The 225216-nt window shown below is 41.7% G+C and overlaps 3 protein-coding genes across 12 annotated transcripts; 1 reads left to right on the top strand and 2 right to left on the bottom strand.

Moving 5' to 3' along the window:
• Positions 1-1419: 1419 nt before the first annotated feature.
• On the bottom strand, positions 1420-17501 carry FAM177B (family with sequence similarity 177 member B). Of its 3 annotated transcripts, none has more exons than XM_033935698.1 (5): positions 17395-17501; positions 11823-11963; positions 5621-5687; positions 4417-4514; positions 1420-2142 (listed from the first exon to the last, which is right to left on the bottom strand). In XM_033935698.1, the coding sequence occupies exons 1-5, from the start codon at positions 17419-17421 to the stop codon at positions 1942-1944; spliced, it is 534 nt and encodes a 177-aa protein (XP_033791589.1). In that variant the 5' UTR covers positions 17422-17501; the 3' UTR covers positions 1420-1941. The 3 variants fall into 3 exon arrangements, with proteins under 3 accessions (XP_033791589.1, XP_033791590.1, XP_033791591.1); XM_033935699.1 differs by lacking the exon at positions 17395-17501 and adding an exon at positions 14352-14403 and having other exon boundaries at positions 11823-11966; XM_033935700.1 differs by lacking the exon at positions 17395-17501 and adding an exon at positions 14352-14392.
• Positions 17502-35448: 17947 nt separating this feature from the next.
• On the bottom strand, positions 35449-111520 carry BROX (BRO1 domain and CAAX motif containing). 6 transcript variants are annotated; one of them, XM_033936995.1, is made up of 14 exons: positions 111432-111520; positions 111239-111301; positions 103292-103432; positions 97103-97209; positions 92046-92142; positions 85627-85722; positions 85463-85535; positions 79858-79963; positions 63095-63184; positions 60645-60730; positions 58212-58293; positions 53836-53986; positions 49628-49787; positions 35449-36490 (listed from the first exon to the last, which is right to left on the bottom strand). In XM_033936995.1, the coding sequence occupies exons 3-14, from the start codon at positions 103390-103392 to the stop codon at positions 36398-36400; spliced, it is 1242 nt and encodes a 413-aa protein (XP_033792886.1). In that variant the 5' UTR covers positions 103393-103432; positions 111239-111301; positions 111432-111520; the 3' UTR covers positions 35449-36397. The 6 variants fall into 6 exon arrangements, with proteins under 6 accessions (XP_033792886.1, XP_033792888.1, XP_033792887.1 ...); XM_033936997.1 differs by lacking the exon at positions 111432-111520 and adding an exon at positions 104599-104665 and having other exon boundaries at positions 111239-111293; XM_033936996.1 differs by lacking the exon at positions 111239-111301 and having other exon boundaries at positions 111357-111502.
• Positions 111521-111645: 125 nt separating this feature from the next.
• AIDA (axin interactor, dorsalization associated) lies at positions 111646-224097 on the top strand. Of its 3 annotated transcripts, none has more exons than XM_033937000.1 (10): positions 111650-112083; positions 139124-139193; positions 142020-142073; positions 146414-146468; positions 160804-160867; positions 171600-171706; positions 187769-187891; positions 192874-192996; positions 209025-209142; positions 223528-224097. In XM_033937000.1, the coding sequence occupies exons 1-10, from the start codon at positions 111977-111979 to the stop codon at positions 223622-223624; spliced, it is 918 nt and encodes a 305-aa protein (XP_033792891.1). In that variant the 5' UTR covers positions 111650-111976; the 3' UTR covers positions 223625-224097. The 3 variants fall into 3 exon arrangements, with proteins under 3 accessions (XP_033792893.1, XP_033792891.1, XP_033792892.1); XM_033937001.1 differs by lacking the exon at positions 111650-112083 and adding an exon at positions 112840-113069; XM_033937002.1 differs by lacking the exon at positions 209025-209142 and having other exon boundaries at positions 111646-112083.
• Positions 224098-225216: the final 1119 nt, after the last annotated feature.

The following is a 225216-nucleotide window of genomic DNA, read 5'->3' as shown; positions in this document are numbered from 1 at the left end:
TCTAAAAACCAGGCCTTCACCTGATTACAAAACACAATGACATCTGTTAAAAACCTAAGCTCTTAAGGTATCATCTGCAATTGTATTTTCCTCCCTTTGGCAAAACTAATCTCTTATGATTGTGAATAGATCGCAAATGTTGCATTGGTTCGTAGATCGTAAGCATGTCTTGCACAAACAGTGATGCTTTTTTCATTAAAACCCTAATTATACTCATACCAGCACTTTGAATTGGCATCTCACTCATACAGGCTGTCAAAGTTAGGGTTACCAGATGTCCTCCTTATGAGGACATGTCCGGGGTCTGGACAGCTTTTCAAAACCCTTCTCAAATCACGTTGGGCAGAGAGGAAGTCCGCTCATGTGCGGACTTCCTCCCTGCCCTGATAAAAGCAGGCAGCGGAGGGTGGGGCTAGGGCAGGACTGGGGGTGGGATTATGGTGTTACAGGGTAGGGATGAGTGGAACTAGGTGGGTCTGGGGGCGTTTTTGGATTTTCCGATTGGAGAGAATGCAGCAATGGTATAACATCAAACCATTTGCTCAATAGATTGCTGATGGTGTCATGGCAGTGTTGTAACAAGGGCTGCATGAGTGGTGTGGTTGCAAAGAGCACACATATGGAGAGGTGCGAAAATTGCTGCAGGCTAACTTTTCCTTTTATTGATGACAGTATAGTAGAGGGGGTGGAGGGGTGAGGGGCAATGCTCTCTCTAAGGATTGGCCTTGTGTGTGAAAAATTTTTCTTATGTGAGCGACAAGTAATATACCCCCCTTTCACAAAACTGCAATAGCAGTTTTTAGCGTAGGCCGGCGCACTGAATGCTCTGCGCTGCTCCCGACGCTCATAGGAACTCTATGCGGAGCATTCAGCATGCCAGCCTGCGCTAAAAACCGCTATTGCAGTTTTATAAAAGGGGGGAGTAATAGAGAGGTGGATACCTTGACACAACATTATAATTTCAGGCAGGCAAATGGAACGAATATTTAAATTCATTCCAACTGCCTGCACGTATCAAACGTTTAGAAAGTCAATTAAGACTTCTCTCGTTAGTACATTTTTCTGACTTCATGTTTATATTGATGTATCCCTAAACACTTTAAGCTATATTTTGGCTGATGTAATTCTGAAAGTTTTTTGTATTATCGCTGTCTATATACAGTTTCTTTTTCCGTAAACCGTATTGAACTAGTAATGGTATTGCGGTATAGAAAAATAAAATTGTTATTATTATTATTGCCTGGCATTGTGTGAGGCAAGGCTTAGGGCTCCTTTTATCAAGCCGCGCTAGCGATATAACGCGCATAATAGCGCGCGTTAATCCGCCAGCCGTGCTAACCGCTACCGCCTCCTCTTGAGCAGGTGGTAGTTTTTAGGCCAGCGCGGGGGTTAGCACGTGATGAAAAGTCATGCCCGTTAACCCCGCTAGCACGGCTTGATAAAAGGAACCCTTAGTAACATATATTTCTTTATACAAGAACCCACTCAGCTTTCTTGTGAAAAGATTGAAGGTTTTAATTAAACTTTCTGGATACCTGTAGTAAAATACCTCAAGCTGTTTAACTGTAAAGGTATGAATAGGAGTCACTCAGTGGACTGGGTCTAAGTCTGCATTTGTTATAGTGCTAATAAAAAAAATAAGTCTTAAAAAATTGTGTGAGCAGCAAGTTGTACAAAACAATCATTTTCTAGATTTGCAAGTATTTTTGTGAGTGACCATGTAAAATCTGTGAACGACGCTCCTAGAATGTATGAGTGATTGCTCACGTGCTCAGCTTAGAGAGAGCATAGGTGAGGGGGCACCAGTGGACCAGTCACATTGGGCACAGCTATAGTTCAAAATGGTCCTGTGTCTGAAACCTGCTGTCTACAATCAAAAGACCTTTCCCCGATTCCCCAAACACCCTTTTCCTTATGAATTTGCAGCACAGCCCTGTTATTTTATTTTATATCCCTTGTTGAAAAGTTCAGGTTTCCTGGGTCATGATCTGTGGTTTTCTCATCGGGAGGGATGGTGTTTATAGGTGAAGAAATTGACCCATATGCCACACTTTGCACTGAAAAATGTTGTTTCTCTCCCTGAGCAGCAGCTTCCTGTGATACAGCCACTATATCTCCATCCTCATCCTCGTCCTCGCTCCTCTGGAAAGAATTGGATAAAAGATTCAGTTTAGGCGTAGAGATGCTGTGAGAGGACTTTCAGAGAGGGAGAGAACTTCACTGGTTTGAAATTGCTTTAAACTTGGGAAAAGGTAGGGTTAGAGTTAAATAGGTAACCTCAGTGTCTTATTTTAAGTTACTCTGCTTATTTAGCGCAGGCAGTTTAGGGAAAAGATTTTCAGCATTTAAAGTCTCTGTTACAATTCCATAGGCTAGCATTTAAAGGAACTATTTCAGAACTTACCACAGTATCAGTATAGAACACAGCTAATAGTCACAGGAAACCCCAGTTTAATGTTTATTTCTTCTTACCTACCCCAGCTCCCACCCACCGCTGGCCTGATTTCTGGCCCTTAAAACTGTTATGGGGAAAGAGAAAGAAGGCACCAAGCCTCGAGGCAAAGCAGAACAAACAAAAAGAGGCAACAGAGATGTCAAGTCCAACCTGTGGTCACAAAACCTTTATGCGCAGTTTGTATCAAAGTTTCATTATGAGTCTTTAAAAATCGCTTGTGTTTTGAAACTTTGCCTGTTTTAGCGATTTTTAAAGACTCATGATCAAACTTTGATACAAACTGAAAAATAAAGGTTTTGTGACCACAGGTTGGACTTGACATCTCCGGTGCATCTTTTTGTTTGTTCTCCTTAAAACTGTTAAAAAGCTAGAAAATTAATTAGGGCGTCTCTATCAACCAGTGATTTAAGGAGAGGGGTGACATGAGTGTAGCGAGGTTGGTAGAAGATGAGTCAGGCAGCAGAGTTTTGCACAGATTGCAAGGGGGAGAGACGACACTGCGGGAGACCAGTTAGAAGTAGATTGCAGTAACCTAAGAATGAGGTTATGAGAGTGTGGAGAAACGACAGGTCTTAGCAGCTTGTTGGATGTGTGTAGAAAAGGAGAGGTCAGAATCGAAGACGACTCCAAGGTTGCGAGCAGAGGAGACGGGAGCAATGACAGTATTACATACTGAGATGGAGAAAGGAGGAGGAGGAGGAGCAGAGGGTTTAGGAGGAAAGAGGAGCAACTCAGTCTGTGATGAGTGTGTGATGGAAAGAAGGGGCATGAAGAAACTATATATGGGTAGAAGTAAATAAGACGGGGGGGGGGTTGCTTAGGGGGGTGACAGAATGAGAGTAAGGGCAGAAATAAATGAGCATGGAAAATGGAAGTATAGCAAGTTGCATTTGATAGGTTGTGAGCTCTAGCACCCTAACCAATGGGTACATAGACAGGAGGGACCAGAAATGTACTAATAAACTATATAATGCATTACCATAGTCAGCTTTGTGTGCCTACTCTGTATATAAAGCACCCTTTTCTTGTAAGAAAGAAAAATAAATTGGCTTCAGCTTCACCATGTGTCTCTCCTAAGGGTTCCAGTGAGAATCTGTTATTTCTCATATAGGGTCATGGGCTGAAAGTTGGCATATATAAAGCCCAGCACCTCTACGCGTTTGAGGTGATAAAATAAGCTACAGAGTTGAAGGGTAAAGGATCATGGATTCAGTGGCATAGCGAGGGTGAGTGGTGTCCCTCCCCACCATGTGCACATCCCCTTCCCCATACCTTTTTCATTTTTCCTGCGGGAGCAACATCACGAACTTGCTGCCCACGTCGTGTCGGCTATCCCTCTGACATCACTTCCTAGGTGTGGGGCCCGGAAATTACGTCAGAGAGAGGCAACACCAATGCGGGCACCAAGTTCGTAATGCTGGTCGTGCAGGGAAAATTAAAGAGGTATGAGGGGGAGGGGTCGGAGAGGAGGACGGGTTCTGTCACCCTTACTAAGACTACCCACTCTCCCCTTACTACACCACTGCATGGATTTGATATACAGTGCTCCCCCACAAATTCACGGTCGGCGGTTCGCGGTCCCGGTCATTCGCGGTATTTTCTGAGCTCGAATGACTGGACAGGGGAGGTAGGAGAGGGCAGCCGGAGCACCAGTGAGTGAAGGAAATCACTCGCTGTATGCTCCGACCGCTTCTTCCTGTACTAAAGTCAGGCCTTACCAATCAGGAGCTGCGTGTCAAAGCAATCTAAGTTCTGAACACATGCTTCTGAAAAACTCTCTTCTTTAAATTTTACAACATTCCGAGCATAGGAACCTACTCTGTGGGTGTCAGTGCCCCAACTGTATTGAAAAAGCTTCTTCATTTGTGTTCAGGGAGGGGTAATTTGTATGTGTTGGATAGCCTCAATCATACTGAAATGTTGGCACCTGCAGTACGACCCTTAGCACCAAATACACTTGCCTCATTTTCTGTCCTGTAGTGTTCATCTATTGCATATTGATATTTGGACAAATTGAGTCCACACAGAGCTGCAAATTTGCCACCAAGAAAGTCACAAGCTAAGGAAAAACACAAGAGAAAACAGCTGGAAATACTGCAATGGAAGAAATAAAACAAGTTAGAGGAACTTTAATGATTTAAATATCATCTGTCTAATGCTCAAATGGAAGTAGGAGCTAAAGGAAGTGGCAGTACTTTGTTTTGCATTGCACCAAGATATCCTGTAAACTATTCTGCATCCCCCTCAGATCTTAGAAAGGCACCAAAATTAGCACAACAGGGATCCAAACACCTCACAGTATCTGGCAGCCTTGCTATTTAAAGAACATAGGGCTAGATGCACTAAAGTCAGCGATCGTCGCTAAATCTCTTTTCACAGCTTTAGCAATGATCGTCGTTACCGACCTGATGCACAAAACTGCCCACCGTGTGTTTTTCCTCTTGATTGCCCATTTTCCGATTTGGCCATGCAAATTAGCTAAAACCCCACGCAAAATAGCCATGTAATTGATGCACTAACATCGCTTGGTCATTCCAAATGGGGTTTTAGTGATTGTAAAAACTGATTTGTCTAGAACTGTTGGTAACTGTATAGGGTTGCCAAATTTCCTCTTTAAAAATAGAGGACATTTGGCCCCAGCCCATCCCGCTCCAGCCCTGCCCTGTTATGCCTCCAGCTCCGCCCCCACATGAACCTCCGGTCTCCTTCTCCAAGCTCAGGGTTGTTTCTGAAGGCCCTCTGCGCATTGACATCTGTGCATGTGCAGAGGGCCTTCAGACATGGCCTCCCAAACTTGGGGACTTCTTAAACCCGGACAAACTGCCGGGTTTTGGAAATCCCTCCAGGCACCCAAACAGACCTGTAAAATGAGGACATGTCTATAGAATAGCACTTAGCCCTCATTTTTTTCAGTGAACAAATCTGGGCGCTGTTTACAGAATATGGTCCTCTAGTCTACAGCAATGTTTTGAAATGCCTTCACTGTGCTCCTAGGCTCTGAGCTGATCATTTTTAAGGACTCTTCTCTCTTCTCTGTTAAACATATCATGCACCCACATGTCATGAGAAGTCAACTGAACTACATAACATTTCTCTATATCTTACTTAATAATACACCATCCCTACCAACATGGTCAAGTCTGATAGCATTGTATCTGTACTTACTATAGAATGATGAAGTTGCAATTCTCATTAGCCAAAATTGGAGATAGGGTCCCCAGGAAAGGGTTGACTTAAGGACGAGAAAAGAAGTCACAATATTACACTGTACATCTTTTGGCCTTTGTACAGTACTAGATACCGATAATACACTGTAAATAATCATAGTACAAAATGATCAGGCACAAAGTACCACTTAAAAGGAAAGCTTCCCTCTGTTGACTGTGTAGTAATGCCCTGTAGAGGGACAGCAGAACACCTCGCTGGTTGAGGAAAGAACAAACCAATCTACAGCCCTGGCACTCCTCCCAAGCTCGCTAGTTGCTGATGCTACATACAGCAAAAAGTTAGCTGGGCTGTGGCCCATTGCACATCCAATTCTGCTTCCTGCATTGTGTGATTCCCCTCCTATAATGTTCACGCGTGGGATGAACACAGAGGATCTCTGATCAGAAAATAATGGGTGTACATTGAAGGAACTAAGGCCAGTACTGGGCAGGCTGTGTCCCGTATATGGACATTCAGCTGAGGACGTGCTGGGGAGGGTTTCGATGGCTGGGATGGTTAAGATGGGCTGGAGTGCGCTTTGATGGAGACTCCAGTAGATGGAACCTAAGCACACTACTGGGCAGGGCTCTGGGTTTCTGGCCCAGAAATATCTAAGAAAAAGGACCATTTAAACTAAATTAATTTATGGAGCATGTATGGTTAGGCAGACTGGATGGACCATTCGGGTCTTTATCTGCCATCATTTACTATGTTACTAAGCTGTAAACTTTACTGACATAAAACTTCTTTTTAAACAATACATTTTCTTGGAGATGAGGCTTTTTCCATTTGCACACTTGTAAGCCCTTCTAATTTGGATTCTGACCAAAGAACAGGGTGCCCAGAGAGCCTCCTCTCTGGCTGGCTGTGTGACTTCCATGGCTCCAGCATATTGGAAATGTCTGGGACTCTATTGGCTAATGAAGGAAGCAGGCAGACAGGTCCTGGAGAAGAGAGAGGAGGGGTGTATAGGGAAGATATAGAAGAGAGCCAGGCAGTGTGTGGCTCCCCATGCTCGCCTCCCCTTCCTACAGCCATCCCAGCAACATACTTGAAGGCTCTGGCAGCATCTCCCTGTTACCCGATCTAAATGACTTGTATTGCTCCCTAGCAGGATATCATCCTCTCTCTGCTTGCCTTCATTTGGTCTGAGTACTGTGTGGGTACCAGCTCCTTTTCTTTCCAGTGTCATAGTATATTTTGGCACCAAGGTACAGTGACTGGAAATCAGAACCTGCCAGACCAACTATAATTCTCACACTCTTGACTAGGAATCTTCCCACCCTAGCAGCAAAAAAAAAAAAAAAAAAAAGGAATTTGTGTGTTTAATTCTCAGATTATCATCACCTGCCCAAAACGTCGCTCACCTGTGGAAACTTCACACTCCTGCACAGTTCATGACCTTAGTATTTTAAAGAAGAGGGCACCATATTAGTAAGAGCCATAAATTGCTCACATGCGTTGGATCTGATAAAGATGTATTTGATATGGTCTCACAAATGCTACATAAACCAGATTCTATTCTGTCTGAAGTAATCTATGGCATTTTTTTTGACGTGGCTGCATTCAGATGCTTATGATAACGTGATAAGAGAATTTCAGGTGAATGGTAAAATGTGATAAATAAGGGCATTTTTTAGTTCAGTTCTAGGATATTACATCAGGTGGATGTGGATTTACTGTCAAATGTCAGTCCTTTCCCTCTACTTTTTTTGTCCTTTTGCTAATGAACTAGGCAGCTGTCAGCTCTTTGAGAGGATCCGAGTGGCATAAGATAATCCCCAGTATCACCATGGCTTATGTCTTCTGAAAATGCAAGCTCGACATGTCATAAGCATATCTTTTGTTTCATGAGTAAATCAAGGAAATATTTTGTTGTTTACCTGCAATTACATCACTTTCTTTTCCAGAGATTAAAAAAAAAAAAAGATTTGACATCAATATGTGAACATTTCTTGAGAAAGAACTGAATATTTCATGGGGTGTCCTAATTTTTTCACATGACTGTATAAAGATTGTGACAGGGTTTACAAAGTGGCTGTACGTTCTGCAAAGAACACCTTCTTGTCAAAATTGATTAGATGCCATGAAAACTATCCGAAAACAGTTTATAGTGTAATTTTAACACTCTATAGTGCAACTGCAAACATCTCTAGCTTGGTCACCTCATACAATGTAGATGCCTTTGCAATTTATAGTAAAACCAAACTACAAACATCTTTATATGGGCCAAAATATAAAAACAAATCTCAACTGAATCCAATATTATAAAAAATAATTCCTTCAGACCAATCTCTTATCCAACATACAGGATCGCAAGGTGACTGGTTTGTTCCCTTTCATTGGCACAACATATTCTCCAGTGTGCTTTTGTGTTTATAAAGTGCAAATAATTGAAACCTCCAAATATCAGTGTGAACTCCACTCAATGCTATGTGTAAACAAAATAAATACATATAAACTTATGAGCTTGAAGCCATCGTCCAGAGGGCTATGACACCAATTTTGGAAATGGGTTCCAGAGGTGATCTGGGAAATTATAGACCGGTGAGTCTGAGGTTGGTGCCGGGCAAAATGGTAGAGACTATTATAAAGGACAAAATGGCGAAACATATGCATAAGCATGGATTAATGAGAGAAAACCAACATGGATTTAGTCAAGGCAAATTTTGCCTCGCCAATCTACTGCATTTCTTTGAAGGGGTGAATGAACACGTGGATAAAGGTGAGCTGGTTGATATTGTGTATTTGGATTTTCAAAAGGCATTTGACAAAGTAACTCATTAATGACTTCTGAGGAAATTAGAAAGTCATGGGATAGGAGGGAATGTCCTATTATGGATTAAGAACTGGTTGAAAGACGGAAAATAGAGAGTAGGTTTAAATGGTCAATATTCTCAATTGAGAAGGGTAAATATTGGAGCTCCCCAGGGGTCTGTCCTGGTACCACTGCTTTTTAACATATTTATCAATGATCTAGAGATGGGAATAACTAGTGAGATTATTAAATTTACTGATGACACAAATTTGTTCAAAGTTGTTACATTGCAAGAAGACCTTGTGAGCATCAAAATGGCATCAAAATGGCAGATGACGTTTAATGTGAGCAAGTGCAAAGTAATGCATGTGGGGAAAAAGGAACCTGAACTAAAGCTATGTAATGCAGGATTCCACTTAGGAGTCACTGCCCAGGAAAAGGATCTAGGTGTCATTGTTGAGAATACATTGAAACCCTCAGCTCAGTGTGTGACGGCGGCTAAGAAAGCAAATAGAATGTTAGGAATTATCAGGAAAGGAATGGAAAACAAAGATGAAAATGTTATCATGCCTTTGTTTCATTTTATGATATGGCCACACCTCAAATACTGTGTGCAATTCTAGTCACCATATCTCAAAAAAGATATAGCGGAATTAGAAAAGGTACAGGGAAGGGCGACAAAAATGATAAAAGGAATGGGACAACTTCCCTATGAGGGAAAACTAAAGTGGCTAGGGCTCTTCAGCTGGGAGAAGAGACAGCTCAGGGAAGATATGATAGAGGTCTATAAAATACTGAGTGGAGTGGAAAAGATAGATGTGAATTGCTTGTTTACTATTTCCAAAAATGCTAGGATGAAGCTACAAACGAGAAAATATTTCTTTACTCAATGTGTAATTAAACCCTGGAATATGTTGCCAGAAAATGTGGTGAAATCGGTTAGCTTAGAAGGGTTTAAAAAGGTTTCGATAATAATAATAATAACTTTATTCTTCTATATCGCCATAATCGTGCGACTTCTAGGCGGTTCACAACTTAAGAGAGCTGGACAATCAGCGAGTTACAATATGCAGATAGTCAGTGAAATTACAGTATACAGAATCTTAAAATGCAGCAAATTACAATATACAGTTTGTTTAGAATTTCAGGGGGGACATATTAGGAAAAAAGAAATGGAAATTAGTGTTTGGTGTAGTTAATGTTTAGGTGATACATCTGTCGAATAAGGCAGTTTTTTATGACTTTTCTAAAGGCGAGGTAGGTCAGTCTAGCTCCATTAATGTAGTTGTCCAGCCAGTGTTGTTGTTTGTTTGCTTGGTACATAAAAGTTCTATCCAGAAAGGTTTTGTATTTACAGCCGGTAATGCTTGGATATGCAAATAGATTGCAATTTCTGGTTTGCCTCATGGGACTGTATAATACGAAGTGTGGTAACAAGTATGTAGGAGCTAGTCCTCAAACTAGCTTGAAGTATATGCAAGAGAACTTGAATATTATTCGTGCCTCGACTGGCAGCCAGTGCAGTAGTCTGTAGTAGGGGCTGACGTGGTCACTAGAGGCATCCATAGTCCATTATTGAGATGGCTTGGGGAAAACCACTGCTTGTTCCTAGGATAACCAGCATAAAATCAGTTTTACTACTTGGGATCCAGCTAGATATTGGGGACCTGGGTTGGCTACTGTTGGAAACAGGACACTGGGTTTAATGGACCTTCGATGTGTCCCAGTATGGCAATTCTTATGTTCTAATTTAGGGGTCCTTTCAGTAAGGCGTGCTAAATGCTAATGCGTCCATTATATTCTATGGACACGTTATTTAGCGCGCCTTAGTAAAAGAGGGGGTTAAAGCGAAACTACAAATCCTCCCTGTATGTGATCCAGTTGCTGACATCACAGGTTTTGTAAAATAACTGCTTCAAAGGTGACTTGAACACTGCTAACGCCATCTGTAGAGTCTAATTGCTTTCTTTCCATAGTGCTGCAATTTATGGTGGCAAAGCTGAGGAATTCTGTTCCCGTCATCTCCCTCTCATGTCGCCTCTTCGCAGCTTCCCTCAGACACAAGCACTTGGTAATCATTTGTCTTCAAAATGGACGGTTTTGTTCCTGAAGCCTCCACCTCTTACCTGGATCCCCTGCCTACTGCGTTTCTGAAGGATCATAGATTAGATCTCACCACATCTAACAATGACCACTATCAGTTTTAGCCCCGGATTAGGTTCCACACTGTTGGAAGTCTACTGTTTTTAAGTAACATCATAAAACAAGGAAAACACCAGCAATGTCATAAATGTAACCTTGGCATCGCAAATTTTTCTCATTTGCATCCAGTGTCAAGATAGAAAGGATTAGAAGGCTGGGGAAGGCGTAAGACAGGAAATGGGAAAACCAAGGGATGAGAAAAGGAGACGGAAAGTTGGATTGGTAGTTGAAAAATAAAAAAAGAAGGAGAAAGAAAGCAGAAGACAAGAAAGGAAAACTGGGAACATGATGGAAAAATAAATGTCCAGACAAATAAGGTAGTAAAAATATTTTGAATTTATAAACTAGATTATGTTTGTTTGAGAAATGTATACTGTGGATATGCGTGCACTATGTTTAGTATATAAGGAAATGAACACATACCTAGCCCTCTCATCCCAAACCTTCAAGTTTTATTAAAAAATTTGATTGCATGCAAACCTTGTTATCTTCCCCATCCCAGTAGTGTCTCTTTTTCTTAATCTCACCATCCTCTACAACAGGGGTGGACTGACAGTGATCCGGGTACCAGGGCAATAAAAGTCATGGAACCCCGCCCCTACTTCCCCCCAACTACTTCTATCATAATATTTCAAAAGCTCACTCGCATTGGCAATCAGAGCTCTTCCCTTCCTTCTGATACAACTTAATATGCATAAAACAATCCACTCTCACTCCTCCTCAGTTGTAAAATTTCACATTAAAATTTGAATCAGTTGCTGAGAAAACAGCAGAAAACTCTAGGGCATTGGTTCCCAACCCAGTCCTGGGGGCCCCCCAGCCAGTTGAGTTTTCAAGATATCCCTAACGAATATGCATGAGAGAGATTGGCATATAATGGAAATGACAGGTATGCAAATCGCTCTTATGCAAATTCATTAGGAATATCCTGAAAACCCGACTGGCTTGGGGATCACCCCAGGACAGGGTTGGGAACCACTGTGTCTATCAGTACAGGTAGATAATGACAAGATTCTAGCTAAACCTGCCAGCATGCTTGCTGAATCAATATCTATAAAGGCTCTCTGGAGTATAGAGTAAAGAGAAACTTAAGGTTCAATACTGCAATTAGGAATTTACATATGTGACAGGAAATTCCAGTTCATTTGTCATTGTGACAATACATTAATTGGCCAGAGACTTGAGGATATTTGTGCTTACCGTGTCTACGTTGTGTATTTCCTTCTGCTTGTCTTCTTCCTCTTCTTCGGTGCTGTATTCTTCCATGGTGTCCCCGCTCACAAAGTGAATGAGCCTCTTTGGGTGCCGCTGCTTTCCCAGGTCTATCTCTTCCAGCTTGTTCTGCTGAAACAAGTACTTTTTATATCAACATAGTACAGTTTTAGGCTGAGAAGTGATCATGACTTTTTTGATGACCTTTCTATTGTGATATTCTAACATTAGCATTTTTCCAGTATTGTTTGAAGATGCCTTCCTCATGAGTCCTAAGCAACTGTAGGCTTTCCCCATCATCTGCTTTAAAAAAAAATAAATTAAAAAAGCTCTCTCTCCTTTTTAAAGTTAGCATCAGCAGTCTAGCTCCACACTATTATGATGAAGTCCAACCTTTCCCAAAATGTTGCCCAGCTCCTAATTTTCTGCACCACTGTCTCATTCATTGAGGCTCCAGAGCTCTATCTCCCTGCGTAGGAATCAGGGATCATTTCTGAAAATGCTATCCTGGAGGTTTTGAATTTCAATTTGCAACTTAAAATCTTTAAAAATTTGGAATTCCAGGACTTCTTTCCTGCACCTTCCTATGTCATTGATATCCACATGTAGCATGACAGCCAGATCTGCCCCAGCACCTTCTAAAATTCTATCTAGGTAATGTATGAGGTCTGCCATGGTCACTTCAGACAAGCAAGTTACCAAGCAATCTTCATGTCCACCAGTGGTGTAGTAAGGGGGGTGTCTTGATTGGAGTGCCAGCACCTCTCCGCCCCCCCCCCCCACTACATGCTCATGCTCATGCCCTCCCTTTCCCAACCTCCACCTCTTTAAAATCTTCACCAGTGCGAGCAACTACTCGTGCCAGCCTCTCTCTCTGAAATCACTTCCAGGTTGTGAGGCCAGGAAGTGTGACAGAGGGAAAGCCAGCATGAGCTGAAGGTGGCAAAGCTGCTCATGCTGGCGAAGATTTAAAGAGGTTAAGGGTGAAAAGGAAGAGCGCGAGTGTGACCTGGGGCGTGGAAGGAGCAGGGGGGGGGGGAGCCTGGGGTTGGTGCGGAAGGAGCGGGGGGCAGAGAGGAAGGCACCTCCTACCCTTTCTATGCACTGTTCAGCTATCTATATTCCTAATGATTGAATTGCCATCTACATTAGCAGTCCTTCCCCTTCCCTTCTGAGATGGGCACATGCTCTTGGAGACAGCCTTAGTGCGAGAGGATACTTCATCACCTTGAGGGCAGGTCCTATCTATAGGATCCCTTCCTGCCTCACCAGGTGACCCTTCCCCTCCAAGATAGTTCAAGGGTCATCAGACTTGATGTGGGTCTGCTCTCCTAAGAACCAAAATAGGACATCCTAGAGGAGAAGAGGGCCAAAGGATATGTGATACAGATCTTCAAATAATTGAAAAGTATTAATGCACAAGAAAAATAATTTTCTAAAGGAGAGAAAGCTTTAGAACTAGGGGACATAATATGAAGCTGCATGAAGGTAGACTTCATACTTAGGGCACCTACCCAGAGCAGGTGATGAAAACAAAAACAATGAAAGAATTCAAAACAGAGTGGGATATACACCAATGATTCCCAAGTGGCACAAGGGGATGGAAACCAAAGATTGAGCTCTTCAGTTCAAAACAGCAGTGACTTGTTTCTCAATAAGCATGGAAGGGTAACCTGTGAACAACAGTTACAAACCTAAACAAAGGCATGCTGGGTTCCTGAGTGGAGAGGCAATTGCAACCCTAATCATCTTGCTGGACTGACTGGATGAGACATTTAGGCCTTTATGTGCCATCATCTACTAAGTTACTACCAGTATGATCTAAAGACAAGTTTCTTCTTGGCCTTTGAGCTGAAAATGGGGGCTTTTGAAATATTGAATTTTTCTAGTGCTGAACGCTCACAGGTCCCAAAGTACAGAATCTGTAGTGCCCTCTCATCTGCTGGAAGGGGATTGTGTGTGTGAATAATGCAATGTCAACGCATGAAGCCCCCTTCTCAAACTTACCCAGAGTACCCTGCATGCTATATGACACCCCCCTCCTGCATCCCAATATAAACGACTGGGTTAGGTCAAAAAGCCTAGTTCCAAAAAACGGAATCACAAATAAACAGATAGAGGAACCAGTTCAAAAAATACTTTCCACTTTCAACGGTGCTCAGAATCCAAGATGGAATGTAAGAACTCAGAGTGGGGGATTAACCCCTACCAGAACTCTTGTGGTATCTATCATTGCACCATGACTGCTGTGAAAAGTTGTTTTGAAACATTGAATAGAATAAGTGATACTTTGTAACTTGCACACTTTCAAATTGCTTATAATGTATGAATGGTTCAAAGGTTAAGTAACTTAGCTGAAGATTGCTGCTAGCGTTAGTTTGGCTGGGTCCTGACGCGTTTCGCCTTACTGGCTTCCTCAGAGAACCCGCATACAATCTTGCATATTGTTATTTATCCTAAGAAAGACAGAAAAGTATGGTACATGTAAAAATGGGTGTAAAAAACTCAAATTCATACCAAACTCTCGGCGCAGGAGGCAGTGGATTAAAGAAGTGGAGTGGTGGGCGTTTCTCCACTAGTTGATTGACATCTCTTCTCAAGCATAAATATTGGGTGCTCAGCTGATCGCTCATGTGACAGGAAAAGAAAATTTGACTGATTTCAAACCAGGTACACTGCCTCCTGCGCCGAGAGTTTGGTATGAATTTGAGTTTTTTACACCCATTTTTACATGTACCATACTTTTCTGTCTTTCTTAGGATAAATAACAATATGCAAGATTGTATGCGGGTTCTCTGAGGAAGCCAGTAAGGCGAAACGCGTCAGGACCCAGCCAAACTAACGCTAGCAGCAATCTTCAGCTAAGTTACTTAACCTTTGAACCATTCATACATTATAAGCAATTTGAAAGTGTGCAAGTTACAAAGTATCACTTATTCTATTCAATGTTTCAAAACAACTTTTCACAGCAGTCATGGTGCAATGATAGATACCACAAGAGTTCTGGTAGGGGTTAATCCCCCACTCTGAGTTCTTACATTCCATCTTGGATTCTGAGCACCGTTGAAAGTGGAAAGTATTTTTTGAACTGGTTCCTCTATCTGTTTATTTGTGACCCCCCTCCTGCAGCCATGCATCTAATGGGAAATCCAGCAGATGACACCTAGATTTGAAACAGAGTGGACTCCTTGGAGGGAGTGGAAAACATGAGAAGAGATTTCCAAAAAGGAGAAGAAGGGTCAAATGTTTGGCAGTTGAAATTTAATGCAAAAAAGTGCAATATGATACACTTGGGTGTAGAAATTCAAATGACCAGTATGTTCTGGGGGGGGAGAGGAGAGAGAGACTGACACATGGATCAGGAAAGAGACATTGGGACGATAGTGTCTGAGGAATTCAAGGTGGCAAAACAATGTGACAAATCTGTGGCTGTTGCCAAAAGAATGCTAGGCTGTATAGAGAGAGGCATAACCAGTGGAAGAAAAGAGGTGTTGATAACCCTGTACAAGTCATTGGTGAGGCACTGAGGCCTCACTTGGAGTATTGTGTCCAGTTTTGGAGGCTATATCTCTTCAAGAATATAAAAAAAAACTAATGGCTAGATTCACAAAACTAAGTTAAAAACCGGATTTCATAAAGGTGAGTTATTCTCTAAAAAACATGTATGCAAATGAGGTTGGCAGAGAGTAGTGAAGGTTCGCTAAATTTCCATGTGCCCATCCCTGGTGATAGCGATAGGTACATGCGCAGAATAAACGTAGAACCCCGTCCCCCCTCACTGAATCAAAGATTGGCAGGAAGGATACCCATTCCCTCCTGCCAACAAAGTTAAGCAACCCCCCCAAGGCTGTGAGAGAGATGCCTACTCCCTCCCACCACTAAGTAACACTCCCTGCCACTCCCCCTAGCAGTAGGAGAGATGCCCACTCCCTCCTGCTACCAAGCAACGCCCCTATGACACCCCCGGCAGCAGGAGAGATGCCCATTCCCTCCCATTGTCAAGCAATGCCCCCCCTGGCAGTGGGAGAGATGCCCACTCCTTCCTGTTGCTAAGCAATGCCCTCTGACACCCCCTGGCAGCGAGAAAGATGCACACTCCCTCCCATTGTCAAGCAATGCCTCCTCTCTGGCAGCAGGAGAGATGCCCACTCCCTCCCGCCACCACCAAGCAACCCCCCCCATCCGAGAGATGCCACTTCCTCCTGCCACCAAGCAATGCCCACTCCCTCCTGCTGCCAAACAATGCCCCCCACAACACCCCCCCAGCAGTGGGAGATATGCCCACCCCCGACACCCCCTGGCAGTGGGATAGATGCCAATCCCTTCCACCACTAAGCAACACCCCAGGCAACAGGAGAAATGCCCACTTCCTCCCACCGCCAAGCAATGCTCCCAATACCCCCCTGGCAGTGGGAAAGATGCCCACTCCCTCCTGCCACCATAACCCCCATGCCTCTTCTGCCCCCTGCTCCCTTCCCTTTCCTCATTTATGATGGCTGGCTGGAAGAGTGCCTACTCCCTCCAGCCAGCAGGCCCACCTCTTCAAAATGGTGGCCTTCCTCTCCCCGGTGCATCCTGGGATGCACTAGGGAGGGGCCTAAGGCTCTGATTGGTTAAGGCCCCTCCTATGAGCAAACCCACGGCCTCAGGGTGCTAAGGCAGCAGCTCTAACCACTAGACCACACCTCCACTTCATGTAGAGAATGACACCAGGACAAAGTTTGTCCCTGTACCTGCAGGTTCTATCCCCATCCCAACAACCACTAGGCCACCAGAGAAACACTTTAGGGAAGAGGGACAGAGAGGCACGTTGGTGGTAGGAAAATTGTCACATTGAAGGGGCTGATGGCAGGGTAACTACTGGTTTTAGGTGGAGAAGGGATACTACTTGGATGGAGAGTGGGTAGACTCAAATATAAACAGAGAACACCCATTTATGGGCCCAAAAATCTTAGTTTATAGTCAAATATATACGGTAAGTACAATTTTGCTGTTTCTAAGTTTGGCATAGTTTAGAAATGAAGCACTAGCTATTTGTTACAAGAATTAATTTAGTAGAAAAATTTGTTTTTACAAAAAGTTATAAAAGTGGGGCCGATGAAGATTGGAAGGTGAGCGGCAGTGGCTAATAGTTGCATGTTTGAAATATGCCGCCTCTGATGGCCATTTTCAAAAGTGCTGTTACATTGTAAGAAAATGGTGAATTGTTAGCTCTATGACTGGCTTATTAAATATATATTATTTCACATAAAAACTAGTGTCAGGATATAACTAAGACTGTTCTACTCACAGCACAAGAGAGTTACTGCTGCTTTAATAACTATCTTCCACTTCCACTACAGCAGGAATGTCAAAGTCCCTCCTCGAGGGCCGCAATCCAGCCGGGTTTTCAGGATTTCCCCAATGAATATGCATGAGATCTATTTGCATGCACTGCTTTCATTGTATGCTAATGATTTCATGCATATTCATTGAGGAAATCCTGAAAACCCGACTGGATTGCAGCCCTGGAGGAGGAACTTTGACACCCCTGCAATACATCAAAGCCAGTTAGACTCACCTGTACAACTTCCCCAGTGTCTTCCATTCTCTACAGCAACAATGCCGACTTCACTTCGCTGCCCAAGAAGCTGATCCCTGATTAAGTACTAAGCAGGAAGGTAAGAGATGGGGTTCTGAGGTTTACTAAAAACCAACTAACTAAATAAAAATACAGCAGCCAGGGTAATCTCCGCGTTAGACAGCAGATCAAAACATTTCCCACTACAATAATGCAGGCAGGCTCTACTTGCCTGGGTTCGCTCCACTGACGGATGTGCACAGTTCTCACTTTTAATCAGTACCGGCTGGCATTTGTTTGACTTCAGGGTTGTTCCTTTTAATATACGTTCACATTATCAGATGCAATTTGTGAAAAAAATAAACAGGGAAGTAAATGGTACAGAACTCATACTCGCAGTGTTCACTGTACAAAGATTGTTTCATCTGAACAGAAGCAGGAAGGTCGCTTGGGCTGACAGATCATTTACATCTTGTGTTAATGGAAAAATTAACTTTAAAGTATGAATTTAAGTACCAAATGTTTCTTCCTTTTTGGTAGTGGTCACTAATATTTATATCATTTTGTACATTTTTCAGGATTGTGTTCTCCACAGATTCAGAAAATTGGGTGGTTTCTTGTTTTAACCAGATTTCTGATCACGTGACACCTTTGTATTTAAAATTTCATTGGTTACTGTACCGATGGAATTTAGGATCATATTTAAAATTCTAATGTTGGCACATAGAGCATTATTTCAGCTACAGCCTTCATATCTTTCTAATTTGGTGCTATTTTACGCCCCAAAGCGTCTATTACGATCTCTGAATGAAAATAGGGTAGTCGTTCCTCACATTTTGAAGGCACATCTTGCGTCTAGAGATTGTGCGTTCTGTTATTTAGTTCCGCGGTTATGGAATAATCTGTCCATAGACTTGAGAAAAGAAGAATCCTATATAAATTTTAAAAGACATTTAAAAGCACATTTTTTTCAATTGGCTTTCCCAAATTAGAATAGAGTTAGGGACTATGAACTGTGTTTATGTAATGATTGATTTTGCAATGGAGAATTTTTTTTGCTGTATGCTTGTTTTGAGAATGTTTCTATATTTAAAGTGCTTTTCCTGATTTATTTTTAAAATTTTTGCAATGCACTGTTAATATTTGAAAATTAATAACGATTAAAAAAAATTTTTTTTTAGCTGTATGTATAAATTATGGTTCATTGAGATTTGAATGTTTTATTGTTTTGCCGTTAGAATGATTCTTATTGAGATGTAGTTTGTTATAATATTTATGAAGAAACAAAAATTTTTTTTAAATTAAACTTCTGTTCTTAGGGCCTCTTCTATTAAACTGCGCTAGCAGTTTTCTAGTGCGGGGAACCGCGCTGAATGGCCCGCGCTGCTCCCGATGCTCATAGAATTTCTATGAGTGGCGGGAGCAGCGTGGGCCATTCAGGGCGGCTCTCTGCACTAGAAAACTGCGACCGCAGTTTAATAGAAGGGGGGGGGGGCTAATCTTTCATTTTCTATTTTTAATAGAGTTCTTTTCTTAATGAATGCGATTTATGATTTATGCATTGCAAACCGCTTGGATCCTTTTAGGCTGTTATGTGGTATATACAGTTTTTAATAAACATAAATATTATATCACCAGCAGGCTTTCATTGCCTCACAGGCTTAGAATGACAAAATTCAAAGAACTGAAATATGTTGCGATTGAGTGAAGCCTCATCAATCCTACTGTGGGAAGCAGAGCCTAACAGCTCCAGGGGTCAGCATAGAATCAAGAAGAGGCCTTTGGAAATGTCAGATCATTTCTTTTCAGTAACCGTTTCAGCTCGGTAAAGTCTTGTCCTAAAGAACTGAACTGCCAAAGCACTCGCATAGGTTCCCCATCTTAGGCCATGTATTGGATAATGGTACCGATAGAATTTCCAATTTTTTGGAAAAGAAAAACCCACCCCTTGTTACTGTCCATACTCAGCCCCCACACCCCTCCTTACCATAGCCCTTTCCTGCCTCAGACAAATAACCATAGTGAAGGCAGTAGTGCAGACTCAAGAATGACACTGTGACAGAATTCATCACCGGTCCCCTCGCTGCAGGAAACCATTCCCCTGTCATTCTTTAAGGAGAGAGGGAAGAATCAGAGTACGAATGGGCCCAACCACTGACCCTCAAGCCTTGCATTGAAGAATTCTGGTGTAGATGGACTGTGGTTGAGCTAGACACTAAAGAATTACACGGGCTGGTTTCCCGCAGTTATCCATGGGGTCGGGAATGGTAATGAATGCTGTCACCATGCCATTCTGTACTGCAGACTAGAGAATGACACGGGGACAAATTGTGTGCTTTTCTTGGTCTCCTCTTAGCTCTTTTGTGGCTTTCCTGTTCTTCTTTGCTCCTGTCTTCAGCTCTTCCCTCCCGTTGATCTCTTTTCAGTTTTCTTCCATTTATTTCGCTGCTTCTCGATCCCAATTTCATTTCTCCTCTTTACTACAGCTGTTCTCTCCAGCTTAGTTACGCCAGACTAGGATGTGACCGCCCCAGTTTGTCACTGCAGCAGAATCACAAATACAGATTATTAGTTTTACCACCTTTTATATGAAATTAAAGGCATAGATTTTTGACAGGCTTTTCCTGAATGGCAACTGTGATGGTTTGGACATCAAGCCTTATGCCTATCTTTATTACCACTGCACCTACTGCCGAAGTGGTATTTCTACTTGTATTGTAGAACAATGTTTCTCAACTGGGTCCTTGCATAAACAATTCGCATACACTGCCTCCATTATATGTAGACTTATTTCATGCATATTCATTGTGGATATCCTGTAAACCTGATTAGCAAGAGGGTACTCCAGGACCGAGTTGAGAAACACTATTGCAAATAGACTGCAATGTGTTGTTGTTAGTATATTATCAGCCCAAACATTCAAGGGTATGTACATTTTTGAGCAGGGCAATCTGGGCGAGTTCAGTTATTATCATTACCAAAAGACACACAACCCTTAACCCTTTCAGGACCATAAGGATCGTAGGCCAATTTTTGTGGTTTTGACGACATTTTTATGGTAAAAAGGGCTTGCAGATGCCAAAAAATTGATTTTTTTTGTGAAATATCATTATTTTTTTTTAAAAAAATCAAACTTCTGGCTTATGGACAGTGTGGCAAGTGAATCTTCTCGTCAATCTGGCAACGACGCTAATGAATGAATGTCGGAACCAGTTTGTTTACATAAAGGCAGTATCATATGGAATCCGTACATATCAAATTTAGAACTGTAGACTATCCCAATCAAAATTTATAGGATTTTAAAGTTATGGGACAAATATGTCCCTTGGTCCTGAAAGGGTTAAAAACAGCAGAGCTGGCCCCGCTAACCCCATCCCTCTCTCCTTCATTTACCCAAAGCAGTAGTGGCAATCGGTGAGCAGAGGAAGCGCTGTAAACAGCCCCTGCAGAGCCTTCCTGCTGCGGTGTCACTTCTAAGAGCATAAGAATTGCCGCCGCTGGGTCAGACCAATGATCCATTGTGCCCAGCAGTCCGCTTGCGCGGCAGCCCTTAGGTCTAAGAACCGTGCCCTATGTGGCAGAGGAAAGGCCCTGCTGCATATTGTTGGAAGCATCCTGTTTGCAGCGCTGCCGCTACTGCTTCAGGTGAGGGAGGGAGGAAGGGGGAGGGGTTGGCAGGACCAGCTTTGCTGCTTCAGGATTAGAGGGAGGGAGATTTGTGGCTGTAAGGGGGCAGACTTGGGGGCGGGGAGGTGGACCAAAAGGAGGGGGGTAGGAAGGGACATGGATTCTGGTCCTGCAGGGTGATGAGGAGGGGAGATGGATGGATACTGGACCCATAAGTTGGGAGGGGGATTGTGGAGAAAGTGACCCAGAAAGAAGGGAAGAACAGATGCTGGACCTACAAATGGGGATGGGGAGACAAAACTTTTTACAGTAACTCTTAAGCAACCAGAAACTACAGTTATCCAGCTTCCACCAATCCCCATGGGTGCTAGATAACAGAATTTACTGTAATTAATTTTCAACATAGAAAAATTGGCCCTGCACTTAGTATGTATTGTTATTTTGTTCTGATAAAACAAACCTCAAAATATGAAGAGATCTAGCAGGTTGGACTGCTTTTCAAGAGTTGTTATACAACAAAAAAAACTGTACAAATACCAAATAGGTGAACTTGTGTTTGTTCTCTCTCCCGCTTAGGGCTCTTTTCTCATTTTGAGTTGGGGGTTGCTGTCATATAGGACAATTCCTCTCATCTCCAGCTTCGCAAATGCATGCAGGATTTGAGTGTCTCCTAAAAAAGAAACCAAGCTGCCCCTGAATCACATGCATTTCAACAAAAGGAGCACCTGCAGGGTGCTGACTCCATCTCTGCAATGCTTTCCCCTCCCCCCCCCCTGCGATAGTCCGTTTTGGCTTGGGTGCTAACCAGACGTTTTCAAATGGTTAGTGCTGCTAAATATGGCCAACTCGTCCCATACAAGCAATTTAAATGGCCAGGAGCTGATTCTGGCCACTTACATCACTTTGAATATTGACCTTTTCTTAAATTCTCTAAATGGCGCCATCGTTGGTGGCCCCCTTAAAAGCGGCCACCAATCATATGCCAATCACATGACGGCGCCATTTAGAAAATTGCGCTTCTGGCAAAGGCAGGTGCTGGAAATCTAGGCCAGGCTTTTCCAGGCCTACATTACCGGTGCCTACCTTTGCCGTGAATCACGCCTCTGGAGGCACCTACCGACACCTTAACACCACTTCCAGCATTAGCCATGTCTACAGTGGCCGTAGGCGCCAGTAGGTGCCTCCGGAGGCCGTTTGTTTAGGCGCCTTGAAATATTAAGTACCATTTGACATGGCGTTTCTCTTTCAACTTAGGCACCAGTAAGGTGTCATTTATAGAATTTCCCCCATTGTGCTGAACTGCAATGACTGGAGAGGGATGTTATCAATTTAATCAACATTAACCCCCCCCCTCAAAAAAAAAAAAAGTTACGCTTCAAGTCTGAGTTAAATCAGGGTTTATTTATTTTTGCAAAGCAGTTTATTTAACGACAAAGTATAACCAACAAAACATCAGATACAACATTTTCAGAATGCAAGATACAGGGCACAGACCAGCAAATCACCAGAACAGGTGGAGACAGTCAGAGTCCAGGTTGGGTTCTTATACCCAGACTCGGCCAAACCCCCCCTCCATCCCTGCCCCACCCTTAATCCACTGGCAGTGCAGGTACTACTGGCTGCCACAGCTGGTTGAATACTTGGCTTTTAATCAGAGGGTGGTAAAGTATCCAAATAAGATGTCCAAATGGACAAGAGCTTACTACGAGGATGAGAAAACTGAGTTGACAAGGATTCCCATACCATCAAAAGATGGAATTTGTTGCACCAATACCAAATGGTGGGTGGGATGGGAACTCTTGAAGCCAATGATTCAATATACATTTCTTTTCTACTATACAGCCCTTGCAGATAAGTAAATAATCACCAGCAGAGTCCACCCAGAAAACCCTTAGCTAAAAAGAGAAAAATCACGGTTTATTTTATGCAAAAGGTCATGAGTCCCACTATTCCCCCTTCCCCTACCCAAGAATTCTTTGTTTCTGGTATTGGACAATATTACAGAAAGAAATAATTTGAAGATACAGTAAAACCTTGGTTTGTGAGCATAATTCGTTCTGAAACTATGCTTGCAATCCAAAACACTCATATCAAAGTGAATTTCCCCATAAGAAATAATGGAAACTTAGACAATTTGTTCCACAACCCAAAAACTTTAATACAAAATACTATATGTGCTTGTATCGCAAGACATCGCTCATTTAGAATAGTCACAACACTCCTGCAGTGCCAGAGAGAAGAACCATCGGCTCAGTTGTGATGTGTGTATATTGTATGTACTTGTATTGCAAGACCTTGCTTGTATATCAAGTTAAAATTTAACAAAATGTTTTGTAAACCAAGTTACTTGCAATCCAAGGTTGTACTGTATATACAAGCAGTTTTATACCATATTGAGGTGCATGAAATCACGGATATGCTTTCCTTAAACTGTGGGCAGGATATCATAACAGGTAAGGCAACTTGATCTTGGAAAAATGTTAACTTGATTACATACACTTACATTTATTATGCTGAATTTTGAAAGCATTTACTGTAAATGAAGAAAAAAGCCCTTAGATAAATTCTTAGGTATGTATGTAGTAGCAATACACTGAATTTTGTACACAGTGCTTTTATCTCTAAACATGCTTAAAAGATCAAAGCTAGCTTTAAACCATCTGTGTATTATGTAACATTTCAAAACACATACAGTATTGCTATAAACCTCATTTTAAAGGAAGCCACTTCCCTGTCCTAAGTTTTCCCCATTTAGAAAACAAAACAAATAAATAAATAAATTCACTCCAATTTGCCAATCCACATAACAGAAGGGGTTCATGACCATGGCCTAGGATAGAGGGCTAAGACCTTTGGATTCTGATTTCAAATATGCCTTTATAAGAGCCTTACAAGTAAACAAAAAGCACATAACAGTTTTAGAAGTTACAATAGTTATAATACAGTAGATATTCCTGTTATCAATTGCTTGGCTAATTATCAGGGTATTAACTGCCCTCCCTGCTAGTTATTATTGCATAAGAAATTCTGAAGCAGTAAGTTACTTTATTAAAAAAAAAAAAAGATTCTCCAGTTCCAAATGAGATGCTGTTCTACATCTTAAGTAACACTTTCTTCATTTTCTTGTTCAAACCCATGTTTTATATATGTATTCAGTTATTACAAATCAAAATGCAGTGGATCCGGAATTACTGGATAATACTACCTACATGTTTCATGATAGTAAAGCTCTCTGGATGGTTCTAAGTCTCTGAAAAGAATATTTTAAAACACATGGGCCCTAATTCCAGCCATTACTACCAGATAATAAACACATGCCCTTCCCACCGCACTACCTCCAAGCCCCAGCTAACTTCAGGGAACAGATATCTCAGACCCAAAAATCAACGTGGGACCTTTTGCACATAGGAACTCTGTGGGTGCTTGAGTTCTCCCAATATTGAGCTAACTACTTGACTGGGCCTTGCGCTAGAGTAATTTTCATTAGGTTTAGCACTCCCAATCATTGTAAAAGGTTGGCTCCTATGTCTCTGCATGGGTGGGTGCAGCACAGAACAGGTCCCAAGTCTCTGTGAGTAGGACTTCTATTCTTATCTAAATTTACAATTTATACCCAACTATTTTATTTTGCAGCTAATTAGAGATTAATAAAAAGATACAATGGTGTGGTTGCCTTCAAAAGCTAATAAAAATGTATTTAGTCAAATGAAGAAAAAGGTATAATTTTAATTTTCTCTTTTTGTTCTATTTTATTTCCATTTATTTATTTGAAGGTACAAAAATTGATGTTGTAATGATTTTGAGCCACAGACAATAGTGCTAGGTAACTTTTCCAGTGGCATCAAAGATGCACGTTTGTGTCACTTAGGACTCATCTATGTTGAAAAGGTTCAAAAACTTGGAGAATACAAGACAAGCCAGGGGAGGGTTGAGGAAATAGGGGAATTAAAGTTTTTCTAGTATTTATCCCACACTTATTTATTGCATCAAGGAATGTTTTATTAGTGTTTATCAGTTAGGCCTAAATCAAAAGACCTTATTTATAAAGCTACCTCCCTACAGTTATCCACATCTCCTGGGAAAAGTCATATGAAAAAGCATGATAAATTACAAAAGAGTTAAATAATAACCTACCCTAATGTGTAAAAAGTATATTACAGTGGTCCATTTAGCTTCCTTACAACATAAGAGAAGAACAATTACTTAACAAATTCAAAGGCCTACTAAAAAGTTGGCTGTTTAAGGACGCCTTTAACTGACCCAATTAAAATCACATGATCTCATTTTGTAATATATCTGGACAAGGAACACTGTTAAGTAGAAATTAAGTGGGTAACACTCCCTAACCTTTTGTCTCTTTACCCATCCTTTTTCATTTATTTTGGAATTTATACTTCAATTTAAAAAAAAACAAAAAAAACCCCTCAACTGCATCTTTATGTTATAATTATTTATAGTGTCCTGTTTGAGTTTTTATTTTTTTTAAATTCTTTGTAAATCGCATTGGATTTGGATATTGCGATCATATCAAATATTTTAAATAAACTTGAAACAGTAGCAAATCCAGGTCGCACTTACTTGGCAGAATCTCAGAGTAGCAAGATTTCATTCTATGAACCCCAGAGATAAGTGGTAGCTGACCTGAGCACAGAGTTCCCGCTCTCTCTCCTTGTGCCTCTCCTCAGCATTCTTAAGGAAGTGAATTTGTGGTGGCTCAGGCCTGAGTTTAGCACCTGCTACAATCACTGGGCTGAAAACCAGTCCCAGCTTATCCTGTTACACGGAGAGAGGAAATCAGTAGTTGTCCCCCATTCTGCAAATCATTTCCGGAAGGGCCATGCCTATCTCCAGTTCAGGAAGTGAAAGACTGGTTCTTCCAAATCTTTAATGCCAGCAGTGATGGCTATCCACTCCAAATTTGGACTAGCTTGTCACATGTCTTCTAACTAAGAATAGTTGGAAATACTTTATTCAAAGGTACTTCCAATCTGCTCCATCTGTTTATCCCAATGGCGTTGTCCTAACCAGCTTGTGTCTATATAGCTAAATTGCACTTGCCTCTCCCCCAGCTGCCTATTAAGATGTTTCATTTGTGTTGTGTTGACATTGTGAGAATCATGTCCATGTTATTTGAATGTTATCATGTGTTGCCTTCCAGGTGTTTTAGTTGTATTTTGATGACAATTTTAAGTTATATAAATATTTTGAATGCTGCCTATTATGGTATATAATTTGTAATCTGCCAACATCTGTGTTCTACTGTGCTGTTTTAATACATATGCTTCCGCTACTGTATCATGTCATTGCTATTAATAAGATTTAATTTGCCTACTTTCATGCTTACTTCATTCACTGTTATGCTATTAACACAATGCAAGCTGTTTCCATTGGGTAAATATCTTCAGAAAGATAATAAATTCCAAAAACTAAATACAACTGTGGCAGGATAGAAAGGCACCAACAGCCTGCAATGTGGTGCAGGCAGGGAACTGTCATACTCCAACCATAACTTCCTCGTTATAAACATTGCTGTTTTCCATGCACATTTCTGAAACACTGCCCAGTACATAAGGTTTGCAGAGAATATCTTTTAAGAGATCAAAGGAAGCAGATCAACCAGACCAGTAATTCTTACATTTCTGTTTAGATTTCACTCAGTCCCAACCCACTCCAGATTCCAGACTGCATTAAAGGCCATTAAAGCACTGTTCTGTAAAAAAGCATGTGCCTTTAACAGAATAGCACTTAAGTGCAGATCTTATGCCTCACCATGGGTGCCAGACTTACTCCTACTGAAACCTGGTTAAATATAGCACTGACCGAGTGTGCTATATTTTCAGAATGCTCCAACAACCCATGCTCCACCCATGGCCATGCCCCTTTTGAAGATGCATACCGAGTTAAGCATGCAACTAGATGGTTAAGCTGCTTCTCAAAAAACACTTGCTGGACCCCTCCTGCCCATCCAAATATCGCCATGTCTCCCTTATGTTCCTATCCAAGATACTTGAGTGTGCTGTTCTCCGCCGCTGCATGGACTTCTTTTAATTAGACAGATTCTCGATCCTCTACAATCTGGTTTTCGCCCCCAACAGTCCACAGAGACTGCCCTCACTAAGGTCTGCAGTGACTTGTTCATGGCCAGATCTAAGGGCCTTTACTCTATTCCTCATCCTTTTTGACCTGTCTGCTGCCTTTGATACTGTTAATCACAGCTTACTCCTTGACAAGCTGTCCTCGTTTGGATTCTGTGAATCTGTCCTCTCATGCTTTGCTTCCTACCTCTCCCAACGCACCTTTAGTGTATATGTTAGTGGGTCCTCTTCTGTTGCTACCTTGCTAGTGGTTAGTGTACCCCAGGGTTCTGTCTTAGGACCTCTTCTCTCTACACCTCTTCCCTCAGTGCCCTGATCTCCTCCCATGGCTTCCAGTTATCACCTATATGCTGATGACTCCCAGATCTACCTCTCTACATCTGAAATTTCACCTAAAGTCCAACAAAAAGTCTCTGCTTGTTTGGCTGACATTGCTGCTTGGATGTCCTGCCGTCATCTGAAACTAAATATGTTTAAGACTGAGCTGCTCCTCTTTCCTCCAAATCCCTCTGTCCCTCCTCCTTTCTCCATATCGGTAAATAATACTGTTATTGTTCCAGTCTCCTCTGCTCTCCACCTTGGAGTAGTCATCGATTCCAACCTCTCATTTTCTACACACATGCAACAAGTTTCTAAGACCTATCGCCTCTCTCTTCAATATCACCAAAATTTGCCCTTTCCTCTCTGAGCACACTACCCAGACCCTTGTCCAAGCTCTTGTAACCTCACACTTAGATTACTGCAATCTACTTCTAACTGGTATGTATCCCACAGTGTCACCTCTCCCCCTTGCAATCTGTTCAAAACTCCGCTGCACGACTCAACTTCTACCAACCTCGCTACGCTCATGTCATCCTCTCCTTAAGTCACTTCACTGGCTCCCTTTCTGTCATCGCATACAGTTCAAGTTTTTATTGCTGACCTACAAATGTGCTCATTCTGCTGCCCCTCAATATCTCTCCTTGCTTCTCTCTCCTTATACACCTCCCAAAGAATTCTGATCCTCAGATAAGTCGCTCTTAGCTTTACCCATGTCCTGCACTGCCAATTCTTTTCATCTAGCTGCCCCCTATGCCTGGAATAAATTACCTGAATTTGTCCGTCAAGCCCCTTCCCTTCCCTTGTTTAAAAGCAAACTGAAAACCCACCTTTTGATAAAGCCTTCAATTCTTAACCCTACACTTCTGCCCTCCAACCCAGCCAGCTGATTAACTGTTCCCTTTAACTGTATCCATGACATCTTGTTGTCTGTCTTGGCTGTTTAGATTGTAAGCTCTTTCGAGCATGGACTGTTTTTTCTTCTTTGTGACTCTGTGCAGCACTGCATGCATCTGGTATTGCTATAGAATTAATTAATAGTATGTTCACAAATCCTAATTGTGCCAGTTAACGTCAATAATGGTTGGTGTAACAACTTAACCAACTGCACTCCTCTATCTGCTAATCTGTTTCAAGTCATAGCCTAAGAAACCAAAATATTGAAGTTTTATATACAGATTACATATGTTAAGGAAGTTAAAATACCCATGAAACAAAAATAGTGTGACAAAAATAAGCTTTTCAGACACTTTGTAATATTATTCAGATTATTTAATATGCAGCAATCAGGATTAAGAACAACTTAATATGTATGGGCTGGAGCATATAAACTAGACTTTACTAAGAGCATGCACTGAAAAACATTTATTAATAAAATCTAAAAGTTAAAGAGAGACTAGGCTCTTTTCTTGTGTATTAAATGCATGTTATGTTATGTGCATTTTTATAAATCATGCACACCTTCTGTGCGTTATACCAGTTATTTTTACACAGACTTATAATTCATTCATACTATGGGCCATTTTCTACAAACGGAATCATTAGTTGCCCTACTGCTGCCTAACTTAATTGTTTTAAATGGCTTTAATCAATGCACTGACCGTGTTGATTAAAAACTAATTAAAAAATTGGTGTCAGGAGGCATCTATAGTGTATGTGCTGGACTTGCATCTACAGGATACCTAACAATTCCTTATGCCTAAGTGGGTGTGGTTAAGGGCAAAGTGGGACTTAGGCACCTTTAGACACGATTCACTATAAAACTTAGATGTCTGCAATGAAGGCCAGTAAAACCCTGACCTATATTGCAGATGCCTACGGTTTTTGGTAGGCGTGATTAGCCATGATTCTTTTAATGGCATCTAAGCATGACTGACCCAAAGCAGGTGCCGATTTAGGCGCTATTTACAGAATCTGGCCCTATATGTGTGCGTATTATACTCCTGGGCATGTTCTGTGTATAAAGTACTATATAAATATTTTCTTTAGTAGTCTTACACAAAAGATTATTAATAATTCTAAATTACTACATCCTTTTCATATAATATTTAATTGTAATATTCAATTCAGTTGTGCTCCATTTGAAGCAAGGCAAACTAACAGCTTTAGTTCTGCATCAGGTATTAATTTAACCTGTGTAAAAGCAAGCACATTTCAAAGAGCATGGGAAAATATACAGAACATGGAATACAATTTCCAGTATCAAATATAGAACAGCTGCATATCCCATGCAGTTAGAAAATACAACAGAATTCAAGTTTTAGCAATGATATTTACCGCTCTTGTACACTCGTGCAATTGTATCAGCAACAAACTGCACAGAATTATTTTGATAATTGGATGGAGCCCTTTCCCTAAATATGTACAACTGCATGGGGGGAAGGGATGACAGGGAACTATAATACAGAGTGGAAAATAATAAAATTATATATGCAGCAGTATACATGCGTGTTTCAGTTTGTGGGGAGGTAGAGAATAAGCTCCACAGGAAACGGGGAGCACACATGAAGAAAGGGGTTTTCAGATTCCGTAAGCCTCTAGCTGCCCATCAAAAGGAGGGAGTGGCCCCAGAGAGGGGTTGGAGGACTCCAGCAGCTATGGAAAGGAAGCTGAAAGAAAGGGACGGTGGGGGGGGGGGAGGGGTTAGAGCAGACATGGGCAACTCCAGTCCTCAAAGGCCGGAATCCAATAGGGTTTTCAGGATTTCCCCAATGAATATGCATTGATAGCAGTGCATGCAAATAGATCTCATGCATATACATTTGGGAAATCCTGACAACCCGATTGGATTCTGGCCCTCGAGGACCAGAGTTGCCCATGTCTGAGTTAGAGGAAGAGGCCCAGCCTATGGAGACAGAGGGCCCCGATTCCATGGATATAGCCAAAGCTGGTAAACAAGGGTGAAAAGGCAATGAAGAGAGTATGGAAATACAGATAAGCCCTTGAATGCTATTCGATTACTTTTTGGTGTGAAGCTCAGAACAGTGTGCTCTATTTTCCTGAGGTAGCTGCAGGTGGGCCAGTGTGCAAGTAACACCGCAAAGGTGCAGGCTACCCCAGCTCTTTAGGCTAGGGACTAAAAGCTCAGGGCTGTATTTTTCTGTTGGTTTTCACTGGGAAAGCATCAGAGGGGAAAATTATGGATATTATAGGTTGCTGAAGGAACTGTCAACTTAAGAGGAAAAGAAGGAAAGAGAGGGTGGATCCCAAACACTGTTAGGGTAACATACATAACATAGTAAATGATGGCAGATAAAGACCTAAATGGTTCATCCAGTCTGCCCATTATTTATTCTCATTAAACATACATGATTAAATTAACTTGTCCCTTCTAGAAAGCCCCACGGCCTCTTGGGCTGCTGTGAAGGAGGGAACACAAAAAGAATGACCATATGACCAAAGTTGGGGCTGGAATACAGCAGGGATAGTCTTGTCTCTTGAAGCCAAGACTGTTTTCTAGGGGACGACATATTGATGAACTTTGGGGGGTTTAAGAAAGTGACCATTTCTCCTGAAGCTAAATGATTTGTTTGGAGGTTACACTGGCTCCCAATTTCTCACAGAATAACTTACAAAATGTTGCTCTCAACATTCAAAACACGCAACACCAACCAACCAGAATTCTTGAACAGCGTCTTAATTCCTTACACTCCTTCTGGAGCACTCAGATCACACTCCCAAAACCTCCTAAATATGCCATCAATCTGCACCCTTAGCACAACAGGACCAACAATCTTTTTCTTCAAAGCCCCTTCACTTTGGAATGTAATGCCCTCCCAAACTCTGGGAAGAAACCGTATTAGAACGTTTCAAGGGCAAATTAAAAATGTTTTAATTCAAAAGAAGCTTTTAATCTTTAACATATTTTCCTTTTCTCAGCTTCAGCTTTTTACCCAGCTTCTGCTTACAGATAGGATCCACTCCCCTTCATATAACCCCTAAATGGCTCTTTTTCCTATTTGATATGTATTTCTTTCCCCTTGTCCCTATCGCTCCAGTACATCTGTTCATAATAGTGTCTGTCACCCTAATTCATTGTTTTAAACTTGTAGACCGCTTAGAAGCCTGGTAAGCGGTATATCTAATTTTAATAAAACTTGAAACCTTGATTTAGAGAAATGCTGCTGATCCATGCCAGAGGCGAGCTGATAGCGACAACTTGAATACAGAAAAGGAATTGCTCAGCTTATTCTTAGGAGGTGAAGGAGAAATGCAATTGCAGAAGCAAAGAACTAGAAGGGAAAATGAACAATAACAGAAGACAGACAGAAATTGCAACCTACTGAAGTTAAGAGAAATGATTGTATCGGATAAAGGGGATAATTCTTTAATGAAGACACCAGTATTCTGGCTTTGTGCTGTTTTAGAACTTGTTTGGAAGTGGGTAGATACATAGGTGTAGGTTTGCCAGCTTTTTGAAAGAGAAAAATCCGATACCTGCCCTGCAAACCTTACTACCTTCTACTCTTCCCCCGCCCTGTCCCCTCCATACTGTGTCAAAAACAGCCATTTGTATTTTCTCTAATTCTACCCTACTTTAGCCATTTATTTAGAATTGTTGCTCAGAAGCAACATGCGTTTTCTATGGCTTTTATGGAGACCTGCATCTCCAAATGCCTGTTACTTGGCACAGTTACTCTTGTTCAATATCAAGTTATATAAAGCAGCTGTTTCACCATCTACCAATTAAAGGGTTAGGCAAAACAGAAGTAGGACTATCCAATCTGTATTTAATTTTCAAAATGATCACAAATTAGCCTATTCCTGCTTTGTAGTAATATCAACTTTCCCACAGGGCCTAACTGGACACATGAAGATCTGGAAGGAAATTCTCCAATTCTGAGGCCTAATGGGCAGAGGAGAAACAATGAAATGCTGAGTTTCCATAGGGTCACAACAGAATGTCTGTGTGTGCAAGCCTATCTCCCTTTGTCATTGCTTATACTGTAAATGGGTTAGCTAAACTGAATTTAAGGACAAACTGAATAAACTGTTAAATTCCAAAAGTAATGTTTTTATGCATCATTCCATAGCCTATGGTGCTCATTTTCAAAGCAGATGCTTCAAAATGTAAAAAAGAGGTCCATCTGCTAAAACGTCCAAATCCCAATTTTGTCCCAGTGTCATTCTCTAGGTCAGCCTAGTGTTAGTGATGACTACTGACCATTTTAGTAGCCATCTTACAACCAATTTCTTATAGTAACAACCTGGCGAGTTACATGTAAATTATAGAGCACTATAATTGATGTGCATTAAGAGGTGCCTAAAATCAGTAAAAGGTGCCTAAATTTGGCACCGTTAATTACCTAAACGAGCTTTAACAAGCCCATAATTTTAACATGCCCATAATTGGACAAAAAAATTAATTGGCCAATAGGCACCTATCGAATGGCACCTAGAGGTGCTTAACACCTAAATGGGTGTGTTTGGGGGGGCGAAGACAGAGATAGGCACCTTTGGGCTCAATTCTCAAACAAATTTAGTCGCCTACATTACCGGTGCCTCAGTTTTGTGAAAGGTGCCGTTAGACACAATTCTGTAAACGTGTCTAAGTGTGACCGACATATGGTTGGCGCTCAAGTACATACTCATGTATGCTAGTATTCTATAAAAGAAAAGTAGGCACCTAGTTTCCTTTATATAAAAGGCACCTCTTTATTCAATTGCCCTCCACAAGTGAACGTAATTTTTCATAGATCATTCATTTCCCAACATGCCAAAAATGTACAATAAAGCTGTTTCTCAATGTCTAGCTTTGCAATGTCAGCCCCAAAATAGCTACAAGTTAAACTGATTTGTTATCTATCTAGCCAGTGTAGAAATCTAATAAAAGGAGAAAACGTATAAACGTAAAGACACAACAAGCAATAGAGAAGTAAAATTATGTCAGAATATATAATTACAATATAAAACTCAAAATCTACAATAAAGACACAATAGGAAGGGAGGATCTAAAAAAATATAATAAAACGAAAAACACTTGGTGCTGCCAAACAAGAAGCAGTAAATAAACGGTGAAGAAAAAGAATTACTGTTGGAAAGGCCAGGCTGAAGTAACAGGATCTCAAGGCCTATCTGAATTTTATAAAGAAGGTATGGATTACATTCTAATAACCAAGAAAACCAATTTGCTACCTTACATCATATGAAGGATCATTTTAGAAGGCATTTCCAGAGGTCAAGTGTTTTATGCATAGAAATAGCTTTTTAAGGTTAACTTTATAACAAGGCCCAAGCAGGAGAGGCACAGATCTGCGTATATTGTGCCTAATTTAGAAAGGCAACATGTGCACCTTTATGAAGTTAGTTCAGGAAACTGTGGGCATGTACTTTATTGTGCCAGTAAGAATAGATACATAAGCACATATTTTATAAAAAATGCCAAATCCATCCCTGCCCTCCTCCTTCATTGCCCTGGGGTATCTATATGTACACTATAGATGCCATGTCTCTTACATGCATATACTCCTAAACAAACACAAAATACTGTCCCACGTGCTCACTTAAAGTTACCTGTTCTCTGTATGTAAATTTAAATGTAACTTTATACTATATTAGCAGAGGTGCTCCTGGTAACAGCGTTGGAGAGGGTCTGATGTATATGTGCATACTTTATAACAGTGTGTCTCAAACTGTATGCCAAAGCACGGTCGTGTGCTGCGAAGAGATTCTAGAATTTTACTTTATTTGTAAAAATTCCCTTCATAAATATACATTAGAATAGATGACATGTACTTTGCGGACGCAAGAGTGTCAATGTTATGAGCCTCTGTGTGCATAAGGATACAACTGCCCAGACAAGCATCATTCTTTGACGTGATTGGTCCTTGAAAACTAACGACAAGTAATTTTAGCTTTATTTTTATGCAATAGTTATCCTAACTTGAACAATAAAGCAATCAAGGCTTTGTTACCATTTGGATCTTCTTAACTTGGAATTTCAACTCTGACAAATTAAATTGAAAAGAAAAAAAAAAAAAGAACGACTGCAGATCATGGATGATGAAATGCGTGTTTGCTTGTCGATTATCAAGACATGTTTTGAGTTGATTGGCACTCAGAAACGAGCACATCCATCAGATTGATTAGCAATTCTATTCTATCTACTTTAGTTTCACCATTGTTACAATTACCAATATATAGCTTAAAGAACTTTAAATAAATAATTCTCAAATTTAATATTTTGTTGCTTTTGCAATTTTATAATTTCAATTATAATGTGCCATGAAAATCATTTGCTTCATTTAGTATGCCAGAGCTAAAAAAGTTTGAGAGACACTGCTTTATAAAATGTGTGTGTTAAAGAGGCTAGGAAAAGTATACTTAACATTAAAAGCATGTACATGATTTTTTTAAAAATGGAAATAGCAAACCTAAAACTTTTCTATTGTCAGTTTTATCATAATTTCAGTACTACCAAATGACCAACTGTGATGGAAATTATGCAAAGCAGTTTGTTAGGTATGCACATACAGTTAAGGCGCACATGCAAAAAGCTTTGCGTATCATACTTCATCACAATTTTTTTGTGAAATCACAAGATTTTACAATAAAGAGCACAGAAAAACCATGTGCACCACCTTGCACACTTGACTATAATTTCCATCAGCAAAATAGTGTTCAGAAATCCAAACAGTGCGAAAAACCTTCATACATTAGTCTCAAAATTAGGAATGTAAATAGAAGTAGATCTGTTAATGCTTTTAAAAGTGTATATTTGCAAATGGTTTTCCCTGTAATACAAGCAGCAATACCACACTAGAATGGGCTTAGGGTTAGATGAACATTAAGTTGTGTTAACACCAATGTACATTTAATACATCTGGCTCTCTTCACAGACAATTAAGCATTATTCTTCAGATTTTGAATTTCAAGAATTTCAACATTTCTGAGCTTTGTCCAAAAATACTGGAATATCAGAGGGCACCTACTATCCTTGGATTGCCCTAGGTGCTGTTTAGCCCAGCTATAAGCCTAAGTAAAGGTACAGAGCAAATACAAAGTACAGTATCCATGAGGGTTGAACTCAAAGTCATTGTTGCAGCAAGTTTGAAAAAATCATTCCAGAAGATTTAGCTTAAGTAGCAGCATGGGACAGCGTAAATTCTATCTATCTATCTGGGTTGACCTGGCAATCGACCAAAAACTTTCCATAGTTCTCAGATATGCTTACAAGGCTTTCCCTATATTTCTGTTCTGAAAACAGAGTTCACATATAAAAATTTACAGTCTTACAGCTGAAGATCTTCTTACTTAAATTCAAAAGCTAGATAATTATATGAGACCAATCCTTTCGCATTGGAAAACACAAGGATACAGTTTTCAAGACACAAAATAAAAATAAAATCCCCAAAATTTAAAGGAAGAAAGCCATGAAAGTGTCAGTAAATGTAATATGTTTGGGTAATTAAAGTTCCACAGGTTCTGGTATTAAGACATTGATCCAGAGTATGCACAAATAAGATACTGCATCTTCTGAAGTTTAAACTGAGTAAAGGAGATTTAATCACTAAAGAGTGATAAAGGGGTCTTAAGTGAGTTTGGCATCCCATTTTGCTTTTCCTGCAAGTATAGAAGTTACCCTCAAACCTTATACATACATATATTATTATATAGATAGGACATATCTTCCTTTTCATTTTGGTCATTTCCATTATGAAATAGTGCATGCTAAAATAGAATGAAGGAGACCATAATAAAGTGCCCTTTCCTGCTAAAAAGCATTTTCTCTCATTCAGCACTTCATGGAGCAAGTTCATTTTTGTAGGTCTCATCTAAAAAGGGCAAATCTTGTCATACTCCAAATGAAATGCCATGTCACAGAGTACAGATTCATATCAAATGTTATTCAGTGATTTTTTTAATTTTTTTTTAGTTTGACTTTGCAAGAGAAGAGCACTGAAGTAAAGCTTCTGGCAAAGGACAGTTCAAGCACTTGGTGGAAATGAAAGTATTACTCTTGTTTAGGAGATCTGACATCCACTATCTTTTTGGGGTTTAATATCTGCTTCTTTCATGGGCTTCACAGGCTTCGCTTCCTCTTTTTGTGACTTTGCCTGGCAACAAGATAAAAAGAGATTAGGTTCTTATTTTGCCAATATATTTTCTAGTAGATAGGTGTGCCATTCTGGACAGTAGGATATTCTCCCCATGCTTGCAAGCTGTGCAGAAGGAATCCACTCCAGGTTTTCAACTTCTCCTTCTTCTCCAGAGGGCTCTGTCACCCCTTCAGTTTGTACCAAAGAAGGCGATAGCCCTATATACTGTATAAACACATAAGAAGGAGGGGTATGGGGAGACTCCCCGAATACATTTATGCTCTACTCTGAAAGAAGAACACACATGTTAAAATCATAATTGAACAATACAAACATCAAAAATAACCATACCAAACAGAAACATTTATAGAGCTCAAACATTACCCAATGTGTTATAGCAATATATTATTCTACATACTCTTAAGATCTGACTGACATCAAAATCTCAATTTTGACTCAAACTTTCTGACTGAGACAGTAGGTAGGTAGAGAAATAAACTGGCAGGTTGGGGTTCCAGAATGACACACCTATCGACTAGAAAGGTAAGGATCTAAATCTCTTTTTCTAGTGCAACAGGGGTGTCATTCTGGACAGTAGAGACGTACAAAAGCAGTTCCAGAAATCTAGGATGGGACCTCTGTGCCTACTCGTAACATGGATGACCCAAAGATGGTGTCCTTCTGATGAGCAAAGACAGTTGGAACTCATTAGTAACTTCTAGATAATATAGGAGGACTCTCCTCACATCCAGCTTTCTTAGAATCTGGTCCTTTTTCTTTGACCCTGTGGACTGGAATGGTGGTAATCTTACTTCTTGATTGACATGGAAAACTGATACAACCTTTGGCAAAAAGGATGAGACTGTGCGCAAGGAAACTCCCATCTCTGTGATCTTGAGGAAGGGCTCCCTGCACAATGGTGCCTGTAGCTCTGAGACTGCTCTCAATGACTTAAAGGCCACGAGGAAAACAGTCTTGATGGTAAGATCCATCAATGATACCTCTTGAATAGGCTCATATGGAGCCTTAATGAGTCTGTGCAAGACCACGTTAAGGTTCCACAATGGAAACAGTTATTTTACTGGTGGTCAGAGCCTCAACGTCCCTTTTAAGGAATCTGGCTTTGTTGGGATGAGAAGCTAGGGGAGCTTTGCATTCTTGGTCTCTGAAGCATAAGAGGTGTACCATTTGGACCCTAAGCAATGCCACGGTGAGACCTTTGTTGAGACCTGCTTGGAGGAAAGCCAGCACCAGTAAGATCAGAACACTAAACGGCTCCACCTTTCCTTTCATGCACCAGTGCTGAAATATCTCCCATGCTTTAGCATAAGAGGAGACTGTTGTAGGCTTTTTGGCTCTGAGGAGAGTAGCAATAACTACTTCCGAGTATCCTTTGTGCTCTAACACCATGTATTCAAGAGCCATGCCATAATACCAAAGCGAACCGGATCGTCTATGACCACTGGGCTCTGAGAGAGAAGATTGGGATGTACCTGTAGTCCGAGACCTTTATTCCTCTGTAAACATATCATGTCCACATACCCCAGACAGCATGGCCGATCTGGTGCCATCAACACCACTCTCTCTGGGTGGCTTGCCATTCTGTAGAGCATCTGCCCTATCATGGACCACGGAGGAAACACATACTTGTTCTTTGGCCATGGCTGGACCAGGGCATCCAGCCCTGCGCTTCTGGGTTCAGATCTTCAACTGAAGAAACGGTCCGCTTTTTTGTTACTTGCCATAGTCATCAGGTTGAAAGTTGGGTGGCTCCAGTGACAAACAATGGTTTGGAACACTTTTGTAGATAACATCCACTCTCCTAACGTCTACCTGCTGAGGTAATTGGCCTGGACATTGTCCACTCTTGCTATATGCGCTGCTGAAATCCTTTGAAGATGGAGCTCTGCCCATCAAAACAGTGGGCTTCAAGATTCCTCCTTGGTGATTGACATACACCACTGCTATAGCACTGTCTGAAAAGACCCGGAGCGCCTGTCCCTCCAGACTTTTCTCCAGTTCTGTAACACCAATTGAATAGCCCAAAGTGCCAGCCGGTTGATGAACCACTTATTCTGGGAGTCCAATCACTGCCCCTGGACTGGACGCCCATTGCAATGACCTCCCCAGTCGAACAGGCTGGCATCCATTGTCAAAATAACCCATAAGGTTATTCAGAGGGGAATGACTCAATAACAACTGTGGACAGAATCTCCAAGACATGCTGTTGTCGGATTCCGGGGTCCATGGGAATGTCATTTGAAGAGTCTGTTTGTGGAGACCACAGAGATAGCAGTGCATTCTGAAGGGGATGCATGTGAGCCTTTGCCCAAGGAACCACATCTATAGTGACTGCCATAGAGCCTAGCACCTAGAGGTAGTGCCAAGCTTATGGGGGTTGGTCTGACCATCATTTCTAGAATCCAAGAGCAAATTTTCTGTCTGCATGCCTCTAGAAGATAAACACAGCCTTCTGCTGTGTCTAATAGAACTCCAGGTATTCCAGGGATTGGGACAGAACCAGTTGGCGCTTGTGAAAATTCACTATCCAGCTCAGGCTCTGCAAGACCTGGACCACTTAATTCACTGCTTGTTCTCCTTCCAAGAACAACAGGGCTCTGATCAGCCAGTCGTCCAGGTACAGATGCACTTGTAATCTTGCCCTGCGGAGATACACAACCACCACCCCATCATCTTGGTGAAAGTACGGGGTGCAGTAAAGCGGAGTGTCGAGAACTAAAAATGTTTCTCCAGGACATGGAATCTCAGGAACTTTCTGTGCCCCAGAAAAATGGGAATATGCAAGGTTAGCTTCTGTCAAGTCTAGGGTAGCCAGAAATTCCCCCGGCACTACTGCTATGATGACTGACTGCACTGTTTCCATGCAAAAGTGTGGAACTTTCAGAACCATATTGATATGTGTGAGATCCAGTATGGGTCTTCAATTTTCTGAGCCTTTCTTGAGCACTATAAATTATATGGAGTATCTGCCTGAGTCTGATTCTTTGGGCAGCATAGGATCTATGGCTTGAAGTTCTACCAGTCTCTGCACTGTTGCTAAGAATTCACTTGCCCTTTCTGGTCATCCTGCTGAGGAGCCAACAAATCAGTCTGTTAAGGGATGGGCAAACTCGAGCTTGTAATGGTCTAATGAGGCCTCCGAATATTCCTATCTTCAGGGGAAAGGCTGCGCACCTAGCATCATTGTGTTTTCTTGGACGCTGGAGTGGGATGAGATCTGGAAACTTGGTTTCATCTTGGTCATGTAGATCTCTGTTTTGATCCCTGATAGGATCTCCCAAGATGAGGCTCCTCCTGAGTATTAATGAAGATATATGGAACCACAAAAATTAGACCGTCCAGAACCTCTGGCTGACGATCTGTCACACTGGCCATAAGATCATCCAGACCCTTTCCAAACATCATCTGTCCTTTGAAGTGAAGTCTGCTGAGTGTAGCCTTAGAGGTAGAGTCTCCTGCCCATTGCTTGATCCAGAACATTCTGTGGGCTAATATTGAATAAGCAGAGATGTTGTTCATTACCCTGATTATGTTGTAGAGAGCATTGGCCTCATAATCCACCCTTGCTAGCATAAGTGAGGCAAAGGTTCACCCTCTGCCAGGGTAAACTCATGCATCCTGGTACGACATGCACATGCCACAAAAGAGGCTGAGTGAACATCTGCTGACATTCCTGTGCCATAGGATACAGCTTTAACATTGTTTTGGCTACCTTTAAAGAGCCATCAGGAGCACCCAGTGCTCCATGACTAACACTCCTATCAGGATACCAGGGAAATTCTGTAAGCTATGCTCTTACTCTGCTCAGGATAGAATATTGAGCGGATGGGGTTTGCTGGGGGTCTAATTGTAACTCTTGCAGAGAGTCAGTAAAATGTGTTCTTAACAGCGCTGCTGGCTTGAACAGCTGGTGTACTAAGGGTCAAGGGCCACCATTTCTTGCATACTCACCTCAATTTGTGATCCTATATTTCCCAGCAAGGAAGACTCACTCTGTGAGAGAAAGGGCATACAGTCTGACCTCTTGTCTTCAGAGTCCCTGTCAGAAAGGTCCGTGGGATCCTAGCCACCATCTTTAATTGGGAAGGATGTGCCCTGGGAGCCCACGCCACTCTGCAAGGCCCCTGGCTTGCTGCCAGACCTTCTATGAGGGTCTTGGCTATCTAAATTAGAAGTTCTCCTCATCAAATTCACAAATTCAGGAGAAGAGGCTTTACTAAGCAGTGCTGAGTCCCCTTTAGGTAACTCCATCTTTCGTCTCTTGGGCTTCATGGTTTCCATGCTCCTACGCTTAGGAAAGCTGCTGTTCTGCAGCACTGGAAGAGATTTTCTCCTGGAAGACAGGCCCTCCAAAGACTTAGCAGCCCTAGAGAACCAAGGGAAGCTAAGCCTGAATCTCCCATCCCCCCTTCACATGCTGTGCTGTGTGAGGTGCAAAGGCGCTCTTCTAGCATCAATCCAGTGCAAATTTGGCATGAATTAGGGGAAAAGAGCCTACGTACTCCATCCCTGCCAGTTTTGAGGCAAAACAAGGAGTTTTGAAAGGTCTGGAAAACTTTGGGCACCAAAGAACAGTTTAAAACGCCTGAACTAAAAAACAAAACCTCTGAAAACAGGATTTTAAAGGTAAGGCATTCACAGGAAGTGGCAGAAACCTTTAAAAAAACTGTTCTTTCAGACCCTTCCCCCCCCTCAATTTTGTCCATAGGCTGTAATAGCCTTACTCACTACGATATGTGCTCTGAAGGTGCTGTAGCCTGCCTCAGCTCTAAGTAGCTGGATCTGGGAAAAGAATCACTGCCTCAGTTGGTCAGTCCTCCAAATGTCGAGATCTTTGGGCTGCCAGTCAACTGAAGTAAGACTGATACTCAACCCCCACAAACAGCGCATGTGAAGGGGGAGATGAAATCACAGCTGGCACCCTGAAGAGCTCCACTGAGTCACCTGCGGGAGCCTAACAGCCTACACTCAAGCCCCTGTGATTTAGTAGGCAAGCTAAGCTACTAGGGATAGGGACCCCGAGCTCCACAAAGTTTTCTGCAGGCTGGTCAAATAGGTCCCCAAGGGATTTACCTGACAGCTGCAGACCCAAGTCTGCTTCTTCTCCACACAGGCAGAGCTTACTAAACCCCCCCCCCCCCCAACTGGTGCACTGAAATCCGCAAAAAAGAGTGTAAAAACACCAAAAATAATAAATAAATATTCAATGCAGATCAGAAAGACACCTTCTGGCTCACGTGCACAAGGAAAAACTGAAAGGGGCAGCAGAGTCCTCTGGAGAAGGAGGAGGAGTTGAAAACCTGGATTCCTTCTGCATGGATCACGAGCATGGAGAGAATACCCTACTGTCCAGAATGACACACCTATTGCAATAGAAAGAATAGTCACAGTGACTTGTGGGCAGAAGTACCATCATACAGTAGACTCTATTAACTGGAACACAAGCAACTACAACAACAAAAAAAAAAAAATCAGAAATGCTGTAATACTTTAAATAAAAATGAAAATAAAATCAATTTCTGGTGGAAATTGAAGTATAAACTTGGATGGCCACACCTGAGTATGCCCATGCTTTGCCTACTAAATGTCCTGTAGTTTTTCTGGCACAGTTTATGTATTATAGAGCAAAAAAAGGGGTAATAAGATGATCATTTAAAAAATATATATATCATATTTCCATTATAATAATAAATGGAATATATTCCTTTAAAAAATTTTGAATTTTTATCACTGATCTTTAACGCACTATGCTTTAATCTTCTAAAAATCTCATTAAACATTGAGTATACTATGGGAGATGAGCATATCATAAATTTTAAGAACTCAGATCATAGGACCTCTTATGATCTAGATACCATTTCAGGTCTGCATCCTGTGCTCTGTTTTAATCATATATGCTCACTCCTTTCTCCCTACCTTTAAAGTCAAATGTGTGTGCTATCTGAACATTAATATCTGTAAATCTTCCTGATGATGAGAACCCTTAAAGCTTTAAATGTTAATAAAAACATAGGTTTCTTACATAAGATGTTACCATAATAAGAGCAAAAAAGGCAACACTTATCTTAAAGTGGAATTAACCACAGTCAACGCTTAGACTGCCATGCAGACTCCCAATGCCCTCTCTGCAAATGTGGGCGTTCAATCTGAATAAGATCTTCTTTGGGGGATTTTCGGCTGTGTCGCTAGTGATTTTGTGGTTTGAAATTTGAGAGTTTGGAGAGGTAGCGTGTAAAGCAGATTATTTGTCGCCATTCATCTGATGGTTTGAATATAAAGAGAAAGGCAGCCGAAAATCCCCCGAAGATCTTTTATTACAGTCAATTGGGAAACATGTTTAAAAAAAATTGTTTGAGTGAGGACAGAGACCTGTAGGGACACTTAAGCATGCCAAAAGCGAGATCGGCATGCTAAAGAGAATCAGGCCCCCAAGGTGCAATGGGAGCAACAACAAAATCAAGACAGATGAGTCAAGGAGTACATGGTATAGCAGACAGGTCACAAAGAATGAGACTCAAAGCTCCCTGGAATAGGTCTCTAAAGACTTTGGTAATTAGATGGATCAAATTAGGTGGATCAAAAATGGCTTGAGATAAAAAAAAAGGGTAAATGGAAGTGACAGCACATTCTAGTACTTTGGATCCAAAAAGGACACTAGCTGGGCAGATAAGGTGCAGTGAAAGATTTTTGAGGAAGTAATTACCATGGGCCTCCTGAGCATGATATTAAAAATAAATAAATAAATAAATGAGCAAAAATTAATTTAACTAGGTCAATGCAGGTATGTTGTGAAAGAAGCCCTGATGAATAGAAGGAACATCTCCCAAATTCTGTGGGTCCACAGGAGAGGATGACTTCTAATCCTTCATTACTTCTAATAGTCTAAATCAGAAGTGGACAACCTTTGTACTCAACCCAGTCAGTATTTCCCCAATGAAAATGTACAAGATCTATTCGCACTCACTACTCCCATTAAGCACAGTTACTTACCGTAACAGGTGTTATCCAGGGACAGCAGGCAGATATTCTTGACTGATGGGTGACGGCACCGACGGAGCCCCGGTACGGACAATTTTAGAGTGATCTCACTCTAAGAACTTTAGAAAGTTCTAGCTCGGCCGCACCGCGCACGCGCGAGTGCCTTCCCGCCCGACAGAGGCGCGCGGTCCCTCAGTTAGTATAAGCCAGCTAAGAAGCCAACCCGGGGAGGTGGGTGGGACGCAAGAATATCTGCCTGCTGTCCCTGGATAACACCTGTTACGGTAAGTAACTGTGCTTTATCCCAGGACAAGCAGGCAGCATATTCTTGACTGATGGGTGACCTCTAAGCTAACAAAAAAAGAGGGATGGAGGGAAGGTTGGCCATTAGGAAAACAAATTTTGCAAAACAGATTGGCCGAAGTGACCATCCCTTCTGGAGAATGCATCCAGACAATAATGAGATGTAAAAGTGTGAACTGAGGACCAAGTAGCAGCTTTGCAGATTTCCTCAATAGGAGTGGAACGGAGGAAAGCTACAGATGCTGCCATTGCTCTGACTTTATGGGCTGTGACAGAACCTTCCAGTGTCAGTCCGGTCTGAGCATAACAGAATGAAATGCACGCTGCTAGCCAATTAGACAACGTGCGTTTAGAAACGGGGCGTCCCAAATTATTCGGATCAAAGGACAGAAAAAGTTGGGGAACTGATCTGTGGGGTTTCGTACGCTCCAGATAGTAAGCAAGAGCCCTTTTACAATCCAAAGTATGCAGAGCTTGTTCCCCAGAATGAGAATGAGGTTTTGGAAAGAAAACAGGTAGAACAATGGATTGGTTGAGATGAAATTCAGAAACAACCTTGGGGAGAAACTTTGGATGTGTACGCAGAACCACCTTGTCATGGTGAAAAACCGTAAAAGGTGGATCTGCAACCAGTGCATGAAGCTCACTGACTCTCCTGGCAGAGGTAAGAGCAATAAGGAAAAGTACCTTCCAAGTGAGAAACTTGAAAGGAGAGGTAGCTAAAGGTTCAAATGGAGGTTTCATTAAAGCGGAAAGAACCACATTGAGATCCCAGATAACCGGAGGGGCTTTAAGAGGTGGTTTCACATTGAAAAGCCCACGCATGAACCTGGACACCAGGGGATGAGCTGAAAGAAGTTTTCCATGGACTGGCTCATGAAAAGCTGCAATGGCACTGAGGTGGACTCTGATGGAAGAGGACTTAAGGCCAGAGTCAGACAAAGAAAGTAAATAATCCAACAACGTCTCCACTGCCAGGGAAGTGGGATCAAGATGATGAAGAAGACACCAGGAAGAAAATCTCGTCCACTTTTGATGGTAACATTGCAGAGTGGCTGGTTTCCTGGAGGCATCCAGAATGGAACGAACGGGCTGAGACAAAAGAGTATCAGTCGAAGTCAGGCCGAGAGATACCAAGCTGTCAGGTGTAGAGACTGGAGGTTGGGATGTAGAAGGGTTCCCTGCTGTTGCGTAAGCAGAGATGGAAACAGAGGAAGAAGAAAAGGTTCCCTGGAACTGAGTTGAAGTAGAAGGGAGAACCAATGTTGCCTGGGCCACCTCGGAGCAATCAGAATCATGGTGGCTCGTTCCCTCTTGAGCTTGAACAAGGTTCTCAACATGAGAGGCAGAGGAGGGAAGGCGTACAGGAATAGATTCGACCAGTCGTGGAGAAAAGCATCTGCTGCTAGACGGTGTGGAGAGTAAAGTCTGGAGCAGAATAGGGGCAGCTGATGATTGTGAGGAGCTGCAAAGAGGTCCATCTGAGGAGTGCCCCATTGAGTGAAGATAGACTGCAGAGTTACAGGATCGAGTGTCCACTCGTGAGGTTGGAGAATTCTGCTGAGTTTGTCCGCTAAAGAATTCTGTGCTCCCTGAATGTATATAGCTTTCAGGAAGAGATGGTGATCTATGGCCCAAGTCCAGATCTTCTGGGCTTCCTGGCATAAAAGGCGAGAGCCTGTCCCACCCTGTTTGTTGATGTAGTACATCGCAACCTGATTGTCTGTGCACAACAGAAGGACCTGAGGAAAGAGAAGATGTTGGAAGGCCTTGAGGGCGTAAAACATCGCTCTGAGTTCCAGGAAATTGATTTGATGCTTCTTTTCCTGGGCTGTCCAAAGACCTTGAGTCTGGAACTCGTTCAAGTGAGCTCCCCATGCATACAGAGAGGCGTCGGTGGTGATGACTAGTTGATGAGGAGGCTGATGGAACAGAAGACCTCTGGATAGATTTGAGGATACCAACCACCATTGAAGAGACTGATGAAGAGATGATGTCACAGATATGTGTCGTGAGCAAGGATCCGACGCTTGGGACCACTGAGTAGCAAGGGTCCATTGAGGAGTGCGCAGGTGAAGACGTGCGTGAGGTGTGACATGAACTGTGGATGCCATGTGCCCCAAGAGTACCATCATTTGTCTGGCTGAGATGGAAGGTAGGGAAAGCACCTGCTGACATAGAGACTGAAGGGTCTGAAGACGATTGGATGGTAGGAAAGCTCTCGTGAGGAGTGTGTCCAGGATCGCTCCAATGAATTGAAGTCTCTGAGTGGGGATTATATGAGATTTGGGTAGATTGATCTCGAACCCCAGAAGTTGTAGAAACTGGATGGTTTGGTTGGTGGCCAGGAGAACTGCTTGAGCGGATGTGGCTTTGATCAACCAGTCGTCCAGGTAAGGAAATACATGAAGGTGGTGAGAGCGTAGAAATGCCGCTACCACAATGAGACATTTGGTGAATACCCTTGGAGATGAGGCTAGACCGAAGGGCAGTACCTTGTATTGGTAATGACAATGATTGATCATGAATCGGAGATATGGTCTTGAGGTTACATTGATCGGTATGTGAGTGTAAGCCTCTTTGAGATCGAGGGAGCATAGCCAGTCGTTTTGATTTAGAAGGGGATAAAGGATGGCTAAAGAAAGCATCTTGAATTTTTCTTTTACCAGATGTTTGTTGAGATCGCGAAGATCTAGGATGGGTCTGAGATCTCCTGTTTTTTTGGGAACTAGAAAATAACGGGAGTAGAATCCCTGCCCCTTTTGATCTAGAGGAACTTCTTCTATAGCGTTCAGAAGGAGGAGGGATTGGGCCTCCTGAATAAGGAGGGCCAATTGAGGACTGTTCAAAGCAGACTCTTTTGGCAGGCTTTGAGGTGGAAGAGTCTGAAAGTTGAGAGAGTAGCCGTGGCGGATGATGTTGAGGACCCATTGGTCCGACGTGATTACTTCCCACCGGCTGAGGAACAGAGAAAGTCGACCTCCTATAGGCTGAGGCAGGAGAGCAGGAATAGGGATACTGGCTATACTGTGGAGAATGAAGTCAAAAGGGCTGTGACTTCTGCTGAGGAGGTTGTTTCACAGATTGCTGCTGCTGCTGCTGTCTGGGAGGCTGACGTTGTTGTTGCCTCTGACGCCTGGGTTGCTGAGCAGTGGTAGTTAATGGACGAGCTGTGAAGCGGCGTTGATAGGCCGACTGCTGTCTATATGGTTTTGGCGGAGGAGGCTTCTTTTTATTTTTAAGCAGGGTATCCCAGCGCGTCTCATGAGCAGAGAGCTTTTGTGTGGTTGAGTCCATGGAATCCCCAAAGAGCTCATCCCCTAGGCACGGGGCGTTGGCTAACCGATCTTGATGGTTAACATCAAGCTCGGATACCCGAAGCCAGGCCAAACGGCGCATAGCCACCGACATTGCTGTCGCTCTGGATGTAAGTTCAAAGGTGTCATATATGGATCTAACCATAAACTTACGTAATTGGAAAAGAGACGACAAGCAGGTGTGAAAAGAGTGATGCTTTCGTGAAGGAAGATATTTTTCGAAAGAAGCCATGGTGGTAAGGAGATGCTTTAAATAAAAAGAAAAATGAAAAGCATAATTACTAGCCCTATTTGCTAACATAGCATTTTGGTAGAGCCTCTTACCAAATTTATCCATGGCCCTTCCTTCTCTGCCAGGAGGGACAGATGCATATACACTGGTTCCTGAAATAATGATTCGTGTGGAAGTTGAGGTTTGTCGAACCCAGGAATGGGAATTACTTTATATAGAGAATCCAGTTTACGTGGGGCCCCTGGGACAGTTAAAGGAGTCTCTAAATTCTTATAGAAAGTTTCCCTCAAGATGTCATGAAGGGGAAGTTTCAAAAATTCCTTTGGAGGCTGATCAAAATCAAGGGCATCCAAAAAAGCTTTAGACTTTTTGGATTCAGCTTCCAAAGGAATGGACAAGGATTCACACATCTCTTTCAAAAAACAGGAGAAAGAGGAAGTGACCTGTTTGGAGGATGGGTCAGGGACAGCCGAATCCTCCTCCTCTGAGGAACATTCGCCTTCAGAAAGAAAGGGTTCCTCTGAGTCTCCCCACAGATCAGGGTCTCTGACATGGGAAGAATGGTCCCAAGACTCAGGTGTTTGTATGTGTCGGGTTTTGCGCACCGACTTACCCGACCTCATCGACACCGAGTCAGGAGATGTTATCGGTCGCACCGGTGCCGAAGTCTGTACCGATTGATGGTGAGCTCTCGGCTCCGGTGCAAGGACTGGCATCGATACCGATGAGGTTAGGTGAAGCGGTACCGAAACAGTGGAAGCGGGTAACACGGGTTCCACAATCGGTATCGATACGGGTTGTTCCACAACCGGTACCGATAGTTCGGTGCGGGCCGGCACCGGAAGGTTCGGTGTCATGATAGCAGGAAGGAGCCGTTCTAATTGCTCCTTAAGCTGCACCTGAAGGATGGCCGTAATGCGGTCATCGAGGGATGGCACCGGTACCGCTTTTTTCTTCTGCGGTACCTGCGGTGCCGCTCGACGCCCCGGAGATGAGGAGCCCGATGTCGAGGGACTCACCTCTATAGGGGCGGAGCGCTTCCGCTGGCGTCTTACAGGTGGCAGGATTGGACTCACTGCACTCGAGGCCGGAAGACGTTCCAGCGGGGAAGGCTTCTTAGCCGGCTTACCTGACTGTTGAGACGCCGGCGTGGAATCACGCGGCGTCGAAGACGAGGGTGCCGACTGAATCGGTGCCGAAGCCGGAGTCGAAGGAACGGGGTCGGACATCTCGGCACCGAACAATAATCGCTGCTGTATTTGGCGATTTTTTAATGTCCGTTTTTTTAGAGTAGCACAGCGGGTGCAAGTAGAGGCCTGATGCTCAGGACCCAAACACTGTAAACACCAGTTGTGTGGGTCCGTGAGAGATATAGGCCTAGCACACCGCTGGCACTTTTTAAAACCCGGTTGAGGGGGCATGAAAGGAAAAACGGCTTCCGCCAAATCGAAGGCCGAGGCTTCGATGGTGGCAGAAGGCCCCGCCGGGGAAAATCAAATTAAGAAAAGAAAAATTATTATTTTTTTTTTTTTTTAAAAAAGAAAAAAAGAAACGAAATAAGGCCAATTAGCCAAAAAGTTTACGCGAGCGGGAAGGCAATAGAAAAAAAGTTTCAACAGCCGTTGAAAAAAACGCGTCTTCTTAGCTCCGCGGAAACTAAGAAACTGAGGGACCGCGCGCCTCTGTCGGGCGGGAAGGCACTCGCGCGTGCGCGGTGCGGCCGAGCTAGAACTTTCTAAAGTTCTTAGAGTGAGATCACTCTAAAATTGTCCGTACCGGGGCTCCGTCGGTGCCGTCACCCATCAGTCAAGAATATGCTGCCTGCTTGTCCTGGGATAATATTCAGATCGGATGCATATTCATTTGGGAAAACTTGAGGGCTGAGGTCACCTACTTCTGGCCTAAATGGATAAAAATAAACTGAAGAGCCACAGGACTAGTGCAACATAGTGTTGTACATGGGTAGGCTTTAAATTTTTCCACAAAGCTCTAAGAAGAATCTTCATTAAGTGCTGAATGTGGTCCCAACTAAAAAGCCTGCCTTCAGTATATTCTAGAGATCTTAAATTTTCTTTATAACTTTTATATAGCAAGATAGGGCTCCCTTTACAAAGCTATGGCAGAAATTCCTGGCGCAACAAATGTGACAAAAGTCATTCAATTCTAGGGCCTTTGTCGCATTTGCTGTGCTGGGAATTGCTACTGCAGCTTTGTATAGGAACCCTTAGTTTTAAAGGCTTCACAGTGAAAAAGAAAATCATCAGGCATAAACTACTAAGTTAGGGTCTGAACCTTATTTCTTACATTATCATCCTTTGGCATCTTGGTGAGATCAAATGCAGCCAGAGTTTCTGGGGTCCACTGAGGATTCACAGCAGGAAATTCAAAAGGTATGGGTTCCACAAGCCCATAATTAGCTTTTAGGTCAAGTTGTGGAGCTTCTGCTGGGACTTTGTGAAAATAACTGGAAAAGAAATTTAACATTTTAATATCAAGGCAAAAACAAATAAGGGAATTTTAAAAAGAGTGTGTGATATTTTGAGATTTATCATGTTTGTGTGTATATATATATATATATATATATATACACATACACAAACATGATAAATCTTTGGATTTCTTTGGATTCTCTTGTAATAACAATATATAGCCAAACCATAATACATTAGAAACATATATTTTTCCTTTAAAGTATATATATATATATATATATATATATATATATATGTATTATGGTTTGGCTATATATTGTTATTACAAGAGAATCCAATACATCAATCCGCATCGCAAAAGATTTAATTATTAATATTATATATGGTAAAACACCTAAAATATCAATGACAAGGACAAAAAACAGCACAATAATCAACAAAACTAACAACAATGATCTAGTTTTAGTAGAGTAAGTAGATACAAAACATGAAAATACATGAAAAACTTGACTTCAGCTGATAAAAAAAAATCATCAGCTAGAATCCTAATGTTCAGTGTTCAACAATCCATGTTGAAAGAAGTAGACCATAGTCTTTGACAACTGTCCAAGAATGACTGTAAAAACCCATAAGAGTCCATGTAATCTCAATCCCAATTCATAAACAAGTGATCAGTAGAATGCAGGTGCAAGTGCTTCACAAGTAGACAAATTCAAGTGCAGGCAAATCATCCGATACAAATTCGACTCCCTCAACATGAGTCGTGTTTCGACAATCTCTTTCTCAAGAGGAAGAACAACATGGGAGAGGAGAGGAAACTGGATTTAACCATGAGCAGCTACAAATGCTGCCAAACAGCGGGGGTGTAGGAGTGTTCCATGATTGTCTTTTTAAAGGCCTAAGGCCTGGGTAGGCCAGACACCATTTTACTGAATTCATCTTTGCTGGGTCTTAAGGAACTTTAATGAATCAACTTTTTTGAACTAAGACTATGGATCTTGCTTTGCTATAGAGTTCAGTTTGAGAAAGTATGTAGAAGCAAATTATAGACATGGTAAGGACACAATGTCCTGCTTCTTTATCATCTTGGCTGGACATGCTGTATTAACCTTGGAAGAAGGTACATGAAGAAGCCTATTCATTCTCCTTGGGCCCCTTCCCTAATTGGCCAGATGGTCACCTGAGCATGCGAGGGATAAGGAATGGAACCAGAAAGTGGAGAGAGAATTGGGGGCTGAAGTTGAAGGAGAGAGAAGGAAAAAGAAGATATCCTGGTCAGCTAGCACATCTCTGGAAAGAGAAGGACTACTGACTATATTGGAGGTCCCGGTTTATATTCGGACCAGCACCCCCCCTCCTTGAATTATTGCAGGCCGCCATCAGACTTTGCACATTTTTAGCCATTTGTTATAGGGAGAGATCAGAGAGGAGAGATTCTGAGGAGCTGCAGTGTCAATAAGAGGAGTTTGACTGTATGCGGAAATGGATAAGGAGCCAATGAAGTGATTTGCGGACAGGGTTAATGTGAGCATTAACGACCTTGGCGGAATATAAGGTGAGCAGCAAAATTCTGAACAGATTGAAGTGGAGAGAGATGATTTAGCGGATGATCTGTGGGAAGCAAGTTGCAGTAGTCTAGGCAAGAAGTGATAAGAATGTGGATGAGGGTCTTAGCAGTGTGCTCCAAAAGGAAAGGCTGGATTTTAGCAACAGAGAAAAATTACATGTTTTGGTGGTCTGTTGGATATGTGAAGAAAGGGAGTCAAAGGTGACCCTGAGATTGAGAGCCAATGTGACAGGAAGGATGAGAGCGTTATCCAAAGAAACAGAGAATGGAGAAGAGGAGAGGTAAGTTTAGGAGGAAAGATAAAGAGCTCTGTCTTGGCCATGTCTAATTCTAGATGGCAATGAGACATCCAGGTAGCAACATTAGACAGACAGACTGAGACGTGGGCCTGGATTATTGTAGAAATTTCAAATATAGAGAGGTAGATTTGCGAGTTGTCAATATAGAGGTGATACTGGAAGCCATGGGAACAGATTAGAGACCAAGGGAAGAAGTGTAGATGGAGAAAAGAAGTTTCAGGACAGAGCCCTGAAACACCGACCAACAGCCAATGATGGCGGAGGAGGAGCCACCAGAGCATATGCTAAAAGTACGATGGGAAAGATAAGAAGAAAGCCAAGAAATAACAGAGCCCTGAACCCAAGTAGGAACAGTGTATTGATGAGCAGGTGGTGATCTACAGTGTCAAAAGCCACATTTAGGTCAAGGAGGATGAGGATGGAATAGAGGCCTTTGGATATGGTGAGAATAGGTCATTGGAGACTCTAGCAAGGGTCGTTTTCATGGAATGAAGAGGCCAAATAAAACTTTGGCCACTTGATTTGAAAACCAACTAGATATGCCCAAAAATATATTTATTCAATTTTCTATTCTCCCAAGGGAGCTCAGAACAGTTTTTAGCCAGGTACTTAAGTATTTTTTCCTGTCTATCCCAGTGGGCTCACAATCTATCAATGTACCTGGGGCAATGGGGGGGATTAAGTGACTTGCCCAGGATCACAAGGAACAGCGCAGGTTTGAATCCACAACTTCAGGATGCCGAGGCTGTAGCTTTAAACCACTGCACCATACTCTCCCCTTTGAGTGCTTTGTGTGGCGTTGAGGGTGGAGAAATAAAATTTTATATTAATCAGCTGCTGAACTTTGCCACTGAATGTGTACGTTATTTAAAGCAGCAACAAGTAACCAGCAGATTATCAGTAAACATACATCTTTTTTTACATTTATACATAGATTTCAGTGCTAGCACTTATAAGCAGTGCTGCTAAGAATATGTCATATCTAAAAGATAGGTAGCAGCTACTGAATATAGACTTGCTTATGTTCATCTAATTGTTAAAATTATTACAGTCCTCTCCTCCTACAAGTAGATATGCATATAAGATATTCCACTCAGAAGTAAAAGGAGCCCATCTCTTGGGCAGCAGAATGAATCTGGGCTAAAACAGAATTACACCCTTGTCAGGAGGAACATAGCTTGGATATGTTCTTAGGCTTCTGCGGTTGACGTCATGACTTTAGCAAGTTTCTGAAGAAAGCCACAGCATGATGGCTGAAGCGTTGATTCTTTCTACACAGATGCAGCAAGATCCGGAAACCTGATACAATCATAACTTGGATACATCCGAAAGATTTGTGGACAGAACACTAAACATAGAAATTATCGGAGAATACAGACATGGACACGATTTCATAAGCCTTTTCCCTTGGGAAGCATATTAAAAAACACTTGTTCTTGGTAATTCAGTCATAAAAGATGTCATGAGATAAACTTGAATTCTGTAATTTACCCATAGTGTTTGCATAAGTTCTCCTCATCAGATAACACAAAATTAACATACAATTGGAAAAAGTATGACAGGTTATATTATAACTTTTGGTGGAATTCTGTATGTCATATATACAAAATGGAACATACAATAGGATATTTTGTACAAAAGGATATTTTGGTAAATTTCAGAAGATATGGGGACCATTAACAGATTTTTGTAATGAATGATAAACTTTTCCCAAGATAAGATATTTGATTAGAGGGGAAATATGGGGGAGTTTTATTTTTATTATTTCATAATATATGATTATATCAATAGTTTCATTGTAATGGTACTTGTATGTAATATTGTGATGGGAGGGATGGGAGGGAAGGATTTTCTATTTAATAAGAATAGTTTAAATATTAGGTTTATTACATAATATTCAAAATATTATAGAAGATTAATTTGTAATGAAATGTTATACTTAAAGTGTTATATGAGAATTAATCAAGTGTGTATTTATAAGTTCATATGAGTTTATCTGCTACACTTGTTGTAATGTGCAAAAATGAATAAAGAATTAAAAACAGATGACACAAAATTAATTTTGTGAAATCAAAGGGTGTCTCAAAAGCTGCAGCAGAGACAGTGAGAGCCCCTTGATAAGAAATAGGTAGCACTTCATTGGTCACTAGACCAGCCTGCAAAGCATTTTTATCAAATTAATGGAATATAATCATTTCTGGTATCAATACTCACATAAATCCATTTTCTCTTTCACATTTTTCCAGTGTATTTTTAACAAGACTTCCTAGCTTTCTGAAAAAGAGATGCCCAGATGGCTTTGCTGTAGTTCCAGGTCCCTTCGTCTCACCATATTCCTTGCACAATGCTTCTGCTTTGCTATAAACTAACAGAAATCAAACGAAATTAATATAATGTAGAGAGCAGAACTGGTTATAAATAAATTCAGATTTCAAGTAAAACTATCAGCTGCAACATCTTAAAATATGAATTCACTGCTAAGAGGTAAAGTTAAAAACAGTGTTGGTTCTGATACCAATTATCTACCTGGGACCTGTTTCTACTGGTCAGTATAATCTTGTATTTTGTTTAATGTCTAATCAAAATAATCAAAGTTGATACTGTTCCACAAATAAAACAATGAAAGGACAACAGAAAGTAAAGTATTTCCAGAGTGCTCGGGGAGAAAGTGTAATGGTGAGCAGAGCAGGGAGCTACAAGACAGAAGTCCAAGGATGATTGTCCCCTTTTCTGGAAGTTAATATTACATTACATTGGTGTCTTCTATCCCGCCAATACCTTTCAGTTCTAAGCGGTTTACAACAAGAGTTGGCCTGGGCATTTCCAGGGAGAATACATGGTTAATAGATGTAGTATGCGTTGGGATCTGTGGAGGGTCAATCAGGTTTAGTTAGATCATTTGACAAATTTCTGCAGTACATGAAAAGTTTGGTTGGAATACTGACACTCAAAACAAGAGAAAACTGTGGAAACGATGTTCTTGATCTAAAAGTTTTAATAACAGATGTTCTTCACAAATAAAAGTGACGCAGTCAAAACACCAGAAGTATGCATATCGAATCCCATAGAAATTCTGCCACACCACTTATTTTCCAGAGCATGGTCCTCTTCACCCAGAAATCTTGACAGGATACAGCTGAACCTCCCCTCAACAAAAAAACTTCAAGTATAAACACATATTCAATACAATGTTCACATTCTCTGGTGCAAAAACATGGAGCAGTCTCCCAACAAGCAATCTACTTCACATTTCATAAGAAGCTAAAGACTTACCTCTTTGACTCCATATACTCTACCAACAACTAACTCCCAACAACTACCAGTTCTGAACCAGGCTACCTCAAGTTTATAAGAAGCTAAGAAACTAAAGACCTACCTCTAACAATTATTGCTCAACCCCACACTATGGACCTATCCCATCAGAATCTATACCAAGGATGTCCAACCTTTTGGCTTCCCTGGGCCGCATTGGCCGAAATAAATGTTTCTGGGGCTGCACAAATGCTGCAGCAAGACAGAGGAGGGAGCCGGCAAGATGGTAAACACCCGGGGGCAGCAGAGGAAAACACTGCATCGCCCTCGACTGGAGCCGCACAAAATACTTCACGAGGGCCGTATGCGGCCCTTGGGCTGCAGGTTGGACACCACTGATCTATACTATGCATGAAGCTAAAGACTGAGACTTCATATCCCATTGGCATTTATACTACGCATGAAGCTAAATATCTACTTCTGAGACGCCATACTCTCCTTTGACAATTAATTCTTGAACTATAGGACCTTTTCCTTGGTATCTATACCACGCAACTTACCAACCCAAGCCTATTACCTACCTCTGCACTGTCCAAAACTGATCTATTCCTTCCTCCAATAGAACTGTATTTTCTCCTAATCCATTGCAATGCACTAATTTGTATACCAATAATTTTCACACTGTAAGTTACCTTGAATCTGTTCTGGACGTAGTGCAACTCAGAAATTCCAGATCAGATTAGATTCTTCCTCCACATGATAAACACTTGTAAAATAGCATGCAAAGGAAACAACTGCTATTTTGGAGAGTTTCAAAACTTGCAAAAAGGGGCAAACCCAAGCTTTCTAGATATGCAGAAATCACTACATAAACCATTTGCTGCCACAGAAATCTTCCTTTTGAAACAGAATTAACGGAGCCATTAAAATATCAACTGGACTGCTTTCACACTTGATGGCTTCATATTTTGATCAAATTCATTTTTTTTCTTTTGCTCCTTATGATTTGATTTTTGACGGACATTTAAAGCAGAGCAATGATAAAGTAAAATCTATTTATTCTGGCTCGTCAGAAGAAATTTTGCAAAATATACATCTATTTTTTTTACTCAACATCTGCTCACCAAGGCTCTGGTTAAGGCAAACCAGAATAGAGATTTAACCTCATTACTGGTGTAATAATTTCTATACCAAAGTCCTTAGTAGCCTGGTAAAAGAGAAAACAAAAAGATCCTTTGCTCTGCTCTAACTTATGTTTTCACACTGAATGATGCTGGAACAAAAATTGTACATTTATAAATATGTAACATTTTTGCAGCTCTCATCAGTCTTCCTTGTACCTCCAGTCTTCAGCTGTCTATGCTCTGTTCATTACTTTAAAAGAACTTATAATTAGTTTGCTACACTCTTAACTAAATCAGTTCCTTATATCTTGTTTAATTCTATAATCAACTAACCTTGAGTTTAGATTCCCATCTATTTATCTCAACAGACTGTACCACCCACCCTACCCCCATCTAATAATTTCACTTAAGCCCCCCAGCTATAGGATAAGCTGTATTGTAGAAAAGCATTATGTCATATCTATGTTATTTTGAATACTCTGATGTGTACTTATTAGTTATGACCAGCACAGAGAGGGACAGAGCACATCAAACACAAAACAGAAAAAAAAAAAAAGCAACGCACAAAGGACTTCAATGAACAGGGAATTGTCTTTATTGACCCAACATAAGACGTGTTTCAGCGTACAAAGGCTGAATCAGGGGTTGGCCAATGAGCAAAATGCGATTACCAAACTTCGGGGATCAGAATCAGTCCTAAAGCCGGAGCATAGAGAGCAATCTCAAAGTTCTATGTTACTTCAGCTATTCGGCTTGATAAGAGGCCCTGAGGTAGGTAATGAAAGGCTGGCTTTTCCAACTTGCTGAAACAACACAGGACTTTGAGATTAGTTGTTTCATAGGTATTATATTAAGTATTATATTATATCTCTTATTTGAATTTCATGGTAGTACTATTAAGTTTCAATTTGCTGATTTTACCTCACTTGTATTTGTTTACATTTGGTCTTTTACTAATGTGCTTTTAACAAAATTGTAAGTTTTATGTTGAACTGTACTTGCTGTACACTGCCTTGGGTGAATCTTTTCATAAAGGCAGTTAATAAATCCGAATAAATAACCAACCACATTTGCCAACTGAAGTTCAATGTGGCTTAAAATAAAAATATAGCTAGACATCTAGGATTTCCATGATACAAAAGTGCAAAACATCAAATTATTTGAAGTACAAACAACCTTTATAAAAATGTCTTAATTACTGAAATAAAAATTACATTACATTACAGATTTCTATTCCGCCATTACGTTTCGGTTCAAAGCGGATTACAAAAAGAGTTATGGAAGAAGGATTACAACTTTAGATCAGAGAAGGTTTCCAAGAGAGGGAAAAGTAGGATCTGGGGTTAGGGAGGGGATGGTAAGAGGGGGGTTAAGCTTTATCATGGTATTAAGCTTTATTAAGGGATTTCTTGAAGAGTATAGTTTTTATTTCCTTTCTGAACATCTTGTAGTCTGGGGTTGTTGTCAATAGGTTGGAGACTTGGTTGTCTATCTTTGCTGCCTGAGTGGCCAGTAGTCCGTTGTATAGTTTTTTCCATTTTACTTCTTTGATTTGGGGGGTAAGTGAATGGGGTATGTGTTTTTCTACGCCTGGTAGAGGTGGTTTGGATGAGGCGGTCGTTTAGGTAGGTTGGGCTGTCTCCATTTATAGTTTTAAATAGTATACAGTAGAATTTAAATTGTATTCTTTCCTGGATTGGAAGCCAATGAGAATTGATGAATGCCTCAGTAATGTGATCATGTTTTTTCAATGAATAGACGAGTCTTAGACTCCCATGTTAAAGATAAAAGGAAGAGTTCCACATCAATGCTGCTTGATAGATTTTAAGGGGTACACATACTAGAACACCGTCCTAACTGTATCAATAGAAGAAAAGCCTAAACATTATTTTGCCTCCTCATTTGTAGATATATACCCTGCAGCAGTTGAAACTGAGCATGCATATAAGGCGGCAAATAACCATACATACAAAGCTTAATATAAACCACAACCAACTGGCAGACAATGCAGCTGCACCACAAGAGATGCAATTTGTAACGGCGTCAAACAGACTGCAAAAATCATAGTGACATCCTGCTCTATTTGTATGTAAATGGTGTGATCTCTCAGCTCTCATTGCTGTTCACTTCAGCTGTGAAAAAAAAAAAAAAAGTTGCAACTTCATCATTACTCATTTATAATCTGTAGACTTAGATATTTATTTCATTACTTACATTTTTCTGCTTCTTGCAAACACCTAATTGCCTCTCCACATTTGTCACTTGCAAGTAAAGTCTGACCATGGTAGCAGAATGACTAAGAAGAAAAGTTTATTACTGTATTTATAATAGTGAAAAACCAATATTCAAGTGATCAAACAATATTTTTTCATTATATTTGCCTGCTGGACACCTAACGTGTCCCAGTCTGGGTTGGTGAAAGCCATTCTTGATGCTTACAATTACTTTCTTTATATCTATCATAATAGAAAAAAGGAATTTCTTATTGTACGTCTCTCTGTATGTTTTTGGCCTCTTTCCATTTCTAACCATTTTTATATTTCTGATTCTGCTTTTGCAAGCCATTTTCTCTTTACTATTGTGTTCTACTCCATATTCTTTTCTGTGTTCTTCTTGCACGGTTCTATATTATGTAAATGCTACTACAGAAATGCAAAAGAATATGCTTCCAATTGTAGCAGAATATATATAGGAGCAGGAACTCACTTAATAGGAGTTTGATCATAACAAGAAGCCTATATAAGAAATCTCAGAAAGTACCCATCTGAAGTCTATTGTCTGTTTTATAAAGGGAACACAGATGCCCGTTTACCTTTACAAATTAGGCTCCCAAATCTAGCCCCTGTAGTGCATAAATGCCATAGCACAAAATTTAGAACTGCTCCAAATGTATTTTATAAAATACATCACAACTCTGCCCTTGCTTCACACAAAACACAAGCTTAAGCATGTGCTGTAATATCACTGTGTATAACACCATCGGCTAATTTTTAAAAGACCTTTTATTACATGTAAAAACTATAAAAATGACCCTCCAATAGTGTTCTCCTCCTAATAAAGTAAAAATAAAACTTTCAGCTAATCTTTAAAAGCAAAGGCATCTCCAGCTAGTCCTTTTTTTTTTTTTTTTTCTATTTCTTTTTTTTAGTTCATTAATTTTATTGAATATTATAAGTAATATACGGAAAGCAGTTCAAATACATAAAAATTGAATAAGAAATAGTGATGTAGAAACAAAAGAATCCATAATTGCTGTTATTTGCATATAGTAGATTAGTAAGAAGAATTCAGAGTATTTGAAACTGCTAAGAAAAGAAATAGAAAGGGTAGAAAAACAGAGAAGATGAATTGAAATAAAAAAGAAAAAAGAGAGATATGCACATTTTGAAAAATTGGAAGTCACCCACACTACTAGACTACACCTTTTGGTGGAACTCCTTGAGCATGTACCACAAATTCGAATCATATGCATATGAAAAGAACATGATATCTCGTTTATCTCCAGCTAGTTCTAATCGAGTCAAATCCTCTTAGCACATACAGTATACTGAATTTCCACTTCTCTGGCTCAGTGACCTAGGGATCCTTTTACTAAAGCTTAGGGCACACTAATTGACATTAGCATGTATAAAATAGGATGTGCAGTATTTAACACATGCCTTAGTATATTCATTCATTCCCATGTGCTTCAGAATAGAGTAATGTTTAGAATAATTTCTGAAGGGACAATCTGAATATACCCCACAGTGCACATCTTCCATACACAATGAAATTATTTTCTATTATGAAATGTGAATTCGTATTATTTAAGCAATTAGGATAAAGATTTTGAAGATGGCTCAAGTAGAAAACAGAGGAAAAAAATGGAAAATTAAACCAAAACAAAGAACTGATTTATAGATTATTTTTTAATACAAGAAACTTATTTTGGGAATGAGGAAAGGCATCAAAATCTTTTGGGATGCATATACTGGAGGCAATACTGGTGGCACAGAACCCTCCTAAAAGCTGCAGTATTTGCAAACACTTTACATTTGCTTGATCTTTTGAAGGTACATTTTTGTCTTCTTTCTCTGTGTAGGTAGTGCCTAAGGCATTCACCTTCAATTTTGTTTTTGTTAATTTTGGAGTATTCTTACTTTTTTTTTGCAAGGGGATTAGCAATTCACTTACCTAGCAAGAGGAGATTGCGAAATCCAGTTTCTACAGAAGACATTTTAGTCCCTAAGCCAGAGCTTCCCAAACTGTGTGTTGGAACCCCAAATGAGTGGTGGTGGTGAGGGGGGGGGGGGAAGAAATCACAAAACCTGGCCTTTGCCGTCATGACCTAGGTGGGATCTCCATAGGTGCATCAATATTCTGCACCTTCAGGGGGGGCCACACAATTTTATTTTGCTGCAATCATGGGATCATAACAAAAAGATTGGATTGCAATACCCTAAATATTACTTGCTGATACGCAAAGGAACCCGCACATTGAAGAGCACAGGCATTAACATTTCAAAATGAAGGAGATTGGCTCAATCTTGGGAGTACTCAGCACCTACAAAGCTGGCTCCTACAGTGAAGAGCATAATCAATATAATTTAGGAAAAAAGAAAGCAACAGTTATGTTTGTGAATGAGGCACAACAATAAAATTACTTACATATGCCATGTAGAAACACATCTTCAACTGTGTGTATTTTCTCCACTTGGCTATGTAGACTGGGTCCAAACTGGATAAGGTATGGTCTAAATTCAAAATTGTATCAGAAAAAAAATGACTATTTTTGTGTTCTTAATAAGCCATGATTAACCTTAACAAAACTTCCTAAACTGAGATAAGGCAGTACTCACAGACCTCATCAAAATATCTAGAACACAACTCTAGGCTCACCTAGAATGAGCTATGATCTATGCCACCAGACAACTATTGTGATGCCAAAACCTACAACCTGAGTGGTGAGAAGATTCAAGATAGTTTATAGTCCTGCAAGATGAAAATACACTTGGATGAATACCAATTTCAAGACCCAAGCAGATAGGAAGCAAACTCATCTTGAACAATGTTCTTCGGTGCTACTGAGAGCAGTCTTTTTGTGTCAACAGAACAAACACTGTAAAATTATTTAAATTTGATCTTCAGTTTAAAAAAACAGAAGATACAGCAACTTGGCTGCACTCAACTGGATGCTCTAGTACAGGCAGTCCTCAGGTTAAGAACAAGTTACATTTTTAAAGCTGTTCTTAAGTCGGATTTGTATGTAACTCAGAACTTGTAGATTTTAAGATTCTTGTTGCTTACCTCTACTCCCAGCTGACAAAAGGGCCAACTGTCCCTAAACCAGTGTTCCCTCTAAGGCATAGCATGCAAAACCACACATTGTTAATGTGACCATGCATCATTCCTGAATCTGCTACAGGAGAAGCATAGGAGTCTCTGCCACTTGAAGTCCTGCTCAGTGAAATCAAATGAAGTTGCAACCTCGAAGTATATGAGTCGTACTTAAGTTGGGTGTCTGTAACTCAAGGACTGCCTGCACTTTCAATTTCAGAACTAGTTATTTTCGAAGACCATCAGTAACAAATGTCTTTACACAAGTTTATCTCCCCAGGATTAAAATCTTTATGGTTAGAATTTGGAATATATTAATACAATACATGGCAAGGATGGATTAACACTATACTGAGCCATAGGCAAACATATATTTGTAGACTCTCTTATCATGGAGCCCTAGTTCTTCTTTCCTCATCCCCACTTTCCATGTCCCTCACCCCACAACATAGAGGTAGCAGGGAAAAATGTAATTTTTATTTCAGGGCCTAGCTGTGTGTGTGGCAGCAGTAATAGCTCGTGAGCATGGGGATTAGGCAAGCATATATTTCAAATAGAATGGCTTAAGGCAGTGGTTAACAAATCTGTCCTGGGGGAACTCCAGCCAATCAAGTTTTCAGGAAGTCTGCAATAAGTATTCATGAGTTGGGTTTGCATGCACTGCCACATGGTCCACAGATATAAAACACAACATGCAGCATTTCACACGCACTAAACTTTAGTAAAAGGGCCCCACAGTCCGAGTAGTTGAGTAAAATTCCCAGGCTTCAAATTTCTCTTCACTTAGCATGTGCACATGCAACTTCACTCCAGCCAAAATGTTCAAAGGAAAGCCTGTCTCCATCAGAGACAAACAAGAACGCCCTTTCACTCTTCAGACATATGTAGAAACACACTCTTGCTCTTCAGATATACACATAATAACATGCATGCACTCTCTTTTCAGATACACACACATTGCTTTTGCTACTCCTGTGCTCCCCCTAACCAGCTCTGTCTACAATCGCCTAAAGTTCTTGCATTTGCTGCCAGCTTTTTCTCAACATGCAGCAGGCCTCTCACATGCCTACATTCTTACCCTTTCTCAACACCCTACCTCCATGACACTCATTGGTTGTCTTGAAAGTCCCTAGAGTTCAGCCCCATTCTTCCCACTACACAGTGTACATACAGCTCAGTTCCTCCTTCCTGTCACTTGCCTTCTCACTGACTAGTCCTACTATCCTTTCTGTACTGGAAAAGTGTTTATGAGGGGAGGTGGAGGACTAGAGAGCTATAGAAGGCTAAATTCTGAAAAATATGCAGACACTTCAGCTTCAAGAGAGTTAAATTTATAGATCTGCTGAATCCTGAGAAAAAAATCCAAAAGGTTGGTAATCTTGGCCTCCTGAATTCTGAGCTCATCTAGTAAGACCCCCCTAAATCTTTGGATCCTGGGCATGTGTTAAGTTTTACTTGTACCTTAATCTGCCCCTAATGTCTGGCCATTGCTTTAGTACTGTCATAGAAATAATTACCCTTTCTATAACCTGACATTTTTTGAGCGCCCACTCAAATATTAGGCAGCCTCAATTTTGCACTGCTGTTGAAATCCAGACTTGAGGCTAAAAATGAACAGCTGCAGGCCCAGAGATACAATTGTTAAAATCAGCTTACAAAATCTAACTAAGTTCAACAAGAATTCAGGGTGGACAAAGGAACAACCACCATTTTCCCCTATGAAGCAAACGGTCTGAAAGATTAACACACCTACCTTTCAACAAGAATAATCAATAACTTACCAACTTTTTGATAGAAATTAGCTGTTTCATTGGCCAGAGCTGCTATTAGACCAGGGTTGTGCTTCAATTCAATTGCTCGGGCAATTGTCACTACAAAATATAATCCATCATTTTTTATTTTTTTTTAAATGGCTAGTAAATATACTGAGATTATGGCACTGAAACAAACAATCTAGTGATTATTATGAGCATATAAAGAGATTATATTCTTACCTTGATAATATCTTTTCCAGTAGTTAGGAATGTTATGCTGAAGCATAGAGTTATTCATGAGCATACTGCAGAAGATGTCAATCACAGTTTCTCAGCTCCTCCTCACTCCCCGGTCTCTGCTGCCCCCTTCAGTTTGTATCAAAGCTGGCAACAGCCCTATAGGAGACAGAAGGAGGAGGGGTACGGGGAACTCCCCGCAACCAAGTGTCTGATCTGCTCAGATATATGTAAAACAATCACTTAACGAAAAGTAATGCAAGTAAAACATTAACAAGCCTCTAAGAAGAACAATGAATGTAAGAAAAATACAAGTTAAACATACTTAACATAGGGGGGAGGTCAAGATGGCGGTGGTATGAGAAGCCGCTAACAACACGTCAACAGATACCTGTGCTCTTTGCTGATTCCTTGACCGAGCTATTGAACTTTTGTTCAATTGCCCTTTGGATTTACAATATTTTCTGAACTTGCGGCGCACTATTCACTACTTTGGTTTTAAGGACAGCACTGGTTGCGTCTATTTGTTTCAATCTTGATAATATTGCACACCAAGAGGAAAGGGGTGGTTAGAGCTGTTCCCTTGCTAGCACTTACCTCCACCCCTGTGCAGCTGACTGTTGATCATTTCTTAACAGATTTGCTGACAGTGGAGCAACTATCGGAGGAGCGGACCCGGCGCTGGGGAAAGGTATTGAAGAACCTTTTTCCCTTTCTGAATTTGAGACATCTTTATCCCCTCCGACTACCCTGGATCCACCGTGTCCAGCCTCTGCTGGGGATCTGATGCCGGAGATACGCAACCCCGGATGTGGTCCTACAGGGTTTCCGACTGAGGGAGCAGACTCAACGGCAGAAGAACTGAGGGAGACAACTAAGGAAGCAGGTAATTTTCCAGCTCCCACGGAGGCTTCCTTAAAGGATATCTTGCAACTACTTCAAAGACTGGAGATTACACTTACTAAATCAACTGAAGAGATATCAAAAATTGCTTCTAACCTTGACTCTTTAACAAAGTCAGTAGATTCAATGAAAACTGACTTCTCAGAACAAACTAGGCAGAACAATTACAACAATTCAAGCTAGCAACAATTAAGGACAATACATTGATTCACAGGAAATTGGAACAATTTGAGAACTTTAATCATTGGTTAAATCTTCGCCTCCTTAATTTTCCTGTAGCCCAAGGGGTTATGCCTATTGATTTTTTCAAGAAATATCTGATTGAGATCTTAAAATTTTCCCCCAATAATATTTCTCCCATTTTTAATAGGCGTTTGAACCTCCGCTTTCTAAATTTTCCTCAAACTTCAGGCGTGTTACCTATTGACTTGTTGAAAAGATACTTCTTTGAGAATTTGGAAATTTCGTCAAATTGTATTCCTCCAATTAATAAAATTTATTATTTACCAAATAAAAAGATGCCTAATGGAAATGTAAATGGAATTGAGATTGGGAAAGTAAGAGAAGTAGAGACAAATGTGATAGATTTTGCAAATGTGACGGCTTTACTGGAACAAACGATAACATCTGAAATGGACAGAGCAACGTTACTAGTATCATTTGTTTTTGAACAGGATGTGAATATGATTATGAAATTGTTTATCAAAAATTCCCAAAAATTATTTGGGGGACAGAAAATATGGATATATCCTGACGTAGCTAAGACTACACAAGAACGGGGGAAAGAATTTCTTTCAATGCGACAACAGACTATAAATATTGGAGCAACATTTTTTTTGGTGTATCCCTGCAAATGCATGGTTAGGTACTTAGGTGTTAAATATGTTTTTTTCTCTCCTAACCATCTGAAGGAATTTCTAGATGTTAAGCAGATCATCAAGGATTAAGGGATAATAATAGTAATGGGCGCATGATACATTATGCCTTTCTTCTTTGCAGTATTCCTCTAAATTTCTCTCTAATTTATGTTATGGTCACCCCCTGTTATTGTGGTCTAAGAAGGGGTTTATCATTATGATGATTGTTGTAAAAGTATTATTGTGTTGAAATTTTTTTTCTTCCCTGTATTTTATGTAACAAGAATTAATTCTTGTAAAATAAGATTGTATAATTATTTAAAAAAAAAAATATTTCTCCCATTAATAGGATTTACTATTTACCTAACAAAAAGATTCCACATTATGAAGTGGGGGAAAAAATAAAGTGAAAGATAACCAAATTGATTTTGAAAATGTATCAGCTCTACTAGAACAAACTTTAACAACAGACACCGAAAGAACTACACTTCTCCCTCGGTATTTGCGAGGGTTAGGGTGCAGAGCCGTACCGCGAAGTGTGAAAAATCACAAATAACTTCTCGGCTGGCTCTGACCCATCCCCGCCTCCCCCCTGCATCCCCGGAACCTTACCTGGTGGTCTAGCGGTGAAGCGAGGCAGGCGTGATCTTCCTATGCTCTTGCCCCGTGCATAGCCGTCATCAGAATGGCTGCCGTAAGTTCCCATTGTAGTCTCAAGACTACAACGGGAACTCACGGCAGCCATTCTGATGATGGCTCTGCATGGGGCAGAAGCATAGGAAGATCGCTCCTGCCCCGCTTCACCGCTAGACCACCAAGTAAGTTTCCGGGGAGGGTTGGATGGCTTAAAAATAGCCAAAAAATGAAAATAGTTTTTCTGTAAAAAAAATCGCGAATAACTGAATCCGTGTATACTGAAACCACAGATTCGGAGGGAGAAGTGTACTCTTTTGGTGTCTTGTCTTCGAGCAGGACCTAAATACGATTCTAAAGCTGTATTTCAGAAATGCTCAGAAACTATTTGGGGATCATAAAGTGTGAATATATTCTGATGTGTCTAAAATTACTCAGGAGTGGAGAAAAGATTTTCTTTCCTTGTGTCAGGACACTATTAAATTGGATGCATCATTCCTACTTGCATACCCTTGTGCCTGGTTAGATATCTGGGAGTCAAATATACTTTTTTTTCCACTGGCTCATTTGAAGGAGTTTATAGATGTTAAAAAGATCATTAAGGAATGAAAAGGTAGAAAATAAGATTTAATTGTCTGCATACTAGGCCTTTTTGTCAAATGGGAATGTTTCTTTAATTATCTTCATTAATTTTGTATGACCTCCTCCTTTTAATGTGGTCTAAGAAGGGGTGAAAATGTACCTGAATGGAAGGTTTTGATTTCCTATTGTTTTTATTTGTTTAAATTTTTTGCTTTCCCTGTATTTCATGAAACAAGATGTATTCTTGTGAACATATGTGAAAAATTATAAATAAAAAAATAAAAAAAAACAATAAAAAGAAAACATAGGGCTCCTTTTACAAAGGTGTGCTAGGGCCTTAACGCGCGCAATAGTGCGCTAAGGCGGTAGATTTTCGGCTATCGCGCACTATAGCGTGCAGTAATTTTGTGCGTGCGCTAAAAACCCTAGCACACCTTCATAAAAGGAGCCCATAGTTAACATAGTAAATGACGGCAGAAAGACAGACCTGAGTGGTACATCCAGTATGCCCAACTGTCACATTCATTCTCAAAGCAACAAACATTTTACTTATTAAGTTTCAGTATAAGATGTTCCCCCCCCTTTCTCCAAGATAGGTAAGACCTGTACTCAGAAGATTTGAATGTGGTATAAAATACTTATAAATTGCTCTTGATCCTTTTTGCCGCAGGTGAGAGATAATGTAAAAGTCTGTCCAGCATTGGCTACACCACCCCATACTGCCTCACTGCTGGAGTTGCTGTCACAGCTAACTCCAGCCCCCCCGCCCCCCAATCTGTCATGCTATGTACAGGACACAGACCGTAGAAGTCCATCCGGCATAGTCTTCCTTCCCCGCTGCTGGGTTTCTATTTAAGCCCCACTCCTGTGCATCAAAAATGAAGATATAATTTTTGATCTGTCAAATTTTGTGTTGATAGTATCCTCTTTCTATTTCGGGATCCTTTGTATTTATCCTTTGCATTTTTGAACTCCGTCACTATTTTTGCCTCCACAAACTCCACAGGGAGTGCATTTCAGGCATTCACCACCCTCTCTGTGAACAAGTATTCCCTGGCATTACACCCAAGTCTATTCATATTATGTCCTCTAGTTTTACTGCTTCTCCCTCTCTGAAATAGATTTGTTTGTAGATTAATACCCTTCAAGTATTTAAACGTCTGCATCATATCTCCTATAACCCTTCTTTCCTCCGGGTATACATAGTCAAGCCTCTTCTCATATATCTCTTGGTGCAATCCCGATATCATTTTTGTTGCCTTCCTCTAGACCGCTTTAAGTCTTCTTACATCCTTAGCAAGGTATGGCCCTCCAGACCTGAATACATTATTCCAAGTGAGGCCTCACTAATGACTTGTACACGGGCTTGGCATCCCTCTGTCTACGGCTACTGTTTTTGTTACAGTGTTTTTGCAGCCTTGAGATCCTCAGACACTAAGTACCAAGGTCCCTCTCCCTGACTGTGCATGTCAGTTTCTCACCCCCAAACATATATAGCTTCTTTGGATTTTTATTCCCCAAGTGTACCACTCTGCACTTCTTTGCATTAAATTTTAACTGCCAGATATTTGACCATTCTTCCAACATTTGCAGATATCTTCTCGTGTTTTCTAGTCCCTCCGGTGTGTCTACTCTGTTGCAAATCTTTGTGTCATCTGCAAACAAAAGAGACACTTTTCCTTCTAATCCTTCAGAAATATCACTCACAAAATTATTGAACAGAACAGGCCCCAATATAGGTCCCTGAGGCGCACCACTACACACCTTTCTTTCCTCCAAGCAAATTCCATTCACTACTACTCTGTCACCCAGTTTCTAATCCAGGTCACTATTTTGGGTTCTAACTTCAGCCCACTAAGTTTATTGATGAGCCTCCTATGAGGAACCTTGTCAAAGGTTTTGCTGAAATCCAGATAAGGCTACATCTAAGCACACATCCTTTATCCAATTCTATAGTCATCCAGTCAAAGAAATCATTTGGCACGATTTCTCATAATAGTGTAAACATTTATGGAGCTCAAAAATGCCTCCCCTTTTAAGTATATACAGAGACTCTTCATAATCTCATAGTCTGACAGGAAAATCTTAACTGTGAAACTGACCGCTTAAGCAAGAAAACAGGGACATCAGATATTGCTGGGCGGGGGTTCAATATACCATTCCTATCTACTAGAAAAGATTATCAAGGTAAGAACCTAATCTCTTTTTTCAGTGCAATAGGAATGGTATGCTGAGCTGTAGGGACATACCTAAGTAGTTCCCAGCTCTCAGGTGGGATAGAGGAGCCTATTCATAGTATTGAGGACTTAAAAGCAGTATCCTCCTGTGCTATGTGCAACCTATAGAATTTGGTTAAAATATGAAGGGAAGACCAGGATTCTGTCCGCAAAGATTTGGGCTGACGATCTTGTACCCTACACGAATACAGGAGATTCTACCTCCTTAAGGTAGAACAAAAGAAGACAAAAGAGATGACCTGTGATGCTTAATCTGCTTATTCACTGTTAAGATCCGACACATTCATGTTTTGGCTGCAAGATCTGCCTCAGGGATCTTGTTTCCAATGGAGTACAATTTCTCACATATGTTTCTTATCTAAAAAGATGGCAATTAAGACACTGTTAGAAGTCTGATCACTTTGCAGAGGGTCCATTTCAATTTTCAGAGGAACTTGGTAAAGATCTCCATTAGGGCCAAAAATTTAATGAGTCAGCAAACCGAGGGATCTTCTATCTGTTCTACAGCTGATAACTCCTGGTCCTCTGAATGGGAGGCTGCTTCACCCATCAGAGAAACCTCATTTGGAGGACAAAGGGTCAGATTTGTTCTCTGTTCTGTCCCAAAGTCCCTGCCTGAAAGATCATCATAATCCAGAATAGCCTCTACTTTCAGGAAAGAAGCGCTCACACTCCAAATGAGGACTGTGCGCCGATCCATTTGCTTGAGGACTTGACTAGTAGATTTCTGCCTTGTGCATAAGCCTGCCAGAGACCTGACAGGAAAATCCTGAGAGGGCAAATCTCCTTGTTCCTTAGGGTGGAGCAAGTGTCTTTTCTTGGGTTGCAAAGTTTCAAAGCCCTGACTGTGCACAGAGCTGCTGTTTTGGGATTCTAAAAAATATTTTGTTATCCCTGACAGGACCATTTGCCATTTTCCAACCCTGTAGAGGGGCTAAGTCTAAAGCTCCCACCCCTCCTTCCCATGGCACATGCACGTGGTACACGGGTGCTCTTCAGCCGCTCATCCAGCACAAATAAGGTATGAAATAGAGGTATTAGGGTCTGTGAACTCCATCCCTACCAGTTTTGAGACAAAACAAGGTTTTATAAGGGAGGTTTAGAACTTTTTTGGAGGGGGGGGATTTAAAAAAAAAAAAATCGGGAAATCCAAGATGCTGTCATGACAGCCTTTTGGCACCAAAAAAACAGCTTTAAAATAGAAACATGATGACGGATAAAGGCCAAATGGCCCATCTAATCTGCCCATGTGCAGTAACCATCATCTCTTTCTCTCTCAGAGATCCCACTTGCCTATCCCATGCCCGATCAATTATAACTAGAAATAGGATTTTAGAGGTAGAGAGAACAAAGCTCTAGCTGTAAAAAAAACAGCCAAAACACAGTTTTTAAGTTCCTCCCCCCCCCCAATTTTCCCCATAGTCTATCACAGCCTGCACTTACAGATCACGTACAGGGGAAAAGGTGCTGCAGTCTGCTTCAGTTCCTTGAAAGAGTAACTGATCTGGAGGGATTTTCTGCCTCAATCCACTGGTCAGCTATCATGCCAAGATCTTCAGGCTGTCAGTTGGACCTCAGTTGGACTGAGCCTTCACCTCCTCCCCCCCCGGGTCACAACAAATACCGAAATGAGAAGGGGGTATGAAACCGCAGCTGGCACCAAAGGATGCTATTGATGCCTAACAGCCTGTGCTCAAGCTTCTGACCAAGTCAAGGAAGCAAGCAAATGCTGAGGGCCCGGAACCCTTAGCTCCACAAATATGCAGCAGGCTGGCTGAACAGGTCCCTGAAGGATACACCTGCCAGTTGCAGACAGAAGTCTGTTCCTCTCCAAGCACGCACTGCTGGTCTTGGAGCTGCATAAAAACCATGAACCACCACACCTTGCAGAACTGATCACAAGACAGCTATAAGGTCAAATCCATTGAGTGTGAATTATATCAACCTAGGAAAAAATCTATGCAAATGACTAAGTCATAATTAACAAATCAGAGTCAATCTTACAATTTGATTCATTTTGTCAATAAAGCTATTCATCAAATACTGCAGACTTACTGATGAAGACTAAAATAAATGGTCCAGTACACAAGAAATGAAAAAGCAGAAAGTGGAAAATGATTCTTAAGAAAAGCAGAATGGTTCAGAAGTGTACTCTCTCTTGCACCAAGTACTTAAGGCTATTTCTTTCAGTAGTTTTGTTTGTTAAAGTAATGCTTATATTCCACCAACTCCCTTTAAAAAAGGGTCCACAGTGGATTACAGTTAGATGACAAATAGCAAAGTATTTAGATCATAATAAATATTTCTTAAACAAATAAGTCTTTAAATTATGATGAAGAGAGAGAGAGAGAGAGATAGATAGAGATGGTAGACGGAAAGAAACAAAAATGTTGGATATGGCAGTGGAAGGGAGCATGATGAGCACGGAGAAAGAAGAAAACATCAAATGGGCAGGAGTCCTTGGCGAGCGAGTTAACAGAAGACAAACAGAGCCTGGGACCAACATGATTTGAATAATAAAATGGCAAGAAGAAAAAAAAAGTATTTTTTATTTTGTAATTACAATATGTTAGATCTGAAATGTGTATCCTGCCAGAGATGGTGTTAGATAGCAATCATGAGCTAGGACCTCACAAAGAGAAGAAAAGTCTTTTTTGTTTACACCATAGTGCTGGCATGGGGTTGGAGAGGGCAAAGAGGAGTGGGTGAAGAGGCTACAAAATAAACCCACCAGGTTGTTTGAAAAATAAAAAAACCACCAAACCCCCCCCTTCCACACCCACCCACCCAATTGGGCAGGAAAAGTGAATTGAATCGAAAAATCGGTTCAATAGGCCAAATTGAATCGAAAAAGTTTTCCCTGAATCGGGCAGCACTAGTGTGAACTCTATTTGGAAAGCTGAACAGATTGATTACATATTCTGGTGATAGCCCTCAAATGTTTTAAAAACTACATATGTGAGTTTAAAAACAGATCTCAATTTGATTGGTAGCCAAACTAACTGTATTAATGATGGTGAAGACACATCATATTTTTTCAAATTAAATATCATTTTAGCAGCTGTATTTTGCAGTATCTGTAGTTTGGTTGAGATGCCCGAACACAGACTATTAGAATAATTGAAATTGAAAGAATGAACGACTGTCAAAATGTGAAAATGATCTTCAAAATATAGTAATCCAATACCCCTGTACTTGTCTTAATTTCAAACACACCATTCTAACTACAGTATATGATTAATTTGAGGTTCAAATGACAAAAAGTACTATACTTATCTTCTTCATTATTTTTAAAATAGATGACTGATCATTTTAAAATCAGATGTCAATTTTTGCATTCTTTCATTAGAGGAGCTCTTGCTGGTATTAGTTTGAAGCAACGCGTTTTTGATATTCATAACTTTTAGCAAAATACATTTTTGCAGCCCCTTATCCTAGTCATATAATGAATTCTGTTTTTTGATTATCTCTTTTTCTGTAATCTAGATTAATTACATTTATAGTTTAACTGTTGGAACTGCAGGGTTTATTTTCTCACTAGTGGGTACACCAGTTAAGCATATAGCCCTATGTGTTTGGTAAGCATGAATTACCGTATTTTCACATAGATAACGCGCACCCGTGTAAAACGCGCACACTGGTATAGCGCGCGAAAAACACAAATTTATGTACAGAAATTTTTATATACCACGCACACCCGTATACCACGCATGCTGCCCGACTCTCCTTTCGCCCGCCACGACTCTCCTCTGGAGACCCCGACTCTCTTTTCGCCCGCCCCGACTCTCCTTTCCCCCTTGAAGTCCTGTCCCTACCCTGAAAGCCTGATGCCCCCCCCCCCGATGTCCGATTCACCCCCCCACAGGACCGCTCGCACTCCCACCCTGAAGGACCGCTCGCACCCCCACCCGAAGGACCACTCGCACCCCCACAGCCTCCCCCCCCTCCCCATGAAGAAGCTGTCTACCTTGTTTCCGGATGCCAGCGAGCCCAGCTGTTTCCTCTGCTGGCGGTCCCGCCCCTTCTCTGAGCCCTGCTGCGTTGCTTTTTCTTCCGGCGGTCCCGCCCTTTCTCTGACGTCAGAGAAAGGGCGGGACCGCCTGAAGAGGAAGCAGTGCAGCACAGGGCTCTGAGAAGGGGCAGGACCGCCGGCAGAAGAAGCAGCTGGGCTGGCATCCGGAAACAAAGTAGACAGCTTCTCCATGGGGGAGAGGGGGAGGCTGTGGGGGTGCGAGCGGTCCTTCGGGGTGGGAGTGCGAGTGCTCCTTCTGGGTGATGAATCAGGCGTTGGGGGGGGAACTATGTAAAAAAATTTTTGTACAATGTGCTCACGCGTATAACGCGCAAGGGTATGCGCGGTATGTAAAAACCACGTATAACGCGCGTGTTATATGCGAGAAAATACGGTAGTCATCTCTTTTTATATAGCTATTTTATTGTGAATGTGTAATTCTATTTGGTGTCATATTATGAAAGTAATGACACTATATAAAGCACAGTTACTTACCGTAACAGGTGTTATCCAGGGACAGCAGGCAGATATTCTTAACACATGGGTGACGTCACCGACGGAGCCCTCGGTACGGACCTTTTAACTAGAAGTTTCTAGTTGGCCGCACCGCGCGTGCGCGAGTGCCTTCCCGCCCGACGAAGGAGTGCGTGGTCCCCAGTTAGGATAAGCCAGCTAAGAAGCCAACCCGGGGAGGTGGGTGGGACTTAAGAATATCTGCCTGCTGTCCCTGGATAACACCTGTTACGGTAAGTAACTGTGCTTTATCCCAGGACAAGCAGGCAGCATATTCTTAACACATGGGTGACCTCCAAGCTAACAAAGAGGGAGGAGGGATGGTTGGCCATTAGGAAAATAAATTTTGTAACACAGATTGGCCGAAGTGTCCATCCCGTCTGGAGAACGCATCCAGACAGTAGTGAGTAGTGAACGTGTGAACTGAGGACCAAGTGGCCGCCTTGCAGATTTCCTCGATGGGCGTGGAACGGAGGAAAGCCACAGAAGCAGCCATAGCTCGGACTCTGTGGGCCGTGACAGATCCTTCCAGTGAGAGACCGGCCCGAGCATAACAGAAGGCAATACAGGCAGCAAGCCAATTTGAAAGTGTCCGTTTGGAGACAGGACGGCCCAAACGGTTGGGATCGAAAGACAAAAAGAGCTGAGGGGATGTTCGGTGAGCTCTGGTACGATCAAGGTAGTAAGCAAGGGCACGCTTACAATCCAGCGTGTGCAACGCCTGTTCTCCAGGATGCGAGTGAGGCTTAGGGAAGAAGACGGGAAGCACAATGGACTGGTTGAGGTGAAAAGCCGAGACCACCTTGGGAAGGAATTTAGGGTGGGTACGCAGAACAACCTTGTCATGGTGAAAAACAGTGAACGGTGGGTCGGCAACCAGTGCATGCAGTTCGCTAACCCTCCTGGCAGAGGTGATGGCAATTAGGAAAAGCACCTTCCATGTAAGAAGCCTGAATGAAGCTGTGGCAAGAGGCTCAAACGGAGGTTTCATGAGAGCAGAGAGAACCACATTCAGGTCCCAGATGACGGGAGGAGGCTTGAGAGGCGGTTTGATGTTGAAGAGCCCTCTCATAAATCTTGAAACCAGAGGATGAGCCGTGAGGGGTTTTCCGAGAATAGGCTCGTGAAACGCAGTGATGGCACTGAGGTGGACTCTGATGGAGGTGGTTTTGAGGCCAGCGTTGGACAGCGAGAGCAAATATTCCAAGACAGTTTCCACCGCCAAAGAGGTGGGTTCTTGATGATGCCGGAGACACCACGAGGAGAATCTGGTCCACTTCTGATGGTAACATTGGAGAGTGGCCGGTTTCCTGGAGGCGTCCAAAATGAGGCGGACCGGTTGAGATAGATTCTCAGGAGAGGTCAGCCCGAGAGAAACCAAGCTGTCAGGTGGAGGGAAGACAGGTTGGGATGTAGTAGAGACTGATTCTGCTGTGTAAGTAGAGTAGGAAACACAGGAAGAGGAATGGGCTCCCTGGAGCTGAGTTGAAGCAGAAGGGAGAACCAGTGTTGACGAGGCCACCGAGGGGCGATGAGGATCATGGTGGCATTGTCCTTGCGGAGTTTGGACAAGGTCCGCAACATCAAAGGAAGTGGAGGGAAGGCATAGAGGAACCGATCCCTCCAGTCGAGCAGGAATGCATCCGGGGTCAGACGGTGAGGAGAGAAGAGTCTGGAACAGAATTGGGGCAGCTGATGGTTGTGAGGTGCTGCAAAGAGGTCCACCTGCGGAGTGCCCCATCGAGCAAAGATGGAGAGTAGAGTCGGAGGGTCCAACGTCCACTCGTGAGGTTGAAGGATGCGGCTGAGATTGTCGGCCAGAGAGTTCTGTTCGCCCTGGATATAGACCGCCCTGAGAAAGAGATTGCGGTCCGTGGCCCAGGTCCAGATGCGCAGAGCCTCCAGACAAAGGGGGCGAGATCCGGTGCCGCCTTGCTTGTTTATGTAGTACATGGCGACTTGATTGTCTGTGCATAGGAGGAGGACTTGAGGACAGAGAAGATGTTGGAAAGCCTTGAGGGCGTAGAACATGGCTCTGAGTTCCAGGAAATTGATGTGATGACGACGCTCCTGTGGGGTCCAAAGTCCCTGGGTGCGTAGATCTCCCAGGTGAGCTCCCCACGCGTAGGGGGACGCATCTGTGGTGATGATCATAGAGTGGGGGGGCAGATGGAAAAGTAGACCCCTGGAAAGATTTGAGGAGTTCAACCACCATTGGAGAGATTGCTGAAGAGATGATGTCACAGAGATGGGATGAGAAAGAAGATCCGTAGTCTGTGACCACTGGTTGGCGAGCGTCCACTGAGGTGTACGAAGGTGGAGACGAGCCAGAGGAAGGACATGCACTGTCGAGGCCATGTGACCCAGGAGGACCATCATCTGTCGAGCAGGAATGGAGGGATGCATGAGTACCTGACGGCAGAGATGGAGCAGGGTCTGCTTGCGATCGGAGGGGAGAAAAGCCCTCATTAGCGTGGTGTCCAGAACTGCTCCAATGAATTGAAGTCGCTGGGTGGGAAGCAGATGCGACTTGGGGTAGTTGATCTCGAACCCCAGGAGGTGGAGGAGAGAGATGGTGTGATGAGTAGCCTGTAGCACAAGTGGAGACGTAGGTGCTTTCACCAACCAATCGTCCAAATAGGGGAACACCTGGAGGTTGTGAGACCTGAGGAAGGCCGCTACCACTATAAGGCACTTGGTGAAGACCCTGGGTGAGGAGGCGAGGCCGAACGGTAGCACCTTGTACTGATAGTGGTGGTGCAGTACCTGGAACCGCAGGTAGCGGCGAGAATGTTGATTGATGGAGATGTGAGTGTAGGCCTCTTTGAGGTCCAGGGAACATAGCCAGTCGTGTTGAGAAAGAAGAGGGTAGAGCGTGGCAAGGGAGAGCATTCTGAACTTCTCCTTGACCAGACACTTGTTGAGGTCCCTGAGATCGAGAATGGGACGGAGGTCTCCCGTCTTTTTGGGTACCAGGAAGTAGCGGGAGTAGAATCCCTGCCCCCTTTGATCTGGAGGTACTTCTTCGATGGCATTGAGAAGGAGGAGGGATTGAACCTCCCTCAGGAGGAGGGGGGTTTGAGATGAGTTTGAAGCAGACTCTACGGGAAGGTTGTCCGGAGGCAGAGTCTGGAAGTTGAGAGAGTAGCCGTGGCGGATGATGTTGAGGACCCACTGGTCCGACGTGATGACTTCCCAACGGCTTGAGAAAATGGTGAGACGACCCCCGATAGGCTGTGGAAGAGGCAGCGAGGGTGGATGACTGGCTATGCCCTGGAGAGAAGAGTCAAAAGGGCTGAGATTGTTTAGCAGGCTGAGGAGGCTTGGAGGGTTGAGTGGCCTGAGACCGAGCCTGGGCATGGTGCTGCTGTTGACGGGGTCGCCGAGATTGTTGGGGAGGTGGATTGAGTGGCCTGGCTGAGAACCTCCGCTGGTAAGATGATTGAGGCCGATAGGGTCGAGCAGGCGGAGCCTTCTTTTTCGGCTTGATCAGGGTGTCCCACCTGGTCTCATGGGCGGAGAGTTTCTGGGTGGTGGAATCCAGTGACTCTCCAAAAAGCTCATCCCCGAGACAGGGGGCGTTGGCCAGGCGGTCCTGGTGGTTGATGTCCAGGTCGGAGACTCTGAGCCAGGCCAAGCGACGCATGGCTACAGCCATGGCAGAGGCCCGAGAGGTGAGCTCGAAGGAGTCGTATATCGAGCGGACCATATACTTGCGCATTTGGAGAAGGCCAGATATGTGCTGCTGGAATAGCGGGACCTTGCGCTCAGGTAGGTACTTCTGGAGGGCAGACAGCTGTTGGACCAAGTGTTTGAGATAAAAGGAAAAATGGAAGGAATAGTTGTTTGCCCTGTTGGCAAGCATGGCATTTTGGTAAAGCCTCTTGCCAAACTTGTCCATGGTCTTACCTTCTCTGCCAGGAGGGGTAGAGGCATAGACACTGGAGCCCTGAGTCTTTTTTAAGGTGGATTCCACCAGAAGGGACTCATGGGGCAATTGAGATTTGTCGAATCCTGGAATAGGGATGACACGGTAAAGGTTGTCCAGTTTACGGGGAGCTCCCGGTACCGTGAGGGGATTTTCCAAGTTTTTGTAGAATGTCTCCCGTAAGATGTCATGTACGGGAAGTTTGAGGAACTCTTTAGGAGGTTGCTCAAAGTCTAAGGCTTCTAAAAAGGCTTGGGACTTTTTGGAGTCAGATTCAAGGGGAAGTGACAGAGCAGCAGACATTTCCCTCAGAAATTTAGAAAAAGAGGACTGCTCAGGTTTAGAGGTGGCATCAGGTGCCGATGGTTCCTCATCAGATGAGGAGGGATCCTCCTCGGTACCGAGAGGAGTCTCCTCCCATAAATCAGGATCCCTGACCTCTGGTGCGTGTCGGGACACCGGGGTGGAGGGTGCGGTGTGGCGAGTCTTGGACAAAGATTTACCAGAGCGCACCGAAACGGCACCAGGGGAGGACGATCGGCGTCGTTCTCGGTCCCGAGAAGAGTGCCGTACCGCCTGGTGCCGAGCAGGATCCACTGTGGGTTGAGAATGAACCACAGGATCATCAGGAAGTTGTTGGGCCGAAAGGATCGGCATCGAGGTGTTTACCGGTACCGAAGGAGTGGACACCGGGGGCTCGGTGCGGGGCTCGGGCCGGTCTGGTACCGGAAGGAGCGGTGCCAGGATAGAGGGTAGCAGTTGTTCAAGCTGTTTCTTCAACTGCTCCTGAAGCTGAGTTTGCAGAATGGCCGAGATACGGTCATCCAGGGGTGGCATCGGAACCGCTTTCTTTTTCTTCGGTTCCTTGGATGCCGCTCCACGCCCCGGCGATGAGGAGGCCGATGACGAGGCACTCACCGTTATCGGGGCGGAGCGTTTACGGGACCGGTGCGATGCCGGTATGGACGGTGTCGTCACCGTAGCTGGAGGGCGCTCGAGGGAAGAGGAAGGCTTCTTAGCCGGCTTACCTGGCGCCAGTGGCGCCGATGCGGGATCGGTCGGTGTCGAGCTGGACGGTGCCGATTTCTGCGGTACCGCCGTTGAGGGTGATGAATCCATCGCCGACTCGGAGCCGAAGAGCAGGGTTTGCTGGATTCTTCGGTTTTTAAGTGTACGTTTTTGTAAAGTGGCACAGCGGGTGCAGGAATCTGCCCGATGCTCCGGACCCAGGCACTGCAAACACCAATTGTGTGGGTCAGAAACGGAGATCGGGCGTGCACACCGCTGGCACTTCTTAAAACCGACCTGCGGGGGCATGAAGGGGAAGATAGCCTCCGCAAAATCGAAGTCCGAGGCCTGTATAATGGCAACAGGCCCCGCCGGGGCAAAAACGAAAGAAACAATAAAAATCAAAGTTTTTTTTTTTTTTTTTTGCAATTGAAAGAAAAAGGAAACCCGAAGGTAAAGGAAGAAAAATATATAACAAAAGCGCGAGCGGGAAGGCAAAAAGTGATTTCAACGGCCGTTGAAAAAATACACGCGTCTTCTTCGCTCCGCGGAAACGAAGAAACTGGGGACCACGCACTCCTTCGTCGGGCGGGAAGGCACTCGCGCACGCGCGGTGCGGCCAACTAGAAACTTCTAGTTAAAAGGTCCGTACCGAGGGCTCCGTCGGTGACGTCACCCATGTGTTAAGAATATGCTGCCTGCTTGTCCTGGGATAATTAATAATATATTTAAATTATATCTTAATGGAATTTTTTCAGTTTCAGATTAAGGCCCTCTTTTACTTTTCTATGAGCGTTGGAGCATTTAATACTCTGGGCTGCAGTAGAAACCTCTACCATGGCTTAGTATAAGAAGGCCTAAGTAATTACAGTAATTTTTATATGTGTATGTTATGGATTATATAAGTTAATCATTTTATAGTATGTTATGATTAATATAGCAAATCAGAAATTAATATGTTTGTGTGTATTCCTTTTTAATTGGTCACATTCGTATTTTAGCATTTAATTCATATCTCTAATTATATATAATTTTTGATTGCATAGGATAACTCCTGATGAAGATATTTTTGAAGCACTGCAAGTTTTTTTGACCCAATAAAGACTTTTTGAATTTCCTTGCTTGGTGTTATTCTGGATCCTCTTGTGCTCATCAATCTGTTGTAGATCCCTTGCCTCTTTTTCTTTACGGACATTTTTGGTTCTCTCATTTCTGCTGGTAGGCTGTTTCTAAGTTACACCCTTAGCAAAGAAGCATGTCCTCCTCTTGAATAAAAGGCTTTTCTTCCCCTCAAAAGTAGTGAAAATAATTACAAATAAAATTTTGACTCAATACTAATGCACATACAATATAAATAAAGAAACTTTGCTTTCCTTCAAGAATTAACATCTGTACTTGATCCCTTTCTTCTTTGCTCAGCTTTTATCCTGCACATCAATTAGTGATAACCATGTGGTTTGGCATCTGCAGTTCACTTACCCCCTCTTCTATTAAACTGCGCTAGCAGTTTTTAACGCAGAGAGCCACGCTGAATGGCCCTTGCTACTCCCGATGCTAATAGGAGCGCAGTTTAATAGAAGATGCCCTTAGTAGTCTGAATATCGCCAAGTCTGCCTGTGCTCTACCCAAGCACCACTCTGACACTACCCAGACAGTACTAGGGTGATCTGTCAGGATATTCTATAAATTTCACAGAACCATCTGGAAGTGGTATTGATTATCCTTGGATAGCTGTAGCTAAGGGAAAATATCTGTGTAAATGCCAGTTATCTGATATTTCCTTTTGAAGAATGACCTGACAGAATAGACTTTAGAGGAAATCTATATAAAATGAAAATATATAATTGCTCTAAAAACATGTACATTTAGTACTACTGTACCTTCTTGGGCTTCAGCTTGGCACTGGATAATATAAGCATCTATAACCCGGGCTTCCAAATCTCTTCCTTTTTCAGGAGGTGTAATGAGTTTTGGGATATGACTTTCCTGGAATATAAAAATAAATCACACAAAAAAAATAGTAGCTCAAATGTGATTAAATCTCAAAATATCTGGGGTTTTCCCACCAAGGAGGAATACTATTTAAAAAATATCTATCATAATAAAACCCTAAGTGTGCATGCGCACTTACAACTTTGTGATCCCTGCCTCTGTGATCTGTAGCTCCATGGCATTGTTCGACGCGTTCAGCTGGAGCCTACGATGGTTTGTGTGTGGCGGACCCTTTTCCTTTTGGTTTAGTTTCGGCAGACTGTGGCGGACCGGGGGGAGTGTTTGAAGCAGCGGTAGGCCAGACGGTAGGTAGCAGTAGCAGGGGCCAGTAAGGGGGGGAGGCTTTGGCGCTGGAGGGAGGCAGGCAGACTGGCTTTAATGCAGCAGATAGGGAGGGAGGTAGGCTGACTGGCTAGCTTCGGGGGAGGGGGGTGGAAGGCAGTGAGGGGGGACATAGGAAGGAGGCATTGGGGCACTAAGGACATTGGAAGAAGCACTAAGGACATAGGATGGAACACTAAGGACATAAGAAAGAAGGAGGGAGGGAATAAAAGGGACAATTGTTGGGCCTGAGTGTAGAAAGCGGCCAAGGAGAGAGAGAGAGACAAGACATCTACTCTAGTACCCATTAATTTCACGGGCTTAAACACTTGTATTAGTATAAATGAGTATTGCCATCAATTTCCCACAAAGATTGAAATATTGATATTGGCAATACTCCTTTCATATGCCCAAAGTTCTACTACTGCAAAACAGATGGTTCCTGTACTGTAGTTCAACTAATCAATTATGAGCACCATATTAAACATTCATATATTGGTATTTATCACCTTTATAGGGATTCACCCAAGTGTATGACAGGTATAGCTTGACAAATTACACAGTGTTAACAGCGTAATAGTAATAGCCTACTTTTATACAATTGTGCACAGTTGATCCTGGGTGCAAAGTTTGGGTGGAGCTGGAGTGGAGATATATTTATGCATGTATAGGTATAAAGCAGATGCACATATTTGCATCTTCTTCAAAGCAGGTGCCAGCTTAGGGGGGACATTTCTCAGGCTTATTTTATAAAAAGGCACCCAAGTGCCTAAATTGCCTTTATAAAATACACATACATAGGCATCTTTCTTGAATATTTCACATAGCATTCTATTTGAATTATCTCCAATAGAGTTCATAGTAAGCTGAAAGGAAGTAGAGGAGAGAGGACCACAGGTAGGCAGGGAACAGGACAACTGAAAAAGGATGTTAGAGCTTGACAATTGTGTTGGTCAGGTGGTTGTAAAAGAGAAGTTCTAGGGGCAAGCTGAGACAGAGATGTTGGCATCATTGCCCTGACATTAAAGTGTGATAATTATCACTAGGTGAACATTTTCCCATGCTTTTAACTGCATTAGGTTTTTTTACACATGCCTTTCTCAGTAGAAGCCAAGACTGAGTTACATTTAGATACAGCATGCATTTCCCTGCTCCTAGAGGGCATATAATCTAAGTTTGTGCCTGAGAAAATGGAGTATTAAGTGAATCTAATCTTTCTGAATCACACTATGCCTAAATAGAAAATATGCCAATATAAGAAAATACAGATGTATATGCTACATTATATTATAGCAGTTTGCGGATGAATCACTCAAGCTTAGGAGGAGAATGTTAGGATCTGAACCCTGGTATCCCAGATTCTCAGCCTGTGGGGCTCACTATGTGGAGACAATATAGTTTTAGTAGTAAGTGAAAACATCAGAGGGATAACTAAGGTGCAAAGAAGAAGGCTTCTTGATGGGATGCTGCCAGAGTCAGAGGACTAGCTGAGGGCCCAGTGGGAATTCTTAGATGCCATCCAGCATCCACATGCATCACACCAGTCACTGACAGAGGCCTTAGACTACAGCAGTAGTTCTCAACCAGTGTGGAGAACCAGAGAGTTGAGTCCAGCACACAGAGCAGTTTTCTTTTCCTTTTTTTGTATTGGCTACAGCAAGTCTTTCTTCCCTTTCCTTCCCTCCCACCATAGAGCCAGCATCTCTCAGTCATCCTCCCCCAGCTCTCTCCTCCCCGGTGCATCAAACCTCCCTTCCTTTGCCGGTAGGGGCAACCTTAACAGGATGCCTGGGCTGAGCAAGGGTCTTTCCTTTACTGTGTCCCATCTTAGTATAACCAATGAAAACTACTGGGTCAAACTTACAACTATGTCTCCCAAAAGAGCAGAATCATACAACAGAACTAGAAAGGAAGAACTAATAAAGTAAATTTCACTTGAAAATATAAACTTTCAACCTGAGAGGTGCTCAGAACCTTGAAAAACAAGGTGGAATGAATGCTAATGGGGACAAGCCCCTATAGACATTTCAATGTTCTATCATTGCATCCTCTCCCGTGTTAGAAAGAATATAGTGAACCAATTTTTTCAAAAAATTTAATTAATGTCCCAAAACAATCGTGTGAACAAAATAGTAACTTCAACGTTTTTTTCAAAAATGTGAACTTAGCTTGCATGGGTGATGTAATCACGGGTGACGAGGAAGGAAGAAATTTTCACTCAGTTCCAGCTTGTTTGGCGGCTCTCTGAAGAAGCCTTGCGGCAAAACGCGTTAGAGCCTGCTGGAGTGAGACAGCTTCCTAAAGCACCCATGCAAGCTAAGTTCACATTTTTGAAAAAAACGTTGAAGTTACTATTTTGTTCACACGATTGTTTTGGGACATTAATTCAATTTTTTGAAAAAATTGGTTCACTATATTCTTTCTAACACGGGAGAGGATGCAATGATAGAACACTGAAATGTCTATAGGGGCTTGTCCCCATTAGCATTCATTCCACCTTGTTTTTCAAGGTTCTGAGAACCTCTCAGGTTGAAAGTTTATATTTTCAAGTGAAATTTACTTTATTAGTTCTTCCTTTCTAGTTCTGTTGTATGAACCATCTTAGTATAAAACAGAACGTTGCATCTGAGAGGCAGGATGTGACAGAGGAAAGGCTCCAGGATGGCCCAGGCATAACTGTTGGCAAAAAAGGGGGGTTGAGGGGCATGGAAAAAGGATAGATGTTAGACTAAGTCAGAGAACTGGGGAGAGATGCTGGACTATTGGGGGTAAGGGGGGAGATGTCAGACTAAGGAAGGAGGGCCAGTGTGAGTAACAGAGATCCTGGACAATGGGAGGATGGAAGAAAGAGTACAGCTACACAAATCCCAATGATGTGCTCCTTCCTGGGTTGTGTAGGCAGTAAACCGCACTTAGAGGCTTTTCACTTCTGGTGTGTGGTTTGCCAATTATACAACTCGGGAAGGAGCACAGCAATGGGATATGTAGATAGCTGCATCTCCTGGTCACCAGTCTGGGTTTCCTACAGCTTCTCTACACTCCACTCCTAGCCTCTGCTCTGCTGAATATTGAAGCTGCACTTTTTGGGAGAGGGAGGGGGAGAATAGAGAGGTAAGATGGAGAGGCTGGGCTATAGGGGTAGAGAAGGGAAAGAGAGAGAGAGGACAGGGAAATCCAAGACCAGAAAAAAAAGGGGGATGACAGGGAGATGCTGGATCATAGGGATGGAGAAGAGAGAAAGGGACAGAGAGATGCTGGTCTACAAGTGTAGGTCAAGAAAGAGGAGATGTTCAATTACAAGGGAAGAGCAGAGAAGCCTGGCATTGTGGAATCATGTGGGAGAGACCATAGGGATTCTCAATGAGATGAATGAGAGGAGAATGGTGGATACAAAGGGTAGAAGTGTTGTAATGGGGTCTGGGTGAAAAAGAAAGGATTAGGATGCCAGGGAGAGAGGGAGATAGGAGAGCTAGAGGGTGAGAGGAAAAGATGGAAAGTGAAATAAGTGGAGGGCTGAGTGAGGGTGAAATTTGAGTGGGCAGACAAAAGACAAAGGCAATACATCAGAGGTGGATGAAATGAGGAAATGGAAGAAAGGACAAATGGACAGCACATACTGGAAAGAGCAGAAAACAGGCAGGAAAGCAGAAAAGAGAATCTGGGACCAACATGCTTGGAAAAATAAAATGCTTAGACATCAATGGTAGAAAAAAAAAAGAGCATTTTATTTTGAATGAATTAGATGGATGTTAGATTTGGAAGTCTTTGTATTGGTTACATACATGAGAAAAAAAACATTTCTATTTTTATTTCTCTAGGTTGACTTTTTGGAGTCACAAATTTGTCTTTCTATTTCTAATTTGTGAGCTCTCGTTTAGTATTTGGTGAGGGTTTGCCTGTGTTTTGTGTGCAACCAAAGTGTGGTATTCTATTTGCATGTAGTTTCTGTATAGAACTCTAGCAGCCACTTATTCTGTTTTACCAGTAGTAGGTGTATTGGTATTCTAGAACTCTGTAATATTTGTAGTGCTGCCTGTTCTTAGGTAGGGTTTTATGTTTGATTAGTGCTACTGTCGTTTGCTAAATTTGCTACATGTATTCAGAGTTATGATTTTTTTTTCAGGTTTTCTATTATTTCACAATGTGCCTGGTAGTAGACAGATTTATATTGCTATTTCTTTTTGTTTGGTATGGTAACTTCCATGGAGAAAATGTGTTATGTTATCTGTTGTTGGGAGGAGATACGCGTTAAATGTAAACATTGTTCCACATAAACCCTAAGAGCTGCCATACTGTATCAGACCAAAGGTTCATGAAGATCAATATGCAGTCCAAACTGAATAAAAGGTTGACAATGACTGAACTTGAGTATTATAAGAACATAAGAGTTGGCATACTGGGCATATTACACTTCCAACAAGAAGCTTTAACCTTTGAGATATTCATATTAGTAAGTGTTAGGACCTGCTGTAAGTTTATCGCTGTAGACCTAAGAAATCAAACTACTGAAAAGAACACTATTTTACTCTGATGTATAAAAGCTGGATCCATTATTTTCTAATAGGTTTGTCTCTTAACCTCCTCTGCTGCCCTACCCTATTAAATCAGCAGCATTTTTCAATTACTCTGCATATAACTCATAGCAACATGACGGCAGATAAAGGCCAAATGGCCCATCTAGTCTGCCCATCTACAGTAACCAGGCTTGATATACAATATGCCAATTATTTTTTTGTTTGTTTCTTTGACATCAGGAAAAAATGTTTATGTTAAAAGTTCAACAGTATGTTCAGGACTTGTATACAAAATATCTATATATATATATATCTATACAAAATATCTATCTATCTATATGTTTTTTCTTTACCAAAGAGCTCTCAGATACCTGCGCTGTTAAATCATGCTTGATTTTCCTAACAGCTTATGCAGGCAAAGGATATCTTTCATTGAGTTCTATGTTTTATTAAAAAAGTGCTATGCTTTGTGCAATAAACTTTTCGTAGATATTTTGCATATAAGTCCTGAACATACTGTTGATCAGTGGACTTGTTTCCATTGTGATACATTTTATGTTAAAAGTTCACTATTTGCTAAAAACAAAACAAAAAAAAAACCCCAACAAAAAAACACACACACCACATTTAACCCAGGAGGGATTTTTATTTTTTTTACCTTTAAATGTTTAAAAATACCAGCTGCAAATTTCAGGCTTCTGTGAACATCTTTTGCTTCATCTTCTGTAATGCTGAAAGAATTATTATAGTGCTTAAGTAATAAATTTACATACATACACACAGAAAAACATACAAAATACAAAAAAGGTTTAGTACACTTACTCTTCCTTTCCAGCCAATCTTGAAGCAAATTTTGTATACCACAGAGCCACATCAAACCCCATAGAAACGAGTTCAAAAACAGCATCTTGTTGGGAACTAAAAAAACAAAACAGTTTTATTTAATCTGATAAGAACTTGAAAGCACTAAGGTTCTAATTCTGTAAGTGGCGCTTGCCATGACAGGCACATAATGGATGCCTGCAGCGTGACAAATCACAGACAGGCACCACTTCCAGAAGGACCCTAGGCCCCAGAAATGTAGGCCAGGGTTTTCAGGCCTCCATTCTGTAGCACCCAGGGTCCTTCCTGAATTGCAGCTAGCAGCACATACTGACACTGAAGTCTTGCACTGCCCCCCAACCACACCTAGCATCACTATGCACTCCTAGCTGCCAAAGACCTAGGGCACCGGTCCCGGAGGCCATGTGGCAGAACATACTTTTCTTATTTATTTATAAATTTTCAAATATACATAATCAAGATTTTACTTGTACAGAAAACAAGATTCAAGAAGTAAAGGAAAACCATCCAGAACAAAGTTAAACAAATAAAGGAAAAATTTTCTAACTTAAATCCAGCTCAAGTCTTCTTATAGGATCCAAAATTAAATTTAAATGGAATTAAAGCAATTTATTTATTAAGGAAAAAACTGTTATAGGTTAATCTGTGCTAAGGGCAGCCATCTATCCTTCATTGAACATTCTCCAGCCTCGACAGAGACAGAAATGTTATCAGTTGTGAGGGCTCAAAGAAAACAAAATTTATGTGATTTATAATGAATGATACATTTACAAGGGTATCGAAGAAAAAAGGTAGCGCCCAAGGCTGTAATACCAGGTCTTAACAAAAGAAATTCTTTCCTATGCCTCTACATACTTTTCTTTTAAAACGAGGGTTTAATTGGGTTTTAACGTTGTGACCAATCATCACACCACTTAAACCCAATTAAACCAATTAAGGGATTGGAACTTGTATACCACCTTTTTGTAGTTATACAACCACATTCAAAGCAGTTTCCATACAGGTACTTCAAGCATTTTTCTCTCTCTTTCCTGATGGGCTCACAATTTAATGTACCTGGGGCAGTGGAGGATTTGAACCCACAACATCAGGGTGCTGAGGCTGTAGCTCTAAGCATTGTGTCAAATGTAGGGCGGCTACCACCGCCTAACTTTTGGTAGCTTTTGTATTTATTTATTAAAAAATTTATATTCCGCATACAACTAACTATGCGGTTTCCAAATGACATACATAGAATCTTGTTTCCCTCCAACTGTCACATATAACAGACATATCAAGAAACCATCGTTAATCATCCCTGTTATAATAGGGATAGAGCACAAATTCAATCAATTCAGAAACACAAACAAGCTTTAAATCATACTTCGATGTCAGAAAAATTCTAGAAGGCGATTATCAACTGAAATACATCTTAGCATAAGAAGGCATTAGCAAACAATTGAGTTTTCAGCATTTTCTTAAAATTCATCCTCCCCATACAAAACCGCAGGATACCAGGCAAGGCATTCCATAGTTGTACGCCAGCCACAGTATCATTGATGCTCCGATCCTAGCATGCATAGGTATAAAAGATAGGACATGCAGCATTTCATGCATGCTAAGCTTTAGTAAAAGTAAATAAAAGTCAAGGGAGCGTACAGTCCATGAATAGGTTTAGGGGCCCTTTTTACCAAACTGTGATAAAAAGTGGCCTTAGCACGTCCTTAAGCAAGTCAGTCCCACGCAATAAGGCCTATATGTTTGTTTTTAGTATTAATAGCCAAGCACTAGTTTTCCCATTAGTAAGAGGCCATTGGCATGTGAGCCCCTACTGCCATCCATTACGTAGGCGGTAAGGACTCATGCGCTAAGCACGCACTAATCGGTAGCTGTGCTAACTAGATTAGGACGAACAAGCCCCCTCTCTGCCCTAGTGTTAAAAAAATAAATTTCTTTAGCACATGGGTAGCATATACACATGACAAAATTACCAAGGGATGCAGTAAACATACCATTAGTGCAGCTTAGTAAAAGGACCCCTTAAAGTGGATGCACCTTACCTTGGAGCGGGTATCCATTTCATGCCTAGCCGTAATATTCCCTTTAGCTTATGCTGCCCTTTCTTATATTTTTTTTTTGTAAATTGTTTATTGATTCAACAACTCATAGAAGTACAAAAACAAGATTATTTTTGAACCATATAATCACAAATAGCAAACAGCAATCAAATCCAACTTAAACCGAGGCCTGGTTTCTTATGGCCTCAGTTCCATAATAACAGTAGTTTTTATTTACTGTATTTATTTTAAAAAATTTCTCCGCTTTAAGCCCAAGCGGATTATACAGTTAGAAACACACATAATCAGATACACTCAGACATATTATAACAAACATTTTCTCTTCCATTTCCCCCCAAACTCACAGCACAACTAACCGAAAAAAAAAAAAAAAAAAGGCACACAGCTAATAAAAGTTTGCATAAGCAAACTATAAAATAAGTTTAGAACCACTAGCTAATAAAAAGCTTTCACAAACAAATAAGTTTTTAATGGCTTTCTAAAAGTCATCTTATCTTTACACAGTTTCAACTATCCTGGCAATGCATTCCACAAAGATGGCTGTTTGTGTCTTCTTATAATGAGTCTCACCAAGTGCTTCAATTGATAACCTCATTTCAGATTGAGATCTTAATGATCTAAGCGGTATGTACTGTTTCAACATCTGCTTTAAGTACCATAGTGTCGCCCCATAAAGTGCTTGGTGTACAATCACCAAAACTTTGTACTCGATCCTCCCTTGAATTGGCAACCAGTGCAGTTATTTCAATACCAGTGTAATGTGATCATTCCAAGCTACCCCTGTAATCATTCTCGCGGCGGCGTTCTGCACTACCTGCAGTGCTTTGATTTTATATTTTGCAACACCCAAATTCCTCCCATCCCATCTCTACTCTATTGTCTTTCCTCCCCTATCTTACCCTCCTTCCCCATCCTCTCCATGACCCCCTTTAGTGACAGGGAACAACAGTGCATGCACTATCTGACTCCTGGCCATGGGGGACAAAATATTTAAATAGGGCACCCATATCTTCAGGAATTCCTTGTGCTTTAATAAGAAGCAGATCTTGACTCCCAACACATCCAACAATAAATTTTGTTCCTCCAACACCAATAAGACAGAGGAGTCGTACTCACCCAGTGATTAAGGGGGTTTTAATCTTACAGTTTGATCTTAGCTGTGCCTTTGATCTTATTCATCATAGCATATTATTTCAATGCTTGGATTCCATGGGAATCACCGACCATGTTTTTCAATGGCTTTGCGATTTCTCTGCTCGCATTCTTACCAGGTATGATTTGACAATATACCTTCTCAACCCTGAAGCAACCCTTGTGGTGCACCACAAAGGTCACCCCTTTCCCCTTTGCTTTTTAATATTTATTTATCCTCTTTGGACTCTAGGCTATCAGATTTGGAGGTTAAATTGTTTAATTATGCAGATGACATTACTATCATTTCTATTGTATCAATTCCTTCTAAACATTGCAAGGGTGGCCATCGCTTCCGGGTCAGCCACGTGCAGCATGCAAAAGCTGCTGCCCACGTACAGATGAAAGCAGAAAGAAGCAGCCCAGCTGAAAGGAGGACTGTTGAGTGAGGTAACTGGGATCCCCAGCCATTTATAAATGGGATCCCTGACAGTGGTGGCGGATGCATTAGGTATGAGGGTGGGGGACTGTTCGACCCACGATAGGGAGGGAGAGAGGGTGGCTGCAGATCCTTTACTGTGGGGACAAGGCCATTCACCACTCCAAAAGGCAGTAAATGGCCTTGTCCTTGTACCCACAGGTAACAGTCACCGTGTCATTCTCTAGTTATAAGGTACTATATGGTCTATTGCCATGTAACGTAGAAACATAGAAACATGTTGGCAGATAAAGGTCAAATGGCCCATCTAGTCTGCCCATCCGCAGTAACCATTATCTCTTTCTCTCTCCGAGAGATCCCACATGCCTATCCCAGGCCCATTTGAATTCAGACACAAACCTCTGTCTCTACCACCTCTTCCAGGAGACTGTTTCATGCATCTACCATCCTTTCTGTAAAAAAAGTATTTCCTTAGATTCCTTAGATTAACTTCATCCTATGCCCTCTCATTGCAGAGTTTCCTTTCAAATGAGAGCGACTCGACTCATGCGCATTTGCTTTTAATATATCGAGGCACCCTACACATTTTTCTGCTTTTATTATGTTTCCTACTTTAAGGGGCTGCTCTAAATTGAAATATGTGGAAAGGATGTTGGCTTTTTAGGCTGCTAGTTGGGAGAGAAAACTAGGCCCTTATAAATACAAGCATCTGTATCTTATGATCATAGGAAAATGTCAAAAACTAAGCAATTTGGGGGGAATAGTGTGCATGTAATGTAGGTTTCTATTGTTATTTTGTAATTCTCTGTGAACGTACAATTCTCTTTATGTTAACCATATAGAACTGTGAGGTGTTTGCGATATACAAACTGAACATTATGTTATATTTTGTTATTTCTTCCCCATAATATAAACATTTACTGACCAAGAGTTTCTCTGATTTGCCTTTCATTTCTATTACAAAAAAAAATTTGAGAGCATCGCACTTTCCACAGACAAAAGGAATAGTGTGTCTAAATACAGTGTGCAAAAATGAAGCTATTTCTTGGAAAAAATGTTGAATTTTCTCATATTCCCATGTGCAAATGAGTTTCCAGTGACCATTCACTTCATACAAAGCTGTGTATCAACACAACCCACATGAAATGCCTGACTCTGAGAGAAGTATTGCTCGGAGTATTGTTCTGAAGTGGCATTCCTGTAACTCAGTGCTATGAACCCCTTTGGGTATAAATACTATGATGTTCTGTAAAGATTCTACCATCACTGGTCTAACCAAGTCTCTCTCCCAAGAGTCTAATATGCTTCGATATCTTCTTTGGGGCTTAACTTCCCCTTTGCTGGTAAGGGTGTATAACCCAATGGTACGGCAGAATTCAGGAGATAGAAACAGAGAAATAAATCTTGAAGATTCAAATGATACAACTTGAAACAGGTGGTGCGGCTACGGTAGGATGCTATCAGTATACTAATGCCAAAGCTATACAGAATAGTAAAAACAGATAAAATCTGATAAAAAGAGTCCTGCAAAGGGGTGAAGGGTGAAAATATTCATAACAGCGACAGGCACAGAACCTGAGGATATCCTCAGTCTTCCAGGGAATGGTCTAGCAATATTCAAGAAATGGAAATGATCAGGAGGAATACGCATCACCTTATCCTGCAAGACCAGTCTAGACTAGTGGAATGTACCAAAGCTTATGCCTCAAGGCAGAGAAGAAGACCAAGCTCTCCCCCAAAACAGTCCCACCAAAACTACTGCCCCCTCTCACCCAGATAATCTTATTATGCCTGATGAGCGCAACTAATGAGTATAGTGACAACAAAGTCACTGAAAGATCCTTTGGAGACACTGCTCTGGTTTCCGCTCAAAAAGCCACTTGGTCGCTTATCAAATGACCTCAGAGACTTTATGGGACTAGTTTCCAATTAAGAATATATGCCATTTCAATAGCTGACTTAATCCAATGCAGCAGAGATGACTTAGAAGCAGCTTGCCTCCTACACAGATGACTAAAATGTATAAACATATGATCTCATATGCAAAAGAAATTAGTGATCTCCAGATAAGAACATAAGATTAGATTAGATAAGAGGGAAATACAGTGGTACCTCGGTTTATGAGTGCACCGGTTTGCGAGTGTTTTGCAAGACGAGCAAAACATTCGCAAAATTGGCGCCTCAGAAACTGAGCGTGCTTCGATTTGTGAGCGATACCCCCTGCGATCCGGCACCCTCCCGCCGTGATTCAGCACCCCCCCCCCCGCCGCAATTCGGCACCCCCCGCTGCAATCTGAAGTCCCCCAGACTCACTCGAACCTGCTTCTTACTGTCATCTGGGCCTCAGCACCAGCACCGGCATCGGCATGTCCTGTGCGTTGGTGCCGGTGCCCGAAGATCGGCCTCCTCTTCTTGCTGGGCCTTGAGCATCTGCGCATGCTCAAGGCCTGCGAGTTCACGCTCTCTCCGAGATTCTTGGAGATCTTGGAGAGAGCGTGAACTCGCAGACCTTGAGCATGCGCAGATGCTCAAGGCCCAGCAAGAAGAGTCAAAGCCTTAGAGTGTGGCATGTGGATGAGAGCCATTGCTGCAATTACTGGGCAGAGCTAAATCAAGAAAGGATACAAAAACAACTGGGTAATTTGAATGAAAGGCTCTTTGTGATAGATCTAAGCCTTGGCTTTGGATGAGCAATAATTCCATACAATTGTAAGGAACATGAGTTTTAAACACCTTTGTAATAAAATCTACGCATTTCTAGCATTGTATACCTTGGAACATTTCCTTGTAATGTGTCAGTCCATTTAAAGTTCTGAATATATCGCAGCTTGTTGTCTTGAGTACTCCCATCCAGTGATGTTATGAAACCTGGAAAGAAGCAGCAAACATTTAAAAGCTAATCTCAATAAAAACTGCTACATGGAAAAAAAATATGAATAGATATATATTAAAAAAAATGGACAATGCAAATGGAATATCCCTGATTAGCAGATCAATATGAATCTATAGAACCTTAACTCTAAATATGGATTTCCTCACTTAACCAGCCTCTGAGAAAAGCATGGATTTAATCATGTGATGAAATTTATTTTCCTCCTATATAACAGTAGAACTGCATTGGCTTTCTTGGTGCAGGCCTACTACTTTTTTTTTTCAAATTAATCTTTATTAGTTTTCAAATCAGTAAAAAGTGCAGAACACTGTACATACATTAACCATTGCAGTAAGCACTTATTTTCAATTAATAAAATTACATAAAGAATAGTAGGGGGGGTTTATTCTTTATGTAATTTTATTGATTGAAAATAAGTGCTTACTGCAATGGTTAATGTATGTATAGTGTTCTGCACTTTTTACTGATTTGAAAATTAATAAAGATATATACAGTGGTACCTTTGTTTAAGAGCATAATTCGATCCAGAAGCATGCTCTTAAACCAAAACACTCGTATATCAAAGCAACTTTCCCCATAGAAGATAATGGAAACTTGAACAATTCGTTCCACCAACCCCCCCCCCTGAGGCTACCGGTGCTACTCCATCACCCCCTCCCCCCGCTCTAACTGGTATCACAACCCCTGAACCAGCATCGCAACCCCCCACCCCTCGCGAACGCCCCCCCGTGAGAACCGCAAAGCACCCCCGTGCTGAAAGCGGCATCCACCCGCCCTTCCTCCCACGCACAGTCCTTACCCCTTCTGCTCGTTGTAAGGGTGAATGCGAGCTCCCGCCTCTTGCCTGGGCTGGGCCTTGAGCATCTGCGCATGCTCAAGGCCTTCTGGCTCTCATTCTCTCGGAGTACAACAAAGAAATAACCCTCCCCACCCGACCTCCCACCCTACCCTGGATGTGTGTAGAAATTTACAAAAAGTAAAGATAAGAGACAATTATGATGAAGTGATAAAAGACGTCAATGGGCCCCACACCAATTTAAATACATTACTATGCCCCAACATATCAGCATTTATCTTCTCATATCTATAGCATAAGCATAAATATGCCCACCAGAAAGGAAAATTAAGGTGATCATAATTTTTCCAATTGTGAGTGACCATCTGCATGGCTATCCCGGTCATAATAAGGAGCAGACTGCTTTTATTTTGGTCCAAAGGGGGTTTAAGATTTAACAATGTCCCACATATGACTACATCATATGTCAGTGGAATCGATGACTCCAATATGGTATTAATCTGTCCCCATATCGATTTCCAAAAATTAAGTATTAAAGGACAATGGAACAACAGATGATCCAATGTCCCTATTTCAAGATGAAAGTGCCAGCATCTGTTAGATTTAGAACTATCTAACGTCTGCAACCGAACCGGGGTCCAAAAAGTCCTATGCAACAAGAAAAACCAAGTTTATTTCATTGATGCTGTACATCTCATTCTCCAAGACCAAATTCGTGGCCATTGAGTAGCAGAAATTTGTTGCTTTATCTCAATGCTCCAAATATCTTTTAGAGAAGTTTCTGGTTTTTTTAGTCATAAATTCAGATACTAATCTATATCACTTGGCTGCCTGATGTCCTAACAAATCGATCTGGAAGCATAGGCCCAGCAAGCCATACAGATTTTTTAAATTACACCACTCAGGGAACCCCTTCTGATTGGCCTGCTTCAACTGTAACCACTTATATGCTTTGAGATTTTGAGATACCAAATGTTTGCTGCAGTTGTAAAAAGTCAAGCAGCTTTCCATCTGATAACACATCATCCAGTGTTCGTATGCCCGCCTGCAGCCAATGCTTCCAGAGGATCTTAGACTTGCCAATTCGAATCTTGGAGTTCAACCATAAGGATTAACACGTGGACTGTTGTACCGGTACAGATGTTAAGTTGTTGATGAATTTTAAGGTTTTCCATGTATCTAGCAAAATACTATTGTCCTTATAAATACGTGGTAATTTGATACTCAAAACATGACACAATCTCAATGGGAACATAAGTTGCCATTCTAGGTAAAGCCAATCTGGAAGATGCTCCAAGACTTCAGGAAGGATCCAATATAAACCCTGATGCAGAACAAATGCTTGATGGTATCTATAAAAATTTGGAAAATTTACCCCACCCGCCGCAATTTTAATTTCTGGGGGGAAAAAAAGAAGTCAATCATTTCCTCTTTAGTCGTTTAATTCATTAAAGTTTTTGCATTCAGAAAATATATTACAACAAAGCTTTTTGAAAAGGGTTCTATTAATAACCAGAAAGCAAAAGTTGCTTACCTGTACAAGATGTGCCCTGTAGAAAGCAAGATTAATTAGATACACACTAGAGCACTACTCTATCGCGCAGAGCTCTTGAGCAGGATTGTTCTCAGCCTTTGCTCCATGTTCTTTGACTTAGGACTCTTAGGGACCCCTGAGGAAGACAGGGTTGTCGAAACACGGACCTTGTTGGGTCCATAGTTTCCATCTTATGGGTCCTAGACATTTTATTATATGGATTATATGACTGTATCTTCAATAAAGCCTGCATCTTGGACATCTTCTCCACAGCGTTTTTGTTTTTGGTTGCTCTTCGATTCTGTGGAGTATCAAGGGTCAATTTCTGTTTATTTGTGAATGGGCAGGTACTTTACAGGCCAAAGATGGGAGCAAATAGGTAGCAATAACTATTGTGCCAAGTATAGTATGATTATTGTCAAACCTTCACAATCCATAATCCAATCCAATCCCCATAATATATATAAAAGTTCTCAGACTGGAGAGAGGAACAAATTGCACCTTAAATCTGCTGCAGTTATATCTAATTATTCAGTTCTGCACCTCTCCACTTCTTATAAGGTTCCCATATTTTGTGAAAAGCAGAGATTCTCCATCTATGCACAGCACTCAATTTGGTTATCAAGTAAAAATAGTCCGCTTTAGCAACTACCACCACCATAGAAGGTACCTCCTTCTGCTTTCAAGCAGAAGCTAAAGCTAACCTCTTGACATGTATAATCCTACTACAAGAGTTTTCTTTCAATTGAAGATGCTCGCCTCCTCCTGGGCATGCATAGAAACACTGACAAATCATGCACCCTGCCCCCATGAAGAATCAGGTAGAGAAAAAGAAGGGTGCAAAGCTCCAGAATAAAATTAGTCTCGCTAAGACCTGCTGAAAGCCTGCACAGCACTGCGACTTCTGCAAAGACAAGGCCCTGTTCCAAGACGGATGCTGGCATTTCTTCCCGCCAAAAACCCAGCCGCTGCTCTGACTCAGTCGGCAGCCATGGGATTCACCACGTGGGGACTGGAATGCTGCCCACCCCAAGGGTACGAGTCAGTTCTTTTGCCTTTTTTTAATTATAGGCTGTTATCCTAGGCAGGCCAAGCGGCAAGACAAAAAAAACAAGAGAGCGTCAAGTTACTGCGGTACCCCAGGGCTGAGAGGTCAATGGACTTCCTCCCCACTTGCCACCCGTCCAAAATAAAGGAAACAGTATGGGAGACAGAGTAGGAAGGGAACCTGCAAGAAACATACTCACTGAGATTATAGACCCACACATAGTTGGCTGCTCTTTTTTTCCGGTTGATGCATCCATCCCACTGCACTCCCTCTGGGTTTAAAACTAGTTTTATTTGCTTTTTTAATGTGAGGAGGGAGTTAGGAGTGCTGGACAAACCAGATAGGGCTACAGGGCAGAGAACTGGCACCACCAGCTATACCCTGAAATAGGCACTCAGGAAGCCTAATCCCCTTGTTCAACTGAGTTAGCAGAGCCAAAACAGTAGTTTAACTGAATCTGAAGCTGGAGCAAACCACCACTCACAGGCCACACCAAGCATCAGATAAAACCAGGAGCAGAAGAGAAACCATCCATCCATCTGCTGGAGATAGAGAACTCCAAAGAGCCTATCTCCACCTGCTGGTGGATGGACACAACCCACTCATGTCTGGATTCATCTGTGCTGATAAAGGAGGGTATTTTTTTGCTTGAACACAAAATAAAAAGTGTCAGAAAACAGGACAATGAAGATATTCTCCACAGCTAATGTAGCTACTTCCCTCTGAACAAATGTATCTTACATCCTTAATGTAAAGTAGTAATACTAATGTAATCCCCCCCTTCCCCTTCAAGATGTAATTTCTCCCCATGACTTTGCATGGGTCTCTCCTTGTAAATCTTCTTGAACCTGTTTTTGGAAAAATGCAATTAAGAAATTCCGATTAGATTAGAGTTGGGGAAACTCTTGAACTAATGTACTGGGAGAGAGCCGTGTTTCAGGTTTCATACAGGCACACTAAAACAGGGGAAACAAATCCACAAAAATCAAACAAGCAAGAGCAAAAGTGGAAATGTCCAATCAGAATGGTGCACAAAAAGTGTCTTTCAACTCATCTGATAAATCCAAATGTCTTTATTCATCCTTTTTTCACTGCAAGGCCGTGTTGGTTTGTAGCGTCACAAGATTCAGAGCAACGGTTTGAGCGTTGTGTTTTAGAGCATATTGATACCCAAAGACTCCTAAGACTCCCGATGCAGGCCGGGTGGCCGAAACATGATCATATCGAGTCGTTGAGCTACTTTGGATGAATGAGTTATTTTGGATGAATAAAGACCTTTGGATTTATCAGATGAGTTGAAAGACACTTTTTGTGCACCATTCTGATTGGACATTTCCACTTTTGCTCTTGCTTTTTTCAGGTTTCATGCAGCACAGGATTAAAAAAATAAATAAATAAGAAGATTACCGCACATGGGGAAAAGTAACACGCTCAAAAATTCACACTAGTTCAGAGCTCTAGGAAAGCTGTCCCCCTCCCAGCATCCTGAGATGGCCTTACCTGCTCGTATGCCTGCTTGTTGACAAAAGTTATGTACTACACAATTAGGATGCCTACCTTGCAGCAACGAAAAGTACGAATCTGTGCCATTTTTCATCATTTCTACAGTACAGCTGCCATCTGTGAATAATTCCAGAAGTCGTGCCCTTGATGTTCTTAGTTCGCTGAAAACAAAGAAGTTATAATAACTTTATTACTTCTGTAAACAAGCAGTCTTTTCTATCAAATTGACAGACATTTCTGGAGGGACTTGTATTTGTTTAATTGTAAAGTTGCAATATAATTTAAGCCATAATAAACAAACAAACATTACCTCGACTCACACAGAAATAGATACGGTTGGTATTAAAAAAATTTTAGTCTCTGATGTCTACACCAGCTCCATTCTCAAAATAGCTGCCATGACCATACTCAGAACGGTTTACAATAATTTATTCAGGTACTCAAGCATTTTTCCCTCTCTGTCCCAGTGGGTTCACAATCTATCTAATGTACCTGGGGCAATGGGGGAGATTAAGTGGCTTGCCCATGGTCACAAGGAGCAGCATGGGTTTGAACCCACAACCTGCTGAGGCTGTAGCTTTAACCACTGTGCTACTAAAATCACAGTGTGTAACTATCATCGTTAAAATGGTTTAACTGGTTTAGCGTGGACGTAATTTTACCGACTGACGTACTACGTAAATAGCTCACTGCATGCTTTTCCGTGCGTCTGTTGCAGCCTCTGACTCTGCTATGCAAACGACCTTATTAGTATTAAAATGAAGTCATCAATATTAAAACCAGTTCACCGATCGATGCCCTAACATTGCTTCATGATGCACAAAATTTAGCGATTACTTCTGCTGACCCAAAAAAAACGAAAGGTCTAGAGACCCATCAGTAACTGGAAATATTGTGGCCACCCCAACCTCCCCATGCTCCCAAATCTCACCTCCCCCTGTGAAGATTGTCAACAGGAGGGATGCCCACTCTCCCCTGCCTTGGCCACCCAGACCCTACCACACACACAATGACTCCCCCCCATGACCCCCTCCCCAACTTAAAAAACAAAAAAACAAACACAACAGCAGCAAGAGGGATGCCCATGCTCTCCTGCTTTGGCCACCCGGATGACTCACACCCCCCCCCCCCGATTGCTCAAAACCTGGAAACCCCCACACACTCTCCCCAACATCAAGGCTCCCCATTTGCCCCATCCACAAAGTCCCCAGGAGAAGTTCCTGGTGGGAGTCAGGTCAGAACATCCCCCCAAATCTCTTCTCGTATCTTGTAGAAATCCAGCAAAAAGATGTACACTCCCTCCTGCCGGCAGATTCGCCCCTAAATTTAGATAGTAATTTACTCCAAACTCTTCATTTAAAGTCTGCTTGACCATGTTTGTTATTGTATTCTTGTGATTTATTAGTTGACATTTGCAGAGAAAAAATTGTTTAATTATGTAGATTTCATGATATGGTTTGTTTTTATCTTAATTGATGTAAACCATTTAGTTTTTTTGTATATGGCATTAAAAAAAGGTTTAAATAAATAAATATTAAATAGTTTTTATAGGTTTGTTCCCTATATTTCAACCCAACATCATTTTTAAAGAGGTAGATCTTGTCAGATGAATCTGCTCATCCTAGATATGGTATACTTAGATTTAAGCAAAGTCTTTGGCATGATTCCACATAGGTGACAACTGAGCATCATTGGTACTGTAACTGTAAAGTAAGCAACCAGTTTAGAAACTTGTAAAGTGAGAGGAGGTAGGTCAGTGGTAGATAAGAGTTCACTCTAAGGAAAAAGATGTTACCAAGGAGTAGGGTCTGTCCTTGGTCTAGGTCAGGGGTAGGCAATTCCGGTCCTCGAGAGCCAGAGCCAGGTCAGGTTTTCAGGATATCCACAATGAATATGTATGAAATAGATTTGCATCTCAAGGAGGCAGTGCATGCAAATCTATCTCATGTATATTTATTGTGGATATCCTGAAATCCTGACCTGGCTCCGGCTCTCGAGGACCGGAATTGCCTACCCCTGGTCTAGGTCTTTTCAAACAATTTCATAAGCAATATTGTGGAATAGCTATTGGGAAAAGGTTTGCCTTTTAGTGGATGATGCCAAAACTGAAAGGTGTAGAAAACTTGGCAGATCTAGAGCAGGGGCATCAAAGTTCCTCCTCAAGGGCCGCAATCCAGTCGGGTTTTCAGGATTTCCCCAATGAATATGCATGAGTTCTATTAGCATACAGTGAAAGCAGTGCATGCAAATAGATCTCATGCATATTCATTGGGGAAATCCTGAAAACCCGACTGGACTGCGGCCCTCGAGGAGGGACTTTGACACCCCTGATCTAGAGGATTGATAAGTGGTCTATTATTTTGGAGCCAAGATTTGAAGCTAAAAAATTGCAGGGTCAGGAATTTGGACAGCAAGAATCCAAGGGAGTGAAGCTGTCTGTGCACAAAAGAGGTGTTATCTAGAGGTAACTGTATCCAGTTATCTTAAGGTAGCTAAACAAGTAGATAAGGTGATAACAAAAGCCTATACATACTGGGGTACATAGTCATGGCTCATTCCTCTCCCTATGTGCCATTCAAGAAATTGTACATTCAAAAGGATATAAACTAGACAGATTCAGTCCAGAGAGCTAGTACTAAAGTGGTCAATAGTCTTCAACATAAACCATATAGGGACAAATATCTAAAACATGTATATCATGGAGAAAAGGCAGGATAGAAGCTTCACAATTAGGCACAAAAATACCTCCAAGGAGGCATAAGAACATAACAATTGCCGCTGCTGGGTCAGACCAATGGTCCATTGCGCTAGCAGTCCGCTCATGCGACGGCCCCCAGGTCAAAGACCAGTGCCCTAACCAAGACCAGCCCTACCTGCGTTTGTTCTGGTTCAGCAGGAACATGTTCAACCTTGTCTTGAATCCCTGGAGGGTGTTTCTCCTATAATAGCCTCCAGAAGAGCATTCCAGTTTTCCACCACTCTCTGGGTGAAGAAGAACTTCTTTACGTTTGTACGGAATCTATCCCCTTTTAACTTTAGAGAGTGCCCTGTCGTTCTCTCTACCTTGGAGAGGGTGAACAACCTGTCCTTATCTACTAAGTCTATTCCCTTCATTATCTTGAATGTTTCGATCATGTCCCCTCTCAGTCTCCTCTTTTAAAGGGAGAAGAGGCCCAGTTTCTCTAACCTCTCACTGTACGGCAACTCCTCTAGTCCTTTAACCATTTTAGTCGCTCTTCTCTGGACCCTTTCGAGTAGTACCATGTCCTTCTTCATGTATGGAGACTAGGGCTGGATGTAGTATTCCAGGTGAGTGCGTACCATGGCCCGGTACAGAGGCAGGTCTCTTCAAGGAGACTCTGGAATGAGGGTCACAGAGGACAAGGATGAAAGAAGGCCGACTAAGGAGTAGATCTAAAATATTTCTTTAGAAAAAGTGGTGTATGCATGAAAGTTTCCCAGAGGAAATGCTGGAGAGAAGCACAATATCTGGGTTTAAGGCAGACATCTGTGTTGTTCTGTGCTAAGGGAGAAAAAGATATTGCAAAGCTGAGCAGCCAGTCAGTGAAGGTGGGAAGACTGTATTGGCTTTATGTTCTTTTTCTGCTATTATATTATTTCTGGGTTAGAAACTGGCTGTCAGACAGACGCCAGAGGGTGGTGGTTAATGGAAGTCACTCGAAGGAAGGAAAGGTGAGTAGTGGAGTCCCTCAGGGTTCGGTGCTGGGGCCAATCCTGTTCAATATGTTTGTGAGTGACATTGCTGAAGGGTTAGAAGGAAAAGTGTGCCTTTTTGCAGATGATACCAAGATTTGAAACAGAGTAGACACCGAAGAGGGAGTGGAAAATATGAAAAAGGATCTGCAAAAGTTAGAGGAATGGTCTAATGCCTGGGAATTAAAATTCAATGCAAAGAAATGCAGACGGGGAGAGGGATCTTGGGGTGATAGTGTCCGAAGATCTAAAGGTGAAAAAACAGTGTGACAAGGCAGGCTGCTGCCAGAAGGATGCTGGGCTGTATAAAGAGAGGCGTAGCCAGTAGAAGGAAGAAGGTGTTGATGCCACTGTACAGGTCATTGGTAAGGCCCCACTTGGTGTATTGTATTCAGTTTTGGAGACCGTATCTGGCGAAGGACGTAAGAAGACTTGAAGCGGTCCAGAGGAGGTCGACAAAAATGATAGGAGGCTTGCGCCAGAAGACATATGAGGAAAGACTGGAAGCCCTGAATATGTATACCCTAGAGGAAAGGAGAGACAGGGGAGATATGATTCAGACATTCAAATACTTGAAGGGTATTAACGTAGAACAAAATCTTTTCCAGAGAAAGGAAAATGGTAAAACCAGAGGACATAATTTGAGGTTGAGGGATGGTAGATTCAGGGGCAATGTTAGGAAATTCTACTTTACGGAGAGGGTGGTGGATGCCTGGAATGCGCTCCAAAGAGAGGTGGTGGAGAGTAAAACTGTGACTGAGTTCAAAGAAGCGTGGGATGAACACAGAGGATCTAGAATCAGAAAATAATATTAAAAATTGAACTAAGGCCAGTACTGGGCAGACTTGCACGGTCTGTGTCTGTATATGGCCGTTTGGTGGAGGATGGGCTGGGGAGGGCTTCAATGGCTGGGAGGGTGTAGATGGGCTGGAGTAGGTTTTAACGGAGATTTCGGCAGTAGGAACCCAAGCACAGTACTGGGTAGAGCTTTGGATTCTTGCCCAGAAATAGCTAAGAAGAAAAAATTAAAAAAAGATTTAAATTGAATCAGGTTGGGCAGACTGGATGGACCATTCGGGTCTTTATCTGCCATCATCTACTATGTTACTATCCTCCCCCCTCCTTAAATACCTCCTGGCTGGCTGCCTCCTGCAATGTTGTGGCCAGCGGTGTGGGGCAGGAGCGATCTTTTCAGCATCCAGCTGACAGCAGGCATTGAGGAAGCAGCGCAGGGCCAGGCTGGATGCTGAAAAGATCACTCCTGCCCTGCACCGCTGGCCTTGACATTGCAGAAGGCAGCCAGAAGCTGTCCAGCGAGAGAGCTACAGTATTTTAAAAGGTGCAGGGCACTCCACTAGCGCCGCAGTTGATCTACTAATGGAGTGGCTTATCTACAATGTCTTTAGATAGGCCACCCTATATAAGGACGCCGCACCTACTGCATCAGATTGTAAAACCCATATATAGGCCACAGCATCGTTCTATTAGGTAACCGTGCAAAGGCTGCCATTTTAAGAAGATGCATATATTCAGCAGCAAAGAATTTATGCAGAAATAGCTGCTGGGAACAAATACTAACTATTCAACAATATTTAACCATTATATGAGGGTGGTTTGAAAAGTTTGGTTAAAAATAAAGTAGTCGTCAGAAAAATAGATTGGCAATTTAAAGAAAATAAATAAATTGCTTTTTTACTGAACTTTTCAAACCACCCTTATATATATTGTTAAGCAGATTAAAGTTATGACTGATGAGCATTTTTTTTCAGCCTAACTTACCCCTCTTTTTACAAAACCACGATAGCGGTTTTTAGCACAAGCTGGCGTGCTGAATGCTCCGCACTGCTCCCAACACTCAGAGTTCCTATGAGTGTTGGGAGCAGTGTGGTTTTGTAAAAAGGGGAGGGGGGTTAAATTGCTTAGCAATTCAGATAGCAGCTAAATACCATTGTTATATGGATAGTCAGGTGAAATACGCTCTACTCCAGCAGTATACAGAAAGTGTCAAGAGTAGAGAGGTATTTTCAGTGGCATAATCTATCTAGTTATATGTTTAGTGGTAGCTGCTGATAAAATTCTCTTTTAAAATTGGCCCATTTAAATCTAAACAACCTAGCTCTCAAAGCTGCTGGGCCCCAAACAGAAGCAAACGCTAATGATCTGATCAACAGGAAGTCCAGTTAAACTCTTTCAAAACTTTGTAAAGAGGGCTGTGCACCTCAATATGTCACCATGAACCCATGTACATAAACAAGGAATACTATATCATGCTAACTGCAAATATAATTATATATGCCTGTTTTTACAAATACTCTACTTTTATTTAATTTGAAGGGATTCAAGATGTTTTGTGGTGCCTTTGTCTACCTCTATATTATGTCAAATCCCTGCCACCAACTAACTGTATGTCCCTTGATCAATATTTGGCTTAAGCATGAAGCACCACAAAGCAATTCAAAGTTTACCCTCTCAGTCTCATGAGAAATATCATCATACAGAATTGGGACCGATACACGGCAAGACACTTACCTACAAATCTTTGACGCAGCGGGAGTTGAAGCAACACCATAAAAATTGAATGACACAGGCGCCGTAGCCTTCAAAGGATTACGATGAAACCAGTGGGTCATTTTTTAGCAATATTTTCAGCAATAATAAATTTTGAAAAACCTGAAGTTAGAGAATATATATGTAAATAAATGCAATGCAAACAAAATCTATATAAATGAGGTTATGATAATTATCCCATTCCATAATAGTTAATATTTATTTATTCATTTTTATAGCCCATCCTTAGGAGCCCAGAACGGGTTACAAGGATGCATACCCAAACAGAGACATTAGAGTCAACAACATGCTACAGGATCAAAATACAAAGCTATAGAATCAATAACTTACAGCTTATAGAGAATGTGACTAGATGCTTTGCAGAATCTAAGAAAATAAATCATGGTCACAAATGGGTATTAACATATCTGCATAGATCCAAGGACTTCCTGGGACACCATATCCAGATCTTTCCTGATGTCTCTAGAGAGACTCAAAAAAGAAGAAAATAATTTTTAATTTTGAAACCTGGAGTGACTCAAATAGGGGGTATTTTCTTTTTGAGCTATCCATGCAAACTGTTCTTTGAAGAATATCTTTACAGAGCCATCTCATTTGATAAGTTTCCTCTCAAAGAAGCGTCTTGAGAAAGGAATAGCTACGCCTAATGAAGTTTAGCTCTCTGTACCGCAGTAGACATACGTTTTTCCTAAAAAAAAATGTTTTTGATTAATTTTGCTCTACTCTTTAAATCTTGGTTCCAGTTATTGAGGACTAGTGTGTGATCAAATGAGTCTATTTTATGTATTCATACATTTCTAAGTTTGATGTGTTTTTCGATTTTGGAAAATAAGTTTAATTTGGTTTTTGATCGCACTTTTCTGTACAAGATTTTTATGCTTGGTAAATATTATAAAATTGTATAAATAAATAATTAAAAAAAACAACAACATATCTGCAGTAAACGGTAGAAGAACCAGTTAGCAGGCAAAGGTGTTCTAAGGTAATGTACGTTAAAGCAATAATATTAACAATACTAAAGAGAAACAGAAGTAGAGGGCGACAAACAAAAAAGGAAACCTTGGAGTCAAAGGGCTCCTTTTACGAAGGCGCATTAGGGCCTTAACGCGTGGAATAGCGCGTGCTAGCCGCTACCGCCTCCTTTTGAGCAGGCGGTAGATTTTCAGCACGCGCTAATCCGGTGCATGCGTTAAAACGCTTAGCGCACCTTCGTAAAAGGAGCCCAAAGAATGATAAATGCCAAGTTAATTGTTAAGATAGGTTCTTACCGGTAGAAGAGTACAGAAGTCTTGACAAGTGGGTTATGTATCCCGGCTCCACCTCCTGCTCTTCAGTTTGTAACAAAACATTATAAAGATGAGAAATAAAATAGGAGGGGTACAGGGATTCTCCCTAACATAGCCAATTCTGTTCTGCTGTTTAAATATAGCGCTGAGAATTTAAAATACAGATGTTCCCTGATTTATCACAGGAGACCCGTGAAAGCGTCGCCGTGAATTTCTTTTGTTGAAACCAGGTGTTCTATCTTTAGGTGTTTCTTTTTATTTGCGACATCCTTGTAAATGTATAGTGCACCACCGTACAGTTAAATATGTTTTCTTTGAGCCTAATCAATTGACTTCTTTCATAGCGTTATCCCGTTTGGAGGCAGAAAATCTTAAGCCCTAGGATTATTATAGAATAACTCCTGCACTCAGCCTTAAAGTCATTTCTATGTATAAGGATGTACATTATGTTCAATTCTTTTTCTTTTGTTCTCGCTAAAAGAATATCTTGGATCTCATAATTTGAGGACTTGAGCATATTAGCTATAAATTATCTTTGTGTTATGGTATGATTTTCTTGATGTACATAATGCTCATTTTGCTTTTTATACAAGTTTTTTCTTGGTTGTTTGATTTGAAAATCAATAAATATAATTATTAAAAAAAAAAATATATATATATAGCGCTGAGAAATCAAATCAATGTCAATATAAAATAGTATACAAACATGGTACAAACATGCGAGAGAAAAGAAAAACCTCCCCCCAAGGTGGAACTAAAACCACCTACCTGTGTGCAACCAGCACTAATACTGATGGAGATCCAAGAGGTACTCGTATGACTGTACAACTGAGAAATTACAATGCTCTTCAAATACTTTTGACAGGCAGAAATCCAAACTTCTGAATGCATATAAACCTTTCTCCGAGACAGAACGCAGGCTAAATGGAAATCTGACAGGGCAGGCCGTCAAGACTCCTGTACCCTTCTACCAGAAAGATTATCAAGGTGAGAACCTAATTTTCTCTTCTGCTGAAAGGGTCCAGGAGTCTTGACAAGTAGGATGTACCATAGCAGTCCCTGGAGTCTAGGATGAGATAGATGAGCCTGCTGTCAGTACCGTGAACCTGAAAATGGTCTGTAAAGTATCATAAAATTATGGAGGGAGGACCATGTAGCTGCCCTACAAAGTTTTTCGGGCATTAATGCCTAAGTCTCCACCCATGAGGCCGCCACACTTCTAGTGCAGTAAGCTTTCAAAGATACTGATGGCTGCTTATTGTGCAGAGGCAATCGCCATGCAAATTCATCTGGAGATAGACGCCTTAAAGGCTGCCTTTCTCCACTTGCCAGTGTTTTGTTAAAATAAAAAGATGATATGAAAGACGAAATACATTCGTCACTTCTAGGTAATGCAGAAGAATTCTCCTAGGTGGTTCAAAAAATAGATACAAACAAAGAAAAAATTGTTTACATTATGCAGTATGTAGTACTAAAGCACATAGAATTTCCCTTGCTGTCCCAGATTGGGATCACAATCTAAGCTAAGGTGTCTATGAAGTAAATGATATAGAGAAAAACAATAATCAATAACAATATCAAGAGCACCAAACAAAAAAAATTATTAACTTGGAAAGCTGACATCACCTTTGGCAAAAATGAGGGAACTCTACGGAGTGTAACCCCGGCCTCCATAAACTTGAGAGACGGCTCTTTGCATGAGAGCGCCTGTAATTCTGAGACTCTTCACGCCGAGGTGATGGCCATTAAAAAAACCATTTTTGTGGTCAGATCCATCAGAGAAGCCTCCTGTAAAAGGCTCAAATGGTGCTTTAGTGAGATTATGCAAAACCATGTTTAAGGGTCCAAGCTGGAAAAGACTGCCACAGCAGCAGCACCCCCTTCAAGAACCCAGCTATATCTGGATTAGAAGCTAAAGAAACTCTATCCACTCGATCCCTAAAGCAGGATAACCCTGCTACCTACACTTTGAAAGAACAAACTGTGAAACCCTTCTTGAAACCTGCTTGCAGGAAATGCTAAGATTGAGGCTCTCAATGGTTCTACGCCAGCACTGCACACACCAGCGCTAGAACATTTTCCAGGTCTTGGCATAGGCCGCCACCATCGCTGGCTTCTAGGAACATAGGAGAGTCACTATGACCACCTCCGAGTAGCCCTTTTACTTCAAGGCCTCATGCTCAAGAGGCATGCCTTAAGTCCAAAGTGTTCTGGGTCCTCTAGGGCAGGGGTAGGCAATTCCAGTCCTCGAGAGCCAGAGCCAGGTCAGGTTTTCAGGATATCCACAATAAATATGCATGAGATAGATTTGCATCTCATACATATTCATTATGGATATCCTGAAAACCTGACCTGGCTCCGGCTCTCAAGGACTGGAATTGCCTACCCCTACTCTAGAGCAGTGTTCTTCAACCAGGCCCAAAACAGTGTTCTTCAACCGCCGGTCCACGGTGCGATCTATGTGGCATTATCTTCGAGCCAGCTCCCTCTTCCTAACTGATTCAGTGCACAAAGCCACGGGCAGTGGCTCCTAAGGGCATCCTGCGCCTGAACCGGAAGCCTTCTCTCTGACGTTGCAACATCAGATGAGGCACGGGACGTGCAAGGTGCAATTAGTACTATTATGGGGGCGGGGTCTGGGGTGGAGATTGGGTAGAGATGGGCGGGGTCTGGCTCACGACTTAGCCCAGTGTTCTTCAACTGCCGGTCCATGAATCGATGCCGGTCCACAGAATAATTCTTTTATTTCTGCCGGTCCATAGGTGTAAAAAGGTTGAAAACCACTGCTCTAGAGGATCTTCCTTCGTTACCATTCTGCTTTCAGTCAGCATACCTCAGGGCTCTGTGCTGGGACCTCTTCTTTTCTCTATCTACACTTCTTCCCTTGGTTCTCTAATCTCCTCCCATGGATTCCGGTACCATCTCTATGCTGATAACTCACATATCTACCTCTCACTGACTGAACTTTTTACAGCAATCCAGGCCCAAGTATCAGTCTCCCTGTCCGATATTGCTACAGGGGAGTCTTGGTGCCATCTAAAGTTAAACATGACCAAGGCTGAATAAACCTCTTTAACTTGCTTCATAAACCTGCCTCTCCTCTCCCTACGTTCTCTATTTCAGTGGATAATGCTCTCATCCTCCCTGTATTATTGGCTTGCAACATCGGGTCATCTTTGACTCGTCTCTGTCCTCTTCGCATATCCAAAAACTGCCAAAACTTGTTTCTTTCTATACAATGTTGCTGAAGGTAACTGGATCCAAGATGGCTGCTGCTTGCTGCTGCTGAGAGGATGCTTAGGATTGTATCTCTTACCTTTTGAAATGCCTAAGAGAAGGGGTAGGAGCGTTGGTGGAGCCTCCCGACGCTGAGAAGCCCCATTGCCTGCTGTAGATGACATCTTTAAGCGCCTCCTAAGTGAGCAGGTTTCATCAGGGAATCGCCCGCTGGGAGCGCCGGCAGAGAGTAGTGCCGCGGCAAACTCCCTTGGGCTAGATGTCACACTGAGCTCCGACGTAAAGACGCCGCCCCTACAGCCATTGCCGCTGGGAGCCAGCTCACCGCGAGAGGAGAGCACGCCAGAGGAGGAAGTGTTCCCTTCTCGAGAGGCCAGTGTGTCGGAGGACTCGCTATTGGAGACAGCTAAGAGTGATTTTCTCCTCTTGGAATCAGCGACAGGGACAACTTCGGCTAGATGGAATCAAGACTTCAGAGAGGTAAACCAGTCGATTGAACAATTATTAATGGCACAAGCAACCTTTGTTTCCCCAGTTAAACCCTCTGAAGTCACTCTAGACTCTTTTTGGGACTTAGTGTCCAATCTTGGAAATTCCCTTAATCTTCAAGTAAGAAATTTGGATAAAGAAATACAAATCCAGAAAGAAGAAATTAAAATTATACAGCAAGAGACAGTATCGTTGAAGTCAGATATTCAAGAAGAAAAGACGGAGTAATCAAGACTTACTTGTTAAAGATATTATAATTATGAAGAAAAAATTGGAAGCTTTAGAGAAAAATATTCAGGTTAATAACTTGCGTTTAATTAATTTTCCAAAAATTTTATCAATCTCTCCACGAGATATGATAAAGCGATACTTTCTGGAAATTCTTAAAATATCTGAGAATTCTTTACCACCACAAGGGTGTATTATTTGCCTACAAGAAATCAGGATCCTCAAAAGAAAGAAGATGATGGAAAACCACAGGAAGAACCCTTGGACGTTTCCACTTTACTGGAACAATCAGGCCGCCCAGTGGTACAAATTGATTTCTGAATTTAAGAAGCCAAAAAACAGTCTTAGAGATATTTGGGGCATCGAGATAAAACAGTATATTTCTGTGTCTCGTTGGCCACGAATTTGAATTTGGAGGTTGAAATGTACAGCTTCAGCATCTATGAGACAAACATGGTTATTTTTATTACATAGGATTTTTTTTGACCCCCAGTTCGATTACAAAAAATATATAATTCTAAATCTAATAGATGCTGGCATTGTCATATTAATATAAGGACTTTGGATCATCTGTTATATTTTTGTCCACTGATACTTAATTTCTAGAAGTCAATTTGGGGACAAATAAATCTCATTCTTGGGTCATCTATCCCCTTAACCTATGAGGCTGTAATTTGTGGTAAGTTACTTCATGTTAAGCCTACTTTAGACAAGTATAAAAGTTGCCTTTGCCTGATCATGACAGGAATAGGTGTTCAACTGATCACACATAATTGGAAGAACCATAACAGGATTAATTATACTTTTTGGTGGATAAAAGTGTGTACCACATATAAGTATGAAAGAATGATGGCGGAACGTTTGGGGACTAGTAAGTCCTTTAATGATGTATGGAGTCCATTGACTACTTTTGTTGCATTATAGTAAGGGTCATGTTTCTTCCCTTTTCATTAGATTTCTTTACACAACCAGGGAAGGTGGGGGAAGGGAAATGTACGTTGAGGAGTTAAATTATTTAATTATAATATTGAAATCACATCATATGTATTATTGTATTAATAATTAAGATGAGGATGGGAGTAAATGATAGTTTAATGTAATAATTGTATAGTTATTAGTGTGTTTTATGCAGTATTTATGATTTACCAATTGTATTGAACTATCAAAGTTTGAAAATCAATAAAGATTTAAACAGAAAAAAAATGATATGAGGGTAAATCAAAAAGTAAAGGCAAAATACATTTAACAGCTTTAATAGAAGTAACTGTGAGCAATTGAACATATCACTTTTCTACATACAACAAATGCATCATCATACATGGGGACTATCTAATTCCTGCAGAAGTTTTTCAGCTTCTCCTAAAGCCAGGTGAGCACTGCCATCATCAGAGGTGAATCTGTAACCTTACAGCATTTCCTTCAGTGGATCAAAGAAGTGATAATCGCTAGGCACCAGATCCAGGCTGTAAGGAGGCTATGGAAGATGTTTGAACCCAAGCTGTTGCATTGTTGCATGAGAACATGCATTGTCATGGTGCAGCAAGACTGTTTTGTACAATATTTATTTTGCTACGGTTTAAGTTCATTTCACAGTAATGCACCGTAATTTTCACTGTTTGCACATGCTGTGTCCATACTGAGTCAATATCAAACGGTGAATTTCCACAGGTTTCACTTCATCTGCCCAAAGAAAGCGCACTACTGCATGTTGTTCTTCGCTGGTGCAATCTTGCAAATGAACATCCATGTTTCTAACCTCATTGCTGACACATGACTAATAGCCGAGTGCTGTACTGTGCATGGATGAACAGTCCCAACAGGCAATGTACAAGTACATATGTTACATTTCATTAGACCCATTCTGGTTATCGAATAATTTAACAATAGCCTTTAATTTCTGATTCACTCTCAAATGTAGTAAAGTACCACTTGGTAGCCAGTTCCCTTATTTCTAGGTAACGTAGTAAATGACTACAGATAAAGACCCAAATGGTCTATACAGTCTGCCCAAACACTCTCTCTTTTGAGCTCCTTCAAGCTTCCTCTTTAGATATGCCATTATCTAAAGTGCAGGTCACATACCTATATTAATAATAACAGCATGAGTCATATACAGTTATGCCTTAACTCCTACCCAACTGCATCGACACAAGAATAATAATAATTAAAAAAGACAAGGTTATTTCTTGGACCACTTATTTGGATATTAAGGAGGGAAGCCAGATCAATCTTCCAATGCTATATTTTAACCAGTAAAAAAACCAAACAACAGAGAAGAAAAACGACTTAGAGAAAGAACAGCCTAATTCATTAAACCTTTTGTTTTCACCCCCACAGACACAAACCCAATAGAAAGCTTTAGCACATCAAGCCTTGAATATAGTTTTCATACAACAGAACACTCCAAACAGAGGCTCATTTTGAAAACACTTAAGACACACAAAGTACCATAGTGATTGTGATTTGAAAATGAATTCCTATTATTGAATGATACACAAAAGCATAATTTACATAATTTATGTTGCATCTTTAAACGCCTCTATTTTTTTTTTAACCGTAATCATGTCGGTAAGCCAGGTAGGAAATAGAACCAACAATTAAAAAAAAAAAAGGAAATCAATGATCAGAAAGACTGTAAAGCTTGAAGTCAATCAGTCACTCTCCTTACCAGTTCGAAAACAAACCAGCGGCCTCCTAAATTCAGGCTTGAAGTCCTTAGAGCTGGTTTATCCTAAAATAATAAAGAAGGAGGTAAGGACCTCTCCAATAGACCAAAAGCACTTTACCTTGCTACTCCTTCCTCGGGCCACCCAGAAGAAAAAACAAAACAAAAGAAATAGGGGGGGGGGGGCTGTAGTTACCTCGAATAGTCCATCTTACACTACAGCTACAGCTGTAGCAGAATAAGAAGGAAGTGCGGAAGGAGACCTTTAACTGGGCGGAGCTCGTTCTCGGGGCGGGGAAGGACGCGCACTGCGTAACCCAATGAGGCCAACGAGTGAAAAAATGGCGGGTGAAGCGTCAGACTATCCCCATTCATTACTTGTAACGCGGCGGAGGAGGGGAGGGTCCCTGAGGTGAGGGGGTGGGACTTCCTGTGCAGGCAGTCGAGTTGTTTTATGGAAATGGGCTTGGTCGGTTTCGGGTGGTGCCGGTGGCGACAGGGACGCTGGTGGAGGAAGCGGTTGAGGAATATTTTATTGGCACCTTGATGATACGGAAGGACGATAATAATAATCGCACGGCGGCAATAAGCTGTGAGGATGCTAACTTAAAAAAAAGAGAAAAATAAAAGCACACGCAAAATTTAAAAACCCGGGACGCCTTTGCATTTATTTCCTTTTTAATTTTCTTGGGTTTTTTTTTGTTTTTTTTTTGTTTTCGTTTGTTACAACTCCTCCCAGTCATGACCGAGGTGACTAAACTGCTGCAGAAATGGCACGCCAGCTTTCAGAAAGGCACGGACTTTGATTCCTGGGGGCAGTTAGTGGAGGCAATAGACGAATATCAAATGTAAGTGTTGCTGCCGGCTATTTCGGGTGGGGGTGGGGGGAGGTGGTCAGACTTACAGGGAGGGGTCGGGAATAGTTTTGGGGGAAGGAGCTACTGTAAATCAGTGACGGACGCATCCAGGACGATGGGTTGCATCTTCGTGGGACAACGTGAATGGAGGGCGTGGCTCCAATGTGTTTATATTTGTTCTTTTGTCGATTTAGGGTTTTTCCCGTCAGAATTTCTCTTGGGGGAGTGCTGGGTGGGGATGGGACCGTTATGTACCCGCCTGCTTAGGCACAGTCCCCCCCCCACTCCTGCCCATTATGGAGCGGGAGAAGTATAAAATCGCAGAGCTCTCTCCCCCCCCTCCCCCAATCTTTTAGTTCAGTGGTAGCTTGGAATTTCCCACTTGTTTTTTTTCCAAGGGTGGGTTTTTTTTTACATGAAACTGCACCGCTTTCGGTTTCTTTCGGGGCTGTTGTGCGCTCTGGTTCCCCCGCCCACGCTCCTGGTGTTTTTGGGTGGAGCCTCGGCGCGAGATGTGATCATGAGTTCAGATTTCGGCGGCTCTGCCGGTCCCTTGAGGTCGGTTGTATTTTATTTATTTATTTATTTTTTATAAGCCCTGGGCTGGGCGGTGGCGTTTGTGGATTGCTTCTCTCCCGGAGGCTCTTCCCTAACGTCGTATTTTTTTTATTTATTTTTTTTTGGAGAGGAGGGGGCTGGAAACCTGTGTGCGGTGCCTGGGCTTGGGAGGGATAGTGTTAGATCTATCGGCCACTAAAGGGGACCTCTGCAAGACAAACCGATATTGCAAAGGTGCCGACAAGCGCTGGTATTCGGAGCGCTGCTTGAGGCTTGGTTGTTTTAAACGAATATGTATGTTGGGAGAGTCCAGACCAAAAAAAAAAAATGAGTATAGAAATCTGGACGCTTCGAAAGTAACCTGTCAATTTTCTGATTCCCGTGTCCATGGAAACTCTTCACCCCATCCTACTTCCGAGGTACACTTATTTGGATGAACATTTAGCAAATTCTGTAAGCTTTCCACATTAAACTATACCTGCTTATATTTTAAATGATTGTACATAGATGCTTAATGTCATGTGGCTGCTGTTTGACATTAGTGAGGAATGTCGCGGTCATATCTACCGGTAATTGGATAAAGTTACCTACAGTTGCCAATGCAAATTCTTTTTTTTTTCTGGTTGTACGGTCTGTATCTGGTACAGTGCAAGAGACTGGTGAAGGTTTGACTACTCCAGTGCGGTAGTGGTCACTTTATTGTCACATACTGCCAGTGGGGGAACTGTGTAGCTTTGGAAGGAGGGGGAAGGCATTCTCGACTAGTAAGTTGAATACTATCAGCATCCCCATGGTGTTTACCATGGTGGTGACTTTGCAACCAGGATTTAAACAAGGGTGACCCGAGCCTATATACAGTAGTGGTTGAGGCTCTTGGTCACCTTGTTGGGCAGGCTGGATGGATCATGAGGGTCTATTAATGCTGTTCCGTATTGCGTTTTGTTCCTCATATGATAGCCCCCATTTTTTAAAATTACTTGACTCTAGTTAGGGTAATTCAAAATCCATTAGTAATATGATTTAATAAAGCAAACACATCTTTGGAAACAGTGTTCAGAGCAAATATTTTCTGTTGGAAGACATTTTGAGGAAAATATGAGAAATTTTTAAAGAGTAATATCAAGGATTTAACCTGGGTATTCAGCATAAATAATTTGAAGTGAAACAGTGTTTCGTTTGCTAAATCAGTGTATCACAAACTGTGTGCCTCCTGAGATTTCAGGTGTGCCGCGACACACTGGGGAGGAGGAGAGGCGCTGGCTGACTACCTACAGGAAGTGCCTCTTGCAGCGAGAAGCACATCCTGTAGGCAATCATCTGGCCCTCTGCTCTTTGGCCCTCTTCCCTGCTGGCACCCCCATTGGCGGCTCAGGGCTCATCTGGAGGGCCTTCGCACATGCGTGGACGTTGATGCGATGACATCACTTATGCATATGATGTCATCTCATAGTAATATAGTAAATGACGGCAGATAAAGACTGAATGGTCCATCCAGTCTGCCCAACCCTACATGCTCCATAAAAATCAATCATTTAATTAAAATTGTTCTTTTTCTTAGATATTTATGGACCAGAGACCCAGAGCCCTGCCTGGTAGTGTGTTTAGGTTCTATCTACTGAAGTTTCCATCAAAGCTTACCCCAGCCCATCTTAACCATTTCAAAGCCCTCCCCAGCCTGTCCTTAACTGAATGTCCACATATGGGACACATACCATACTAGACTGCCCAGTACCAACCCTAGTTCATTCAATATATACCCATTATTTTCTAATTAGAGATCCTCTGTGTTCATCCCACACTCATTTGAACTCTGTCACCGTTTTCTTCTCCATCACCTCCCTCGGGGGCGCATTCCATGGATCAACCACCCTCTTCGTAAAGAAGAATTTCCTAACATTATTCTTGAATCTATCACCCTTCAACCTCAAATTAAGCCCTCTGGTTTTACCATTTTCCTTTCTCCGAATATATTTTGTTCTACGTTAATACCTTCCAAGTATTTGAATGTCTGAATCGTATCTCTCCTATCCCTCCTTTCCTCTAGGGTAGTGTATTGCAAATTGTGTGCCCCCTGAGATTTCTGGTGTGCCGTGACACGCTGGTGAGGAGGAGAGTCATCCACGCTGGCTGCCTGCTTACAGGATGTGCCTCTTGTGGTGAGAGGCGCAGCTGACTTTCCTGGTCGACGTCTCTCCTCTTCTCCCTGCACCTCCTGGTTCACTGTAACGGCAGGGTCACGGTCAGACGAGCCTCCACACATGCGCGGAAGTTGACGTGATGACGTCATGCATGTGCGTGATGTCATCGCGTCGACTTCTGGGTGTCTTCCGTCTGGGGCACTGGTTTTAGTGTGCCACTGGCCGGAAAAGTTTGCGAGACACTGCTCTAGGGTATACATATTCAGGGCTTCCAGTCTCTCCTCATATGTTTTCTGGCGCAAACCTCCTACCATTTTTGTCGCCTTCCTCTGGACTGTTTCAAGTCTTTTTATGTACTTCGCCAGATATATCTCCAAAATTGAACACAATACTCCAAGTAGGGCCTCACCATCAACCTGTACAGGGGCATCAACACCTTCTTTCTTCTACTGGTCATGCCTCTCTCTATACAGCTACCGCCTTGTCACAGTTTTTTTCGCCTTTAGATCTTCAGACACTACCACCCCAAAGTCCCTCTTCCCATCCGTGCACATCAGCCTCACGGCGACATCCGCGCATTTCCGGATGCCTCGAGCCACAGCCACTACATTTAGTGTGCCATAGTGTGACAAAGTTTGCCAGGACACTGTGCTAAATTCATAATCCAGTCATAATTTTTGGATATGATACCAATTTACTATTCAAGAAAAATGTCAGTTAAACAATCCTGTGTCTAACCAGCAGAAACTGCAGTATAATGGAAAGTGCTGCTGGGATGTAGTGTCTGACATCAGGGAATATAACTTAAACCTGGTTGTACTCTTGTCTTCTGTGATTTACTGTTTTTCTCTTTATTATTAGAAATGGATTAAAAAAAAAAAATAATAATTTGATTTGTGAACTGCTCTGTGCTTTCACAAAGTAGTAATATATTAAACCAAATAAACCATTTGCTATTTTAGCATCACCACCTGCATCTTAGATTAGTATAAAGTTTTACAAATAAGATGTGCTTTTCATTGGTGGAGATAACAAATATGTACTCGTAATTTGTAAATATGATAAATTCAAAAATTGTCTCAAATCTCAAACTGACCAGTACAAAAGGTAATTTCAAAATGAAAAATATACAGTAAGTCTCAACGTAAACAGGACCGACCTGTTGTGAGATAAGTGAAAAGTCAGATAATATGGAAAACAATGGTATCCCCTTCAAAAATGCATGGAAAAAATGGTTCCTTTGCTACAAATCCAAAATGTGGCCCTGCAAAAGGTTTGAGTTTGAGACTACTGATATATGTGGACACATTTAAAAAATGATCCATGCTCTAGGACTGTCGTTTTTGCTGTTCATGGTGTGTTTTAATACTTGCATGCAGGTTTGATTTTTTTTCAACAAGACAATGATCTGAAACATACCTCAAATTCTACTGTGACGTACTTAAAAAAAAAAAAAATAGAATGGCCTTTGCAGTCCCTGGTTTTGAATAGTTCCGAAAGTCTGTGGGGAGATCGTGTACACATGCAGGGAGACCTAAGAATATTTCTAAGTTACAGTAGAAGAGTTCTGCAAGGAAGAATGGGAAATTCCAAAAGCAAAAATAGATTCTTATCTGAACACAGGAAATGTTTGGAAGCTGTTATTATTCAAAGGTGGTGGTAAAGTACTGACTGGAACAATATCAAAAGTTATGTTCACTGCCTACTGTTTTGCAGGTTTAAAAAAAATTATGCATCAATTTGCAGAAATATGTTTTGTTTGATCTTTTGTTTCACCTTTTGTGTACCATCAACTTCTATTCTCTTAGGGTTTCATTGAAACACGTTTGATGGGGGTATCTAAACAGCAGTACAAAAGTTAAGAGTGAGTAATTTGTGCATCCTCCAGTAAGATAGTGGATACTGCTTTTTTTAAATTGCTTTAAAAAAATATACAATCAAAGACAGATGTTGGAAAAAAAAGACAGTGATTGAACTTAAACAAAATTAAATGTGATATATCAAACCATAATGAAACTTGGAAATTCACAATCAAAACGATAATATAAGAAAAATAAATCTATAAGTTTCCCACTTTAGTCCACACTGTGGAGAGTCAAAGTCTACAATATTAGAGGAAGATAGCATAAATTTTTCCTTTTTGATTAGGCTCCTGCTGTAATTATATTAATCTATAGATCAAAATGGTTCAGTATACTGTATATCTCACAAAGACCTATTTAAAATTGAGAAAAAATAAGTATACCTTTACTCTTCAAAAATAATTCTAATTGAGATGGTTCATGGAAAACATAAGTGATTTTTCAAATACTGTTACCTAAGCTGAAACTTGGCACCCCTGTTTAATAATGCACTCCTGTCCTCTGCTCAAAGAGGCCCTCAGCAATCAGCCAGTTAGGTCTGACACAGAGAGGCTTGATTGTTCTGAAACAAGAGCAGTGCAGAGAAAGAAAAGAAGAACAAATTTCAGAAGGGAGAGGGGGATCCTATGAAGCAAGGGCCAGGAATGCGTTAGAGCCATGGAGCGAGTGAGAGCTGGGCTCGTAAGCTGCAGGAAGAGCTGAATGTAATGAGAAGCTTGTGGAGATGCAACAGGCAACAAATATGAATTGCTGTGGCCACCAGTGATACCTCAGAGGTACACCAGTATGAGACTCCTGGAGAAGACGCTTTTATGGTGTTGAAAAACTAGCAGTGCTGAGCAGAGTGGGCTTGCATGAGATTTAATAAACATAGTTTCAAAACTGGAATTCTGAGTGGAGGTGCATTTTCATTCCTACTTTCTCTGTTTGTTGCTTATACACTTCCCCCCTCCGCATTTGCGGTGATAAGGGAACAGCATGGCAGCAAATACCGAAAAACTGCAAATAACTTTTTGTATGTTATTCACAGTTTTTCTATGAAAAAACAAAAACCCTAAAAAAGATTTTAAAACATCGAATAACCTGATCTGCAAGTGTAGCGATTTGCTCCATACAACCTGGAAGCATCAATTTCCTCTGTGCAATGCCGGGAGCAGCAATTTCCTGTGACATAAATTTGGGGGCGGAGCCAGAGAACAAAAAACTGTGAATAAGCGAAACCGCGGTTAACGTAACCGTGAATACAGAGGGGGAAGTGTAATGTAAGGAAAGTGACTGCCATTTTTGAGGGGCCTCTGAATATAATCTTATCCACATAGTTTAAATGTTACTAAAATATTGGAAAGCTATCTGAGGAAACCTCTACTAATGAGGGTTCTCTCAGTTTTACTAATTTTTTAAATATAGCTGGCAAAAAATATCTCTTTTGGGTCATTCCATATTAAGTGGACCAATTTGAAAATCATTCATGCTTGACCTCCAAAGTGAATAAAATGTTTTGTGGACATTCACAAGGGTCTCAAAACTAAATCATGCAAAAACATTTTTTGGCTGAATCTCTATTGGTTCGAGACTTACAATCAGCTGAATGGAGGTCACCTTCAGAGTGCCATGTTCTACATAACACAAAACAGCTACTTTGTCCAGAGTCTGTAGCCCAACAAAACCTGTCAGGGGACTGAAATTGTTTGGATTAGTACAATCCCTGGTACTAAGGGTTCCTTTTACTAAGCTGCGCTAGTTTTAGCGCACACTGCATTGCCGCATGCGCTAGACGCTAATGCCACCATTGAGCCGATTTCCTCTGCCGCATCTGTCTCCGATGATGTCATCAGAGACGCGGCAGAATAACTCGGCAGAGAAGGGCGTGAAGCAGCGTGTTTATAGTGCTGCCTACGCCTCTGGAGCCGGGAGGTTTGTGGAGGGTCAACGGCCGGAGCGGGGCTGCTGTCCACCACTCGTTTGTTGCCACTGGTACTGCCTACTCCACTGGAGCCGGGAGGTTTGTAGAGAGCACAGTCGCACGCATGCGCCTCCAGCCCCTGCAAGCACCGTGAGGTGTCAATTAGAATGTTGCCACAGAAGCACACCTCACGGCGCCAGGACTCACAAATTTTTGAGAGCGCATGCGCGCTCTAGCGTTTTATTATTATTGATTGAGCACAATTAATTAAATTATTTGGCATATTTATTTTTGTATATTTGGATTCTCTTGTATTAATCCTCCAATCTCATCACAGAGTGATTTTTCCATGGCTGGTTCCAAAAACATTCCATTCAGTTGTGACACAACAAAGAAAACAAGTGACATCTGTTAAACAATAAAAAAAACAACAACAGCTATTTTGTAGAAAGGAACAGATAGAACTAGAATGCCTAAGTCATAGTTTCATCAAAACATTAGGATGGGCCAGGACCTGTCCATCAAGGCAGCCATAGTACCATGAAGGACACAGTGGTGTCGCAGGCCGGGGCATGTTCCCCAAATATCTGCCTGAACACACTTCTAATGTGACATTTTGATATGACATCACTGTTTCTTGCAAAGGTGATACTTTTACATGTCTAGGCTTGCATGCAGTAAATAACAGCACAACTTAATGTCCATTTTGAGGGGTAATTTATAAAAGTAGATGGCAAAGCTAAATGCATGGTAAACACAACAAGCTGCATTGTAAAATGTCACATCTATAGTAACGTAGTAGATGACGTCAGATAAAGACCCAAATGGTCCATCCAGTCTGCCCAACCTTTCCCTCTCTAAATTACTGATTTAATTTAAAATTTCCTTAGCTATTTCTGGGCCAGAACCAAAGCTGTGCCAGGTACTGTGCTTAGGTTCCATCTACTGAATTCTCCATCAAAGTTCATTCCAGTCCATCTAAACCATCCTAGTTGTTGAAGCCCTCCCCAGCCCATCCTCAACCAAATGGCCATATATGGACACAGACCATGCAAGTCTGCCTAGTACTGGCCTTAGTTCTTCATATATACCATTATTTCCTGATTAGAGATTATACAGTTACCATTATTTTATTTGATATACCGCCATTATTAACAAAGTCAAATCAAAGCGGTTAACGATAGATAAAAATCAAAGGGAAATAATTTTTAAAAAGCAAAATAAACATAACAGCAAACTGTATGCTGTACAATTAACAATACTAGACACAAAGGCCCTGATTCTGCAAAGCGCATGTAAAGTTAGGCGCAGTTTGGACATCCAAAATAGGCGTCCTATGTAGAATCGCGCTCAGTGACACGCAGCACTGTTTAGACGTCTAACTTTTTAGGCGTTCTTTAGAGAATTGGGTTTTAGGTGATTTTATGGTGTTTTTCGTTATAACTGTGATACTGGGAGTTAGATCTGTTTAATGCTTTTATTTATTTCTCTTCCATCAGAGAGAGTGACTGGGATTCATTCAAACCAGCAACATTAGGGTAGAAGGCTGTAGGTTTAACCAGTGTGCTACAATTGTAAAACTAGTTCCTATAGGCATTGTAAAGGAGGAGCTTAGTTTGGGCTTCAGATAGATCGTAGTTCTATGGACGGAATTTAGGCACAGTTTGGATGTCCTTAATGCGATCTGCTAAATAGCTCTCTGTGTTTTTATTTTTGCTTTATTAAGCTCAAAATACATTTAATAAGGCACCACATAAACAGGGAACATCAAAACAGATATATTGCATACAAACTTTCTATTTTTGTGGGCAAACAGCAATGTTATTTGCTAATTAGAGGAAATCATCCATTAACTGAAGCACAGCATGTGAAAAACAACTTTAGGTTTCTTGCTAAAAAGCTACCCTTTTTTTCTGACAAAACGGTGCTCCAATCAGCTCATTATTGAAAGCAAGGAAAGCATATATAGATTGCATACAGACCTTAGCATGGCTTCTACTTCATTGCAAATGGAGGTGTTCAGCTGCAGAATGCTAACCTCATTGTGAGATCATCAAGGTGCACCTGCAAGGTAGAATGCCACAATTAAAATATGTGCTGGTATTTGAACCCATGACCACTGGAAGATGAGCACAGTGTTTTTAACTGGTGATCCATAGCAGCTTCCACTAATGTTTCTCTTCCCCACATCAGATATGATAGCTTAGGGATCTGCTAAGCTATGATCTTCTCAGGTATTTTAACCTTCACATGGCTAGGATCACTAAGCTCTCATTGGAGGAGCCCCCACAACTGAAAGGAAGTGGCTGTGACTCACCAGGTAAAAGCCCTGGGGTTCATAATTAGAGAATGACATGGTGACAAAATTCATCACCGTTCCTGTCCCCGCGGATAACCGCGGGAAATAATCCCATGTCATTTTCTAGTGTCTATTTCAACCTCGGTCCTTCTACACCAGCATTCTTCAAAGCAAAGCTTGCGGATCAGTGGTTGTGCCCAATTATACTCTGATTCTTCCCTCTCTCCTTAAAGAATGACATGAAGATGGTTTCCCGCAGTTATCCGCGGGGACGGGAACGGTGATGAATTTTGTCACCGTGTCATTCTCTACTCATAATCGAAAGAGAAAAACGTCCAAAAACCGGCCTAAGCCAGCACTTGGACGAACATTTCTCAAAAACGTCCAAGCGCCGATAATAAAACCGGGTTTTGGACGTATTTCTAAACGACCTAGGCCTTCATAGTGCCGTTCAACGTCCAAAGCTAAATGGGGCGTTTCAGGAGGTGTGTTGAGGGCGGGAGTTGGGCTGGATGTGGGCTGGCTTAGACTTAGTTGTACAGTAGAGAATGACACGGGGAAAAAATCTGTCCCCGTCACCGCCGTTCCCTTCACCGCCCCTTCACTGTCACCGCCATCCCTTTCACCGCCCCGTCACCGCCACTGCCATCCCATTCACCGCCCCGTCACCGTCACTGCAGCATGCATAAAAGCCTCAAACAGGTATGATTTTATATACTTATCTTTATTAAGGTATTCCCATGGGTTACATACTGAACATGTGCTGGATTCCTCCATTCTTGCAGCACATGTTCAGGAATAGGATTCAGTAACACATGGGAATGGACACAGCACACTAGTACTCAGATTTAAAAAAAAAAAGAACCAGCTCCTAGCTCAGCCAGACTCCCGTCTCCAACCGGTCAAAAAATCCCACTCAGATAAAAAAAAAAGAACCAGTTCCCAGTTCAGCCAGACTCCCGTCTCCAACCGGTCAAAGAATCCCACTCAGATTAAAAAAAAAAAAAGAACCAGCTCCCAGCTCAGCCAGACTCCCGTCTCCAACCGGTCAAAGAATCCTCCCCCCCCCACCCCCACCCCTGCCACCGCCAACCCTGGGCAGGCAAGTAGTAGGAAAGTGTGCACCTTACCTCTACTTGTAGCGCCGAAGTTTTCAATGAAATTTCAGCTCCTCCAAGTCTGCAGCAGTGACTCCTCTCCAATCCAGGCAGCGACTCCAAAAAAAATCCTGGGCTTGCCTCTCAGCTCCGAAATCCCCCGATTTCCAATCGCTACTGCAACCCATTAAATATCAGGTGTGGCAATAGCGATTGGTCCCCTTCTTGAGCAGGAAAGAACTGACTAATGAGGAGCCAGAATATTGAAGGGGGCGGAGTCAGGCAACGTGCAAGTCGGGTGGAGAGAGACGAGTTGGAGGAGACCACATGGCCGACAAGCATGGCCGCCGGAAAAAAATCAGACACCCGTCCCAAAGTGAACCGAACACACGGTGAAGACCCGGTAAATCGCGGTATGTAGAAGGGGATGCATTTGCCTGCGGGGACAAATCTTTTCACCGTTTTTGCAGGTGGTGAAAACTTTTGTCCTCGTTTCTGCAGCGATTTGGTTATGGAGTCTCCATAGCCCGCAGCCAAACCGCAGCCACGCCGCGGTTCCCCGCGGGGATTGCTCCCCGTGTCATTCTCTATTGTACATCCAGTATCAAAGGACAATGTCTCAACTTTCTTATCGATTTTTTTATCAATTACTCTGGGGCTTCAGACATGCCATTTGGTCGCCCGTTTTTTCGGCGGCACAAAAATCTTAGTGGCTATGGCTGTGGCTTCTTCATTCGCCCACTCAGTAAAAGTTTTTAACGTTTTTTTTATATATATATATATATTTTTTTTTTTGTCTTATTTTTCTTTTTCTTATATAAAGTGCATCGTGCTTTCATAAATAAATAACTTATCTTAAAAGGTGTTGTTTCCTTAGTAAGATCGGGTCAGGGACCTGTCACATCGACATGTTTCGCCGTAAGGCTTTTTCAAGATTAAGTCCCCCTTTCTCAGTTTTAACAGACCATCCCGATATCTGACTTTTGATCTAACAAAGATCAAAAAAGTCAGATATCGGGATGGTCTGTTAAAACTGAGAAAGGGGGACTTAATCTTGAAAAAGCCTTACGGCGAAACATGTCGATGTGACAGGTCCCTGACCCGATCTTACTAAGGAAACAACACCTTTTAAGATAAGTTATTTATTTATGAAAGCACGATGCACTTTATATAAGAAAAATAAGACAAAAAAAAATATATATATATATATATAAAAAGCCCCAGAGTAATTGATAAAAAATCGATAAGAAAGTTGAGACATTGTCTTTTGATACTGGATATAAAATACGGGTCAATGTTTTGAGGAGTGACTGGGGTATTTACTTATTCTCTATTGTACAGCATGTATAACCGAAAGTTTAACAACAGAGCCTAGATGGAACTTGGACGTTGTGACTTAGACCATGTAAAACATGGTCTAAGTCAGTGTTTTTCAACCACTGGTCCATTGACCAGTGCCGGTCCACAGAAATTTCCTGCCAGTTCACGGGGCCAGCACGTGCATCAGGCCCAAAACAGTGTTCTTCAACCGCCGGTCCACGGTGCGATCGATGCAGTGTTATCTTTGAGCCAGCTCCCTCTTCCTAACTGATTCAGTGCACAAAGCCACGGGCAGTGGCTCCTATGGGCATCCTGCACCTGAACCGGAAGCCTTCTCTCTGACGTTGCAAGGTCAGAGGGAAGGTTTCCAGATGAGGCACGGGACGTGCAAGGTGCAATTAGTACTATTATGGGGGCGGGGTCTGGGGTGGAGATTGGGTAGAGATCGGTGGGGTCTGGCCCACGACTTAGCCCAGTGTTCTTCAACCACCGGTCCACAGACTGATGCCGGTCCACAGAATAATTGTTTTATTTCTGCCGGTCCATAGGTGTAAAAAGTTTGAAAAACACTGGTCTAAGTCACAAACACCCACCTAAACTCACCAGATAAGCACTGAAAACACATAACACAAACCCCCACACACTACCCCCTGAACCCATAAAAATTTTTATTCATAACTTTAAATTTCAGCCTCCAGACCATCATCACCTGGCTGCCTGGCATAGGAAAGCCTAGTTTTCCAGCCCAGAGGCAGCTTAAGTCGTCTTGGGGGTGTTTTGAGGACCCATGCCCATAAGCTCCTGTAATCACTGCACTGATACTTAAACATGTGCACTGCCCTATACACCCCTAAAACCCTTTTTTACTGGCATATAAGTGGTTCCTGCAGCCATAAGGGCTATTGAGGTGGTAGATAAGTGGGTCTAGGGGATTCTGGAGGTGGTTTGGGGGGCTCACCGTCGCCTATTAGGGAGCTATAGTGAGGAGAAGCCATGGCACCCTTTTTGTTAAGTTCTCAGCAGTGCCCTGTAAGGTACCCCACTATTTAGGTGGCATGTCTGTGTGTGCAGTCCATCACTTTGCAGACCCCTCCCATGTCCAACAGGGCTTGTTCTAGGCGTTTTGGACTTGGACGGAAGGTTAGATGGAAATGTGGTATAAAGATAGACGATTTAGTGGCTTGGATGATCAGATCGGCAGGATGTATATTTAGACGATTTTCGAAAGTAAAAAAAAGTTGGACATATTTTTCAAAAATGTGTCTTAGGCTCTTTTTAACTTTGAACGACTTGCAAGATGGACGTAAACGGACTTAGACATTCCTTTCAATTATGCCCCTCCCTGTGCTCATCTTCCAGAGGTTATGGGTTCGAATCCCAGCATATACAATTTTTAAAAGACAAAAGAAAAAAAACAAAACCCATAATTAAAAAAAGAGGGTAATGACTTAAATCCTAAAAGTTTCTGTTGACTAAAGGGAGACAAGCTCATGTTAGGTTCCAAACTTTACAAAGGAATTAGTACTAGGGTTGTATTAATCTAAAAAAATTCAGTCCCCTGATAGGTTTTGTTGGGCTGCAGTGCCTGGCCAAAGTGGCTGTTTTGTATTAAGTGGAGTATGGCACTCTGAAGGTGATCAGCAGCTGCTTGTACATCTCAAACCAGTACAGATTCAGCTAAAAATGTTTGCATGATTTAGTTTGAGACCCTAATGCCCACAATTTTTTTTTTTTTTTAAATTCAATTTGGAGGATGTCTAGCGTGGATGATTTTCAAAAATAGTCCCTGGACATGAAATGACCTAAACCATATATTTTTTTACCAGCTATATCTAAGAAATTAGTAAAACCAGGAGAACCCTCATTAGTTGAAGTTTCCTCAGATAGTTTAAATATTATTGGAAAGCTTTGTGGACAAGGTATTATCCAGAAGCCACCCCAAAAAAGGTTTTGCATGGTTTTGTTTGAGACCCTAGGGAACGTCAATGTAAAATTTGTTCAATTTGGAGAAGGTTGAGTGTGGACTCCTGGTCCAGTTGATATGGAATGACCCTTTAGTAAAGGTGGGAGAGTCTCAAGTAGATAGAAACATAGAAGATGACGGCAGAAAAGGGCTACAGCCCATCAAGTCTGCCCACTCTGCTTACCCACCCCCTGTCTATGCCCTAATGACCCAATTTCCTTATCTTGACCCTCGTAGGGATCCCACATGGGTATCCCATTTATTCTTAAAGTCTGGCATGCTGTCTGCCTCGATCACCTGCACTGGAAGCTTGTTCCAATGATCAACCACTCTCTTTGTGAAGAAATACTTTCTGGTGTCGCCATGAAATTTTCCGCCCCTGAGTTTAAGCGGGTGCCCTCTTGTGGCCGAGGGTCCCTTGAGAAAGAAAATATCATCTTCCACTTCGACACGTCCCGTGAGGTACTTAAATGTTTCGATCATGTCTCCCCTCTTCCTACGTTCCTCAAGAGTGTATAGCTGCAATTTGTTCAGTCTCTCTTCGTACGAGAGACCCTTGAGCCCCGAGATCATCCTGGTGGCCGTCCGTTGAACCGATTCAATTCTGCGCACATATTTACTGTAATGTGGCCTCCAGAATTGCACACAGTACTCCAGATGAGGTCTCACCATGGCCCTGTACAACGGCATTATGACTTCAGGCTTTCGGCTGATGAAACTTCTATTGATACAACCCAATATCTGCCTTGCCTTAGATGAAGCCTTCTCCACTTGATTGGCAGTTTTCGTGTCTGCACTGATGATTACTCCTAAATCTCGTTCTGCTGAAGTCCTAGTAAAAGTTTCTCCATTCAAGAAGTACGTTCTGCATGGATTTCCGCTTCCGAGGTACATGACCTTACATTTCTTAGCATAGATAATGCAGAGTTTCCTTCAAAAATCTATAAAAGATGTTTTGGGGGGAAACTTACCATTTGAGGAAAATGGACTCTCAAATTCAACTGTCTTATAGCTATCAAAATTCTCTACCTTTTGATATACAATCAGTTTGTCTTGAAGCAACATAATCTGAGCCTTTTGAACTTGTTGGAATTTAATTTTCAGATCTTCAACTTTAGTAGGATATTCCGACATCTTTAATTCCATTTCCTGAATCTTCATTGCATTTCTCTGCACTGTGGAATTTACTCTAGAGCAAAGATGGAATCCAAATTAATCTCTTTGAGTTTCACCAATGGGAGGATAGTTGTTGAAATCTCCTCTGGGTGAGTAGTTCAATTTCTCCGAATGGCAACATTCTTCCATCTGTCACCATGTTGGAAGCTTTGGAGGCAAACTCGCGGCTACACCCTAATCACTTGCTGAGAATCCAACAAAGCAGCCAGCGATGTTGCAGATACATCCTCTTTATTGGTGGGGTTCAGTGAAACCTTGCTTGCGAGATCTGGGCTCCCCCTCCCTTCCGAGGGTCAGCCTGCATGAAGCAAGAGGTCTTAATTTGTCATAAAGAGATGGTAGAAGCCTGGCAAGCAGGTGCCTGACTGCTCTCTTTCTTCTTCGGCATGAGAAAATGTAACGGTCAACAAATTAAACAAAAAAGCAAACAATCACATGAAGATAATGTAGACCTCTACTGGGCCACCATCTTGGATCTCTGCAGTGGACACGGCTTCTAACTAAAGAAGCCTTGAGAGCGTCACCTCTATCTGGAACCTAAGCTTTAAACAGCAAAGAGAGGCATGTATGCATGTATGTAGGCATCTGGAATAGGTGAAGCATGTTCAAGAGTAAACACTGTTTGCCACTTCAAGGGGCAACTAGCCTGATGTTATTCTGGACTATGCTGGATTGGCTGGGGCTTGAGCTGATTTCTGCAGTAAATTGAAGTGGGAAGGTCTGTCGGGCACAAATTTGAATTTTGGTGGAAAAACAAAATTTGAAACTCCCAAAGTTTTAGAGCATGACCTACAGATATTCCTCATTCCTCCAAAGTCAGAACTTTCCCAATAAACTTCCAGCCTTGTTCCCACCAGAATTTAAAAATCATGACCAATGGACTTTTTCCTGCCTCAATTTTTTTGCTTGAAATCAGCTCAAATCCCAGCCAATCAGGGTTGAGGACCCACTATTATATAAAAACAAAGTGCACTGCAAACCTCCCAGTATAGCCTGAAGAAATCCTTGGCATGACGGCCAAACTTTTTCAGGTTTGGCAAGATCTGACCAACTGCAACAATCAAGGTTTTATTTTTTACCTGATGTAATTTGCTTGGATTTTAGCAAAGCTTTTTTTTTTCTTTATTAATTTTCAAGACATACAAAAAGTGCAAACAAATATGCATACAGATACAACAATTAACAGCACTTGTATTTGAACAAATATTAAAACAAATTACCCTACACCCTCCTCACTATCTGGATGTGTGTGGAAAATTAAGAAATTCCAGGAATTAAGGATTTTACCAATTTAATCAATCTTCTATTTAACATATGCTTCCAACGGACCCCATATTTCTTCAAACTTTTTTTTGTTTCGCAATTGTTCTGCATTCATTCTTTCATACCTATAATACAAACACAATGTTTCCCACCAAAAAGAAAGGTTTAACCTATCATAGTTTTTCCAGTTCCTAGTTATTATTTGTATAGCAACCCCCGTCATATTCAGAAGAAGTCTACTTTTATATGTGTCAGTTGGATTCTTAGGTCTCAATAATGTTCCAGATAAAACCACATCGTAAGTCAATGGCAGAATTTCCAGAAATTGAGTATCAAGGGACAGTAAAATAACAAGTGATCCAGTGTCCCTATATCAAGATGATGGTGCCAGCATCTATTAGATTTTGAACTATCCAACTTTTGTAAACGAATTGGGGTCCAAAAAATTCTATATAACAAAAAGAATCAAGTTTGTCTCATAGATGCTGACGCTTTATATCTCATTCTTCAAGTCCAAATCCTTGGCCATTGTGTAGCAGAAATATGCTGTTTTGTTTCTATACTCCATATTAGAGAATGACACGGTGGTTGTTACCCACGGCTAGCTACGGGTAACCCGCCGAAACGGTGACATAAAAAGGTCACCGCGAATACGGGGACAAGGCCATTCACCGCCCTGTGGAGCGGTGAATGGTCTTGTCTCCACAGTTAAAGGAGTGAGCACACGCGGTGAATGAGCGTGCGGTCCAGCAGCCCCCTCTCTCCCTCTGGCCGTGCATCTCCCTCCTTCCCTTCTCTTCTCTTTGTGGCAATTTCTATAAGGCTACCCGTTGTATTGCTGCTGGAGCCTTGAAGTCATGTCGCATGTGGCTGCTGGAAAAGTCTCCTCTGACGCAATTTCCTGTTTCCGGTTGCATCGGAGGAGACTTTTCCAGCAGCTAACGCGATGCGACTTCAGGGCTCCAGCTGCAATACAACGGATAGCCTTATAGAAATCACCACAAAGAGAAGGTAAGGGGAAGAGAGGGAGGGAAATGCACGGCTGGCCGGCGGGAGGGAGCTGCTGGACCATGTGAAGGGTGCTGGGGAGGGTGGAGAGGAGAAGACGCTGGAGCAGCCTGAAGAGAACTGGGGAAGAAAGAGGAGAGAAGATGCAGGGAAATGGGGAAGAGAGAGTGGGGAGAAGACGCTGGGAAATGGGGAGGAGAGAGTGGGGATAAGATGCTGGGAGGGAAATGGGGAAGATGAGTGGGCAGAAGACGCTGGAAGGGAAATGGGGAAAACAGAGTGGGGAGAAGACAGAGATGCCAGACTATGGGGGAAGCGGAGGGAAGAAGATGGGTGCCAGACCAATTGGGGGGGAGTGAAGGGAGAGGCACAGTAACAGAGCAAATGGAAGATGCTGAGAGAAGACAGACAGTGGATGGAAGGAATTGAATGAGAAGATGAGGAAAGCAGAAACCAGACAACAAAGGTAGAAAAAAATTTCTATTTCCTTTTTTTTTTGCTTTAGGATAAAGTAGTATATTTTTGTGTTGATAAAAATTTATAAACAAAGCCTTGCCAGCTGAACATCTTTCTCTAGTTCAGCAGCCAGAACTTTGATTTATAAGGAAGGAATAAGATAAATATTGCAGTACTGAGGCTTGTATGGATATGGCAGGGACGGCGGAGACGGGGAGGTGAAGGGGATGATGATCCAGGGACGGGGCAGTGATGGGGACAGAATTTTTTCCTGTGTTATTCTCTACTCCAAATATCTTTTAAGCTTCTTTTAAGGTTTTTTTTTTGCCAAATATTCAGATATTAATTTGTACCACTTAGCAGCCTGATGCCCTTGAAAATCTGTCTGGAAGCATAGGCTCGGCAAGCTATACTGATTTTTTTTTTTAAGTTGCGCCAGTCAGGGAGCCCTTTCTGAATGGCCTGTTTCAATTGTAACCATTTATACCCTTGAGACTTTGATATGCCAAATGATTGTTGTAGTTGTAATAAATTTCCCATTTTCCCATTTGAAATCGCATCAACCGTATGTATGCCTGCCTGCACCCAATATTTCCAGAGGATTTTAGACTTGCCGATTTGTATCTTGGAGTTTCAACATAGGGATTGACACATAAATTGTTGTACTGGAGTAGGAGTTAAGGTATTTATAAATTTTAATGTATTCCAAGTGGCATGAGGAATAATATTGTCCATGTATATTCTAGGAAGCTTGATACTCAAAATATGGCTAAGATGTAATGGGGCCAAAAGATAACTTTCCAGTATCAACCAATCTGGCAGATTCTCCATGAGTTCAGGAAGGATCCAGTACATACCCTGACGCAAATTAAAGGCTTGATGATAACCTGTCAAAATTTGGAAAATTTAACCCTCCTGCCAGTTGTGATTTTTGCAAAGATATTAAGGCTATTCTAGAAGTTTTACCCAGCCAAAGACATTTTGTAAGAATCCCATTTAGTTTTTTTATAAAAGGAACTCTGAAAATAAACTGGTAACATACTCATTTGGTAACAAACCACAGGCGAAACCATCATTTTGATGGTTTGGACTCTCCCCCATCAAGAAAGATGTAATGGATTCCAATGCTCACACATTTCTTTGACTTTCAATAATAAGGATTTTTCATTTACTGTCATTGTGTCTTCCAATGTTTTTTGAATCATTATACCCAAATATTTTATACCATCTTCCTTCCAAAGGAATGGGAATGGATCAAATAAAGCTTTTACACATTCAATGGAAGAACCTCTGATTTACTCTAATTTTATCTTATAACCAGAAAATTTTCCAAAATGTTAAATAAATTCCAGTAAATGAGGGATAGTTGATTCAGGATTTTTCAAATGAAGCAAAATATCATCTACATAAGCCGAAACTTTATAATCTCGACCTGCATATGGAATTCCCTGTATCTCCTTTGCCTGCTGAATAGCCAACAACAAGGGTTCCAAAACAATATCAAAAAGCAAAGGAGATAAGGGACATCCTTGTCTAACTCCCCTCTTCAGACAAAAATGCTCCAAGAATGTATTATTAATATATAATCTAGCTGAGGGGGGAACTATACAAGGTTTGAATCATTTGAATGAATCCGGAACCTATCCCAAACCAATCCATTGCCTGGCACATAAAAGTCCATTCTACTTGATCAAAAGCCTTCTCTGAAAATAAGAATTGCCACTGCTGGGTTAGATCAGTGGTCTATCGTGCCCAGCAGTCCGCTCACACGGTGGCCCCCAGGTCAAAGACCAGTGCTCTAAATGAGTCCAGCCTTACCTGCGTAAGTTCCAGTTTAGCAGGAACTTGTCCAACTTTGTCTTGAATCCCTGGAGGGTGTTTTCCCCTATAACAGACTCCAGAAGAACGTTCCAGTTTTCTACTACTCTCTGGATGAAGAAGAACTTCCTTACGTTTGTACGGAATCTATCCCCTTTCAACTTTAGAGAGTGCCCTCTCGTTCTCCCTACCTTGGAGAGGGTGAACAATCTGTCTTTATCTACTAAGTCTATTCCCTTCAGTATTTTGAATGTTTCGATCATGTCCCCTCTATTTCCTCTTTTCAAGGGAGACGAGGCCCAGTTTTTCCAATCTCTCACTGTATGGCAACTCCTCCAGCCCCTTAACCATTTTAGTCGCTCTTCTCTGGGACCCTTTCGAGTAGTACCGTGTCCTTAATGTATGGCGACCAGTGCTGGATGCAGTATTCCAGGTGGGCATGCTCCATGGCCCTGTACAGCGGCATGATAACCTTCTCTGATCTGTTTGTGATCCCCTTCTTTATCATTCCTAGCATTCTGTTTGCCCTTTTTGCTGCCGCTGCGCATTGCGCAGATGGCTTCATTGACTTGTCGATCAGAACTCCCAAGTCTCTTTCCTGGGAGGTCTCTCCAAGTATCTCCCAGACATCCTGTATTCGTGCATGAGATTTTTGTTACCGACATGCATCACTTTACACTTATCCACGTTGAACCTCATTTGCCATGTCGATGCCCATTTCTCGAGCTTGATTATGTCATGTTGCAGATCTTCGCAATCCCCCTGTGTCTTCACTACTCTGAATAACTTCGTATCGTTCGTAAATTTAATCACCTCGCTCGTTGTACCAATGTCCAGATCGTTTATAAAGATGTTGAAGAGCACAGGTCCAAGCACTGAGCCCTGCGGCACCCCGCTGGTGATGCTCTTCCAGTCTGAGTATTGTCCATTTATCCCCACTCTCTGTTTCCTATGCTCCAGCCAATTTTTAATCCACGTGAGTATTTCACCATCGATTCCATGGCTCGCAATTTTCCGAAGTAGTTGTTCATGTGGAACCTTGTTGAATGCCTTCTGAAAATCCAGATATACAATGTCGATTGGGTTGCCTTTGTCTGTCTGCCTATTTACTCCCTCTGCATCCTAAAAAACAGAGAAGGCTGGATCGTCTACTGTTTTTGCTAAATTTAGCATATGAAGTGCAAATTTGCAGAATGCCTTTGAGCAACAAAATCCATTTGGTGCATTCCAGTCATATAAGGGAGAGCCTTAGCTAACCTTAGAGCCAATAATATAGCCAGAATTTTTCCGTCCACATTAATTAAAGAAATAGGCCTGTAGTTTGAAACCAACATGGGATCTCTGTTTGGCTTTGGCAAAACAATTGTTAAAGCTTCTGCCATAGTACCTGATATCTGACCCTTCATCAGTTGTGATTGATATAATTTAAAAAGATGAGGTAACAGTATAGTTTGAAAGGATTTAAAAAAAACTCCATTGTAAATCCATCACTATCCGGAGCGGACCCAGCTTTGAGAGACTTCAATGCTGTCTAGTGTTCTGTAAACGATATAGGTGCCTCAAGCTTTTCTTTTATATCAGGGGTGTCCAATGTCGGTCCTCGAGGGCCGCAGTCCATTCGGGTTTTCAGGATTTCCCCAATGAATATGCATGAGATCTATTTGCATGCACTGCTTTCAATGCATAATTGCGGCCCTCGAGGACCGACATTGGACACCCCTGTTTTATATGCTCTGGAATTTTTGGCCCCTTAATTAAATTTAAAAAATCTTTCCTCATTCTCTTTATTTGAATATAGCTCACAAGAGTATAAAGCTTTATAATAATTCAGAAATTGGTTTAAAATATCTTTTATATGGAAATAAATCTTGCCCATTTCATCTTTAATGGCTACAATCTTCTCTTCTCTTTTTAACTTTAAGATAGTTAGCCAATACTCTTCATGCTTTATTTGAGTTTCCATAATATACCGTTTGTTGATGAAACAAATCTTTCCTAGCCAATTGTGAGGAAATCTCATACTTGTACTTAACTTTCAACAGAGCATTCAAAGTATCTTGTTCCCATTTTAAAGCCAATTGTGATTCTAAAGCAGAAATAATTTGTTCCAAATTAGAAAACTCTAATCTAAGTAATTTCCTAATATGCGCTGAATATGAAATAATCTGCCCTCTTACAGTTGCCTTGAAAGCATCCCATATAATTTCCAAAGAGATCTCCGAGGTATTGAATTGAAAATATTCATTAATTTTAATTTTAATTTCCTCAAGAAAGTTTGAGTCCACAAGCAGAGTATTTATTGAACCTCCAAACAGGTCTATTAGAATCTTCTTCAGTAAATTGATATTCCATCCAAATACTACCATGATCCAACAAAATGATTGGATCTATGCTGGTTCTTATAACCTGTTGAGTTAAATGATCTGAAAAAAAAAAATCAATTCTTGAGAATGATTTATAAACTTGGGAACAAAACATAAATGAAAATGAAAAAGCCACATATATCCTTTAAATCACAAGTATGTATAAGATTATCCAAACTTAATGGTTTTAATTGCCTACTTGGTTGTTTATCCATTATTGAATCCATTACAGCATTGAAGTCTCCAGCTATGATTAAATTAGATGTAGCCAGTGACAGAATTGTTTTTTGGAGATTTTTAAAGAAGTCTGCCTGATTTATATTAGGTGCATAAATATTGAAAAGTGTTAGGGTATCATTTCCTGAAGTCTTATTAACATGGAGCCATCTACCCATTGGATCAGCCCTAAAGTTATCAAATTTAGCTGAACTATATAGAGTAAAATCAGACAAACAAAAATCTGAACCTTGGTCAAACCCCTGCAGAGTTCCCCAAGGATCCCCTCTATCCCCGACTCTCTTCAATCTCTATACAGCCTCCCTCAGCTCTCACCTGGACAAACAAGGCATAACCTCCTACAGCTATGTTGATGACATTACCATTCTCATACCCTTCGATCAACCTGAACTCTCCATGACGAACACAATATATCAAACACTAAAATCAATAGCAACCAGTGTTCCCTCTAAGCGGGCGGGTGTTGTGAGCAAACTTTTTTCACCGTGAGCCAAAAATATCGGGCGCCAGCAAGTTATGAGCCAACTCGCCCGATTCTCCTCTCGCCGCCCTGCCATCTGCCGTACGCCTCTTCCGATCGTGCGCTGTGACGAGAAACGTGTGCGCTGCGATGTAATATTTTGTGCGCCAGCGCACGCCAGCGCAGCTTAGCGGGAACACTGGTTCAAATGGTTTTATTTATTTCCCCAAATTTATTTTTGTTATACGCATTGAAAATATTTGATATTGCGTTTAAATCAAAATCTCAATAAACTTGAAACGAGTGCCCGTGAGATTGTGGGAGGGTTAAATACTCAAAACTTAGAAGTTTTTGCTACGCCAGCTTTCTGGTATCTTTACATACAGTGGCGTACCTAGCATATGTAACATCCGGGGCCCATCATTTTTTGGCACCCCCCCCCATCTGTAAGAAAAACATGATTTTTAGTAACAAACCACACGTCACACATGAGTACCTAGGAAAAGGCAGCATCTTACATATTGCAGTGAGCAGTACATCAATACACCCATTGTAAAACTAAACAAGCCAGACCAGCACAGATCAATCCTACACCGTCAATCCTAACAGAAAACCATGTCTTTCGAACACACAGAACACAGAAAACACCTTCGCCTAGTAAGGAATATGTAATCACAAACTAACCCCTCCCTCTTTTACAAAACTGTAGTGTGGATTTTAGCTACGGAGGTAACAGCTCTGATGCTCATAAAATTCTGAGCATCAGAGCTGCTACCACCAAGGCTGGTGCTAAAAACGCTTCACAGTTTTGTAAAAGGGGGGATAAAATAAAAATACATAGACAAAGGTTAAATTGAACCAGCAAGAAGCTGGACTCTGCATACAATGCTTCACAGAAACAGTGACACATGTCTCCTAAAGCAATAAATAAATAGAAATTTTTTTCTACCTTTGTCTTCTGTGGTTTCTCCTTTCCTCATCTTCTTGTAACTCTCTTCCTTCCATCCACTGTCTGCCGTCTCTCTTCCCCTATATGGCATCTTCTCTCCTTCTATGCCCCTTCCAGAAACTGTATGCCTCCCCCTTCCATCTCTCCTTTCACCCCATTGGTCTGGCATCTCTCTCCTCGCCTTCCCTCTCCCACACCTCTCCTCATAGTCTGGTATCTCCCCTTCCCTGATTCTCTGGCATCTCTCTCCTTTCCTTTTCTTCCATCTTTCGCTCCCCCTCCATGCTCTCACATCTCCCCCTTCCTTTTCCCTTAGACTGGCATACCTTCCTCCTACGCTCCAAGCCCTGGCATCTCCTTTAATTCCCTCCCTCATCTTCCTTCTCCCTCCAGCTGGGTACCGCAACACTCTTCCCTGCAGCTCTGCACTTCCCCACAATTGCCATGCTTCGGTTCCTCTTCTTCCTTCCTTCCTCCCCCCCCCCCCCGCGGGACCCTGCGGCACCATCAACTCTTACTCCCTCTAATGTCGGCCCTGCAGCTCCAGACTTCCTCGCACCTCCCCTCCCCCTTTGGATCGCTATTATTTTAAATGTTATAGCCGCGGAGCTGTATCCATCAGTGGAGATGTCTAACCTCGGCCTGCCCCGGAACTCTTACTGCAGCAGCCGCCCGTCTAGGCAGGAACAGGAAGTCACTGTTGCAGTAAGAGTTCCGGGGCAGGCCGAGGTTAGACATCTCCACTGATGGATACAGCTCCGCGGCTATAACATTTAAAATAATAGCGATCCAAAGGGGGAGGGGAGAAGGTGCGAGGAAGTCTGGAGCTGCAGGGCCGACATTAGAGGGAGTAAGAGTTGATGGTGCCGCAGGGTCCCGCGGGGGGGGGGGGGGGGGAGGAAGGAAGGAAGAAGAGGAACCGAAGCATGGCAATTGTGGGGAAGTGCAATCCCCCCAATGCGTCCCCTTACCTTACCGACGCGTGTGTGCGCTGTGAAGAGAAACTTTGCGCTGCGATGTAATATTTTGTGCGCGAGCGCAGGCCAACGCAGCTTAGCGGGAACACTGATAGCAACCTGGATGAACAATCACAAACTGAAATTGAACCCAGATAAAACAAAATTCATCCTCCTAGAAAACAACAAAATACCAACCATAACCAACATTGAAATCAACGCAATCAACTACCCCATACAAACCACCCTAAAACTGCTAGGAATAACTATTGACAGATGCTGCACCATGCAACCGCAAATCAATAAAGCAATACAAAAGTCATTCTTAGTTATGAGAAACTTAAGACAAGTTCGGAAATTCTTCGAGAAAACTCAATTCCAGCTCATAGTTCAGTCCTTCATACTAGGCCTACTTGACTACTGTAATATCCTCTACCTCCCATGCCCTACAACCATAACAAAACAACTACAAACTATCCAAAACACAGCACTAAGACTCATCTACTCATTAAAGAAACATGATCACATTACAGAAGCATATCTCCAATCGCACTGGCTTCCGATCCCAGCAAGAATACAATTTAAATTCTACTGCCTACTATTTAAGACTTTATATGGAAACAGTCCAAACTACCTGAATAACCGCCTCATCCACAACACCGCAACCAGACATAGGAAAACTCACACCCCATTCTCATACCCCCCAATTAAGGAAGTCAAACGGAAAAAACTATATGATGGCCTCCTGCCCACTCAAGCAGCCAAACTAGACAACCAAATTGCCAATCTACTGACGGCATCCCTCGACTACAAGACTTTTAGAAAAGAAATAAAGACCATACTCTTCAAGAAAACTCTGAAAAAAGAAATAATACCACAAGTCTCAAACTCCACCTCTCACTAAAGCCAACTACCTCAAACAAATAACCTTACCCATTTCTTACTCTTTTTGAAAATGACCAATTTTTTTTTTTTGTAAGTTCTTGTTGTAATACATCTTGGGTAATTCTTTTTGTAATACGCCTTGAACTGCAAGGTAATGGCGGAATAGAAATCCCTAATGTAATGTAATGTAACTCTTCTTATTAATCAAGATTAATAGGGACAATCTTGATTAATCCCTAAAGCTGGATTGAAAAAACAATGTTTTACTCCCCCCCTTCTAATTTGGATGCCTCTTTTGAGATAAATGGGTCTCTTGTGCTTTTTGTTGTTTCAGAAAACTAAGAACCTTTTTCTTCTTGACAGGATGATTGAGACCATTAACATTCAATGAATAAAGTTTTAAACCCATTTTACTTGGTATAAAGGTACTAAAGAATGAAAAAACAAAATCATTATGAATACACGTACAAAAATATTTTTTTTCATACCCATACAGGATCCTAAATTAAAAGTCCTCCCAATCCCTCCCCTACCCCATCCCTGTAAATCATACAAAAACTTGGATGTACGCATACAGACAAGCAATTACCATCCTCCCCTAAGCACATTAAATCCCTCCAATCAGGATTGAGGACCCACTATTATATAAAGACAAAGTGCAAACCTCCCAGTATAGCCTGAAGAAATCCACAGCATGATGGCCAAAATGTCAGTTCCACTTATTCAGGTTTGGCAAGACCTGGCCAACTGCAACAATCAAGTTTTTTATTTTTAACCTGATGTAATTTGCTTGGATTTTAGTAAAGCTTTTGTCAGTTTCTCATAGAAGGTTTATAATCTGAGAGGGCTAAAGTAGTACTGGATTGAATTAGAAACTGGTTAAATGGGATTCGCTCAGAGGAAAGAAGGGTGAGTGAGTAATGAAGTGGCTCAAGGATGGGTGTTGGGGGGTCACTTCTATCAATAAATATGTGAGTTACATTGCTGAAAGATTAAAAGGAAAAGTTTTACTTTTTTGCTGATGACATGAAGATTTACAGTAGAGTAAACATCTTGGAGGGCATGGACAATATGACAAGTGATCTACAAAAATTAGAAGAATTGTTTAGCAGTTAAAATTTAATGCAAAGAAGTGCAGATCAATACATTTGGGGAATAGAAATGCAGAGGATGTGAAGGGCTGATATCCATGGAATGGAAGAGGTCCAAGGTGGAAAACCATTGCAACAAGACTGTGGCCTCTGTCGGTGGAATACTAGGCTGGATTGAGAGGCCTAACCAGTAAGAAAAAAAAGAAAGTGTTAATGCCCCAGTACAAGTTATAGGTGAGGCGTCACGTGGAATATTAGTTCAGTTTTAGAGGCTGTATTTCACTAAGGACATGAAGCAGTTCAGAGAAAGTTGAAAAAATGGTATGGGGTTTGTGCCAAAATATGTAAATAGTTAGGTCTTCAGGCTCTTTTTCATACATCCTAAAGAATAGAGAAGATACACATTGGGAAGAATAATCTAATCACAGTTACCTGATGCTAGGATCCACCTTAGGATTCAGCACCCAAGAACAATATCTGGGGGTTATTTATAGAAGCTACACCAAAATCTTCTACTCAATGGGCGGCAGCAGGCAAAAAAAGCAAACAGGATACTAGGAATTATTAGGAAAGGGACGGCAAATAAAACCAAGAATATTATACTGCCTCTGTCTGTATCACTCCATGGTGTGACCTCGCATCAAGTATTAACATTCAGTTCTGGTTCCCGTATCTCAAAAAAGATATAACAAAATTAGTAAAGGTTCAAAGAAGAGTGACCAAAATGTTAGAGGATGGAACTCCTCTTATATGAGGAAAGGCTAAAGAGGTTAGGGCTTTTCAGTTTGGAAAAGAGATGGTTGAGGAAATACTTTTTCATGGAGAGGGTGGTGGATGCCTGGAATAGCCTCCTGGTCAATGACATAAGGAGGAATTTCTCCAGGGAGGAATGCCGCCTCTCTTGCCCCACTCCCACCCCCACCCATGCTCCTAAGTCTTAAGCTGCTTTAATTTACTGTAATACTGTGGTTTTATAAAAGCTACCAGTAAAGTTAGGCAACTCAGAAACTTGTGTCTGATAATCTAGAAGCTCATATTGCACCTCCATGATCAACCTATTAGAAGCTGTAGTCTATTGAAAATCAATGAGCCTGTAATCTTTTCATATTATTGGGTTATGTCTCAAAGTTCAATGTACAGCTGATCATTGTCTAGTACTTATTGTCTTGAAAAATAATATTTTTCAATAACAATGATTGCTAAATGTATATATCTCTTTTTCCCACCAGATTAGCAAGGCAATTACAGAAGGAGGCTCAGTCTCAGCCAAACTCTTCCGAATTTACAGAAGATCAAAAGGTATACATTCTTGAGCATATTAAAGCAGCTAGTAGTAGAAAGCTTGAAGACATTTTAAAGGTGAATGCTGGGGGGTTTGTTTTATTTATTTTTGTCCTTTCAAAGGTGAAGAAAAGGGGAAGAATTAAAAGAGCTCCTTTCTATTTAGGGTTTGGGGTTGGAAGATTCAGAAGCTATAGTGTATGTTCAGAGCTGGTTATCGAGCCCCTGCACCTGCAAAGATAGTTCCTCACTAAAATTAAAAGCTTTGGAATAATCTTCCTACCTAGCTGCGGAACATCTGAAAACTTGGCTGTTCTCAAAAAAGTAAATTTCGCTGCTCTTTCCATATTCACTAATTCTTATTATGTATTTTTTCCTTATTTTAATGTTCATGTAAACCGTGCTGAGCTCTATCTTTATAGAGGGGATGCTGTATATAAACGTTTAGTTTAGTTTATCTTATCTACCCTGCTACTTTATTTTGAGATTCTTAAATTATTACCTTTCTGTGGTAAAAACCATTTAAGCAGTCTGTATATTATATACAGCTACAGTAGCTATTTATAGACAAAGGGATTGTTGGGTCAACATGGGAATAGCAACATTCTAGAGAATTGCATGCTTTAAACTATTTTTAAATATGGAACATTTTATATTTTCTGTTGAAAGACTGTACACAAGCCAATGACAGGAGAAAATAGAACTATCTAATGGTGGGCAGTGTCCCGCAAACTTTCTCATGCCGTGGCACACTAAACGTAGTGGCTGTGGCTCGAGGCATCCAGATTTGCATGGACGTCACCATGATGATGTCATGCGCATACACAAAGGCTCTCCAGATGGGCCCTGGGACACCAGTGGGGGATGCCATCTGAGAAGAGGACTGGAGAGAAGGCGAGGCGCTGGCATTGGCTGATTGCCTACAGGACGTACCTCTCACCATGAGAGACACGTCCTGTAGGCAGTCAGCCAGTGCTAGCATCTCTCCTCCCCCCCAGTGTGCAACGGCACACCTGAAATCTCAGGAGGCACACAGTTTGCGATACCTTGTGTAGGGGATAAAGTTATAGGAATGGCCCCAAAATATGGGATGATTTTCTGTTCAGACTTAGGAGAGCAATTAAAAAAGAGAAATAATGTCAATAGCAGTTTCCATATTGTCCTTACAGTGTTCCAGAAGCTTATAACCCTTGCCAGGTAGCTCAGCCCCTCAGTATTTCCTATCTGCAGCAGGTAGATGGCCATATTGGGGGAGAGAGTGTGGCCTAGTGGTTAAACCAACAGCATCAGTACTCTTAGGTTTTAGGTTCAAACCCATGCTTCTCCCTTTGACCCTGGGCAAGATACCTAATCCCCCCATTGCCCCAGGTACATTAGGTAGAGTGTGAGCCCAATAGAACAGACAGAGAAAAATGCTTGAGTACCTAAATAAATTCATGTAAACCGTTCTGAGCTCCCTGGGTACAATGGTGTAGAAAATTGAATGAATGAATAAATAAATAGGTTTCAGCCCTGAGCTCTGGATAGGTTGCTCCTTGTTCAGTTGGTCCACTGTTTGTTTTTTTTAAGCGCTGTATAATTTTCTTTATATGCATCAGCCATATTAACAATTACATATATACCTAAATACCACATTTTATAGTTCCTTTTCCTTTGAAGAAAGTGGAAGATCCAATCTGCATAAGTATACCCACCCAGGGGCATCACCTCAAGCTTATCAAGCTTCAGGATAAAGCCAAATACCTGCCCATGTTGTTGTACCAAATGAGGAACTCTCATCACAGATTTACAAGGTTGAGATACAATCAAAAGTAGGTCATAAGAACATAAGAATTGCCACTGCTGGGTCAGACCAGTGGTCCATCGTGCCCAGCAGTCCGCTCATGTGGCGGCTCTTAGGTCAAAGACTAGTGCCCTAACTGAGTCTAGCCTTACCTACGTATGTTCTTGTTCAGCATGAACTTGTCTAACTTTGTCTTGAATCTTCTGTCCCACCTCTAGGCCTGAAATCCCATGATCAGATCTCATCTGAATCAACAGAGGCTCCAGAGACAGAATGAAGAGCAGAAGGGAAAGGGGACACCCTTGTCAAGTGCCCCTTTACAAAGAAAAACACTCTGATAGTATCCCAGGGGAGCTCCAAAACGGACTCACAATCTGTCTTATGTATCTTGGGCAAGTCTGGCAAAGATAGCAACTGGCATCTGGCCACTGTTAGAGACAGAAGGGGATAGAGACTTGTATATACTGCCTTTTTGTAGTTATACAACCACATTCGAAGCGATTTACATACAGGAACTTTGAGCATTTTCCCAATCTATCTAACGAACCTTCTGGGCTTGATGGACCTTGGTCTAACTCAGCATGGAATTTCTTATGTTCTTAAACATATTTTGCAAATTTGTTAAAAAATAAAATAAGATAATAGTAATGGAACAGGCATCCAGATCAATGTTCTCTCTGAGTTGTGCAGGAATCCTTAACCACATTCCTGCCATGGGGGTTGATGCTTTAATATTGTGTTTTCAATAGCTAACTTGCCTATTCCTTGCTACTGAAAATATGATGCTGGAACAGGTCCTGCTCCTCCTCTCACTGGAAGGAATGTATGGTAGGTGGAAAACTCCTGCACAGTTTTTAGAGAAACATTGATCCAGGTACATTTATACTTTTCTGCATTGCTTTGAGTGCTTAAGTATTTTTGAGCTTTATAAAAGCTAGCATGACTGATCTGCTGATAATAAAACATAATATGAATTTCTTATTTTTAATTTGAGTTAAGTTGTTTGTGTAATAGTTTAACATTTATCTTTTTTTTTTTTTTTTATGCTCAATAATCCACAGAAAATCATAGGAAAGCTTGCCACATGTCTTGAATTAAGGAGTGCAGCCTTACAGGTAAATTTTTCCTCTTGTTTCCATTTCTCTTATTTGATAGATACTGTATATACTTGAATATAAATCGAGATTTTTGTGCTTTATATTTGAACTTCCTTTTTGATGATGGTGCTATTTTCCACCCTCGATGACTGGCATCACTGTCTTCCACCCTCCTCCAATGACTGGCACTGCTATCTCCCGCCCCAGACTGACATCGCATTTACAGTTCCAGGACTCAGTAAGCTGAAGCTCTGTGCTAGTGAAGGGCCTTGAGCATCTGCATGTGCTCAAGGCTTGCTCGACTCCCTTCGAGAATCTCAGAGAGGGTGAGAGCCAGCAAGCCTTTCTGTTTCTGCTTGGGTGGACTGCAGCAAAGGAATGGTGCAGAGGAGGCTGCAGGCAGCGCAAGAGAATTGCTCCTGTGCTGATGTCCTTGTAGTTTTCATAGTGAGGGGAGCTTCGGAACTGGGTGAGAACATTTGGTGAAACCGGGGGTGAGGAGGGAAAAAGAAGGGAGAGATGCTGAATGGGAGAGGCAGAAAGGAAGAAGATGATGGCACATGGATGGAGAGAAGAGATGGTGCACATGGATGGAGAGAAGGGGTAGAGATGGTGCACATGCCCACTGAACATTTTTCAAGTTGCAAGTTCTGGAACAGCATTACCGGTTCTTGGCCCTGCTCTTTGGGCTGGCTACTCTGCCTTGGACTTTCTCTGTGATGATGGTAGTAGTTGCGGCTTACCTGAGACAGAGGGGTCTCTAGGTTCATCCTTTCTTGAACAACTGGATGATAGAGCTCCCTCATTGGCCGAAGAATGGCACATAGTAGAACGGGTACTCCTGGTGCTAGAAAACCTGGGCTGGATTGTCAATTTCAGGATGAGCCATCTAATGCCCACTCAAATTGCAGGAATACCTGGAAGGCCTTGTCGACATGGTGGAGGGCCGAATCTATCATCTGTAAACTCACAGGCAGAATCTGTGTGCCCAGATTTCTTCTTTTCTACAGCAGCCAATTCTGTTGGCCTGGGATTATCTTCAAGTTAGTACTACTACTATTTATTATTTCTATAGCGCTGAAAGGCGTACACAGTGCTATACATTTTAACATATAATAGACAGTCCCTGCTCAGAAGAGCTCACAATCTAATTTAGAAGGACATTTTAGGGTTGGGAAGATAATGGTAGAGGAAATGATACAGTGGGTATAGGTATCTGACAGCAGTGAGTGAGCTGAAAGCAGTTTCAAAAAAGTGTGCTTTTAGCTTAGATTTGAATACTGCTAGGGATGTTCTAGGCTCCATGATTTCCATGCTGGATATGGTTCCTTGAGCAAAGGCACTCTTGCTTCTTCTTCAGTGTGCTTTGCTCAGTGCTGGGCTCTACACGGGGACACCCTTCAGGACTGTCTACCTTGGATTTTGGAAGCCCGAGCAAACATGGACTGGTTGCTTCTCCTGCAAGCTGGGGCATGCTGCTACACATTGCCTTCTGGATCGTGGTGAAGACAAATGGCAACCTTTGGGGCTGGTGAACCCATTGCAATCATTGTCCTGTTCAAGGGTGTTGGACACCCTTGCAACGGAAGTGGTCAATAAACCAGTTAGAGCTCAGAGCCATTTGACTAGCTCTGATGAATTTGCAGAAGACTCTGGAGGGCCAAGCAGTCAGGATCTTCTCTGACACTTCGATGGCAGTAGCCTATGTCAATCGCCAGGGAGGGACCAAGAGCACTCCTCTGGCTCAGGAAGCCTGCATTCTTTTTTTTGGGAAAGCATCATCTCCTAGTGCTGACGGCAGCACATGTGGCAGGAGTAGACAACATTCAACCTGACTTCCTTAGCAGACAGACTTTGGATCTGGGTGAGTGGGTCCTGTCCCTGGAGGCATGCCAAGCGATCGTGGGGTGTTGGGGGCGGCCCCGCTTCGACCTCATGGCTACTGCAGGAAACAAGAAAGCGGATCACTTCTTCAGTTGAAGATCCGAGCTCAGAAGTGAGGGGCTCAATGCTCTGGTGCAGCTGTAGCTTCAAGAGATTATCCTGTATGTGTTTCCTCCTTGGTTGATGATTGGTGGGTCATTTGGAGGATCATGGCTCACTTTAACTTGGTGTTGCCTGGTCTTACTAGGCTCCTTTTGAGCCTCTTTAAAATTGCTTCCTTCTTGGACTTAATTCTCAAGACCATTTTTCTGGTTGCTCTTACTTTGACGAGTCATTTGTCGGAACTGCACGCTTTGTCTTGCAGAGACCTTTTCCTCCATATTTCGGAAACAGGGGTTTCTCTTCGGACAGTTCCTTCCTTCTTACCTAAGATAGTTTTGGCTTTCCGTGTTAATCAGGAAGTGTTTGCTTGCCTTTCAACCAACTGGTTCCAAGACCCAGGACTGCCTGTTGAAGAAACTGGATGTGAGCAGAGTTCTTCTGCATTATTTGGAGGTCACCAATGAGTTTTGTCTCTGTGACCATTGCTGACTCGTTCAGTTAAGTGGGGCACTCCCGCTTCCAAGGCCACGAGTTCAAGATGGATCCATAGGGCCCTGTTGTCAGCCTACATTCTTTCGGGGAAACAGTTTTCTGTTTCTATTAAGGTGCATTCTACCAGGAGTGTGGCTTCTTTGTGGGCTGAATGAAGCTAGATCTGTCTCTCCTGAGGAGATTTGCAGAGCGGCCATGTAGTCTTCTCTGTACACGTTTGCTAAGTTCGACAGAGGCAAAATAAGACTCCGCCTTTGGTTTCTCAGTCTTAAGGGTTGGCGCAGCAAGCCCACCCTAGCTTTTTGGGGGACTGCTTTTATCTGTCCCTACTATCTAGAATGTCTCACCTATTGCACTGGAAAAAGAGATTATGTACGTATCCTGGTAAGCTCTTTTCCAGTAGATAGATCAGACATTCTAGATTCCCGCCCAGTATTTACTGCGCCTGCTTACTGTTTTCAGTCTTATGCTTCTCCAAGCTGATTCTTGGATGACTGTCAGCTCTTGGGGGCTGGGAAGAATTTGTATATATGTTTCAATTTATTGGGGAGTAGTTTCTGAGCTTCTTTGAAGCCTATGTTGGCAGTTTACTGTTAGAGAATTGGCAGAGGAATGCAACATTTCCATTGGTTCATGCCACAAAATTCTAACAGAGAAGTTGGGAATGTTTCACGTTGCAACAAAGTTTGTTCCATGGTTGATGACCAGAAGAACAACTGCAAAAAACGTGATGACAGTTCTTTCCCAGCCACCTTAATCTCCTTACTTGGCTACTGATGACTTCTTGTTTACTAAACTTCACACTGAAAGGAAAGCGATTCGACACCATTGAAGACATAAAGCAAAATTCAAAGCAGCAACTTTTGGCAATTCTTGAAGATGCGTTTAAGGACTGTTTCCAGAAGTGGAAACAATGTTGGGGAAGAGAAGTACTTTGAAGAGGACCCAATGGAATAAGTTGTAAGCTTGTTTAATAATTTTTTATAAAATCAGTCCTGGGACTTTTTGAACAGACCTTGTATATTTTTAAGCTGACAAAATAATACTTTATTTTTAGTTTGTTAATTAAAATAGCTTTTTGATTGCTTGTATATTAAGAAAAAGCCTGTTTGACTACATTTTTAAGTGCTGAGAAACAGAATAGATAAAACTATATTCAAGACTGGTATGTGTTTACTTGGAAAGCATTCTAATTAAACAATTACTCCCAAAGCAGCGGGTTATATCCTTATCTCTCATATAATTGTCTAGCTTTGAAGTTAGCTGGCCAAACCAAAGGGCAATATATAGTGTTAGGGGTCTATTGCTATTAAAATATGTGATCATAATTTTTAAGTATAGCAAAAGAAGCACAATTGGCCCCAAGAATTGGAGAAACGAGCTTTATTACAACACCCGACAAGAGCTGTGTTTCAGCAATGTGCCTGTATTGGTCATTGACTAGATACTTTCTCCAACACCAAAAAAGTGGTGTTCAGTACGATCAGGTCTCACTTGAACAATCCAGAACTCGACTGAGATTTGATTGTACCGAACAACACTTTTGGTGCTGGAGAGAGTATCTAGATGACCCTTGATGTAAGCACCTTGACAAAACACAGCCTGTGTCAGGTCTTAAATAAAGCTTGTTTCTCCACTCCAATTTTTGGGGCCTACTTTGCTTTAGAATTCCTGTGAGCATCACAGCATTTACCTCGCTGGCCCGCAGGAGAAACCTCTACCATAACTTTGTAAAATGATCCCAAATTTTTGAAAACATTTTTGAATAATTTCTCTAAATGACTTTATTAATAAACTGCAAGTTAGTGCGAATGTCTGATATCATATCCTGGATTTTACAATTGATAAACAGAAAAATAATTTTGTCTTTATTTTAATAGTCCACACAGAATCAAGAAGACTTTAGGCTGGAGGATTTGAAGAAACTAGAGCCAAGTAAGATTTATCCTTAATTTTTATCTTATTGACATGATTTCAAAATGGTTCCTAATTATATAAAACAATTATTTCAGACATATAAAGGAAAACATAGAAGTCAGAATAATTAAGCAAATCCAACCAAGTCTAAAATACACATCTCCTAATTTATTATTCTGCTGGAAAAAAAGTCTTCAAACCCCTCCTAAAAACCATCAAACTGAAATACTCATTTCCAAAGGCAACTTGTTTCACTTTGTACGAGCAATTACTCTAATGGCCTCTTTTACAGAGCCATGCTAACGGCCCCGAAGCCCATAAAGATTTAAAGGGCTTCGGGGCTGTTGCTGCGCAGCAGCCGCTAGTGCGGCTTTGTAAAAGAGGCTGTAAATGCCATTGATCCCAGATCATGTTCCTAAAAACATCCCAATCTGGAATAACTAAAAAAAACCAAATCTTTATAATGGCCTTGGAGGTCTCCTTGGACCACGAAACTGCAGTTTATTCAAGAAATAATCAAACCCCCATGACATTAATGTAAAAATTCCCTTCTTTTATCAGTAACCAGTGTAGCATTTTCAAAAGAATGTGGGCTGCTGAATTTTGGATCACCTGCAGTTTCTTGCAAAACCTCAAATATACATATAATACATTATAATAATTTAAATAGCTAATTAAAAGATAATGTGTGATTATAGCCAAAGCTTTATCGTTCCAAAAAGGTTTCAGTTATCTAATCAAATTTGTGTTTTGAAAATGCTGTTTTAGTAACTTTCATCACCTGTTCCTTTCCTTTTCTATTCCATCTATCTAAAAACATTATCTAACTTTGCACTCACCACCTCTTCTATACTTTACTAATTTTACCCATACCCAAATAATTGGTTCTAGACAAGTGAACCACCAGTCCACAAGAATCCAACTATTATTCAATATCTGTCAGTCAAATTTCAACCTGTTACTTATTACAGATTTAGCCCCTTCTAATGGTAGCAAAAGATGAATATCATGGTTTAGAAATATTTATACCAATATTTCCAAACTAAAATAATAGTTGGAGATATATATTAAAAACCCCTCCCCTTCTCCATTTACAAAAATAATGCTTTGACTAAAATTCTTTCACACTCATATGAAAACATATGTCACCCATTAAAAAAGGCACAGATTTTAAAAACCGTGGAGGAGTGACCTAGTGGTTAGAGCAGCTGCCTTAGCACCCTGAGGTTGTGAGTTCAATTCCTACTGCAGCTCCTTGTGACTTTGGGCAAGTTACTTAACACTTCATTGCCTCAGGTACAAAATATGTAAACCGCTTTGATTATGTAACTATACAGAAAAGGCAGTATGACAAGTCCCATCCCCTTTACCTTTAATAAAACAGATGACTCCCCAACCTGACAAAGTAACTAGATTAGAATGTTTTATCTTTGATTGGATGTTAATCTCTCCTGTATATTGGTTGCGTTGCTTTCTTTTATTTTGTTTTATTATACTCCACTTTGACTTGCTATAGTGATAAAGGTGGATCTAGCAAACTTGAATAAACAATGATGCTGCCAACAAAAGTAACATAATAAGCAGCACAAACATATTCTTATCTAGATGAACACAGATTTCATCCAGCATAGTGACTGAAAAAAGTTGCAATGCTTCTACTTATTTGAAACCATATTTTGCTCCATGCCAAACAGGTTATGTTTTTTTAAAAAAGAAAAAAAATAATCTATTTGAAATATGCCTCTTTCTATTTTTAACAGCAGTGGAAGATTAGACATCGACCTATACTTAGAGTAATTGGTTACATCCATGTAATTTTCAATATTGGGAAAACTACTGTCTCCTTTTAGGCAGAGAGACAACTCCTTTCTGTAAGGAGGCATCTACCAAATCCAACAACCAAGTCCAAAAATTCAGAACATATCATGAGTCGTTTAGCAGGTACTGGATCTAGAGGACAAGAAGAAAACTTCATTGATTGTAGGTTCAATTTCATTCTTTCCAAAGTAAATCTGTTAAACTGATGCAAGTCCAATGCTCCATTAGCGCTCACTACCTCTTCTATAACGTAGCAAATTTTGCCAGGATTCTGTTTAAATTACAGATTTTTTTTTTAAACATAAAATTGCACCAGAATATCTGGATCTATGATATAAAGATCTGCCAAATGCCCCTGCCCTAAGGAGTCCATGAACTAATTTAAAAATTTGTCTTGCTTTATTATTTATTTAAAAAATTTCTTGCCTGCTTAATTAAGCCTAAGCGACTTACAAGATACAGTCATAAACGTCAAATAACAAACATAGAAACAAAACATAGTAGTTCCAATGTTCTTATAAAATATTACAACTTTTCAGTGAAAAGCTTCCCTAAATAGAGCTGTTTTGAGTATCTTCTTAAATTTTTGCATGTCCGAAAGTAATCTCAATGGTACCTTCAAATTGTTCCATAGGGATACCCCCCTGCTATCAAAATTAGAGGTATGCATGGTGAGAGGTCAAAGCATTGTTAAGGAAGAAAACTGAAGAGCGAGGAGAAATAATGTGATAGCATACCATGGAAAACAGCAGCCAAGCTTTGCATGCTAACCATTTTATATATTGTGCATTTAAGATGTAGCTTTTGAAGAAAAAATTGACCTTCCTTTTATGAAACTCTGTTAGTGTTTATCGCCGGCTGCACCAGTAAAATCGCCAATGCTCACAGAATTCCTACGAGCGTCAGAACTTTTACCACCATGGCCGGCGATAAAAAAATGCTAATGCGGCTTCATAAGGGGGAGGGGATAGTTTCTGGAGTACTAGAACCTAAGGAAATACTGAAAGCCTTTGAAGAAATTTTATGCAAACAAAGAAATCACTCTGGCTGGTGCTTATAAATGTGCTGTATCGATAGTATATATGGTGTTAGATGACTATATACTCAGAATCATGGAGGTGGTAAAACAGGGAAAACACAGATGTAAGAACAGAAGCTTTGTGCATTATGTGAGATATCTGTTTCTAACTCTGAATCTTTTTCGCCCACCATTGAAAATCTTTTGCAAAATTCCTTGGGTTCCCTGAAGCAGGAGCGAAACGTGGCACGTCGGAACCTGCAAACCGAAAGATAAGTTGCTGTGTTCCCTTTGTTAAGATACGACGTACACAGTTTAAAGAACTTTAGCCCTTGGCTTTTTTGAGCACTCGATGTTAACATATAAATTCATTGGTGAGGCGGTAGTGTCGGGGTTTTTTTTCCCCCGTTTACCACCTCCATGATTCTGAGCATATAGTCATCTAACACCGTATATACTATCGATACAGCACATTTAGAAAGCACCAGCCAGAATAATTTCTTTGTTTGCATATACGTACCTTCATCACTCTATTTTTGACAGTTTGAAGTCAAACCTCTTTTGTTTGTATTTTTGAAGAAATTTTAAGCAGGGCAAGAGCTGTGTTGGAACTAGACACCACATATACCAGTAATGTATGAGGGGAGAGAAGTGGTTTTTAATTGGTAAAGTAGATAAGGCAACAGCAAACTACTTCATTTCAGAGTGGATGGTTTTTGTAGCTTGTTACTGTATGTATTTAGTTGCTGTAGGGATTTTGACATCCTGTTTTTGTTGGCTGTGTGAGGGTGCAATTAGACATTCCCCCTACTGGGCTGTGTACAATATAGGTCCCAGAATTCAGAATTCCATCTTATTAACTGATCAGCCATATGGAACAAATAGAAAAAGATATATTTACAGATAGTCAGTTAGGATAATAAAATGATCAGGGATCTGATGGAACAACACCCCATACCCTCCCCCTTAGGCAAAGGGTCTCCTGAAAAACCCAGCTGTTGATGATCACAGATCTTAAAAAATACAACTTCAGGATATTGATAGTTGTCTCCTCACAAAAATGTCTGGGACAGCAGGTGCAGGCGGTGGTAATCAGTGTGATGCTGATGATCTCAATAAGCTTGAATATTTTTGTGCCTTTTGCTGGTGCAGCTTATATACAATCTCTTCAGAAGTGACCTTCTATTCATGGTATTGTCATGACAGGTGATTGGTCTGTGCCGTGTTGTAGTTATAGCAAACCACAAGAATGTCTTTGACATCATCCAGGATATCCCCCCCACCCAATTCCTGGGGCTCCAAGTAGTCTGAGGTTGTATAAACAATTGTTCTTTTCCACGGCTATCTGCATACATCCAGACTTAGCTAACTGGTACCTATCCTATTCCCATTTCTTACCAAACCGCTGGAACAGCCTATCTCCTCTTAACTTTAGAAAAGCTGTAAACACCTACCTTTTTGCCTAGTCACTCCCTCAACCCTTCACCAGCATCAGTAAGTAATCCTATATGGAGATAAATTGCAACACACTGTATGTAAATCCTATATTGTAACACTGTGAATGTAAACTGTAACTCATTCTGAGCTCTTTGGAGAGGATGGGATATAAATCTAAATAAATAAATGTGTGTCTGGATAGACAGTGGCAAAGTCAAAGCCAGAAGGCCTCCTTAGATGCAAGACAAGCACAAATCTTTCAGGCATAGTTCACAGTGCATTAAGATGACATCTTAAGCTAGGTGGAAATAAGTTAAGTCTGTGATACACTGGTTATATTATGGCTAGGGGCTCTATAGCTTTGCTGTGGATCTCCCAGCAATTAGATGGCAGGGTGAGAGGTACACTGCCGACAAAGTACTTTCTGCATTAATAGCTAGGAAAAGGCAAAATTAGTGCGTTTTAAAAATATAAGCTACACAGCTGATGTTATAAAACAAGAAATTAGCAAACTTACATTCACAGATGTGAAACATAGGAGCCAACATTTGAAAGTGACTGTAGGTGCTAAATTTATGAACTCAATACAAAGTACCGTATTTTCACGCATATAACGCACGCGTTATACATGATTTTACAAACCGTGCATAACCGTGCGCGTTATACGTGTGAGCGCGTTTTACAACTTTTTTTTTCAATCCGATCCAGCATCCCCCTGCGAACCGGCATCCTCCCCCCCGCTCGCGCCATTCCCCCTCCCCCGCGATCCTACATCCCCCCCCAGCACCGCAAAACATCTCTTACCTGATTAGGCTTTGAGCATGCGAAAATGCTCAAAGCCTTCTGGTCTCACTCTCTCCGAGATTATCTCGGAGAGAGCGAGACCAGAAGGCTTTGAGCATGCGCAAATGCTCAAAGCCTAGTCAAGTCCAGAAGAAGGAGGATCTCTCTCGCACCGCACCACCCAGCCCAGCCCAACGAGGGAGGATCTTCGGGCACAGGCACTGGCACATCCTGTGCATTGGTGCTGGTGCCGGTGCGCAATCGGGTAAGAGATGTTTTGCGGTGCTGGGGGGATGTAGGATCGCGGGGGAGGGGGAGTGACGCGAGCGGGGGGGGGGGAGGATGCCGGTTCGCAGGAGGAATGCCGGATTTGAATGAAAAAAAAAATGCTCTCTCGGGTAAGCGAGCGGAGGGGAGGATGCCCGTTAGGAGTAGGCGGGAGGAGGTTTTAGCATGCGCGGTATACGCGTGTGCGCGCTATATTAAATTTTTTTACATAAATTTGTGTTCCCCGCGCGCTATACCCTTGTGCGCGTTTTACACGGGTGCGCGGTATATGGGTGAAAATATGGTATACCACCCAATATGAAAAAAAACAAAACATAACAGTTTGCAAGCTGAAATGACAAGACCCTATCTAATTGTCGAGAGTGGAGTAGGAATATGAAGATGACTTATAACTTTGATAAATAAGATATAGCCTGCATTATCCAGAAATCTAAGGAGATCACAATAAAGTACTCATGATGACAATAAAACATACATACAAATAAACAAAATAGATAAAACACTAATATATTCAACCCATCTTCTTAAAGTAGACTAAAGTTCAAACTTAATAACAAGCGTAGTTCCACAACAGAATGCTTTCTGAAACAAATAATGTTTTTCAACTGTTGTCTGAGGTGAAGTGATTTGTCTTAAGGTATATCGGAAGATCATTCCATATAATCGGACCAGCTATAGGAAAAAATCCTGGAATAATCTTTCTCTAGACAAACTTGATGAATAGAAGGAATGTCTAGCAAACATTTACCTTTGTGAGCTCAAATTTTTATATGGACCATACATATTCAAAGACTTAGAAATCACTAGGGGAGCATCATTTTGTGATGCTTTGAACAGGGTTTCAGAGCTTACTTACCAGGGCTTAGATGACTTCCTGGGTGGGAGTTCAAACAGTCCTGAAGATATCTGAAGAATAGTCATTTGGTCCTCACTGCACTATTTTGTGAAACAATACAAGCCAGAGGAAATGCTGCATTTGGCAGACCTGTGTTACAGGATACACTTCTCCCTCCATATTTGCTGTGATAGGGGATTAACAGAACCACAAATACAGAAAAACCGCACATAATTTTTTCATATTATTTGCTGTTTTCTATTAAAAAACATTGTGAATATGGTGAAACCGCGAATAACTTGGTGGGAGACCTGGCCTGTTCCTGAAGGAGAGGCAAAACACGGTGAAGAAAGTGCTGGGAATTGGTAATTTTCTCCGTAAATGCTTGGAATCAGCAATTTCTTTATGCAAGCTGATGTAATTTGGGGGGAGGGAAGCCAGCAAACCAAAAACCGTGAATAATCAAAACCGTGAATGCTGAAACCACAAATATGGAGGGAGAAATGTAACTTGTTTTCTACCCACCCGGTGGAATAAGTACATCCCTTAAATTGGACTAGCCTAGCAAGTTGATGAGAAGGAGAAATTTACCCTTACCTGATCATCTCCTTTCAAGTTCTGCTAGGTTAGTCCAGGATCCACCTGGGAAGATCACAGAGTCCTGACAGTCCTTATCTTTGAGTTGCCTTCCTCATTATGCACATAATTTCTTTAATGATCTTGGGTCTGTAGAGCGTTCCCTGGTTGATAACGGGTTCCATGTGTATATGTAATGTTCCTTAAGCTCTTAAATTTGGCATTAGAATTCTAAGAATATTCTTGGCTGAACCACTTGTTATACTGATGATGTCACTCCATGCAACTCCCTTACTTACTTGTCTCCATTGGTTGCATATCAGTTTCGGAATTAAGTACAATATCCTGATATTGGCCTATAAATCCCAGGATACAGAGGGAGGAGCCTAAGGCCCCAGATTGGCTCAGATGCCTAAGCCCCTGCCCCTTGGGAAGGGCCTAATGTATCAGGGCCTTAGGCCCCTCCCCATGCATCACATGATGCACCGAGGAGGGGAAAAACCTCCATTTTGGATTGGCAGACTTCGGAGCTAGGAGGGACCTTGCCTCCCTCCTGTTCTCTTCACAAACAGGTACCAGGGGGTCGTGGGGTGGGAGAGGTTCTGAGTAGCATCTGGTGGCAGGAGGGAGGGAGAAGGGGGGTGGCTCCTTGCTCAAGGAGGGATGGGTGACGGCACCGACGGAGCCCCGGTACGGACAATTTTAGAGTGATTGCACTCTAAGAACTTGGAAAGTTCTAGCAGGCCGCACCGCGCACGCGCGAGTGCCTTCCCGCCCGACGGAGGCACGCAGTCCCCAGTTTCTTAGTTTCCGCGGAGCTAAGAAGACGCGTCCTTTTCAACGGCTGTTGAAAATAATTTTTTCTTTCGCTTCCCGCTCGCGTAAACCTTCAGGAAATCTTATTTCCTCTTTTTCTTTTGTTCTTTTTTTTATTTTAAAAAAAAAACAAAAAACTTTACGTTTTTTCGGTTCGCCCCTGCGGGGCCTGTTGCCACCATCAAGGCCTCGGCCTTCGATTTGGCAGAAGCCGTTTTTATGTTCATGCCCCCCCAACCCGGGTTTAAGAAGCGCCAGTGGTGTGCACGGCCCATTTCTCTCACCGACCTGCACAACTGGTGCTTACAGTGTCTGGGTCCAGATCATCGGGCGTCCACCTGCACCCGCTGTGCCACTTAAAAAAAACGGACTTTGAAAAACCGTCAGATTCAACAACGGTTGTTATTTGGTGCTGATATGTCTGAACCTACGGCACCGACATCGGCCCCGTCTCAGTCGGCACCCACCTCGTCGACACCGCGCCGGCGTCGCAACCATCAGGTAAGCCGGCTAAGAAGCCTTCCCCGCTGGAGCGTCCTCCGGTCTCAGTAGCAGCGAGCCCAGTCCTGCCGACCTCGAGGCACCCGCAGAAGCGCTCCGCCCCTATTGAGGTGAGCCCCTCGACCTCGGGGCATCGAGCAGCACCGCAGGTACCGCAGAAGAAAAAGGCGGTACCGGTGCCTTTGCTGGATGAGCAAATTGCTGCCGTCCTACAGGTGCAACTTAAAGAGCAGTTGCAACAGCTCCTTCCTGCTCTATTGACACCGAACCTTCCAGTCCTGATCTGGTCTGAGCCACCGGTACCGACAGTGGAGCAGCCTCTATTGTCTGTGTCCACTTTGTCGGTACCGGTACATTCTGCTTCCTCGGTCTCCATGCCTGTTCTGGCACCGGAACCTAGAGCTTTACATCAGGCTGTCCAAACTTCAGCTCCGATACAGCCTTTAACATCTCCCGGTACCGCTTCTTTGAGGTCGGGTAAGTCGACACAAAACCCGACACCTGGAACCCTCCACACCGGAGTCCCGGGATCGCAGCTTCCAAGTTAGGGATCCTGATCTGTGGGGTGACTCCGAAGAGCCTCTTCTCTCTGAGGGGGAGTGTTCATTGGGTGACGAGGATCCTTCTGTTTTAGATTCGTCCTCTAAGCCAGATGCTACCTCTTTCACCTCTTTCTTGAAAGAGATGTGTGAATCTCTTTCTATTCTCTTGGAAGCTGAGTCCAAAAAATCCAAAGCGTTCCTTGATTCACTGGATTTTGACCAGCCTCCAAGGGAATTTCTGAAATTACCCCTCCACGATATCTTGAGAGAGACTTTTTACAAGAATCTTGAGACACCTTTGACTATCCCAGGAGCTCCTCGTAAATTGGACTCCTTATATAAAGTCATCCCCATTCCTGGCTTTGACAAACCACAACTTCCACATGAGTCTCTTTTAGTGGAATCCACACTTAAGAAATCTGCAGGAGCTAGTGTGTATGCCTCAGTCCCTCCTGGCAGAGAAGGTAAGGCCTTGGATATATTTGGCAAAAGATTGTACCAGAATGCGATGTTGGCTAACAGGTCAGGGAATTATGCCTTTCATTTTTCTTTTTATCTGAAGCATCTCATTCAAAATCTGACTGCTTTTGAAAAGTACCTCCCTGACCGCAAGAAATCTGCCTTTCGCCAATGTTCTTCCTCTCTTCTCCAGCTTCGGAAGTTCATGGTCCGGTCGATCTACGACACATTTGAATTGACCTCTCGAGCCACGGCCATGTCTGTTTCCATGCGTCGTCTGGCATGGCTCAGAGTCTCAGAACTTAATGTCAACCATCAAGATCGCCTAGCTAATGCTCCTTGCCTAGGCGATGAGCTCTTTGGAGAATCCATGGACTCCACTACGCAAAAACTATCTGCCCATGAGACTAGATGGGATACTCTCCTAAAAACTAAAAAGAAGACCCCACCTGTCCGGCCTTTTCGGCAACAATCGGCCTACCAACGCCGCTATGTGGCTCGTCCTTTGCCACCGGCTCCTCAACAGCCTAGACGTCAGCGCCAACAACAACGGCAAACTCCTAGGCCAGCACAGCAACAACAGGTGAAGCCTCCTCCACCTCAAAAGTCTACCCAACCCTTTTGACTTGGTTCTCCAGGGCATAGCCAGTGTTCTACCATCTGCCCATCTTCCACGACCCATAGGAGGACGTTTTGCTTTCTACGTCAGCCGTTGGGAAATCATCACCTCGGATCAGTGGGTCCTCAACATCATCCGCCACGGCTATTCTCTCAACTTTCAGACTCTTCCTACCCAAAGTCTGCCAAGAGAGTCTGCTTTGAACACTCCTCAGTCTTCCCTCCTTCTTCAAGAGGTTCAATCCCTCCTCCTTCTGAACACCATAGAGGAAGTTCCTCTAGATCAAAAGGGGAAGGGATTCTACTCCCGTTATTTTCTGGTCCCCAAAAAACAGGAGATCTCAGACCCATCCTAGATCTTCGCGATCTCAACAAATGCTTGGTCAAAGAAAAATTCAGGATGCTCTCTTTGGCCACTCTTTACCCTCTTCTCACTCAAGGCGACTGGCTATGCTCCCTCGATCTCAAAGAGGCATATACTCACATACCGGTCAATCTGGCCTCCAGACAGTACCTCCGCTTCATGATCAATCATTGTCATTACCAATACAAGGTGCTACCCTTCGGTCTTGCCTCCTCTCCAAGAGTGTTCACCAAATGTCTGATTGTGGTGGCTGCTTTTCTAAGCTCTCACCACCTTCAGGTCTTTCCTTACCTGGACGACTGGTTAATCAAGGCCACTTCCTCTCAGACAGTGCTCCTGGCCACCAACCAGACCATCCTTTTTCTTCAACTCCTGGAGTTTGAGATCAATCTACCCAAATCTCATCTCATCCCCACTCAGAGACTTCAATTCATTGGAGCGGTCTTGGACACAGTCCTCATGAGAGCGTTCCTGCCGTCCAACCGCCTTCAGACTCTTCAATCTCTATGTCAGCAGGTGCTTCCACAACGTTCCATCTCTGCCAAGCAAATGATGATACTCTTGGGTCACATGGCCTCTGCAGTTCATGTCACCCCCTTCGCACGTCTTCGCCTGCGCACTCCTCAATGGACCTTAGCTACCCAGTGGTCCCAGGCGACGGATTCTTGCTCACGGCACATATTTGTGACATCATCTCTTCGTCAGTCTCTTCAATGGTGGTTGCTAGCCTCCAATCTCTCCAGAGGTCTTCTTTTCCATCTACCTCCTCATCAACTAGTCATCACCACTGACACCTCCCCTTATGCCTGGGGAGCTCATTTGAACGAGTTCCAAACTCAAGGTCTTTGGACAGCCCAGGAAAAGAAGCATCACATCAATTTCCTGGAGCTCAGAGCGATGTTTTATGCCCTCAAGGCTTTCCAACATCTTCTCTTTCCTCAAGTTCTACTACTATGCACAGACAATCAAGTTGCAATGTACTACATCAACAAACAGGGTGGGACAGGCTCTCGCCTTTTGTGTCAGGAAGCCCAGAGGATTTGGTCTTGGGCCACAGATCACCGATTATTCCTGAAAGCTATCTACATTCAGGGAGAACAGAATTCCTTAGCGGACAATCTCAGCAGAATTCTCCAGCCTCACGAGTGGACTCTCGATCCTTTGACTCTACAGTCCATCTTCGCTCAATGGGGCACTCCTCAGATAGACCTCTTTGCAGCTCCTCACAATCACCAGCTGCCCCTCTTCTGCTCCAGACTCTACTCTCCTCACCGTCTGACAGCGGATGCATTTCTCCTCGATTGGTCCAATCTGTTCCTGTACGCTTTCCCTCCTCTGCCTCTCATGTTACGAACCTTGTTCAAGCTCAAGAGGGAACAGGCCACCATGATTCTCATCGCTCCACGGTGGCCCAGGCAACATTGGTTCTCCCTTCTACTTCAACTCAGTTCCAGGGAGCCTATTCTTCTTCCACTGTTTCCTTCTCTGCTTACACAGCATCAGGAGACCCTTCTGCATCCCAACCTCCAGTCTCTGCACCTGAAAGCTTGGTATCTCTCGGGCTGACTTCACATGATACTCTTTTGTCTCAGCCCGTTCGTTCTATTCTGGATGCCTCCAGGAAACCGGCCACTCTGCAATGTTACCATCAGAAGTGGACACGGTTTTCTTCCTGGTGTCTTCTTCATCATCATGATCCCACTTCCCTTGCAGTGGAGACCTTGTTAGATTATCTTCTTTCTTTGTCTGACTCTGGTCTCAAGTCTACTTCCATCAGAGTCCACCTCAGTGCTATTGCTGCTTTTCATGAGCCAGTTCAGGGAAAACTCCTTTCAGCTCATCCTTTGGTTTCCAGATTCATGCGGGGTCTTTTCAATGTGAAACCACCTCTTAAGGCTCCTCCTGTAGTCTGGGATCTCAATGTGGTTCTCTCCGCCTTAATGAAGCCTCCGTTTGAACCTTTGGCTACAGCTCCTTTCAAGTTCCTCACTTGGAAAGTGGTCTTCCTTATTGCTCTTACCTCTGCCAGGAGGGTCAGTGAGCTACATGCACTAGTTGCGGATCCACCTTTTACAGTCTTTCATCATGACAAGGTGGTTCTGCGTACTCATCTAAAGTTTCTCCCTAAGGTTGTCTCTGAATTCCATTTCAACCAATCCATTATTCTGCCTGTCTTCTTTCCGAAACCTCACTCTCATTCTGGAGAACAGGCTCTGCATACTTTGGACTGTAAGCGGGCTTTAGCTTACTATTTAGACCGTACTAAGCCCCACAGATCATCTCCACAACTCTTTCTGTCCTTTGATCCGAATAAATTGGGACGTCCTGTTTCTAAACATACGTTGTCCAATTGGCTTGCAGCGTGCATTTCATTCTGTTATGCTCAGTCCGAACTGACACTGGAAGGTTCTGTCACGGCCCATAGAGTTTGAGCTATGGCAGCATCTGTAGCTTTCCTCCGTTCCACACCGATTGAGGAAATCTGCAAGGCTGCTACTTGGTCCTCAGTTCATACTTTTACATCTCATTATTGTCTGGATGCATTCTCCAGATGGGATGGACACTTCGGCCAATCTGTTTTGCAAAATTTGTTTTCCTAGTGGCCAACCTTCTCTCCATCCCTCTTTTTGTTAGCTTGGAGGTCACCCATCAGTCAAGAATATGCTGCCTGCTTGTCCTGGGATAAAGCACAGTTACTTACCGTAACAGGTGTTATCCAGGGACAGCAGGCAGATATTCTTGCGTCCCACCCACCTCCATGGGTTGGCTTCTTAGCTGGCTTATCCTAACTGGGGACCGCACGCCTCCGTCGGGTGGGAAGGCACTCGCGCATGCGGCCTGCTAGAACTTTCCAAGTTCTTAGAGTGCAATCACTCTAAAATTGTCCGTACCGGGGCTCCGTCGGTGCCGTCACCCATCAGTCAAGAATATCTGCCTGCTGTCCCTGGATAACACCTGTTACGGTAAGTAACTGTGCTTTATGCAGAAAACCATGCAGTGAGCTGTTTTCTGCTTCAGGTCGGTAAATGTGATCGTTGCTAAACTAGTCAAAACTGGTTTAGTGACAGTCATTAGACGATCGCTGACTTTAGTGCATCTGGCCCTGAACCAGCCCCAGTAGTATGCAAATGTCCATGTACAAATGTATAGCTTTTCTATAGGTGTAATTGTGTACATGTAGTAACATGCACCTGTATGTTTTATAAAACTTTTATGCTTGTATCACAATTCTGCCTTTGTTCCAATCCAAACTGAGTCAGCAGGAATGCCTGTTTATAGAGCGTATAAAAAGCACAATTTTTCAGTGCATCTGTTTTTTTATGCACATATGTATGTGGCTGTGCAAGTCTCCAAAGGAGTAAGAGTAGCCTAGTAGTTAAAGCACTGGCTGACAATTGGGGGAAAAATGCCTACCTTAGATTACAAGGAGCAACAGCAAATCATTTAACCCTCCACTGTTTCAGCTACAAACTTAGGACTCCTTTTATTAAGTACCGATAGAATGTTTTACTACAGGCTAGCAAGGTAAATGCTCCATTGCTCATTCAATTCCTATGAGCATCAGAGCATTTACCTTAAAGGCCTGCAATAAAATACTCTACCGCTGCTTGATAAAAGGAACCCTTAGACCGTAAGCCCTCTGGGGTCAGAGAAATACCTATTGTAACTGAATGTAATTCACCTTCAGCTACTACTGTAAAGGTAGGAGCTAAATTCAAATAAATGCATGCTTTCTAATGCCCATAAGTCAGATTTTTCTTGCAGAAAAACCTTCATAAAATTAACTTCATGTTGCACACTTGATCCATTTAGTGACATTTAAATGGTTTCTATTTATGGAATTATATAAACTTCCAGTAAATGTTTTTTATAAAGTTACTTCTTTTCAGAACTGTAATCACAGATCAGAAATTGAAGCATTGTAATGTTTGACCAGTGATGAAATGTATTGTTGGTTAGTGAGTAGAGAGCAACCTCTCTGATATTAAAATGAGAGATCCTGGAAGAGCAAATTACTAGTATTCATACAAACCTTGAAGAAAATACATAGTTATTAGTTACTGAATCTATTAATTGTTGAGTTTTTTCCCCCGTTCTTATTAAAGAGGGAGAGGTTATCACAACTTACTTGTAGCTTTGCTATTCCTGAGTTAGTGAAATACTGTACCTGCTTTCACTCGCATTTGCAGAGAATGAAACATTTACTTGTCATTATTTGCTCATGCCCTCTCTCAAAATAAGATGTTACTTTGAATGTAAACAAACATATAACCTAGTGTTCTTGTCTGTCTTTTCAGTAATAAAGAATATTCTTACCTATAACAAAGAATTCCCTTTTGATGTTCAGCCTGTCCCTCTCAGGTAAAAAAAAAAAAAAGAAAGAAAGAATTTTTTTTTACTTTGTGCATAAATACAATGCATGAAACTCTTGTTGACAAAGCTAGATTGATCAGATACATATGTAGATGATGTTATTGGACAGAAACACCTCACTCAGAGCACAGAACTTCGTGTAAATTTCTGAGTGTGCATGGCTCTTCTGTGCACAGCAGTTGCCTCAGTTCCTTGGTTTACCGTATTTTCACGCAAATAACGCGCACCCGTATAAAACGCGCACACGGGTATAGCGCGCAGAAATCACAATGATATGTACAAAAACTTTGGTATACCGCGCTCACGGGTATACCGCGCATGCTGCCCGACGCTCCTTTCGCCCGCCCTGACTTTCCGTGCGCTGTCCCGACTCTCCGTTCGCTGTCCCGACTCTCCGTTCACCCCCCCTGACTTCCGTGCACTGTCCCCCCTTGAAGGTCTGTCCCCATCCTGAAAGCCTGATGCCCCCCCCCCGACGTCCGATACATCCCTCCCCCCGAAGGACCGCCGACTCCCCAACAATATCGGGCCAGGAGGGAGCCCAAATCCTCCTGGCCACGGCGACCCCCTAACCCCACCCCGCACTACATTACGGGCAGGAGGGATCCCAGGCCCTCCTGCCCTCGACGCAAACCGACCGCCCCCCCCCCAAGAACCTCCGACCGCCCCCCCAGCCGACCCGCGACCCCCCTGGCGACCCCCACGACCCCCCCACCCCCCTTCCCCGTACCTTTGGTAGTTGGGCCAGAAGGGAGCCCAAACCCTCCTGGCCACGGCGACCCCCTAACCCCACCCCGCACTACATTACGGGCAGGAGGGATCCCAGGCCCTCCTGCCCTCGACGCAAACCCCCCTCCCCCCCAACGACCGCCCCCCCCAAGAACCTCCGACCGCCCCCCAGCCGACCCGCGACCCCCCTGGCGACCCCCACGACCCCCCCACCCCCCTTCCCCGTACCTTTGGTAGTTGGCCAGACAGACGGGAGCCAAACTCGCCTGTCCGGCAGGCAGCCAACGAAGGAATGAGGCCGGATTGGCCCATCCAACCTAAAGCTCCGCCTACTGGTGGGGCCTAAGGCGCGTGGGCCAATCAGAATAGGCCCTGGAGCCTTAGGTCCCACCTGGGGGCGCGGCCTGAGGCACATGGTCGGGTTGGGCCCATGTGCCTCAGGCCGCGCCCCCAGGTGGGACCTAAGGCTCCAGGGCCTATTCTGATTGGCCCACGCGCCTTAGGCCCCACCAGTAGGCGGAGCTTTAGGATGGATGGGCCAATCCGGCCTCATTCCTTCGTTGGCTGCCTGCCGGACAGGCGGGTTTGGCTCCCGTCTGTCCGGCCAACTACCAAAGGTACGGGGAAGGGGGGGGGGGGGGGTCGTGGGGGTCGCCAGGGGGGTCGCGGGTCGGCTGGGGGGGCGGTCGGAGGTTCTTGGGGGGGGCGGTCGTTGGGGGGGAGGGGGGTGTGCGTCGAGGGCAGGAGGGCCTGGGATCCCTCCTGCCCGTAATGTAGTGCGGGGTGGGGTTAGGGGGTCGCCGTGGCCAGGAGGGTTTGGGCTCCCTTCTGGCCCAACTACCAAAGGTACGGGGAAGGGGGGTGGGGGGGTCGTGGGGGTCGCCAGGGGGGTCGCGGGTCGGCTGGGGGGGCGGTCGGAGGTTCTTGGGGGGGGGCGGTCGGTTTGCGTCGAGGGCAGGAGGGCCTGGGATCCCTCCTGCCCGTAATGTAGTGCGGGGTGGGGTTAGGGGGTCGCCGTGGCCAGGAGGATTTGGGCTCCCTTCTGGCCCGATATTGTCGGGAAGTCGGCGGTCCTTCGGGGTGGGAGTGCGAGTGGTCCTGCCGGGGGGGGGGATGTATCTGACGTCGGGGAGTCGGCCGGGCAAGAGGGCTTGGGCTCCCTCTTGCTCCGATCGTGGATGCGGGTGCGGGTGGGAGCGCGTGCGAGCGGTCGTTCGGGGTGGGGGTGCGAGCGGTCCTGCTGGGGGGGTGAATCGGGCGTCGGGCGGGGTGGGAACTATGTTTTAAAACTTTTGTATACCGCGCTCACGCATATAACGCGCGAGGGGTATGCGCGGTAGGTAAAAACGCGTATAACGCGCGCGTTATATGCGTGAAAATACGGTACTGTGTTCTGCTCCACCAAATTAATACAAAAACATCTCAGTATTAAGAGGGGTTGTTCTTCAGATTTATTTTGTTAATCAGAGAGGCTGTTCCATGCATGTGCCACCCTTTCCATAAAGAAATATTTCCTTAGATTTACTTTCATAACTATGCCCCATCATTCCAGAGCCTGTTTCAATTGAAAGAGAACTGCCTCCTATGCATTTATGCCTCTGGTACCGGAGGTATTTAAATGTATGTCCCATCTTTCCTCTCTTGCCTTTCTTTCAAAGTTATACATATTGAGATATTTGTCTTCTAAACACTAACCATTCTTGATTGATTCCCTCCTTATATATTTTTGAAGGTACAGTCTTCAGAACTGAATGCAGTACTTGAAAGAAGTCTGACCAGAGACATAAAGGGGCAGTACCACTGCCTTTTTTACTCTGTATATATCCAAGCATCCTTCTTGCCTTTGCTGCCATCTTTGACATGTTAGGTCAATTTTTTTTTATAATTCTTTATTTTCATTTTATAGTATTGACATAATATTAGTCAAGACAAAGAAAAAATACAATATCAGTTCAAACTTTTAAGATGAGACAATAATCAATAAGAAAAGTGTACATTAGAAAAACAAAAGGAAAAAAAAGAAAAAAGTTCCTCTTCTCATCATAGAGGCAAAACATTAAACCAAAATAAAAACATTTACTGGATTGTAACATTAGACCTCAATTAAAGGGGGAGAAAGCAATACAATAGCTGAATCCTTTATCAAACAACACAAAGATAAAGGAGATGGTAGCGAGGGAGAACAAGAACCTTATTAATGAGCTGAATTGAAACAAAAATTCTCTCAAGTATTCTAAGTTTGCTCTTTAGCAGAAATGAATTTTGTCAATTGCTGAGGTTCAAAGAAAATAAATCTATTCCCTTGATAGGTCATTACACATTTACAGGGGAATCTGAGTACAAACGTCGTACCTAGCTGCAGAACCCTTGGTCTCAAAATAAGAAATTTTTTTCTTCTCTTTTGGGTCATTCGTGACACGTCAGGATACATTCTCACTATTTTAGTCATGAATGGTACATCTCTAAACTTAAAAAACAATTTAAGCATCCATTCCCTGTCTGAGTCAATGGCAAATTGTACAAGTAGCGTAGCAGTTACCGGTATCTCTTCACCAGACCTCTCCAGGAAATTTGTCAAATCCAAACTATCAGCAGACAAATTCTGCTGGTTTGGTTTTTGAACAGATGCTCTAGTTGGTAAGTAATATATTTTAGTGAGAGGCGGGTAAGAGGTTTCGGGAACTTTCAAAACTTCTTTCAAATACTTTTTAAATGTATCCCGCGCTGAAATAAGTGGTAATTTAGGAAAGTTGGTAATCCGAAGATTACTTCTTCAAATCATGTTTTCCAACATTTCCACCTTAAAATTAAGGTTTCCACTGTCTCTTACCCAGACCGAAGCCTGAGACTCCACTGTTTTTATTCTAGTTTCATGTCCATCCACTTTAGTTTTCACGCTGGATAACCTATTTTTCAATTCCAAATTTTCAGACACAACAGAAGTATAACGTGTGGTAAGTTGCTGCATTTGAATCCCCAAAGAGATTTGCAAACTAGATATTGCTTCCCAAATTGTCACCATACTGAAAACCTTGGGCCTCTGCATAGGTATCAGTTCAGAACATAGACCCTCTGATGAAATGTTAGGTCAATTTAAGATCATCAGTTGTGATCAAACCCAGGTCCCACTCTTCTTTTATGTATGGAAGTACTTCACCCCCCCATACTGTACTGCTTCCTTTGGTTACTGCAGCCCAAAAACATATTGCACCTTTTTTATTTTTTTACACTAAAACTTACATAAGAATTGCCATACTGGGACAGACAAAGTCCATCAAGCCCAGTATCCTGTTTCCAGCAGTGGCCAATCCAGGTCCCAAGTACCTAGCTAGATTGCAAGTAGCAAAACAGATTTTATGCTGCATATCCTAGGAATAAGCAGTAGATTTCCCCAAGCCATCTCGATAATGGCCTATGGACTTCTCTTTTAGGAAATTATCCAAGCCTTTTTTAACCCTTCCAAGCTAACTGATTTCACCACATTCTCCTGCAATGAATTCCAGAGTTTATACATTGTGTGAAGAGATATTTTCTCCGGTTTGTTTTAAATCTACTACTTAGTAGCTTCCTCACATGCCCCTGAGTCAACAAGCGTTTTACATCTACCCTTTCCACTCTACTCAGTATTGTATAGACCTCTATCATATCACCCCTGAGCCGTCTCTACTCCAAGCTGAAGAGCCTTTTCTGCGTTAGCCTTTCCTCATAGGGAAAGTGTCCCAAATCTTTTATCATTTTCATTGCCCTTCTCTGTACTGTTTCTAATTTTGCTATATCTTTTTTTGAGATATGGTGACCAGTAGTGCTGCCTGATTCAGGAAAAAAAATTTTTGATTCGATTCAGCAAATTTAATTGATTTTTCGATTTGATTTTGCTGCCCAATTGGGTGTTTTTTGTTTTTGTTTTTTAAACATCCTGGTGGGTTTATTTTATAACTCAAAGAGTTATTTAAATACTAGTATTTTAGCCCGTTACATTAACGGGTACTAGAATATACGTCTGTCTTTATTTCTGTGTCTCTCTCTGTCCCGCTGTCTTTCTTTCTGTATGTCTCTCTCCTTAGCCCCCTTTGTCTGTCTGTCTTTCTGTGTCTCTCCCTGTCCCTGTGTCTTTCTTCTTTTCTTTCTGTGTCCCTTCCTCCCGCTGATGCTAGAATATATGTCTGTCTTTCTTTTTGTTTCTCTCCCTACCCTGTCTTTTTCTTTCTGTCTCTCTTCCTCCCGCTGTCTTTCTTTCTGTCTCTCTCCCTCCCTGGCCCCCTTTGTCTGTCTGTTTTTCTGTCTCTCTCCCTACCCCTGTCCCTGTGTCTTTCTTCCTATCTCCTTCCTACTTTTACTGACTGGCTATCCATTAAAACTCCCCATAGGTGTCTTTTAAGTTAAAAATAAACTTCACCCCGGCCTGTAGGCTGGCAGCCGACAACCACCACGGTCTGCAACCGCCAACAGCCACCGCGGTCTGCAGCTGCCGACAGCCGCCACGGCCGACATCCGCCTCGGGGGAAGAGAGAAAGAGAGAGAGATTCGCGTGCATGCGCACTCCTACCTGTGGTGCCCTACAGCGCATGGAAACAGGAGCACGCAGGTGGGAGAGCGCATGCGCGGCTTAGTGTTTTATTATATTAGATAGTGTAGCTACTTTGCTCTTCTGGTTTTGATTTTTTTTTTTTTTGCAGTTGTAACATAAATTTATGGTATTATTAAGGGTGTAACACTAAGCTGAGTGATGTTTCCCTTACTCTGCAGTGTTGCTTAGGGTAGGTGGCTGTTTTTCTGCGCAGCATGCACTCTAGTACTTCATTTTCACCAGTAGATGTCGCTATGATTACTGGTTCAAGCCCCCCAAAAAAGCCAAATGAGCAGGCAAAACAATAAAAAAAAAAATGCAGCAAGAAAAAAGACGGAAGCCAATTCTAGCAATGTGTGGTTCCTTTTCATTGTTCTGGTACAGTGTGATCAGACCCTCTATGGGTGTTTTTCCCCTCCCCCCTTTCTGCCGACGCTGGCTTGCTGCTATTACAGGCTGAGAATGCCTCGGCTGCTGTGCGCGGGACAGCGTAGCTCATGCTTTGACGGCATGTAGGTCAGGGGTTTCTCAGGCTGACCTCCACCCGCTGCTGGTGGCTCCGTGCTCGCCCGCCGCAGCCTGCAGTTACTGGCAGCCGACAACCGCCACGGTCCGCAACCGCCAACAGCCACCGCGGTCTGCAGCTGCCGACAGCTGCCACGGCCGACATCCGCCTCAGGGGAAGAGAGAAAGAGAGAGATTCGCGTGCATGCGCACTCCTACCTGTGGTGCCCTACAGCGCACGGAAACAGGAGCACGCAGGTGGGAGAGCGCATGCGCGGCTTAGTGTTTTATTATATTAGATAGTGTAGCTACTTTGCTCTTCTGGTTTTGATTTTTTTTTTTTTTTTGCAGTTGTAACATAAATTTATGGTTATTATTAAGGGTGTAACACTAAGCTGAGTGATGTTTCCCTTACTCTGCAGTGTTGCTTAGGGTAGGTGGCTGTTTTTCTGCGCAGCATGCACTCCTCTAGTACTTCATTTTCACCAGTAGATGTCGCTATGATTACTGGTTCAAGCCCCCCCAAAAAGCCAAATGAGCAGGCAAAACAATAAAAAAAAAATGCAGCAAGAAAAAAGACGGAAGCCAATTCTCTAGCAATGTGTGGTTCCTTTTCATTGTTCTGGTACAGTGTGATCAGACCCTCTATGGGTGCTTTTCCCCTCCCCCCTTTCTGCTGACACTGGCTTGCTGCTATTACAGGCTAAGAATGCCTCGGCTGCTCTGCGCGGGACAGTCAGCGTAGCTCATGCTTTGATGGCCTGTAGGTCAGGGGTTTCTCAGGCTGACCTCCACCCGCTGCTGGTGGCTCTGTGCTCGCCTGCCGCGGCCTGCAGCCGCCGACAGCCGCCGCGGCCTGCAGTCGCCGGCAGCCGACAGCCTCCACGGCCTGCAGCTGCCGACAGCCACCGCGGCCTACAGCTGCCGCGGTCTACAGCCGCCGTGGCCGACATCCGCCTCGGGGGAAGAGAGAAAGAGAGAGAGATTCGCGTGCATGTGCATTCCTACCTGTGGTGCCCTACAGCTCATGGAAAACGGGAGTACGCAGGTGGGAGTGCGCATGCGCGGCTTAGGGTTTTATTATATTAGATAATAACTTGTGTTAAATATTTAATACTAAAAACTCTCCACAAGTTAAATATTCATTCAATATATATACCAAAAATATTAAAATAATGAATAAAGTGCAACAAGTGCTAATAAAGTGCTCAGTCGCCAACCAAAAAGTGCAAAGGTACTAATGAAAGTACAAGCGCCGGTTGTATCAAAGGACCATCATAGCACTGTTAGCGTCTCTCAACCAGCCTTCAATATCAGTGATGACTTACAAAAAAGTATTCACAAGAGTGTAATCAATGAACCACTTATCTGATATGTGAAGTAAGAAGGCAGTAAAGTGCGAATTCCTGCGCTTGTGTCAATTTCCACTATCTCCCTTAGTAGCCTTAACAGCCCCCATGTTCTTATAACCAACATAAAAGCCTCCCTTCGACTCGAGATTTGCTACAGCGTCATCAGGAAGGGGGTACTGTGAAAAAATAATAAATAAACATACAATCAGCTCATACCTCTAACCCTCCGGTTAAAAACATTTTACTCTATTAAATAAATTCTCCATGTAAGATCAATATAAATGTAAAAATTCTTATCATACTTGTCTAAAACTTACTTACTAGGCTGAAGGAACTAAGGTAACCCCAACAAAGCAGGATAAATGTAGATCAGGACGCCATTGAATTGTTCTTACTCTTATATGCTCTGGACTTATTGACGTTAAAATTGAAACCACCCAATCAAAGGAATCCAATGTTTCCTAGCATGCTGGCCCCTCCCTCATTCTTCTAAACTAACCAATCATAGTTGGAACCACTCTATTTCTTCATTCATACCCCCAGGACTTAGTCTGCCATTCATAAATAAATCTAAGTTCTTCCAAAACCAAAAAATGGTCTTCATGACATTTGGAGCATCGAGATAAAGCAGTATATTTCTGCATCTCGATGGCCATGAATTTGGACTAGGAGATTGAAATGTACAGCGTCAGCATCTATGAGACAGACATGGTTTTTCTATTACATAGATCTTTTTGGACCCCTGTTAGGTTGCATAAGTTGGATAGTTCCAAGTCTAATAGATTGATACTTAGCTTCTAGAGGTCAATGTGGGGTAAAATTAATAACATTTTGGAATCATCAATTCCTTTAACTGATGAGGCAGTCATTTGTGGTAAAATATTACATGTTAAACCCCCTTTAGATCAATTTAGAGGTTGTTTTTCCTTATAATGACTGGGATAGTCATTCAGATGATCACCCGAAATTGGAAGAAATGTGATCGTTTAAATTTTTCGTTCTGGTGGGCAAGTCTTTGCTCAAGTTATAGATCTGAAAGAATAAATGCTGAAAATTTAGGACATGGTAATACATTTAAATTAATATGAGGCCCATTGGCATCTTATGTTACCTCATTGTAATTGTTTGTTGACTGTGAATCAGTTTGTTCTTTACTATGGTACATATCCAGGGCAGTGGGGAAGAGGGATTTTTTATGTCATAAATTGATTTTTTAATATTTATAATTGGGATGGGTGTGAAGATATTATTCAGAATAGATAGGATATTTATGATAATATATGTTTGTGTTATACAGAATGATAATTGTTTGGGTGGGTGGATGGGTGGGGGGGGAAGTTGGTTATGAACATGAGAAAGATGAATGTGTGTTTATTGTATTACTATGAATTGCATTGGTATCACACTGTTGTAGTTTTGAAAATTAATAAAGAATTGTTAAAAAATAATAATAATTTCTAAGAGCTATCGCTCCCCCCCTCCGGCATATTTATCTGTTTCAAAAATAGTGTATTGAAAATCACTAATAAGATGACCTGCTTCTACCCAATGTGACCCAATCGGGGCTTGAAATTGTTTACGTCTAATATTAGAAAGATGTTCACCAATTCGTATTTAATAGAGTAAAATGTTTTTAACCGGAGAGTTAGAGGTATAAGCTGATTTTACATGATGAAATAAATAATCATTCAGAAATCAGCAAGGTACAAGAAAAATTTTCACACACACAAAAAAACAGTCAATAAATCTTAACTGTACACATTGCTAGTCACTCCACAATAATTAGGGAGTGCTAAAATGAAAAGAATGGAATTAGTTTTAAATCATATCATATCAATTAAAGGAAAAGAAAAAAGGCGCCTGTCCTTGCATATTAAGTCGAAGTACTCAGTTGAACATTAGAGGGAGTACTTGAGGATACTACTGCTTTTCCAGAAATAAATTTAGACAATCCCTGAAATATAATTAAACATTTACAGGGATATCATAGGAAATATTTTGCACCCAGCTGTAGTACTTGAGGACGCAACAACAAAAATTGTCGTCTCTTCTTTTGGGTGACCCTAGCCACATCAGGATACATGCGGATTTTCTGATTTAGGAGCAAAACTTTCTGATACTTGAAAAATAATTTCAGTAACCATTCCCTGTCAGAGTCCAGTGCCAGTTGTATTAACAATGTTGCTGGTAGAACTGCCTCAGCCTCCGATCTTTCTAGGAAATTTGTTAAGTCCAGACTATTGATAGACCCTGCTGGGCTGAAGAACTTTTCTTCTTCCCCAAAGGGATGTGATATATTTTTGAGATCGGTGGGTATGAGGTTTCTGGAACTTTTAACACCTCAGATAGGTATCTCTTAAACATGTCAATAGCTGGTACAGATATCATTTTAGGAAAATTTATTAATCTTAAATTGTGTCGTCTGACAATATTCTCCATGGTCTCTAATTTATAATGAATGTTCCCACTATCTTTAATCCAAGTGTGACCTTGGGCTTCAACCATTTCTAATTGGGTAGTTTGTTCATTAACTTTATTCTCCAAGGCATTAATTCTTTCTTTTGTTACTCCTGAATCAGTCAGTATTTCTCTGCACTGGGAAGAAATTTGTTGGATTTGGGTCCCCAAAGATAGCTATAACGCTCCTATCGCGTCCCAAATTGTATCCAAATTTACCACAGCCAGTCTTGGTAATGCAGTTAATAGAGCTTGTGAACCCAAACTTTCTCTACTCACTGAGTTCAAATTTAAAGGAATAGCAGATTGAGTTCCCTTTCAGTCTTGAGAGAGACTGGTAGCTTTGAAAGAGGCCTGGAGATCTTCCATCTGATTCCCTCCTCGCGCCAAAGCATTTTCCTCCTGAACTGTTGAGGGTCTCGCTCCACATAATGGTCCATCAGGCCAGGTAAATATTCAGACCAGGTTCAGATCTTTGACTTCCTTTTTACCATTGTTCCGTTAGTTAGCATGACGGCGTTGATGCAGAGACTTCAAGGCGCCATCTTGCTAAGCTCCTCCCCATTAATCAGCTCTTCTGTGGAGTTGTTTGTTGGTTTGGGTTTTTTTTTAGATCTATGAAGCCGAACTGAGATCTTTTTCTTCACATTTTTTTGTGTTTTGTTTTTTGGTGCCCGGTGTACATGTGTGTTACCCTAGTAGTAGGGAGAAAGAGCACCATTGATGATTGTCAGCCTTCCCTTGCATGTGCCAGCATGTAGTTGAAATCATCCATTATTATACTGTTGCCCAGTTTGCCAGCTTTCCTAATCTCTGAAAACATTCCTTCATCTGTCTGCTCATTCTGTCCAGGAGGGGCGATAGTATAACCCCAACCGTATATTCCTTCCCTTCCCACATGGAATTTCTATTCATTCCTTTTCCACCTCTAAAAATAGCATTGTATGCTTGATCAATCCTGCTGTCTATGGAAAAATTAATTACAGGTGAAATGCTTTATATAATAACTATAAACTTGTATAATAAATATAAAACTTCTAAATTATATTTACCTCCTTCCAGTTAGTTTTTTTAATTAGAAGGTTATTAAAATTTTGTTTCCTCTTTCCAGAAAAATTTTAGCACCAGGAGAAGAGGAGAACTTGGAATTTGAAGAAGAAGAGGAGGACAGTGTTGCTGGAGCAGGTTCTCCAGACTCCTTTCCTGTTCGCATTCCAGGTAAGGACTAGATTTAGTCCTGAGACAGAGAAGTAGGATTGTGATATGAATATATGGTTTAAAATTTTGGGATTTACCATTTAAGCCCAATGATACATTGAAAATGTAATGTGCTTTTGAATGTTTTAGAGTCTTAAATTCAAGTGCTCTTAAGTAGATGGCTTGGTTTTCTTTTTCTTTTCCTATTAGTAGAGTTCTCAATCACCTTTATGCTTTCAGCTTAAAAGACAGGGTACCTGAGTTGGTTAGAATCAGATATCAGATTGTGCAGTTTATTTACATTTCATTTGTTTCGGCATATAAACTATTTTGGAGCCTTGAGTTTGACACCTGTGCTGTAAACAGTTCAAGATAATTTCTCTTCTGTAATCATTGTTCATAGCTCTTGTCCAATTCCTTTGTTTTTTCATTAATTTTGTTATTTGCTTATTGAGAATGTCATCTTCTCTTTTGTAATGGTTAAGGTTACCAGATTTGGCCAAGAAAAAAAAGGACGCATGGCCCTGCCCCCACACAAACCTCGTCTCATCTCCTTCACCGAGTCTGGGCTTGGGACCTTCCAAAACCCTGACAAACTGCCAAACTTTGAAAATCTGTCCGGACACCCAGACAGACCTCTAAATTGAGGACATGTCCAGGATTTCTTGGATGTTTGGTAACCCTAATAATGGTGTAGAAATTAAAAAAAATAAATAAATAAATCTGATGTCTTTATTCTTTGCAACCCTAAAAGGGAATATCTGTCTTGGAGTTCAAAATAACTGAAAATTTAAGTGTGTGATGAAATTTGGCATGAGGGAGAAACCAAGTTCCAAAATGGGTCAAATCAGACTGGGGGTCCCAGAGAAATAGCCCTTCCCCTCTAAAAATAATTTAAATAAATAGCCTAGTTCATTTCTGTAGGAGAAGAAGTTCCAACTTCTGTAGCATAGAAACAATGAAATTTCTAATGCAATAGATGTTATTCTGGACAAGGGGTTAGTGAATCCAAACCCGTATGCTATGCAGAGGGTATCAAATCACAGTTTTCAACTCCTCCTCTTTCCCCAGTGGAGTATGCAGCCCTCTTCAGTTTTTCCTTTGGCATGCTTGCAGTAAAGTATGTGTCTGATTTGCTCTGTTTAAAATTTTGTTGTTTTCCATTTTTTCCCCTCAAAATTTGGAGGTTTTCGTTGCTCCAGAGTTCCTAGTTTTTCTGGGATAAATCTGCCTGGGGAAGAAGCAGACTTGGGTCTCTAGCTGGCAGGCCAGTCACTTTTTGGTTCCTGTCTAGCCCATCCTGTTTAATATTTAAGAAGCTCAGGGATCGTTCCCCTCGGAGCTAGCTTATCCCCTGATTTTCAGGAGCTTGAGTGCAGGCTAATCTGACACCTGCAGTGGTCCTTTTGGGGAGACTTTCAGGGTGCGGCTGCATGTTGCTTCCCCCTTTCTCGTGGGCGGTTTGGTGGGGGTAGAAGTCCAGTTTGGTTTTACCCTAGCTGACAGCCTGAAGATTTCAGCATTATTTTTTTGGGAAACTGAACTTTGTGTTGAGGCAGCATTCTTCTCCAGGAGCCAGCTCCCCTTCTGAGCTGAAGCAGGCTGCAGCACCTTTAAAGCACAGCGTGGCACAGTAAGTACACACTACTTCAACCTATGAGAAAATCGGAAGGGGGTTCCTAAAACTGATTTTTTTTTAGGGTTTTTAAGGCTGCTCAGAGGGTTACCCTCATGTAAAAAAAACCTCAAAACAACCCTGCTGCATAAAGGACATAGTTCCTAGGCCAAGCAAAGTTCAAATTATTTATTCTTTCAGTTAACAGTTGAATGTGTCTCCTTTAGCCATTTATAGCTGTCCATTTCTTGGTATTTCTCCCTAATTTAGCTCATACAGTTTTTTTTAAAGAAAACCATAAAAATAGTCCACAATGATCCTGATCATATTTAGCAAAAATCCATTCACTTTTCACATAGCAAGTCTTTTCCTTCAGATCAGTCTTTATAGCACAAAGTCTCTGGAACTCCGCGTTCCCATCACTCAGACTCCGGGCTGATCCTAGGGCCACCTTTGTCTTTTGACTCTCTCTCCCTTGTGCCTTTTAAGAACCTCTGTGCACATTGTTAAGAATACTTCTAGGAAGTTCTCCTACAACTGCTTGCACACCACACTGGTCTATTCTATACCTGGGTCAGTGGGAGGGGAACCATTTCACCCATGTGATTAAGAAGGTCCTAATCCCCCCCGAAGTTCCCCTTGTATTATAGACTTCAGTTATGTCAGGGTTTTCCCAATATTGGAGGGAGCTAACAAACTAGTACATTACATTAGTGATTTCTATTCCACCATTACCTTGTGGTTCAAGGCGGATTACAAAAGATGATATCTGGCAATTTCCAAGGGAGATAAAGAGTAGATCAGGATGCTTCAGGGAAATGGGAAGGTGCTTGCGGTATCAAGCCCCCCCTTTAGTCAGCAATATCTTCTACACATCTTCCAGACATAGCATAGGCTATCACTGCACATTCATTCCATTCAAATACTACCTTAGCTGAACACCCTAACTGCTTTACCTTTTAGTCTCAAGGACCATCTGCTTTGTTAAAGCTCTTATCAAAAACTTCACAAACAAAATACTACTTGCACACACTTTCTGCAGGTACTCCTTCCCTATGCATGGCCTTCTCACTCTCTGTAACATCGGGGAAACTTTCCTCCACTTCCACTGAAACCTCCTCAACAGAGAACCATTCTTCCTCATCTGAGTAGGAGGACATGTAGTCCTCTTGGATCATTTCAGAACAGACCTGTTCCTGTACCAGGTCTTTTCTGGTTTGGTGCTGTCCTGAAACCATTTTCCTGCTAGCCTTTTTGTTCCTTTGAACAAGACTTCCTTGGGCCAAAGGCGCCAGAGCTCTGCTGGGCTTCTGTCATTCTGAACTTCCTTTGGAGTTCACTCTTCACAGAGTTTCTGCTTGCCTGATTGGGTTCCCGGGTTTCCGCTGTGCTCTCTTCTCCCCCCCCCTCCCCCCGGGAATCAGCATGCTGTGCTTTTGGCACAACATTTCTGTCTTAACCCTTTCTGGGTCAGCAGTCCCTGTATGTTCTCTGAGCATGGAGTTAGTAGCCTTCTTATAAAAGGGATAATAGAGAATGCTTGTGGGAAGCCTTTTCCTCACTGCAGGGTCCCCCCCTTTGGTGGCACTCCCTGAATTCCTTTGAGGCTGTCTTTAGTGACAGGTACAGCACTACTGACAGGGTCTTCTCTGTCACAACTTCTATTCACTGGTTCCAAATGTAAAAAATGTGATGGTACAAGTATTATCCAAGGACACGTAGGGCAGTAGTATCTTTACATCTGGATGATGTCATCCTGATGGAGCCCGGTGCACATGCTACCTGGCGCTCTATAGCCTTGCTTTTGACAGTGCTTCCACTGCATGTTCATGAGTACCTTCCTGCCTGCCAAGCGAACACAGGACCCTTAGTCTTATCCTTTCTGCAGAACTAGGAGATCTCTAGCAATTTTTCCTCTTGCAATTTTGTGCTGTCTTTGTGGGAGTTTTCCTGTTTTCCCTTGTATAATTTTGTTTTATTCCCTTCATTGTAGCAGCTCTACACAAGCATTTACTTGTGGTCTTTGGTCTGTAGTGTGCAGACACTTGCGGGAGCAGGCTGCTGAGTTTCACCAGTTAGCCAAGAGGCAGGAGTGTCAGAAATATTTGGCAAGAGGCACATATAACATTTTTTATGTTGCATCCATTCGCTCCGCTTTAGGTATGGGATGTGCAGACTCTCATGGTTCAGGAGAGGTTAGCAGATGTTCCTTGACAGGGAGATGATCTTTTCAGGGATAAGCTCACTTATACCATCCAGTTCCTGTTCTAGCAGCTGCCTCCTGTGTCCTCCACAACTAGGAGGTTTTCTGGCAGGTCTCAAAAAAGTTTCTACTACTCTCAAAGGCGTAGGTTTACTGCTTCTACTTGTCCCCATCAGCAGTCCCAGGCCCAATGCCCTTGGACCTGCCTGCCTGAGCCACAGAAATCACAACCTGTTCTCCAGATAAAAGTGAGTTTGACTAACTCCAGGAGAGCATGGTCGCTGTCAACATATCCATTTTGGTCACCATTCTCTGTACCTTTTCAGTTCCACTATATCTTTTTTTGACCATGGAGTCTCTATGTACAAAACTGCCTATATTCAGAGACCTCATGGCCCTTGCGGCTGCATTTAGAAAGGCTTGAATAGACAGGACTGACTTAGGAATGGGAAGGTTTCAAGTTGTAGTTATTGGTCTAGGCCTTTGCTATGATAACTCCACTTTGTGATATCAGTTTTCTTGAGGAATGGGCTGTATCATTTACACTGGAGATGATCTAGCAACGAGACTGTAGAAAAATGAGTTAAATACCGCCTGAAAAAGCCATATATGGATAATATGTAAGCATGACCAGTAGCCTCATGACATAATGTGCATGTCAAAGAACAAAGAACATGGGAGATTTGGAGATGAAGAGACTAAGGTGAAAATGGCAGGTTTCTTTATAATTTGTATACAGCATCACTAAAAATAAAACCCTAAGCTTGCATGCACACTCCTACCTCCGTGATCTCTGCCTCCGTGATCCATAGCTCCATGGCAGAGAAGGCAGAGATATGGTAGTAGTGTTACATGCGCGGCTGGCGCTTTTCAGCACGTGCGTAGCTTTCCTACACTTCCTACAGCTGAGCCAGCGGCGGTTTCTGTGCGCCAGTTGCCCTTTGCATTCTAAACAAAAAAAAAAAGTACATGGGGAGAAGGGCCATGATAAAAAGACAGGCAGGGGGCACGGAGATAGACAGACAGACAGAAACAAAGACACACACACAGAAAGACAGGTAGGTGGGAGAAGGGGCACAAGAAACACAGACAGCGACCAAGGAGAGAGACAGCAGACAGATAGCGGCCAAGGAGAGAGACAGAAATAAAGAAAGACAGACAGCGGCCAAGGAGAGAGACAGAAATAAAGAAAGACAGACAGCGGCCAAGGAGAGAGAGAAAGACAGAAATAAAGACACACACAGAGAGCGGCCAAGGAGAGAGAGAGAAAAATAAAGAAAGACAGGCTTAAAAACTAGTATCATATATATTCCAAAAAAATGGCACATAATTAGGGATCTCAATTTATATTTGAGTCCTCTGCACCACACTCCCTCCCTCATCCCGGACTCATTGCAGGCCTCCCCCAGGACTATCTTAAGCCCTAGTCCAGCAGTGAACTGGGACAGTAATGATCCCTCCCATCCTGGCCGGTTCTGCACCATCCCACTTCCTGGAACCATGCATGTCTACCTTTAAAGCCCTGGTGGACCAGCAGTGACCCAGGGTAGGAGTGATCCTCCTACACTCCTGCCCCATACAGACTTCTATTGAACATGGCTGCCTGGGACAGGAGCATAGGAGGATCGCTTCTGTCCTGGCTCACAACTGGACCATCAAGATTTAAGATAGGCTCAGGGCAAGGCCTGTCTGGGTTTCAGGGGGGTGGGGGTGGGGAAGGGGGCTTGGTGCAGAGCCCTGACAGGAAGGAAAAGATACCTTGGGGAAAGCAGGAATGTGGTTACCTTGGTTTATATTTGAGTATATATGGTAGATAAGCAGTTTATAAATACAATAAAGTTCTAGGTGGGTTTATGTATCTTATCTGACATGAGCATTCATATCTTTGAGGCTTATGGCACAAGTTGTAAAAGATGTCTTAGAAATTTGTTTGCAAAATATTATGAGCTGCTTGTCCCTCTATTGAAGAGCATTAAATTGGTATTGCACATAGTGTATGGCAACAAATTGCATGTATTATACTTTGTCTATAAAATTAGGATTGATTTTCTAAGCTTAATCTATAATCATGCTATTTTGTTTGTCATCTGCTCTTATTTTCTACATGCATGGCTTTGTGTGTTATCACATGCTTCACCATTCATCTAATTCAGGAGCCATTGAAGGTATTGTGACAAAGTACAATTTGACTGCTATCTTTTTAATATTCCACTTTCATTTTGTGTGAGTAATGTGCTTTTTTGTGCATAATTCTAATGTTTGTCTTTTTCAGTCTTTGAAAGTAATCGTCATCTTCTTCCTTCACCCCTCTTCTTGCAGTTGGTCTCCTGAAGACTAACCTTAGGTAGAACTTGATCTCATGAAAAGAGAAATAGAGTAACTTTGTTATGTTTAAACAATTTTTATTGATGAAAATAACAGGACAGTCTGAAACAGAGATAAAACAATGCTCATTCTAGAAAGAAACGATGTATACCTCTGCAGGAAAAGGAAACAATCCTCATCTCAGGCTGCAGATACAAATCCTTCCTGGATAGAACCTTCATGTTCCAAGCGAATAGACAACAAGTCTGGTTGCGAAACTGCATAAATGAACCCAATCTGACTTACAATGCATTCTGAAAAGCAATAAAAACCGCCCTATTCGACAAATTCATTGACTAAAACAGACCTCCCTTAAACGAAACAAAACCTCCCGTAATCACTATTCAATCTCTCAGGAAGCTCCATTTTTTTGTGTATTCGTTACCCAAGGAACTTAAATTAATATGTAACTAGTTTATGTAACTTTTCTATTTTAGGCTTCTTACCATTCGCTGACTGTCCAGCCTTCTTCCAATGTGAACTGCCTAGAAGTCGCCTGACTATGGCGGTATAGAAAAATAAAGTTATTATTATTATTATTATTATATAACTTAGAACAAGGTCATCCCAACCAATCCAAACGCTTGAACCAGAGTCACGCTCACTCGGATGAAAAAATTGCCAGGAGTCCAGCAAATCCAGTGAGTCACACAACAGAGGGATACCCTTAGAGTAGGCGATAGGCGAGGCTCCAGCAGTGGGAGATCTGTCTAACAAGGGGTCAAAAACAGTGTTTAAATCCCCTCCTATAATGAAGGGCGCTTGTACGGGCAAATGTGCATGTCGAATCAAGTCCTGAAAAAAAACTTTATCATACTTATTCGGAGCATACACATTTATCAAGACTAGATCCTGATTATTCACTGAAATATGGGTTACTGTATATCTAGTAATTTTTGAAAAGAGTTGAATGATACTTTAGAATATGGATTAAGCAACAAAAAAATCAAAAAAATATTTAGTAAAGAATTAATGACTGGAGCACGGAGCATTGTAAACTATGCTGATTTCCTCAGTCTATGATAAAGACTGTGCATAGGCTCCAATTCTGAGGCCTTTTTTCCCTTTATAGAGAAGAGATATCACAGTAATGGTGGAATAATATATGCACTTTCCTGATTGAGTGGATTACTGAATATTGTGTTACTATATATCTGCCCTGTGCGTCCTTGTATACCACATGCTTTTCCACAGCCGAATCTTTCTGAAACAGGATAACCACCCCATCCTTTTTAGATTGAGTTGAGTTCTCGATAATGCCCCCCACCCACCAGGTAGGTAATTTATTAAATTCTATCGAGCTCAGATGTGTTTCCTGGAGAAGAGCTATACTGGCTTTATGATGTTGTAAGGCCCGTAGAATCTTGCTACGCTTAATTGGGGAATGTATGCCCCCCACATTCCATGAGAGGATCTTAAGTTACATTGGCTACTACAGGAAAGTGAAAGTAATCAAGATCCCCTCAAAAGAGAGTGGGGCACCCCAACCCATGTCCCACCCCTCCAACACAGCCACCACATACACATCCATCCCATCACCATGCATACACCAAAGAAACCCAAACCCCTTCACTGCAGCCCCAATCCCCCACCCACCTTCCTCCCCTCCCCCGGAAGCCATAAGGTCTCCCCTCCCAGCCCTCTACCCCCACAGCTCAAAGTGAGCTAATGAAGCTCTAACAGGCAGCCAAGGTGTCCGCTTGCCCCCATAGCAAAATCAATACAATCAAATAATAACATAATAATTCTCAACATTTAGCAAGATTATAACATAAGAGTAAAAGAAGAACAAAAAGAAATGTCAGGGACTATGATCCAGACTGGACCGCAGCAGAAAAGCACTCAGGTCCTCAAAGTCCCGCATAGGCCCTATGCCCAAAAGGGGAGCCACATAAAGATCTACCACATCCAAAAACTGTAGATTAGGGAACTCAACTCTAATAAAGAGCTAGATTTCTCAATGTCAAGTCGCAGTCGAGCCTGCTCCCGTGGTATTCAGGAAATCCTGAGCCTGACTGGTAGTCTCAAGTCACGGCCCTCAAAATGAACCTGCAACCTGGCAGGGAACAACAAGGAGAAGCAAATCTTCTTGGCCACGAGAGCTGAACAGATGGGCACAAATTCCCTCCTTGTCGCCGCCACCCTTGCAGAGTAATCCTGGAAGAAGAGAATCTTATGTCCCTCATAAGTAAGGTCATGGACCGAACGAAGAGCGCAGCGCAGTCTACTTATGAGCAAAATGAAGCAGAAGCAAGATAACTGTTCGAGGTTTAGCTCCCGCTGGGTGAGCAGGTCCAACACTATCCGCCCGCTTGATCCGGAGGGGCCCAAGTTGAGCGTCAAACTTCACCCACTCAGTCAGCCATGTTTCCAAAAGGCAAGACAGTTCTCCAACTTTGGAACTCTCTGGGATGCCCCACAACTGCAGGTTATTTCTTCCTAACCTATTTTCCAGGTCATCAACTTTTTGTTCGAGGTCAAGAAGCCATTTGTTCAAAGCCGTGGCAGGGCTCTCCAAAGCAGTCGCCATCTTCCAGCGTGCTCACCCGCATTTGCATCTCATCAAGTTCCAGCCCCATACTATTGAGCCGCTCATATGCTGCCTCTTCCTGATCATAAATATGCTGGAGTTTCTTATCCAACACTGCTTCTACAGCCGTTGTCACCTCATTGGTGATCTCCATGTCCATGCAGCACAAACTGAGGAGGGCAGCGTGACAATAGGTTCCGCAATTTTGGGCTCCAATCCCTTCATCTTCTCCCACTCTCTTCTGATTTTTCACGGCCATACAGCAACGAGGGAGTACTCCCAGCCCAGATGGCAAGACGACTGAGACGCAATGTCCAAAGGAATTGTAAGTTAAGTGAACAAAGTAATTATTCAGCCGATGATAAGCCGTTTATTGGGGCAAAGCGTGGAGCTTTGCTGATTAGCGTCCTCTCCATTGTATAACACCTTGTGACCTATCTAGAGTAACTTTGTTAATGTATTGACTTTTTCCTTTGAATACTGTGGGGCCAGTCTTCAAAGTCATTTACTTGGGCAGGAGAAGCTCCTACCCAGTTAAATCATATTGAATGATTGTTCAGTAGTATTTAATTGTGCAGTGCCACTGAATATCAGCTCTATCCAGTTAGTTAATATCTATTATTTGTAACACCTACCTTTTATAGTTCAAATCTCTTATTGATCTTCCATAATACATTTCATATTTCAATTTTATTTAATGTTCTGCTTATAAAGTGGATTATCTAAGCAGTTTACATAATGAAACAAAAAATCTTATTTATTAAATTTTCTATACTGTTCTCTCAGGGGAGCTCAGAATAGTTAACATGAATTTATTCAGGTACTCAAGCATTTTTCCCTGTTTGTCCCGGCAATAGAGGGGGATTAAGTGACTTTCCCAGGGTCACAAGGAGCAGCATGGGGATGAACCCATAACCTCAAAGTGCTGAGGCTGTAGCTTTAACCACTGCACCACACTCTCTGAGCACCCAAGGGTTTCTAAATTAAAGTAAATAAAAATCAGAATGGAGAGAAATCTAAAATTACTCTTAAGTAACATAAGAAAAGGAAGATGATATTGGAATAGTTTTTTAGATTATAAACCACTTAGACCAGTCTGGTATAGAAATTGAGGTATAGCAAATGTTTAATAAATAAATAAAACAAGAAATAGATGAAGACAAGTGATGATTTGCTGATTGAGGAGTCACAAATGCTTGCATACTCAAGTTCAGATCAATATTGAGAAGGAAAGGTCTTTACAAAAAGATGTGATTTAAGAATAGCCTTAAATTTTTTTCAAGGACAATTTAAACCAGTTGCCCAACTTCCTCTTCCCATCTTCCGCACACCCTTTCCTTCACAGAGTGATCACAGCATTTGATGATATTTCTACGGAAGGGGAATCAATGGTAAATGCCAAACTTCCAATAATGTTTTCTTCTTTATCAAAGAACCTAGCTATAAGGTCAGCTGTTTCATTTCCAAGATCTGATGCATTTGCCATAATTCCTGCTTGAAAAGACAGCCAGTGCATTAGTATACAGTGCTTAACAGCTAAGCAAGATTTTCTTACAAACAAATTATCACATGTACAATTTAATGTCAATCTACCATATAAGTCTGTGAAACATACTTTAAAACCCCCTCAAACATTTGCATATATAGACACAATGATAAGAAATAGCATCATGTAAGACATAAATTGGAAGATAAGGAATAACTTAGAAAAAAAATATAATGGTAAGCTTTTAGACCTCGTATATTGGTGGAGATGTAGGAGAATAGAAAATTATAAAGAAATGCTATTACATTAAAGGAACAAAGCTACAAAAAATGAAAGGATCACCATTACCCAAACATTTGCCTAAGAATTAGCCAAATTTGAGGTGCATCAACAGTAATTTCCAGTTTACCAGAAAGTAAACTTTTTAATAATCAGGCATCCAAAAAATATTTATTTTCCCCTGAAATTTCAAGGCATTTATAGGAGAAATACAGAAAAAATTGAGCACCCAGTTAAGAGATAAAGATCTCAAAGCCAAAAATTCCTTTCACCTAGCCTGGGTAGTTTTGGAACATTAGGAAAAATTAAAGATTTTAAACTTGAAAATAATGCCTTATGATTACAAAAATAAGAGAACCAACTGCAACCATTCAGGCAGGGGCACGGGACCGGGAAGGCGCGCCTACCTTATTCGCTGCTCTGCCTCTTGCTGCCGCAGCCATCCAACAAGGGAAGCGCCAGGATTAAAAGCAGGTACGGGGAGACTCACTGCCGCAGCCGTCCAGTGAAGGAAGCGCCGGGATTAAAAGCGGGGGGAAGGGGGAGCATTGCCGTGATTAAAAACAGGTATGTGTGAGGGGGTGGTATTTGCTCCATAAGACGCACCCTTATTTCCACCCACTTTTTTGGGGAAAAAAAGTGTCTTATGGAAAGAAAAATATGGTACCTCCCAATCTTAACCAACCAGGAAAGACAGGTAAAAAAGAGGGTATTGGGTTAAAAGATAATAAAACCACATTAATTTTAACTATCTCTACTTGCAAAAAATTAGTTTACTTGTTCCCAACATGTAACTCTTCTTACATCCATTTTGTTCTAACCCATTATCTAATTCCTTCATAATTTTTGCTCACTTATTTTTGATCCTTCACTTTAAAAAAAAAAAATCAGAAATACTATACAATTTTAACTTTACTCCACTCTTTTCCATAATTAATTCAAAGATCTTAGAGGCTTACATTAGGAAAGGTTTCAGTCTGGATTGAGTAATACTGTTTCTTTGCTATGCTAACCTTCAAACTGTCAAAATTTACACCCCTTCTGCCTGAAAATTCAAACGGTCTCTGAAAACTATAGTAATCCTATTTTTTTTTCCTCCATCTTACTGTTACTGCAGAGCAAATTTATCATCTATAATATGAAATTGTCATTTCTCTACTCCTGCCCTTCACCTCTTCCTTCTAACAACCACAAGATCAGGCTTAAATATGTAACTTCAGGAACTTGATCTAACTTAAACCTGAATTCCTGACTAGGACTGCGTTTTCCCCTTTTCTTTAGAAATTGAACATTTAGATTTTGCTGCAGCTCTCTTATGTTTTTAAAATATGTTCTCAGTGTGAGAGACTTTTTGGCACTTCTAAGACCAGTCCATTGATATCGGAGGTGTTGGTCCCTATGGCTCCTGAAGCTGCTGTATACCCTGGGGGATGTGCCAATACTAAGGAGGTCTCCACCCGCCTCAGTGGCAGACATCAATAGCATCCATCCATGCCAAACATTCTGAAATCCCTCAAGGAGCCCAGTGTAGGCAATCTTTATGCACTGAATATCTTCTCTCAAGGTAACTTCCATTTTAATATTCCCCTTTTATTTCTTATTCATTTTTTTCATGTTGGGTGTGTCACTTTTTAATGTACATGTGTCCACTCCCTATATGAATATGATTTTATTACATTTATATAATAAAGTCAATCAGAATGCATATGTTCTGATTGATTTAACTTCTAGATGTGTCACTTGTTCCTATTAGAAAGATTGAATGTGCAGTGCAGCTGCTGAAATATGTTGCATGATGACAGAAACATCTATATGGTAGGACAATATATAACACACCTTGCATTGAAAGATTCTTGATTTATTAGCCTCTAGTTAGTTTCCTCTGGCTGGTTTACTGAATGTAAAAAAAAAAAAATCTTTATTCATTATCTAACAGAACAATTTGAGGCTGAAACAGACCATGTTATGGCAACAGTGCTTGCATCAGGAATCTAGAAATCTAAAACTAAAACAAAAAAAAGGAATCTAGAAATCTGGTTGGGCACATTTGAGTGAATTTGGTCAAAGTTTCATCACTACACAGATTCTGAACACCTGCTAGTATATGAATCTTTTGACCTTAGTTCCTAATTATTCTTGCCCTACATAACACTTCAGAAGCCATGTCTTTGATTCTGTCCTCTTTCAGTTTAGATATCTCCTGGGTTTATCCCATTTCTGAATGCCTTCACCATTTTTGACTCCAGTACTTTTACTGGAAAAGCATTCCAGGCAACCACTATTCTCTCTGTTAAAAATGTATTTCCTGATATTACTCCTAAATCTTCTGCCCTGCAACCTTAGTTCTACTGTAGTTTCTGGTAGAGATTTGTTTGTATATTAACACCTTTCAAATATTTAAAGGTCTATATTGTATTTCTTTCATCTAAGGCAGTGGTTCCAAACCCTGTCCTGGAGGACCACCAGGCCAGTCGGGTTTTCAGGCCCTAATGAATATGCATGGAGCAGGTTTGCATGTCTGGCATCTCCATTATATGCAGATCTCGCATGCATATTCATCAGAGCTATCCTGAAAACTCGACTGGCCTGGTGGTCCTCCAGGACAGGGTTGGGAACCACTGCTGTAAGGTATATTATTCAGGTCTTCCAATGTCTAGTCATATGTCTTTTGGTGCAAACCTTGTACCATTTTTGTTGCCTTCTTCTGAACTATTTTGAGTGTTTGTGTCCTTGGAGAGAGAGCGAATACTGAATACAGAACTCCAAGTAGGGCCTCAACAGTACTTGTACAGGATCATCAACACCTTTTTTTGTCTGTTAGTTATACTTGTCTCTATGCAGCTTAGTATTCTTCTGGTTACAGCAACCTCCTTGTCACATTGTTTTGTCTTCTTGAGTTCCTCAAACACTATCACCCCAAGGTCCTTCTCCTGATATGTGCACATCAGCCTCTCCCCTTAATGCACATTGCTCTTTTGGATTCCTACATCTCGAGTGCATCACTTTACACTTTGCATTTCATTTTAACTAACAAAATGTTAAACCATTTTTAATTTTTGTAGATCCGTTCTCATGTCTATGCCTTCTAGTATATCTGCTCTGTTGCAAATCTTGGTGTCATCTGCAAAGAACAAACTTTACCTTCTAACCCTTCAGCAATTTTGCTCACAAATATATTGAATAGAATTGGCCCAGTATAATCCCTGAGATACTCTACTACTAACCATTCTGAGTAAATTCCATTTATCAAGTCCCTCTTTTGTGTCTTAAATTTAGCGACTGAGTTTATTCAAGATCCTCCTATGAGGAACCATGTCAAAGGCTATGCTGAAATCCAACTAGACTACATCTAGCATGTGTCCAAGATCCAATTCTCTAGTCACCTAGTAAAAGATATAAGATTTGTTTGGCACAAATTTTTCTTTGTTAAAACTGTTACCTCAAGTCTCGTAATTTATTGCATATCAGGAAATTCACTATCCTTTACTTGAGCTTTATTCATATTATCTTTCCAACCACCAAAGTAAGACTTAGCCTGTAGTTTCTCACATTCTCCATTTTTGGGGAGAGGAACCACATCCACTCCACTCTTCTTCAGTCCCATGGAATTTCTCCCACCTCCAACAATTTATTATACAAATTTTCAAAAGGACCTGCCAGAATTCCTCTGAGTTCCCTCATATTAGATACATTTTTAGTTTAGTTGTGGTTGCTTCAGCACTGCTTTTTCTTAAAATGAAGAAAGTTTGTATAAGTTCTGTCAGTGTTGTACAGTGTTTTTTCTGGTTGTTTTTAAAGCTTACTTTTTCTTGTCAGTTTGGTGTAGTCCTCATTGGGCTTCAGACACCCATCTTGGTACCTTTTCAATATCATTTGATTTCAGTCTAGCTATTTTTTTTAGACAATATATTCCTAAAAGAAGACCTCCACCCAAGTTGTTTTTAGTGCAAAAGGATCATATCCTTAGTTGGTGCTCGCAGTGCCTGTGGCCCCCTCTCATATTTTGTGCTAACAGATACCAAAAAGAGGACTTCTTTGATGTGATCCACCTGAGAAGGTTCTTGGCAGAGATCAGACTAGTCCATAGACCTTGGCAACAGAAGCATCGGTCTTCATGGGTCCTGGAGCAGCACAGTTTTCTGGGAATGTCTCAGCATTAAGAGTCTCTGGATCACCTTTGACACTGAGCATCAATAGATGTTGTTGGGATTGGTCATTATCTGATGCCTTACTAAAGAAGAGGAAGGATGCATTCTCATCTTCATTGGTGTTGAGGGAGTGTGATGCAAGTCAGGTGGAGGCCTGGACATCAGCCCTCATCAAAGGATGGAAATCCTGGCCGAGATGGCACCAGCAACAATAGCTAGAAGCCACTTAACATCCAAGCTGGAAGGTTTTGGTTTTGGTGGCAGTAATTTCAGCTCACAGAGTTAATCAACTTCAGGTTTTAGTAACTGATTGTTATTATGCTTAAGTTTTTTATCAATAGAATTTTCGAAAGTTCCTTCCTGAGGTAGTATTGAAATTTCATCTTAATTAATCACTAGTTCTACAAATACTTTTGCCCAGAAAGGTAAAAGTGTATTGCATACATCAGATTACAAGAGAGCTTAGGCCTTTTATTTGGAGTAGAATAACTCTCCTAGAAAGCCCACCCAGTTTTTTGTTTGTTTTTGACCCTAACATAATGGGAGCCACAGTTGGCAGCATGCATTTTCCAGTTGGCTAGCAGACTGCATTCCCTTCACCTATGCCCATATAGGCTTAACCTAGGAGGGCTGTGTCACAGCTTGGAATATTTGAGCTATGATGGAGTTGTTAGCCCAGTTGGTCAGCTTCCATAGAAGACATTTGTAGAGCTACAGCATAGACTTTTGTCCACATGTCTAAATTGCATTATTGTCTAGATTCCCAATATGACAGTAGGTTTGGCCAAACAGTCCCCTAGAATTTACTTCAGGATTATAATCCAATTCTATTCCCCCAGGCCTGTTAAGTTTTAGGCTGCCTTCCCAAAAAAACAATCAATCAGTAAAATGTAAAACATAAGGCTTGTTGCTATCAGAAATGATTCTGGTGTTTTTCAGTTGCATGTTTTCCCTTTTTTCTATGGCTAGGAAGTTCCATCTGTGAAGATTCATCTATCCTGCTTGTTCTTGGAAAAAAAAATAGTTGTTTTCCTGTTTCAAGTGAGGACAGCAGGATAGAATTCATCATGAACCCTCCCACTTCCTCCAAGGAGTTTTATTCTAATAAAGCTTGAAATGGACTAACAGGGTCCTGTGCATGCTTGATTTAGCTCTCTCAAAAGGTGTAGATCAGTGCTAGAAAAAAGTTCTCACGTGGGCTCTGTCGGATAACTTCATCATTCAGTGTGAGAATTATTTATCTTGTTATCCTACAGGTAAGCAACTGTGTTTTTTAAAACTTCTGTTACTTTCTACACATTATAATTTTTTTAGGATGCTTTAGTCTTTGTATTAAGTATCTCATAACTTTTAGTGTGACTGGGGAGAACCTTAAATGGTGCACAAAAGATAAATATTGAACATGCTGCATCAGTACTAGCAAGACAGGAACACTGATTTTGTTGTCTCTGTTACCAGGTACTCTGTTACCCAGATTACCATCTGAGCCAGGAATGACATTGCTCACAATCAAAATCGAGAAAATTGGTCTGAAAGATGCTGGGCAGTGCATTGATCCATATATAACAGTTAGTGTAAAGGGTAAGTAGTAGTGTTGCTACAAGACATTATTTTGACTTAGGTTCATTGAAATGACCTCTTAAGACATGAGTACTTCTTTCTTACACATAAGAAAAGCCATAAGACAGACCAAGGTCCACTGAGCCCAACAACCTGTCTCAAACATTGGCTAGTCTGAATCACAACTACCCACAAGTTAATCTGTTTCCAATAGTTCATTTCCAGGGGTGAACTATGGCTGTCCCAAGTCTACATGGCTAATATTTTAAGCAACAAAACACCAAGCATACCAGCAAATCCACGAAAGTGCAATTTATTAAAGTTAACACCCAATGTGACCATGCTCACCAAATGCTGCATCAGGTGTAAGGCTAAAAGGGAAATAAAAAACTATTTTCCCTTAAAGCAATCTTAATCCAAAGCTAACAAACAGCAAGGCACTAGAATGAAGTGCAGATGCTGCTGTTTTGAAAAGGAGGATGTTCTACACATTCATCACTTTTTCTGTGAAAAAGTGTATTCTGAGGTTACTTCTGAGTCAATCCCCTTTTACCTTCATTCCAGAGTTTCCTTTCAATTGAAAACGACATGCCTCATTTGCTTTAGTAAATTATTTGCCTTAAGGTCTCTTATAGCAGGAACAAATCTATTAAACTATAGAGTATTTGGGTGACCCATCAAAAGCACACAGGACGTTGGTGTGCCATTTGGGTGACCCGTCAAAAGCATGCAGGACATTGCCGCGCTGACAATCCCGCCCCAACATTTGCGCACAGGACAAAAGCGCGCTCTGAGGGGAGTGTGGGGGGGAATTCCCCCCCTACACTTACAATTCCTCGCTCTCCCGCTGGGGGTGGGGGTGGTGGGGGTGGGAACTACACTGAAAACTCCAAAACAGCGAAAACAGGAAGGAAAATGGGAGTTTTCAGTGTAATCCCCTTAATGGGAGCGTGAGTAGTTGTAAGTGTAGTGGGGGGGGGGGGGGTCCTCATAATGCAAACAGGAAGGCCTGAAAGTGATGGAGCACATTTGTCCTGCGCGCAAATGTCAGGGTGGGATTGTCAGGAAGCCAATGTCCTGCGCACTTTCGATGGTGTACCAGTATTTGCACACTATTTTTTAAAAATCTAACTGTTATTTGAAGTGTGTCCCTACTATTTTGAAGTTTTCAGTTTTGAAGTATTTTATAGAATAACTATGGCCCAAAATTAGCAAAGCGAGTTTTGTTTTTCAGTAGGCTAGCATACTGAAATTTTGCAAGTGCCAGCGTTGTCCCAATCTGAAAATGAAAAACTGTACCGACTTCAATGAGTTGCTGAATGATTTAAAAAACTATATAAGATGGGACTTGCAAAGTGCCACATTAGTGGAGTATTGTAAAAAGGAAATTGTTTTCTGAGGATTGAGAATTCGAAGAAGCCCCGAGTTATTTCTGGAAGATGAGGCTTTTGTCTTAAAATGGAATGGTATTTTAAATCAGTGTTCATTAGATCTCATGCTCTTATTGGTACAAACCTTACAAAGTAAAATAGGTTCAATGTTACCAGGATTGGAAGAAAGAAAATCTAAATTATCTGGCTCACAAGAAAGCGATAGTGTAATGGGAGATGTTACTTCTAAATTGGATAAGTTTAAAAAAGAATTAAGGAGTACTAAGCTTTAAAAAATTACAAGATCAAAAAGATTATATAAGGATGGTTATGTGTGTGTATGTATGTATGTATATATATATATATATATATATATATATATAGGTCCTAAAGATTCTATGATCAAAAAAAGAGCTTAAAATTTGTTAGATTAGAACTTACATCTGATTCGTCTAGTGGTGTAGATGAAGGGAATAAATCGGGGAGGGGGGCCTGTTTAGAATCCAGAGGATGAAGAAGAAAAAATGGGGGCACGTGGAAGACAAGAGTTATACAACAGGGGACCATAGGATGTGGTCAGGGGCAGAGTAGGCTGTACACAGAGTCACAGACACGACGACTTACTGTGATTAACTTGTCTACGTATCAGTTAAATGATTTGGAAGTACACTTCTCCCTCCGTATTCGCGGTTTCAGCATTCACAGTTTTGATTATTCATGGTTTTTAGCTGCAGGTTCCTCCCCTCAAAATTACAACAGCTTGCATAGAGAAATCGCTGATTCCAAGCGTTTACAGAGAAAATCGCTGATTCCCAGCACGTTCTTCAGGAACAGGCCAGGTCTCCCACCATGTTATTCACGGTTTCACTATATTTACGATGGTTTTTGATAGAAAACAGCGAATAACATATGAAAAAGTTATTTGCGGTTTTTCTGTATTTGCGGTTATGTTAATCCCCCATCACAGCGAATACGGAGGGAGAAGTGTATCAGGTCTGCCTTTTGTTCCTAGAAAAGGTCATGATCCATTTCAGTTCAGAGTGGACTTTGCTAGATTTATAAGATCTTTTCAATAGAAAATATACTTCTCTGGTCAGCAATGTAAGAAGTTAGCCTTTTCAGATGTATGGAATAGAAATATTTGGAGCTCCCTCAGACATTTAGACCCAGTGGTTCAAGCCTTGAAACAAATTATGATGCAGGATGTAATACGTTTAGAAGAGAAACCTCAATTTATTCCTCAAAATTTACTGAAAGGGGAAAGAGAGGCTCTGAAAATTCTAAGAAAAGAACCATCGGTTGTGATTCAGAGAGCGGATAAAGGTGGGACTATAGCAATGATGGAGAATTATAGAGGTATATCTTCGACTAAATGAAGTGCTAGAAATGGATCCTACTCCTCTGCTTTTACAAGAGATAAATAAACTTACACAAGAAGCAATGAAAATAGGATTTATGATCAATAATGAGTTTAAATATCTAAATTATGAGATGTCCTCTATGACCCTGTTGTATATTCTTCTAAAAATACACAAGTGTGCCCAATTATCTTTTCTGGAAACTCACTCCTGGAGAGAGTTAGTAAATATGTAGATAGTTTCCTCCAACCTCTGGCTCCTCTGGCAGAGTCATATGTAAAAGACACCACTCCCTCAATATTTTGACTGTTTTAGAAGTAGAAGGTGAAAATCTGCTACTTGTGACATTGGATGCCCAAGCTTTGTATATTTCTGTTCCTTTAAATGAAGCAAGGAGCATGATGTCTATCTATAGTTTTAGACTAAAGAATGAGGCCATTTACATTTCCCACAGAATTTTTAATGCAATTACTAGATTTGGCTTTGGTCAATAATCATTTCATGTTTGAAGATAAGATTTATCTGCAAGTGCGAGGAGTGGTTATGGGAGCCTCTTTTGCCCCCTCAGTGGCCAATTTGTTTATGACTAATTTGGAAAGACAGAGAATATATATATGTTATCTTTTAAATGGGCAGAATGCTGATATTGATATATATTGATGATGTGTTTTTGATATAGACAGGCTCTGAGAGTGATTTACGTAAGTTTGTGGATGAAATAAATTAATGACATCAAACTATTAAGTTTGAAGTTAATTTTCATCTGCAGACTATTTCATTCTTGGATGTTCAAGTTAGTTGGGAGAATGGACAATTTTCTACCACTGTGTTTGCAAAGCCCACGGACTGAAATACATTGTTAAAGTTTGATAGCATGCACCCTACACATTTGGAAAAAGATCTTCCTTTTGTGCAGTTTCTGTGCTATAGAAGGATTTGTAGTTCCACGCAAGAGTACAAGAATGCTGCAAATCATTTGAAAGAAAAATGAGTGTAGCATGGTTATCCTTAGAAGATAGTAACAAAGAGAATATAAAAGAGTTCTGTTTAATAATAGAAACTTACTATAACTAAATCAATCCAAGGAAAAAAATTGATAATAGAATTCCTTGTATTTTGTGATACACTACTTTATAAAACAAGAAAGCAAGGAGTGTAACTAAAAATTGGAGAATATTACAAACTCATCCTACATTCATTAACACTATGTATGGTTAAATAATTAATAGTAGTAGTAGGTTACATACTCTTGAAATAAAAACATTGCAAATTCTTTATGTACAGTACATTGAATGTATGGTTCACAGTCCCCAGATATGGAGAGGGATATAAAAAAATTTGGGCATTGTTCTGTTTGTTCAGTAACAGATGAAGGAACAGCTTAGAATTGTGATAACCCTTACCTCCCACCCCTAATTCTTTCCAGAGCCCCAGTCCCTTATAATTGCATCCACAGAGGCCTAGTGCTTTTATGGGACAATTACTAAAACCCCAATTTTACTCTCCTCTTCCTGATGTTATCAGTCTCTCTGTGTCAGCATCACTGAGCTATGCTGAATGTCTTTTCCTAGCAACAGGCAGCATCAATGAGCACATCTCAGTTGCATTGGAAGGGAGATTGCTTTACTCCTGCTGCAGCAGAAGGAAGTCCTCTGGAATTCTAAGCAAGTTTCTTATATCAAGAAGTAGAAAGGTGAGAGCACTGTTTACTGTATGAGTGCTTAAGGCCTATCAGAGCTTCAGGAATGCTGCTTTCAAGGAGAGCATAACTCAAGGGTTTGAGATTTGAAGGGAATCCTCAGGAAGAGGGTGAATGTAAGATTTAGGCATCCATTTTCAGCTAAGACCACAAGTGCCCTATTGTCAGCTAAAATCCAGGCACCTTTGATTTGCCTCAAAAGTATGCAAGTGAACAAATATTTGCTGCTACATTCAGTGGTCAGACTTGACTGAAAATTTGCTCCCATATTTTGTAGATGAAGGTGATCCAGTGAAAGAGTCTGAAAAAAACAGCAGTGCTACTCCAAGGATCCTCATTTATTTTTCTCCTTCAAGGGAAAAAAAGGATCCAGGAGATGAGATAACTGTGATACCTATTTATAAGATGTTGGCTCTCTGTTAGGCAGAATCCAGGAAAAAACTGAGTTACCTGGGCAGTGGAAAGCAAAACGTTGTCCCACCTAAATGTTTTTCAGTAGTAGTTCATTCATATTTTGAAGGCTGTCTTAATGAAAATTACAATGTATTTTTATAATAAAATGTTTATTTTTTTTAGATTTAAATGGTGTAGATTTGACTCCGGTACAAGATACTCCAGTGGCTTCAAGAAAAGAGGACACATATGTTCATTTCAATGTAGACATTGAAATTCAGAAACATATTGAAAAACTAATGCAAGGTTTGTATTTAAACATAAAAAAACTAGTTTACAGTATGTGCCAGTATAATCAATTTTATACTAAAAGGTTAGCTCCCTTGGTGTTATTTCTACAACTTCCCTCCTTCCTTACTTCTGGTTCTGTTTCCTATTATACCCTAAGGTCTCGCTTTATTTCTACTTTGTCAGACACAGTGAGAACAGACTTCTACTGCCAGTCTAATTTTATCTTCTGTTCATTTTATGCATTTCTGTTATGTGCTCAAAGTGTATTTCAGTAAAAGACAATACAATGATTAAATTTTAAAAAACTATCAATAAAAAAAGCTGTATTTGTAACCCATTCTAACTAATCTAATCTAAATCTTGGATTTATATACCATGTCATCTCCCTAAAAGGAGCTCGACTTGGTTCACATAAAGATTGGTAATCAAAGTGAAAGTAGTTAGATTTGAGAAAAAATAATTTATTAATGAAGACCCTCATCCGACATCCTAGACCAGGGGTGTTAGTCCCTCCTCAAGGGCCGCAATCCAGTCGGGTTTTCAGGATTTCCCCAATGAATTTGCCTGAGATCTATTAGCATACAATGAAAGCAGTGCATGCAAATAGATATCATGCATATTCACTGGGGAAATCCTGAAAACCCGACTGGATAGCGGCCCTCAAGGAGGGTCTTTGACACCCCTGTCCTAGAGAGAAGATAACTAATTTTCCTTACAATAATTTTCTAAGAACTGTTGAAAGAACAGTGTTCTCATACGTAGACTTATGGAAAATCTGGAAGGAGAGAAGAGTTCTAACAAGAGGGAATCCCATTACAAATCATTGTAAAAGTATATGAGAAAGATCGAGTAACATTACCAATAGATTTTATTCCTTTTAAATTTCCGAGAGTTTCTTGAATTAGATCTCTGATTATTCAAAGATACAGGAGTCATAAATGTAAATAGTCCATTTAAACTGTACTCTTGAAGACAGGGAGCCAGTGAAGATTTCTTAAAAGAGGAGACACATGATCAAATTTTCTTTTACCAAATATTAGTTTTGCTGCTGTATTTTGGCTTCCATAAACCCATATTCAAAGTTTAGAAAGGCCTGAGATTTTGAAAGAGGCCATTGCCTATATTATATTGTAAGCTTTTTCAAGCAGGGACTCTCTTGTGTGTTTAATGTACATCACTGCGAGAATCTGGTAGCACTAAAGAAATAAGTAGTAGTAATATTAAAGCACTTGGTGAGCACATGTTCCTTCATTTTAAAAGAAAGCATATCATCTGAAAGCTAAGCTTTTATAAAGAATTTGTTTACCTTGTCAGAATCTGTCCTCTGCACTAAAATGGACAGAAACTTTTAAAGAACCCTTTCCTTCCCACTCCATGGAATAGATTTCTTGTGTGGACTTTCTTGGGGCACATTTGTAATTATTTAATAGAAGGGGTGTTCAATAATTTATCTATCTCAGTAGGAAAGAAAATAGTTTTCAGAAAATTTTTGTTTTATTTTTCAGTATAGTCCCTTTATAGCTCTATACACTTCATCCACTTTTCCTACAATGACTTTAACCCCTTTGAAAATAATTCTTCAATAACCGATATCCACTGTCCATGGAGAGATTTCTTCAAAACTCGGAACAGGAAATAATCCAGTGGAGCCGGGTCAGGACTGTAGGGTAGATGGTTCAGCTGCTGAAACCCACATTTTTTGATGGCAGTCTGTGATTGTCGTGTGTGCACTGACGCATTGTTGTGAAGAAGCACACCTGTGAGTTTTCCTCATCTTTTCTCCTTGATTGATTCCCACAAAGCGATCATTGTGTTGGAGTAACTCTCCCTGGTTATGGTTGTCTTATGTGTAATGAACTCCAGAAGCAAAAGTCCTTCATCAGCACAAAAAACAGTTGCCATGACTTTGCCTGCAGATTTTTCTGTCTTGAATGTTTTTGAGGTGGAGGGTGACTTGTGTTTCCACTGCATTGACTCTATTTTGGACTCAGGATCTCTGTGATAGACCCAAGTCTCATCTCCAGTCACCAGTCAATGAAAAATATTCACTTAGTCTTCACAGAGCATCTCCAGGTTCTGACAACACAGGAGCTTTGTGGCCTTCTGACATGGTGTCAGCATTCTTAAAACCCATCTTGCACTAACCTCAAACATGCCCAACTTTTCATGAATTGTTTTCCAAATTCTACCTGCTGAGATGCTCATTTCTTCAGCTATTCGTAAAACCTTAATGTGCCAAAATTAAATCCTTGACTTTCTTGCACACTTCTGTGGAAGTTGCTTCCACAGGCTGTCCTGTTTGATGGTCATCTTCAATGGACTCTCTACCCAACTTAAATTGCTTACTCCAAATTTTACTTTGTAGGATAATGGGGCAGACTCACCATAAACTGCAATCATGCGTTCATGGATCTCCTTTGGCTTTTTCCCTTCTTTTGTGAGAAATTTTATCACTGAATGGTGCTCCAAATCTAGCAGTTTCTTACTTGATTCGCACGAGGACTCTCATGACATCCTGTCTCTTATCTGCCTTGAACTGTAAGGTAATGGCGGAATAGAAATCACTAATGTAATGTAATCTTAGACTCACACTGAGCTGCAACTGTATTTGAGTAACCTTGAGGGAAATCATAACATGCACAGACTTGTTTCAACTCGCTTGCTGCTCTCTTTCATACTTGGATAAATTATTGAATGCCCCTTGTAAATTGTTTTACTTCTCTTGATTACCTCAAATAAATAATGTAAGGCAAATAAAGCCATAGCCTATATAAAGAACAATCTATCAATATCACAAAAATAAATCATGTACAATATAGTGCAACAAAAATTATTACTGGAAATTATTCTGAAAAACAAGGCCCGAAGAAAAGAGTAACTCCTCCTTAGGAAAAAAATGCAATAAAAGAAAAATACCATTACATGTAGAGATGTCCCTGATAGACAGGTATCAGAGAGTTAAAATTGTCAAGGAGAAAGTGAAAACACCAAAGCATCAAACTGAAAAATGTAAATATGTTGCATGAAAGGAAGATGGCAACCTCAAATTCATATGCTGCAATAATATATTGAAAGTAGCAACCAAAGTACAAAAAATAACACAGATTTGAAGAGAAATCTGAATATACTGTAGAGGGAGAACATAAAACAGTTCTATAGTTAACTGAGGGGGAGGGTATTAGTATGAAGAAAACACTGCCAACTAAAGCTGAAATAGACATATTTCCCAGGAAATTGTACAAGGACTCTGTAGAACACAATCAAGAAGCAGAAATGATTCTCTAGATCAGGAGAACTTAGATAAGGTAAACATCAAACCAATGAAAATAGTTAAAAAATTTTTTGGAAAGCAAGTTGAAAAGAACCCTGACCTGGAAGAGCCTAAGCACAGATGGCATGACCAATAATATTGTTAGCATCATTCCGCCAAGAACTGGCCAACTGCAAAATTCAATTGTTCGGGCAAGCAGACAACAGAGTGATTAATAACATCTCTTTCCAAAGGGAGATTTCAAGTAATCTTTCTAAAAATTACAAGCCAATAACTTGCCTACCTGTAATCTGTAAGTGGTTCACTGCAATAGAAGCCAACAGAAGATAAAATTGTCATGATGTTAGAATTGTTATAGAGTAGAAGAGTAATAAGAGGGGAGCATATGTAACATAAGACCAGTTAATGATATCATGACCAATGCTAAGAAAAGCAGAACTCTTAGTACAGCATGAATCGACTATAAGAGCCTTTGATAGCATCCCTTACTCTTAGACAATAAATTGCCTTGGAATGTACAAAATATACTCTTACATTGATCAAGTACATCAGGTTCACCTTGAAAATATTCAGACCAAACTCCCTCTGAAGTATTAAGAGAATTGCAATTCCAGATCAAACCAAAGGTCCATCTGGCCCAGCATACTGTTTGTAGGAATAAAAAATGAAGTTTGTTTATTTATTTGATATAGCCAAAAGCCCATAAAAATAGTTTGTGCAGTGTACAATAAAAGGCTGTGTAAAAGACTGTAAAGAAATAGTAACAAGTAATAAGGGAATAGAACATGTGAGAGAAATTAGGAATATGAGGGGAAAGCAAGCCTGAATAAATAGGTTTTATGAAGTGATTTGAAGATAGTTAATGAAAGCTCAAGACAAATCTGAGAGGGAAGGGATTTCCAGAGTATGGGACCAACATAGCTGAAGGAAGAGGCACAGGTAGCATCTGAGCACATGACAGAAGGAGGGGTGGAGAGAAAATGAACCAGCATTGGAAAAACAAAATGTGCATGAGGGAGTGTTTAGAATATGTAGATGTTGTAGATAGGGCACAAGAAAGACGGCCTTTGAAGGTAAAGATCAGAAGTTTATATTTGTAAAGGGGTAAAGGATAATGATCACATCATTGCTTAGTGGTGTAAAGATGTGCAAATACTATTAGATGCTCTGCATTTATTAAGATTAATATGTATCACCTGTGTCGTTTGTTCAATCATGCACTCATTTATTTTCCACATTTCTGTTCTGCACTATCCAAAGTTCTAGGTGGATTACAACAGACATACACAACATTAAATGAAATAAGAGACAATGAATAGTTAGTGATAATTAACAAAACTCCGAACCAAGATGGTTAGACAGTGGGTATACTCAAGAAGACCCCATAGGCATGAAGTAGAATAGTCTTGAGTTTTTTCTTGAAATATTAAAAGCTGGATAATGTACAGAGAGTTGAAGGCATAGCGCTCCAAAGTTTAGGTCCCGTGCCACTGAAGAGAGATCTTCTATAATATTTTAGCTGGACCAGTCGTATGGAGGGAACTTCCAGAAGATCACCAGAGGAACATAGCATGAGTGATTGCAAAGCCCAATTGGCAACCAGGATCAGGGTCTGTAACCTTCTCAAGATGCAGGCAGAGGCTTCTGGCAATGCTCAACCTGTGCTCCAATGCTGATCAGTGCTGACAGCTGATGCGATGAGCTAAAAATTGCTGGAGACAGATAAAGATAGTGGGTCCCCAGCTGGAGATGTCCATCTTATATTTAATTCTGTTATCAGTGATGATCCAAACAACTGGATAAGATGGTGGCAAACTGGATAAGATGGTGGCAGGTGACTGGCTATGCTACTCCATTATCACTTCAGTGACCACAGAAATGTCTTGTGGCATGTTTTAGAGAATTTCTTGGAAAGGTAGTGGCCACAGCTCGAAGCACCCAGAAGTGTGCGGACATCATCATGTTGACATCTACACATGTGCAGAAACCCTCCAGACAGGCCCTGAGATGCCAGTGGGGGATGCCAGCAGGGAAGAGGGCCAGAGAGGAGAGGTGCTAGAGCTGGCTAATTGCTTACAGCAGTGTTTTTCAACTACTTCAAACTTAAGTCTGACAAATGTCAGCTGAGTACTCCCAACCACAGACTCCCCAAGCTCCACCCTAGACCCACCCAAGCTCTTCCCCAGACCCTGCCCCTTTTACTAATTGTAATGTAAATTTTTCCATTCATTTTTCATATATACACAATTTACACAGCAGATATGAATTGTCAAAACTGACACGTTTCAATCACTATATTGAAAATAAAATCATTTTCCCTACCTTTGTTGTCTGGTGATTTTATTTTTCTTTGTGCTTAACTGTTTCCAGGGCTTTCTTATCCATTTGTTTTTCTCCTTCACTTTCTGCCGTGCATCCATCTTTGATGAAAAATGAGAGACTGACTACATTGGTAATAAATGCCAGCGGGGAGAGAGCTGATGACAACTTAGAAAAACGCTCAGAAAAAGTGAAACTCTGAGGGGGTGAATACCTCCCCTTGGGTAAGAGTTTACAATCCAATCATTGCATTTGCTATTTAGAGCATCACTCTCTGACCGCTGGTAAAATTCAATTGTTTCAATAGCTTTGATTGACAAAAAATTGTTCAAAAGTATCATACACAAAATCTCTTGCTCATTGAACGATACTATACACTTATCTGTGCAAGCTTTTAAGGATTATGGTTGTAAGGGCTCTAGGGGTCTCAACGTGGCCCCGTTTCGATAATCTTCTTCAGGAGACCCGATACTGTACACTCTGAAACCCTTTTGCTAACGTATCTTTTCAAGAGATGATCTAGAATTACAACGAACATTTTATCAGTCACAGCGCACAAATTATACTTGCAGTGCGTTGTGAAGAAATTATACTAATTTATAGCAATAATGCAAGCAGGAAGCACTATAAATGAACAAATAGAACATAAGAATGAAAAATTGAAATTGAAATCCTTATCCACATACCATTTGCCAAATTCAGAAAGTCCAAACGACGGAGACCGCTTCACTCCTCACTGGTTTTATACTACTGTGAGGAGGAGGGGTGACCTCCGACGGAACGTGATGACATCAGTAAAATGATGACGTCAAAGGTTACTGTGATGGGTGCATCACTATCACTGTAAATAAAGTTCATTTGAAGAAAACTCAACAAAAACCACATCAAAAATGTCCAAACTACTGGCCAAATTCACTGGGAAAACTGAAATCATAAGAAAGCCACCCACTCAATCTCATTGTTTAGTCCATTGGGGTGAAGCATGTTCAACTCAAAGATCCACTTCTGTTCCTTCTGCCAGAGGAGTTTGGGTATATTACCCCCTCTGACAGATTGTACTGTGTCTAGCACTGAGAATCTTAAACCAAAAATGTCATGACGCTGTTGCATCCAATGCTGTACAAGGGGGGCTTCCTGTGTGCCTGAGTTTATTCTGCTTATGTGCTCACCTATTCTGGTCTTGACACTACGCACTGTGCAGCCCACATAGTATAAACCACAAGGGCATTGTACTATGTACACAACTTGTTTCGTGTTACAATCTGAGACTAAAGGAGTTTGTCTTCTTTTGATGTTAAGTCTCATGTGCTGTAAAGGAACACTATACTGGTACATTTATACTGGCACTGGTATAATTTGTGCGCTGTGACTGATAAAATGTTCGTTGTAATTCTAGATCATCTCTTGAAAAGATACGTTAGCAAAAGGGTTTCAGAGTGTACAGTATCGGGTCTCCTGAAGAAGATTATCGAAACGGGGCCACGTTGAGACCCCTAGAGCCCTTACAACCATAATCCTTAAAAGCTTGCACAGATAAGTGTATAGTATCGTTCAATGAGCAAGAGATTTTGTGTATGATACTTTTGAACAATTTTTTGTCAATCAAAGCTATTGAAACAATTGAATTTTACCAGCGGTCAGAGAGTGATGCTCTAAATAGCAAATGCAATGATTGGATTGTAAACTCTTACCCAAGGGGAGGTATTCACCCCCCTCAGAGTTTCACTTTTTCTGAGCGTTTTTCTAAGTTGTCATCAGCTCTCTCCCCGCTGGCATTTATTACCAATGTAGTCAGTCTCTCATTTTTCATCATAAATACTTTTACTGACTAGGGCTTTCATATATGAGTCCCTGTATTTTTCTTTAAGGTGCATCCATCTTTGGCATTAACTTAACATTCAGTTTTTCAATTTTTCTGCTTTCTTCTCAAAATCTACTTTTCAATGTCTTACTTTCCCTCCCTGTTTCCATGGTCTGACATCTCTCTCCATCCCTCCTTCCTTCCCAGTAGTCCAACACCTCTCCTTCCAGTGGTTCAACATCTCTCTCCTTCTTTTCCACCCCTTCAAGGTCTGGCATCTCTCTACTACGACTACTACTACTACTACTATTTCTATAGTGCTACCAGACTCCCCTCCTTCCATTCCCTGGTCTGGTATCTTCCTCCTACATACTGCTTCTCCTCTGGTCCTCCTTCCCTCCCCAGCCAACCTCTCTTTCTCCCACAAGTCCAACTTTTCACTCTGCCCTCTCCCCCTTCCACTGAGTGTGACATTTCTCCTTCCCTCCTTTCTGTCCTCTCCATGAGTCCAATACTTTTTGCCTCCTGCACGCTTTCTCTCTCTCTCCTCTTCCCTCGAGTGACATCCCTCCTTCCTACCTCTTAACCCAACATGTTCTTTCTCCCCATGCACCATTTCTTCCTCTCCTCCACCCAATGTTCATTTCTTCCTCTCTCATCACCTCACTCCTGCAATAATTTTCTTTCCTTCTCTTCCCCCAACCCCACTCACAACTAATATGCTCTCTCCCCATGCACCATCTCACCCTTGCCTCCATTGTATAGCACCTCTCCTTCTGCCAGGTCCAGTAGCAACTCTTCTCCCTTACCTTTCTCTCCCCCCATTTCCAGCAGTACCTTGTCTCCCTTCCCTATCCCTCATCCCCTGCCTAGCAGTACCTCTCCTCTCCTTAGCGGCAGCTCACTATGCTTTTAACTTCCCCATCTAGCTGCCGCTAGCATTAGTTTAGCCATGATTTCATCAGAGCCTCGGGGCCTTTGCTAGGCTGGCCCACCTCTGATGAAAGATGAATTTGCATCATCGAAGCAGGCCGGCCTAGCAAAGACCCTGAGGCTGCCTGATGAAACCATGACTAAACTAATGCTAGCAGCAGCTGTATGGAGAAGTTAAAAGCACACAGTGAGCTGTTGCAGCTTGTTCGGAGGTGGGGAGAGAAGACCAGGAAGGCAGGAGTCCCGGGAGATACACGATATTAGCAGGAAGTTGGGAGACGTACAGTGCTGGTGTTGCATACCCTCTGGGGCCACGGGTTGAGAACTTCTGGCCTACAGGACTTGCCTCGCCATAAGAGGCATGTCCTGTAGGCAGTCAGCCTGTACTGGTGCCTCTCTTCCTCCCCAGTGTGCAGCGGCACACCTGAAATCTCAGGAGGCACAGAGTTTGCAATTCACTGTTATATAGGATTGTCTCCATAGCTATTAATTATAAGTTCAATCATTGGCTAATGAGAGGCTAATAAGGCTGTAATGAAGCTTGGCAGTTCATGATTGGCCCATCTTAATGAGGATTAAGTCATGGGAATTGGTCTCAGTGACGTAGTAAGGGGGAGTGGTCCACCACAGACGCCATCTTGGCAGGGGCACTGGCACCTCTCCTTTGCCCACCCCTACCTCTTGAAATCTGCAGCAGCGAGCAGTGTCTCCAACCTGCTGCTCACGCCAGCTTGGCTCTCCCTCTAACATCACCACGGACCTACTTTTTGCTTGGAGGAGTTATCTCCTGGATCAGACCATTGACCTACATCTTGACGCACAGTCGAGGCTGCTTTCAACACACACTCCCCGATTCACCTAATCAGGAGTACTTTGAAGAGTCTAACTTAGATATCTCCAACCATTCAGAGGAGGATTTGCCAGAATACTTAGCAGAAGAATCTTACAGTATACCTTCTGATTTTCCCCCTCCTCAACGATGCAAGTCTCTGCCAAAGAGTAAAGTGTATTTTTTACTGGCTTTATGAGGCAGATGGGTCAGAATTTGCCCATCAAAATGGAAATGAGAAGGAACTTTTTTAATTCCTTGACTTTAAGGCACTACCAAATGAATGTATTAAGGTACCTTTGCATTTGGTCATGAAAGAAACTTTAAGAACTGGGAGAATCCCCCTGTCAATTCAGATAGTTCCTAAAAAGATACACAATATATGGAATTCAAAAGTGTCTAGGAATTCAACTTCAACAGCAAACGCCTCCACCACATTCAAAACCAACTTCATGCTATGGATTCAAACCACATTGACAGAAGGCCAATTCCCACAGGACCTAGGAGAGATCTTAATCACTCCAATCATAAAGGATCACAAAGGCCCAATAGATAGCCCCTCCAACTACAGACCTATCGCTTCAATACCATTGTACGTTAAAATAATAGAAGGCCTAGTGGCACAATACCTCACCGAATATCTGGAAAAACATAACCTACTCCACCCCTCACAATCAGGATTCCGAACTAACCATAGTACAGAAACACTACTTGTCACATTACTAGATACAGCCCGACAACACATCAGTAAAGGAAAAAAATGATATTAATACAATTAGACCTCTCCGCAGCATTTGACCTAGTTGACCACACCTTATTACTACAAATTCTCGACGCCATAGGAATCTCAGGCAAGGTCTACAAATGGTTTCAGGGGTTCCTCAAATCTAGAACCTACAGGGTAAAATACAATGATATCAAATCAGAACCATGGACAAATTCCTGCGGAGTTCCACAAGGATCACCTCTCTCACCTACGCTCTTCAACCTCTTTATCTCCTCCCTAAGAGCCACTTTAGATACCCTAGATGTCACATCTTTCAGCTATGCTGATGACATCACCATAATCCTCCCCTTCGACCCATCAGAGACCACCACCACAACAAAGCTAGAAACAACCTTAGACACAGTAGAAAAATGGATGATGGATCACAAACTAAAACTAAATTCTGAAAAAACAAAATTCCTTTTGCTCGAAAAAGCCCAAACTCCTACCATCACTGAACTGAAAATCAAAAATACCAAATACCCAATACAACCCGAACTAAAACTCCTAGGAGTTACGATAGACAGATGTTGCACAATGCAGCCCCAGATCAACAAAACAACCCAGAAAGCTTTTCTAACCATGAGAAATCTCCGTAAAATCAGAAAATTCTTTGACCAAGCACAATTTAGACTAATCGTCCAATCCCTAGTCTTAGGTCTGCTGGATTATTGCAACTCCCTATATCTTCCTTGTCCAGCCACTATAATAAAACAACTCCAGACCATACAAAACACTGCCCTCAGATTGATCTACTCACTCAAAAAATATGATCACATAACAACTGCCTTCTTAGATTCTCACTGGCTACCCATACAAGCACGAATCCAATTCAAATTCCACTGCCTGATATTCAAAGCATTACACGGCTCTTCCCCCTCCTATCTAAACAACCGCTTAAACCAAATCTCCACCTCAAGACACAGAAGAACCTCGAACCCTTTCGCCTTCCCCCCACTCAAAGGCACACAACGCAAGAAAATGTTTGACAACCTTCTGGCAACACAAGCAGCAAAAATCAACCATTCCATCTCCAATCTTATGACAATATCAGACAACTTCAAAACATTCAGAAAAGAAATCAAAACCCTGCTTTTCAAAAAATTCATCCAAATATCTTAACCCCTCCTCTTTTACCTCCAGAAGATTCACCTACCTTCAGATAACCTTCCCCCAAATTACCCACCTTAACACCTTCCAATTAAACAAATACCATAAATAGATTGTAACCTACCCTCTCTAACTGCATTCCATATGTATTTTTCATACAGTTCTTCACTGTCAGTTTAATTTCCATCCTATAAGTTCACATAGAATTTTTCTTTTTTCAACCATCTTTATTTTCTCTTCTTTATTAATTTCCAGGTACTTTAGTTAGATTGTGAGCCTTCGGGACAGTAACGGAATTTTTTAAGTACCTTCTTACTTCTCATTTATAATCTTAATGTATATTTTCTACAAACCGCTTAGAACCTAACGGATGTAGCGGTATATAAGAAATAAATTACATTACATTACATTGCATTCATTAGTTGTGAAATCTGCCCACAAATGATCACACAGCTCACAATCTTATGCTTCTGCTTCTGTAGGCAGAGGAGCCAGGACATTGGACTCTTTAGTAAACACATTTTACAATCATCTATCTTTATCAATATAATTATAACTACCTATTCTACATATCCATTTATTTTAAAACCTTACTTAAACTACTGTCAGATTTTAAGGAATTCCTCTCTCCAGACAAACTTAAAACAGTTTCAGCAGTTATCTGAAAACTTGTTCACTATGAGAATATGGCTAGAGGAACTTTTGATGCATTTGATGTGTCTTCCCAAACATCTGCAGTGGCAACAGCAGATGTTTGGGAAGAAACAGTGACTGAATATGTATAATAGGTATAATGCGCTGCTTGGCCTGGCTTAAGAGTCTCTGATCAGGAAACTTGAGTTCAAGAATGCCTTTCCAGTGTTCCTTGTTAGGGCAACGACCTGTTTGGGGATAAAATTGAGGAGGTGGCAGATATAGTAAGATCAAAAGCACACAAATACTATGACCACTTTATCTAAATCACATACTTCTCAATCTTCTTGTATAGAAAATATTCTGTCAAAAGCCCCAACCCCGAATAGTACTCCCTTCCCCAAACTCCTCACCTCTACTGCCTATCTCCTCATTGAATCTTTGAGCAGCTGCCAGCTGCAACAAGGAAAGTCTCTGCTGCTGCAGGCTTGCCCCAGAAGCAGCCTTTCTGCAGGTCCCACATACGCAGGAACATGAAGTCGCTGCAGAGAGGTGGCTTCTGGGGCCAGCAGCAGACTTTCCTTGTTGCCACTACTGGCTAACTTGAGATTCAATGCAGTGGCTAGGAAGGAGGTAGGTGGTGGAGTTGGAGAATTTGGGGGAAGGGGGTACTGTTCAGGGTTGGGGCTTTTGACAGGAGCAGGGTTGTTGATTCTGGAGGAGTGGGGTCTGGATCATGAGAGTTGGGTATGTGATTGGGGGATCAGGGCCTAGATGAGTGTTTGGACTTTGAATCAAGGGGCCTGGAGTGGGGGCTGAGACCGATTTGAGGGCATATATATTTTGTGTGGGATATAGACTTGAACTTGTTGCCCCAGTTAGCGTCAGGTTTGCATTACATGCCTAGGATGATAATGAATATGGCTAGCCATGTAACAGTTACCCTGCACTGTCTGCTCTCTTCTCCCCTCCCCCTCCTCTCCTCCCTACTTCTCTCCTTGCTGTTCGTAACCCTACGATCATTTTGATATGTAACCTCTTGTAACTACTCCCTCCTTACTGTTTGCAACGCTATGTTCAATTTGATATGTTACCACTTGTAACCACTTGTTCAATTTGATATGTAACCACTTGTAATCTTTGTCTAACTAATGTGTACCGCCTAGAACTCTTCGGGGTATGGCGGTATACAAAAATAAAGTTATTATTATTATTATTAAATGCAGGGCAGCCAGGGAGGAGATAGGTGGGAGAGCCATCTAAACACGGACAGACTCCCCCATTTTTAAAAAAACATCTAGACGCCCAGGCATTCCTGGCGCCTCTTACTCTTGCTAGGGCATTGATTAGATGTTTATCTTTTCTTTCGAAAATCACCTATTTAGACATTTTGGCCCTAAAACATTCAACTTTTTGGGCCATTTTTTGAAAAAAAACAAGCCATTTGGATGTAGGCAGGGCCACCATTTATACTACACTGGCCACACAGACATGCCAGCAGAGCAGTGGTGCACCATAAGGGGTACTGCTTCGAACTTCACAAAAAGGGGGGCCAGGTGTACATCTCACCAGAACCCCCTTATAATGCATGGTGAGACCTCCAAAACTTCCCAAAAACCTTTTGTGCCCACCTGTCTACCACCTCAATAGCCTTTATGGTTGCAGGTGTCACCTATATGGCAGTACAGTAGGTTTTTGGTGGGCTCAAACTTTCCACCATAAATGTAATGGTAGGGTGGGATATGGGCCTGGGTCACCCCCTTTGTGGTTCAATATACTATCCACTAGGTTACTCTAGACGCTTGCTGCTCTACTAGGATTTCCTATACCAGGCTGTTGTTATAGAGACAGGTATGTACTGTTTCTTTCACATTTTTAGGGGGCGGGAGGGTGTCATTGACATATGGGAGAGTCATGACTTAATCCCTCCAGTGGTGACACTTAGATGCTTTTAAAACAGGTCTAGCTCAGGATGTCTAAATGACATCCTGGACATCTTGGGAAATGTTCAATTTTGGTTGCAAGATGTCCAGGTGCTAATCACGCCCAAATCCTGCCCATAATATGCCTCCTAAATACAAAAATTCCCCAGTGGAAAAACCTATACCAAATAATATAAACCAAATACTTTCCACTTAATCTAATATGTTAATGAAAGGTCAATTATACTAACAAGAGATAGCCTCAGTAATGGAGCCTACGCGTAGCCAAAATCAATGACTGGGGTATTCAGCGTAGTTATATTTGCTCCTTATTCTCCAATCATTGGCCTTACTCTTGTGACTATACTTAATTCAAACACATAAATTTGCTAAAAGTTATTTATTTAAATTATCACTTTTTTTCTTTATCTTTTCAATTTTATAACTTATTCTTATTAAAACTTTTTATTACACTCATACTACCCCTTTCATTATACTCACATTCTAATTCTTTCACTACACTCTTATTTAACCCCTTTCATAACAATCCATCTCTTATGAGCCTACTTACTTTCCGTTTTATCTATTGATAGTTATTATAGAGACAAGGCATTCATTCACACTTGTCTTGAGTCAGCATTTATATTGCATAACAGCCTTTTTCTCATAAACCTGCTTGCTTTCAGTTATATCTATTGATAGTTATTTTAAACAAGGCATTCATCCAAACTTATCTTGAGTCAGCACTTGTATTTCAAGACAGCCAACGTGGCCAACGTTTCGTGGGCGTAAACTCGAACCCACTGCCTCAGGGCCAGATAATTTAGGAAACAAGTCGTTGCTGCTCAGTATTCAATTGGAAGCGGCATAATATGCCTCCAACATGTCCCTTTGAACTTTGGATACATTGTGGACAAAAAGTCTAGCAGGATGTCTAGGAAATCTGTTTTGAAAATAGGCACTTGGATGTTTTGGTGATTTAAAACGACCAAGTATCGGTTTATGCCAGTTTTTAGACATCGTTCTTTTTTGAAAATGAGCCCCATACTTTCACACCAGTTGGACGGTCGACACAAAGTATGCAAATAGATGGTCACAGCATGGAACAAAATAAAGCTAGAAATAGTTTGACATGGAATATCAGGTCAACAGCAGTTCTTAGAACACAGTGACAGTGATCATGACAGCACTGATGATGATGATGACAGGGTTATCACAGAACATCTGCAGATAGCAGTTTGGTATTTTAAGGATGATAGTGACAATGAAACTGACTTTGAAGAATCCTCTGGTGAAGAGAATGATTGAGGATATTATTTATGCCTAGGTAACTCTGATGATCAATAAATACACCTAATTCTAGCTAGCTATAAAGCAGGTTAAATGTTAGTGTGATGCCGCTGCTTATTCTATGGTATGTAGGCCAGGTCTGTGACTCTGTTACCACTCACCTCATAGTATGTGGGCCACATGTACTTGAACTTGTCACCAACCACCCCATGGTACATGGGCCCTGTATCACGCAGATTTCTGGATTCATAATCAGGGCCTTGCCTCCTTGCCTTCTGTTTTCTTTTTGGAACTGCAGAACTCTACATATGAGGACAGATTCAGTAAATGCACACAAAGTTAGTTACTGTTGAGATCTGTACTAAGCACCAATTCTATAAAGTTCACTTAGTGCAAATCGACCTTTTCAGAATAACATTTAGAGCAGATTCCCGCACCCAGCTTTGGGAACGAGGATTTATACCTGCTGAAACCTGGTGTAAATCCTCAAACCCAACTAATAGCAGTTGGTCATGCAAATCCAAGTATTCTATTACATTGTGCCTAATTTCTGGGAAAGCCCCGACTTGTATATGCCCCTTCCATCACCACATCCCCCTTTGAGTTGTGTGCTATTAAATTTAGGCACAGATGTTGTAGAATAGCGACTAGGCCAGATGCTTACGCAAGTCCAAATTGATGCCAGTTAACTTCAATTATTAATTGACACCTTGCCTCTGCCCTGCACACCCAATTTTGAGTGACACATAGAATCTTGAGAATTGTGCCATATGAAAACAGAACAGACATCCTGGTAGGGGAAGTGTATCTTGGAAAGATGGGAAGCTGCACAGAATGAAAAAGTACTTTATACTGTCTTATAAGAAACAGATTGATATGATTTGTTTACAGATCTATTGATATGTATACCCATAGCTTACAGTTGTTTACAGATCTATACGGCATGTATACCAATAGCATACAGTTGTTAAGTCAATTTCATTTTAGTTTTTATTATGTCTACCTTAGAAGCATTAAGGATGGGTAGATTATACTAAGATTTGATCTCAAGACTCTAAAAGTTTACAGCGTATCCTGTAGCTTGCTAAAATATCTCCTTGACAAATTTAAACTCAAGGTTGCTCACAAAATGTCTACAACATTATTGGCCTTTTTAAATCTTTTTACAGGGGCAGCAATTTTTTTTGAGTTCAAACACTACAAGCCTAAGAAGAGGTTTACTAGTACCAAATGTTTTGCTTTCATGGAAATGGATGAAATTAAACCTGGGCAAATTGTCATAGAACTGTAAGTGAAGCACAGCTGCCACACCTGTAGCCCTGCTGGGCTTGACCTTAGTGATTGAATTTGTGTATTTCATTTTCTTTCTTGCCAACTCTGAAAACCTAGTGATTGAGCTGTTTAGCTTTCTTCAGGGTTGCTGGATCAATGACAATCAACTGTGTTTGCTATTAGTTGCTGTATGTGCTACCATCTAATGGTTCCGAAGCATGGCCAGTGGGACAAGAGACACTCTGTAGTCATACTGTAACATCCATCCTTTGACATCTGTTGGCAGTAATATCTAATTGTTGAATGTTATATTTGGTTTCAGTTTATTGTTTGCTGCTAAAATCTCTCTCCCTTTTTGCTTCCAGACAATAGATATCCCCCTCCCCAACACACAGAGTTGGAAAGAATTCAATGAGGCATGGTTTGGCATGCTTTTTTACTTATGAATATATCCTTTAATTTTTGAAGTTCTCTGACACTATGAAGTGAAAAGGCAGAAGTAGCCCTATGTATGAAATTGTGCTATGCAAAAGACATAAGGTGAAAGATGTACCAAAAAATCATTTGAAAAGAATAGAATTATCTGGAAGCTGTATTTCAGCACCAAAAAAAAGGGATAACACCTTGTGTATGAGATCCAAAACAAGTGGGGGAAAGTATGTAGAGCAGTATCCTGCAAACTTTTCAGCCCTGTGGCACACCAAACCTGGTGCCCTAGCATGCATGGAGGCTCTCTGGCCATGACCCTGAACCTGTCACTTCACCAGTGAGGGATCCTGGAGGGGAGTCCTCGGCCCCAGGACGTGCCTCTGTAAGCAGTCGCCAGCGCCGGTGCCTCTCCTCTTTGTCGGCATCTTGGGGCATACCTAGAATCTTGTGTGGCACACTAGTGTGCCACGGCACACCCTTTGCAATACATTGACGTAGAGCATAATTCAAGGAATTCTTTCCAGTCTCTCTGCATGTGTGTTTGTGTGTAACTCTGTTTTGTATGTTTATTTTTTGTATGGTTGGATATGTGTATGTGATTACCTGTACCTATGCATGCTTTGTGCTTATCTGGCTTTCTTTGTGTCTCTGATTGGGAGAGATGAAGTGGGAACAGCAGTTTGAAAGTGCTATTCCTTATCGCTTTGTTTATTCTGGTACTTAATATACTGCAATTTTAAAACAAAAGAGTTTATCATCAAAATATCATAATTAGAAATAGAACAGAGAATGCCAATAATTATAAGAAAGAAGGTTACAAAAAAACATATAGGGTAGAATAGTATAAGCTACAGTTTATTATAGCCAACCCCACCTACTAGCGTTACCCAGAAAGTTTCATTCCTGTTGCGTGGCCAAAACCTACCTCCAAAAAATGGGTTCTGACTCTGAGTCCCTTTTTAAACTTTATTTATTTATTTATTTTTTTAAAATAAGACTCAAAATATAAGCAGGATAAGAGCACTGCTCTTAAAGACTTCTAGAAGTTCCTCTTCAGGGCTCCATCAGATGACATCACCCATTAGTGTGGATATTCATCCTGCTGTTCTTGGAGAACAGCAGAGGAAATGGAGAGAAGAATTTCATTTTGGTAGTAGAGGCAACAAGAATGAGTTAAATGGATAAATGGGAGAGACAAAGCTTTATTAATTAATAAGAAAACAGACTCAAATTGAGACAGGAAGCCAATGATTATTAAAAAATAAGAAAATGACAGTGATATTTAGAAGAGTTACAAAGAATAAACTAAACCTTAAGTTTGTATACCGCATTCTCTCCACAAATGTAGAGCTCGGCACGGTTTACAGGAATTGATATAGAAAGGAACTTCAATGAAAAGTTGAAGGACTTAGTAAAGAGAAAGTTTAGAGGGACTTAGTATATCGAAGAGGGAGAGGTAATTATATTTTAGAGAAAAGCCAAGTTTTCTGGTGTTTTCGGAAGAATTGGAAGGAGCTCAGACTCCGAAGCGGGGCAGCGAGGCTATTCCACAGCTCAGTGATCCTGAAGAGGAGGGATGTCCCTAGTTTTCCTGCATGGGATATGTCTTTTAATGAGGGGAAGGATAGTTTGAATTTTTGAGTGGATCTGGTGGTGTTGGGATTCGAGGAGTTCCAAGATAGTGGAAAAAGGGGAGGAAGGATGCCATGTAGAGTCTTGAAGGTTAAACAGGCGCATTTGTAGTGAACCCTAAGGATTACTGGAAGCCAGTGAAGCTTAAACAGAAGCGGGGAGACATGGTCAAATTTACTTTTTGTGAAGATTAGTTTAGCCGCGGTATTCTGAATCCGCTGAAGTCTATGAAGGCTTTTCTTTGTTAGGCTTAAGTAGATGGAGTTACAGTAATCCATTCTGGAAAGAATGATGGATTGTACAAGGACAGAAAAGTGTTGTTGATGAAAGCAGGATCTCACTTTCTTTAACATGTGAAGATTGAAAAAGCATTTTTTTACTAAGAATATTGATTTTAGTGAACTGGTCTGATTTGTAAGCATTTGAAATTGGAGACCTTGATCCCAGATTAAATAGAAATATAATAATTGGTACAGAAAGTCACCAAGGTATGGGTGAGAGAATGTAGGGTTAGAGTATCTAGTAACATTTGAAGGGGATGTATCTGTCACAAGGTGCAAAAAGGGGTCTTCACAGTAATAGATACTTCTACTTTAAACTTGTAACTGAAAATCTAGCATGACTCTTAAATACTTGAAGAAACTTGCCAATCTGATAGTGGAACTGTGAAGAAAGACGGAATGGAGGTGGAAAGACCTCTAACAAGCCAAGTAACTACTAACTTAGAAGGATTGAGAACTAAGTGATAATTTTTAAGCCAGGAAGATACAATGTCTAGATGGATGTCCATAGGGCAAAGTTCAGGAGAATATGGATCTACATAGGCATCTATTAGGACAACATAAGTATAGTAGTTGCTGATGGAAAGAACTTAGATCATGATAACAAGTGGAGAAAGGAAAATATTAGAGGAGGGTGAGAGAAAGGACTGATCCCTGGGTGCATGCTACAAATTGAGTGGGGTGAAGAAAAGGAAGAATTGATGGAAACAGATATTCCTTGGAGGAAGGAGGCAAACCACTGAAGGACTCTACCCTCTAGACCAGTAGTCTCAAACTTAAACCCTTTGCAGGGCCACATTTTGGATTTGTAGGTACTTGAAGAGCCGCAGAAAAAAATAGGTACTGTCTTATTAAAGGTAAAACTCTTTATAGTTTATAAATCTTTCCTTTTGGTAAGTCTTAATAATAATATTGTAATTTATAGCTAAAGAGACAAATGATCAAGAAACTGTTTTATTTTACTTTTGTGATTATGATAAACATACTGAGGGCCTCAAATTAGTACCTAGTGAGCCGTGAGTTTGAGACCACTGCTCTAGACCAATATCATTAAGCAGCAGCAGAGAAATCTAACATAAGAACAGCCTTACTGGGTCAGACCAATGATCCATTAAGCTCAGTAGCCTGTTCTCAATAGGTCACTAGTACCTGGCCAAAACCCAAGGAGTAGCAATAGTCCATGCTACTGATCCAGGGCAAGCAGTGGCTTCCCCCATGTTTTCTCAATAATAGACTATGGACTTTTCCTCCAGGAAAATGTCCAAACCTTTCTTAAAACCAGCTACGCTATCCACTCTTACCACTCCTCTGGCAACACGTTCCAGAGCTTAACGATTCTTTGAGTGAAAAAAATTTTCCGCCAATTGGTTTTAAAATTGTTTCCCTATAACTTCGAGTGTCCCCTAGTCTTTATAATTTTTGACGGAGTGAAAAATCGATACACTTGTACCTGTTCTACTCCCAGGGCTGTGGAGTCGGTAGATAAATGTTCCGACTCCGACTCCTCAGTTTTTTGTACTTCAGACTCTGACTCCGACTCCAGGTACCCGAAATTCCCTCCGACTCAGACTCCTCGACTCCGACTCCACAGCACTGGTTAATTTTCAGATCGTTAAAATGGAATGTCAAGTTAAGAGAAATGAGCATTTTTGACACCACCTTATGTTTGTTTTTAATCAAGGTTCTAAGGCTGCAGAAGCTGCTCGCAACATTTGTGCTGTGTATATAGTGGGTGCTATAGCTGAAAGAATCACTCGTGATTGGTATGCCAAGTTCAAAAATGGAGTCAGTAGATAAATGTTCCGACTCCGACTCCTCAGTTTTTTGTACTTCTGACTCCGACTCCAGGTACCTGAAATTTCCTCCGATTCCGACTCCACAGCCCTGTCTACTCCACTCAGGATTTTGTAGACTTGAATCATATCTCCCTTCAGCCATCTCTTTTCCAAGCTGAAGAGCCCTAACCATTTTAGTCTTTCCTCATACGAGAGGAGTTCCATCTCCTTTACCATCTTGGTTGTTCTTCTTTGAACCTTTTCTAGCGCCACTATATCGTTCTTGAGAAAAGAAGACCTGAATTGAACGCAATACTCCAGATGAGGTCATACCATGAAGCGATACAGGGGCATTATAACATTCTTAGTCTTGATAACCATCCCTTTTTTAATAATTCCTAGCATCATATTTGCTTTTTTGGCCACCACCACCGCACATTGAGCGGAGGATTTCATCGTATTGTCTACGATGACACCCAGATCCTTTTCTTGGGCGCTAATCCCAAAGGTGGACCCTAGCATCCGGTAACTGTGATTCAGGTTATTCTTCCCAATGTGTATCACTTTGCATTTGCCCACATTAAATTTCATCTGCCATTTAGACGCGCAGTCTTCCAATTTCCTAAGGTCCGCTTCCAATTTTTCACAATCTGCATGAACAGTTTAGTGTCATCTGCAAATTTAATCACCTCACTTGTCATTCCATTCCAATTTCCAGTTCATTTATAAATAAGTTAAATAGCACCGATCCCAGCACAGACCCCTGCGGCACTGCACTGTTTACTCTCCTCCATTGAGAAAAATAACCATTTAACCCTACCCTCTGTTTTCTATCCGATAACCAATTCCTAATCCACAACTGAACTTTGCCACCTATCCCATGACATTTTAATTTTCTCAGGAGCCTCTCATGAGGAACTTTTTCAAAAGCTTTCTGAAAATCTAGATATATTATATCAACCAGCTCACCTTTATCCACATGTTTATTCACACCTTCAAAGAAGTCAAGCAAATTTGTGAGGCAAGATCTCCCTCGGCTGAACCCATGCTGACTCCATCTCATTGAATCATGTTTGTCTACATGTTCCACAATTTTATTTTTTATTATAGTTTCCACCATTTTGCCCGGCACTGAAGTGAAGCTTACCGGCCTATAATTTTCCGGATCTCCCCTGGAACCTTTTTAAAAAATTGGCATAACATTGGCCACCCTCCAATCTTCAGGTACTACAGATGATTTTAGCAACAGGTTACAGATCACTAACAGCAGGTCAGCAATTTCATGTTTGAATTCTTTTAGTACCTTGGGATGTATACTATCCGATCCAGGTGATTTATCACTTTTTAACTTGTTGATTTTGCTTAGTACATCTTCCAGATTCACCAAGATTTCTTTCAGTTCCTCCGCATTATCATCCTTGAAAATCATTTCTGGCTCAGATAGATCTCTTACATATCCTTCTGTAAAGACCAAAGCAAAAAATTCATTAAGTCTCTCTGCTATGGCCTTATCCTCCCTGAGCACCCCTTTTGCTCCTTGATCATCCAAAGAAACATTATGTAATATTAGACAAAGGAAACCTGAGTAAATACATACAGTTATGTGAAAAAAGTAGGGCACTCCATTAAATATTCAGTTCTTTCTTAAGAAATGTTCTCATATCGATGTCAAATCTCTTTTTTTTTTATCTCTGGAAAAGAAAGTGATTGCAGGTAAACAACAAAAAATTTCCTTGATTTACTCTTGAAATAAAAGATATCCACAAAAATAGGTATTCCAATTGAGGACTAAATTAGAACACCCCCAGGTATCCTTCCACTTAAAAGTAGTTCAAATCACACACAGGTGCATCACCCAGGTGTACATGATTAGAACATCGTTACTCAGCATTTTGAAGGAGGTTTGTCCTACTTAAACCTCAGACATTTAGTTTGGTGTGCTCATGACTGCTGCGCTGAGAGTGAACACCATGGTGAGATCAAAAGAGCTGTCTGAGGCCTTCAGAAAGAAGATTGTAGCAGCTTACAAGTTTGGTAAGGGATTTAAAAAGATTTCAAAATAATTTGGCTTTAGCCATTCCATGGTCTGGAAAAAACTGTACAAGTGGAGGACTTTCCAAACAACTGCCAACATGCCCAGGTCTGGCTGTCCAAGCAGGTTGACCCCCTAGAGCAGGAGTGTCAAAGTCCGTCCTCAAGGGCCGCATGCACTGCTTTCATTGTATGCTAATGGAGCTCATGCATATTCATTGCAGAAATCCTGAAAACCCAACTGGATTGCGGCCCTTGAGGAGAGACTTTGACATCCCTGCCCTAGAGCATACCACAAGATGCTAAAATAAGTCTCCAAAAACCCTAAAATGTCATCATGGTACCTACAGCAGGCTCTTGCTTCTGTTGATGTGAAAGTGCATACCTTGAAAGAGACTGCACAAATTTAACTTGCATGGGAGGTGTGCAAGGAGGAAACCTTTGCTCTCTAAGAGAAACATCAAGGCCAGACTGAAGTTTGCCAGAGAGAATGTAGACAAACACCAGGACTTCTGAAAGTGTTCTATGGACAGATGAGTCTAAAATTGAAAAGAGGACATGTTTGGCATAGACCAAATACAGCATTCCAGGAAAAGGACCTCATACCAACTGTGAAGCATGGAGGTGGAAATATCATGGTTTGGGGATGCTTTGCTGCAGCAGGACCTAGCCTACTCACCATCATAAAATCCACCATGAATTCTACTGTGTATCGGAGGGTACTTGAGGAACATGTGAGACCATCTGTAAGAAAATTAAAGCTGAAGCAGAACTGGACCCTGCAACACGACCCAAAACATACCAGTAAATCCACCAAGGACTGGCTGAAAACTAAGAAATGGAGAGTCCTGGAGTGGTCGTCAAAGCCTTGATCTTAATCCCATTGAGATGCTTTGGGGTGAATTGAAACGGGCTGTACATGCAAGAAACCCCTCAAACATCTCACAGCTGAAAGAATTCTGCATTGATGAATGGGTCAAACATTCCTCAGACTGATGTCAGAGACTGGTAGATGGCTACAAGAAGTGTCTCACTGCAGTTATTTCAGCCAAAGGACGTAAAACTAGCTATTAGGGCGTAGGATATCCTAATTTATTCCTCAGTTAGAATATACATTTTTGTGGATATCTTGTTTCATGAGTAAATCAAGGAAAATTTAGTTGTTTACCTACAGTTACATCACTTTCTTTTCCAGAGATTAAAAAAAAAAAAAGATTTGACATCGATATGTGAACATTTCTTAAGAAAGAACTGAATATTTCATGGGGTGGCCTAATTTTTTCACCTGACTGTATGTTCTTAAATTCCTCTTTAGGTGCCATCGATTCGTGCTCAAGTCCTAGCAACTTAATGAGCTACAGATCTAAAAAGAAATCGGTTTTGTGCTAGTCCAGTAAGGTCCTCAAGTGTCATCCCCATGGTTCTTTTCAACTTGTCCAATTATCTGATTGCAGGTTGCCCTCTTCGCCTGGCTCCTTCAATCATCCCAAATATAATATCCTTCTCCAATGATCTTTTTATTCTGACAGTGTGACCAAAATAAGACAGTCGTAACATCATCATTTGGGCTTCGAGTGACATAGCCTGTTTCATCTCTTCCAGAATCGATTTGTTAGTTCTTCGGGTCATCCACAGCATGCATAAAATTCTTCTCCAACACCAAAGCTCAAATGAGTCAATCTTCTTTAAGGGACTCCATGTTCCCTGTCTTGTTTCCAGTGTCCAACTTTCGCATCTGTAATTGACCACTGAGAAAATGAGTGCGTTGACAATTCTGATCTTCATTTGGAATGTTATGTCCTTGCCTTTAAATACTTTTGTCAAGAGCCTTCATTGAGGAACAACCAAGTGCTATTCTACTGAGTATGAGGGGTGTTCAATAATTTATCGACCTGAGTATGAAAGATAGTATTAAGCGTATTGAAATAAGTCTGTGCATACTATGACATGTCTCAAGGTTACTCATGCACAGTTGCAGCTCAGTGCGAGTCCAACACTCCAAGAGACAGGATCTCAGGAAGAGTCTTCTTGTGAATCAAATAAGAAACTGCTAGATCTGGAGCACTGTTCAATGATAAAATTTCTCAGAAAACAAGGGGAAAAGCCAAAGGAGATCATGAACACATGACTGTAGTTTATGGTGAGTATGCATCATCAACCTACAAAGTAAAATTTTGAAGCAAGCAGTTTGAGTGGAGTAGAGCGTCTATTGAAGATGACCCTCACATGGAATGGTCTGTGGAAACAACTTCCACCGAAACGTGCAAGAAAGTTGAGGATTTAATTATGTCAAGACAGATCTATCACAGAGGATCCTGAGTCCAAACTGGAATCAATGTAGTGGAAGTACAAGTTATTTCCCCCCCCCCCTTAAAAAAAAAAAAGTTCAAGACAGAAAAATCTGCAGGCAAAGTCATGGCAACTGACTTCTGGGATGAAGGACTTTTGCTTCTGGAGTTCATGCCACAGAAGATGACCATAACTGGGGAGTTGCACCAATACAATGATCGCTTTTTGGGAGTCAATCAAGGAGAAAAGATGAGGAAATCTCACTGCAGGTATGCTGCTTCTTTACAACAGTGTGCCTGTGGACATATCACAACAATCACAGGCTGCCATCTGAGAATGTGAGTTTCAGAAGCTGAACCATCCACCCTACAATCCTGACCTGGCTCCTTCAAATTAGTTCCTGTTCCGAATTTTGAAGATACCTCTCCGTGAACAGTGGTTTTCAAGTATGAAGATGTCAAGGAAGCTGTGATGTTCTGGTTTGAAGGTCAAACAGAAGAATTTTTCTCAAGGGGTTAAAGTCATTGCAGGAAAAGTGGATGGGAGTCTATGCAGCTTTTAGGAGACTGTACTGAAAAATATATTTTTAAAAAACTTTCCTACTGAGGTAGATAAATTATTGAAAGCCCCTCGTACTTCTTCCCTGCTAATTGCATCTTTGTTTACAAAAGAGCCAGTAAATACCCAAAGTCAGTGTTGCAATACCTTGGGCCAGATCACAAACTCCCTTCATTCCATCTACTCCCAGATGATGAGAGATTTTTTTGTTGGGAAGGAACAGCATAACAGAATCTTCAATACCTCAAAAGTCCAATTCATTAACATTGCTATGAGGCATTGGTCTTGAAGGGTCCTGGAACAGTAACAAACAGTTAGGATGCATCAATGTCAGGAATGCATATAGAGCCTATGGGAACAGAATATGGATGAAGTCCTGCTCATAGAAAAGGAATAATTCATTCTCTTTGTTGATACCGAGGTCTCATGATGAATGTCAAAGGCCTTGTCATGGTACAGTGTTAAGAACATCAAGGTACCTGATACTCCCATTATCTTTCAGGCAACCTCGCATGAAAGACCACTCATCCTCTTTGATGCAGGCAGATTTATGTCAACCTCTGAGGACCCAAGACTAGGCTAGTGATACCCCCTAGGTTACTCAGGAGAATGCAACCTTTCCTGTTGAACCCCCTGCTCCATTGGAATCATCTTCAAACAGGTCCTCAATAAGATTTCTAGAACAACTCTATGCTTGATGTGACACCGCAACTTTGTTGTTATTGATATCAGTGCATAGTCTTTCAGTTGATCTTCAAAACTCATGATACCTGGAGGAAAATTATCAGTGCCTCAAATGACCTCAGAGTCTGTCTGCCCCAGTGTCAATGTCTAATGCATCAAAGGAAGAAGATTCACCAAGGTACAGGAAGACATGAGTATCTAGATGCTCTCAGTGAAGGCTGACTTCCTTTGAGGCTCAGAGATCTAGCCAGGTACAAAGTCAGAAACTCTTCTTTAGTGGTTGATAGATGGAATGGCTTCTATCAAGTCCCTAAGTTGGAGATAGAGGAGGAATCCAGGGCAGAAACACTGGATATTCTCCAATTCCTTGACCCTTTTCTAAGTAAGCTGTAAGCTGCAACAGTGCCTGATCATAGCATCCTGAAAGATGATCAGATGAGAATATGGAAGACATTAATTCTCTGTGTATCTAGTTACAGGAATGTGGAGTCTATATAGAGACTGGAATTCAAGAAGTAGGAGCTTCTGCGCCACTCTTGCCTCTTTACAGTGAATTCAAGCACTAGAGTTCCAAATTTCATTCCTAAGTGTGCCCAAGAAGGGGAGACCCAGATGTTGTTCAAGGCCCTTAGGTCTAGGATGGAATCAAAGATTTTTCAGAACAGTTTCCTTCCTATATAGCTTCTTAATAGCTCCTCATGAGGCAATGTATACAAAAAAAATTGTGTGTAAGATTTAATAATTTTAGACTCTTCGTCATGGTAAAATGGCTGAACTCCATTACTAGTCCGCCCGTGAACTCTGCCGCGTTACTGATGACATCATCAGTAATGCGGCAGAGTGAATTCATGGGTGGACAAGGCTGAAGCAGCCTGTTAGATTGCTGCCGGCTCGATGCTGCTTAAGGAGCTAAGTAGGGCTCACGGCCGGGTTCCGATGGGAGGGAGGGAAGGATATGGATTCGGCTGCGTGGCGGGTGCTCGGGGAGGGGGTGCCCTCTCAAGGGTTCTGCTGCACAAGGGATGGGTGGGAGGGAAGAGAAACTGCCGGTGAATCCCTGGACTAGGGCTTATTTTGGAGGTAGGGCTTATATTAAGACCTACCCCGAAAATCCTGCTAGGGCTTATTTTCGGGGGAACACAGTAGTTGTCAGATACATCAGGGACAACCTCTTGAATCAGACATCAGAGAGCCCAAAAGTCACAACTTGCTCCCCAGCAAAAATGTGGAATGGGGTTTTGACTGGGTCCAAGAGATATATCACATCATTTCTGGACAGCCCTTTAGTAGGGGGGAGGCTAAGGTTTTTCACAGACTGTTGGGTGTCAGTATGTTATAAAACACCTTGATTGGCCTTATGGAAAGGTGGTCTAAACTATTTTAAATAAAACCAAAACAGCAATTGAATTTGAAGCATGTAGCAAATAAATACTTGGGCAATGGTAAAGCTAAAGGAGGGAGAAGACTAAAGATTGTATAGGGCTTTAAAAAACATAGTAAGAAAAGGCAAGAGGGACTTTTTCTTTCAATGCAACAGTCAATAGAAGCTTAAAATGAATTACAAAACATTTATTTATTTATTTAATTCGATTTCTATCCCTTCCTCTCAGTAGCTCAGAACGGGTTACAAGCAAACATTCACAGTGGAATACATTTGGAAAGTACAAAGACTATACAGCAACTTAAGTATAGGTTAAGAATGGAGAAGTGAGTGCAGGAAGAAGGGGGGTTAATTGCAGTTGGAATTTTAGTTGAAGAGGAGGGTCTTTACAGCTTTCTGGAAGATCATCAATGAGTTCTGTAATCTGATTTGCGGGTGGAGTTGGTTCCAGAATTGGGGGATGAAGTGGCTGTAAGAGCATTTGCGGGCAGTTTCTGACAGGAGAGACCTTCCTGGGGGGATGCATAGGCGGGTGGGGATGTTTCAGAGCAGAGCAGGCGGGTGGGGATGTATAGGGTTAGCTTGGATCCTATGTAGGCTGGGGTGGTGGCGTAAATTCTTTTATGTGCTAATACCAGGGCCTTGAATGTGCAACATTGGTTAATTGGAAGCCAGTGCTCTGCGGAGGGCTGGGGAGATGGGGGTCGCTGTATTTGAGGCTGTGTAGGAGGTGGTTGCTGCGTTTTGTACACGCTTTAGGCATTTGAGATCTTTTTTGGCCACTCCATTAAATAGGGAGTTGCAGTAATCCATCCTGGAGAGAACATAGGCGTAGAGGAGTTGGGCTAGGTCTGGTTTGGAGATGTAGGGTCTGAACCATTCAGTTGGCGGAGGTAGTAGAAGGAGGTGGAAACTACTTGAGATATGTGGGTGGACAGGGACAGGTGGCTGTCTAAAGTTACTCCTAGGCTGCGCACCTGATCTGCTGCTGTTAGTGAGGTGGAAATCCCAGGATAGTATTGGGCGTGTGTATTTGGTAGTTTTTTTCCTGATCCATAAAAGTTCGGTCTTGGAGAAGTTCAGCTGTAGTTTGTTGTTTGTCATCCAGGTTTAGATGTCGGAAAGGCAGAGTTGGAGGTTGGCGATTTGGGATGATCGGTTTTCGCCTAGTGGGAGGAGTAGCTGGATGTCATCGGCGTAGGAGTGGATTTTAATGTACTTCTGGGCTATATTGATGACAGGTCTGATGTAGAGGTTAAATAGGAAGGGGGTAGAAGGGCGCCTTGGGGAACACCGTATTTGATAGGTTTGGGGTCAGATTTGTGTGGCCCTAGTAGGAATGTTTGGGTTCTTTGGTGAAGGAAGGAGGTGAACCACTGGAGGGCAGAGTCCTTGATTCCGAAGTCACAGAGTCTGGATAAGAGGAGGTGGTGGTAGACAGTGTCAAAAGCAGCGCTGAGGTCAAGTAGGACCAGTAAGGCATCACTGCCTTTGTCAAGTATCAACCAGCTGTCATCTATGATATCCAGGAGTACTGACTCTGTGCTGTTGCCTGTTCAGAAGCCAGATTGTGCGGGGGACAAGGCAGCTTGTTCTTCTATGAAAGGGTGTAATCCACGAAGCACTATTCGTTCTAGGAGTTTGGAGACAAATGGGAGGTTGGAGACTGGCCAGTAGTTGCTGGGTTTGTTAGGGTTCATTAGGGTCAAGGGTGGGTTTTTTGAGTGTGGGTTTGATAATAGCTGACTTCCAGCTGAGTGGTACTGTCCCCGTGGAGAGGGAGGAATTAATGATGGGGAGGATAGATTCCGCCATGGCATCTTCTGTGGATAATAGGAGGCTGGATGGGCAGGGGTTGAGGAGGTGCCGGAGGGCTTGAGTTCTCTCAGGGTTTCGAGAACCTCAGCATGGGTGGCAATGTGAAGTTGGGATAGAGTGGCATAGGATGGAGTATTGGGGTTGTGGGTATGCTGGTGGGGGGTTGGTGCTGGTGGCCATGTCAAGATTATTGCAGATGGTTTGTACCTTGGACTGGAAGAAGTCTGAGAGAGTCTCCTATCAAGTTCAGTTGGGTTGTTCTGTTTTGTCCCTTGGGCGTTGGTGAAGAGTTGGTTTGTAAGGGCAAACAGTTGTTTGGATCTGGCTGGGACTTTCTGTAGGAAGTGAGAGTAGTAGGCTTTCTTTGCTTCTAGATGGCGGCTTTGTAGGTGGTAGATATGTTTTCCCAGTGAGCTTTGGATTCTGAATTTGGATGTTTGATCCAGTTTCTTTCTGCTTTCCTCAGTGATCTTTTTATGGATTGGAGGAAGCAGGTGTTTTGGTGGTTATTCTTGTTGTTTTTGTCTGAGCGAGGCTGTTATAGAGGGACTGGATGTTGGAGTGCCAGGTGGAGGCTGCTAGGTTGATGGAGTGGGGATGTTGAGTGTAGGTTTTGTTTAGATTGTGTATGCCTGCGGCCATGACTGTAGGGTTGACTGAGTTAGAGATTTGATGTTGGGTGGGTGGGATAGGGCCTTTTAGCGGGGCTGGGGTAGTTTCGAGTGGGAGTTGGAACTCAATGAGGTAGTGGTCTGACCATGGGACAGGTGTAGTGGTGTAGATTGTATGTTGGGGCTCTGCAGTCAGGTCCCTATGAAATTAATGTTACTAAATGGAGGCTGTTTGGCTTTGCCATAGGTTTTAGAGTTTGGATTTACTATCCAAGTTTCCAAATTTATTTCATACTTGATATACCATCTATCAATGGTTACCTAGACGGTTTACAATTCTAAAATTTAAATAATGGGGCGTTTCATAGTTAAAATATTGAGGACAAAACAGACAAAACATATGGCAACAAAAGGGTCCATTGTTAAGGAGAAGTAAAGTACATCGAGATGAAATAAGTGAAAAGGGAGGTAAGGGGGGGGAGAGAACAGCAGGGTGGGGATATTGCTTCATAAACACGGTTCTTATTTATTACTCTGTTAGTCCACGTGTACAGAAGGCATTTTTTTTTCCAGATTTGGAAGGCATGTATGAGAAATGGCGAATGCTACAGTGGTGTGTGTTCTATGCTATTGTGCATGAGATGAGCTTCAGAGTAGAGTGTGCTTGTGTGTAGGATGTACTGCAGAAGCAGTTCATTCAGATCGATGAGTAATAGTGGACATTTAATTTGTTTGGAAGAGATTCCCTCCCTAGCCTTACACCAGTGTGAGGATTTGATTTAATTTAATAATTTTAGTCCGCTTTTATATCGATTCAGTTGGGGGAAGTAAAGGTGGTGTCCAGATGGTAAAGAAATAGATGTTTATTAGTAGTGCTTACCGTTCTAATGTTGTCTTCTTTGTAAATGCAGGTATAAAAAACCCACTGATTTTAAAAGGAAGAAGCTGCAGTTGCTGACAAAGAAACCACTCTATCTTCATCTTCATCAGACATTGCACAAGGAATGACCTTGGGATACATCTTGCAACTTCTGTGAACTAAACAACTCACTTGTAGCACATTACTCCTTCAACAGATGGCTGGAATGCCACAAGTAGGTCAAATATGTGACCATTTGCAGAGCAATACCCATGAACTTAGGTGCTGGGCCTGCCCTCCTGGGACATGCAGAATCCCCGGCAGCTACTTTGGATACAAGTTTAAATCACAAGACTGCTGATGCTGTAAATCTACAAATCATATAACGCATTGGTGAAAACTTTTATTTTTTGTAATTTACCACTATTTCTACCTTTCCATCAGCTGGAGTTGCCCATGTCGGACTGACAGCTGTAATAGGGACATGCCTGGTGATGACTTTATTTTACAACATTAGTGCATTCCCTTCAATGTATGATTTAAATAGATAATTTTGGGGGCATAGTGAAGTGGTGAATGCAGTACTTGGGACAACTGGTATTAAAACTAAGAATTTATACTTTTCTGGCTGCTCTGAGACCTTGATTTAATAGGGAGAAATCCATCAGATAGCAATAAGGTTTAATGCACCTTGATGTGCATTAAAGGAATTAAAACACACTACCCCTAGGTATAATATGAGCTTTAGCATTTAGCACACTTTAATTCCCTTAATGCACATTAAATGTATGTTAAGATCCTAATGCTGCTTAATGAATTATTCCCTCTTAGTGCATAACAGCACAATTGCACTATCTGTTACAAAGCCTCTTGTATAAAATGGGCTTTGCAGCAAATATGCAATCACAGTGCTTGCATTGGTAAACAGGGACCTAACTGGACAAGCATATACTCGTTAGTAGTGCATTCAACCTAGTCTGATTTCATTTTTTTTTTTTTTACTATTTAAAACATTTACAGAGCATAGTTTCATTTCTAACACCTACATAATGTGTAAAAGATTTGGGTTGAAATTTACCCTGTAGCTCATATTCTATAAATGTGCCATATTTCCTATTACTCATAAGAGTAAATTGTCATTATCCCAGGACAAGCAGGCAGCATATTCTCACAAGTGGGTGAATTCATCCACGGAGCCCACATGTAAGAATATCTACCTGCTGTCCCTGGATAACACCTGTTACAGTAAGCAATTGTGCTTTATGGATATTCCAAGGAACACTTCTGGGCTTTGTAGCATGTTTACTTCAAATTTTTCCCACTATTGGTTTGGCACCAGTATTATAGTTATGCTTGATCAAGTTGATCATTTAACTGAACCTTTCACTTTAGATTTTAACACTTAGATGTAAAATTCTAGCATCCTGGCCAACACATTAGCCTGGTGTGGTGTTTTAATAAAGAATCACTATATGTTTTTTTATTTTTAGATATGGAGATTTCTGTAAATATGCAAAATCTTGACTGCTTTGGAGCAGTGGCATAGGAAGGGTAAGAGGCGCCCGGAGTAGAGTGCCCCCCCATCTCGGCTCCCCCGCTCCTTTTCTGCCCCTCCCCCATGCCATACTCGTATCCTCCTTTCCCCCGTACCTCTTTAAATCTTTGCCAGTACAAGCAGCTTCTCCAGCCTGCTGCTCGCACCAGCATTGGCTTTCCCTCTGATGTCACTTCCTGGCCCCAC

The sequence above is a fragment of the Geotrypetes seraphini genome, chromosome 3, assembly GCF_902459505.1.
Source record: "Geotrypetes seraphini chromosome 3, aGeoSer1.1, whole genome shotgun sequence".
Lineage (NCBI taxonomy): Eukaryota > Metazoa > Chordata > Amphibia > Gymnophiona > Dermophiidae > Geotrypetes > Geotrypetes seraphini.
Note: the sequence above shows the minus strand (reverse complement) of the source record. Positions and strands in the feature narration are given on the sequence as shown.

Coding starts and splice junctions, on each gene's coding strand:
- FAM177B (XM_033935698.1), bottom strand. CDS start 17,421: ATGGAAGACACTGGGGAAGTTGTACAG. Junction 11,964..17,394: donor ACACTGGGGAAGTTGTACAG/GTGAGTCTAACT, acceptor TTGTTTCAGCAG/AACAAGCTGGAAGAGATAGA. Junction 4,515..5,620: donor TGCAACTTCATCATTCTATA/GTAAGTACAGAT, acceptor GTTTTTCCTTAG/CTTGTGACTTTCTTGGTGGC.
- BROX (XM_033936995.1), bottom strand. CDS start 103,392: ATGACCCACTGGTTTCATCGTAATCCTTTGAAGGCTACGGCGCCTGTG. Junction 97,210..103,291: donor GCTGCGTCAAAGATTTGTAG/GTAAGTGTCTTG, acceptor CTTTGTTTTCAG/CGAACTAAGAACATCAAGGG. Junction 92,143..97,102: donor GTACTTTTCGTTGCTGCAAG/GTAGGCATCCTA, acceptor GCTTCTTTCCAG/GTTTCATAACATCACTGGAT.
- AIDA (XM_033937000.1), top strand. CDS start 111,977: ATGACCGAGGTGACTAAACTGCTGCAGAAATGGCACGCCAGCTTTCAG. Junction 139,194..142,019: donor AATTTACAGAAGATCAAAAG/GTATACATTCTT, acceptor AATAATCCACAG/AAAATCATAGGAAAGCTTGC. Junction 209,143..223,527: donor GGGCAAATTGTCATAGAACT/GTAAGTGAAGCA, acceptor TTGTAAATGCAG/GTATAAAAAACCCACTGATT.